Source organism: Bactrocera neohumeralis, chromosome 5, assembly GCF_024586455.1.
Source record: "Bactrocera neohumeralis isolate Rockhampton chromosome 5, APGP_CSIRO_Bneo_wtdbg2-racon-allhic-juicebox.fasta_v2, whole genome shotgun sequence".
In the NCBI taxonomy this organism is placed as follows: Eukaryota; Metazoa; Arthropoda; class Insecta; order Diptera; family Tephritidae; genus Bactrocera; species Bactrocera neohumeralis.
The window spans coordinates 1,246,037-1,534,394 of NC_065922.1; the positions used below are offsets into that span (position 1 = coordinate 1,246,037).

The 288,358-nt window shown below is 35.0% G+C and overlaps 25 protein-coding genes, 1 long non-coding RNA gene and 1 pseudogene across 72 annotated transcripts in view; 10 read left to right on the forward strand and 17 right to left on the reverse strand.

The window, feature by feature from the left end:
- Positions 1-21,843: 21,843 nt before the first annotated feature.
- LOC126758110 (uncharacterized) lies at positions 21,844-49,552 on the forward strand. Of its 9 annotated transcripts, XM_050472163.1 has the most exons (5): positions 22,875-23,029; positions 24,413-24,802; positions 40,647-40,739; positions 40,828-44,759; positions 49,452-49,552. In XM_050472163.1, the coding sequence occupies exons 4-5, from the start codon at positions 40,985-40,987 to the stop codon at positions 49,454-49,456; spliced, it is 3,780 nt and encodes a 1,259-aa protein (XP_050328120.1). In that variant the 5' UTR covers positions 22,875-23,029; positions 24,413-24,802; positions 40,647-40,739; positions 40,828-40,984; the 3' UTR covers positions 49,457-49,552. The 9 variants fall into 9 exon arrangements, with proteins under 9 accessions (XP_050328118.1, XP_050328120.1, XP_050328112.1 ...); XM_050472155.1 differs by lacking the exon at positions 49,452-49,552 and having other exon boundaries at positions 22,875-23,319; positions 40,828-45,937; XM_050472158.1 differs by lacking the exon at positions 49,452-49,552 and having other exon boundaries at positions 22,875-23,319; positions 24,563-24,802; positions 40,828-45,937.
- Positions 49,553-51,478: 1,926 nt separating this feature from the next.
- On the reverse strand, positions 51,479-53,444 carry LOC126758120 (zinc finger protein 836). Its single transcript, XM_050472187.1, has 2 exons — positions 52,417-53,444; positions 51,479-52,346 (listed from the first exon to the last, which is right to left on the reverse strand). Exons 1-2 carry the CDS (start codon positions 53,308-53,310, stop codon positions 51,720-51,722), a joined length of 1,521 nt encoding a protein of 506 aa, XP_050328144.1. The 5' UTR covers positions 53,311-53,444; the 3' UTR covers positions 51,479-51,719.
- Positions 53,445-53,562: 118 nt separating this feature from the next.
- On the forward strand, positions 53,563-55,696 carry LOC126758125 (mitochondrial import inner membrane translocase subunit TIM50-C-like). 2 transcript variants are annotated; one of them, XM_050472197.1, is made up of 5 exons: positions 53,563-53,892; positions 53,950-54,094; positions 54,191-54,719; positions 54,806-54,929; positions 54,990-55,696. In XM_050472197.1, the coding sequence occupies exons 1-5, from the start codon at positions 53,688-53,690 to the stop codon at positions 55,184-55,186; spliced, it is 1,200 nt and encodes a 399-aa protein (XP_050328154.1). In that variant the 5' UTR covers positions 53,563-53,687; the 3' UTR covers positions 55,187-55,696. The 2 variants fall into 2 exon arrangements, with proteins under 2 accessions (XP_050328154.1, XP_050328155.1); XM_050472198.1 differs by having other exon boundaries at positions 53,563-53,886.
- A 374-nt stretch (positions 55,697-56,070) lies between these two features.
- LOC126758116 (tyrosine-protein phosphatase non-receptor type 9) lies at positions 56,071-71,423 on the reverse strand. 4 transcript variants are annotated; one of them, XM_050472176.1, is made up of 8 exons: positions 71,151-71,404; positions 69,140-69,370; positions 68,842-69,072; positions 59,536-60,473; positions 59,309-59,460; positions 57,854-58,083; positions 57,502-57,709; positions 56,071-57,427 (listed from the first exon to the last, which is right to left on the reverse strand). In XM_050472176.1, exons 1-8 carry the CDS (start codon positions 71,196-71,198, stop codon positions 57,201-57,203), a joined length of 2,265 nt encoding a protein of 754 aa, XP_050328133.1. In that variant the 5' UTR covers positions 71,199-71,404; the 3' UTR covers positions 56,071-57,200. The 4 variants fall into 4 exon arrangements, with proteins under 4 accessions (XP_050328133.1, XP_050328136.1, XP_050328135.1 ...); XM_050472177.1 differs by lacking the exon at positions 56,071-57,427 and having other exon boundaries at positions 57,671-57,761; positions 71,151-71,423; XM_050472179.1 differs by lacking the exons at positions 68,842-69,072; positions 69,140-69,370; positions 71,151-71,404 and adding an exon at positions 65,706-65,738.
- Positions 66,705-80,995, forward strand: LOC126758121 (sorting nexin-27). Of its 2 annotated transcripts, XM_050472189.1 has the most exons (9): positions 71,945-72,136; positions 72,220-72,330; positions 72,456-72,612; positions 73,703-73,805; positions 73,870-73,952; positions 74,009-74,654; positions 74,709-74,898; positions 78,382-78,560; positions 78,624-80,995. In XM_050472189.1, exons 2-9 carry the CDS (start codon positions 72,252-72,254, stop codon positions 78,690-78,692), a joined length of 1,506 nt encoding a protein of 501 aa, XP_050328146.1. In that variant the 5' UTR covers positions 71,945-72,136; positions 72,220-72,251; the 3' UTR covers positions 78,693-80,995. The 2 variants fall into 2 exon arrangements, with proteins under 2 accessions (XP_050328145.1, XP_050328146.1); XM_050472188.1 differs by lacking the exons at positions 71,945-72,136; positions 72,220-72,330 and adding an exon at positions 66,705-66,819.
- A 1,423-nt stretch (positions 80,996-82,418) lies between these two features.
- LOC126758114 (myogenesis-regulating glycosidase) lies at positions 82,419-95,894 on the forward strand. 6 transcript variants are annotated; one of them, XR_007666821.1, is made up of 8 exons: positions 82,419-82,535; positions 85,244-85,766; positions 89,989-90,110; positions 93,013-93,181; positions 93,269-93,364; positions 93,483-95,337; positions 95,424-95,703; positions 95,753-95,894. XR_007666821.1 is itself a non-coding variant. In XM_050472170.1 (7 exons), the coding sequence occupies exons 2-7, from the start codon at positions 85,281-85,283 to the stop codon at positions 95,558-95,560; spliced, it is 2,865 nt and encodes a 954-aa protein (XP_050328127.1). In that variant the 5' UTR covers positions 82,419-82,535; positions 85,244-85,280; the 3' UTR covers positions 95,561-95,894. The 6 variants fall into 6 exon arrangements, 5 of the variants coding, with proteins under 5 accessions (XP_050328127.1, XP_050328128.1, XP_050328129.1 ...); XM_050472170.1 differs by having other exon boundaries at positions 95,424-95,894; XM_050472171.1 differs by having other exon boundaries at positions 82,423-82,535; positions 85,182-85,766; positions 95,424-95,894.
- Positions 95,745-107,373, reverse strand: LOC126758112 (A disintegrin and metalloproteinase with thrombospondin motifs 6). Of its 5 annotated transcripts, XM_050472164.1 has the most exons (18): positions 107,024-107,373; positions 103,992-104,314; positions 103,620-103,830; positions 103,344-103,503; positions 102,546-102,665; positions 102,306-102,413; positions 101,582-102,102; positions 100,650-100,748; positions 100,419-100,532; positions 98,781-98,927; positions 98,453-98,708; positions 98,192-98,376; positions 98,003-98,130; positions 97,802-97,929; positions 97,643-97,735; positions 97,295-97,573; positions 96,485-96,662; positions 95,745-96,421 (listed from the first exon to the last, which is right to left on the reverse strand). In XM_050472164.1, exons 2-18 carry the CDS (start codon positions 104,071-104,073, stop codon positions 96,093-96,095), a joined length of 3,138 nt encoding a protein of 1,045 aa, XP_050328121.1. In that variant the 5' UTR covers positions 104,074-104,314; positions 107,024-107,373; the 3' UTR covers positions 95,745-96,092. The 5 variants fall into 5 exon arrangements, with proteins under 5 accessions (XP_050328121.1, XP_050328122.1, XP_050328123.1 ...); XM_050472165.1 differs by lacking the exon at positions 100,650-100,748; XM_050472166.1 differs by lacking the exon at positions 100,419-100,532.
- Positions 107,374-111,424: 4,051 nt separating this feature from the next.
- On the reverse strand, positions 111,425-113,082 carry LOC126758127 (uncharacterized). 2 transcript variants are annotated; one of them, XR_007666823.1, is made up of 3 exons: positions 112,712-113,082; positions 112,017-112,658; positions 111,425-111,963 (listed from the first exon to the last, which is right to left on the reverse strand). It is a non-coding gene; the product is annotated as an uncharacterized LOC126758127 (long non-coding RNA). The 2 variants fall into 2 exon arrangements; XR_007666822.1 differs by having other exon boundaries at positions 111,438-111,963; positions 112,017-112,152; positions 112,213-113,082.
- A 5,108-nt stretch (positions 113,083-118,190) lies between these two features.
- Positions 118,191-135,579, reverse strand: LOC126758109 (E3 ubiquitin-protein ligase Ubr3). The gene is made up of 8 exons (XM_050472153.1): positions 135,363-135,579; positions 132,772-132,930; positions 121,189-124,224; positions 120,685-121,111; positions 119,811-120,592; positions 119,611-119,742; positions 119,392-119,531; positions 118,191-119,316 (listed from the first exon to the last, which is right to left on the reverse strand). Exons 1-8 carry the CDS (start codon positions 135,492-135,494, stop codon positions 119,199-119,201), a joined length of 4,926 nt encoding a protein of 1,641 aa, XP_050328110.1. The 5' UTR covers positions 135,495-135,579; the 3' UTR covers positions 118,191-119,198.
- On the forward strand, positions 124,940-131,069 carry LOC126758117 (uncharacterized). 2 transcript variants are annotated; one of them, XM_050472180.1, is made up of 8 exons: positions 124,940-125,467; positions 125,562-125,879; positions 128,633-128,774; positions 128,829-129,184; positions 129,247-129,339; positions 129,410-129,537; positions 129,615-130,001; positions 130,061-131,069. In XM_050472180.1, exons 1-8 carry the CDS (start codon positions 125,195-125,197, stop codon positions 130,353-130,355), a joined length of 1,992 nt encoding a protein of 663 aa, XP_050328137.1. In that variant the 5' UTR covers positions 124,940-125,194; the 3' UTR covers positions 130,356-131,069. The 2 variants fall into 2 exon arrangements, with proteins under 2 accessions (XP_050328137.1, XP_050328138.1); XM_050472181.1 differs by lacking the exons at positions 124,940-125,467; positions 125,562-125,879 and adding exons at positions 126,618-127,970; positions 128,079-128,243.
- A 3,968-nt stretch (positions 135,580-139,547) lies between the features above and the next one.
- LOC126758097 (E3 ubiquitin-protein ligase Ubr3-like) lies at positions 139,548-141,866 on the reverse strand (the record flags this gene model as incomplete). The annotated part of the gene is made up of 3 exons (XM_050472128.1): positions 140,540-141,866; positions 139,644-140,116; positions 139,548-139,583 (listed from the first exon to the last, which is right to left on the reverse strand). Coding segments are annotated over exons 1-3 (1,134 nt in total), but the record flags the coding sequence as incomplete, so codon positions are not given.
- Positions 141,867-142,299: 433 nt separating this feature from the next.
- Positions 142,300-145,546, reverse strand: LOC126758118 (F-box/LRR-repeat protein 4). Of its 2 annotated transcripts, XM_050472182.1 has the most exons (12): positions 144,869-145,539; positions 144,726-144,819; positions 144,460-144,670; positions 144,276-144,409; positions 143,982-144,175; positions 143,653-143,903; positions 143,474-143,583; positions 143,236-143,400; positions 143,005-143,170; positions 142,718-142,909; positions 142,596-142,665; positions 142,300-142,538 (listed from the first exon to the last, which is right to left on the reverse strand). In XM_050472182.1, exons 1-12 carry the CDS (start codon positions 145,157-145,159, stop codon positions 142,458-142,460), a joined length of 1,959 nt encoding a protein of 652 aa, XP_050328139.1. In that variant the 5' UTR covers positions 145,160-145,539; the 3' UTR covers positions 142,300-142,457. The 2 variants fall into 2 exon arrangements, with proteins under 2 accessions (XP_050328139.1, XP_050328140.1); XM_050472183.1 differs by lacking the exons at positions 142,300-142,538; positions 142,596-142,665 and having other exon boundaries at positions 142,769-142,955; positions 144,869-145,546.
- A 482-nt stretch (positions 145,547-146,028) lies between these two features.
- Positions 146,029-147,669, forward strand: LOC126758124 (zinc finger protein 39-like). 2 transcript variants are annotated; one of them, XM_050472195.1, is made up of 5 exons: positions 146,030-146,485; positions 146,558-146,611; positions 146,673-146,901; positions 146,951-147,482; positions 147,547-147,669. In XM_050472195.1, exons 1-5 carry the CDS (start codon positions 146,108-146,110, stop codon positions 147,644-147,646), a joined length of 1,293 nt encoding a protein of 430 aa, XP_050328152.1. In that variant the 5' UTR covers positions 146,030-146,107; the 3' UTR covers positions 147,647-147,669. The 2 variants fall into 2 exon arrangements, with proteins under 2 accessions (XP_050328153.1, XP_050328152.1); XM_050472196.1 differs by lacking the exon at positions 146,558-146,611 and having other exon boundaries at positions 146,029-146,485.
- A 3,908-nt stretch (positions 147,670-151,577) lies between these two features.
- Positions 151,578-153,573, reverse strand: LOC126758123 (zinc finger protein 91-like). 2 transcript variants are annotated; one of them, XM_050472193.1, is made up of 5 exons: positions 153,486-153,573; positions 152,884-153,293; positions 152,478-152,790; positions 151,885-152,416; positions 151,578-151,817 (listed from the first exon to the last, which is right to left on the reverse strand). In XM_050472193.1, the coding sequence occupies exons 2-5, from the start codon at positions 153,250-153,252 to the stop codon at positions 151,673-151,675; spliced, it is 1,359 nt and encodes a 452-aa protein (XP_050328150.1). In that variant the 5' UTR covers positions 153,253-153,293; positions 153,486-153,573; the 3' UTR covers positions 151,578-151,672. The 2 variants fall into 2 exon arrangements, with proteins under 2 accessions (XP_050328150.1, XP_050328149.1); XM_050472192.1 differs by having other exon boundaries at positions 152,884-153,310; positions 153,486-153,549.
- A 49-nt stretch (positions 153,574-153,622) lies between these two features.
- On the forward strand, positions 153,623-155,411 carry LOC126758122 (zinc finger protein OZF-like). 2 transcript variants are annotated; one of them, XM_050472191.1, is made up of 5 exons: positions 153,623-154,095; positions 154,155-154,271; positions 154,329-154,479; positions 154,548-155,079; positions 155,132-155,411. In XM_050472191.1, the coding sequence occupies exons 1-5, from the start codon at positions 153,730-153,732 to the stop codon at positions 155,271-155,273; spliced, it is 1,308 nt and encodes a 435-aa protein (XP_050328148.1). In that variant the 5' UTR covers positions 153,623-153,729; the 3' UTR covers positions 155,274-155,411. The 2 variants fall into 2 exon arrangements, with proteins under 2 accessions (XP_050328148.1, XP_050328147.1); XM_050472190.1 differs by having other exon boundaries at positions 154,155-154,479.
- A 245-nt stretch (positions 155,412-155,656) lies between these two features.
- On the reverse strand, positions 155,657-158,140 carry LOC126758119 (gastrula zinc finger protein xFG20-1-like). Of its 2 annotated transcripts, XM_050472184.1 has the most exons (8): positions 158,047-158,140; positions 157,594-157,995; positions 157,441-157,516; positions 157,083-157,391; positions 156,689-156,976; positions 156,364-156,627; positions 156,031-156,301; positions 155,657-155,964 (listed from the first exon to the last, which is right to left on the reverse strand). In XM_050472184.1, the coding sequence occupies exons 2-8, from the start codon at positions 157,993-157,995 to the stop codon at positions 155,763-155,765; spliced, it is 1,812 nt and encodes a 603-aa protein (XP_050328141.1). In that variant the 5' UTR covers positions 158,047-158,140; the 3' UTR covers positions 155,657-155,762. The 2 variants fall into 2 exon arrangements, with proteins under 2 accessions (XP_050328141.1, XP_050328143.1); XM_050472186.1 differs by having other exon boundaries at positions 157,083-157,274; positions 157,594-158,110.
- A 2,643-nt stretch (positions 158,141-160,783) lies between these two features.
- On the reverse strand, positions 160,784-162,195 carry LOC126758126 (jerky protein homolog-like; annotated as a pseudogene).
- Positions 162,196-163,462: 1,267 nt separating this feature from the next.
- Positions 163,463-179,444, reverse strand: LOC126758113 (uncharacterized). Its single transcript, XM_050472169.1, has 10 exons — positions 179,230-179,444; positions 170,168-171,126; positions 168,061-168,224; positions 167,666-167,811; positions 167,341-167,546; positions 167,025-167,217; positions 166,512-166,743; positions 165,581-166,450; positions 165,348-165,487; positions 163,463-165,275 (listed from the first exon to the last, which is right to left on the reverse strand). Exons 2-10 carry the CDS (start codon positions 171,046-171,048, stop codon positions 165,087-165,089), a joined length of 3,021 nt encoding a protein of 1,006 aa, XP_050328126.1. The 5' UTR covers positions 171,049-171,126; positions 179,230-179,444; the 3' UTR covers positions 163,463-165,086.
- A 2,864-nt stretch (positions 179,445-182,308) lies between these two features.
- LOC126758505 (nuclear exosome regulator NRDE2) lies at positions 182,309-185,641 on the reverse strand. The gene has a single exon (XM_050472790.1). It carries the CDS (start codon positions 185,440-185,442, stop codon positions 182,518-182,520), a length of 2,925 nt encoding a protein of 974 aa, XP_050328747.1. The 5' UTR covers positions 185,443-185,641; the 3' UTR covers positions 182,309-182,517.
- A 239-nt stretch (positions 185,642-185,880) lies between these two features.
- LOC126757970 (chloride intracellular channel exc-4) lies at positions 185,881-193,561 on the forward strand. Of its 4 annotated transcripts, XM_050471914.1 has the most exons (6): positions 185,968-186,304; positions 191,903-192,004; positions 192,065-192,229; positions 192,294-192,536; positions 192,611-192,721; positions 192,783-193,561. In XM_050471914.1, exons 1-6 carry the CDS (start codon positions 186,227-186,229, stop codon positions 192,858-192,860), a joined length of 777 nt encoding a protein of 258 aa, XP_050327871.1. In that variant the 5' UTR covers positions 185,968-186,226; the 3' UTR covers positions 192,861-193,561. The 4 variants fall into 4 exon arrangements, with proteins under 4 accessions (XP_050327868.1, XP_050327871.1, XP_050327870.1 ...); XM_050471911.1 differs by lacking the exons at positions 191,903-192,004; positions 192,065-192,229; positions 192,294-192,536; positions 192,611-192,721; positions 192,783-193,561 and adding an exon at positions 189,815-191,288 and having other exon boundaries at positions 185,881-186,304; XM_050471913.1 differs by lacking the exons at positions 185,968-186,304; positions 191,903-192,004; positions 192,065-192,229; ... (1 more) ...; positions 192,611-192,721; positions 192,783-193,561 and adding exons at positions 186,344-187,291; positions 189,815-191,288.
- A 155-nt stretch (positions 193,562-193,716) lies between these two features.
- LOC126757972 (mitochondrial coenzyme A diphosphatase NUDT8) lies at positions 193,717-196,253 on the reverse strand. Its single transcript, XM_050471915.1, has 3 exons — positions 195,846-196,253; positions 194,368-194,440; positions 193,717-194,302 (listed from the first exon to the last, which is right to left on the reverse strand). Exons 1-3 carry the CDS (start codon positions 196,116-196,118, stop codon positions 193,869-193,871), a joined length of 780 nt encoding a protein of 259 aa, XP_050327872.1. The 5' UTR covers positions 196,119-196,253; the 3' UTR covers positions 193,717-193,868.
- Positions 196,254-199,937: 3,684 nt separating this feature from the next.
- Positions 199,938-213,611, reverse strand: LOC126760765 (uncharacterized). 2 transcript variants are annotated; one of them, XM_050476646.1, is made up of 17 exons: positions 212,451-213,611; positions 209,201-209,295; positions 209,043-209,149; positions 208,862-208,966; positions 208,504-208,605; positions 208,259-208,436; positions 207,928-208,147; positions 207,180-207,379; positions 206,557-207,084; positions 206,298-206,439; positions 206,133-206,237; positions 205,987-206,055; positions 205,721-205,779; positions 204,972-204,995; positions 204,437-204,569; positions 200,623-203,478; positions 199,938-200,569 (listed from the first exon to the last, which is right to left on the reverse strand). In XM_050476646.1, exons 2-16 carry the CDS (start codon positions 209,293-209,295, stop codon positions 201,511-201,513), a joined length of 4,035 nt encoding a protein of 1,344 aa, XP_050332603.1. In that variant the 5' UTR covers positions 212,451-213,611; the 3' UTR covers positions 199,938-200,569; positions 200,623-201,510. The 2 variants fall into 2 exon arrangements, with proteins under 2 accessions (XP_050332603.1, XP_050332605.1); XM_050476648.1 differs by lacking the exon at positions 204,972-204,995.
- Positions 213,612-221,327: 7,716 nt separating this feature from the next.
- Positions 221,328-232,331, reverse strand: LOC126760740 (brefeldin A-inhibited guanine nucleotide-exchange protein 3). 3 transcript variants are annotated; one of them, XM_050476607.1, is made up of 11 exons: positions 231,994-232,331; positions 231,065-231,355; positions 230,846-230,979; positions 229,828-230,468; positions 228,779-229,099; positions 228,552-228,708; positions 227,391-228,482; positions 226,952-227,319; positions 225,768-226,203; positions 225,532-225,705; positions 221,328-224,512 (listed from the first exon to the last, which is right to left on the reverse strand). In XM_050476607.1, exons 2-11 carry the CDS (start codon positions 231,147-231,149, stop codon positions 221,885-221,887), a joined length of 6,036 nt encoding a protein of 2,011 aa, XP_050332564.1. In that variant the 5' UTR covers positions 231,150-231,355; positions 231,994-232,331; the 3' UTR covers positions 221,328-221,884. The 3 variants fall into 3 exon arrangements, with proteins under 3 accessions (XP_050332564.1, XP_050332565.1, XP_050332563.1); XM_050476608.1 differs by having other exon boundaries at positions 231,065-231,368; XM_050476606.1 differs by having other exon boundaries at positions 231,065-231,422.
- A 1,925-nt stretch (positions 232,332-234,256) lies between these two features.
- Positions 234,257-235,175, reverse strand: LOC126757980 (malignant T-cell-amplified sequence 1 homolog). Its single transcript, XM_050471924.1, has 4 exons — positions 235,046-235,175; positions 234,835-234,987; positions 234,477-234,779; positions 234,257-234,422 (listed from the first exon to the last, which is right to left on the reverse strand). Exons 1-4 carry the CDS (start codon positions 235,054-235,056, stop codon positions 234,341-234,343), a joined length of 549 nt encoding a protein of 182 aa, XP_050327881.1. The 5' UTR covers positions 235,057-235,175; the 3' UTR covers positions 234,257-234,340.
- Positions 235,176-238,059: 2,884 nt separating this feature from the next.
- The window catches only part of LOC126759616 (blood vessel epicardial substance), a 53,209-nt gene continuing 2,910 nt past the window's right edge, over positions 238,060-288,358 (reverse strand). Inside the window, exons 1-10 of one of the 11 annotated variants that reach the window (XR_007667032.1) lie at positions 275,184-275,411; positions 274,712-275,061; positions 263,659-264,497; positions 246,758-246,915; positions 246,487-246,589; positions 246,009-246,158; positions 245,820-245,955; positions 242,252-242,473; positions 240,196-240,228; positions 239,485-239,540 (exon numbers count right to left, since the gene is read on the reverse strand). Coding sequence is in view for 10 of the 11 variants with exons in the window: in XM_050474499.1 (XP_050330456.1) it covers positions 242,322-242,473; positions 245,820-245,955; positions 246,009-246,158; positions 246,487-246,589; positions 246,758-246,915; positions 263,659-264,285 (1,326 nt within the window). In the remaining variant the exon portion in view is untranslated. The other 10 variants (XM_050474506.1, XM_050474507.1, XM_050474499.1 and 7 more) reach the window with 10 other exon arrangements.
- LOC126759617 (uncharacterized) lies at positions 257,856-263,085 on the forward strand. Its single transcript, XM_050474508.1, has 3 exons — positions 257,856-258,639; positions 260,708-260,949; positions 261,781-263,085. Exons 1-3 carry the CDS (start codon positions 258,206-258,208, stop codon positions 262,227-262,229), a joined length of 1,125 nt encoding a protein of 374 aa, XP_050330465.1. The 5' UTR covers positions 257,856-258,205; the 3' UTR covers positions 262,230-263,085.
- LOC126759613 (uncharacterized) lies at positions 278,539-283,833 on the forward strand. 2 transcript variants are annotated; one of them, XM_050474493.1, is made up of 10 exons: positions 278,539-279,043; positions 279,775-279,924; positions 280,478-280,668; positions 280,794-281,000; positions 281,058-281,216; positions 281,288-281,384; positions 281,438-281,544; positions 281,609-281,740; positions 281,819-282,001; positions 282,068-283,833. In XM_050474493.1, exons 2-10 carry the CDS (start codon positions 279,838-279,840, stop codon positions 283,470-283,472), a joined length of 2,568 nt encoding a protein of 855 aa, XP_050330450.1. In that variant the 5' UTR covers positions 278,539-279,043; positions 279,775-279,837; the 3' UTR covers positions 283,473-283,833. The 2 variants fall into 2 exon arrangements, with proteins under 2 accessions (XP_050330450.1, XP_050330448.1); XM_050474491.1 differs by having other exon boundaries at positions 278,539-279,924.

Consider the following 288,358-nt stretch of genomic DNA (forward strand, 5'->3'; position numbering starts at 1 on the left):
ACAATATATATATATACGCGTATAAGCTCGTGAAGAATACGATGAACACAAATACAAAACATATTCATATAAAATAAAAACTTGAAAATCGAGTTATAAGAAATAGAGATCATGTTGTTCGTTGTTTTAGATGGAATCGGATGATCGTTCTATATGGCAACCGTCTACTAAAATATTTAGCACCTTTCAAGAAGGTCATACAGGTCACCTTATAAATTTAAGACCACGTAAGCGCTGAACACTTGGAAATAGCGTTTCTCTTAAAAAACACACTCATCTGTTTGACATTGCCTATTAAGGTTCTTTGCCGTTAAAATCGTTTATATAATATTAAAGTTGGCCCCTAATAGGGTTCATTACATCATATATGTACATACATATATGTTAATAGCTAAGCATTCAAGCCACTCGGCTGCGTAATATCAATTTTTCATTCGGTTTAAATTTTTTTTATTTTTTTGGCTGTTGCAATATTGAGTTCCTTTGTCTTCGCCGGAGTGAACAATTTGTACATTTGGCAAGAGATTTTATCAATTGTGGCAGTGCGATATGAAGGCAGCGCCTTGAGCAGTGCATTGATGGCAAATATGGGCGTGGCATGGTCCGAACATAAAGAAACAATGCACAAACACTTTCATACGAATTTGTTTTCATATAAAGCTCTGCAAAAGGGTGTGCTAAAGAGCTTTCACATTTAAAACATATTGAAAATTATATAAACTGGATTTAGAAATGAGAGCACATGAAATACAATAAATAATAATTATAGAAAATTACTCCACTCAGAAATACAAGAGAGGTCAGCTGTGAAGTGGACAGTAAGTTTTCATTCAAATATTTAAAAGAACTTTTTACACTTAGTCAGTTAAAATCAAACCTCTACTGTGACGATGCATGCCGAACACATTTCGTTGTAGTTTTTAAGTTGAGTTCATCGAATAACCTCTATTGCACCTGCATCCATTTCCTTTCTGTTTATTGTAATTTCATTATTATTATTTTTTTATTTACGGCGTTTACGGCAATTCACCATTTTACAAAAATACGATCCTCATCATCTGATATAATTTTGGATCGGACATTAGTAGAGTAGCATCAGAACTGAACATCTTCAATATTTCGATTACATGAAACCGTAATTTGATGAGCTACAGGAAGCAAGACAGACCTTTCGGATTAATCACTTGATTATACCTATAAATGATACTCGTAGTGTCTCTCCTTTGCTGATGAATGAGTATATCAACTCTGTTACTCCGTTCAGTAGATTTAGTGTCAAGCAATGGAAGGGAAATTCCCATTTTTGGAGTGAACTGCTTAAGGAATTATGATGACCTTGAACTTTGTATGGATCAATTTCCGTAAATAGTTTAAAAAGTGACTCGTTTTATGTCCTTCCTTTGCCGTCAGGAAAACAACGAAACAATTGTTTGTTGCATGCATTGTTCTCTTGCCACTATTTGCGGCAGATTATAAACCTTTATGTGACAAAGTTATATAACAATAGTTCCCAGAGTCACTTTAGGACAGAAGATGCTGAACTACCTGTAAGTAAGGGTTGAAAAACAGCGGTCATTAAAACAAGCATTCTTTAATCCAAAAAACCTTGACTCTCAAACATGAAGACAAAGGATTCTTTGTTTGCTGCCAAGGACAAAGGAGCTTTGCAGTTCCTCTATGTTCATTTAAATATTGCTTATTTTGTATTGTTCGGAACTCTTGTACGGTTTTGACAATTTATGTCCCAGAACTTCAAAATATTCTAACACGCATCATTTCTGTACCTGTTTACTAACCAATGCTAGAGAATTTGCGATTACATGAGAGAAATTCGCTCTTCAATCCTAAATTTTGCGTGGACCCACTTTTTATATGCTATTAATATGAGATTTTATTAGCTTAATCCACTGTTATCCTTGGATTTTAACCTTGAGGCAGAAGTCTGAAATGCATTATTTTACTCATTCAATAATAATTAGTGAAATAATTAATTTCAAATTTTATCTAAAGGTCACTGTATCAAACTCAAATAGTTTTGACACTTTTCAGTTAGAATTAGAACTATGTAACCTCTTTAATCGGTATAAATGCATACCTATAAAAACTTTGTAACGCTATACTGTATACCAAGGAACATTTATTAGACTAGATGACTAAATCGGCCACAATTTTTCAATAGTTATACGACAGAAGATTTTTTGTAAATTGAAACAAAATGTTGGCAAAGTTTGTAGGTGCGTAGTGGTGAATGTTCAAAGAATTAATCTCGCAGTCATGCTGAAGCATTTTCAAGCGAACGCTGTTGCCAAAGGCGCTGTGACTTGAGAAGACAATAGGCAATCGTCGCTGTTGTGGCATGCGGCAGGAACATTCGTCAATATGCTTGGAATAATCGAATGATGAGTACACAAAAAGACTTCATTTATGTAATTGATGGATGTGCGGCAAGCGCTAAACAAAACGGCCAAAAGCGCAAGTACGCACGCGTGCGCAGATCAAAATTCGAAAAGTTACACATTTTGAATACTTATCACAAGACAAATCAGTGCTGCTGGCTGGAAGTGTTTGTGTGCGCCTAATATCTGCTGAGATGCTTACACGGGTATGTGGATGTGACCAGCCATCGAATGCATACACCACGCTCAGCATTCAACCGAGCAACAGTCACCTGCTGCTTGATGGAATCAATGTTTATTGCCGTTTTACACACACTACTCGATGAAATCAGAGGAGCAGTCTATTGTTGTTGTTGTTGGCATAGGTTGATGTGCGCTTTCTTAGCAACAAGTTCGTCATCGTTTCGTGTCTCTCATAAAGTCTGGGACTTAACATGGCAATTAATAAACCGCGTACAAACTGTCAAAAGCATTGACATTTCTCAACATTACAGAACTCAACTCCTCTGGATGCGCGATTCACCCTTCGCTGGAGGCTGCACTCGCCCGCCATACGTCGGCCGGTGGAGGGCAGTGTCGTAAATTCCACAACAACGCAGCGCGTAAATTTATATTATGTGTGGTCCACAAATATTTCGACCGCTTGAAGAATTGTGAAGTTTCTAAAAAATGATCCTTCGCCTCCAAGAACCGCAGCCCCCTCGCGTTTGTAGTTCCACTTTACAACTCGTTGGCAAAAGGGTATATGGTTTGCCCAAATGCACTATAAAGTACATATGTATATACATATGTATATATTTTCTTAAATTTACCGAACACACCCAGCAGTTAAAGCATCTGTGCTCTCTCACTAATTGACTGATAGTAAGTGCGTCAAGACTTGCAAGGCTGCTAGAGAAATTATAACCCTGCAGGCAACTATCATACAAATCTGTTTCATGTTTGTACTTATACTGAATTCAATGAAATAATGATTTCAAAATTATAACATTTCTGATCTTTTGTGTGGAGTTAGCGCGGACTGGTGTCGAACGAAGGTATCTTCGTACCGATCTCACCAAGCAATGGCCACTATTAATGCAGATAGGATACCAGAGTACGGTGTGTGTTTGGTGATTCCGCATATGATTGACGACTGGTCGGTTGATCGCCGAGTGAACGACTGTTGTAAGATGACAACTGAAATATGAACGATTTTCGTCAGCTCATTCATGTGCCGATCATGGCAACAGCAACTCCGATCGAAGCTTAAGGTCCATGTAAAGGCACATGCGGTGTGTGGAACTAAATCTCCACTTCTTTTCCGCATTTCACAATTACTCAAATGGGCATTTTGACATTTTTTATGAATAATTTCTTTACGAATTTATTTGGCCTTCAGTCATTTGAGCTCTTCACATGGACCGTGTGTAGTATGACTGAAATATTAGCGTTTGCACAATTTGTTAGGCTTCTTATGTTAACCTATTCCCTACTCAGCTTCGATTCCGGGTGGCGAGTGTTAAGGATAAGCTAGTTAGACGAAGAAAACTATTATATTTGCTAAATTACTGTAGTTATACAGGTGTCTAAATCTATTGTTGCATATATGCCTCTGCATATAGTGCTACATTGTACTGTTATAAATAAGTATACAAAAGTACAAGTACATATATACTCAAACAAACTTTTATTTAATTTCATCACCCGAAAATCCTGATATTCAACTAAATATTTAATATGTACGCAAAAATTGCAGAAGACGAAGTCTCTATATCGAATCAATGCCATCGTGTATGCGGTGGAGAAGCTTAACTCCATTTTTAATTTTTAGCAGACGTCATATGTACGGGAACAAATTCTTAATCCATATTTACCATTATATGTACATATGTATATAAAATCCCTTAAGAATTTTTGATTTGGTTCTGATGAAGGTACTTGCATAGTTAAAAATCTTTGGGTTAGTAAGTAAGGAGCTTCATTTATCGTCGCCTGCTACCACAATCTGGCGCCAATCGCGTGTCATCAGTTCACGTTCGACTTCAGTGGTACACATTATGATATTTGTTTTCAACACCGTAACGTCAACGTGAAAACGATTACGCCCACACTCGAAATACTCGGCTTCCTCGATCTATCGCCCAGACAGACTTGGGCTCTCACTGGCAACGGCATATAAACGAACGAAACCAATAAGCGACAGCGGCAACAAGCTCATATGCACAAATCCCGCATGTTGGATAGAGCAGAGGCTGTTGCACGAAGCGGTTTCCACATCGGAAGCTATAATGGGTGTAGTCATCATACGATTTCTTCATCGTCAAGACGATGTGACGATGCCAGACGGGCATTCAGGTGGAAATTGCACACAACGCTGTGTTGGTGGTTGGTGGCAGCAGGCGGCACACTGGAAGCTGACGACTAGCAACTGGCAACTGGCAACTCGAAACTGAAACGAGCAATTGGCAGCTGGCAGCAAGTACATAATATCCATTAACCTTGCGCGAATTAAAGTCGGAGTTATAAATGTTTGCATTACTGTAATGCGCATGCTCGTGTGCAACATAATGCAATTTCGCCTCTTCGCAATTTTGGAGCTGGCACCGCTCATTCGAAGACTTTTAACTTTTCATGTGCAGCTCGAGTATGTGTGCGTATGTTGCGCTCAGTGCTGACTGTGGTGTCTCACTGCGAAATGTTCAATAATATGACCATTAACTGTAACAACCGACCTAACCCCAGTCATTGTTAACTGGAAACATACATTTTGGATACGTACATATTTAGGATCCGTGAGGGCCTACCTATACAGAGATACATATATATATATTATATGTTCATACATAATATATATTGTCGCTCGAACGACAATTTATGGCGATAGTTAAAAAAAAAATCCCTTGTAGCTAAAATCGCACTCATGTTTGGCAGAAGATCGGATCGGGGAAGTGAAAGTACTACTTGTCTTCGAGGTATTAAACGACGAGTTTAAATATTTCGGAAGTTGAGTTCATTTGGAAAGGAGGATAGGAAGAAGAAGAATGCTGGAATTAAAATACCGGTGCACACCTTGTACTACTACTTGGTACACATACACAGCGTCACCTAAAAGACAGCATCTCACGGCTACATGAGCTGCTGGATTCCCTTCGGCCGTCAGCGGGAGCAGCCGAGTCGAGGATTGCAATTGCAGCCGCGCACGTGATCATCGGCTAATCCCTTTGATACAAAAGTACATCCGAGCACTCAATAAGCCAGACCAAAACGAAAAAGAACAATGCGCGGCCACTTTATGAAATTATTAATTTCTTGTTTCCGTTGGGCAATTGGCCAGAGGCTCTGGCTTGTGGTCGAAGTGCAATCGTCCTTTGTTGCCGCCTTGTAGTTGTCATTGCAGCAGCGGGACAACGTCAACAAGCTACACCACAGTGAGCTTAAAGCCCTCGCATTTACGAATGCATTCGAGTATATCTTCTACATATATTTGTATATAATGATGTGTATATGAATATATGAGTGGATGTAGATGGAATCGGGAATGCCTGATATGGTAATGGTCTCGAAGTGCAAATGTAAATACAAGCGTGCATGCGTGAATCGCAGTGTAGGTAGGTTTGTGTTTTATGCATCATGTTTCCGTACACATGAATGCAAATGCGACATGCGCCCAACTGATGTTGCTACCATTGACGCAGCTGCCGCCGTCCAATCAAACAAATCGTCGGACTCCGCGAATTCTGGTGATTGGTGTTAATGTTTGCCTTTCGCATTATTGTTGCTGCTTGGGTTAGTGCATTTGTATTATTGCCGATGTCGCCGCAATGCAAAACACCACCGCCATTAGCTTGTTGCACGTTGCATGTTGCTTGTCTGAACATTTGCGCATTCGACTGCTCGACATATTCTCATGTAAATTATGGTCCATACACATATGCCCATAATATACTATAAATACATATTTATAAAATCGTGCCTCCTAACTTCTTGGTTTTGTTATTATTCCCTTGCCTCCTGAATTCGGTGGTGTCTTTATTAAACAATAAATGTGATCCATTTGAAAGGCTTTGTTCCAAATACTCTCCCGTAAGCATTTGGATTTTATTAACTATGTATGTTAGATATTTTAGTATGACTAGGTAGCTCTGCAGGGCCGAATTGCTTTATCGAAGCACGAAACAGGTTTCTTAAGTGATCTCCCATTCTCCGTTTTATCTAAGCTTTGAGTTTAAGGGTGTGAAGAAAGATTAAAACCTTTTAATTTAGGTGACTTTTGTCATGACTTTTAGTGACATCTGTGCTAAATGTCACATCAAAGTAATCATTAATGGTTAGTGTACGCTTGTCTCCCTGAAATGCATACATACTATAAAGTGCAGTCGTCGATTTTTACGATGAGTAAAATTATTCAGCAAAGAAGTTCTATTAAAACAACAACGACAACTCTTGATTTTTGCACCACGATTCGCCAAGTTTTCAACCAATTTCGTGCCACAACCACAGTATTCGCCTGATTTAGATCCGTGTAACTTCGGGCTATTCAACAAACTCGTACAATCGCTCCGGGAGAACATTTTAAGTCAATTGGAGACATTTATCGTCAATCGCTATGCGCATTGACACCTTTCCGGAAATTGACTTTAACAACCGCACAGTAGGGTAAATTGTGCTCAAAATGGAGATTAATTCCCACAAGTCTTCTAGTTATGGAAAAGTTATTTTTTTTAGTTAATTAATCATAAAGAAGTAAGAAAATAATGCAATTCGAGTTTTTTGATTGTTTTTTTTTTAATTTTATACGTTTTTTTTTAAATTTATATGCTCAGTGGTATGGTCTAAAGGGGCTTGCAAGCTTACTTGTGCTGAAATCTCGCAAAAATGCATGCTCTCACGTCTAGGATAACAATCCTTTTTTGCTGATTGGACATATGAATAGCAGGGAAACCTATCTGGAGCAGATTGCCTCATAATATTGTGCTGTTGTCGAGATAACTTTGCTTCCACCAAAACAAATAAAGCGTCTTCTTTGGACATTTGCTGTGATAGTGATGATTTGGCAATACTTTTATGAAATTTTTTCGCTCTCGATGGTGAACTTGCAACCTCTTTCACTATCTTTGACGCTTTCACTTGCCCTGAAGCTCTAAAACTCATTTGTGCAGCATAAGCTAATAAAGGCAAAGGCACACTATCTCTTAAAAATTTACTTTTTTTTGCTTCGTTTTCTCATTTGATTCTTCAAATGAAAGTTCTTGGCACCCACGTTTCATTGTGAATGGGTGAAACCTATCAAAGAATCCAGCCAACTTTGGTTTATTCTAAGGAAACGCTCTTCATGCCTATTGGCTCTGCTCCAACGAATTTTAAATTGACTAATAAAGGTTTTTATCCTATCATCAAACTCTTTTATAAATTCATCAGATGGCTCAATACGCTTTTTCAATTGCTCTTTTAAAAATTCCAATTTTTCATTAAATTTATCACAGCCAGAGTTTTTCATTATGTCATAAAGACTTTGACGAGGAACCCAAATTACATTAGAACTGGTTCCTATAAGGAAGATAATAATATTTTTATCCTCCTTAAATGTAGTCAATGTCGGTATCGCTTTTACCATGTTAGTTAAATATACATCACTATTGTTATTTCTCTCGATTGCACATGACATACAAACATTAGCAATAAAAATTGCGCGGGAAAAAACAATGTAGGTTATCATGATTTTACATATACCCTAAACCTTAGATAAGAACCTTATGCCATATTAATTAATTATTACAAAATGTAAGAAGTCAAAATTTTATTTCAAAAATGTATGTGATGATGTTTATTATTGTACATATGTAATTAAAACGCGAATTTTAGACTAATCCGGAATATGTTCTTATGCATTTAAACTGCCGCTTATCGTAACGTATCGTGTATATTTGACCAGGCAGTTCGCATAAAGAAATGCATATACTGAGAAAGTTCGCAGTATTGGCGCAACTTTTTTTTTACAAAAAGAAACTACAACAGTCATAGATTACAGGAATGAAACAAGATTTGCTTTACCCCGCTTAACTCACAACTATATGTCTGCATATAAGGTCGAAATCCCAATATTTTAAGGCTTTCGCCCAAAAAAAAAATTTAAAATACTTAGAGACACGTAAAAACACAAATGAAATCTTTTTGTATTTACTAAATTACCTGAACAAGAAGGCTCTATTACAATTTTCTCAAGATTTGTCCAGTTAAAGAAAATAAAAAACTTCGAAAAATGAAAAAAAATCACGTATATCACTGTGCGCATACAAAAAGAAATAAACTTGCAATTTTCAGAGAATATTACAAGAAAACTGTAAATTTTTTGCCAAATATTTGTTCAGTTAGTGATGTAGAATTTTATCTACTTTTGTTTGATACCAAAAATTTACTTGTACCTTGAATTTTGATTTTTGAATTAATCTCCAAAATCGACACATTTTACCCCAATGTGAACCGTTTCGAGAATTGGAAAAATTTTTTTGGCAAAAGTGTATTGCGGCCATCGGGAGTACTTTGAGTAGGACGACAAAGATTTTAAAGAATAAATTAAGAATTTTAAAATTTTGAACAAAGTCTTTCTATTTTCTGCTCATACTTTTTAGTAAAAAAAAAACTCGGACATTCCAACAGCAGATGAAAAAATTAAAATAAATTCAGAAAATATTAATTTGCAGCTGAATTGTCCAAACTGATAATAATCCGGCCTCTAAGCGATCGACTTTCGCTGCTGGTTGCGAGGTAGTTTTTGACCAGGTGATTATAGTGCAGAATATTCTTGTCGCCGTACGTAGTATATGCTAATGTACATATGTTTGTACGTATTTTACACAGTGAATCGGTAATCAGCTTAAATGCTCCCGTTGCTGCCGCCACCAACTACCGCAGTTACAGCGGCATTTGACGCAGGCGAAGAATAATCGTCACCAAATAATGCTCTCTAATTCGAAATTGATTTATGTGAGTGCTGACATACTCACATGCCTTCACGGGTGCGTATGTATGTATTTGCGTGGTAATCAATCAAAATTATTTGTCATTTATCTCTAAAGTACGAGTAGTTGTGTTGTGACAAAAGTCAAAGCCTTCAGCCATGACAACAATAAACGCTGCAACAACAAAGACAACTCCGGCAATGATAAAATCATCAGTGATCATCTCAGCCATGGCGACGATTGTCCACAAGGAATGACACACGCATTTAATGATGCAGATTTGGTACGCACGCTTTGGACAGTCTAGGAAAACAACAATAGCAACCAAAGCCGTAATCGCCCTGAACTATTCTGTACTTCACAATAACCAGGCATAACGAAAATGCTCGACGAATAAAATTAACAGGATTTTCGAAAAGATCAAAAACTGTTGAAGTGTCAGTGGACTATTGTCCAACAGAGTTCGAAGTGTTGTACGTGTGCATGTGTATTTATGTGCGCAGTTGCATTGTGTGAAACTGGTAACTGAATCGACATTGCTTGTAGTGGAGGTCGAGCTTTTCATTGGACAGTGGTCGAAGTCATCAAGCGGCTCATATCGTCAGTTACACACTTCGAATACAATGCATAGAAATAGAACAGATAGAAGCCCACCAAAATCGAAAATCATGAGGTGGTCTCATTCAAAGAATGTTTGTCATACACACATACATAACATATGTATACTGTAATTAACTCGCTGTTATTAATGTGTTTTGATCACATTTTCGATTTATTTGGTTTCGTTGTCAAATTGTTCCAATGACGTTATGCTTTTTTGACAATTCTTTGTTGCGCGAATTTCTTCCCCTTTGCTTTCGTGAAAAGCATATCATATTAATTTTATTACTTTAGAAATGGTCAGAAGGAGGGGGCTTATAAGAATCGTCAAGTGTATTACAAGTTCTTTTAAACCGAGAGTCAAACATTGTGACAAGATGCAAAAGTTTTCAGCTCTGGAAAACTCTAAAAACATATTATTTTCAAATATTTTGTATCAAGGTGTACAGAGTAATCGTCGAGGTCACTCGTTTACTTTGCTTTGAAATTTTCATAAACAAAACTTATTTGTTTTGACAGATAAAATAATGCCAGTGCTATTTAATAGGTACATTTGGATAACTTTACTCCAGTTCAGCATTCTTTGTGTATTTGCTTATAAGAGCGCACATAAAAGAAATATTTTTGTAGACCTAAGTAAAAGGTTTGGTTATATGAATGTGAGTACGTTCATAATTTGTCTTAGATTAGTTTTGGCAATAGAAAATATTTTCATCCATCATATTTGTTTATTTGATTTGCCACTGCCCAAGATCTTGTGAAATGAAGGTAGCTCTCTTGGTATCGTGGGTATTGGCGATATCGCTTTCATAAGTCTAAAAGCTATAAATACCACAAGCGCAGATGAATATATTGTTTCTAATATTAGTTGACTATTCAAAATATACTATATGGAAACCATATTTACGGCGTGAAGCAACAATTCATAAGTAAATGGGGTGGGAAGATGAGCTTTCCCCTTTCACCTACTTCTGATGTGACTTTTCATATTTTTGTATGTTTGTATGTACACATATTAGTTCACCTAGCCGTTTGGAAGCTCAGATTAGAATGTTTTAGTTTTTCGCAAATAACACACCTTGCATACATACATACACACATTCAGATTTAGCATAACGTCCATGTTACCAATACAACTGCTGTGTAATTATGGGTTTATCTGTGGTGGCGGTTTGCTCATCGGCCGTTGGATGCTGCCGCCAAGCGTCTGCCGTGATTAGATGTTAGACATTGAACATTCGACAGGCCATCATTAATTCGATATTTTCGAAACTAAACCAGTTCATTTGTTGGCTGTGGAAGTAGCTCGCGCTCACGATAATGTTTTGCTTTTAATTTCTGACTTCTTGCAATTTGTTCATGCTGGTTCCGCAAACTGCATGACTTCTCTTTACCCAAGTACTTATGTATCTGTATATGTATTATAAGTGTAAAAGCTTTGACGGCCCAAAGGTCATCAAGAAATACGCCAAATGGGAAACGAAACAATATCAAAATCGAAGGTTATGTGGTAAAACAAATATTGTGCCAATAACGGAAATATTAATTACGAAGATTTGTATCTGAAGATGGATTCAAGTGCTTGTACATATGTGCGTTACGAATTAAATTTGAATGGATCCCTATGTATTTCTATATTGTCTTCTGTTTTATTGGTTATATATGATATATGCTCAGTGTTCCGTTATTTTTAAGTTTAAAATAAAATATACTTATGATATTCACAAATAAGAACAATTTAGACTACATTTCTTGGCTTTAAAATTATTCGTAAACACTTAAAAGTAGGGTGCTACCAGTGTAAAGGGTGCCATAACGCCCACAAGATTTTATAAAGCTAAAATTTTGTTTGCCAACTAAGTTTGCAACAGCTAGCAAGCATTGATACCATCTAACATATTTAGTCGAACAAGACTATTTGAACTCAATTTATATTTCACTCTTTCCAAAATTGGCAAAATACAATTCACAAAAGAAATGGTGAGGTATTACCTGTTTAGCTTACGTAACGCACTTGTAAATGCGTTGCGTGTTCGGTAATGTTAGATTCTTTGCCGGTCATTCGAGCCAATCTATCTCTGCTGTCCACATGGCATAAATAAAGGATGGCAAGAAAACAAAGCCACAATCAACGAAACAAAAACTTAAAAACCCTTTGAGACCCAAATCAGTAAACCAAGCGGAAAACGCAACAATAATTCAAATCGCACTTTATTCCTGCCCGCCCCGACCACCGCCCTACCACGGACGGTAACTTGTCAATGCATCTAATCGACAAGCGACCTGTCGGTGCATACAAAAGCTGAAGCTCAGCTGTGTCAAAACTTTCAGATGCGCAAAGAGAAGAAGAAGAAACGCCATCAAGGAATTCAATAGAAAAGTGGAGAAAATATTCGGACCTGAGGGAGGGAGGAAGAAATGAAGCATTGAAATTTATAGTTGAAAGCGTGTGAGGTGCAAAACCACGCACCCCCCACACTGCTAGAAATATCCACCCAACCCTGTCCGCCTCAGTTAGGAGGCAACGAAAGGATTTCTTTTGCAAATCTTCTTATCAGTAAACTTTGAAGTTTGGCCAATCCTTTGCCGGTTGTCAAACAAGCAGAAAGGCTTTTTGCTGGATGCTCGCGCCACATCCCATCTTCTTTGCTGAGTAGTTGAATTTTTGATTACGGCACATATGTTTGTATGTATATGAGCCCGCGTGCATAGGAAAACATATATGTACATACATATTGCATAAAATGTGCACGGCCAATACATGTTCCAGTCGAGATTACCGTGTCAACTGCTTGAATGAACGATAATATTGAAAAGCCACGAAAAAGCTCATGAAGTACAGATTCATTGATGTCTACTAAATAGAATGTATAGAGAAAGAATGCATCAGTAGACAGAAAAATTTAATTACGCAATGTCCAACAGCGACTCCCGAAACACCTTCTGGAATATGGTACCAGTGTAAATATTAGAAACTGCTTTATCCAAATTTTAAAGGTTTAAGATGATTTTATGAAAGCGCAATATCCGTAAGGATAATCCCTCAGTAGCTCGTTCTCTTTCGATTCGATTTGAATTGAATTTTGTACCTGTTATCGCTTGATATTATTACGCACGTTGGAATTTCAGCAAATACGCTTTTCTCCCGCTCACAGAAACATAATCCGGCAGCATTGAGCACAATGAACAAAGCGATCACCTGCGGTGCAGTAGACATTGGCGCCTGCAGCAACAAACCGATCACCGACCAACAACTACCGGCCACCAAACCACGACCGCCGATCTGCCACGGTCCACTCTCGCACATGTCGTTTGGCACAGACCGCGACCCAGCAGGATTATATGCCCCATGTACGTGCGTATTTTGGGATTGGCCCCGCTCTGCTTGTTGCCATATTCATAACATAACTGACGGCCAGTTTGTTGTTGTTGTCCTCCAATTGGGACGCCGACAGTTACGTTCTTACAGTTTAAATGAACCTGACGACAGGATGCAAATGATCAATGCACCGCTACAAACGCCATTAAATGCGCATGCGCGAAGAACGCATCGGACAATATAGATTTTGCATGGTTGCGGGGCTAGCGAAGCGAGAAGCGCTTCCACATGCGCTTATTGCGAGTCAATTATAAATTAAGCTCACAACAAGGGACACAAATGTCTTTATGTACATACATACATATGTACCACATAATCGAGCGCACCTGCGACTATTCATTTTAATACCTCAAGCGCAGCGGTACCTCGCTCATGTTTTGATATGTAAACATGGGGACAAAGTTTAGACTCGGAGACACTGTTGCCCATAGTCAGGTGGTCATCAGAGTGCATAGACGCATCGTGCCCTCCTCATCCCATTTCTGTATTTATGAACTTGTCGACTAGTTGGCCAAGATCTTAAACTGACATATGTAGCTTCAATTTTAAGATTTTTTCTTTTAAGGTTTGTGGCTAACTGCTTTTTTGATATGGCTTAAGTTTTCTTGTGAATTTTCTTGAAAATGGGAGAATCAGAAATATAAAGGTTGAACCATTTAGTAGAAATCCACTCGATTGTTCTATCGACTGAGACGGCGATCAGATTTTCTGCAGAAAGCTTGTCCAGGCGTTTGTGTTGCAGACAGGCGCATAAAGTTGACGGAAATGCTATTAGCAGTAATAAATTTACAGTAATAATTTACGTCGTCGGTCTTCGCGTGTCATGAACCTTTGGAGGACAGGACACGCCAACCTTTCATACACAGGCATATCTACTATTGACGTTATGGAAATGCCACAGAGGAACAACATTCAGACGGCACATAAAATTTGCTGGAAATTACATGCATGACAGCTCTAAAGTGGGTGTCCTTTACATTCCCACCAAGCTCATATAAATGCTCAGGTTTATCATATATTGGCGTGCATTAATATTGGTGATTTGCATGACGGGGTGCAGTTGCGTGACATGACCACCGCCGCAGTCATTTCGCGTCATTGACGTCGTCTCCAAGTTTCCAGATACAACCTGGCAGTCTCGAAATTCGAGTTGTACTGCTCAAGTTAATATTGGCATGTTGACAATTTCGAGCTGGAACTGCCGTAGCTACGTTAGAGTTTAAGTCATGGTTTGTGAGTTGCGGTATTTTTCAGATGTTTAGCATATTTTATTTGATACAGTATGTTTAATGATGCTCACTCCTTTTCTTGTGTCTTTCGACGTTATCCTAGACCTTTTAACCATTTGAGCCAACAGGGCAGATATATGTTTCGTTCTTAATAATATCAACATAATATTGGGTAGTCGAAAAAGTCTTTTTGTACTTTGTCAATAGATGCCGTTGCAGCCGTATATCTCCAGTGCTACCAATCACATTGTGCCATACCATATACATAGATAGTATTAAATTCGGAGAAGTTCAAAACAAGTTACAGCTGTCCAAAAATGGGTGAAAATAAATAATAAATGAAGAAATTCGCTATATTTTGAAATTTTTGTATAAAAAGGGATGAATTCCACGCAAGCCACAAATGAGATTTGTGAAGTTTACGGAGACGATGCTGTATTAGTTCGTGTAGCACAACAATGGTTCTCTCCCTTCCATTCTGGAAATTTCCATGTGATATCGCTTAGGAACTTAACATTCATCATCAAACGTTTTGAACTAATTAAAAAAGGCTGGCTACAGAAAGAAGCTCGATGTTTGGGCATCATATAAAATTGTCTTTGAAAAATTTAATGGACCGAATTAACATCTGCGATTCTTTGCTGAAACCATTTCTGGAGCGAGTGGTAACAGGAGACAAAAAGTGGAACACATACGACAATAATGTGCGAAAAATCATGGACCAAGCGTGGTGAAGCTCAACAAATGGTCGCAAAGCCTGGATTGATGGCTCGAAAGGTTATGCTAAGTGTTTGGTGGGATTAGAAAGGAATCATCCACTATGAGCTGCAGCAGTCTGGTCGAACGATTGCTTCTACATTTTACTGTCAACGACTGATGAGATTGCAGGAAGCAATCGAAAAAAAGGCCAGAACTGATCAACAGAAAGGGTTTCGTCTTCCATCAGGACAACGATAGACCACACACATCTTTGATGACTCGGCTAAACCTGGGAGAGCTTGGCTGAAAAGTTTTGATGCATCCACCACATAGCCCTGACCTTGCACCATCGGACTACCATTTGTTTCGGTCAATGCAGAACTCCCTTAATGGAGTAAGATTAGCTTCAAGAGAAGCCTGTGAATATTACTTGTCGAAGCTTTTCGCCGAGAAACCAAAAAAGTTTTACGCTGATAGAATAATGTCTCTAGCGGAAAAATGGCAAAAAGTGGAAAACCAAAATGGTACATATTTGGTTCATTGAAGTTCAGAAATACGAAAAGACTTTTTCGACTACCCAATATTAACAGAGTGCTAATATGAACTCACTTATAGAGTTAGAAAACCAAAGTTTGGTTATGGATAGGTACACGTAACCTTTGTAGTAGTTTTTAACGGTATTGTTTACATTTTATACAAGAAAGTTGTTACAAAGAACCGTTATGTGGAAAACTAGAACCATCTATCAAATGAATATTTGTATGAATACAGTACGAAGCCTGTACTCCTTCGCAGTATACCGAACTTCGAACTTAACCTGAAAATCGATTATGTCAAAATTATGAACCGCTCTAAAGTACTAGATGCAAATTTTCTCTAGGATGCATCAACCTCCGATAAACAGTTCGTTCTCACCTTCATCCGTCACAAGCCGTGTGAGGGGATGTATATTGCAATACATATATACATCCATATATGTGTAATTGTATACTTGAAAAAACTAAATTATGAGATTTTCAGAAGATTTCCAATTCGAGATCCACCACATATGGCAGAATCATTTAATTAAATGCAAATGAGAGCCTCGATGGAAGACACAATTTGAAACCAAATTTTCCCACCAGAGCCTCAAGCAGCATCAGTTCACGTGCATGAAGAAAGCAATACATCATTCATATCCACACATACGTGCATACATACATATACACGATCGAGTATGCATGTTTACATTGCGGTACATGAAAATTGTTCCTTTCAATTTCGTTTATTCGTTCCATTCGTAATAAGCCTGCAAACACTAAGCCAGAACGAACACGCCCCAGCCAGCGTGCTGGTCCCGCCGCACATTACAGTAGCCACATCCACAACTGTAATTGACCACAAGTCCGACCAAACAGCCAATCAATCCATAAAACAACACAAAAAGCTCAAATGTGCACATGCACATAAAAACAAGTCTTTATCATTAACGGTCAAGTAGAACCTCAAAGGCCGAATTTGAACCCACTCCCACCGCATCCCCACATTCATATCCGAACAAATAGGTGCGTATGTAAATCAAGACGACTGCGGTGCGATAAACCCTATTCGGTTATTTGATTCCACATGAATTCCCGGAATTTACATTCCGGCCAAGGCACAACGTACGATCGGCGTTGTACGAGTAGTTGCTGTGAATCAGCAACGATTGAACATTTAGCCAGGCATCGCAAATTAGGTAGCGGCATCACATCTCAATTGACTGCCAAAACGCCAATGGATACAGGTGGACTCCTGCTTGCACGCCGACACACCCCGAAGCTGCCATGAGTGCAGAGTAAGTAAATATTATATAAGGTGTTTTTAGAAGAAGATAGTTTTTCAGAGGAATGCCTGTCAAAGTAAGCACTTGATTTAGTTCCGTTAGACTACTATTTGTATTATGTCAACTAATGATATCTGCAGATAAACCAGCCGGTACTGACTAGTTGAAAGCAAATATTCGGAGGGGTATTTTCTAGAAAAGGTCACCATTGCTGAAAAAAAAAGTACAAAATTGGTCCGACACAACGGTTTTCTAGGGCGCAGACGCGATTCGTTATCTGCAATAAGTATTATATACTATAAAAAGCACCCTATACGAACCAAACGTTTAAACGAGCTACACTTGCCCTGCGAAGGCTTCCACACAGAGTTCTCAAATCAGTGCCCAAATCCACCCGATCATCGAGAATTGCATAACGCATGCACTGACACAACGGTCGAGTTGATCGCCAAATGGCGCAGCTTGCTTTTTCATTGATTGTAATTATAAGCAGAACAGCTTCTGGTCTTTACACATTTGCGTACGAGTTGCGAGTTGCAGGTTCCTTTAGCAAGAAGCTCATACATACATACATATGTACAAATATGTTGTCCCAAGCATCAATGATCTTTGAAAGCTGCTTTATGTCTGAGAACTTCTACGGCGCAGCCCATAATGGCTCAAGCTCATTACGATCCAAAGGAACAGGGGTTGCAAAGGAGAACTCCTCAACACAACTTTCTCAGGCTTTGCTCATGGCTTTCGGTATGTACGATATGCAATTTTTGATTATGGCATACATATACATACATATGTACCATACCAATGTTCACAGCTTTATGTGCGTGTGCATTTATTGCAAGATGCTCGGTTGTCTTCATTGATTTGCTGGTTCTTACCACGCTGGCGTGTAATAACTGCGGTTGCGTTGATTATGATGGTGTTGTTATGATTGTCGAAGTGTTATTAGACGACTTAAGATTGACTTTCGCAGAAAGGTATTCTCCGCATTGCACTGTGTACGCCAACAACCGGGCTTGACTTGGAGAGGCTGGAGGTAGGCGCAAAGCTTTGGGTAAATATCAGAATATTGTTGAGTTTGTAGAGAGAGAGCATTATTGTTTTAGTCAAATAGATAACTTGATTTCTCGGTAGTAAGTGCTTTTTTAGACATTAGTCATTAGTCGGAACACACTTATACTCCAACCAGCAGAACGCCTTTCATGCGGAATATGTCCTCCCCTTCATCTCATCGACCAAAAAGATCCGAGCTGGAGAATTTTATTATATTAGTCTACACTTTAAATACTCTATAGATTGATGGAGCGCAACGTTAGCAAACTTTATGCTTTTATTTGCACTATTCCGGGGTTGACGTCGATATCTAGTCGCGTTTTAACCACGCACGAAACTCCTCATTCTTCATTATCTGAACAAAAGCTCTAGACTCAAGCAATACAGCCACATGTGGGACGGATCTTTCTTTATATACTCAGTTTGACATGGATAGTTTTATTCAGCTAGTATTTAAGCAGTCGGATGGAAGAAAGCGTAGACAGGCGCGACGATTATTTCACTAGCTCTGCTATGATGGGTAAGTAAGCTTCAGCTAGCTAATTGAAGCAGGAAACGAATCGCTTTGCTATGCGTTGCTTTTATAATAGATTCGCATTGATTTATAGGTACATACTTATAAAGGAACACACAATTAAATCCAGAAAATTAAGCCAAACCACAATATCATAATCAGAATTCCTGCAGAAAAACACCGATCGTGTTCGATTTGGCGCAAATTTCTCAAATATGTACATACATATACATATGTGGACAAATACCATATATGTATGTACATGTGTATGTAAAGTGTGTATGTATGTTAGTGCATAGAATCAAGACACGCAAATGTATCCGGACGCAGAAGAAGCAGGTCAGATACTGCACACATACTACAAGTGCACCCAAAAAGCGCTGGTCTAATGTACGCATGCATGCGTGTGTGTGTGTAGCGATGCATATGTAAATCTTCTGTGTCTAGACGCAAAAGAAACTAATTAGGGTTTAATGGCCAAAAATTAATACAAACACGAAATTAATATTGATTCGGGAATAAAAACTGATCCCGCAATGAATGGTATGAAAAAAGAAGGGACCCTCGCGATTATGGAAATATGTTCAGATGTTCAGGTTACAACGATGCGAATCTCGCATCGGTACTGATGTTTGCGATGCCGAAGAGTGTTTGGATTTGGCTCATTCGTGCCAGTTGGCATCGTCTATCGTAAAACATAAAATAACAAATAGGGGCTGATACAGGAAGGAGAACAAGGGAAGAAAAGATTAGTACCAACCCTTCAAACGATGTTATCCCGGCGATTCGACAAAGGATAGTCATAACCATAAACCAAAATTAACGGTATTTATCGAATATTGCTTACAAACTGGTAAAACCGGATATTCCAAATTGTTCAACAATATTGCATTGTATTATTATTATTTTTTTTTAAGTAGGGGGAAGCATCAAAAGCCGAACTTTAATCCGCTAAACCTAACCTACTCCCAACTCCAGACTCTCCCACGGGACCACCTGATTAGGTATTACTTCGTGGGAGTGATAAGACATTTAAGTCTCCTCCATAGCACGGACTGACGGACGCCTATTCTGCTCTATATACCTAAGTTTTGTCATGACTGAAGCTGCCGCTTCACTGACAGTTTTCCAGTTCTCAATGGACTGACACATAAGTGTCGTCAAATTTTCCACCGTAAAACTACCACCGAGTGTAGTTTTAAGTGTTTCCCTTTCACTTAAAAAGCGAGAGCAATAAAAGAATACATGCTGAGAGTCTTCAAAGCACTCTGGACACGTCGGACAATTCGGACTAATGTCGTGCTGGAATCTGTACAGGTAGCTTCTAAAGCACCCATGCCCACTTAGTATTTGGGTTAGGTGGAAATCCAGGTCCCCATGACGTCTATCGATCCAAGAATGGATGTCCGTTATCAATCTGTAGGTCCACCGTCCTTTGAGTGAGGTTTGCATTGTATTATGAAAATGTAAAATTTCGTAGCCAGAAGGACCCCATTTTTCTCATTTTATGATGGTCCTCAACGTGTTAACGTCTTTCGCGTACGCACGATATATCGTACGTTCATATCAATTGTGAAAGGGATGGAATCGTTTGCAACTCGGATATATTGCCTCAGCGACACCTGCAGTTGAATCGCACACAAATTTGAACAAAGAAACACAGATGTCGCCGCCCGCAGTCGTTTAACTTGGTCATATTCTTTTAGGCATATTCTCACTTTCGCTCGAAGCATTCTCAGATATCGTAAACATATTTCAGAGTACATACGTTCTCTGCATATTTGACCAGAGAACATAAAACATGTTTTATGTACGTTCTCTGAAATATGTTTTATGTTTTCTGGACAAACTTTCGAAAGAAACAAGAATTGTTAAGAAGGTTCTTTTATAATTATTACAGCTACGCATCACAAACAAAAAAAATTCATACATAAGTCGTAACGTTGTTAACTTGGTCACTTATTTGAGGACATACATACCTACATACGCTGAAAACTTTCAAAAAGTACTATTAGCTTCACGAATTACATAGATGACAATACTTAGAGGCCTACGTATTCGAAATATTGAATTTCATGCTTTTACTCACGCTTGCTTGTAAAGAAGCCGAAACAAGCGCTTTTTCTCTGCACATCAAAATATCCACACATACACACATGCCAACATGTAGCCGGATATGTTCTTACGAACCGGTAGGTAATCCAGAGAGTACTCAAAATATAACTGAAACTCCAATGCGGATTCGATCTCTGTCCTCAGGTGAGATACAGTTAGCAACTTCGCGCATTCCACTCCAGATGCTCGGCGTGGCACGTCGGCTCCTCGCGGGAACTTTGCCATTTCAGCGTTCATCTCTACATTTCCGTTGTTTGTCTTGTGCTTAGAGTGTGAAGCGAAGTGCCATGACTTGAACCCAGTTTAAGTATTGTTCCCGGTGCAAGCACACATACAAACCGGCATGTCTTCATATCTACACATATATACATATATATACATATACCCTATACATAGACATAAGTGCGCGCGTACACGCAAGGTAACGCGACGCCTGTGATTTTAATCGCAAATTACTTAAAGTGGATATTAAAACAAATGCGAAGCGTATCGTGTCTTGAGAGCGTGGTGGGTTTCTTAATTGTGGTTTCGTTTCGGTAAATAATGTACCTACTTAGCGTTGAAAAGTGAATTACGGAAGCACATCAGGCGTCTACATGTGTGTGTGCCCGCGATAGTGTTGAAGTATTTATATATTTATGTACATGTGTCTTTAATGTCAAGAAAAGTAAACGATGAGAAGAATAAAGAAAACGCGAGCACGGCGAGATCGATCAAACCGGTTCCCTATGGATTTCGGCTTAAGTCCCGAGTGTGTGAGTTTGACTGCAAGAAAAGCTTAACAACTACACAATGAACCACAAATAGACTACGAAAAACAGCAGAACCAAATAAGTACGCAATGCAAAACAAAGACCAAATGAACTGAATATTCGGTCAGGACAAAGTGCAAATATATAAAGAGTTATATACAAGTAATGTGTGCTTACACCTGGAATCATAGCCATACTTGAAGTACATATATGGTGCCTAAGTAGTGCTGACAAAGTGCTAACTCTTACCAAACTTAGCAGTTTGTGTGTGATCGTCCACATTGTCGCGTTTTCATTGCAAGTCATTTTGCCGCCAACACGTTAATTCGAGTTCCGCTTTCATCGTACTTACCGTTCAATTAGCGGTCTTATGCACGTTATGTACTATATGCTGTGGGAAAATGAGTACGCCAGCTCTTGCCGATAGTGTTTGCTTTAGTGAATGGAGGTAATTAAATGATGTCCATGACATTCATTCCCTGAGATAATTAAAAAAACTCGACATTTGTGTCCAACGGAAGATGATGTAAACATAGATGCGAAAAGAAAGTTTACGTCGAAAGGTAAGCAAAGCTTATTTTTCCCTAAAACGTACTACAACTACACTAAATATTCATCGTTAAGAAAACGTATCGCTAAACGCAACCTCACCGTCTTTTATGTGAAAGTGCCTATCTCATAAACCTCTTGACCGCTCATCTCTTCTCATTAAATTTTCTTTATGTCCATCAGTTTCAGAGACTCATTCATTCATATACATCAAATACCGTATTACACGATTTAGAATTCTCCTCCAAACCAAGCAGAGAAAATATTTTACCCATAATGTAAACAGTGCATTACCGTTTTGTGAAAGTTTTTAGCGCTATTCGTTTAGATTTCCAAAGGTTTAAACCGGTGTTGTCGAGAAATGTGAGTTAGCATAGTTGACCGCATCTTAAACTAAATGGTTTGTTGGGTTGTAAGTGCATAATTATGTTTGTTTACTTGAATGCGTACAGCATATGTTGCTTAGCAGTCAGTGCGCTAGCCAAACACTTCGTTTGCGCAAACGCTCCACTCTTGCACTTATCGAATACATACCCACTCCAGCCTTACCAAATTTATTGGTAGTTCGCTTGTTAGATTATAGTGACTCACTCCACAGTCAGCTTTTGTTAACACCGAGGCGCGCTCAGAGCGCACATATTGCGAGCGATAGTACCTTGCCAACAATTCAATGACTTCCCATTGGGAACAGCCGCCCCGCTTGGCAGTTAGTCGCTCCGAGCATAGGTGGTGAGTTCATTTCCAGAATGAACACCATTCAACAATCCAGCAGTGAGCACACACGCCCGACTCGAACGGCTCATTGGGCACTGCACTGCTTCAGCTGCTCACTTATTCAGTTGTTAATGAGACAGAACGCGAAACGGTCGTTATCCACGTACAACGGGCACATGCGAGCAATTCCAAGCTCAGTACATCGTCAAAAGTGACAGCGAATAGAGTACGCAGTGGAGGGCCTTTGGCTTCGAAATCCAATAAAAGCGGGTTGATTGCGAACGGTAACGGCGTAATTTCATATGCAACACAAACACTAACCAATATTTGTGCAATACAAATGACACATAGTGAATAGGACGTATGTGTGTGTGTGTGTGTGTGTGTTAGGCTACTGAGTATTCGGTTCGTTGTCGTACGTGGCCGCGTATGAAACCGGCAGATGTGCGTATGAATGAAAGGTAGTAAAAGCACCAATAATAACAATAACAAAAACAAACGAGAACGAGAACGAAAAGCGGCAGTCAAGCGACGGCTTACCCAGGAACGTGATGAGTAACAGCAGCAACAGCTCGTGAGTTCGTGAATTGCCGGTGAATGCAATTTTATTAAAAACAGAGGAAAAAATTCACAAACACACAGCAAACAAAAATAATATTAATCAAATCGACGGCGATCGCAGCGTCGGTTGTCATTGTTCAGTGCAGTTGCTTTGAGGCATTGAAGCAACCGGTCGGAATGGAGCGATTTTTAGCAAGCGTTTTAGCTTTTGCGCGCGCCACTGCCGCCCCACCGCTTCCCGATAAGGGAGCAAAGAAAGAAAAAGCAAACACTCCGGTGAATTATTGTTTCCATATGCATATAAAAGTATATTCATATTCGTATGTGTGTATGTATGTACGAAAAGTGCAAAATATGTAGAAAAAAGAAAATCGAGTTGTGTACTACATACATATGTGACTTTTATATAACATTTATAAATATAATAAAAAGAAATCGCACTGTGTTTGCGCACACGCCATCGGCCGATGCAAATGCTTAATTTCCAAACAGATGTACGTGTGAACTCATATATGTATATATATAAAGTCATACATATGCAATTACTCGAATGCATACAGTGGAGACTTGATAAAACGAACACGCCATTGCTAAGCATGCAGTTTATTAGATTGAATTATCTACAGTTATTTTGATTTGTGTATGCACATCTGCAAACTGCAAGTTATTAACTATTTGCACTCGCTCACATATTTTATCATATGTACATATGTACATACATACTTATGTATATCTCTATGACAAAGAATAATTTCTCATCGGGGTGCAATCGTTTATCGAGTCTGTAGTGTTTGTGTGTGCGTGTGGGTGACCGTGATCACGCGAAACGTGTCAGTTTAAATGTAATCAGTTGCATATGCAGTATCTTGTTGTGATCATTTAAGTGCAAAAAAAGTTGCATACATACAGATATACATACATATATATGTATGTACTTGCATACTTGTGCTTAAATAATTTGCATTATAGTGTTTAATTCATGCTACCGGTTTCACTTTGCGGTTAAAAACGATTTATGAAATCTATAGGACAACACACTTGCACACATACACACGTACGTATAACCTTACATACATATGTATGTACATATGTATATATATTTATAGTTAATGAGTGAGTGATAAAGAGCAAACCAAGAACAGCGTTTCAATTGAGCTAAGTGAAAAACATTGTATGCATTTTATCTAGTGCAGACACTTCTGTACCTACAAACATACACATATTTATCAACAATATTTGTTTTGTCGTCCTTGAAGTGAAGTGCTTGCCATTGTGACTACAGATCTCCTGAAGCAGCGAATTGTCCGTGGAACAGTTTGTGCTTACTCCAGCAAAAACACAAAAAGCGATCTTCGATATACTTACATATGTATGTACTATAAATGTACGCCTTCTGTCGCTTATCATACTAGCGAACGAACGCCCGTCCCGCCACACGCTGCACTTCAACACAACTTTACAAACATTCTGGTATCATTAACAGCGTTATCGTCAAGGTAAATAGATATGAGTGTTCACGTACTATAAATAACCTTCACTCTCATAATATTTGTACATATCTACATAGGTTCCATATGTACACATAAATTCAAGCAAACACATGTGCATATGAACATCTCCATTCCCGCATTCAAAGAAAAGTGTTGGTCAAAACATGTTGAACTGTAAGGCACCCTTACCTTGATTTTATATCTACACAGTTTGAAAAGAGGGCAAATCAGACCACAACCGCGCATAGAATGATATTTTGACTCCTATCAGATTTTGAATATACATATGTACATACAATAGGCAGTTCAAGCAATAAGGTATGGTGACCGAAAGCGACTTAATCCATTCCTAGCCCTAAACGATTTCCATATACATATATGTATATATGTACCTTCCCATAACACTAAGATCAGGATATGATATCCGACGTTTGGTAAAAGTTTCCGAAAATGTGTTGCCATCTTACCATGTACTCATATAATAAATCTTGAAAATAGAATGGCCATTTCGGTGATTTTTTCTGTTAAAAGACCCTTAACAAAATTGGTGTCGAGAAATCGGTACTTGTTCTCAAACAGAACCGTCCCAGATGCCGATTTGCAGAGTTACCAGATTCCGTTAAGGTTGGTGTTTTGGTTTGTTTTAACTGAACATTAACATTAACTTACCAAATAATAATATGCACTCACTCATATTTGACTCTATACGCTTGGCTGGTTTCTACGTTTTACCTTTCTTCTCCTCGAAGCCAAAATCACCATGTGGAAGCTGAAAACCTCAACAACCACTTTATTTAATTTTGCTGTTTGGCAGCCGCATTATAGCCAACTTTAATTGCTTAAAAAAGATTAACATTCACCTGCACATACACCACACATACATACAAACATACACACTATTTGATGGACATACTTACGGATACGCTTACAATTTCGGTAAGCAAACATACACACACTTGCACACCCTTAAGCATTTGGTGTGTGTGTGTTTGTGATTGTTCGCCAAATTGACTTGGTTTGTCGGACACACACATTCACAATCGTATTGTATACATATATACATACATATGTATGTATATACAATTAAGCAAATGTTATTTTTTGAAATTTCAACAACGAAATATACTTTAGCTTTTTTAATTACTACAACAATGAACATTTATGTATATGAGTTAAGTGCGTTACTACCAACTGAAGGGTCATGGGTTCCTATCGCAGGCGAAGCGAACTCTGAAATTATTCGCTTCAAAGTACTACATACAATTCTTTTTTACAGTTCTGGTCTAATTTCTTGAGATTTCCCAAATAAAAGTCCAACATAGGTAGAAGCAAAAATATCCCCTTAGTTGAGAATCACATACGCAAAGCATAGCCATAGGACGCAGATAAGTACATATGTATTTATGTACATAAGTATGTATTATATGCTTCGTAAAAGGCCTGCGATGTCCAACCTCAGCCCACAGCACAGCGGAAGAGCTTATTGAGAACGTTGGCAAACAATGTCACCGTACGGTTATCAAAGGAGCACATCGGCAAGTTAAGCACTGGCATATATGTATGTACATATGCACATACACACATACATTCGTTCATTTCTGAATTGAATGCATTTGAAATCTACAAGAAAATTTATGTGTACATATGTATGCACATATATATTTTGTAAATTTATAGTCAATAACAATTTAGTAAAACCGGAATTTAGGAATCTTCTTCGCTTTCAGCAGTATCTAAAATCTTATTTTCAAATATTAAGAGCGTCTGATAACATACCTTCATATACACATACTTTTATAATTTGACTTCCAAACGACTGCTTGAAACAGAGAAATTTGGAGATACTTAAACCAAATATACCCATATTGCATCAACGAGTTATCGCTTGACCAGGCGATTCCTTCAAGCCCTTTCTCATTCCAGATAATATGTTAGTTAGCACACTCATATATGTATGTACACCACTGCAGCCTCGAAAAATAATTGCGTAATTTCTAAAGAAAGTAGTCCCAAACGAAATAACCTCAACTGTACTTATTTCCTAGCACTGCTTCTTTTGTCAGATTTCTCTCAAAATTACGTTAGTCTCATACAAATTCAAAACTGTTACAGAACTACCTAATTCAATTTGTGCTCCATGGGGCAATATATGTATGTATGTACAAATGTAAATTTGAATTTTATTTATCGCCAAAATATTGACGGAATTTTTGCGCCCATTTTGAGCCGTCTTTTCCCAAGCTCTACCAAAATCTCAGGCTTCTCTGACTAGCTCCACTTTATGCCGGGGATTGGAATTTTCATGAGGAGTTTTTTGCTCCACTGCATAGTACACACCCTTATGTACATACTACATACATATGTACATACATATGTACTTACATATGTACCTACATACTGATGTACTTACATGTTTATGCGCTGGAAGATGTTGCATAACTGCATTAAACCGCTGCCACCACTGCAGCAGCGATGGGCTTTTACTGCTCAACAGCTAACGTTTGGCGCCGCCTTTGTGCTGAATATCTGCGCAGAAATTGATTTTCTGGCAACAACAGTGAATTATCAACTCACAGCGGACAGAAATGGGCAGTTTGCCCGCTAAAAATACATACATACTTACGTGCATATGTACATATATCTGCACGTGTGCACACATGTGAATGCATGTCGGGCCGCTGTGATTTCCAGCCGTCTGCATTTGGCAAACTCTCCGTTCAGTTCGGCTCAGGGGTCAGCGGCATATTGGCAGCGCGGTTGGCGCTTATCTGAGAGCGATTGCGAGTGTTTTTGGCGCAGTGACACAAATTTGCGACAGTTCGTTGTAAGCATAAATTCTGCACATTAGACAAATTAAGCGAGGCGCCGCCTTGGTTGAAGCTACTCAATAAAGTCGCTTATGCACACGTAAACATGTTTATGTACATTTGTATATTTATTAATTTTTACAAGTGTGCTTTCGTATGAAGATTTGTGATTATCGTTTCAAATTAACGGCACCATGCTATTTGTGACGATGTAGTCGCACTATCAGTTTACTCTTCGATAATTTATGTTGTAACTATGATAAGTTCTGAACGACCATATACATACAAGAACCCCACAATGCTTGAGGCAGTGCGAACTGGGCCGAGTTCGTTTAGTTTTAGTATTTGCACGAGGTCTTCATATGAATATGTCAGATATATTTGCAAGTGTATTGAATGAGCGCCCACACTTTTGTCTGGGTTTTAACGAAAACAATGATGTCATAATTGCTGAAAATTTAATTTGCGCTCCCCTGCAAAGTCGACGAGGCGAACGCAGTGGGGGCTCATAATGGACACACGTATGTACATACATCCATTTATACATTTACACTCTGCATTGCACATATAACATGTTTGTATATATGTATGTACATATGTGAAAACAAATAATTCGAGCATGCAAGTAAATAGGTTGATTGACAATTACTTCATTTTCTGCAAAGAATGCAAATCAAACGAACAAAAGCAACCCGTGGAAAAGTGCATAAGCAGAATTTCTACAAAAGACTCTAAACATTTGGCGATTCGCGTCGGCCAGCTCAGTTGCACTCTAATACATATACAGAACGAGTTGGGTGCATGCATTGTCTTACATACGTACATACGTACATACACAGCGATTTTGCAATCGGGCACGTTTCACAACAACAAAGATAAGTGGAATACGAACTGATCGACAGAAGTCACCCGTTTAGCATGCAACCCCGTTTCCATTGATACGTACATACATACATACATACACATGTTGTTTACGCTGAGCTTACCTTACTATAATTGCAATACACTTGAAACAAGCAGAAAATTAACAAACATCGAAAGTGAGTGCAACAAATGTGCCCATTTAAGTAAATGCATATGAGGGGTATGAATATGCGCTCACTCCGTCATTCCCACGATTCGGAATTGTCATCAATATGAATGACTTGGAGTTAAGTTAGGAGGAAGTACTCAAAATTTTTGGTAGAAGATAATGCTGAGAATGCAGCAAATATGTCGTCAAGATGCTTGTCCCAGGAATAGAGAATCCTACAAGTTTTAGGCTTTCGCGAGCGCTTTCAGAAAACACTTTTTGATTTTGGTTTAACCCGTGGATCGAACCAAGGTGCTCTTCAGTCATACAAACGTATTCCTACCGGACTCTAGTTATCTGCATAATTTACGTACATACATATGTATATGGTATATACTTACATACATATGTATGTAAATATTGGCAAGCCCCTTTGAATTTATGTACGATTATGGTGTACAGTTTTGCATTAGCAACTCACCTAAGACGGCATATAAGGTAAAAACCAATTTCATCATTACGTATTAGTGTGTGTGTGTGTACAGGTACAGCCAATGTGCCACGATTATGTTTTGTGAGATTGTTGTTTGTATTGAACTAAAAAATCACTGTGCATAAAAGTTTCATTTGAGCAAATGAAGATTCGAAAACCAGTTGAAATCTCCACTGATCGTTGCGGTCATACAGACAAGCCCCCAGATATTGAACAAGCTCTTCCTTTGCTTTATAACACACCAAACTTCACACAAATGCTCACCTACATATGTATGTATGTATAGGCGTACGACTTAAAATTCCATATGACCAAAGTATCTCATCAATGCAAAATCTTTAAAATCTTTTAAGGCATACATACACACATACATACATCTCACCAGGCTGGTTGCTCACTTTTAGCGGAGCCTACTGTATGCTTAAGGGCAGCACACAAGAGTGTGTTCCAAAAGCTTTTGAACGATTTGCGCATTTGTACGGTCTCCCAAAATGCCACATGAAACTGCGGCGATTTCAAAAGTTTTACTTTACGGCGCGTACATCGAGTACATGTGACTTTTCAGCGGGAACCATAACGCTTAGATTCTTGCAACACCTGACCGCATCAGTTACCACAAAGCTTTCACTGCTATTGGCCCCGTGAATTCTAAAATAACTGTTCGTTGCAAAGATTTTATGCATTGAGAAGTTGTTGGTCCAATAATTTGAAGGCGATGCAAGAAATAAATAAATTAAATACTCGTAGGATTTAGAAATAAATATATTTATGGAAAACTATGCGTCAGATATTTACCGGTTACTGGCAGATGGTTTACAGGTTAGATCCTTGTTAGATTTCTGATATTGTAACTCAATATAACACCTATGTATATGTACATACATATATACATAAGTGAGAGTATTTAGTCCACCTGAGTGCTAGCCGAGTCTATTTTCGTAATGTTTTGCCATTTCTTTTGCCACATACACTGTTAATTACGTTTATCCTGAGACTAGCATTAACACCAACAACAACGTGAGCCTCGAAATAAAACTCAAAAGAACTCTTGCCAACAGGTGCTACTTCAGACAGAGTATGCAATTGAGATAAAGTCCAATCTCGACGAACAAAGCCCAAATTCTACAAGTCACTCATCATCCCCGTCATGCTATAAGGTTCAGAGGCATGGACAATGACAACATTTGATGAGTCGGCATTACGAGTTTTCGATGGGAAAGGTTCTGCGGAAGATTTATGATCCTCTGTGCATTGGCAACGGCGAATACCGCAGTCGATGAGCTGTACGGTGAGGACCTGGCTTTATCTGGAATCTCCAATTGGTGGCAAACAGTAAAAAGGTAGAAAGACTAGCGCGCTGTAGTAAAATCGGCTATAACTGCGTAATCGGTGTCTACGCGAATAAAGATGAAGATATAAAATTTCAGGGCGACCTTCAAAATGGAAGAAAAGTTAGTCTCACACACCAACGAGAGCAGTAGTTTCGGTCTTATTAGACGTCTACAGATGTTAGAATGTATGGAGATGATTCGAAGGGGCGTAAAATGGCGCAGAAACAGCTAGCGAAAAACGGTGGGAAATTGGAAACAATAACAACACATTGAAAAGCCGCATAAGCCAAGTAGGATTCCATATTAAACAAATAAATACATACATACATACATACATATATAAGTATATAGTATATTATATGGTATATAAGAAACATTTCTCAAGTACTACGTAGAACTGGAGCGAAGTGAGATGAAATTTTGAAAATTTTTTTCTAACTCACCGAGTACCGTGTGTTCATATGACTGCAAATATTTCTTGAAGGTTTAGAGAGCACTTAGCACTTTGTTGCATACCTTTAAAAAAGTAATTGTTTCTATTTATTATTTCTTATTCTTCTTTTCCGTTTTCTGCGTTTCTTATCTGAACTTAGAAAGCTTGCTTGAATACGCTTTTATAAAGCAGTGAGCATGAGTGTGGTATGTACTACCTGAACGTACATTTGTATTATACCAAAACCGAAAACAAAGCAAAACAGTCTCACTCAATGAGATACCTAGCTGAAGTTACGTTTTGGTTTCCAGAGCATCAATTATTTATCTGAATACGTTTATGTGCATGCGTAGATACGTATGTAAGCATATATTTACTTATATACAACTTGTTCATCTTTTGGAACAAATGTAAAAAGCTTTAGATCTTATAATTGATCTCGCATTGCTCAATTTATTTGAAGAGGTCAATAACAACAACAATTCATACATCCAGAGAACGTATATATCTACATAAGTATGTACTGTATTTTATATTCGTGGATTCCATAAAAGCGATCTTGCGCTGTGTGCATGCATAGGTACATATGTATGTATGTTCTTCTTTGTATACATGCATAGAGGCCGTATGGTTCCTGAACAGTTAATAGTGTGGAATGTGAAACATTTTAATTTGCTCGTATGCCTTTGTAAGTGCGCAAAAGACACATTCCTCGCTCCAGACCTCGAAACCTAATTGCAATACAATTTACACACATGTGGGTGAAATAAATCCAGAATACATACATATGTACATATGTATATATGTATGCTCATTTGTATTGAAGGTAATGCAAACACCCTCCAGGAATGAGCAGGCATTAAATCTCACATATTCTTCTGCATGGTTTTACAATTTTGCTAAATAAAATACCCGAAAATTGTAAATAAAACGCAAAATCATGAATATTTATTTTGTCGCCTTCAAAGTAATTCCCACCAGATGTAATACACTTATGCCAACAATTTTTCCAGTCCTCGAAACACTTTTCATAAGCACTTTTTGTGATGTCCCTCAGCTCCTTCAGCGAACTTTGTTTTATCTCTTCGATCGGCTGATAACGGGTTCCATTTCGATGATTGTTGACGTTTTTGCATTCAAACTCAGAAGCCCATGTCTCATCTGCAGTTATAATGCTCACCATGAAAGTGGGATCGGTATTTCCTCTATCAAGCATGTGCAAAGAGACTTGTCTACGGTACTCTTTTTGAAAAAAAACTTCAGCTTTATTGGGACGAGGTGGGCAAGAACGCTTTGCATACCCAAAATATTCACCAAAATCATTCGAACGAACTTCGAACACTCTAGCCATATCTCTTACACTTGCCGGACGATTCCGACAACATTCCTTAACTTTTTTATATTTTCATGAGTTGAAGAGGTAGAAGGTCGTCCAGAACGAGGCATGTCGTCAACGATCTCTCGACCGTCTTTGAAGGCTTTGTATCACTCGTAAGCTTCCGCTTTTAATAAAACTGAATCACCAAAATACAAAATTTGTGACAAATTCTTTGTTTTTGAAATATCATTTATCCGGGGAGTTTAATTACAATTTCCGGGTCCTTTTTTGTCACAAATTGTATGGTATATTCATATGTATATGCCTGCAATGTATACAGTGGTGGTATTATAATAGAGACGACTTCATCACTTTTATATGCATATATGTATGCACAGTTGTGTTCACATAAAACTCTAATCTTATTTCTGACATGTTCTATTTTGCAAATTGAACATTTCTACAATACTTTCGTAGAACAGAATATTGTTAACAAAAAAACACCAAAATGCCGTTATTTTTATTTTACGTTGCTTTCTTTATGGTATATTTCAATATTTGCACCAAAAAGCTCTTGTTCATTAAAATAGTAGTGCTTGACGGGAATAGTTGAAAACAATTTAATTTTTTTTTTTTTTTAATTTTAACTGACATCAGTAAGTGTATTAAAATAATATAGTAATTGTGTGATATAAATTTATTGAAATCGCTCTTTATTTCTTGTTTAGTCGGTTGAAAAAAAGCATTGCTCAATCAAAAAGCGAGAGTTAATAGTTAAGTTAAGAGATGAAGGCAAGACATATAAAGAAATCGAAGAAATGATTGGTTGCACTGCTCCGATGATATTTAATGCTATTCATCATACTATTAAGTCGGAAACTCGTGGTGGTAAGCGCAAGACTTCATTTCTAGAGGACCGACGAGTTTTGCGATACAGCAAAGCGAAGCCTTCGGCGTTGTCAAAAATAATTAAAAATGAATTGGTCAGTGCTGTCACAGTTAGCCGAAGGCTAATAGAAGCTAATTTACTTGCAAGGAGTCCGAGAAAAGTACTCCTGTTGACGAAGAAGCTCATCAATTGCAAGAATAAAAAGTTTCGAAAGACCATATGTATCAGCCCGCCGAAAAGTGGCACAATATTGTATTTACAGATGAGATCAAAATTGTTTTGTTTGGTGGTATAGGCTCCAGGCAGTGTGTTCGTTGTCTCCCAAACACAGAATACCACCCAAGGTACACCACAAAGACAGTAAAGTATGTTGAGCTAAACACTATGGTGTGGGCTTGTTTCTCGTATGCTGGCGATGGTCCAATCTCTTTGATCACTGGCATTATTGACCAAACAGTGTGCATTAATACATTGAAAGATGTAATGTTACCGTATGCTTGTTGGAAAATGTCCTTAAAATGGACATTTCAGCAGGATAATGACCCTAAACATACGAGCAAACTAGCTAATCAGTGGTTTGCATCTGAAAACATCTACGTGATACCATGGCCAGCACAATCTCCAGACCTAAATCCTATCGAAAACTTATGGGGCGATGTCAAGAGATGCGTAGCAACAGCAAAACCATCAAGAAGCACAGAGCTTTGGCAAGTGTTTAAGGAGGTATGGGCTCAAGTCTCGGTGAAGCGTTGTAGGGAGCTTATTGATTCCATCCTACGTCGATGCCTAGCCGTTATAAACAATAACGGATTTACAACAAAATATTAGACCTTGGGAAACATATTAAATATGAAATATTTACTGTTTCTTTCATATTCTTAGATTTTTCACCTTTTTTAATAGCCACTACTATTTTCTTGAACAGCATAATTTTTCAATTTTATTTTAAAAATTAGGTTTTTTATAACTTTTTGATCGAATATTGTTCTTATCATGTGAGTTGACTGTTAAATAATTAGTAGTCACTGGCACTACTATTTTCGTGAACACGGCTGTATGTTCATATGTACGTATAAAAAATGAATTTATCGCATTAAAACGGATACTAAAATATATTATTTAGGTAAACAAATTATTATTGCATTAAAATATACGAAATACTATATACATATGTATGTATGTATGTATGTATATTTACATACATTATATTCACTCACGCAATCGTTTCTCGAACATGTGGTAACATTTTAGGCTATTATTTACGTACGGATGTATGTGAATGTACGCATGGGCACACATACATATCAAAACTTAACTCTTACCTTCAAACTTGGATGCATATGTACATATGTACATATGTATGTAAATATGTATCACAAATTCGAGCACTGTTTCTGTCATTCATCACCACAAAATTTTACGTTTTCTAAATTGCTCAAACGGCCAGAACAAAAATGCAACATTGCAACAGAACCGTTAAGCAACAACGGTGGACCAATGGCGTTGAATCTAAAGGTGTTTATTTTCGTTAACGTAAACAACAACGATTGAAAAAAGCAGAAACAAAATAAACAAATCGGCCATCTTCGAGGAAATGAAGTGAAGACAAGTCAGAAGAGAAGCAGCTTTCGGCGCTGAACACTTGCCTATGTAAGGTGCAACGCTTGTAAGTGCATATGTACATATGTATGTATGTATGTATGTATGTGTGGGAACCAGCGTAGGAGCATGATATAACAGGTATACTAAAAGTTAGTAGAGCGAGTTGTAGCAACAATTAAAATACATTTGTCCGTCATATTGACAATATCAGCTGATATGCTGACATCATATGCACATAGTATAACTATGGGATAAAGTATTCAGGCACCACATATTTCCGTTAGTGAGAAAAGTTTCAAAGTCAGCATGCAAGGCAAAAATTACTTTAGTGCAAAAAGTTTATTTAATTGAAGATATTCCTTTTTTCAACAAAAGTCCACTGTTGGCATGTCCCCCTTCTTTTAATGAACGACCACTTTGTTTCAGTATTTGTGTTACTTTATAAAATACTCAAATTTCAGACAAACTTCACAGACAGATTTTTATTAACTATTCATATAAAATAAGCAAGTCTCCAATTCAAACCTTTTGTTGGCTATTTTAGCCGACTTTAACATTCTGTTCACTCCGATCTGGATCATTTTACTATTTCAATGTTTTATGTGAAGTTGCTTTATCACTTCAGCATTCAGTTTCAAAAATCATATGTATAAGCACTCATGCACACATATCTGTACAGTTTACATACTTATGTACATATGTATGTAGATTAAAGTAAGCACCGATAAACTGAACAAACTTAAACTCATGAAGGTTTGATGGTTTTTAACATCAATTGTGCATTATCACCTACAAAGTGGAGAGGATGTCTTCGGTTTGGCCCAAAAAATTTATTAACAACTGTTCAGTTTTTCTGTGTAATTAGAATATTTTCGAACGATAATTTTTAATACATAACCGAGTATTAACTGTATTTATGAAAGCATACAAATGTATGTATGTATGAATGTAGGCTAATGGACAAATGTTTTTATCTCTACGCGGAGAGGTCAAGCTTGAAATAATAGCTGAAACAATTTGAGATGTAATCGTATATGTAAATATCTATATACATATGTACATGTATACATTTGGTAGTGTGAGTATGCATAGGCTGCCACATAAAGTCTCTTGGCTCCCTTGCCGAATCAGGTGTGTACATACATATGTACCACAGTATAGTAGTATATAAAACGAACTTTCGAAACATGCACATACATACATATGTATATGTACCTACATACATTAGTGTGGGTCAAAACTTGAAATATTTTTTGCCGCTTGGTACCCCGCCACCTATGTATAGGAGAGTCTTCCAAGTATGAGCCCTTAATTGCAACGGGAAGATCCTCCGCCTTACAGTTTTCTATTTTTTTCTTGTTATCAGATAGAAAAATTTAAATCTACTTGGGAAAATATATAATATAATGCCAAGCGAAAAGAATTATTTGATTTTTTGACTCACCCTAACCTACATACATACATACATACATACTTATGTATAACAAAACTAATTTTAATATCGCTCCGAAATTTGATTTAATAGGTCAAAAAATAATAATTTTTCATTAATTTATGTATATGTATGTATGTATGTGAAAAATTTACATCAGTTCATATGTATGCACGATTGTAAAAACATGATTTGTAAATATTTTACCGAAATATTGCGATCGTTAACTAAATTGCTTGTAATGATGCCAGTACTCGTTCGTGCCTACCCGGCTGTGAAATCGACTAGTTCTGTTCGACTAGTTCTATTCGACTAGCTACCAGAGATTTCTACTAAGATTCTTTGAGTGCCTTAACACCACTTGACAAAAAGTGCAAAGCTGTTAACACATACATACATGTGTACATACATATGTGGATCTAGCTTATGGGCTGAAAGCTATGTACATACATACATTGTATGTGTTAGTTTCCTTGCTAGTTGTTTTAACGGATTTGAGTTTCGAGTAGTCATGACTTGCTGAGGGAGTAACTGGGAGAGTAGAGCTATTAATACAAACTATGTTAAAGATCGAAAGTCATTTTAGGATATTTTATATATGGGTCAAACCACGTCAAGTGGTCCATGAAAATTTCGCAAAATCACCGATTTTGAAAATTAGCATTTCATTAGGAAGGGGATTAGACGCATTCCACCTTATATACATAAATACTTCGTCAAATTTCTATTTTTTGTTAAAGTTATTGAAGGTTGAAATTTAGAGCACGATAAAATTGTAAAATTATTTTCTCATAAACTACTGGAGATAAATCGATGAAATTTTGTGAAGTCAAAGAAAAATATTCGTGCCACATTATAGATATGTAGATATTTTTCCAGATTCATTTGTTTAAAAAATAATATTTTCATGGACCACTTGACGTGGTTTGACCCATATTTGAAAATCAGAGACCACGTGCAAACATTCAGAAACACTTTTTTCACTAATTTGAATCTAAGTATGAGCTTAGTATTTTTAGTGCCATATTTTTTTAGGCAATGCTGTGTTGTTTTGCTGGAAAAATTACAAAAAAAAATCAAAAAAAATCAATGGGAACAAAAGCGTCAAATCTACCCTTAAAATATTGTCGAAAAATGGTCGTAGATCGGATTTGCACAGCAACGTACCTTTCATAAATACATACTATCTCCCCCATTCTACTATAAGGCGTTTAATCCAAAACTTGCAATAGTACGTGGGTGAAGGCACAGATGTGCACACACATGCAACACTGCACCCTGTGGTTAGTCAAAAGGTTGCAACGTATCGCTTGGTTACAACAAGTTCATTCTACTGTTTAGATTTGGAACAGATATCCCCAGCTGCACTAGTTACTCACTCTTTTTTATTTTCTATTGGATTTACTGAAATTAGTTAAAAGATTCACTCACGTTTCTCATTTCCCAATGGCACTTCGTTTTCTTGTGAAAGAATAGCATTTTGAACAAAGAACACCCAACTGGTACGTTTTACAGTGATAAAAGAGTTAATAAGGCACCGGTTCTTTCATGAAGTTCCTAAAATATCTTCCGGTAAGAGCATTTACTCAACATTTTATAGAACGCAATTTCGTTTCATACAGCGCTTACATTAAGCGATAATGGGCGCTTACGCACCATGATAATATACATACATGGGCTTATGTACAGTGTATATATGTACATACATACATATGTTTCATTCTTAATACGAATTGTCTCTTGTGCATACTCTTTATTGCCGACAGGCACCCTCTCAACAATGAACACATTTCGGTTTAGACACGCGTCGTCCGAAAGAACTGATTATATTTGTACATACATATGTATGTATGTATGTGTGCATGTTCGTTGTAATTTATTAGACTAACCACACTTCTGCAAAGAAATCAGAAAAACTTGGTTGTTGTCTACACAAAACTACAAAGGACAAACCGAACAATACTTGTTGTGGGGGAGGAAATAAGAAGAATAGAAAATACACCTCAAACCGAAATTTACATTTTGAGCGCTGCTCATGATGCTTAGTATATGTATGTACATATGTACATATGTATATTAAAAGCGTGTCTTTCTTAGTTTCTTCTTTTGTGATCCAGTAATGCTACAGCACTCATATTTCAAAAATCAAAGTTTAAGGTGGTTAAAATAGTGTTTTCTTATTAAAAATGAAACCGTAGTTTCGCTTCCTGCAACATTTCTAAATTTAACCAGTACATTATGCCACCCACCGAGGATGCAGTAACTTCGAACAAATGTAGTAGTTTTTCCGAAAGATAAATTCATCGTAATTGAAAATTTTGCCGAACTTTGAACTGTCCTGACAGTATTTTAGTCCCTTTTTGTTTCATTGCAAAGCTAAATCTTGAAAACTAGTTACTTTGTGTTATAATCGCGCGAAAAAATTTATTCAAGACCCTCAATTAATATCTCCATTTTTAATTTTAACGCTTTTAATAAAATGAACCAATTGTGAAACTTTGCCGTAATAGAGAAAAAACTCAAAAGCTGCGAGCTGAAAGACAGTAATCTTGAGAATAAAAATGCTCATGACGAAGAAGAAAACTATAAAAGTCTTAGCATTCGTTTAGAATTAGACAGGCAGACACATGAAGTTTGGAACAGTCTGTACAGTGATAGTATATGATTTTTGCTCCTTCCCCTTCCCGGTCTAACCCTCCCTTATTTCATGCGTATTTCTATAGAATCACACAAAGTCTCCCCTATGAAGCACACTCATCAAGGCAATTTAGTTGCCACCTCAGCAAAATGACCAAAATATAGCGTCCACCCAATCAGGCATTTGCCCTTAAATGTTTACATTCCAATGGGGGCTCCAACCGAAAAGCAATTTCCTTTTGATTGTTTTTGAATTCACTGCTTACATCGAATACATATGTATGTAAATGTAATTTATGTCAGGACGCAGTGTCAATATAAATTCTATGGTACATTTTATGTACTTTTTGGCTATATTTATACGCAACATTTTGGGCTTAAAGCATGGCTGCGTCTACAAGAATATCTAAAACAAAAGAAACACAGAGCACTCCGTACAATGTTACGACGTCTCGAGTCAGACGTATTAATAATATACATACGTATATATTATTATACTCAAAAATAGTAAGGAAACCACTTAAGGGGAATTGTTTCCGTACAGAAGAAATTAAGACGGCAACTTATTGATTGTGTTGGATCGCAAATGAAGCTTTCCTGGTTTCGTGTAATTTCGGTTAATTTCTTGTATTTTTTAAAAGACATCGAAATTTAAAGAAGACGAGTCAGAAAGCAATAATATGACACCATTCTTTGCCAATTAATTCGGAGCTTTGTCGAAGCTCTCCACAACGAGATATGTACATATATCCATGGCATGACATTAGTCCAACAGCTAACATCATGTCTAGTTATCTGAAATACATTTAATGCCCGCAAACATATTCGTATTTACTGTAATATAATTCAAAGATAGAATCATGATACTATTGAAACCGCCTCGTGTGTAGTCCGTGTTTAGATAGGCCCTTGCTTTTATTTGGCTTACATATATATGTACATACATACATATTGAACTAAAACAAAATTAAAAGCTGGAGTCATCCAAGCATGTAAACATACATACATATATACATATGTACATATATAACAAAAAACATAAGACCTTTCACTCATGGATCGTGTCGAACTTCTTTGTGTTTTGTTACGGCTTTCCCACTTTCGGCGATCGTAAATACGAAATGAGTGTTTTTAATTCGGCCACCTTTACATAGTTAGCATGTGTACATATGTTTGACTGAAGAAAAGCAGACCACAAAAACCTCAAATTCATCCGAGCACACTAATGTATTTCTTTTATGGCTTGGGCATCCACAAGGCATTTACCCTCGATGCACACTTTATGAAACCGCAACTAAGGAGGTTTATCGTTTAAGGAGGGTAACAGATCGTGTATTCGCTGAATGCTACAGTACACCCTCCATTAAAGGAACCGGCCAATTGCTATAACCATATAAATAATCAGAAATAAATTTACAATTTCATAGTTTTCAAATTTTTTCTTTGAGAAATTATATATACATATGTATGTATGTATATGGTAATCGAAAAAGTCTTTTCGTGTTTCTATATCTACAACTTAATAACTTTGCCTGCTACCGCCAGACCGCTCAACACTCGAAACTACTTAATTTCACTACTCCTATTCCTTGATTCTTATTAATCCGATATTTTCTTCTGCCAGAATTAAGTTTACCTATAAATTAATAATTTGTTCTGAATGTGAAAAAGAAATTATAAATCACTAATGGTGAATATTTGATCATTGTTTAAATTTGGGGGTGTTGGAGACAAATGGTTACCATATAATACATATGTATGTATATCCGGTGGTGAGTAGCGGTAGTACCCGTCTCTAGCCACTCTACCGCGTTGAATATTATTTAACATCAATAAAACAACCGTCTTAAGTAATGCCATAATGGTTAACCAAACTCACATACGTTTTCTTTCTAGTCAATATTAACGATCAGTTCAGAATTGTAGTGTCGTGGTAGCGACGGAAACGGAATTTCGACAGCGGCAACAGGATCGGAGCCAGCTAAAAAGGTAAATCCTTTCTTCCCCGTTGAACTTGGCCTTGACTTACATATGTATATTAATAAAAAATAATTTTCGTGTGTTTTTTTATCTCCAGATTTATTGTTACAAAACTGGCTTCAAATATTGACTTAGCTAAGGAAATCCAATGCCGCGTAACAACTCAAAAGGCGAAAACCGTATTCCAATATCCTCTAAATTAAACTCCTTAAGCTTCGGAAATCTAATTGATTTTGGAGACTCCGTCTGGAAAAATGTCAGAAATTGCTAGAAATGATGCCAGTACCGAGTCACTTTGCACCGTAATAGAAAATTTTAAAGAAAATAGTAACACTAGTTCCAATCACAACTTGAGTAGTAATGACAAGAAAAGTTTAAATTGTGAAAACAACATAGCTGACGATGTTATTCACAGACATAATATCGACAATTCCGAACCAAGAAAGCCTTACAAAAACGACAATGACGAATGCGAGTCCTTATATGATAACTGTGATATCTCACAAGATGAGTCGAATTCATCAATATCAGCTTCTGTTAAGTCGAGCACTAAGCTAAAAAAATCGGTTTCTTTCGATCCCCAAGACGAGAAGGTACGCAAATTTATAGAAGGCGAACCAATTGTAGATCAAAAAAATCCTTTTAAACAACAATATTCAACTTGGGGAAACTCGGCTAGGAAGAAGAAAATACCGCCCCCTGTACCAGCTAAACGATCGACGTTGAGTGTCCGAAAAACTGTCACGCAACAGTTACGTGAAAGAGAGCGTGAAAAAGAAAAGGAAAAAGAACGAATTAAAAACGAAACAAATAACCGAAAGTCAAATTCTGGTAATATTGTGTCCTTACCATCACCTGACGATTTCGTTACTACTGAAGAAGTTCTAAAACAATCCAAATATGTTAAAACATATGTGAAAAATCCGGATCCATATTTTGTTTACGACCCTTCCATACTAGCACGACTTAAATGTGAAGAAACACGTGATATTGGTGAAAAAAACTCTTCAAAAAAACTTCGTTTAACAAATCAAACTAAAGATCGTATTAAGGATTTAAAAAGTAAACCTTCTATAGAAGCATCGCTTTCACACTCAAAGATTCCCTTTAAGAAATGTTCAAAACCAAATTATCCTGATCTTTCTGACATCAAGATCAAAGTTGGTACCGATTTGGTTGGAAATTTTTTTAATCCAGCCGAAGTGTCAAAGAATGCCAAAAAGTTCGACGATAGGGTAAAAACACTTCAAATAAGTTCAGAAGATGATTTAGATGAAATAGATGGTCCCTTAACAAAAAGTGAATCGAGTGATGAGGTGACCCCGAACTTAGTTAATATAAAGAAAATAAACTCAGAATCCGAACAACCCAAAACCGTTAACTTTGAAAATATGGATGTCAAAGAAATATTGGAAGAGGCGCCTGAAGGCACATTTACCAATACAATAAAATCTAAAGAGTTTCATGATTATCTTGAAAAAAAGGGCCTTACTTTGATACCAAAAAAAATTCCGAATGGCGCACAATCTGTGTATACAACTGGCAGACAGATAACTAAACCTGATACTCGTATCTCTTTTAAAAGCCCTGAGAGCGTGCAGATCTCATTAGATACAACGGACTCTGTGCGTAACACTAAAAAGCCCTCAGTATTTCAACGTCTGCTTTCAAATAGTATTTTTGCTACTAGACGTAAAACAACTCCCAAAGATATCGTTCCTACTCCGAAATCACTGAACAATTATAAAATGCATTTGAAAGAAAATTTAGATAACCCGCAAACTTCGCTTAAGCGAGTGGTTTTAGAAAGACAAAGTTTTCACGGACGTCCTCATGCAAATAATAATTTATTAAGTCCTGCCGAAACTGAGTTCTTAAAACACCAACAGCAACAGTCCCGCAAGAGCTTTGCAAGTGGGGAAAACTTATCTAATTCATTATCTAGTGTCTTACCAAATGACGAGCTGCTCCACAACTCAACAGCAGAAGAAGATGCGCACACTCCATTCATAAAACCCTCAAGACGGCCACATTCCAAAGAGAGATTGGTAAGCTCTCAACAAAATAGACCCCCTCCAAATAATACAATACTAAAACCAAGAGCACATCGACTTTACGCTGTAAATAACACAACGAATCTAACGACGGAAGGACTTGAAAATTCGTCAAATGGCACACTAAAGCGAACCGTTGAGCGCCAAAGCCTCATACCCAAACGATCTAATCAAACTTTAAACCGCAAACAAATTTTTAATCGTTCTAGTTCAATGGATCGTAATGAAATATTGAAAAAGAGACTTCTACGAGAGCTGCAAAACAAATCAAAAAGTGACAATGAGGCTTCTGAGGTTTCTACACCTTTCACCTCTAAAGAAAACATAGGAGAACAATTTTCTACCATGAATGGACCCAAAACAACTTCAACTCCAATCCGAAATGCAAATAATGATGCGGAAAGCCACAGTTTAACACATAGGGTAAGCGTGGCAAATAAAGTTTACGTCGACCAACAAGAGTGGGAACGATTAAAAGCAATTAAAGATCGTATGGACAATGAGCTATACCTGAAAATGTTACAAGAACAAAAAAGACAGCAGGATGCAGAAAATATATATGAACGTCTTCAGCCACAAAAAATATCGGTAACCCAACCTGATACTATGTCCAAACAGCCCATAACATTAGAACCTAACTTTATTAGGGGATCTCCACAAAGGAACACATTCGCAGGCTTGACTAAAAATAGACAAGCTAAAATTATTGATGGAAGAGCATTAATTCCATCATCATTTCCTGTAAATATGCGGTATATTAGTAATACTAAGGAAAGTGTTTTCGAATCTACTCCTCGTAGTCAAAGCGTCTTGGGCAATATGACTTATACTTCTGCGAACGGTAATATTAACAGAAAATGCTACGAAATTGACATGGGTACACCAGTTGTTCTACGACGAAAAGATAATAAAATATCCGAACCGGTGTGTAGTCCAGAACAGCGTCGCATCGGTGGTCTACTAACTAGAGATGAGATTTTGCAAAAAGTGAAAGATTTTTGCAGAAAATCTCTAAATAAAACACCAATTATTCAACAATCACAAACTAGAGTAATTCATAATAAGCAAACTGGTCCATCTGATTTGTCTCCAGTATCATATGCGTCCGTCGAAACGAACCAGAGGCCTGCTTCAAGAATGTATGCGGCTCCTCAAGTTCCTCAACGTATGCAGAGCTTGCCTCAACAATTCATCCCAATAAATACGGCGCAAATGATAAGTGAAATAAATCCAAATACAATATCACCAATTTATGCTCATGTGGTAAAAAGAAGTAGCTTACTATCAAACAATTCAGAAATTTACGATAGTCCTCAAAAAATTAACTTGATGCGACAGGATCTGGAAACTCCTGCAATATATGTAGAGCATGGAAATTTGCCGACTCCGCAATACGTACTTGTTGGGGGTGATAAAATCGTACCTGCGAAACAAGTATTCAGCTTTTATCCCGGACAGAATGAAATTTACGCCCAGCCACAATATGTCCGCCCATACAATTTGCAACCTGTTCCGGGCGCTTATGGTTACATAAGTGTTCAGGAACCACTTTCAAATCAGCATTTACAGCATAGGTTGTATAATGGACGAAGTACTCCATTGATACTTGATCAGTCAAGTCAACAGGCGAGTCAAATATATTGGACGCCGCGTAATCAGCGTTTACAACAGCATTCTGGACTACAGCCAGTGAACATTAGTAGTCCCTGTTTTATGCTCAAGCAACTACATTCACCGTCCACAACTAGAATTGAGCTCCCCAATAGAAGTAATATAAAAACAATTCCGAACACTGCTGAACTCCAAATTCAACATGCAGCAACAATTGAAAGTAGAACACCCAACAATCGACAGACCCAAGCCAAACCATCATCTAGACAATTAGAAGATTTAAACAACCAACATTCCTACGATTGGGAAAGTGGCTCCGAAGCTGGCGAAGTTCGACGTATTTTTGAGAATACGGGAAACAACGGTGAGTTCAGAGGAAGTCATTTAATAAGAAATCTCAAAAATAAGTTATCTCGACTATTATCATAAAATAACATACATAATATACAAACAAAAATAATATATGTAAAAACTTAAAATATTCATCAATGCATACTTTTACATTTAGTGATAGCTGACATAATGAAAACTTCGTCAAAAGAAGATTACCGCAAATGTACATATGTATATATAATATAATTACCGAAGAATTTAGTTAATTTCGTAATAGTATTTATTCACCTACGCCTATGAAGAAATGTGCCTGAAAATTACAAAAACTGACTGTGCTTCGCAAAAACTTTATCCACATTTCTCTTGTATTAAACTCATCTACAGGTATATAAATATATAAGGATGTATACATATGTATGTATGTTGCAGGCTGTTCTAGGAAATATTAGACAAAAATAACTTAAGCCTAACAGAGGAAGCATATAGCATAGGACGAGATGAGTTTATCGGATGTAAAATTTAAATGTTGGTGGATGGCAAATAAATTATTTTCTTAACGTCAGTAAAAAAACAATCCTTCACTCATATTCAAAATCACTGATTTGTGCAACTGTTGCATTTGTATTATTACGTCAAATTACACACTACGATAAATATAAATATACATACACTAGGGGATCCGGTCACGCGTTGCTGTGGTATACATTTTATACTATTATTCATATAATAAACTATTCAATACAGTGAAAATTTCATTTACAAATAAAGGCGAAAACGTTTTTGTCGGTATAAGAATCTAAGGGATGTACTTGAGATTTAATTTTGAATATGTTCATACAAATAAATTTCATTGGAAAAAATAACGAATTTGGGGCTGCTTTCTCAATGTCTAGTTACCAGCCTTTCTGTCCAGTTAATAGAGTTGTCTGCTTAATAGATTTTATTAAAAAACATCAATAATGTGCATGGTTAATGGAGATGACCGCTTAATAGGGCGTCCAGTTAATAGAGCTTTCACTTATTCTTTATTTATAGATTATTTTCACTATTTTATCTTCTAAATTTGTTTGAACTGGACACAGTGTGCTAAGTTTTACTAAAATCGGTTCAGTAGCTTAGGAGCCCATCGAGAACAAACAACGTGACACGTACTTTTTATACATAATTTTATATAAGTATGTATAATATATGTGACCTCGTCTACGAAAAGGGAAAAGGGAGCTAACGTGCGAAAACTTGTTTTCTGGGAAACAGCTGTTAAAAATCTCATCTTCCATCCGAATCAACTAAAAAGTGAAAATTGATTTTTTGACACCTAAGCCCCCTTTCCGTAGACCAGATCACATATAAAGATTTATTATTTATTTTATTTACATAAATAAAATCGATGTGATAATTCTAAATATAATTTTATAAAAAGTATACGTAACAAGAGCTGTAAAGATAACGATTTCGATAACACTTTATATTTTATTTAATCCACTTTGTTCAAAATACAATAATTTGCGACATACGAAACGTTTTAAATATATACTACATACATAGGTTGTCTTTAACATTTCGGGGCTTGACAGCTTTATCGTAAAGTGTGATAATATATGTACAGTATATGTACGCCCATTATTTGCATTGCTTACAGTAACTTGAAATATTCATCTTGGCCAAAAAATGGATTTAAATCGTGAACATTTTACAAACTTTCATCGCGAATTAACTTAGCGACAGTTCATGGCTGTGCGTAATTCAATTATTAGCGATGAAACTCCATCAAGGACCTGTGTTTATCGATGGTAAGGAGAATTCAATCCAAGTCATAGATCACCCCACGACGGATTTCTTGAAGGCTGTCCAAAAACAGTTGTTCTTCCGGAAACTATGTGGCAAACTATCATTGCCAGCTCGTCTTGTGACCTATCGTGAAATAGAGACAACTATAAGCATTAGGGGGAACAACATATGTATGTACATACATACATTTAATATTGCATGGACATTTGACATATTTGTCTACTTTGAAGCCCACACAATTTCCCTCGTGTCGATTGGAAATGAGATGAGCCGATTTCAACAAAAGTTGGTCGCAAAACTTTCAAAACAACTAGACAACGGAGAACAGTAAATTCTGAGTGGAACAGAATCATTTGTTTGCCAGTGTGCATCAGTTTGATGAGTCATCGTCCGTATAGTCTTGATATGACACCGAATGACTTTTTTTTATTACCGTTCGTAAAAGATTAACAAATAGGTCATCGTTTCAACGTTTTTCGACACATGAAGAGGCGGTTGATGCGTTTAAAAGGCATGGCTTTGAGATACCTCATTTAGAATGGCAAAAGTACTTCGACAATTGGTGAATATTTGGTATAACAGTAAAACGATTTTCCATTATTAAAATTTGCTTCTGTTCTCTAATCGCGAAATATAAAAGACAACCAACTTTAAAATAAATCCAATACAAACCCATTAGCTTATGAGTTGAAAACTAATTTAGTAATTCCCAAGAATTGTTATTTCGGCGATCTAACACTGTTTGAATCGGTGAGTTTTGGGTACATTTTTAGTGATTATTATTAATATATTGTCACAGACAAGTGAAAGGCATTCGTTCGTTAACAAGCAAACGGAGCAGTCGCAAGCAGGCGCTGGAAAAATAAATTTAATTTTCTTTTCAATATTTTTGTATTCGTACAATAATAAATTTAAAATACTTTTTGTATTCGTTTGATAACGATTTAAAATAAACAATTTTGGACATTCTTGATATCAAATAAACAACTTGGACATTCTTGACAATATGTTCAAATTAATATACTTACTGCAACTATAGGACACTTTAAATAAAGTCATTTTCTATCTTTTTCATTCTCCTCATAACTATTGTTCAAAAGTTTGTACATGCATTCTAGAATAATTTCCCCAAATGATTTATTGGGATAACATAAGCTCACACAGATTGCCAACGGCAAGAGCAATAAATGTGACTTTGGGTTGGCAATATTTATTTCCTCTCGAGGTGCTCCGTAACGTAATCTCTTTCTGCGACTTTCTATCAATTTTTTATTATTATGTGGCAACTTGAAGCGAAGCTGTTGACAAAATTGTTACAAATTATAATTTATTTAGGTGGCTCGATTCAAAGATTTCGCCGCAATTGACAACAATATCAAGGTGATATCAAGTAAATTCACGTAAAACACTGTGGCAACTTCTTAGTTAAATATTTTGACACTTTTATCTTTATTACTATTTGTTTGCCTATTATAAAAGTTTTATCCCTGGTAAAAGTAGTGCGCAAAATATGGTTATTATGCGGAAGAATTTCTTCTTGCCTTCGAAACTAGTATCCTAGGATTTCAATCTAAATGATTACATTGTAAATATGGACAGTTTTTAATTCTGTAAAAAGTGCTTAAAGTCAATATTTTGAAAATATTTCGAGGTAAAGTTATTAATGCCAATATTTAGTTCCGTCTAATGAATAAAGTGTGAATACTTTAGAAAGTACATACAATAATAATGGAAAATACTCATTCTGGAAGTACCTATTTTTGAATATGTCCTGTACGTAATTACAATAGTTTTGTATGCAAAAAAAGTCTGTTAGATTTTTGGATGGCGGTTGTGGTATGTACTAGGAACTGTGTTAAAATGCGTCCTTTTATTCCACTTATAAGCAGATGCACTGAGTACAAAAGTGATTGAGTAAACATAATGTCAAATTTGTATTATTATTTATTATTAAATTAAGGTTTATCGGCAAACAACATTTCTTGATTTCTAGTCATACTTATACTAGCTTTATATATATGCAGTCCTTATATGAATTTTATTAAATTATTAATCGTAAAACGATGTTTTATAATATTGGTAAAAGTTAAGAAACCAAACAAACCGTTTTAACCTATTATGAAAAAGAACTGAATTATACATATTTGTATATGTTTGAGGTATTCGGACGACTGATGCGTACGACTGATGCATATTTGATAACATATTATTTTATTACTCCGTGCCAAATAAAACATACATTGGAATCTGCAAGTATTAAAGTATTGATTGAATTAAATTATCTTTGCATAATTTTTTAAAAATTCTGTTTTCGTTGTTAACAGTTTCGTAGTTTTATATACCTAATTTCATTGGTTTTAGTTAAACAGTATAAAATATTCCCGGAGTCGTTAAAGGAAGTAATTAAAATCATATCGGTATGTATTCAGCACTTCACTTTTCTACAATACCTTAATAATTTTTGGTAATGAGTGTGCTTTTTTTTATCATAATAAGTCGCATTCAAGCAATTCATAAATAAAAAAATGCCCAGTATCTAGGCCCTTGAAAATTGCTTCAAAGAATATGGATGTATGTAGATAAGTACACGTTCCCTGCAAAAATGAATTCGAAAATAGCAAGTCCCACTTCTACACATTGTTATTTACTGCAATTTACTATTTGTATGAGTTTCATTTGTCTGCATACGCAACTGTGTTGAACATTCGTCGCAATTCTTCCTGCCAAAGAGACAAAGAAGAGTTTTGTCGCATTTTATTTCGTGTTGTAGTAAATTTTTCTATAAATAGTTTTATGTTTAGTTATTATAGGGATAAGATGTTGGTAGAAATCAGTATCTCTCTTGGGAGCTTACAAATAAATTTATATCCGTATATGTCGAATAAAATAAGCAAAATTTCTGGTTATAAATAACAAGTAATTTATATTTTTCTAGATTAAAAACATAAAAACTTAAAAAGGTACACCATGGACCAATCAAAAAAGGCCTCGTTAAATTCTTCCACTGATGATGAATCAATAACAACTAGTACTGAGTCCGATTCAGTAGAGACTTGGACATTAGTGAATGACAAAAATAAAAGGAAAGAAAGAAATTCTTCGTCTGAAATTCTTGCAGATACAAATAATAAAATTGATATACTAACAAACTTCAATGACTCTCCAACGCCTGAAAACAAGGAAATCCAAGGAAATAATGAGTTCGTATTTATAAATTTGCGAAAATGTTTGTATGTTTGTTTTAAATAACATTTAATTACAGCTATCGATCTGATGACGACTCCAATGTTGATGACATTTCCGAAGGTATCTCAGTCATCAGTGAAAGCGAGAGCGCTGGGAGAGCTTCACCACTTGCAATTGAAGCTAACTTAACCAGCGTAAATTTAAATGACTATCAGGAAAATATTTCCCCTAACTCAAGGCTTCGGTTGCCTATACATATTCCACAATCGTCTTATTTACTATCCTCCACTGGGAACAACGAAGATGAAAATTCGCTAAGACAGCGACGTAAACGTCATTCAAGCTCAAGTGAAATTCAAGAACGAAAAGAATTGAATCCAAATTTCATCAGTAGCCTTGTAGAAAGATCGGTTCATCCACTTGTGCGGCATGGTGTAAAGTTCGCATTCTTCATTTGTGTTTGCCTTGCAATATTGGCTTTTATAGGGAAATTATACAATCCTGATTGGCAACCATGGATTGTAAGTAAAAATTTGTCTGTATTGGAAGAAAGATTGACAAACTTGGAATTAAAAAATAATTTAATGCGAGCGGAAATTGACATTTTATCTAAGCAGGTTAATTATTTGAGTTCTTTGTGGGAAAAAGGCAAAAATATAAGAAATGATTTCGAAAATGTACAGAAATCTCAGCACCGCCATTACAAAAAAGCTGACGAATTGCCATTGAAACAAAAGAGTAAAACTTTTAACGCATGGTCGGGGAACGGAGATAATCTCGATCCCGTACAGATAACGAAGGACGATCTAAAAAAAACATATAAATGTACTGATGGAAATTTTAGAGAAATTGCTGGAATGTGTGTAGAAAGAACGGAGTCGAATATTAAAAATATGGACGATATTTTCAAAAAGGTCGACGATGTTGTGGTAGAGCAAATTCTTGAGAGCATAGAATTATTAAAAGAAAACTCAGGAACAGATGAAACTGTTAAACTCGATGAACCAAGTTCTAAGGTTAACCCAAATGAAAATTATATGTATAAACAAGGTCGCAACTCAAATAAAAGAGAGCAGTACACTACTGAAAATAAATACGATACAAAAAAACATTGGAAGCAGCGCCGACGTTTATATAGTGAAGAAGATGAAGATATCGATGCTTACGGGGAAGGGTCCGGACGGAAGAAACTTAATTCGAAAGAAAAATTTGGCAAGCGCTACAAAGAACATTCTGATGAACATACAATGTCCAAAGGCCGTTTTTATAAGGATCGCAATTTTGATAAGACCTCGGCTGAGCGAACACCTACAAGCGGCGAATGGCATGGAAAATTAATGAAACAGCGAGAAGCCGCAAGGAATGAAAATGAAATTCGTCAACGCAGAAAGAACTGGTACATCGAACGCGGTAACGAACGAGAGAAAATGCGCCACAGTTAATTCTTAATTTACGATTTTCTATTGATTCAAATCTATTGTCTATTTCCTATTTAGAGCATTGAAGGAATCTCTAAGGCTCTTACAATAATTTTGTGATAAATTGTATTACGTTAATTTTACCTTGTAGTAATGTACCGCTGCACCTATTTACGATATATTGTTTTTACCCTAAGCACGATTAATAAAATATATAATTATAGAGAATAAAGGGAACATTTCCGCGTTTCGTTCGTGTGTTTCGCATAAAAATGTTTATATATGTACATAGTATATCCAAAAATGTCTTGTAACATTAATGTAATTATTTAAAAAATCCTTGTATAAAAATAAAATATTTATTCGTAAAAACGTAGTTGAATTTATTTTCTCTTTTATGAAACTTAAATTAGAATATTCTATGAAGGTTGGATCCGTATGAGCAACATTGAAATTTTTGAATTTCGGAAGAGATGCCAATTAGAATTGTGATGAATATCAGTACACTGACCATCCATTTACATATTTTTATACTATAATGAAAAACATTTACATAAATATTAAATTTCTCATTGGTTTTAGTTTGTTCTAATAACTATTTAGTATAGTTCGACGACATTTGATTTACACACTTTATGATCAATAATCAGCTCAGGCTCGGAGTCATGTGTATGTCGGTGTGACATCAATGATGAACGTCGCTTGAAACGTTTATTGCAGATCTCACATTGAAAAGGTCTTTCTCCACTGTGTACTAGGGAATGCCTCTTCATCTGCTCGGCCGTTGGGAAACCTCGTTTGCAATGGGGGCATTCATACGGTCTCTCTCCAGAGTGGCAACGTTTATGAGCAATCAAGTTGCTCGAATACCGAAATTCACGACCACAGACATCACACGTATGCGGTTTTTCACCTGTATGTACAAGCATGTGTTTCTTATATCCAGACTTTTGAGTCATAGACTTCCCACAAATATCACACTGGAAAGGTCTCTCGCCGGTATGCGATAACATGTGGGTTCTTAAAGAGGATGACTGACGATATGCTTTACCACATAGCTCACATGTATTCGGGTTATTTGGATCATGGATAATTATATGTCCTTCATAAGCATTACGAGTTTTAAAACCTTCGCCACAAAGACTGCATAAATAAGGTGTAGCATCGGAATGCAGTTGCATATGGTACTTAAAAGAATTTTGATTACTCAGTTGTTTTCCACACACCTAAAATATATATGAAATAAACTATTGGATAGCGACTGCGTAGAAGTATTTAAAATTATTTCCTTCTTACCTTGCATTGCAAATCAGGGTTAGGCGGTTTAGGTTGGTTGCTTTTTTTGCGGATTTTGGTTGGCGGTTTAATTTTCTGTTCTAGGCTAATATCCCATTCTCCGTCCGGATCGGCAGATTTAATTTCTCTTTTAAAATGTTTTTGTATTTGGTGACCTTCCGCAATTTCCAACAAAGAACAGTCACTTTGAGACATTTCATCTAATTTCACTTCGTATATCTCTTCATATTCCTTGTGCCTACCGTCTTCTTCAGCATCCGTTTGGTATACTTCTTCTGACTCCGTTACTTCATGAACGACCACTTCATCTTCCTCACAATTTTGCTCATTGTGCTCTATATCACATTGCATTTGTTCCATGGATATTGTTCCATCACATCCATCTACAACGCTGTCTAATACCGTTAAAGACACATACTCCATACTTTCTACAGATCTTTTGAATTGAGCTGCTGTCGCCAAATCATGCAGTTGATCAGATTCATCCAAATCGGTTCCCTCTTCTACTTCGAGATGGTGCTCTTCTACAACTGACTCCGCTGATTCTGCATCAAGATCTTCAATAACACTGTCACCAGCTCCTGCATCTGTCATTCCTATCCCACAGTCCAGTTCTGCAAACTGTCTTCGCAATACTTCATCTGTTTCCATTACCATTTTCTTAAAAGCATATGTCTTAGCAACATTGTGGACACAACGTAAACAGATATTTGAAGGAAAACTTTCAATATCGTCGTTTGAAAAATCCAAATTTGTAATAAAACTCAGCATGGACGCCAAAGTTTGCACCTCACCCATACAAATACCTTGCTTGTGCAACGACTTGTATTCTACGCACTCGCTTATGCAGGCTCGACAAACCACCACTTCCTCATCATTGCTCTCAGAAACCATTCTTTATTTAACGTACTTGTAAACTGATTTATTTTTAATAAAGAGATTATAAATTAATGTAAACAAATCAAGGCAAATTCCCTCAAATAGTGTAAAATCGCTCCATCCACGCTTTGACATCTAAGGTGTGTTCAATCCCCTTACTGTGTCTCAATTCTTTTGGGTATGTTTAATTTTGTAAACATATAACATCAATGCTTATCAATTATTTCCGGCTATATGGTAGTCTGGCAACATTGTCAGAATTGACTTATGACAGATGTCGGAAAATTCCTTTTAGCTGCATGAGATTGAAGGTTAATACAGCCGGTGGAATGAATTAGAAGTATACTTAAAGTGGGATTTATTAATAAAACATTTGAGTGTAGGGGCAAAATATGGTAATGGCACGAAAAGGAGTCCTTAGCGTGATACAAAGATTAGGATCCGCCACCAAATTAGGGTGGCATCGATTTGGAGAACAAAAATGTCGCGCATTAAGTAACCATCATCGAGGATTACATGTTTCCACAGCTATCCAAATTTTTGGACGAAAGTCGGACTGCCAACAATTTGGAAGATTATATACAACAGAAAGTACAAGTTTGTTTACCTATATCATATTTTATTAATTTAATTGATTTATATGGTACGGTTTAGAGAAAGCATCGAGTCCAGAGATTTTGTCAAAGTTGTTCCCCCAAACTGCAGCCAATGTTGACGAAGAGACTGAACGCGAAAGAAAACGCAAAGAAGAGGAGGAGGCAAAGGAAAATGAAAAGGCTTGGAAACGAATGAAAATAGGGTATGTGCTATTTTGCCTTGCATAATATAGCGCATGACATTTACAAGTGGTAGTGACTGTAAAAATATCTGATTTACAAAACCATTCATTTTATAGGTTTGCAGTATTTGGAGGTAGTGGTCTTGCACTAGCCATATGGGCTGTATATGAGTTCGGAAAACCCGAGGTAGATGCCGAAGGACAAGTAATCGAAGATGAATTTAGTAAAAGCCCAGTAATTCAACAGTATATACAGCGTATGTGGAAATCTATGAATTACTACCAAAAAATGATTCAGGAGCCATCACGCGATAAGCTTTTACCAGATCCTTTAAAACACCCATACATACAGCCGCCTTACACATTAGTACTAGAAATGAAAGATGTTCTTGTACATCCAGATTGGACATACCAAACTGGATGGCGGTTTAAAAAACGACCCGGTGTTGACCATTTCTTGCAAGAATGTTCAAAGCATTTCGAAATTGTCGTATTTACTGCAGAACAAGGAATGACGGTATTTCCTATTTTAGATGCTCTGGACCCAAATGGCTATATCATGTATCGTTTGGTACGCGATGCAACTCATTTTGTGGATGGACACCACGTTAAAAATTTAGACAATTTAAACCGAGATCTAAGGAAGGTAACTTAAAAGATGAACATAAAATTACAAATAATCTTTGTATAGAAATCGATAGAATCATACTGATTGGTATATGTATTATTTAGGTCATAGTCGTGGATTGGGATCAAAACGCAACTAAGTTGCACCCTGATAATACTTTTAACATTGCCAGATGGCTAGGTAATGATGACGACTCGCAACTACTTGATTTGATATCATTTTTAAAAAGTATGTAAAATTTATGATATCACATCTTTATTAATTCTAACAATGGCATGTGATTTTTAGCTCTGGCATCTGCTGAAGTTGAGGACGTTCGCGATGTGCTACATTACTATCGGCAGTTCGATGATCCCATAGCTCAATTCAGAGAAAACCAACGCCTTTTACTAGAGCAAATGCAAGAGAAAGAACGAGAGGAGCAAACCAAATCGAAACCAATTGTGAAAAAATGGACTCCAAGCTTTCTTGGGCGGTCATCTTAAGCGGAAACGCCTGATAAATTCTTATTCGCTGTTTTGCATAGCTTTTATTCATTAAAATGAAAAGTTTCCTTCATTTAAAGATGGTCCTTTTACTTTAGGCTGTCACAAGGCATATACATACATACTGACACGGTAGAAAATTTATACTTCTAAGTTTTTATCTTTCCCTTTATTTAGTTCAACAAAATCTATTAGCTTTCAATACATGAAAATAATCGATATGACAGAAAATGTATACTTCTCTGATTTTTTTTCTTTTCTCTATTTGGTTAAAAAAAATTTATTATCTTTCGTTAATTTTCATATTTTGAATATATCGAAGGATAATGGATTTTGTTGAATTGAAAATCGGAGAAGTATATATTTTCTACCGAATCGGTATGTATAATCATAATAATCATTGTTATAATTAAGTAGATAAGACAATTATGTCTACACTCTTATTTTAATTATTAGTCGACACCACTTTTGTATACTTAAATTTGTCAATAAATAAATTATATTATTTAATTGTTTCCATATATTTTTTGTACAAATCAGCTTTCAAAACTGCTACCATTTTATTATACAATATTATTTTTGAAGGAACGGTACGCAATCCGTAAAAATGTACATCATGAAAGTAGAAGCTCGAGAAACAAGTTGCTACAGCTTAATCATTATTCTATTAAAAACTTTAAAATAAGTTTGACGATTAAATCGATCGAAGTAAGAAACTTGTTTTCACTTTCCGTTCTATTTGACAGTGAGACTGGAGATGAATGTCCTTTATCGCAATATGACGATTTGCACTTCGTACAATATATTACATATTGATGAGCAAATACACATACATGAAGATAGGACTTTACCATAATCCCTACAGCAATTGAACTAAACACAAATTTTATAATATACATACATACATATTTAATTAATCTTGGAATTTACTAATATTTATCAGTGACACATTTTAAAGCGTAATGGAAACACATTTTCAACTTCAACTTTAAGCGTACTTTATGTACATTTTTCAGACATGAAAGCAAAATTTAATGAATCAGTAACCAAAGATAATATATATGATGGATGAGTAAGTGAATATTTTAGTATAAACTTTATATTTTTCTAATTGTACGTTTTGTTTACTGACATTCAAATATGATTATAGGATATTATATCAATAAATTTTTTTTATTGTTTTATATTTATTAGGCTCTTTGAAGATATTTGGAGGACGGTTTACCGTTGGCGACCTCATTCACTTTTATCAATTGTCTCCATCCCATTAGTAGTTTTATACATAGTTTCCCCATTTCGTTGTACTTTGCAACATCACCAAATTGTTTACTTTAAGTCTCTTATTCAGACCGGTGATAAATATACAAATTTCTAAAGCAAACGCTTTGCCAGGTGTTCCAGAGCTCTATATTTATGTGAGTTTTGAAGAATCTATTGATGTATTATTGAGAATTGATCAATATTATTGTTACATCAGTTTTCCAATACTTTTCAGTATTGTTTAAAGATGTGTTTGCATATCGTAGAGTAATTATTATTCGATACATTCTTATTTATAGACCATTCACTACGCAAAAGCCCCGAAAAAACTATGTAAATGATTCGGTTTTAGGGATTTTTAAATTTATTGTTTAAAATTATTTATACATCTAGGCCAATTCTATTTATTTCCTTATGATCTTGACATATTTTACTATTATTTAATTTAAACGTTAATTATTCATTATGATTCTGCAAAACTAAAATGTATATTTACTTTTTATCGGGGTGTATTAAAGATTTCACTTCTCTAAGATGAAACGAAATGAAATAACAAAAATTTAATCAAGTAAATACGAGCTATGTTCTTAAGAAAATTTCGGCATCATTTTCTATTTCGATTCTCTTTTCAATTATTATGTCAGCTACATTATTATTTTCTACAAAACGCCTTAGCCATTTCGAGAACCTAAGAACCGAATACGAAGATTTCGGTTGAGAATTTATTTCCTATGAGCTTCGAGCAGAATACTTCTTAGTCTGAATCTTCGCCACGATCATCGAACCCCGTTAAATCTACAGATTTCAGCATGCCCCTTGAAACTGCATATTCAATCAGGGCCAGATGGCAAAATACATATTGATCGGGCATTTGTATGGAGTAGGCACGCTGTGAACGAATTTTTTCCACAGTCCCACGAATGTCAGCCGTTCCCACATCTTCCAAACGCGATATGCATATATCCAATGTTATAAAAGTGCCTGTGAAATTTAATAGTAAAGAAATTATTTAATAAACCAGTTTAATGTAATTAATTGTTGTGATTTGTTTTCACCTGTTCGACCAATGCCCGCACTACAGTGTACAACGATAGGCGGTCCCCGCGGATGCCCAGCCCAGGTATCGCCCAATGCTTTTACCATAGATGCTTGTTTTTCTCGCACTTTCTGAAGAAAATTTAACATGGCCATCGCAGAGCTCGGCACACCATAATCGGGCCAACTTGTGAATTGCCAATGTGAAACGTTTCTAATTTCGTCAGTCTAAAATAGAAGATACCTCTTAAGTCAAACCAATTATGCGATGCATTTTGACCTGATTTTTTGCCGGAAATATCAGTAAACGGAAGGTTTGAAAATGTTTTTAAGAAAAAATATTGTAATTAGCAACATGTAAAAAGAGTTTACCTTAAGATTTTTCAATTCTAATGATGCTACTGTATAATCTTCATTTACTTCTATACTAAGTGTTCGCACGTGGAAGTTTCCGAATTCTAAGGAACTATTCTCAGTCGGTTCCCAGTATTGGCCACATTTTACTCGACCACGCTCCATGACCCGTGTTGTCATTACAACAACCAAACAATGTTGTTCCCATATCATACGCCAAAAATCTTGTGATGTTTTCGGTAATGGACCTAAAATCAGATTTAAGAAAATGCCTATTATTATTATTGTATTATAATATTAAAATTTGCATTGACCTTAGCACCTATCATATATGAACAAGTAAGGAAGGGCTAAGTTCGGATGTAACCAAAGATTTTATGCTCTTGCAGCATGCAAGAATCAAAGTTCGAGAAAATCCTTCAGGAAAATATGGTAGTTGGGGGTAGTATTAATTCTTTTTGGAAGTAACGCATGCCACATACTAATAAATGTTCCTGGGTTTCATTAAGGTACCTCACTCATAATCACCAATCATATGGTGTAAAGTCAGACAGAAGTTCGAAAATTCTGATTTTAGTTATATACGGGTTAGGTCAAGTTTTCGACCAATTTTATCTATTTTAAGCCCAAAATACACTATTATGAGTTAAAAACGCTCTCTCAATTTCATTGAGATAACTCACATATTGGCCGATAAAGTCACCCAGAAATTCGAAAATTTGTATATTGGATGTATGGGGCTCAGGGAAATATTGAACCGATTCAATCCATTTTTAATACACAATTATATTATTATCAGCAGAGAATTCTCTAAATTTTAATTATATAGCCCATACATTGACCGATATTTTCAGTGTGATTTTACATAAAAGAGGGTGGTGCCACGCCCAATGTCCAATTTTTATCCCGGCTCCCATAAAGCCTTCTCATATCATCTTGGATGTAAAATTTTATATCTCTGTCGTATTCAGTTATTGATTTATCGCGCTTTTAATAGTATTTAACAGTACCGTTATATGTGGAGTAGACAGAGTTATCCTACGATTACGATTTGCTTTAGTGATCTGAGACTTTATATGTTTTCCGTTAATTGCGTTTTGTAGTCGTAGCAGTGGTCCGATTACGCCCATCAACAAATTCCACCTAACTTTTTTGCCAAGGAACATTTCATCAAGATACCTTCACTTCACTGAAGTTACTGCTTGCATGATCATTTATACATACATACATATATATAACCCTATATCTATCTCGCTTAGTTTTAGGTGATACATGCAACCGTTAGATGAACAAAACTATTATACTCTGTGGCAACATGTTACAAGAGTATAAAAATGATTTTATGTCTCGTAAGAACACAGGCTTTTAGTAATTTTATCTATTAAATCAATCGTCATTAAAATATTGTATTTATTATTGACAACAACAAACTCCGTAATCTAAACCAACGGAGTACCTTGCCCTGTCATTTACCTTGTGTGGAAATATAGGCATTCTTTTGTTTGTATCCGTCCACAAAATTGGCGTTTATATAGTCCTCACCATCCTCCCTAGACAACACCACCCTACTATGATCATAGCAAAGAACATCCGTGTAGCGATTTTTTGTCAAGTTATTCCGCATTCTGCAAAATAAAATATTGTGCATTTTTTTATTATTAATTCATTTTGTATAATATTTGTAGCACAGATCCACAAACCTTGCATAAACAAATGTGCCCTCAGGCGCCCGATTACGTATTTCGGCATATTCTTTCACCAGACCTTTTCGTCCTTGCTCTTTTACCATTTGAACAATTTGTTCAATTGTTTTTGGATCTCCCTCTTGCCCAGCCAGGCTGTCGTCATCACTAAACCCCGACGACGCACTACTTGGCGGATTTTCCGACCACAATTCACTTAAGGCGGATGAGCCGTTAGAACTGGCGTTGCTGGTAACTGCCGATGGAACAGCTACACCATTCACCAAAACCACGGAGCCTTGAACTCCACTGGCCTCTAATCCGTTCAGCACTGGTACACCTACTGATGTTTCCACTGAAGCCGTCGTCGTCGCCGCAACCACCCCCGACTCGGTGTCAATTTGGTTGCACACAGATAATAATGCCGTACTATTACTGTTACCTTGATTTAAAGCGGTTGCCGATGTAGCTATGACAGCGCGCAGACTGCTTATTGTGATATTTTCGTTGGGCTCCTCGCCGCCCAGTAAACGTCGACTGTAGTCTTCGTTCGTTAATGCGGCTGTCGTCGTATTTATGTTGCTGTTAACGTTGCTGTCTATATCCCCAACAATGGTAACTGAACTATTCACAACGTTGCTATTAGTTGTAGCGTTGATTGTGTTGCTTCGATTTAAAGCCACTTGCTCAATATTGGCGAGCAGTTCGTCTTCACGATTCGTCATCGATTTGCGGCACTGTAGCAACCATGTGGCGTGATCGATTTCCAATCCTCCGCCAAGATGCAGGGGCAATGCTTTCAGAGGCACGTGAAGGCCCAACGTTGGCACAGATACAGTAAAGACGCGTTCACGCAATTTCTCCCGTACAAATAATCGCAGAATTTTGAACGGTGCTTTAAACCACAGCGGTGCCGTCACAATTAAGACTTTTTTTAAACGAGCTGGATAGCCACCCTGCAAAAACAAAATAAATAAATAAATAAAGTAAATACTATATGTCGAAATGGATATAATCAGAGGCAATTTACAATGAATTAATCATTAAGCCCTGTTGTGATTACAGATATACATATATATGTACATATTGGGGATATTATATATGGTAAATTTGTAGTCCAGATTCAGTCTGTGCCACCTTTATAATGAATGGCAAAAAATCAAATCGAATTATATAAGAATTACATATGTATGTAAATGTATATAATGATTTACATACATATCAACGTATTTTAAGAAAATACCTGCACCTGATTGTTTTCGAAACAAGTGCGACAAAAATGTACACCATCAGATTAAGTAGTAAAATGGTGTACGTAACTGCATTTCGTACGTGTTTAGGTGCAAAAAATTAATTGTAAACGTGAATGTATGTATGCATGTGCGACCTTGTGGCAATACAATTAGAGATTTTCCAATTAACAAAAATGTTAATGTGGTCAAGTTAGTATTTATGTATGTATATATGAGAAACTCTGAATTTGCTTTTCATGAAAAAGGTTCGTGACATATCGGCAGATCTGTTGCAACAAGGTTTCCATATTGCAAATGCAATGTTGATTAGTAATTCTGCGAAAGTAAAAATTATCAATAAGAAATTCTGTTAATAACTTTCTTCTATCTTCTTAGAATTAAGGCCAGCCACATTGTATACTATAGTCTCGCACGGCGTATACTAAACGCAACAAGCTACATACATACATTTTGTTTGTTCTCTTCACGAATACATATCCATACATACATACATACATTCGTAGCTGGGTCGTAATAAAAACCACTTGTTCCGAAAACAACAATTGATTTAGTTTTCCTTCACCGCCCACATAAGTATGTTTGTATGTTAATACATACGCAGCCATTCTTCAGCAATATTTGAAATAATCAAAAGCGAATTATTTGACTTGAAGAGTAATAAAAACAAACGATTCGAAATAAGAATAACTAAATTATGACTTGAAAAGGTAAAGAGTTGAGACGGTCAAGCACATGTGCCTATAAATTATATATAATATACATACATATGTATGTATGTATGTACATACATATACTGCGGCACATTGATGGCTTTGTGATTCAAGCTTTCTTGTACTCTACAAATACCATCTAATTAGAATCTGGGTATTCGAACTCACGATAAACTTCGTCAATCAGTGACATAATTGCATATTCATAAAAAATTTTTACTAAATTATTAAAAAAAAGGTAATTAATATTTAACATCCTACAAAAATTGATTCCGCAAGAATATACCAATTACGAAAATATTGATCAGTATTTATATATGTATGTATGTACATATTCATACATACACTGGCAGACAATAGTCTACATACACCCACAGTTTTCGAGGTTCTAAGTGTACAAAAACATTTTAGAAAAATGTGCAGATACAGTTTAGTTTATTCTAATCATAATAAGCTAAAAAATCATTATTTAGCATAAAACAACAAACGATCATAACGAAAAACTCAAAAATTGCGTTAAAAGTGTTTCTTTCTTTCCTTTTATCGTGTTTATTATTTGGTTATTATTGGAAGTGTTATTGTAGTTGTAGTTGTAGTTTGCACACACAAATAGTTACAAAGACACTCTGAAGAAAAATATCCGTTGGCATAAAAAATTTGGTTATAAAATATAAAAAAAAAATTATACGGCGAAACTTCAAAAATTTTAAAGACAGTCAACCGACGGTATAGACCATTGAAAAAAAAACTTAAGAAAAACTGAAGAAAGCTCCTCAGTGAAATGCTCAGTGGTCATTCGAGGAAGCTATCTTGTAGAAACGTCAACTTGAAACTCCAAGAAATATTCGAAAGTTAATCATCCAAAATTAGCCAAACAAATATAAAATAGGTCACAAACAAAACAGTATCCATCTATTACTAATACAAATAATTTTAAACGTTACACAGTCATCATTTTTGTAGCAATGGAAGAAAAACAGTTCGAACAGGCTGAGCTGGCACCGAAGAATTCAGTACCGACCTTAAAGCGAAACGGCAGCAGCTTGATGCTTTGAAGAGCTGTTGAGGCCTCTGGAGTTGGGATTTTAGTCTTTATTGAGGGTAATATGGAATAAATTGATATCCTTAGTGGGTAATTTGAATCTCGTTTCGAGTTAAATATTCCAAAAATATAACGATTTAAAGTATAGGATGCAAATTATTAAGCATTGGCACCTTTATTATGATCCTCGACAATTAAACATACCACCTCAAAGCCTAATTTTGAAAATTTTGAGTATGCCCAGGAAATTTTGAAGGAAAGCATTAAAAAAAAACAGTTTTTTGCGCTGTTATACTCAAAAAACGCATATAGAGAGCTTGGAAGAGCATTATATGTGCAGATTTGTCAAATTTAGTAGAATCAAAGACAATGCGGCTTTAAGTGGTTATAGATGCCACTGGAGGCACAATTAAATCACAAAATGTAATAATATCTATAATTAGGTAAAGTTTTCACGCTAAATTATGTTTAGGGGTTTCATAGTCCCATAAAGTTATAAGTTATAACGATCCGAAAACATAGCGTTCAGATTATATTTGCGTAAACTTATTTTAACGCAATTTTTTAGTTTTTCGTCCATAACTTTGTTATTTCATTTCAATTACTGAATTTTTTAACTTATTGTGATTAGAATAAAAGTGTATCAACACATTTTTTTTTTAACTTGTATTTTCTGAACTACGAAAACAGGGGGTGTATATGTATAGACTCTTGTCCGCCACTGTACATACATATGTCGAGCATGGCCGTTTTGTTTGTTTTGTTAACTCTATTCCCGCTTATTGCACATCAGAAACCTTTTCAATGGTCGAATTAATACGTATGTATATATATAGCTTTCCCACAACAACTGTTTATATCGACTTTGACAAACTACCAACAATCACTGGACGCGTTACATTTTATCATTATTGAAATGTATATATTTCCACTCAGTTCTGTTTAAAATTTAATTGTAATTTTTTTCCATCTACGAGTTATATTTAAGAATTTTTCATGCGAATACACTTTTCTCGATGGCAAATACAGAGAAGGGGTTAAATTTGTAGTAGGCTATCACCAAAATTATTCCACTTTGCACAATTTAATTTTCACGATTCTATAAACACAAATACATACATATGTATGTAGGTATATACATATGAATTCTTCATAAGAATTGTTTTGTTGAATTGTTATAAACATTTAATTCGTAGAAATTCGCACCTAATTGCAATAGCTAAATAGAAAAAACTTGAGGAGAAACAGTTGCCCAAGAAAAAGTATGCTCGTCTGTTTCGAAATTTCGCTATATTCGCCTTTACTTTAGTTCAGTCTGATTTTTTCAGCCCATCCTCTTGTATTGGACAACGGCAACCCCAAAAATTGGCATATTCCTCTCAATATCGACAACACAATGCGCCAGCGCCTAAAAGAGACTCGTCCATTCGTACAATTTGCTTACGATATTTGAGGGTTAGAGCGTTGTTGCAGTTCGGGGGTTGATAGGTCATTTAGCTTTCCTCTTTTCGCATTCTCGAACTCTTCTCGCTACAGATACAGTTGCCTCCGTTGCAACGATTGAAATATTGCCTTGTCGCAAAGCCATACGACAAATTGGTCTACTCAGTTTTCGCTTTTTCATGCGAAATGAAAGTGAGCAAAAATATGCATTCGGTCAGTTGATTACCAGGATAACTCACTTCAACATTTACTTATGTCCGCTTTTGACATAGCGAAAACAAAATAATTGTGGGAACAGAGCGAAAGCATATTATGACGAAAAAAGCTATGTACCTTTCAATGTAACTACATGTACTATTATATTCAGTATACTTATATAAACTGATGTCTGTGTGTACAAGTATGTGTACGCATTGTCATTGTATTTTAATAGAGAATCTTAAGCAAATATGGAGTTCCTTACTTCCGGTTTCTTATTTAAGCTTTTAACTTGCTTATGAAAATACCTTTTTTCCGTGCTTGGCTAACTGTTGTTACCATTCTTGTGGGTATGCACATATGTGTCTGGAACTGACTGCTGTATGACCACATTTGTTTATATGTACCAACAACAAAAAGCGTCATATCCGCCTATTTACTACTTTGTTTATTACCGAATGCTGAAAGTCTTATTAGAAGACTTACCAACCAATACAGGGAATTGAATCGTATGAAATTGGGATGATTCTTACTACGTATGTAGCTAATGTTTTCACGTAACCCAATAACTTTTTAGCTCCTCAGTATTTATTTTTGCTAACTTGGGTGATTCAGAATTGTTTATATGTTTCAATGCGTTTACTGCCGAACTGGCTTTAGTTTTCGCCAAAAATATAACTTTTATACCACAAAAATTTCAATTTTGAACTCTAATTTAACTACACCAAGGAAAGCACAGGCAATTTTAAAACCGATAACTTGGGATTTAAGATGAAAGTTAAAAATCCAATTGCACAAACGACATTTTCTACGCCTTAACAAATGACAACACGAAAGAAATTTTCTACACGTAAATACATACATAAATACATACAGGTATGTAGGAACATGTGTATATTATTTCTTATTTTTTTCAATATTTTAAATAATTTTTTTTTACTTTTTCATTGACAGCTGCTTTCTCAGTGCAGCTCGACTGAGTTTCGTGAAATTATGTAAAATATAATTTTAAAACAAGTGTGTACTTTCACCAAAACACACCAGAAAATTTAGTTATTTATTTATTTCTATGTAAAGAGTTGCTTTGCACTCGTGTAATATGTTATTATTAAGCCAAGCTAAGCGAACGACTAGAACAAGTACACTAAATAGCGAATTACTTAATAAAATAAGAGATAGCCCGAAAGTATCAAGTATGCGTGTACGTACATATATACGTATAATATAACTATAACTTTGGCGGTAGAAGCAACAAATGAAAAGTGAGTTTAATATGACGCACGCGCACACGTAATCTCGCATTGACGTTGTTGTTATTATCATTGAAATCTCCCTCCACACACGAATGTTTTTATTTGTATTAGGTATTTAAATATATATACTTATATGTATACATACATGGGTATTTATGTATGCATATACTATATAATATATAAATTTATACACGCGAGGGCAGTCGCAGAAGTATTAGAATCGACTTATAATGACTACTTAATTTATTTACATTATAACTTTAATTCCAATTTTCCAAAGGCAGCTTACCTTACTTGACTTAACTAAGCAAAAGCGATGAGCGGTGCGGTGACACGATATTTTTCAGAAAAATTACAATTTCTTAGTTTTCCAGCCAACTTTATTTCTCAACGCGCTGCCAAAATCGCGCAGGGTTCCCCCGCCCTTATTTAAATATGCGCCATAGAAAACCTATAGGCATGATGAATTTTTGACCGTAACTTACAGCTGCCGCTTTTATTTAGGGACGGCAGCAGGCAAGTTTATGTTCAATTAAATTTTTATAATAGCAAATTTTTCACAACTTCGTTTCCGCTGACAAAATACATACATATATGTACATACATACATGAGAAAAATGAAAACAAAAAGAAAAAATACTGCATTATATACTTATTATACGTATGAAATCTACGTTCTTTTTGTTATATTTTGTAGTCAAAAGTAGACTGTATCATTCATGTATGTAAGTGCACTTGTATTATTTATTATTTTCTCTGTCAGGTCGGATACTTTTGATACTGCCCTCGTATACTTGTAAATATGTATGTAATTACTCTCCCACCACTTAGAACTTTACCATTTAAACAGTCAACCAGAAATGAATTTAGAAACAACATATAGTATATATATGTATTTTGCATATCATTATAATTGTGATGTTAATGGTTACCTGATCATAAATATCTACATACATACATACTTATGTAAATATTTGCGATCACCAAAAAAAGCTTGAGAGAGTTTACCTTTACACGTTTATGGCGACTATACTATATCGATATCTATACCTATGTATAATAAGAGTGTAACCGGCTGTTTGGTGAGCACATCTTCGCTCACCACTCGCCAATAGCTTCCGATCTCTTGACAATCGTCAGAAATGGCCCCTTCGGTATGTTATAACAAAGTGTGCGAACAACATTTAATGGAATTGTCATAACTAAATATTTATGTGCACATGCATTTACAATATCTATTGGCCATAAGCGCAATTTCATACTTTATTTGTGTCAAAGCCTTATAGCTATTAGAGGTGTAAATAATGAGACGGTAATGTCTCTTCTTAAAAACGGAAACAAAAATTCGCGCGTATTGGAATTTCTTAAATCGGTAAGACTGCGTACAAATGCGGCGTCTCGAAGTAAGTAGGAAATGAAGCAACTACGATAAAGAAACGCGCCGAGTTGTTTTTGCTAAAAGAACACGCTTCAATATCGTTCTGAGTATTCAAGTTAAAAAACAATACCTTAATACGAAATATGTTGCAGAGAATAAAACAGTTTAGTTTACTTAACTGTTCATGGTACAGTATCTGTCAGAAGAATGAAACTTGGAAAGTATTCGCTGATACTCTCAAGGATGTTGGTACAGTGGAAATAGATAAATGAAACTCGATAATAATCAATTGCATAGAAATAAAATTAAGTATCACCGAAAGATATATTGAAATATACTTAAATATCTGAAAGTTACCGTAATCAACAACAAAACTTGTCTGTCTTGAATGTAAGCAACAATGGTTTTTGTTTCTGTCCCAGCTATTAGAATGACTATGAGTGAAAAAGAGAACTGATCTCACAAAGAGGCAGTAACGAGCAGTACAAAAAGTATGAAAACTAGCACCAAAAAAAAAAAAAAAAAAAAAAAAAAAAAAAAAAAAAAAAAAATCAAGGCAGAGTTCGGAAACCAATCCAAATTATCAATTGGAAACTAATCAATGGAAATTTAAAAAAAAATTGTTTAACTAATGCATACAAACACATTAACCTATGAATTAATTATTACATTCAATTGATCAAGGTTTGCACGTATAGTGTGCATGCATCCGTGGAAAAAAAATTGGGAAAAAAACTTCCTTTAATAATAATAAACACACATAAACTCGTTTTTCTACGTCTGAACTTTTGATATTTTTCGAGTACTATAGAGTATTCTAATAACATTTAATATTTGTTCCATCACGAATATCCACCAAAACTCCCGATATGAATAAAATCAGAGAAGAGACCAGAAGCTCGTTATTCACACCCTTTAATTGCGTTATACAGTAAATTTAGTTTATTATTATTAAAAAATATAAAAGGGACAGCAAAAAATTACTTAAAAAAATATATAATAATTTTTTTACAAATACTTACTGGACGCAAAGAAAATAACAAAATGATGGATGGCCCTTCTTTTCAATTCTTTACTTATACTTTCAGGGAAAATTTTTCCTCACACTAATTGTTTCTCATGCTGATAGAAATCCATTATTTTCTCCAAAGCTTAAAACTTCTTACTCATTACGAAATTTTTATATTTCACAAATTATTCGCCAGAACTAAAGAAACTATGGTACAAATTAGGACCAACTGATATTACTATTTGATCATGCCTGCCTTCTAAATAACAATGTAAGTAATGTAAAAATTAGAATGTACATCGCCGAATCCGTCATCACAAATATTCCCAACGAATTCTAAGAAGTGGCAGGGCGCTATTGAAGTTATGTGATCCCTATCGACATAAATGGATCCAAGGGACTCGAGCCTGCATCGCAAAACCAGCAATTTGCACAAGAAGCCATACTCATATCGGGTAGGAGTTTCTTGAGCTTGCAGCGGTTGATCATATCTTTAAGCCTTGCTTGGTTGTAAACTCCCAAAAGCAGCCTAAGATGGTGCATACCTATTGCTTGCTGCCAGAATCGCCTTAGAAGCCGACTCGTTGCCGGTTATCCCTCTTTGTAACATCGTCTCTTAGAAGATAGGCCAGTGGTGTTTCCTCCCCTTATGCCTTCAGTTGTTGAGACGAAATTATCCGCCCTTTACCATACCCCTATACCATCATGAGCATCAGGGTACGCTTAGCAGTCTACCTGATCACTAGATGAAGCGGTGTGAGCTTCAGCATGCCCCAGACGCGCAGACGCAAGTAAGTTTTGTTGCATCGACAGTTGAAAATCTACCGAAGTCTGCGATGCCTTCGATGCACAAACCACCGCTCCATATTTGCCAATCTTACACATCGATAAAAATTTTACAGAAGAGTAACAACGTTTCATTTAAAAACGTTATATTAAGAACTACAAACATATGTACATATATCTAAGACAAATAGTAGATATCTTGAAAAATTTTCATATTTACAGGACAAACAAGAGTGTTTCCCAAAAACTTACCTTAAGCAATGTTAAAATTTTTTGTGACAAATCATAGTCGAAGTTTGAATACTTCGAGCCACTCATATCATATATGAAGATTAGACCCGCCCTCTGAGTTTCTGTGTCTTGCAGTGCGCAATCGAGTTGATATACGATACCCTGCAATGTTATTGTATGCGTAACACTAAGAGGACTGTGTTTGTTTGCTGTGAAAAGTGCAATCGCTGCTCCGTTAGCATCACGTGAAGGCTGAAGGAAGAAAATTTGCGTTTTTGTGAAATTAATTTATTTAAAAAAATTATGAGTAATCACTAACCAATATCGTGAATTTTCCAGTTTTTAACTCTGAATACAGCGGTTCTAAATCTGGATTTATGTTGTACAAGCCTTCTCGTAGCCGAATTTGTTCATGTTGTTCATAAAGTGATACAGCTCTATGTACATCAAATTTTCGTGCGTAGAGAAATTTTATCGCCGTTGTACATGATATATTTCGTCTAACACTTGATGAGGATCCATTACAATGTTCAATAAATTGTTTGACAGCCTAAAAAATTAAAAATAAATTGTTTTATAGTCAAATCAAAGAACCGGTCATACATGTCAAAAAAGTATATTTACAATTTAAAAATTTGAAAGAAATTAAAAAGAGTAATCAATGCTATACTATTCATTTGAGATCATGAATATATTATTAAATTATATTATGAATATAATTTTAGATTTCTATATTAAATCATTTAAACGAACAACTTCTCGATTGACAAATTTAAAAAAAACTCTGGGGACTGACCCAGTCACTCTAAAATGCCATACATCTTAAGAGGATGCTCTCTTCTAAACGGCCGCCATCTGAACAGCAGAGACTCAATGCTAAGTTCTAATACGCTATTGTGCTCAGTAGTTAATGTATTTTAATTTTTAATTTTTTCATAACTGTAATCTCTGTACTACTGTTACAACAAGATATGTATATACTGTTACAACAAGAAAAAAAGATAATGTAATACGATTTGGTAACACAAAAACATTACCACGTTACAAACAGCATATAGTATGTATATACATATATACATTTGAAGTGGTATTTAAATTTGTAGGCTCTCGGTGGGTAGCAGGAGAAGCAAAATCGGCGTGCCTACACACAGTGAATTCTGTCAAGATAAACAGCAACCAATTCCAATGAACTGATATGATATAAGCTGTTTGTTGCTGACCAGGCCTCGGTGACGTATCGAAATAAAAATACCGTCATTACTTTATTGCCGGCGCTAATCAGAATAGTTTCCTCTTGAGTCATTCTGTTGGCCTCTGCATATATATATGTATATGTACGTATATATCACTTTTATTGATGATAGCCTAACGCATATATATGTATATAATATGAATGTAAGTATGAGAAGCGTGGCTCGAGCAATTGCAATAATTTACTCTCCGTGGAAAGTGATGTTCTTGATTGTAGTTTAATTAATTCAAATTAAGCTACGGCACTCGAATTGGGTACGTAGATTTCCGAAGGGAAACCGAAAGGTGTCCAATGGTACATTGAGAAAATGTATTACTATCCGTCCTTAGACAAGTTGCAAAAGATGATATTCGCACTTCTATTTTCTTTTTAAGTAAATAAATGTTTTACTAACTTCCGTGTTATAAAATTAATAATCTTGGTTTCGAAAAACTTTTTTGTTTTTACTTTTTACAAAACACATCTATGAGCCACATTACAATGAAAGAATTAACTGCACCTTTGTTTTTTTCTAGATGAATTGAAATTAATATCAGCTGTTATCCTATTAGAAATCAGAAAAGGGATGGCGAAACATAATGAAAACAAAAAAGAAGATAGAAAATGAAAAGCAAAATTCAGCAATCTCACATTTGTGTATACAAATACGCGTAAGACCACTTGTAAACATACAACATACACACGTGCAAGTGCAATTAATTTATCCTTATTCCAATCACACTAATTCCAAAACAATTTGTAAGAACAATATCTACACCAAGTACATCAATTTCTACATTTAAATCCACATAGGTACATAAAATATTCAAATGCCCATATTCATTATAATATTAAATACCACCATATTTCCATTCAATTTTGACGATATGTGGTGGAATTTCAAACTGATAATCAGAGAACTTAAATCTACTGATACAGCAAATTTAAATTTCCATCTATACAAGTTTGGTGGAGATATAACGATTTGTCACAGTTTTTTATTTAAATTGCACTTTCACTAGCAGGATATTTGTTATTATATATTAGTTCATATATTTTGAAACGTAAAAAATGTAATTGGAAGAGGAATTTTACTTACAAAATTTACATCTTCCGACGCCATTTTGAGTGAGTGTAATTCTGACATGACTCCGGTTCTTCTAATCTCGCTTTGTAGCCCAAACAGGGTTGCTCCCACAAATGTTTAATTTTATTTTAAGTATTTTTCTAACAAATTCGTAAATTATGTGTTCACTTATCATATTTCGTATCTGCTTTACATATATTTATTGGTTGATGGTGTACTTTATGGCTATGGTTTATTTTTAACACAAAACCAATTGACTGTTGATAAACTTGTAACTTTCTCTGAAAACGCACAATAAGAACATCAATTGAAAGCAAACATCAACAAAAACAATCAATGCCTGAATCTATTACATTTTTTCAGTCTTCGAAGCATTTCCAGAGAACGTATAATATATTATACGTTCTCTGCATTACCTTTAATGAATCACCATTGTGGCTAATGTTGCCACTTAGTTCAAATTTTTGTGAATTCTGAGAAAATATTGAATAGGGAATATACGACATGTAGATTTTAGCATCAGCAGCGTCACAAGTCCAAATTTGTAGAAGAACACACAACAACAATATTTTCATTCATGAACGCAAGCACACTTTTTTTTCTTTAATTTTTCTTTAATAAGCTTTTATCACACACAATTACTATTAATGCCGTAACTTAGTTATCTCGAAAGTAGCGGTAACGTTAGTTTCTGTTTTGACTTAAATTTCCATAACCACTATAAAATATCCTTTCCGTTACGAAAATCCGGCAGGGCGTCTTTATCGTATCAGGTGGCAATCACTATATCTGTTCCCTCGTACTTTATTTTTTATTATAGTGTCGTTCGTATCTAAGTGAAAATTAAAAACACTTTTCAGTAATTAAAACTTATGAAAAGTATATATACATTTGAATTTTAGGAATAAAGTAGTTCATATAGTGAAAAATTGAGGAAATCCATTATTTGTTTTTGTTATCATAAGAAGCAGACCACCAATTGGGCTGTGGTCTAAGAAGTAGGAACTTACTTATACTAATATTTTATATTCAAGCCTTAGAAATCCTCTATCAAGATATCGAACGTTTTCTTTTATTAAAGCTACAAGAATAGCGCAGGTTTAAGTATTTAATATGAGCGGCGGTGGAGTTGGGAGTGACTCTGCTGCGCCAACTGGTCCGCGAGTGGTACATATTTACAAGACGGAAACTGGTAATTACGGCAAAAAATTAAATAACTTTGACTTTATTTTATTCTGAATCGAAGTTAGCAGTTGCCTTACGGTTTTAAGTGCAATACACACACACACACCTAATGTATTGATTTTTTAATATAAGGTTTTGGTTTCAATGTACGTGGACAAGTTTCTGAAGGTGGGCAACTTCGTTCGATAAATGGGGAATTGTATGCTCCCTTGCAGCATGTAAGTGCTGTTCTGGAAAATGGGGCGGCAGAGAAGGCTGGAATAAAAAAAGGAGATCGTATTCTCGAGGTGTAAGTATTCATGATGATTAATAGAAGCTTAATAACAATTTATACATGAACCTATGCATAAATTAATTTTTATTCGACTCTATGGCTATGTGTATACGATTTTATTTAACTGTAACAAATAAATTTTTTGGACTGGTAATAGCGTAATTAGGGGTAAATAATTTACAATACAATGATTTGCTTTATTACACCCACTTGATGTATTCGCATATGATAAACTAATTAACTACTCAAACTTTAACAGACTAGACAAATGCAATAATTTATATATATAACCTTTTTACATTGTGAAATAAATTAATGGACAGTGAGATAAAAATAACACTCAATGAAATTGGATAACTTATCATACATAGCGAACAATTAATTTTTACCGGTCTGATCAATCTCTAGCACAAAACAATTTAAATTGTATTGATTTCAATTTGAAATCAAGTCAACACCCACTAAAAAATTTACATGCATATATGCATAAATATATGTGTATGTATAGTATATTGAGATAGTAAGATTTATTGCCTCTTACCACGAAATTGTTCATAATTTGAGATGAATATAGGGAGAAGCTTATCAGTTATTCATAAACAAAAACATAATATGTTTATAATAGTCGCTACAGATAAGACGTGCAAATGTATTAAATTTTGTATTTATTTTTAATTGCAAGCACTTATTCTTAGGTATGCATCCCAATTATTTAAGTATTTGTGAGATAATACGAAAACGGAACAATATCAATTTTCAACCCAACAGTAGTTTATATTAAATCAGACATTGAATATTGGAAATTTAACTTACTATCAAAAAGATGTTTGAAAAGCGTGTCGCAACTGAAATGATATCTATGTAGCATAAAATAGGCCATAGAAATAACAATATACTTATAATAACTACACTATTTACATAAATCACCACCAACCGTTTATAATAGCCGATTAAATCCATCATTATATCCTTAAAAAGTCTTTTAGCCCTTGCTGTGTTAGCATTTTTCAGGAAAACACCTGAAAGGCAAATAAAAGCAAATATGTACGAAGGAATTCGAAATGATTCCTAGTACTATATAAAAGAAATCATTATTATTTTTCAGGAATGGTGTTAGCGTAGAAGGAGCTACTCACAAACAAGTCGTTGATTTGATTAAGTCGGGAGGAGATTGCTTAACTTTAACGGTAATTTCGGTGACACAGCAAGTGAGTAATACACAAAATTATACATATTATGCAGTTTTGATTTGATATATAATTTGTCTTAAAGGAAGCGGAGAGACTTGAACCTCAAGAAGATCAAAGTGGTTACTCTTATATTGACTATTCTGATAAACGTTCGTTACCCATTAGGTAATTTAAGAGTATATATTAATAATTCAACCTTTTAGAATTATTCCCGTTTTTAGTATTCCAGATTATAGTATTGTGAATCGCAATGGAGAGCGCTACATTGTATTCAATATTCACATGGCCGGGCGTCAGCTGTGCTCCCGTCGTTATCGAGAGTTTGCGAATCTTCACTCAATACTGCGGAAAGAATTCGCCGGATTTAATTTTCCTAAGCTTCCAGGAAAATGGCCATTCCAATTAAGTGAGCAGCAATTGGATACACGTCGGAGAGGTCTTGAGCAGTATTTGGAAAAGGTATGCGCAGTGCGTGTTATCGCTGAAAGTGATGCTGTTCAAGATTTTCTCACTGACTCTGAAGATGATATATCCGCTTCTCCAGTGGATATCAAAGTAATGCTGCCTGATCATGAAGTATCGACTGTCTCTGTCCGAAAATCTGCTAACGCGCAGGCTGTATGGGAGCTTCTGGTCCAACGTGCCAATCTTACATCATATACACAGCAATATTTTTACCTTTTTGAGATTGTTGAATATAATTTTGAAAGAAAACTGCAGCCACATGAAATTCCACATCAGCTGTACGTGCAAAATTACAGCACTGCATCAAGCACTTGTCTTTGCGTACGCCGGTGGTTGTTTTCAGTGAATCGGGAACTTGGCCTACCGGATGGTGAACAAGCAGCAAAATTTATTTTCTACCAGGTAAACAAGCTTTAAAATATTCCAAATTAGTGGTGGTAATTTGTTATATCGTAGGCAATCGATGAAGTTAATCGTGGGTATATACGTGCCGAAGGTCGCCTTTACGAGTTAAAAGCCTTGCAAGATGCTAAGAAAGCATCAGAGTATTTGGCATTGGCACGCACACTACCTGGCTATGGTGATGTTGTATTTCCGCATTGTGCCTGTGATAGCCGCAAGGAAGGGCATGTTATACCAGCTGTTGGTAAGTAAATATAGCTTTTAATTCGTAAATAAATTAATAATGCTACGTTTAGAACAGTATATTTTTTATATCTCAATGAGCATGAATATATGCTTTCATTTAAATAACAAATTCTAGAAAACAAGTAAGGAGGGGCTAAGCAGTTTAACCGAACATTTCATACTCTTGCAACTTGCAAGGGCTAAAGCCGGGGTTATGTTTCAGCTACATAAGGCTTGTTAATTAAATGGGGTTTAGGACGAGTTTTCACCCGATTTTATTCATTCTAAGCACAAATATGCACCGCTCTCTCAATTTTATTAAGATAAGTCACCTGGGGATTCGAAAATCTCTAGATTAGTTATATGAGGGTTCACAAAAATATTATCTCGATTGAACGCATTTTTGATACACAGAGATATTATTATCAGATAAATATTCTCTCAGAATTTCAATTGTATACCCCATACATTGACCGATATTTTCGATCAAAATTGAACTATAGATATTGAGGTCCACATATTCGGTACCCAGGGGCTTGAACAGTTTTTGTTGGATTTGAACAATTTTTGGTCATAAAATGCCATACTTCGTGTAAAGTTTTATCCCGTTATATAAATTGCTTCTTGGTTTATACATGAAAAAATGAAATAATCAAGTGGAATTTAAAATTATGTTGTATGGAAAGTAGGTGTGATTTCACTCATAGTCACCCTGTTAGATAGGAATGTCAGTAAAATGTCATATATCGAATTTAGTTGAAATCAGTCGAGCGGATCTCGAGATACATATGTGTTTCACCAAAAAGTAGGCGGTGGCAAGGCTATCGTCCAATTTTAACCCTGGCTCCAATAAAGCCCTGTCATACCATTATGATGGTAAAATTTAATGTCTTTGCTATATTTAGCAGTTTAGTAGTTTTTAACAGTACCGTTATATGGGCGCGAGCCTGATTATCATCCGGTTTTATTAATTCTCATACTGTCGGTAGGAATTCTTATAATATTTGCGCTAGGTAAATTTGTTTTTTTTTTAGCTTAAGTTATGCGGATTTCAACTTGTCTCTTCATCCTGATAATTTATATAGTATGTACGCTAAGGTGATACACACAACCGTTAGGTGAACAAAACCATTATACTCAGTAGCAACATATTGGAAGAGTATAAAAACAAATAAAACTAAAACAACTCTTGTGTGCTTAATTTTGTACATACCTTTCAGAAAAGAGCTAATTTCTAGTATTAATCCCTAACCATTTACTCCCTAAAATACTTTTCACCAGATTTGGCATACTTTCCACCAAATTTTGTATACATAAACTTGGAAAGCTATGCCATTCCCGCTGTACCCGTTGCCAAAACTCGTGCAGATTCTTTGAGGTTGCTCGGTATTATCCCAACCTTCTTTTGACTTTTGACTATAAATCCTCAATCGGATTGGAGGTAAACTTTGGACTGGCACTACATCAGTAAGAAATTTTGGTCGTCATCCTGTTGAAATATGACTTCATCTTTAAGACAAGCGCTCCTCTCCACAAAATCGGGTATATGGTTCTGCAAAATATGCAGATTGTCTTCTTTCATTATTCCATAGATTTTTTGTAGAGATACAAGATGCCAGCATGAAGCAACCTCATACCATGACGGCCACTGATTGGCTTTTTTAGATATCATTCGTGCAGAAGACCTGCTCTTGTCATGATTATAATGCTCCCCTAATTGTGTGGTAATAGCTTCTACATTATTTTTAGAGGCAATGAATAGTTTTAACAAAGCAGCGGATTGCCGGCCGAACTATTCAAACACGGCGGCGAAGAACTGATAAAGAGCATGCATCAGCTTCTTTGTAAAATATGGTCAGATGAAAACATGCCCAACGATTGGTATTTAAGTGTGCTCTGCCCAATTCACAAAAAAGGAGACCACACAATCTGCGCCAACTACCGTGGGATAAGCCTCCTCAACATCGCGTATAAGGTTCTAAATTAAAGCCCACCGTCAACAAACTGATTGGATCTTATCGGTGTGGCTTTAGACCTGGCAAATCAACAACCGACCAGATATTCACCATACGCCAAATTTTGGAAAAGACCCTTGAAAGGAGAATCGACACACACCAGCACGAAAAGGTGGCTGCCTTTATGCCGCGATGTCTAAATTTGGTATCCCCGCAAAACTAATACGGCTGTGTAAACTGACGTTGAGCAACACCAAAAGCTCCGTCAGGATCGAGAAGGAGCTCTCCGAGCCGTTCGATACCAAAAGAGGTTTCACACAAGGCGACTCCCTATCGTGCGACTTCTTCTACCTGCTGCTGGAGAAAATAATTCGAGCTGCAAAACTGAATCGAGCAGGTACAATTTTTTATAAGAGTGTAAAGCTACTGGCGTATGCCGATAATATTGATATCATCGGCCTCAAAACCCGTGCCGTTAGTTCTGCTTTCTAAAGACTGGACAAGCAAATGGGTCTGGCAGTGAACGAGGGCAAGACAAAATATCTCCTGTCATCAAACAAACAGTCGTCGCATTCGCGACTTGGCTCTCACGTCACTGTTGACAGTCATAACTTCGAAGTTGTAGATAATTTCGTCTATCTTGGAACCAGTGTAAGCACCACCAACAATGTCAGCCTGGTAATCCAACGCAGGATAACTCTTGCCAACAGGTGCTACTTCGGACTGAGTAGGCAATTGAGAAGTAAAGTCCTCTCTCGACGAACAAAAACCAAACTCTATAAGTCACTCATTATTCCCGTCCTGCTATATGCATAGGCTTGGACGATGATAACAACTGAGGAGTCGACGTTGCGAGTTTTCGAGAGAAAAGTTCTGCGAAAGATTTATGGTGCTTTGCGCGTTGGCCACGGCGAATATCGAATTCGATGGAACGATGAGATATATGACGACATTGACATTGTTTAGCGAATTAAAAGACAGCGACTCCAGCTCTGAAAGTTTTCGACGCAGTAACCGCCGGGGGTAGCAGAGGAAGAGGAAGACTCCCACTCCGCTTCGCTTGGAATATCCCATTGGCGCCACGTAGCGAAACGAAAGAAGAAACGACTGGCACGCTGTTGTTAACTCGGCTATAATCGCGTAAGCGGTGTCTACGCCAATAAAGAAGAAGAAGAAGATTATTAACCATTTTGTTTAGAATTGATGGAGAACTAAAGGGATGATTATAGAGATAGAAATACACAAAGCACAAACTTGTACTTATTTGCGTTTATTTCTGCATGAAAAACACCCATATTTTTTCAACTCCCGAAACATCCTGAATATATAAACAAATCTTGTATTTTAAAGTATTAACTAAATTGGCAAAAATTCTAAAATATATGCTCGATCGTTATGATTACAAATATAGAGGTAATAACAACATAAAAATCCTTATGCACGTCGAATAATGTTAATATGTAATATAATTTAGAGAAGTTTTTCAAGTAGTTTCTTCGTAAATTTATTTTCTAATTTATCACGTTGTCAATATTTTTTTTTATCAGGTATAAAAAGTTTCCGTTTGCATGCTTGTCGGGAGGATGGTTCAATGGAGGCGCAAATGGTCGAGCTAACTTGGGAAAGTATAACACGGTGGGAGAGCGACGAAGAGTCCATGTCTTTCTGCTTTCAATACAATCGTCCGGATAAACCGGCGCGTTGGGTTAAAGTATATACGCCATATGTAAGTACTCTTTGTTATTTCAATCAAAGAATGAAATTTTTTATTGTTTTTCCAAAACTGCAGCATTCATTTTTAGCTGATTGTTTCGATCGAATAGTGGAGGAACGAAAGTGGGAAGACACTGGTGATTAACAGAAACGAGTTCACAACGCTTGAGCGTGGGCTTCAATTTATTCTAGTTTTACAACTATTTAAGCATTTCGCAGAATCAATTCATTATCTCTTAGCATTTCGCTATTTATCCAGTTGATAATCAACATCTCAAAGCTACGACATTTTCTACTTTTGTCTTTTCGACACACACTACTCGTCTACTCCGTCAAGTGAATATTTTCGTGTACTTAGTAGCAAGTGGGTCTGATAAATTGTTATAATTAAATTTATTTTTATTTAATCAATGGCCATAATATCCCGAATATAGAGAAATGCAAATGTAATTGAAGTATTAATTATACTGATCAAATCAACCAAAATTATTAAATATATAACAACAATAAGTTAACAAGCTTTGAATGAATTATGTCATACAAACTTAACTACACATAACTCAGAAATGACAGTTTTTAAAGTTAAGTCAACTGTAAATACATATGCATACATGTATTTAAATGCACCATAACACTTTCAAATGTGAACAAATTGGTATTTTCGCACTAAGATCAAATTGCTTTTAACGTAAATACATTTAAATTAATCTAAGATGTTTAAAAAATTAATATTAAAATTGTTGTCAATTTCTAAGGATGAAGGCTTACGTACCCCATAGTGGAACAGAAATATATAGAAAATTTAATGGACAAGTAAATAAAAAAAGTCTAAATAATTAATTAATTATGAGTGAAAATCAAATAAAAACAAATTGTTTATGAATTAAAACTCTCAAAAGCGTTAAAAAGTAGATAGTAAGTAAAAAATCATGCGCATTGGCCCAAAGTAAATGATAGTTACAATATGAAATATATTTGGAGGAACTAGGAACATTCTTCCACAATATCTGATGTAAATTTAACAAAAACCGTAAAACGAACAAACGTAAATACGAAAAGTTGTATTTTTTGCAAGTATATGAAAATAGAAAAATCTATTTGTATGTATATAATAATTCTATATTATCAGTACAAACAAAGCGTATTCAGCAACATCAGAAAACATCTAAAATGAGAATAATTTGTTAACATATATATTTTTTTAACAACGCCGATGTCCTCGGTATTTTGTTTTAACTCTTTATTGTTCCTCGAAAAGGTTTCAAAAATTGATTGCGAGCAATGGATAAAAAATATTGAATATATTCGTCTGACCTTTTTCCATTAGTTCAGTAGAAGCTTTCTGAAGCAACATATTTTTCTATGTATTTCCAACTTAAAACATATTGTGAGCCTAAGAGATCGGGAATATAGAAAAAAATTGATAAACATATAATTAGATTCACACTATCTCATTTTAAATAAACCTAATTCTACGCTTTTTGAAATTTTCAAATATGAACTCGCATTGTACACTTTTGAAGCACATACATACATATATACAACTTGTTGGCTCATATAACCATATGTTTGCATAAATATACGAAAAAACTAGCATATTATTTTAAAATACACATACAAATTATTTATATTTCAAAATATAGTGATATTCTTTAGTTTCATGATATTTACAAATCGTTCTTTAAAAAGCATAAATGTGGCCATTACATTACAATAATTACGATATAATAGCAAACTAGTTCTGGCTCTGACATTCCTTATGTAGGTAAAATGAGTATGCAAGCATCAGACAAGTGTATATGAGTCTAACGGCAACGGTCAGGTGTCTGAATGCATTTACTAAATAGAAGTAGAAATGTACAGAAAAAGTTAATCCTGTCCAGCATATTCCTATCTTATCTAAGCTCAGCTGATGAATCAAGACTCTAATGAAATATACGAGCAAATATAATTATTTAACTTAAGTATAAAATAGATTGTTACAACTCTCATTTTAATATGAATTTAATTATATTGTTTTTATTATAAACATTTATGGCTTTTGACAACATTTCATTAATATATTCATGTATAGCAACTAGTATGGAACTATCAACCATAGAGCGATAGAATGATTTTGTTTCAATATTCAGACCTTTCAAAATTATTTATCCATTAATTGAAAGTATCTAAATATCCGTAGCTTATTATAATCAACTTGATAAAGAGTTGGCTATGAAAATATGTTACACAACTTCAAAAACTTACAATTCGAAATTAAAATGTTTAGATCTCTTGCATGAATGAATATGCAGACATTTATTTTATTTTACTGACAGTTGCTGTCCTAAATTTAAAATTTCACAGTAACATTATTTTAGATTTACGTTATGAACATATATTGTGATTATTTAAATTATTATTATATTTTATTATTATTGCCAATAAAATAAACTGCGTCTAAATGAATTACGTTTAAAATGCATATAGTTCTGGGTTGGATGTGTCTTGACTAATAGTATGTTCAATAAAATTCAAAAGCCATTATACGAACCTTTGGTTTAATGTCTATACTACTGTTACATTACCTTAAATGGGCTACTTATATGGGGCATTGGATAGAACCGAATACGCTCCGTATAGAACACATACCCCAAACATCACATAATATGTATTATGTATATTTAAAAAAAAAATTTTAAGATCTTTTAAATTTTAGACGGGTTGCTCTCCCAGCGACGTGCAAACATCGGGTGGCAATCGTTTGCGTATATACTTGTGAATTCAAGCACTGTGTACATTGTATGCAATATACTTATTTGTGTTTGTAAAATACTACGAATTGAGCGTTTTTCAATTTTTTAATTAACGTTATCAGTTTATAGCTAAACCTATACAAATATTGGCTAGAGATATGGACAATTAAAGTGTTAAGAAGCTATGAGATGCTTCGCTAATTGTTAACGAAGTAAATACAAAATGTTTTTGTCAATTAAGCTGCTCTTAATGCGGTTAATTAGTAGAATCAATAATAACTCAAAGTGACGCCGCTTTGTTGCATTGCTACAACCATTTGTACATATGTACATGCGTAAACATGTATACTACATGAATATAAAGAGCAAAGCTGAAAGTTAATAAAGTTAAAATAGTATAAAAAATGCTCCATGCTCACACATGTAGATGGGATTAAATAATTGAGTTATCTACTTTTGGACCCAATGCTGACAAGGCTTACCGATCTTATTAATAATATTTCCAAATTCTCAAACTTCATAAGGCTTCGTTGCGTATATGACATAGAACTACCATACACAAGCTCTTGGTGTCATAAATCGTTCTTAAAATATCGCTGAGTACATATGAATTATGTATTGAGTACGAATCGTAAATCACGACTATGAATGTAGCCATGTGTCTCTATAAAAGTGTTATCGAGCGGCTTCATCCCACAGATAAGAGGGGCACGTAAAGGAACAACAAATATTATCTCAACCGAATCTTTACAGTGCCAATTATCAGCGACTCGTGAAAAGTGTGTGCGTGTTAGTTAACATACATATATACACTTATAATTAGCGAAATGCGAAGCTATTGCCAAACTTTTGGGACATACATACACATGTACATAAGGCACATATACGCAAGTAAGCTGTGAGACCGAGTGGCGGATAACTTCTTCACTTACCCATGTTTACCCACTTATAATTGGAATGTCCGTCACAGTAGATTGAATACTTTTGCTGTGCAGCTACAAATGCGCGGGTGTTGGGCGATTTTATCACCCGTATCAATTGCTGCGAATGTGTTGGTGAGCCGGTGCCATTGAGAATGCGCTCAGAATCGCTACGCTTGTCGGCTTTGTAATCTTTGTATAGATGCAAAACAACGTTAACGGCTCACAGTGGTTTCGAATTCTACACCGTGCGCACACGCAAATAGAATTGCTCGGAAACGATCACAAAGCTCGTGGGAACAGTTTCGGTTCTAAAAAGTTTGCTTTACAGCGGTTAGAAGAGTTGTTAAATACATACATATATTTATGTACTATGTGAAACATTTGTAGTTCTCTACGAATTTTATTTAATAATTGAGATAAAGAAAATAACTCGAATTATGTCAAGAATAAAAGGACTGATTTCGTATTGAGTGCAATTAAATAGTGCTGTTTCTATTAGAACAACGTATAATTTGATTCTTACCCTTTAATCATCGTATCATATACTCGTATGGTTGTTACAACTATTGACCTATAGAGAGTAAATGATTTGTGTAAATACACATTTGCTACCCCTTTTTTCCCTTATTTTGGTTAAAAGTTCAAATAAATTCGATGGATTTATGGATTTAGTAAGTTTTGTCGCATGTTGAGAATGATTTTTGGCAAAACAAGTCCTAATTCACACGATTTCGATCGATTTGAATCTAATATTTTTAAATACCTTATGACAATGTTTTAAGTAGTCAAATTTTTTCGTTTGTAGATTTCAAACTTAGGCACTAAAGACCGATTAAAATAAAGCAGGGTTTATGTTGAGCTATCTAGATTTTACAATATTAAAAAAGTGAATACACGGTATCGATTTGACAAGTCTTTCTCTTCTCTTTTATTTTAAGATGGCCAAAAACCATTTAATGGTTGTTTCATTGTGTCATACAAACAAACATGTCTATATTGTATGGATGTAAACACATTTTGCTATTATACCCTTAGGACCCTTATCTTGTAGGAAAAAGCGTAAAATTATTCCGCAGATTGGTATTTGGCAGTCATATTTATCTGCATTCATTTGGAATATCAATTATTCATGACGCAAAAAGAGGCTCACATACTACTCAAAGAAGCATTTAAAAATCTTTATACATATGTATATAGTATGTACACATTCATATATACAAATGTATGTATTATAGATCCATAAATATATGAACAACGCAATTTTTCAATAACACGCCTTAAAAGCCTAAAATCGGAGTACTGGGCTAGCGTTTATACGACAATAAATAAGCACTTTGGCAATATTGAGACGAAAGGGACTCTTGGAATTAAAGCAAACGAATGGTGTCATCGATGATATTACAATTGACTTCATTGCTTCACTGCTGACTCAGCTGTCCTAACGTTTGATCGGTTTTAAAACTGCACTTTGGAGCGAATTCCGTAAATGTGCAGTCAACACTTTTCTCGAACTATAAACAGATCATTCACAATGTCAATGAAATATCAACCGGCCTATTGGGAGATAAATTATACTTGTTTCGTTTAAATTCGATTCACGATGCGTGTCTATAATTGGCATTTAATGCTTTCCATAATTTACCAGTCTTATCAAGTGATGATATAAGCCATTGATCTGGCTCGGAATCGGGATGATTTGACGAATAAATGGCCAAAGGGACAAACAGAAACTTGAGTAGAAATTATGCGGTTTTCATTAAATTTGGTGAATATTATCCTTAACACTCTGAGGGATGTTAGATAAGGCTTATGGGTGGAAATGTTAAAAGTTATAAGTTACAAAAAGAATTTGGTCAAGGGATAATAATTGGCATCAGAACCTTTATATTTAGGAGAAATTCATTATATAATATCTTAATGAAATTAGGTGATAGAATTCTAGCATAACTTAATTAATTTCTAAAAGTAGATGAAGTCGGTCCAGATCCTACAGAATTTCATTTAATAATGAATTTTGTAGTTATTCTTTGAGAATTTTTTGAGCTGATCAGATTGTCTTAATCCTACCAAAGTATTCTTACATACCTGAGGAGCACCACCTATGAGCCTTAGTTGCAGTTTAAAGCTATTCTATTGATGGTGCGACATAGATTTGAGTTTCCATTTCGAGACATAAAATTTAGAAACTACAAATTATATACATGCGAATATCTTTTTAAATTTGCTTTTACTAAATTATTATGTTGATTGACATTTAATAATATGTATATATCATACTGTGTATATACTGACATGCGCCTGATAAGATGTACATATGTAGGTAACCGTAGCCGTACAAAAATAACAAATTATGAAATATCATTAACTACTCTTTAAGTGTTTAACAAATAAAGCCATAAGTAATCAAGATACTATGTATATGTACACTGTGAAAGGTGTTTAGCGTGTTAGGAACAAAAACGTGTTTTTAAAAGGAGTGTCTAAAAAACTCCTTTTACTTCGAAATGTTCCATATCTGAGAGCACATGCATACAGTACATTTGGAAATGGGAATACATACTAGACGTGTTTATTTGTATAAATTCGTATAGTTCGAAATGACATCCAGATTATGCTAATCCCATTATAGAATTTCGAAATTCGTTTTAAAAGTATGATGCTTAGTTTTAGAGATTTAAGACTTGTAAAAATTTTGTAGCAGTGTGCTAAGTTGCTCAACTATTATTAATGGAGACAATTATATACTTGTGTTTTATTTTGGACTATAACTTTGGACCGAAGACATAAAATTACTCATGCATACATCATGCACTCAGGTTCTTTCAAGATATCAAATTAGCCACCATTTTTCAGTTACGCCTTTACCCTTAAAAGCAAATGATTTTTTTTTGAATTTTGATTAAACGGGTTTGAATTAAGTTGGCAATATATCTATCATCGATATACACGCAACCATACTAACAAATCCAAATAAAGTTGAATATACATACATACATAAGTGTGCGAATTTGTGTAAAACATGTATTCGAAATAATTAGCATAGCAATTTACTAAGCACAACGTAAAGCTCTCAAAATGAGCGATAGAGAATACAATAAAGAACAATATGAAAACAGAAAACAACGCAAACCCCTGCTGCCAAATGGACAAAACCCACGGCCACCGAGCACGGAAAGTGAAAGCAGCATTCCCTATATGGATAGACTCAACGATTCCAGCACAAGCGACATTTGCAGTGCAACTTCCAGCAATAGCGGTAATGTTGATGAAAGTCGGTCAAGCGAAGGTAACATGAAGCGTGGAATCGCTGCAAGGCGAAATGTCAATATGCCGATCGTCATACAGGTGGATGAACAAGACAGTACATTGAGGGCCGAAGGCGATGAACTTACACCACCCCCAAATAACCAAATTCCCAATGTCGAGCCGGTAGGTAGGAATTTGCGTCGAAATTCCATATCCTTACCAATGGGGATCGATGCCATTGATCTCGAAGGCCTGCGGCTGAAGTATCAAATGCAAGAACAGGATGCCCTCAGCGAAGAGGAAAAGAGTGATAGTGTAAGTATTCATTTATATGTAAATGCATATGTACATAAATATATGTATATATAACATCAAAATTTTAGATCTATAGATATATACGACACTATAAGGGCGTAAATAGAGGCATAATTTTTTAGTTTACTTTCTTAGATCAGACAACCCAGAGGGAAGAATGAGATGCAGTACATTTTTCTCACAGTCACAGAAATTTGTGAAAGTACGTTTGATTGACTTTTACTCTGCACCTTTTTTTGCATTTTCATTCACTCTTATTTGGAACTTTTTTAGTCTTTTGGTAAATGTACATACTATATGTACATATATCCAATGATATTGGATCGTCTAATATTGTAAAAAGCAAGCAAATCAATAAAATTTATGCGGATAAAGATGATATTCAGGGACAAGTGAATCTTTTACTAACGTAATAATATGAATCACCCAGAACAAAGCCAAAGCAGTGGCGTCGTAAAGCGATCTTATTAAACATTAATATTAAACTATTTGATTTATATTTAAAACTGTTAATTCGAACGTAGTACAGAGATTAATTCACTATATAATGGGTTAAAATTCTAGGCTATCGCTAGGTATATTGAGGCCAAGGCGACGCATAAAATAGAATGCAAATAAAGCCTTTTGAAGAAACACAGAAACACTTTATTTTCGTATGTCATCGCTGTAGAGAAAGGAGCTAGCCATTACTATTTGCATTTCCAAACGATAATTTTTCCATTGGGTCTGTTGCACCATCTAAATAAATATGTATGTACGCATGCATATTTATAGATGATATTTAAGTATGTGCATTTATACACGACAGGTTGTGATGTTTCTCATTATTTCCGTCCATAAATATTGCCATTGTTGTCTGAAATGGGTTGAAGTACTCATGGGAGATAAAATGGTGAAGTAAATAAGAATTAATTTATACAAACTGCGGCCATTAAGGTTAATTGATATATGTTTATATATGATATCCGATATCCATTAAGAAATACATTTAATAACAAATAAAATCAAAGTTTTGATCACAATGTCAATCCAATTGTTTAAATTGAAAATAAACAATTAAGCACACGAATTTAGAAAGGCCAAATATAATATAAACGAAATTGGAGATACAACTTGCCGACGTATAGAACAATACTCACTGGAGAAACTCGGTTCCAAACTTTCCCTGAATGTCTAGAATTTTTGCAGCGCATGGGTGCTATACAGATATAAAGCATGACCATTAAAACAGTGTTGTGCCTAGCCGAATCGATTGTGTTTATTGGTATTAACTGGCAAGTAAAATGGGTTTGACATCAGCATTTTATATAATCACCTAACTTTAACATTTCGAAGTGCATTGGAATTTCAAATGCTAATTATGTGTTTACGACCCCAGCGACAGGTAATTCATCGTTTGTTTACATATTCATATGAGAATTATAGCGTTATAATCATTTGATTACAAAGCTTGCATACAAATAATTATCATTTCGCATTGAGTGTGCACGCGGTTTCTCACAAAGCACACCAAGATCGTCGATTCGCTATTTAGAAACCATGTCTAGCTGTCCAAAACCAATACAAGGTATATGTAGTAGTTAAATAGCATTGGGAACAAACGTAAATACATATGTATATATTATACATGTGTGAATTACAAATGTACTTATTTACACAACGCAGCTGAATTGTCTGAGTTACTGTCAATAACCGTTAATTTCTTCAATTTTTAAAATCTCTCCCCGACCATGTTTTGGGTTGCTTTCTTAATTTTAGTAATCTTAATTTTTAGTTTTCGATGTTGCAGGTTTCTCGTATTATATGTATGTATATGCGGTATTTGTAAAATAATCCTGTGACCTGCAACCCAATGAATATGAGTTCGCCTTTCTAAAACCCGCAAAAATTTAAAAATACAAAAACCGTTATTTATAACTATTAATATTGTATATTAGCTTTATTGAAAAATACAAAAAGTAAGATTTCAAGAAACGCATACAACTGATGTTAAACCAGACAATATAAAACAGAGAACATAAAACATGTCCTTCACATTCTCTGCCTTCTCTATGTTTTACATTCTCTGGTTAAACTGCATAAGAGGCATAATTTATTACTTCTTTGTGGGCTTACTGTGCAGACTTTCTGAGTCATGCCTAAAACTATGCCATAACTATTAAGCAATACCAATTTCCAATGGAATGTAAGGTAGATATATCAATTCGCTTTGCTTTGAGGAAAACCCAGCTCCGCCACTCTTCGTTAAAACGACGACGCGCGATTTTAAATTCGTTTGAAAAGATGTTTTTCTTATATGTTTTGTTCTGATTTTAAAAATACATACAGTTGAACTCCATAACTCGAACTCGCATTGGCAATAGAAGTCAAATTTCAAGTCTCTCTAAGTCGAAGTTTTTTGTGGAATATGGTGATTCGAGTTAGTCAAGTTCAACTGGGTTTATGAAATTCGTTACTTCTTGTTTCAAATTTATACAAAAGACAATAATAAAATCCTTTTTTCCTCCTGAAATTTGCACTATCGTATAGTATACACTGTAATAAACATTCTCGCAAATTTTAAAATCGAAATTCAAATTATTACGGCCTCAACAGCGTTTCTGGTAGAAAGGGAACAGAGTGCAGAACATAGTGACTCCAATATAGAAGAAAAATAAAAAAACGGACGATTAGTTAATTTCAACATCGAAAAAAAATCGCGAAAATCGGTGATTTTTCGGACGGTCAAACAGAAACGATCCCTTAATTCCTTCTTGATTAGTGTACTGGAAACTGAACGAATCAAATGGAATTTAAAATGGTGCTATGTGCGAAGTAGGCGTGGTTATGGTCCGATTCCGATCATTTTCATAACGTGACATAGGCATATAAAAATAATGGCACATACCAAATTTTGTCGAAATCCCACGCCCATCGTCCAATTTTCAAACCAGCTGCCATAAAGCTCTCTTGTACCATCTCGGTGGTAAAATTTAATGTCTTTGGCGTATTTAGTTATTGATTTTTATTTTAGTTTTTAACAGTACTGTTAAATGTGGTCCGATTACCCCCATCAACGAACTTGAATTTTTTTTGTACTAAGGGCCAAGTTTCATCAAGATATCTAAATTTTTACTCAAGTTACAGCTTGCACGGACGAACGGACAGACAGACAGTCAACCGGATTTCAACTTTTCTCGTCACCCTGATCTTTTATATATATGTATATAACCCTCTATCTATCTCGATTAGTTTTAGGTGATACGTACAACCGTTAGGTGAACAAAACTATAACTATACTCTGTAGCAACTGGTTGCAAGAGTATACAAATAAGGATGACATTCCAGGCTTAAGAAATAATCGACAACTTTTTAAAGATGAATGTAATTGTTATCAAAAACTCATGTAATGCATGCACTTGTATATTTTGTTCTTCAACTTTCTTGCTTACATACATACATACATATATCGAAATGAAATTGACCAATTTTTGAACAATAAATTCTAAACAAATTGGCAGTACCAACTCGTATAACAATGATCCGATCTAATGCATGCTTCTCATCGCCTACAGGTTGTTATAGGTAAATATGTAAGTTGTAATAATCATGTCAATCTAAATTCAATAGCTCATCAATAGCTTATCTTCAATACGCGCTTACTATTAGTAGATTTATGTACATACATATATAGCACTCACTTGTAAATTTTCATATTAATTAATTTTGCTCTCACACTCTGCGCTCACATTCGCGCTCCAATTGATTTGGACTATTTACTTGGCCAATGTATATTAATTGGTGAACACGGCCTGCGGTGTAATGAAATTCATTTTGAATTTCGACATTAGTTTATTAACAGTAATTGATAGAGAATATTGTGCTTTTAACTAGAACTTTATTTAATTAACTTATATTCTTTATTATTTTCAAATTGATGAGTTCAAAACCAAACTCTATATATACTTATATTAGAATATTAGAACTTTTACATATAGCCTCTTATTGACAACGGTTAATTCCTTCTAATGAATTTCAAAAATGGCGAATTATTCTGCAAACACGATTATTAAAACAGCCGATTACGACTCCTACTATCCGAGTCAACCTGTGACTAATTTAACAACTTTGTACATTCATTTTGATAAGGCAGGTGTACGAGTACGCGAAACCTTACAATGATTTCTAAGTGAACCTAATAAAGATTTTAATTTTCTATGCATTAATCAAATCTCTTTGACAGATAAACGATGACAGCTGCGGTTCGGTCAGCCCGAATGTACCGGAAACAAGTATATCATCAATAAACCAGAATGACGAAGAGAGCGATGATGAGGAATATGGTGGCGGACGTCGGAAGTATCGGTTCGTATTACAAATAGTATATTACATATATACACAGAGATATATGTATGTATTTAAGATTGCAAAAAAGGCTCAGTATATATAAGGGAGAGAACTGAAATAGGAAACATCAAAACATGTGATTATAGTCAAGTTACCTAGTGGTTTACATGATTACTTACTTATTCACACATCACCAGCTTACGATCTCAACTTCACCCGTGATAATGGAAGCACAAAAAATAATGTTTGTATACATAGATGCGAACGCTTAAATCCATCATAAGGCGATTGGTAAAATCATTAATCCACATAAAAAGCTACAGATTCAGTGACCCAAGTAAGGAAACTCGCTGAAAGAGCAATTAGTGGAAAATGATAGACACACTAAAATACTAGATGGTTGTAACCCTCGATGTTGAAATGGGTTTCTTCGGGTAAAAATCAGCCTTTTTTCAACAACTTTTTTCTGCTTGGGACTACTTACAACCCGTCATAAAGCATCGTAAAATCATAAAATTATACATTTTTACACTGGCTTAAAAAAATTGTTGTTGGATTACATACAAAAATGAGTTTACACATTTACAATTCGTAATGCTATGTTTTCGGGTCATTATAACTTATAACTTTTTCAGACTATGTGAAACCCCTAGATGTAAAAAATGTAATATTTAATTAGAATTTTTTATTGATACAAACATGCACTATTAACAAAGAAATTCCGAAATTTTTGGAAAAAAATATTTTAAACTCGGTCTTTGCGACGCCATTTCCAGTGACCGCTCGGAAGAAAGATGCGCCCGCGTTAGTATGATAACTCCTTACAAGATCATCTAAAGTGAAAAAATGTGTTTTAGTTAGAACCTTAACTTTGAACTGGGACGAAGGAAAAAAACTGAAAATTGGATTTTTGCAGATATTTTTACAAAAAAATTAAAATTCAGTGAAAATTGCGCAACATTTTTTTTTAATAGTTGTAATCGAAAAAAATCCTGCATCCAAGTGATTCATTTCATGAAGATCATTTGAGTAATTCTCAAAATCTTGCCAACCGACTTCAAAAACACAGTTTCAAGAAAAACGCGTTTAAAGACAGCGCACTTGGCCTAGCTGGCCTCGAACGCGAAACTATTACTTGGATCAACTGGGGAAAGGTGTAGTAGAATGTAATCAGACAATAAACAAATCGATTTTTTGAAACCCGTAAACCAATGTAACCCCTTAGACTCAGCAACCTGGCATAGCATATTGACTTGACCACATTAAAATCATCACCGTGCCTCTTTTCCTGTACAAACTAATGTTGGCGACATGTCAACATGTTGTTATGCTCATTTATACATACATACATACATACTGTAAGAATCACGACACTTAGGGTCGTCTTCTCAATGTCTGGTTAGCTGCCATCTGTCACTTAAGTTCTGGTTAAAAAAAATAAGTTCTTTCTTGAAAGAAGGAGTCTTGTTTAAGTTAACCAGAGCTTTACTGACAGATTGCAGCTAATCAGTCATAGAGAAAACAGCCGTAAACTATGTATTATCTGAACATAAAAGTATAATCGGATCAATGTTAGAGGATTCGTATGCTATTATGAATCTATTACTAATAAATCAAAATCAAAATTGATTCGCATTTATTTGCACTTGGATGAATTTACATATTATGTCTTGAGAAGGAAAATCTTCTAAGTTAAAAACCAAATATTTGTTGGTTTGAAGAATGTGAGAACTGAATAGAGCAAATAATTCTTGAAAAATTAAATTTAAATTCAATTATTGTAACAGGAAATATTTCGAACTGGAACTCCCAATGAACTTGTTCACGGAATCGTTTTTTTTTTTTTCAAACAAATTTGCCAGATAAAGTTTGTATAGTATCTTAAGTTATTGGCTTTCTATTGTTACTCAACGTTATGCCTGTGTACATATATTTTTATACATACTTGTAAATCTTGCGAATTTCAGGCTAATTTTGACTTTGGGAGTGTTTTCTTCCACAAGTGGATAATGAATATACTTACATATGAACATATACATATGTGTGTAGGTACATATGTGTATGTCCAAAGTGTACGCTTTAAGAAATGATTCGTCTCGGCACAAACTGTGCGTTTATCTTAGTTAAAAGAGATATAACAACTCAGTACTCGATTGAATTTACTAGCGATAAGAACGCAAATCTTCGCCACATTGTCTGATAAAAGGCTAGACCAACGTAAAGTATATGTAAGTTCATCCCAACCTTTCTAGTTAGAAATTGATTTTTCTTATAAACATACTTAAAATAGACTAAGTCGATAGTTTAGGCAATACAGATTGTGCATTATATGTATATATTTAGAAATTTGAATACATACATATTTACATGCTATGCAAAAAAGCACAAAGTACCATAGCACATAGAAGTAAATATTTGCAACGCACTACTTAATCTGGAGATAGTGTGGGAGAGATGAGAAAATAAAATAATAAACACATTAATATGTGTGTAAATGTTTGAGTACGTGATATATGTAGATATGCATGTATGTATGTATATACGTTAACATATGTAGTATGTATAAGCGGAATTTCAATTAAGAATACATTTTCACTTACAAACATATGTACATATGCACATAGGGATATGTATGTATGTGTATGTAAGTATATATGGGTGTAGAGATTATGGAATTAATTTAATTAACATTCGAAATTGATTATTTAATAACCGGTTTGTTGCAGTACTAATGCATACATATGTACATAAGTACATACATATGTATGTATGTATGTACATATATAAATATGCACTTTTGTGTAATATTTCTTATTAATAAATTAAACCCAATGTTTCTACGACCATTACATACATATGTACATACATTTGTTACATATGTAAGTGCGACACGTATGAAATTAGCATATTTTCATTGCAGTGATCCGTTTCGGAGTCGCCGCCGAGCATCGATAGCCCCTCTACCCGCCTTGCGCTTGAATAGTAAGGAGATGCTTGCCAGTGACTTCGACACCCACAGTGTGGCTAGCAACCAAGCGTCCATCACTAGCGTTAATTCATTGGCCAGTTTACTCCGAGAAAAAATGAATGTAAGTTGTAATACATACATACATACACATATACATACTACATCCGTACTTATTTATTTACGTACATATGTATGTATATCATTTAAGGCATTCCCCCAAATGATTCGCAAAAAGAAACGTGAAACCAAGGATTATAAAATTAAGATTTTCGTCACAATATTATTCTTCATCATTGTCTTCTTGGTAAGAGTTTATGATTCACTGTATGGAAGGATTTGTTTATCCTTTTAAAGAAATGCAGTTTTAAATAATGAATTCGTAAATTAATTTTTACTATTATGTTTATTTCTTATCTAACCAGATTGGATACTCTTATATAACCTACCATAAGGAGATTTTAACTCGTTCCTACTTCGAAAAGATCAAATTCAGCTCGTTGGATCGTACTTTCAGTATTTTAAGTCACGAAGACAAGGAAGTGATAACAGGAAAGTTAGGTCTCTCTATAAGTTCCGATAGTATACCGTTTTATTGTCTGGAAGACCAACGTAAAAATGATGGCAGCGTTTGTCTGGAATGGAATGGTATAGCTCGGCTGTATATGAGTTTCCAAAATATGAATGTATTCCGTTGCTATAACATACAGTGGCAAGCACTGGGTTCGGGAATTTATCCAACCGATTGTTATGAGTTGAAAAGGGATAACGGGCTATGGTTTGGTGGGAGCTTTACAAAGGGCATGGAATGGTCCTTAAGCTCGGCAAATTTTGACTATGCACCTTTCGGTAGTGGTGACGGTAAGGTTCATCAGTTCGGTAACGGAATAAAACGTTATTTCATAAATTCGATTGGTGTGGCAATGCAGGTCGACGATCGCACACCTCTGCACATATCTGTCAATCAAACAGAAAATAGATTATGCTTTCGTGCCCGAAATGATAATTTCACCTTCGTCAATCATCTAACGGAATATCCAGAGCTTACATATAAAATTTGCACTACCGAAGACATGCGTAGTCTACATATGCTGATGACACAACAGAGTCTGTGGGATGGTCTAAAGGAATCTGATATCTATTCTCTGCATTCACTGATTGAAGAACCCGTATGGAAGATACCGTTTCAAAGTGAAGTGACATCGATTAATGAAACAACTATATACAATTATTCGGAAGATGTTATCGCGATGGGCTTTATGCGTTTGGGTCATATTTTAGTAAATGAATTCTGGCAAAGAAACATTGGCGATTTCGTTGTAGATCAAGAGCGTTTTCCCACACTCAAGGACACTATTGAGGTACTCCATCGACGAGGTTTTAAAGTTGTTTTCACGATTCAACCCTTTATCAGTACAGATAGTCCCAATTTCAAAGACGCCGTTAAAAACAAATTGCTTATCTATGAACGGCACTCGGATAGAAGTATTCCTGCGCTCACACGGTACAAGAGTTCATCCAGTGCCGGAGTATTGGATATTACGAATAACGCTTCAATACCATGGTTACGGAATAAATTGGAAAAGCTAAAGGAAGACTACCAAGTGGACAGTTTTTACTTGGATCTCGGTACGAGCTATAATCTACCGCATTATTATCAGTGTCGAACGACTCTGGACAACCCCGATATGTATGCCAAAATCTTTACAAGTAGTATGGAAAGTGTTGGCTTTATTGGTGTATCCAGTGCAAGTGCTATCCCAAAGCCACCAACCTTCCTCAGCACGCCACCAATAAATTCTTCGTGGGAGGGTTTGCGTGAATTGTTAACCGTTGTTTTAAACAATGGTATAAATGGGTATCCCTTTGTTTTACCGGGTGCTATTGGTGGCGACTATTATGTTAATCGCACTTTAAAAAAAATGGCGTCGTTTTACTCTCTGGGTCAACCAGAACTCGCCGAACAAGATCTTTTCATTCGTTGGATGCAATTAATGACTTTTATGCCGTCGATGCAATTTAGCCATTTACCATCCGAATATAAAAGTGATTACATTACTGATCAAGCCAAGGAATTGATGTCCATACGACAGAAAATTGTTATACCGTTATTGAAGAAATATCTAAGCGAGTCAATGAACGAAGGATTACCATTAGTGCGACCACTTTGGATGCTAGATCCCCATGACCCGGCTTGCTTACTTGTAAATGATGAATTTTCAGTAGGGGAGGAATTGATCGTGGCTCCAATTTTGGAAAAAAATTCGGACGAACGAGAAGGTAAAATTCATGTTATTTACGCTCTCTTATACATATGTACATATGTGTAAGTTTATATTTGTTGATTTCTTTATTCCTGTTTGTAGTTTACTTGCCACAAGGAGTTTGGAAGGACGGAATTGACGGCTCATTACGGAAAGGCAGTCGCTGGATGCATAATTACAAAGTGCCTAAAGATAAGATAGCTCATTTCGTTAAAATGCCAGACAACACTAGATTTTAATGCAGAAATGCATTAATACGAAAACATTCCTAAGGCTTAGCTGAAATAACTGTAAACACTTCCGTATGTCAAACATGCCTTATAAAACCTGTCGACCACATTGCACTCTAAGAATGTTCTTTAAAATAAGGAAATACCTAAAGGTATATACCATCTTCCACTGTCACAAGAATTAATAGACAAGTCAAGTAGATTCCTTATTTATTCCATTAGAAACTTGAGCTTCCGTACATAATTCCATATTTGGTCCATCAACATTGGATGTAAACATATAGTATTTAATTTAAATTTTAAGTAAAATTGATAGAGTTAAATAAAATACTATACAATTTTATTGTTGTGGAAAATATTATGTAAGTACATTAAACTTATCACGAATTGTTAAAACGATTTTTTAAAGTCTACGTACACAACTTTGCTAAAAATAAACATCAATAATTCTATAAACAATATAAATCTATTTACTATATTTATATAATTGCATGTATTTAACTTGTTCGGCGGAAATTGTGAATACTAATTTACTAATACTTTATATGTTTTGCATTTGCAAAACAACATTTTCCATATTATTGTTTACTTTACACTTGGGTAAATTATGACTGCAGGGTTCTGTACTCGGAGGTTTTAATGCAATATTGCAGCGATCATCCTCGACAACAACTTCGTTTTGATCCAAACACATGACAGTGCGACGCCGTACAGGCGACAAGTCCTCTGACCATTTGCAGGTAACTGGGCAGTATTGCCACGGACCCGTCCACCAATGGGCCGGGCACTGATGCCTATTGCAAACACGTATACGCCGCGTTGGTCTCTTGTTTTCTGCAAAAGTCCAACAATATTCGGAGCTAGGTGTCCCTAAATGAAATAAGGCGCGATACTGAGTTCAAATACGTATTTATAATACAACACTTTCCTTACATTCTCCATCCGCATAGCATTGTGCTATTCTATATTGCACACCGCCTCCACAGCTGCTGGTACAATCGGTCCATTCGCCCAACTTCCATGAATACCGTACTCCTTGTGAGTTATTTAGTGCGGGCAAGGCAAATTCATAACGAATACTGGTATTTAATCCGTCCCCACGAATTATAGCCTGACAATTTATAATCTTGTAATTAGTAATTGTTTAGAAAAATAAAGAGCCTTAAAAATTTTTAAAAAGTCAGATAAACTTGTCGATCCGAATAATTCGATAATTAGAAGCTCTATACTACATCACACTTTATTAAGGTAAGCATCCTCACCGTTTAAAAAATCAAGCAAAATTAATTAATTGGAAAAATTGCGTAGCACTGTCTACATACAGAAAATTCTATACCTCCCAAATAATTCTACAAATTTGGTACAAAACATTATCCTAATGCCTTTTAGGAATATCTCAAATTTGAGATATTGAACCACAGCTTACTTCCCCACTTCCAATATAACGCCGATATAAACCATATCATTTCATTTGAATCTACTTTAAATAATTTAAGCAAAAAAGTTAACGCTGATTTCTTGTATTCTAGAGGAGCTTCTATATAATTTTTAGTTTTAATTTAATTGTCGATTGAGTTATGTATAGCGCTAAAGTACTGTATTTTTGAATAACAAATAATAATCATCAGATTATAAACTTTTACTCACGCTATATCTTGAAAAAATTCGTCTCTTTAACTTTAACATTTTTAAAATCGTAAACTTAATATATGTTTTTCGCATTAATTTAGAATAGAAACTTACATGTACTGTTATAGCATTTTCAATCGGTTGAGGTATTTTTATGATCTCTTGCTCATCCACACGATCATATAAACTCTCCGTTCCTGCTATTCTGAATTCTCCAGGCATAGATATAAGTCCATCACCATTTAGGTAAAAATTACTACTATTCGCCATTGAAAGTCCGAGAAATATTTTCGAATTGCTTATTTCTCTTATTATAATTTGACGGGCTTTCGAGGGAATGGTTACAATCTCTACGTACCCATCAGTTACATTGACGTTCTCTTCAAATACCTCCTGAAATATTTTAATTTTTACAAATATATTTTTTTAGATTTTATACTTTCCATTTCATTACTTACTCACTTTTATTAATTTACATCGATCGCTCTTTCCACCACACACTCCACATTGATCTTCTCGCATGTTGGAATCCAAAACCCAATCACATCCGACTTTCTAAATCAATTCATACGTTTGCGTTCATTGACCTTTGAAAATATATGTTCCATTGTGTCGCCTCACCTTACATATTCCATCGATGCACATATCGTTAGTGCCAACACCACAAGGCGTGCCATCCTTCACTGTGTCTCCCCAATTTGCAATGATGGTATCGTCAACATCAGTGCACAGCAGCTTACAAGGATTTTCTGCAAACACCAAAATACTTGTAGGCATCTCATCAAACAAAAGAAGGAAATTTTCTAAATTCCGGCTACTTACTATTATCGAAGAATGGTAACCATTTGTAAATTGAGCCTTGATAGTACACATTGTCATACTTGGAACATTGGTGTGCCCGAAAACTGATTTCACCCACCGGACATGGCTGATGATTACATATCTTATATCTGAAAATACTGTATATGTAGAACACCTAATGTGTGCGAAAAAGTCCAAAGAGCGACAAACCTTTTTCTTTCACCAATGCAAAAGAGACCGCCATTCGCCGGCACCGGATTGTTGCATTCTCGTTTTTGAGTCGACACACCTCCGCCACAAGTTCTCGAACAATCGCTCCACTTGGACCAAGCCCCCCAACTCCCATTAATTGGATGAGCTTGTTCATTTGGTATACATTTTCCATTATGACATCCCTATCAAATCAAAATAGCACAGACTCAAAAAATAGCAATGCTTACAAAAAACCGAATTCATAAAATATTGATTAACCTTTCCATCACCACAACTTGTTCCCGGCGCTGTAGGACGCAAGTTTGTTACGCATTCGCCATTGACTCTACACCACAATGTAGAGCAAATTTCATCCATAGATGTGCATGATGATGCGTTGACGTCGGCTTCCGTTAGATTGAACTGCAGACGACATTGCGTTTCGACATCGAATAGTACTCCTGGGGGTAAAGCTGGATAAACATATTTTCTTTTGGGAGTGGGCGCATCATCTAGACAATCGCCGAAACCTTGACTGTAAATTCAAATATAGTGGTATTAATACATATAAATGAAATGTGGAAAAACTCGTGAGCCACACACGTACTCGAGAAATTGTGTAATATACTTCCGGCTACAATTCGACCAGGAAACTTGTAAAGTATCTGCTCCAAAAGTCGGTGTCATTATGTGAACAATTGAGCCTACTCGAGGATGGCATCCAGTTTTCGCTGTATCATGAAACATGCCGAAACTACGATTGAAGGTAAACAGTTAAGCATAAAGACATATTAAACAAGAAAAAACGTTAACTTCGGCTGCACCGAAGCTAATATACCCTTCACAGGTGTATTTCTTTTAGTAACTATGTGTTCAGTTTGTATGGAAGCTATATGCTATAGTTAACCGATCTGACCGATTTCTTCGGAGATTACATTGTTGCCTTAGAAAATAATCTGTACCAAATTTGGTAAAGATACATTGTCAAATGTGAAAGTTTCCCATACAAGAACTTGATTCCGATTGTTCAGTTTATATGGCAGCTATATGTTATAGTGGTCCGATATCGGCCGTTCCGACAAATGAGAAGCTTCTTGAAGAGAAAATGACGTTTGCAAAATTTCAAAAGGATATCTTAAAAACTGAGGGACTAGTTCGTATATATACAGACGGACGGACAGACAGGCAGACGGACATGGTTAAATCGACTCAGCTCAACATACTGATCATTTATATACATATATACTTTATAGGGTCTTCGACGCTTCTTTCTGGGTGTTACAAACATCGTGACAAACTTAATATACCCTGTTCAGGGTATAAATATGTACATATGTACACATAATATTTTTATAATATTGCAACATGTCGCTATAGAGTAAAATAGTTTTGTTCTCCTCACGGTTGTTTTTTATCACCGAAAACTAGAAAATATGTGATATTGGACTACGAATTACCTAAACCCCCATACACTACTTCCAATGATTTTCTTTATTCTAACAATCCCTATGCTGAATATGGCAGTCAGTGATGAGTTATATATTTATAAAATCATGTCAAAAGCTAGTGAAGATCTTTACTACCCCTAATATACCCTATATAATGATTTCCTGCTTCCCACCTGTCTTTAAACCGTTTAGCTTGGTCAAAATGTATGCTTTGTAATAAATTTAAGTATACTAGCTTTCTTAAAGAATATGTGGTTTAGCGCTGAATATGAATGGAATTGGCTTAGACCTTAGACTCAATATATTAAATTTAGCATGATCTGCTTTTTTTTGTCAGATACATATGCATGTACATACTTATATATCCTTTTTGAAGATGATTTTAATGTAGTTTTCGTTTAGTTTAGTTATAAAACAAGTTGAATGTTTTACCATGAAACAAATTTGATTGTACATCAGTCAGTTACGTCAAACAAATTGAAATTATTTGGCTACATTTTTTTAATAAAATGTCCCAATAATGTCACGATATCCCAATTTTTACTCAACTTATAGCTTACACGGACGGCATGGCTGACAGACAGTCGCCCGAAATTCAATTCGTCTCATCATCCTGATCATTTATGTACATACCATATATACATACATACATACATCTTACTCCATATCTATCTCGATTAGTTTCAGGTGAAACAATGCAAATTAATTGATTAAAATTATAATTGTCTATAGCAACATGTTGCGAAAATATAAACTAAATATTAATACTGGCTGTATCGAAATTAATCTTATCGTACTTGTGTCCCAATTCATGTGCAATCGTATGCGAAAGCATTATACCATTGTCTTCGTTAACGCTACACGATTGCTTCGGCTTACACATGCCACCCACATTGGCTAAACCGAGGGTCCTAGAAATTTAGAAAAAATATAAACAAAATCTGCTACCACATACACATCCATACATATGTATGTATGCAGCAAGTCAAAAGCGAAATTTACTCAATCAACTTGAATATTTCACTCACATGCAGTTGTTGCCGCAAATATTGGTCCGCGTTATAAGTATCGCAACATCATGATGATATGGATCATTTTCGTTGGCCGTATTCAGTTTGTGCTGCCATCTGGTGTGGTGTCATAGAATTACCAAAGAGGAGTATAAATGCACAGTTTTTATTGCGTACAGTAAATTATTATAAAACTACTACAAATACCAATACACAGTGGCGTAGCTACAACTTCGGGCGCCCGGGGCCAAAGATGTTCTGCCGCCCCCCTTTATCTACCTACCTACAAGTTTCATGAGGTGGTTCGAACAAAAGTGAATTTTTACAAAATATCTTCGATATTAAGTATATAAAATTTAGGAACTAGAAGCCACGCAAATTCTGAAGTTTCAAAATTCTCACAAATATGGTTTTTGAGGAAATTGATAGTAAATTTACAAGATATCTTATTAAAAGCCATAGAAAAAACCCATTTTCGCCCTATATCTTGTACACTTTTGTCACAATTTGCAGGAATTTTTGCCCGAATTGGAGTTTTAAAAAACAGCGAAGGTCGTTTTGCCGCCCCCAAGACATTGCGCCCGGGGCGACGGCCCCCTTCGCCCCCCTAGCTACGCCACTGCCAATATATGTACTTAAAATTGGAATATATGAATTTAATCTTTACTCTCAAATGACTTAACTCAAAAGAAATCAAGCAAATATGATAGATTGTTCGAAAGAAGACGTGTGCCTGCATACATACATATGTATACATATATGGACTCCTTTAAAAAAACATCAGGTAAAGAAACTTCTAGTTCCATATAAAAATACTTATCTTGTTAGTAAACAACAATTAAAAACCAATTGCAATTTGAACTATATATATGAATATAATGACATTAACGATTTTAAAGTGTAAATGAAATAACGATTGCGACTCAAACATTCGTTTTCCAATAACTCACCTACAAAATTTATCCAAATTCTTTTGCGCATTTTGCGTAAGATTTAAATCGGGATGAGCTTCATGCTCCTCCAACAAAATAATTTTGACGACAACAATTTCAATTGAATTGCCTATGCTGGGGTCTTTATAAAGCGCCGATACCATATTCATTATGGTGAGTATATATGTCTCCAGTTTGCTATGAAATGCGACCATGGTTGCATCTGCCACTATCAGCGCTTCCACATGGCGTGGACTGCTAATTGAACGTTTTGAGCGCTTCATTTCCTTCGTATTTATAATGTTTTTGTCATTATTGATTTTCTCGTAGTCTGTAGTTTGACTTTGGATCGTGGAGTCCGATTGATTGATTGTATTAATGTGATCTGAAGCTGTCTCATATTTCAATTTAATTTGTGGCGCCTGATTGAATTTCCTAGGATATCTTCCTTGTATGCATTGTATTGAATGTTGTTGATGGCGACGGTATGAGCGGAATGAATATTTGTGCCTTAACTTTCTACCGCCTTGAATTTTAACCTAGGAAAATGTACACACATTCGTTCATAAAATGCTTCACATTAATGTTTTTTGTTAGGTAGAAATTTAAAAACAATTTAATATTGGAGTAATATTGTTTTAAACATATACATATATTCAGTCTTAATAATTATTAAAATGTTTTTTTTAATTTAAATATAAACATATGCATAATTGTTTCCAATTGGATTTTTCATAGTTACTTTCCCATGCGCTTGCCATTCTAGACGTGTTCCACTATATCTTTTCGGTTCCTTGGTACCACAGTTGCTAATCAATTCTTCTCGCTGTTTATATTTTACATAGTGCTTCTGCAAAGTGAAATTAGTTACTCAACAATCTTTTTTGCATTAAACAGATTTTTAAGAAGATGCGGTTTACTTCATAATGAAGTAGTGCTTATGAGTATAATTATATTTTATACACATATTTTTTCGGTTTACCTTTGGTTTCAAAGACGATCTCTGAAATAAAACATGAGGATGCCCGCTTGAATTGTCAGCTGGGTCGTTCTTCGAAGGCTCAATATAGTATTCATGACGTTTCGTCTTTATATGACCAACCTAGAATTTGAAATAATATATATTTAAATAGTTTAAATTATTTTATTTAAAGTATAAGACCATAAATAAAATTTAATTTTTGCGATTAAGAGGTTGACCAAAAATTACTAATACTCCAACTAACGGAATATTACTTATTGCATTTTCATCTCTTAACTATTGAGCGAAATATTATATACATAAACATTATAGTTTCTTCTTAGAAACTAAAATTCCGTCAAACAAGCTGTGCAGTAATCAGAAAATTTTAATAATAACTTGCAAATTAAAGTCACTTCTGTTCTCCAAATTTAAAATTACGGATTGAAAATTCCCATATTAATGTATGAGAAGAAACTTCATCAAGCTCTGGGAAGATGATTGGAATAAAAACTTTGACCAAATTAAGGTTTTAATTTCAATATTTTAAAATAGTAATTTTTTCATATACATACATATTCGCCATACAGTAGTAAATTAATTTTAAATTTAGTCTCAAATAAAACTAACAACAAGTTCTTTAACCAAAAGCAGCTAATTTTAAAGGCAACATTAAGCATGAACTTTACCTCTGTACGAGTTTAAGAAAATCTTTATGAGAAGCATTTACTATTTATGAGGTACGAGTATGTTGTTTACCCCAACGAAAAGAAGATCAATCATATATTTGAAATTATGTACAAATACTTGTATGCTCACCAAACCTTCACACGTTGATATCGCCACATTAGAGTCCTGGTGTCCACGCACTTTTCCATGAAAATGACAGTCTGTGTTTGGAACAGCCGCTTTACGCGAACGAATATCGCGCCGATGCCTCTCGATTATCAAGCTCGGTGCGAGGAAATAAGTATGAGGTCTGCATTTATGATGATAATCACCAATATGCAATGATATATAGGTATATTATATCGGTAAATGCATTATATGTAAAACCAGTTAAATATTGAAAAAATTAATTATTTGAATTCTCACTCTAAATCAAGATGCATGGTTCCATTGTCCATATCGACCAGGTAATGAATTTTACTGAGAGTCTTAGCAATATTTCGGCGGCGTCGGCTATGTTCATGTCGATAGTTCTGATCATGTCGATACGCCAAATCGAAAGTTAGAAAATCGCCGTTTGCATTCACTCGTTTTGGAATAACAATTGCGCCCGATTTTAGTTTGTCCGAATGCAGTCCTAATCGCAATAAAAAATACGTAAATGTTTAGAAGATATTATGTAGTGACATTCGCTAATATGAAACTAAGAAGGGCATTAAATCAATATAATTAGAATGTAAACAAACAAAACAAACACGTGTCAAAGTATGAAGATACTTTCAGATGTATGGTACCTACCGTATAAAAGATCGGTTGCTGCGGCTCCGTAAATACACAACAATTGTAGAATTGAAGGTACAATATAGATGAACAGCTCCATTCTAATTGTGGAAAAATTTTATCTATCGGTTCATCGATTTCATATTGACAATTGGACAAAAGTGTTTTTTAGTTAGGGTCCTTATTATTAACACAAATGGATATTTATTTTAACCACTTTAACCGTTATCAATAAAATCTTGAACTTTGCTAATTAACTTAAACATGGCAATGTGTGCATCACTTAAAACTTCGTCAACCGCAACATGTTCTAAGAATTCTGAATGGCACTGAGGATACAACTGAAATAAATCAAAATAAAATCAATATGTTTTCGCTAAATAACACTTTGTGGGCCTGACAAAGGACCGATTCCGTTCGTTTGCAATTGGGTGCCAAGGAACATGTTTACGAAGTTTCATTAAGATATCTTAGTTTTACTCAAGACTAGACTGTTATACTTTCTGTCGCAACATGTTGCGAGAGTGTAATTAATACATTAATGTAAAAATTTCTAAAAAAAACTGTTCCATTATCGTTTAAGTGTATCAGCATGATTGAGAATTATTTCAATAATCGTATGTATGTATGTAGTATGTATTCCTGGACCAAAAAAATAATACTTCAGTTTTATTCTCCTAGTCTAAACGATACATACGAACCTAACTGGCAAAATATTTTTAAGGGTTTCAACTACGGCACAGTGTGTTTAAATTTATTATCCCTATAATACCAATTGTTATTGTGTTTAAACTAGCAACTCGTTATGTGACAGATGGATATCAGTAAAGACTAATTTCAGATTCAATACAATTTTTATAGTTAGCTATATATCAAGCGCGCCATGGGCTTATTGTTGCCCGGAGCACACTTAACAAACGAGTGAAAACGGGCTCAACTTGCTCATTCTCATATTTGTTTTACGAGATTGCATTTGAATCAATAGCTTTCGATCTTGCTTTAGCAGACGTCAAGTTTGAGAATAATATCAATGTTTGTTGGCAATATCATAAATCATACAGTAAAATAATAAAAAATAAATTGCCAATACATTAAATAAGCACATCACCTTTAACGAATAATCCCCATATTATGACATGCAATGCTTCACAGTAAATACTCGCACATTTGCATTTGGCAGCAGTCGCTTACATATGGACAAAAACTTAGTGTGACGCCAACGCTAAGTTCTTTTGGTCCCGCAAATTCGAACAAGCGTTGCAATCATCTTTGCCCATTTTGATTTTTAATGCCGAAGCCGGCCAGAAATTCGATTGGAAGCGACGCCACTTTCGACCAATGCCGAAGGTGTTTTCCAAGCATAAACTCTTCTCTGTTTAGTTCTATTTTTGTAAGTAGTATCGAAGGGGAACTTTAGAAAAAATATTTTTTTTTGCATATTTTCAAAGTAGATACCTATAAAATAACACACCAAATTTTTTGAATTACCGCCTTCTATCATAAAATGGTATATTGAAATCAATTGCTTTATTTTTGAACTCGTTTTTATCATAACTACTTTTTTCAAATTGACAGTTGTGACTTGGAAATAAATCATCCGATCGCTGAGTTTTTTGCTTATTTTGTGTATGTACACTGATCCTTCAATCTTTTGATGGCATACAAATGTAATTTATGAGCAAAATTCGACATTTTTTTTGTTTAACATCATATATTTTTTATCATTTGTAAAGGCAATTTTTTGATTGTGACAATGGTGAAGGCTGCACTCTCTGCAGGAGGCACCATTTCATTATTTTTTAAAAATACCCTAAAATCATCTCTTTTACATAATCACAGTACAATTATCTTTAATAGCCCTTTAACTTTGTTCAAAAATGGTTAGTTGACGCTAAATTAATAAATTGTTTTGAATTCATAGAAATTAAGTTTTTTTATTAATTTTAAATTCATTGACAAACTTTGCTACTCGTATCATTGTTTATATACATACGGACGAAAAACAACTTTTTAATTTTTATTCACTCTTTCGTTACGTTTTCGTTATGCTTCAGGCAGCTTTTGTGCATACTATGTACATACATATGTACATGCATATATGTATGTATGTATAAGTAAATGTTATATACTGATATGTTCATTCATACGCTCAATAGATTTTGTGAATGAAGCACACAAAATGTACAATAGTAATGTAGCAATATGGATCGACCTTATGCATCTGTACGTTTCAGATATACCCATGTGGAAATGCGCCAGTACAAAATGATTTAATCTTACTGCTAATTTGTTCGGGTACATGCTCTTTCTCTTACAATCAACTGGCGGACTTAACATTATAATGTCCTTGCAATGAAAGTTTGCATATGTATATGTATGTACATATTTTCTAAATCAGAACTACTACGAAGCAGGCAATTACTTATGGAATTGCAATCATTATAAATGATAATAAAATCATTATAAATAAGCTCTTTCGACTGTTTTTCTGCTTCGTCATTCTGTAGTAAAATTGAGAAACGAGATCTGAGAAATAAAACATGTCGAAGTAGAAACCACCATTCATTTTCCGAGTATTTTTCATATCACAACTATCCCTTTCTGGACTTATCCAATAAGCAGTGCTCTTTTGAGTTGTGACACTAATAATTAAACAAATTTCGGTGTAACAGGCCTAATTCAAAATATCTTTCATTTCTTCAGTGAAAGGAACTCCTTTAGACGTAATTCTACTCCTTTAACTTGTCCCATTTTTGTATTTAATGTGGGGTAATTGGAAATATTTTTTAAGCTTCAGGAATTTCCCGGACTTTTGTACGGAAATTGGTTCATCTCATTTTTCTTGCTTTCTAGAATTTGTGTGAATACTCATATACATACATATGTATACTATATGTATATTATGATTATTTGTAATTTGCCTAGGAATATTTGTGTAAATATATAGTACTTTTTAATTAGAAGGGATTGACCCCAGTCATACACTGACACAAAAAATACGTTCAGAAAGTCTCGTACGCACATGCATACTTACATACATGCGCACGTACCTATAATAATATATAAAATGTGTTCATATACATATGTATGTATGTATGTAGGTGGCTTTCTCAACATTTTTAAAATGACGCGTTTATACTGATTCATTTTGGATTTTCGCTAGCAACGCTCTTGCCTTCTACTTCCCGTAATAGTTTACTTTCAACATTGCCTCAGGAAATTTCAGTTTCGATTTACTGCACAAATGATAGGAAAAATAAATAATTCGGTGTAAAGTTTGTAATTTATGATTGACTTCTGTATTGCTTTAACAATTGACGGTCACAGTCACTGTCACTGTCACTCTCATTAATATCGTCGCGACAACGCGTGCGTCCAGACTCGATAATTTCCATCGGAATCCAATATCGTACTGAGTTAAAATAGGCAGAAGTGCCTAATTTAAAGCGTTCAAAAAGTTATGTACATACTTATGTGTGTATGGTTACTCAAAACAAACATCAAGACGCATACAAAGGGGAGAACAAGCGATCGAGTCAGAGCGTTCGATCGGGTTCCGCTCCCAACAATCGAGTAAATACAATTTGCCGGTTTCTTTACTATTTTATCCACAGTGTTCCAAAGAGCGCAAATAATATACAAGTGTTCATGGCGCCTCCGCGCTGGCCAACCTTTACAAATGTGCTTACTTGTATATGTATGAATAAACAACATTGAATATATTTTATAAATACTTCCACACATTCACACATTCAATACTATACGCGTACGTACAATGCAGACATACATGTTTATTATTCCCATCAAAACATGGCTTCAATTCTTATAGTGGGGTCGTATACCCCAAAATTAAAACATCAGAAAAAATACAACGAAATTCCTTAAGATAAGTAAGGAAGGGTATAACTGCACATTGTATGTTCTCGCAAGAAAGGGTTTTAACTAAAACCTTATACTAAATAAGTTCGAATGTAACTGAAGTAGACCAATAGATATAATTTATTTTCAGCGGTAAACCACAATATGGTTAGGAAAACATGTTCACTTAAATTCATTAAACAGCTACGGTCACTTTCCAAAAAAATTTAAAACCGCAGATGGCTATATCCTCTATATAAAATTTCACTATTCTAGCTTAATTTGTGGCTTAGTTATATCAAATTATAGCTTTATATTTAACAACATTTTTCGGTTGTGTCAATGGTTCGATTTCGCTCCTGCGAACGGACTGACGGAAATTCGGCTTCAACTCGTCTCAAAATCCTGATCATACTTACATCGAAATTAATTAGTTTAAAGTACAGTCTTCTTAGAGCTATTGAAGTCCCTGGCAAACCAGCTGCCGCAGTAAACACATTTCTAATATTAATGATCAGTTTATCTTAAGTCAGTTCAATATTTTAAATGCAGTAGGCATTTTTATAAAAAACTATCAGTGCACTTAAAATTTGTGCTTGGATCAAATATCATCAATTCAATAAACTTTTAATTATTATTTGCAGGATTCACGGATGTGTTTAAAACATATTACATTTTACTTAATATACATACATATGTATATACAGTGAAACCTCCCACAAGCGGACACTGACGGTTCCACAATTTTTATAAATTAGATTTCTTGGTAATTTGATTTATATATTTAATTTTTATTGCGAGATGTTTCATAGTTATAATAAATTGAACATATTTATTTATGTTTGGACTTTTAAAAATTCCTTTACCGTAGTTTGTCGCAACTTTCCTTGTTTCTGTTTTATAAAACAGTTTTCAAGATGACTTTCCAAATTTTTGGCATACTGAAATCCAGTAACGTCGTCACTAACGAACTTTTTAATGCGACGAAGTTGTTTTAGTGCTTCAGTGTATGATTTAATTTGACTCGCTTCCTGAGCGCATACTTCATTTAGATCTTCAGTTTCTCTGTCAGATAATTCGTCAGTAACCGTTTCGTCAATAACAATGTTAATATTATCATCTTCTGTAGTAACAATTTCGTCGATTAACAAAAAGTCATCGGAATGCTGCCCTTGCCCATTTTCATTTAAAAGCTTTATCAAAGCCAATAACGTCGATATGGGAATATCGTCCTCTGCATCGAAGTCAGAAATTTCGTTCAAACTTTTTTGGAAACCAGCTTTTGAAAAACAGTTTTTCCATTGTTTCCATCGTTACGTTGTCCCAAGCAGTCTTAATAAAATAAATAGCCTCCAAAATGTCAAATGTTTTCGAAAGTTTGTTCATTGAAATTTCATCTATTCTTGTTAAAATATGTTTGATAATATTGCATCTGTAGTGACATTTGAAATTCTGTATAATTCCCTGATCGAGGGGCTGGCAAATGGATGGTGTATTAGCAGGTAAAAAGATCAACTTTATGTTATTAAGTTTAATATCTCGAGGGTGAGTTGTGGCATTGTCCAAAAATAGTAAAACTTTTCTCATCTGAGAACCCATTTTTTTATCAAACGTTAGTAGCAACTCACACATAATTTCACGAGACATCCAAGCTTTGGGATTTGACTTCCATTCAACTGGCAGACTTTTTATATCGCATTTTTTAAACGCTCGTGGGCATGCTGCTTTTCCGATCACTAACGGTTTTTCTTTATCTCCAGCCATATTGGCACACAATAGCACTGTTAATCATTCCTTCGATAACTTACCGCCAACGCATTTTTCGTTCTTCATGGCAAGAGTCTTATTTGGCAAAGCCCAGAAAAAAAGTCCAGTTTCATCTGCGTTAAATATATCTTCTGGTCTGTAGCCCAGTAATAAGTCTGGTAGCTTTTGTTTGAATTGATGTACATCCTCAGTATTAACCTCAGCAGATTCTCCACATATGCATTTGAAAGTCACATTATGTCGTTTCCGCCATTTTCCCAACCATCCATTTGATGCCGAAAAAGTTTGAATTCCTAATTGACCCGCAATTTGTTTTGCTTTTTCCTTTATAATAAGGCCCGACACTGGTATATTTTGATTTCTGGCTTTGACAAACCACTCAAAACACAAATTGTCTATTTTTGAACCATCACTATTTAAGAAGTTTTTCTTTTTATTTATGTTATCACCACTCAACCATATCCTTTTAATGTCTTCCTTTTTTTCACATTAGTGGCAGCGTGGGATTTTCCAATATCGAATCTTTAAAAGCAAACAAATAAAAGTAAAAAAAATTGTACTATTATAAAGCACTAACCTTATTCCGAGTGCACGGACAGATAAATTTTCTTTCTCCAACACATTTAAAATTTCCGTTTTTTCTTTAATAGAAAGTATTTTCTTTTTTTGTGGCATATTTTCCCGGTTAACACGACTTAAACGGTTTGCAAACACAAATCAAATGAATCATAATTTTTATTTTTTCCATGTTAATAGCTACAAATTGTTACATATGTATATGTAGATCCCGTTACATCTTAACATGTTCATGCTTGTCCTCACAGTTTAACATATGGTATGTGTACGAGTATGTACTTATATTACTCGTATATAGATTTCGGCTGTTCGGTTAGTTACTCTACATTTACTTCAGTTATTGGTTTTCGTTGTCTTCAAATAAGAGTTTCGCGTCCGCTCATCAGAGGTTCTTACTGTTTTCTTTACACTTTCGTTCAGTAATCAAAGTTTCTTGTCCCTTGTCGAGAGGTCCGCGTCCGCTTTCGAGAGGTAATGAAAATACCTCCGGTTGTTAGAGTGGAATTTGTTCTGAAAACGCAAAGTAAAACTTGGTTCCTGAATTTTTAAGAGAGGGGTCCGCTTATTGGAGGTGTCCGCAAGTAGAGGTTTCACTGTACATACATATATTTACATAATATATTGGGTAGTCGAAAAAGTCTTTTCGTATTTAGTCAATAGATGTCGTTGGAGTCGTATAATTTCAGTGCCACCAATTACATTGTGTCATCCCAAATAGTATTGGAAAGGTTAGAACTTCATTTATGCCCCTATTGCGGTTTTCAACCCAACTGCATTTCAGTCGAAGTTTAAAAATTCGGTATTGCCAACTTCAACTCAATCCGTAAAAAAAAAATTGCGGTTGAAGTATGATCGAACTTCAACTTTTTTTGGTATTGCGGTTTTCAACTCTGTACAAGTGGGGTTGACTAGTATATAATTCAACATTCGTGCAGTGAAATACAAAAAAATATTAAAGAAAAATGGAGGACGGGTAAAATAACTATTTTAATTAATGTTAAATTAATTTTAATTAATATTTTTTATAAATTTTTAGAAAAAATAAAGTTGCAAAAAAAGAAATTCGAAAAATTGGTGGAGTTAATGGAGAAGTTTCCAGAAGTTGGAAGAGGAAAGCCACAATTTGGAAACAATAAATTCAAATTGAGATGCAACGCCTCAAAATTGCTAAATTAAAATCTTCGCAAAGATTTTAATTTTTTTTTGTTATTTAAGACACAAAGTAATATTTTTTTTATTTTATTTTTAATTATTCTGGAATGAAGTGATATTTTATATTTTTGTACCATAGTTTAAGTTTACATTAAAAAATGAAGTGATATTGTTATTTAATGAATTTATTTTAATAAAATTTAAATGTATGCCTGAATAAATAGCACATTAGAAATAATAAATGAAATTTAATATTTTAATTATTTAGAGGGAAGTCATAATATTATTGCGAATTATTCGAGCCGTATCCTCTTCTTCTCTTTCTATGTCCAAAACATCATTGGTCATTGTAGTATGTGAAGTAGATGGTATTTCTTCCGGAGATTCCACTTGAAAGTGTTGGCAAATATTGTGTAATGCGCACAAAGCATTCACAATTTGCGTAGCTTTTCGGGAGTGTAATGTAAACCTCGTACAGATAAAAGACATCGAAATCTACTCTTGAGTACACCAATTGTCCGCTCTACAATATTCCGGGCCTTTGAGTGTACTGTATTGTAGCGTGCTTGGGGTGAAGAAGCTTCCGCCAAGCGATAAGGCGTCATTAAAAATTTGTGCAGAGGATAGCCAGCGTCGCCTAAGAAATTACATTACTCTAATTATTTAGCAATAAATACGATAAAGTCTTACCCAAGATCCAAGTGTTATTCTGTATGTTGTTCTGTAAATGCACTTTCAAATCGCTAACATTGAAAACAAAAGAGTCATGATTTGCGCCTGCATGCCTAGCATCCACATACCGAATAGACATTTTATAATCACAAAGCTAAAAATTTTAAGAAATTATACCATTTTGTTTCTAATATAATTCAGATTTTATACATACAATCATCACGTTTAAACTGTAGTAGCCCTTTCTGTTAAGATAAAGATGTTGCACTTCTTTTCTTGGTGATTATGCGAACATGAGTCCCGTCGATACAACCAACTACTCCCGGGAAAGCACTCTTTGAATAAAATGAAACTTTTGAAGCGTTTTGCTCCTCCTCAGTCATTTGAATTTTAATCCATTGGGCACTAATACGTTGTTCAATTATATTTAGAACCTCTTTAATTACTAAAGATATCGTAGGTTGCGCCAACCCAATGTTAAAATCATTTCCACTGCATTTTTGATAACCACCGTCAGCAAGGAAACGCAGAGTTGTGCATTATTTTAATATTGGAGGTATGGCCGATCCTTGCACACGTTTGTGGAAATGTTCCTTCATCTCATTCAGTAATGTAGTAAAACAAAATGCTTCTTTATTTAATCGAAAATAACTTATGAATCTGCAACAAACATTATTAAAAAGCAATTCAATTGTGAAAAAACTATGGCTTACTTTGCATTTGGAAGCTCCAATGGATTTGAGTGATCACGAAGGCTTTTTCGTATACGTAGCACATCAATTTTGCCCCCAGTATTTTCGTCATTGTAATATAAATCAAAACTTATATCCATTTTTTATTTATTGTTTATTATATATGTTTATTCACTTTTTCGCGAGCGACAACTGAATTCAATTGTTTAAATATGTCGTTTACAAAATTTTAGCTGTTTCACTATCTGTCAAATTTCCCTTTCTTAGGTTGGCAACGCCAATCATACTTCGACTGAACTTAGTTGAAGTTCGCAATACCGAAAAAGAGTTTGGTTGATCTGAAGTTGAGTTGCCTTAACTTCAATTCGACCAAGTCGGGTTGAAAACCGCAATAGGGGCATTAACTAAAAAAATAAAATCGGGGAAGTTGAAAAAAGTTACAGCTGTTCAAATATTAGTGAAAATAATAAAGAATTTCGCTTGAAATTTTTCTATAAAAATAGGGAGAAATGCTCGCAAGCCACCAATTAAATTTGTTAAGTTTACGGAGATGATGCTGTATCAATTGGTGTAGCACAACAATGGTTCGCTCGCTTCCTATTCTTATGGAATAATGTCTCTAACGTACAGCTGTTGGCGTATGCCGATGATATTGATATCATCGGCCTCAACACCCGCGCCGTTAGTTCTGCTTTCTCCAGGCTGGACAAGGAAGCACAGAAAATGGGTCTGGTAGTGAACGAGGGCAAGACGAAGTATCTCCTGTCATCAAACAAACAGTCGTCGCATTCGCGACTTGGCACTCACGTCACTGTTGACAGTCATAACTTTGAAGTCGTAGATAATTTCGTCTATCTTGGAACCAGCGTAAACACCACCAACAGTGTCAGCCTAGAAATCCAACGCAGGATAAATCTTGCCAACAGGTGCTACTTCGGACTGAGTAGGCAAATGAGAAGCAACGTCCTCTCTCGACAAACAAAAACCAAACTCTATAAGTCACTCATAATTCCCGTCCTGCTGTATGGTGCAGAGTCTTGGACGATGTCAACAACGGATGAGTCGACGTTGCGAGTTTTCGAGAGAAAAGTTCTGCGAAAGTTATCGATGAGCTGTACGAGATATACGACGACATCGACATAGTTCAGCGAATTAAAAGACAGCGGCTACGCTGGCTAGGTCATGTTGTCCGGATGGACGAAAACACTCCAGCTCTGAAAATATTCGACGCAGTACCCGCCGGGGGAAGCAGAGGAAGAGGAAGACCTCCACTCCGTTGGAAGGACCAAGTGGAGAAGGACCTGGCTTCGCTTGGAATATCCAATTGGCGCCACGTAGCGAGAAGAAGAAGCGACTGGCGCGCTGTTGTTAACTCGGCTATAATCGCTTAAGCGGTTTCTACGCCAATTAAGAAGAAGAATGTCTCTAACGAAAAAACGGCAAAAAGTGATCGACCAAAATGGTACATATTTGTTTATTTATTTATTATTATATATATATAAAACTACCCAATATATACGGTGAATTCGCCAATACGGACTGTCCTGATAACCCGATAGCTCCTGAAACCACACACAAATTTCATAAACACTACGTTTTCATTAATATTTTCATACAAAACCAATTCATATAACCGGATGCTCCAAAACCGGTCAAGGACACTATTTTACTAATATTTCGTTCAATTCTCTCCGATAAATAGACAAGAGCTCATAAAATGTGGAAAAAAATTAAATACAAACTGTAGTTTACGTTTTTTTTAAATTCTTATTAATTTGTGAAGTTTTGCAGATTTTTAAGAACAATAAGCAAAGTTGACTTGCGCTGAGACCGTCTGTCTCTCGGTGGTTCAAGGGATATAAATATAAATGATATAATTGTCATTTATTCACTGCTGGCTAATATTGACTTGCAGTTATTAGTTCAGTTGAAATACGGATATAGATCTGAGTTGCAGCTTCGGACCCAAAATTTTAAACACACGTTTTTAGCACTCCATGGGTGTCCGGTTATAAGAAATTTTACTGTGCATATGTATATTTTCCAATGTACATTGTTTCACTGTACCTCAATTAATTAAATACGTTAAATTAAACTAAACGTGTTGCGAAGATCGAACTATTCTATAAAACCACATAAGCCAAAAGCACAAGAGATTAAAAGTGGAATCATGACTTTATATTTCTTTAAAACATTTTTTCACAACGGTTTATGACTGTGGTTATAAAAAGCTGCTAACAAAGGGAATTCACACAACGCCCTGTATCGATCTGCCATGACTGCTAGTTTCCGGTGGAATAGCTTTATTTGGCAGAAAACCACAATAATTAATATAGCCAAGACAGATAGAAAAAAACTCCACCTAGATTTTTGGCAAAGAAAAAGCAGACAAGTTCGCTACCAGGAGCTTCTTTAGATGAATTTGAGGCGGAGTTAATGCCATGCTCGCTGGGAACGAACAATAGAGAGTTTTATACTCATTTTAAACAAATAACTCAGTTCAGATGGAAATCAATAACCAATTACAAGATAACGAAACAGTTATGCAAGTATGATAAGACTTAAATTAAAAATTTATTACATTGGTCCAGGAATAGTATTTTCAGACTTAAAGTCTTTTAGAGAACATGCGCTAAAAATGGGTCTGCCCTGTAACACAATTTGCCTCAGCCGTAAGCTAGAAGGACTTGAGGTACCCTTTTTCCACTTTCTCTGTAAATGCCTTGCTCTAACACAAAACAGACACAAAATATTTACAACACATTAGGCACCAAACCTTGAATGGCTGTCCACAAAACGCATAACGGATATAAGTAGTGACGCATCCAGCGATAAATGTCAGCACTCCTACAAATATATTAATAAGCTTTGGACTTAGTCTTCTTTACTTATTTTAAATATTTTAACAATATTTGAACAAATTGGAATAATCTTCATTTTCAAATTGTAATCTCTGAACTTTTGCTAGCTGCAGAAAAGTTTAGGCTCACCTCTAAATATCGCCACTATGTAAAAAATAAGTTGACAATCTGTTTTGGTCGTTTGTGGAACTGGGAATATTCCCGGATGTTGGAAAAGTGGATAATATGGAAAATGGGTCCAATATTATATAAAAACGAGGTTTCACGAGATTCAACGAGGTCTTAAACCTGCTTTTGATGAACGGCACCATCGACGAAACATGAATTCACTGACTCAGCTTGATAGGTGATCGACTATTTGGTGAAGAACAAAACGATAACATAGACTAACTATCCCAACTATAGGACTATCTAACGTCGGCGGGGGATTGAGTCATGTGTAGAAAAGCTCACGACATCCGGTCTCAGACCAAGTATCCTCTGGGTAGCCAAAGAACTTCAGTTAGAAGGCGAGCTAAAGTGACAAGGCGAACCACCCCTCTTTAGATTTAAGAGCATGCACCTGGAATGTTCGGTCTCTTGATTGGGAAGGTGCCATTGCTCAGCTGGTTGATGTCCTCGTAAAAATAAAGGTTGCCATCACCGCCGTCGAAGAAGTGCGATGGACAGGACAAGAACTGAAACGAGCAGGTACTTTTGACATTTACTACAGTGGCTATATAAAGGAGCGCAAATTCGATGAACGGTTTGTGGTAGGAGAAGACTAAGGATTCACCTCGGTGAAGAAGGAAGAGAAGGACGACGTGAATAAAAATGCCTTCTATGAGCGCTTGAAGCGCACCTATAAGAGCTGCCTCCGCCACGATGTCAAAATCGTGCATGGCGACTTTAACGCCAGGGTGGGCAAAGAAGGTATCTTTGGCACAACGGTCGGTAAATTCATCCTCCATGATGAAAATCCCCAAATGGATTGGGGCTGATCGACTTTTTTTTTTTTTTAGGCCGTAAGGACGGTTTAAAATGCCTTCGCACCATATAGGGATCCTATCTATCCTATCCTACGTGAGTGGTGTACCCACTAAAACACTCCCCCCTTCTATCATGGAATTTTTTCCCCTACCCCGGAACCGCTTTCGCATTACTTCAGGGCAAGGTTTCCAAGATGGGCCCATTACAGTTCTATTTCTACTCTCCCTGCGTCCAGGGATGCCTACGATTTTGTAGCCAGCATCAAGCTATTTGGCTCGTCTTCTATTGGGAGTCCGCGTCCATGTTTCTTTTTTTACTGCGTAGAACATGTTCCACGTACGAGGCAATTATTTTCCAGTTTTCGCTGCTAGATATCATTTTTTCTAAGAGATTTTCCGCACTTAGTTCTCCGAGTTTGTTTTGTACACCGGTGGCACTTGAAAATGGTATGGTTTGCATCGTCTAGGGGATCGTTTCCATAAATACATGCTGGACTCTCTGCTTTTCCCATGTTGTATAGGTATTTTCGGAAATACCCGTGACCGGACAGCATCTGTGTTATATAGTAATTTACCTCGCCGTGTTTTCTACTGTGCCACTTCTCTATTTCTTTAATCAGTTTTGCGGTCCATCTTCCTTTGCTCTCCCTTGTCCACCGATCTTGCCAGAGTTCAAGAGTTTGCTTCCTCGCCTGTTGTCTTGTGGCCATGTGTATTTCTATTCCGTCTTTCTTCCATAGCCAGAGTTGTCTTCTCTCCTTTGCGAGAAGGTCTATTGGGATGACGCCGCTTATCACTAGCACTGCGGATTCGGATACAGTGCGGTACGCCGAGGCGACTCTCAGGGCTGCTGTTCTCTGCACTTTAGCAAGCACTTTTCGTCTATGTTCTACATTTAATGTATCGGCCCATATTTCGCTACCGTATAGTAGCACTGACTGTGTTGTGTCCATAAGCAATAGTTATTTGTAGTACTAGATTCCAGCTTGGAAAATTCAACAAGCTATCTGGCTGTCTCCGGATCGGAAAGCCACCAACAACATTAAAACATCCGAACGATTTTCTGCTCGACTTGCAGGAAAAGGAAGCGAAAGGCACTTGTATACAAAAAAATAGAGGGACTGAAATGCGTGAGTATGAAGATCTTGACAAGCTGGCCAACAGAGGTAATGGTCGAAAATTCTAAGATAAGATGCGGCGGTTAACAGATGGTTCCAAGACCGGAGTATACTCTTGTGGAACCCCCAGAGGTGATCTAGTGACTGGTGCCCTGAGCATACTAAAATTATTGAGGGAACACTTCTCCAGCCTGCTGAATGGCAGTGAAAGCATAGCATCAGGAGATGGTGAACCCGATTCCCCAATCAATGACGATGGAACTGACGTTCCATTACCAGACCAACAAAGCGACGGGGGCCGATGAACTATTCAAATACAGCGGCGAAGAACTGATAAGGTGGCTTTGCATGGAATCCCCAATTGGCGCCGCATTGCAAAAAGAAGAAACGAATGTTGTTAACTCGGCTATAACCGCGTAAACGATGTCTACGCCAGTAAAGAAGAAGAGTGGCTGCATAGATACTTTGTGAAGAAAGTGGAAATAATTTCGATAGAAATGATGCGATTTTAGTTCAAATGCACTCAGTAAAACTATGTGACAAAGATAAATAATTATTATTTTTTCATATTTTTATTAATTATACATTTGCATGTCTCCAAAGAAATTTATATCTTCATCTAGCTAATGATATTATTAAATATAATTGTTATTGTTATGTAAATGTTACCCTTTTATTCAATTCGATACTTTAGTTTCTTACCGAACACAAATTGAAAAATATAATGAAATGGAAATAAAGTTTCATTCCGGATATTCAAATACGTTTTGTTCTTTCACATTATCATGATCTAATAGCTATTAATTTATATCACATAAATGAATATTGAATACGTTATTTTTAAGCTTTTAATTATATTTTCAATGTCAATTTTCATTTAATTTTTAATGTTATTTTTCATAACATTTGTGTATGTGTAATAAATACATACGCTGAACACATCATAAAAAAGACGGTATTGCTAATGTCATGTTTCCATTGCGAGAGATGAATGTCAGCAACAATATGCAATATCCGTGAATACGTAAAGTGTAACGTAATTTTAGGATGTTTTGCGGTCGTTTTATGTAATCTATAATAGTTTTTGAATTTTCGGACTTGTTGAAAGCTTTAATAATATCGATAAAAAGAACATTTCAGCAATATTTGAATATCATTTTCCAAATGGGATCTAAGCTAACTCTGTCAAATTTCACTCAATCAATTTACACACGTTATGATATATCGTCATTAAGCCTTTTTACATTTTCTATTTATTATATTATTTTAGCTACGTTATTTAAACATAAGCAAGCTGCGAGTTATAACTGAAATATCTATAGCTTATTAATAATGTAATAGCAAAGATCTTTTGCCTTTATTAACTGTATGTAACGCATTTTAGAAACGCGTAGGTTATTCTTCTTTGCTTCGCAAATTCTTCGAGATATTTTATATATTTTAAATTAGACTTGAACATTGTTCATAATATACGTATTTTGTTACATTTTTATACCGACCAAACAATTAATTATATTTGCCCTACCAATTCTTGTATACTTCTTAATAACTCTTCCATATTTCACAATAAATCTCGATGGAATACCCATGTATGTTTTGTATGCGCAAATTTATGTGACAGCCATTGCGATTCCAATAAATTGAAGCGGTCCTGACTTAGATAAAGGGGCTTTCCACGCCTATATCAATTAAATTTATTAGTAACGTCCGTAACATATAATATATTTATAATCCGTATAAACAAAATTACTCACTTGAGATCTCGATCTTCTTCATCGAAATCGTCCAAATACAACGAACCCCAAAGGCAAGCACGTCTGCCACGAATCACTATTATGTATGTCGACGTAACGACAAGAAATATTCCGATTCCTCCCCCACAAGTAATTGTGTGCTAAAATTTTAACCACAATAAATAATATAGGCATACATACATTTTTTTATACAATATCAAAGCAATCTCTTTTACTTACACGAACCGCTTCACAACAGTCATTTTCAGCACAGCATGTTTGTTTAAGACACACAATTGTGCCACATAATAAGCAAATTGAGCTCTCTTTCGGCACTTTATAACAGTTCAGACATGGACGTTCATGGTAATACTAAAAACGCGAAATTAACAAATATGTATATATGAGTGTTACGTAAGTGTATTCATTTCAAATCATACCGTGAATAATCGCTCATACTCCCGAGGTAATTCGAGAAGTTTTGGTTGTTGCCAAGATCCATGCTGATTTAAGATAACAAGCTCACGCACTGTATCTGTTGGTGGCCGAATATCCATTAATTGCTCACACCAAAATTTAGGCAACGTTTGCTCAGTGCCAGATATGAAGCATAAACCTTTCGAAGCATTAAAGCAGTCCCAGTCCATTGAATCTGTAACTAGTTCTAAGTAATAAACAAGACGCACGAACTCCAATCCTGGTGCGGTTATTTCGGGCATATCATGTCTATATAAATGTTGCCGTAACAATGCTGCTATGCGTAAAAATGGCAAGCATAGTGTTTGTAATTGAGCTTCCATGGACTTGAGATTTACTTCGACATCAGATTTCGAAATGTTCGCATCATCGTTACCACCTCTATTATTCGATGAATATCCAAGACCAGAAAATGCATAGAATCCCGCGCAATTCGCCTTTGCCGCAGCAGCAGCAGCCGTTGACGTACTTGGTATGCTTTCTCGACGCAAATGTGACATACGATTTGTGTTATTCAATACCAACGCCATAGCACGTCCCAAATACGGTATATTCGATGAGGTAGTACCACTTGTACGGGAAGAATTTCGTCGGCTGATGGTATCATCATCATCCATGGAAGGAGATTTGTTAAATTTCGATATTATATATTCGCATTCTAAATCTGTGAGTGTAACACATAGTTGAACTACTATTTGGTAGTACAATAAATTGTACATAACCTTAACCATGCAAGTGAAGAAATCTGTAAATAATCAAACAAATTTATTAAACTTTAATTAAAAATTATCCTTACAATTATTAAATGTGATCTTTGCGATTTATTATATATTTTACCTTGGTCTAAATGTAGAGGAGCTAACAAAATAAATTTCAACAGCAACGCTATGGGGTCGGCCAAAAGGCTAGGTATCAGTTCGAGGCAATGCGAAGGTACTGGAGCCGAATCGCTTACCGGTAAACCAGCAAGTGATGCCCAAGATCGCCAAAGTGGCCATTCCACCAACACACGAACGTGTACAGATAACACATGCAGTAAAGGAACTATGCAGTCGCGCTTCGGTTTGTAGCGTGTTGAATTTGTTGTGCATAGAGAACCCCCGCGCTGTATAATTTCCGACTCTAAATTCGTACGAGCAATTGATGTCACGAAGACGAATAGACTGCGTAATGTTGGCGGTACACGCTTCATTTTACGATGAGTAATATTTGTCATATCCTCCATTGCGCGACCCATGGCCTCCGATAGTTTTGTTGACGTCTGCTAAAGCATGACACGACAAAAGAAGAATATATAAACATATAAGAATAAAGAATATTATACTCTTCGAATATATTTACCGTTGGTCGCACATTTTCTTTGATCAAATTGGTCAATTCAGCTACAAGCTGCTCAAAAGGTTGGGTACCTGATCGTACCATCGGCGTTGGTCTATCCAGTTGGGGACTCAGTGGTAGTACCGAATTAGACAGCTGCCTGCAGACTGGACAATAAAACTCCCCTCGTTCATGCTGATGCTGCCGTTGTGTGGCATACAATGTTTTCAGATAAGCATCAAGGCAACTAAGGTGAACATGATGGCCACACGATTGCACATGTACACCATTTTCGTAGGCCATATTATTGGAGAGATACCAGGATTCTTCCCCAAATTTTAAACTCAATAGATCAGTCCGTCGGTTAAACTCAATTGCTAATCTGGTGGTCTGTTTTAACCGTTCCTCGTCTTCGAGACAAAGTGGTAACGGCAATCGTTCAGCGGTTCGACGTCGATGTCCAACAATGCCGCTAGATTCAACCAATACAACAAGTCCAATGGGATTGGATTCAGTACTGGGTGTTGTGCAATTGCAAATAATACAATCATACTCCTTTTCACGGGGCTGCTCTTCGAAAATGTCATCGTCTTCGTCGTCCATGTTGCCCTCCATGGTATGAGCAGCCGTTTGCATGAATTCTTTTTGCTTATTTGCGAAATCTTGCATCATTTTCATTTGCCGCTCCCGTGCGCGCTTACGACGTTCTTCTTTCTCCCTCGTCTCCCGAGCTTTTTGCTCGGCTTGTTTTTCACGTTGATTCGGCCAAAGTGTTGAACGTATCTCGTCAATGCTTTGGGCGCACAACTCATCACGTTGTGCTATTTTACGTATAAGATTGCCAATAAAATAGGGGCCATCACCAATCCGAGAATCGGATACTCGAATTTTCCTATAATTACGAATACGCTTTCTACTCGTGCTACTGTGATTGTGTTTCCGTTGACTAGAATCTAGGTTAAGATTAGAAGCGGCAGCAGAAGTGCTGGCTTCCAAGCAGTCTATATCCATGGCTGAAGGTGAATCTGGTGCGCTATGCGATGGATTACTTGATTCGTCTATCTTTAACAGTCTTTCCTTTTCTAAATGATTGACAGATGTTGCTTTTGCTGTTATGTCATTTTCAATATCCACATGCTTAATTCGGTCTTTTGCTATACTTGAGCTTGAGAACTGCATCCTTTCGCCAGTATCTTCTTCCGCTTCTTCATCTTCACCATCGCTTAATGAGAAACTATCCAATGTACCACTAAGCTGTGAATGTAGCTTTAAGAGTAACGAAAGTATGCTTTCCTCGATGGGGACTTCGTCTTTGTTTTGCCCTCCAATCGCATTGTCTACCAACTGGGTAGTTCGTTTGCGTGAAGCCGAATCATAAGTTCGACGTCCACTCAACGTAGGAACTCCCACCACACCACGTATCGTTGCTGTGGGAACTATGCTTCGACTACCGACCGGTACAGCAACCGGTTGTACTCGTTGAAATGGCAATAACATGCTATTAGCATTGTTAGTACTAGGTGAAAACATTTCATTTTGTTGTTGTGGATTATGTTGGACTTCCGTAGTTCTTCTTAATCCGCTCGCGGATGTTCCACCAGCGCTAACAGCACTACCTCCACCAGCAGTTACACTGCCACCAGCTAGTAATTGCAATTCCCTTCTTATAGCCACTTCCATTCCACTTTCGGGTAATGTAATAGGTTGTAATGAGAAGCGAAAACCTACAGATGGTGAGGCACCTTCAATAGCATCATCGGCATCTCGCAACGTATCATCATCCTGGCTATCTTGTCTGATTACTAAGCCTTGTTCTGGTACTACTGAAAGATCTGGTGGCAAGGCCACTTCCATATTTTGCATTCGCACCATTGCAGTCGACGTGCCACTAGCCACACTTACACTCATTGAATCATCATCTAAGTCATCATCACTGCCACCAATCATGGGCAAAGCAGTCGCAGTATCGCTTTCTACATCATAATCTAAATCTCCGTAAAATTGATTAGAACGGTAACTTGCTGGCGATACCTGTGGCTCGTGAGACTTTAAAGATAACTTTGAGACGACATAACGTAAATTACATCGTAGATTATCAGTCGGATAGCAGTGGAAAAGTTTTGGTGGATCACGTCTCAAAGAAAATGGGTAGCCATGTTTGTTTTTTGGTTCACATTCCACAACGGCAGCCTTGTCATTGTCAGTACCATTAGTGTCGTTACTCTTCTCAACAGCAATTTCTAACAGAAATATTGCTAACGCTAGCAAGTGCTCAGATACGTCCCGCGAATGCACTGCCCGAAATAAAATTGATAGTATAGTGGAGTGAAACACACGAGAATTAAGAATACAACATGGATCACTAAAAGCTACGCCCACTTTCCTTGGTAGTCGAAACGGTGGCCACAAATTACCACTAGCCGGCATCTTATTCTTACTTTTAACATAGTTTGTAAAACGATCGAGAGACGATTGAAAATCCCGCCGATGTACTGCTCGCAAAAGTACATGTAAGGGGTCATAGTGCTGTTCCCACACATCATCAATCGGGGTAAAAAGACCCTGTTCCAAATTTTCCGAACCGGAAGAAGGAGCCTTGTAAACAGACAGCTTTTTCAGAAAGTTTTCAAAGTTTTTCGTATGTACATTGCCAGATCGCTCCGGCATCAATTCTAACAATTGCGAATGTGTCTTATTCTCAGTAGCGAGTAATGCACTTATCTCAATGATACACTGTGTAGCCTCGTCATTACCGAGATTCGTACGACTAGTTACAAGCGTTGCTAAAAAAGTTAAGAATCCCTCAAGCATTGAGCACTGCTCCAACTTTTGCGGCTGTTTTAATGGTGCAAACTCTAACCACTGACCTACACCGAAAAGTTCAATTGTGTTCTGCAAAAAGAAGTATTGTGGCAAATTCGTTGTACATATTTGCAGAAAGAATAGGTCCATGTCCGCCATAGAATTGCAAAAATTCGCCTGTATATAGGTCATGGCTTGACCTTTGATTTGTAGTCCATTACGCACCCATTTCCCAGCCAGTATCTCATAAAAGAAACTCTGTAAGAATATATCGAACAAGCTTTTTACTACATACAATTAAAACGTATATACATTTGTTTAAAACTATAACATGTTTTCTTATAATAGTGCCACCAGTGGAAAACACACAGTATATGCAAATGAAATATCATTAAATAAACTTTTGCTTTTCTTCGCTTCGCTTCAGACATTTGCTTTGACAAGTAAATTCGATGTATACTTTGTATAAGTTCGTTCACATCAAGGCGAAGCAAAGCAAAGCGAAGCAAAATGTTCGGCTACTCATCATTTTACACTTTGCCAACCTACAGTCGCTATTTTTATTAGAGAAAAGCACGGAAGGCAAAGCGTTCCTGAATTTGTTTTTTTTTTTTTTACTTTGATAACTAAAAATTTAAACATATTCGATGTTATAACAATAATTTACGACGGCACGGCAATACTTGCTAATATCATTCAGAAACATCCTTTTATTTCCAATCATTCTTATAATTTGTACGAAATACTTATCCATTAACTGTTATGTTATTAAAACGTTTGAAACAATTAATAATTATGAGTTTTTTAGTATGAATAAAATGGTTTTTCCCCTGATTCATTTGAAAGTTAACAGTGCGGAGTAGGAGTGATGTTAACAGCGAGAGTGTACCATTAAAGAGCTAGCAACACTCACAATTACTCTTGCCCATGAGCGAGTTTTCCACACTCTGGTTTAGTCAACGAATTTATTTATTCGTATAATGGCCTCTGACTAGTGCTGAAGTGTTGACGCGGCGACTGGTGTGTGTGAAGTATCTCTTTGAATATACGCGTTTAAGTAGAGTACCTATGTTGTTAGTTTAGTATTGTGACACTTTTATTAAACGCGGTTACCTCCACTATTTTAATAAGATGTTTTGAAGATTTTAATTTATTGCAATAAAAAATATATAACAAAAAATAAATTACATTCAAATAACTACAATTACCGCAATTATAAAAAAATTCAATGTGGCTGTTCGGCAGAAACTTGTCTGGGCTTGTGGTAATTTTTTTCATCTTCTTCGCCACACCGCCACCAGCCGCTGCCGTTATAGAGGATGTGCTTGACGTTATTCACGTGGTGAAGGAAGTTACTGTAGGAATCTTAAAGGCTTGGGACATTGTACAACAATCCCCAATCGCCCAAAACATTGAGTTTCCTTTAATGCGTGAGAAACAACGTAAAGTTTTGCAGCGTTTAAAAGAAATGAGTCGTCAAATAGATCAAACAGAACAAAAGGTTTGTACATACATACATACATACGTAAATACATACATATGTAGGTGCAGATAAGTATCTCTCAGTAGACAACTATAAACATTATCTTCTGTAGTATGCTCAAAACGTTGCACTGGCAGTTGAATCCTTGACAGAATTCATCAATCAAAATTTGCCACTTATGTCTAAAATGAACGACATTCAGGATACGATAAATCGAATTTCTTCTCGTTTCCAACAAATGCAAAAGTATGAAGCCCATCAAGATAAACTGGAGGCAAGCACTCTAGTAGCTTTCGCTGAATGGACTGTATCGCCCAATGCACACTCGGTGCATCATTTAATGGACCGTTTACATTTAATACTATTCGGTCCGGAGGAAAAGGAGAACACAACCATGAATGTTTTGTCCTTACTAGCAAAAACTTATGAGGTAAGAATTTAAGATTGCAGCCGGTATGTTCTAATAAAAATATATTCATATCAGTAGTATTTTCTTTTACCGGAACTTAATTACAAAATGTCGCAAATAACTCTCAGTAAATTGCTTGTTACTTTTTTATTTTGAAGCTATACTGATATGCTATAAATCTAGCAAAATGTTTCTTATAAATCGGTAATGACAAAGTCAACTGGCAACACGCATATGTGAATATGCATGTATCAAAAACGAAATCGCCAATGGGCACTGCAAAAGAAGTGTCAGTGAAATCTGAGAAGCTCGCCAACAAAGCATAAACAAATAACAAGCAGTTCTATGACTCACTCAGCAATTTATTCACTGTTAAATAATAAAAAGAATGATAAATGGATAGACTGTGAGCAAACCGAGCATTCAAAACCAAGTGAATAAATTTAAATTAATTCAAAAGCGAATAAGCGATTAAATAATGTACATTTTTTCCTCCATTAGTAACATGTATTTAAGTCAAAATACTGATTAAGTAATGCTTATTTTGGTAATCCAAAAACATGAAACTTTCAAAAAACAAAAGCCCGTAGGAAGAGTTCCGTTTATATACACAAATTAAAGAAAACCAATGTTTAAATCTCTAAAGCTGGGTTTGACATCACTAAGCAAGTAAAAGGTAGAAATACTTAAACACAAAGGTACATATTATACGTATGTAAATGTCATATACCTACTATACGTACATTAAAACCTAATGCTCATGTGCTTGCAGTCACAAAAGCAATCCTCTCCCCACCCAAAACTAAAACAATGAAATAATAAACACACACATTACTGCTGAGAGTAAATAAACAAGACGCATAGGTAGAGACTCTCTTTGTTATAGTGTCATATTGTTTATTGATGCGAAGGTTGCGCTGCCATTTGCCGACTTTTATAAAAATCTGAGTACGAACAGAAGAGTGTTTTCATGCTCCGTCTATGAACTCTCAGTTGGTTTTTTTACCTCTCATCACAATGAATTTTAGACTGCAGTCATTCTGTTTTACTTTAGCTTTGTAAATTGAATAAAACAGACTGGATCTTGGTACGGCGCAATAACACAAAAATTTTAAATCTTCAATTTAAAACAAAATAAGCAAAATATTTCTTTTACAATACAAATAAAAAAATATTACTAAGTGTTATTCGAGTTCAGTTTCGACATGTCAATTGGATACGGTTCGCTATTGTCGTGAAATAAGTAAAATATAAGATTTTAACCGTAGAACAAAAGCTCTGAACAATGTTTAAAGTTTATAATATGTGATGATGGTGAACAAAAATGTGATAAACCAGCGATAAACGTCTAAATATCGGAGTGAATTCACATACAGACAAAGAATAAATAAACGTCAAACGAGACTATTTGTCGTCATAAAGAAAGAACAACAAGTACATAGTTGTGAAAAATCAGGATGGAAACAAAACCAAGAGGCAAATAAGCAAACGTTATATTTAATAAAAGAAGAAAAATCAATATTTAACAACACAAACACTATTTAATTTCAAGTCTACAAAAGGTTTTACTATATTTTTATAGGAACAATTTAAGAGTTTTAAAAAACATTGTCAATATTACACACAAACATAGGCTCCCAATATTAAACTGATAATGTTTTATAATTTTTCTGGGGTCAACAAAGATAACAAACCAAAAACGAAAGTACTATAATAATAATAAACTTGAGCAAACATTGAATAATAAATATAAAGAGGGAACGAAACGCAATGTCGACCCTTTGCAACTTTTATCTCACCCTTACGGTGATTGGATTAATCTTAACAAAGGCCGTATTCTCGGAGGCAAGGGTAGAGGTACCGGAGTTGCAAGTCGACGCAATACGCTACGAATATATCGCCCTTCAGAAATCACTTTGGCTTTATTTGGATAAAGAGGGTACCAGCAAAAGTTCTGAATTTCGAAAAGTTTATGATTCGCATCGAAAATTTGTTAACGATAATTTCCAAAGCAATTTCGAAGTGGGAAGATATGATATACTAAATCACTATGAATGGAGTCTATTGGAACGCGACCTTCTACAAATCGACAGGATGTTTGATTACTATCAGGTGCGAAACACATACATACATACATCCGAATGGAATAGATCAATTTGGAAAAAAATATGGTCACAATTTTAAACTCGATCATAAATCATTTGTTTCGTGCATTTGCAGAACTTCATGAACGAGCACAACAATACTGCCGAAGTGAACGAGCGTGCCATTTTGGACATTTGCGAGACGGTGCTTCGCAATGATAATGTTTTCTCTATGTCGCGTATTTTTCAGGAGTTGGAGTTAGTGATGGTCAAGCAAACTCTTTATTATAGAGCAATGTTGGTTAGTTTATTAAATACATGTTTTTGTTACGCCAACGCAGGAATCCATTTAGAAATCATATAGATACATGTAATATACATATATGTGTATGTGCACACCTAAATTATTTATGTACATATATAATCAACAGTCACGAACAAACTAATTTGTATATTAACCAAATAGATTTCGTTTATATAAGAATGTTAGAGGAGATCGTTAAAATTATGATAACTAATCCCCTGATTCACTAGTGTTTTATGAAATAATTTTTGTTTTAAACTCAAATAGTAATAATTAAAAATAATTGTTTAGAAAAATAAGTGGTAATATTTGGTATCATGCGCAAAAAAATTATATATATTTATTATCAGACGATAACGATCAGATTCACTGTTTGTTAATTATAGGAATCCACGGATCAAATATGCCATACACAACAATCGGCACAACAATTCATTTATTCACTATATTCCGATATAGCTCTTACAGAGTTAAAAGGCTACACTATGATGCAGTTTTCGTGGATGATGTTACGAATTTACGGCAAAGGTTGAATAATGGAATATTTAGCGTTTAATATTTTAATAACGATGTTATTTGTAGGAAATTTTTCTCAAGAAGTTGAACTAATGCGTATGGACTACGTAAAACGAACAGAACGTGCCCTGAAATTGTTGAGGGAGGTTATGCGTCGCGCCGATCGAATTTTGTGGAGATGTGACCCTGGAAAATTTGAGCAAGGCAAAAATTATGACGAGGTGACTCGTCTTCTACAGGGTTATATTGAGAATGAAGTTGACTTAAACAAAGAAGAAACATGTCGTGAGGATTGTGCATTTTATCAATCCACCAGATCCGAAGGCTGTTTCAAAGATCTATATTGTGCACGCCAACCCAGATGTTCAGGAAAATTGTATCACTGTACATATGTTGACGCGGACATGTGGGTTTGTCCCGCTGTAGGTTAAGCTGGTACATTTAGCTAAATAACTGGTTATTGTATAAAAACTGTTTCTTTCAGAGCCGAAACAGTACCCGTCGCTATGAATATCTAGAATATGAAAATGGTCGAGTACTTGGACAAAGAACTCCTTGTGTGCGGGGTACGACAAAGGTAAGCCTTTCAAATGATTCCAACTACATGCAGAAGTATATATACATACATATTATACGAATACTGACAGGTGGAATCCTGGTGGCGCTATCTTTTTTGGCACTGTAGCTATTGCTTTTGCCTGTGCGATGAAATTAGTATAAAATCAGACCGCTACTTCAATTTGCGTGAAACGGTTGCGGATGTGGATAACAATAGGTAAATATCACTAGATTCTATATGTATTTACATAAAATAGGACAGAATATTCACAACATTTTTTTTATCACTTTTAGAGTAGTCACCGGCTTACGCATTACGAAACAAAATCGAATATTTCATTTACAAATCCAAGAAGGAGAACTTTTACCGAGGGGCAATATAAATCGATCGAGTCTTACTTGGAAACCAGTTGAAAACTATCAAATATTCGACAGAGACGTGCGCAATGGTCGTGATTATCATACACTCAGTTACGAAAGTAGATCAATGGATTTAGACGACATCTACACAGACGACAACTCATTTATCGTTGTTGGTGTGCGTTGGAGAGTCGTTGGTGCGCATTTAAATCTTGAAGCCAAGTTAGCAGAATTCGATTTCAAAATGGGTAAACTAATATCCCCAGAAACGAATAGTTTTTGGAAATCTAATGATAATACCGATGTGAGCGGGGAACGGAGGTAAATAAGATATTTATTATTCTCTAAAAAATATTCTAAATTAATCCTCCCCTTCTTAGACAAAAAATTAATCTAAACAACCCCGACAAATCAACACGAACAATAGTCAAATCAATACCCGACTCACGTCATAACCAATATATAGATTTTATAAATACAAGCATGGATAAAGATGCCGCGCAGAGTACGGTACCGTTTATCGATACACAGGAAGTGACATCTAACCCGCCAGTGCCTCTATCCGGTGTCGGCATATATCACAAGGGACGGCAAGGTTACGGTGGTTTTCTTGCACCGAAGATTATGACCTATGATTTTACACCCCACGTTCGAGTGCCACAAGATATTAACTAATTACAAACTTAGAAAGTAAATATTATTATTCTAAGTGTACTAGTATATGGATGTATGAAAAAGGAAGTATATTTATATAATTATAATATTGATATACTATAGCATACACACCTACATATAAATATTTTAGTAAATATTGGAGTGTACGAATTTTCAATGCAAACAGATTGTAATATTTTGTATGCCAATGAACACAATCACTACTTAGAAAAAAGAAATTGATTGTATTTACTTTGCAACCGTTTCATCAAAATTGAAATTTCTAGGAAATTTATTTACATGAATTAAAATTCAAAGGAAAACAAGTTGAAAAATATTCTTGCTCGAATTAGTACATAATACACACATTAATTGAACTTTGATGATTTCTAAAACCTATATGTTTAGATCAAACAGTGTGCAGCAAATTTACATAAACTTGAATTAGAAACTGAATATAGTTTTATTTATACTATTTGTTTCTTGTTAGTTATAGACCTCTTTAATTACATATTTACATGGCACATATTAGAGAATAGATTAGCGTCAATATCAATAATATCCGTTTTGTTAAAGAGACCATACCCATATTTCATAATGAATTAGGAGCCATTTCCTCAAACTACTTTTACAAAATAAAAACTAGTAGATATTTTACTATAAAACCAGATGTGTAATAGAAACTGGATGGAATCTTGTTCGAATACAATAAAATCAAATTGATAAATTCTAAAATTATCCGTTTTTATTGTGAAAATACTAATATGAAGAGAAAACAAGCAGTAAAGGGATAAGTACGATACAAATATTTAATACTGTCACAATTTGCAACGATTGAAGCCGAAAGAATTCAACATTCATTATTCGGCGAAACCGTGAATGGATTACAATCATATGTGATATCTTATTAACTTCTATTACAGGTTATACATTTCGCATCGTGACCGATATATGGATATTAAAATCAACCTAATTAACTTACATAAATCAGATATACGTAATATAAACCCATCTAAATAAGTTAATTTGATATGTTGGGTATATGAGAAAAAGTCAACCAGAGAAACGGAAAATACTACATTAGGCTTGTGAAGTTTATACTAAGGTCAGGACAAATTTCATTCACCTCTAGCGTTTTAGCTTAAGAATGCATGCCCACTTAATTACATGAAAATATCACACATACCTATATAAATATTTTAAAGTCAGGTGAAAAATAAGAAATCACTGAATAAAGAATTTTACCAGACTAAATATATTGGAGATGGGGTAATTCACACATTTTTGGCTTTAAATTATAGTATGTCCAATATTATACGTTAAATTTTTTTAAGATTAAACCGATAAGTAGCTTACAGGCCGGATTACGAATTTTTTAATTAAAAGTTCCAAAATCGGAATTAAAAATTGAAAAAGTTGGATTTAAAACTTAAAATTGATAAAATGATAAAATTGAACATTTAATTTTTAATCCAAAATTCAAACGGAATAATAGGTGATTGTAAATCGTTTCAATGTGTAAATTTACCAACCACTACTCCAGAGAATTGAATTGATGGTTCTGTGCGAGCACTAGTTCAAAATGGTAGAACACACAGTACGCAAATTCCAAAAAAAATAATAATAATTTTAATCATGGTAATAACATTTTTTTTTTCATCTGATATTTGGGATTAACATTTCTTTTTTAATTTGTCAATCCAGTATTCGGGAAAATAAGTTTTACCGCTAAAACTATATCAACCAAACTTGATAAGGACAAGGGCTTCTAGTACTCCTTTTACGGTTTGTAAATTGATGAAATCGGATAACCATGCCCTGTTGTAATGGTTATACGTTTTTCAGACTTCCGACAGGATTCAGAGGTATCTTAATAAAATTCAGACAGATCTTTATCAAGGAAAAATGCGTTGTCGAAACTCGATTAAATCGGGTCAATACTAAGAAGTCCCTCTAGCCACGCTCATTTTTTTCTAAATACCAATACCAAACAGACAGTTATTGCTTCCACGGACAGTCAATCACTAAGAATTCAACTCATCACTCGGATTATTTGTATTATTTTATGTTATGTATACAAACAACAATTAGGCGAACAAGACTTGCATACACGTACACTGCGCAACATGTTGCGAGAGTGAAGAAATTACACAATTGGGGTAATATCAGGTATCTGTACACAAACATGAGCTGAAAACTTTTTAAAAGGAGTTTGAATCCAAATTCCCTTTACGTTAACTTCGCTGAAGTTATGTTTTATACATAAATTTATAACAACGTAAGTAAATTGCCGATATCGAGCAACAAAAGTTTTCACGTCTGACCTCAGACCTAAACCTAACATAATCCATCCGCTAAACCTAACATAATCCCTCCTCCCATATATAAGTAGCAAATAATGATATAAACAAATGACTAATATTCGAAAGCAACTCACCTGAACTCGTAGAGGATGTATCATTAAAAGAGGCAATATATATGACCTGGTAGGCAGCACCTCTGAAAGCGACATCCCCATTTTGGTTACAGCCTGGCATAGAAACGCTGCCAAGTATCGATGTAATGGAAAGTGAAAGGACGCTTGCATCATTTCATCCTGTTAAAAAAGACATACGTTAATAAGGATAACAATTGGTTTATATAATAACTTCGTGAAGATAAATTTGATATTTACAATAATAATAATCTTCAATTTTAATCAAAATAAGAAATAAATAGATGTCCTAGACCAAGGTTGCCCACGCTGATTTTCATTTGGATGACTTTGGCGCAACAACACAATATTACTTACAACAAATACAGACCTTTTAAAGAACAATACGCAAACAAACAAGATAATCGCCATTCATTTACTGCTAGCTGACATTGGCCTGCACACTTTTAGCTGTAACAAAATTTTCTGGTTTGTTCAGTAAAAAATAGAGCTTCGGGCCGAAATACTTTTTGTCATTCAGAGAACTACGTTGTTGTGATTTTTATTGATATTGTTGACATGTAGCTGCGTTGTTAACCTTCCTTCTGTTGTACTAGCGCGAATATACACTTTGTTTCATTGCTATAAAGACATTATATTTTTGTGAAATACTGAAAATAATGTGTTCCCATTCCAAAACGACTGATGTTATTTTAAAGCTCTATGATAACTCAGAAATTCTATAAGAACATTTTTTTTTTTCTAAAGGTACTTTTTTAAGACAGCTCTTCCACCACGAAAAAAGAAAAGAAACAAATTTCTCTTTTTACCTAATAATTAATTATGTTTTCATTAATTAATAAGTGCGAATATTTTAATTGGCATTGAGTTGGTGTAATGAAAAAGCATTTCTGAGGTTAATAGACCATGTATCCAAAATAGCTGTTTTCAATTCAGAAATCGTATTTATTTGACGATAATCCTTGTATCCTTTCTTTCCAGCCATCCCCATATGTTCTCAATAGGACTTACATCAGTCAATGGCAATACCAAAAGGTCGATATTTTTACGTTTTCGTTGATTTTTTCGTATGGATTCTTGTGTTGACTTGTTGAAAAGACAAAGATTTTTGCGGATAACTGTGTGTATAGGGTAGGAGATTTGCTTCTAATACTTCATGGTACTCGGAACTATTCATCCGTCAAGAAGGGAATACTGTTCCAAAATTTGAAAATGCGCCATAGTATACCGTGAGTGAGCCTCCGCCGAAAATGCGCTTTGAAAAATATCGTGCCTCTTTTCGTGAATCTCTCTGTATCCCATCAAAGATGAACTTTTTCACATCGGAAAAAATCACCTAGGTCCAATAGTAAAGTTTTTTGGTAAGAATTGTCTACTTTAACGCAACCGTATTATTCAAAAACTTTATTTTTCCTAATCTTACCTGATATCAGCCTATATTCATTTGATTTCAGGCAAAACTAAGACAAGAGACTTTACGGTGTGGTTTCAAGAGGGGCGCTTTCTGCATTTGCTCACATTCAATGTTAGGTTTTTGTTTCACCGTACGCCAAATTGTTGAAGATGCAAAAATTTGCTTCTCTCTTTTCACTTTCCGTAGTGACGTCGTTGTATTTAACAACTGTCGACAAATTTCTCTTTCCTGTCGCGTGTTAATATTTTTTTCTAAGTTCTCTGGCCATAATTTTTTTTGTTATTCGGGTAATTACACACCACTGTTAACGACCTTCCTAAATTTCGAGACATGGCGCGATTAGTCAAACCCTCAACCTTCAAAGCGTCTATAGCTTTCATCGTTAAGTATGCGGTTGCGAGGCATTTTCCGATTAGCTAACACAATTTAATAAAGTGTATGAGTGTTCCGTTCCGTTCCCACGACAGTCGGGTCTACGCAACCGGAACGGGCCCGGATTTTTATCCGCTCAAGGACTGTAAACTCGGTAGGATTCAGCCGCTACAACAACAGCTACAGTGTCAGAATTTCCATGGAGGTTTAAAATAACATCATTCATTTTTGGAATGGCAACGCATTCTTTTCAGTATTTCACAAAAATATAATGTCTTTATAGCAATGAAACAAAGTGTAGTAGCCGGCCGGCAACCGTATAGTCTCCAAGTATAATACATATGTATATATCGACTACTTACCTATCAACACTTTCATATACATAATATGATTAAACTAATATTTATAATTGGAATAATTTTACGAAATGTTGTATTATTATAAGTTGATAGTTCAAAGTATTTGACAGTCCAAAATTTGCAAAATGCCCCTGCACTTTCTTGATTTTAACATTTCTGCTTTTTATAAGTGTTGATGGTATTCGATAATTGGAACATTGTATATTCGATAATATACAGAAAATGGTCTGTGGCAGGTAGCCGATATTCACCTAGTTAAGTAAATTTCATATTCAGTTGACGAATTGTGATGAACGTAAAAATTGATTTAAATCTTCCAACATACTTGTAGATCGATTTTAAATTTCTAAGATATTGCGTTTAATGTTCAACAATTTCTTTTATCTTTGCCAAACAAAATGTTAGGTCTAATAAAAATCTTGTGGCATATTATATATTTAAGTACGTACCGGAGACAATTTAGGTTCCAAAAAGTAAATGGCATCCAGCCATTCATGTAGAGTATTAACACAGTATGTTATTATCTTTTTGGCTAAATGAGCATGTGTACCATCCTGCAAATGTGAAATTATAGACCACATGGGGTAAGCACTTGCTTCCAACTCGCACGAGAATGCTGCGTAATATGAATTCGGTTCAAACTCCACATGTGATGTCGTTTCTCGAACATTCGAGACATTTCCAAAACAGATGGTATTCCCATAACAAAAGTTCGAGTGAGAGCATTGACAGAAACTGGAATTCCCACGACAGCCGGTTCTACGCACCGGAATTGACTCGGATTTCATCCGACCAAGGACCCCGTTTGGATCGGTGAGTATTAATTTGTGTTTGTCGTCATTAGAGCAATGCCTTGCAGCAGGGTTGCTCCGTATCCTCCTGACTCGCGCTGGCATTGAGTCCAACCCGGGCCCGGAGGAATTTTTCTGCTGCGTATGCGCAAAACGGCTCCATCCAAACTCCACCTCGGTCAGGTGTAACACATGCAATGGATGGAGCCATCTTAAGACCTGCTCAGGCCTTAAGACCCATAGGGAGTGGACCACGCGTTACGTGGCCCCATGTTGCCTGCGCAATATTGCGACACAAGCCTCTACGGCTGTGCAATCCGCACACAGTTCGCGCGCCGCGCCGCCACCCAATCCAAGTGGCCAACAAAGGACCTCCACGGTCCCTAGGAGCTCAATCAGGCAACATAACTCCCCTTCTGACTTGTCCCCCCCCCCAACCTTCATCCCGCTCCAATCCTCGTGCGAGAACCAACCAGCAGCTCTTGGTCCCTCGCACAGTCTGTTCCGTGTGTCAGGCCGTCATACGCCGGAATGTGACATCCGTCAAGTGCAATTCTTGTACTGGCTGGTGTCATTTTTCGACGTGTTCCGGCCTGCGCACCACACGTGAGTGGAGTGACTCATACGTTGCCCCATGCTGCAGGAGTCTGCCCCCGCAACTCACAACAGTGGCGTCGCCAACCAACACCCCAGCGCGACAACCGCCCCTGCGGGTACTACAGCTGCAACAAATTCCACCCACACGTCACTCCCTCACCCCCAGGATCACCCACGGACACCCGCGACAAACCCGGCTACTTCAATTCAACTGCAACGGACTCCAGAGCAAGATCGAGGAGATAGTTGCACTAATGAATCGGGAACGTCTATCGATAGCTGCGGTCCAAGAAACCAAGTTAAACAGCCGCTCAGATCTTCTGAGTTGTGCAGGTTTCAACGTTATACGTAAAGATCGCGAGCGAGATAATGGTGGTGGCCTAGCTTTCATATTGCACAACACCGTGCAGTATCGTCTAATCGATGTAGACATCGACCCCAGGGATACTACCCTAGAATGTCAGGGTATAGCTATCCGGTCAGGCGATGTCGAGCTCGAAATATTTAATATATACATCCCTCCAGTTACATGTTGCCCAACAGGATATCACCCGAATATAAGTGCGCTACTTCGTGGTGAAAACCGTTTGGTACTAGGCGACTTTAACGCGCACCACGATCTTTGGCATTCCTGCCTGTCAAATGATCGTAGGGGGATGGAGCTGGCGGAACAGATTGACGATTCGACATTCTGCACAATGAATGACGAAGCCCCCACCAGAGTTATGGGCACTTGTAATAGCTCGCCGGACATTACCATTGCTAGCGGTGGTCTGATAAACAGCATAACCTGGCGACCTATGCTAACTCTCGCATCAGACCATCTGCCCATAATTATTTCGATCGAGAAGCCTCCTGATTTTGTTTCTGTGGACAACCGCACCTACTTTAACTTTAACAAAGCTAATTGGGTCGGCTTCACAGAATTTACTGAGAGCACCTTCAACGCTCTACCCATTCCTACGGACGTATGCGTTGGCGAACGTCAATTCCGCAAGGTGATCGCAGCAGCTACCGCTCGCTTCATACCGGCTGGAAGAATAGCGGAAATCCGCCCAAATTTCCCAGCCGAAGCAGCCGTTTTAGCTAATGAGCGCGACACCTTACGCCATGCCGATCCCGGGGATCCCCGAATACGGGATCTCAATTTGGAGATTCGGCGTATGGTAAATCAACATAAGCGGACGAAATGGTTAGAACACCTGAAGTCCTGCAACCTCTCCACCGGAGTGAGTAAGCTTTGGGCTACTGTCAAAGCTCTGTCTAACCCGAAGAGACATGACGACCGAGTTGAAGTTCAATTCAATGGTCATGCCTCTTCGGACCCGAAGAAGTGCGCGAGCTATTTTAGCCGGCAGTTCACACTGCACCCTTCGGTAGACAAAGCTAAACGATGTGTTAACCGACGGCTGCGCAAAATGCCAAACGACGGCGCGCCACTTACTTTCACCGGTGAGGAGGTTCAGGGTGTCATCAAAAAAGCAAAATCCTCCAAATCCATTGGCCCTGATGGAATCAACATGCTAATGCTAAAGCATCTAGGCTCGACGGGAGTAGAATATCTCACCAAGGTACTTAATCTGTCGCTGACCACTCTTCAAATACCCGATGTGTGGAAAGTCGGAAGAGTGGTCCCACTACTGAAACCTGGGAAACCCGCCAACAAAGGGGAATCTTATCGCCCGATAACTCTCCTCTCCCCAGTAGTGAAGACACTTGAGGCCTTGCTACTCCCGACCTTCACTCACCACCTGAGCCTAGCCAGCCACCAGCATGGATTCCGAAAAGTGCATAGTACCACCACAGCACTTAGCGTCATAAACGCCCAGATAGTTCGTGGCCTCAACCAGAAACCACCCTGCGAAAGAACGATCCTCGTAGCGTTGGACCTGTCAAAAGCCTTTGACACGGTCAACCACACAACGCTACTGCAGGACATTGAAACAACTACGCTCCCTCCAGGGTTAAAGAGGTGGACCATGAACTACCTGAGCGGTCGCCAGTCATCCGTACTATTTCGAGGTAAAACATCTAAACTGAGAAGAATTAAACAGGGGGTTCCGCAGGGTGGTGTCCTCTCCCCACTACTGTTTAATTTCTACATCTCGAAACTCCCACAACCACCAGAGGGAGTTTCCATAACCTCGTACGCTGATGACTGCACGATATTGGCGTCGGGCAATGGAATCGATGGCATGTGTTCGAAGGTAAACAGCTACCTCTCCGATCTTTCTCGTTTCCTCACTGCACGAAATCTGACACTCTCCCCCACCAAATCCACAGCGACCATTTTTACCAACTGGACGAAGGAGTATAGACTTGAGCTTAACATTGCAGTCGACGGCGTCAAAATTCCGACTGTCAATAATCCTAAGATTTTAGGTGTAACTTTCGACAGTCTATGCTCCTTCTCTCCGCATTCGACCGCGATTATCGCCAAAGTACAGAGCCGCAACAAAATCCTCAAGTCGCTAGCCGGCAGCACATGGGGAAAAGACAAAGAAACGTTGTTGGCAACATACAAGGCAATCGGCCGGCCGGTCCTCAATTACGCAGCGCCCATATGGTCGCCTGGATGCAGTGGCACGCAGATGAGGAAACTTCAGACCTGCCAAAATACTGCACTCCGGACCACTACAGGATGTCTCTTGATGTCTCCGATTGAACACCTCCATAGTGAGACGCGCATGCTCCCGGTTAAGGAGCATAACGAACTCCTCTCCAGGCAGTTCCTGCTGGGATGCTTTCGCAGAAATCACCCCTGCAGCCATCTGCTTGGAGCGGAACCGCCTCCTAGGAGCATCAAGAGGTCATTCCTGGATTACGTCGACGACGTCGTACAGTACGCCGACCGGACTTCGGACGCAACCAACTTTCGACAGGTACTGACCGCCATTCACAGTGGAGCCATCAACACCTTCACCGACTCCCTTCCCGTGAATGGCGTTCTTGGAGTTAAACCACCACCCATCGCAGACGAAGAGCTCCAGCTGCCGCGAGAAACGCGTGTGACCCTTGCGCAACTTCGTTCTGGATACTGTAGCAGGTTAAACTCCTACTTATCCAGAATAGACCCTGACATACTCGATGTATGTCCTGCATGCAACGAGTCTCCGCATGACACTGACCACCTCTTTGCATGCCCCACAAACCCTACCCATCTAACACCCTCCTCCCTTTGGTCCGACCCCGTCGAAACAGCACGTTTATTGGGCCTACCGTTAGATGACCTCGACGACAACTCGTATCCAAGCAAGGAGATTCGGTAAAAAATTTATACACCTATAAAGTAATTTTTAAGAAATGATTTTAATTACTTTTAATTTATAATAAATTACTTACATCAGGATTAATAAGCGCTCTAGTCATCACTTTACGCATTATTTCACCCATATTGTTCAAATCGATCAACATATTGGTAAATTCTTCACATGAGTAGGCCGCCAGATTGTAAGTTTGAGAAGTTGCATCACTATTCTCTCTAAAGTGCTGTAGTAATCGGAAAAGCAATTTTGGCATTATTGCTACTGCTACGGCGAGTAAGTTAGGCGGCACAGGCTCTTTATTGGTTCGATTGTTGATTCCATGATCGCTGCAAAAGCCCTCAGCTTTCATTACAGAAGTATCACCACAATCGCATGCGCCGCCTGCTTGTGATAGGAACATGTTGAAGTCATGATTGGTGTGATCTCCTTTCTTGAAGCAGTCTCGGCAAATTGACATACAAGGTGAAATTCCGCATGTTCGACATCGGTACGCCACTACATGTGGTACCCACACAAGACCGCATTTTGCGTGATTATCATAGCTTCGTACTGTTACGAAAATATATAGATACATTTAAAGATTATTTTAAAATTTTATTATTATGTATAATGTGCCCTCTGTAGAATCTCTTTTTTTTTGGACAAATATAAGCGATTCACAAAACAAAAACTTGATATATTAGCAGTTCTTTTTAGTGAATTTTTGTATTTAGAACTGAGTTTCTGAGACCAAAAAATATATTATATGCCTTTTTAAATATCTATGTAACCGGAATAATCCCCATCTTGTAAAGAACTGGAATCCAAGCAATAATACTAATTGGAAATGTTTTTTGTTACGACAATATCAAGAACAAACCTTTAGATAGTAATTTCTAATTATGCGACAAACAATAACAAAAACCAAGTAAAAGACTTCTTTAGAAATGTTGTTTAACTTAAGACGTTTATGAAAACTTTACTCCAACTTACCAATTCTTACGAATTCTTGAGGTGTGCGACCTCCTGCAATTAACCAACGAATCCACTCAATATTATCAGCATTGTCTATAGGAGTTCCCGGGTTAAAAAGTTTGTCCACAATTGCGTCCAATTCCGGTGTTTTCTCACTTCGACAACACTCGGCATTAATTAGTGCTGCTACCTCTTTGCGACTTCTTAAGCTAAATGATGTTGATGTCCCAAAGAAAAAACTCGGTTTAGCTCCACCTGTACTGCCGGGCACTATTCCTGCGGCCATCGCCGAGCTCGAAGCAATAGATGAAGCATCTGTTAGCAGGTCTTCATCCGTTTCGGTTGTGCCTACCGATTCCCAATCCGGAAAATCGAGCCCAGCTCGCACCGAAATAGGAGCAGTGGCAACGGCTACATATGTAGACTGTGACCTAGGTTCTGAGTTTCCTGATGTGCTAACGGAGACACCAGATGGTAAATTAACTACCATCGAAATATCAACATCATCAAATTCGTCATCTTCTGTTATTTCATTATCAACGTTTGAAATATCATTGCTTCCTGCATTACCACCACCAACTCGACCAATTGAAATTTCATTGTTTATGTCGCCACCACTAGATATGTTGTCGTCTTCGTCCATAATGAACAAATTTTATTTAACTATAATTCACTATAACTTTTCGAAGTCAATTGCTTAATTTGATAGCTATTTGGCTAATATATATTCCTCAAAACAGTTGTATTCTCATGAATCAATAAGCGACAGAATATCTTTTTTGTTTTCTTATTTTAAGTTGTCAATCCTCAAATTGACAAATTAAGAAACGGCCGTGATTTTGGGGCCGTGCCCCTTTGTGGATTTTTGCACTTTTTCTAGGCACGCGATGCTGTGACCAAAACTGCAGTATTTGCCCAAAGTTCCTCTTTTTTCGAACGAAAACTTAAAAAAAACACACGCGCAACTTTCCCTGACTACAAAAATCGGAATTATTACTATTTTTTCTTTAATACACCAATTTCCTTTTTTGTGTAAAACTTTTTCTTCTCCTTTATGTTCTATGTTTTCACACTGACTCTCCGCCTTTTTTAACCTTATTTTATTCTCTTGGAAATTCGCTTTTCGCTTCCTATTCGCACATTTTATTCAATTTCGGGTATTTTTCACCCATTTATCTTTTTTATTTATTGATCCTCTGACAACTTCTTTACACAATTTAGACTTATTTATATTCGTGATTTTTTAGCAGTTTTAATTTAAAAACAATTTGTCCATTTCTACAAAAATCTCCAACGATGACTTTACGCGAGTACGACAGTAAAGACATATTACTCAGGGTTGTTAACTCTTGAATCTTACATTAAAAAGTACGAAATCCACTTGTCACATTTGTATATAGGAATGTTACTCACTATTAGTTAGCTTATAAAGCGTCTCCACTAGCAAGTCATTAAAGTCTGTTTCGGGTTTAATATGTTATCATCAATCAGCTAATGTGCAGACTTCGGTTTTTATTTGAGAAATGAATATTTAGTTCAGAAATTCTAATGGTTGACTCATTCTGTAAATTAAAAAAATAATAGGAATTTTTATGCAGAAAAAAAAATTTAGGGAAAGTTTCGCACGTAAATATAAAATTGGATTTATAAAAAAAATTATTTTCAGATCGTTTTAATGAACAATGTTAAAAAATAATCAACAATCAATTAATTATCAGATACACATTGTTTTATTCACACCAAAAATCGAAATTGCATATTAAAGACTTAACCAGAACAACGTTTTGTAATATTTCTTTATTTGAAAGTAATTAACCTACGATACAATTTTATTAACATTCACTTGAAATATTATCAATACTGTATATGTATGTAAATATATTCAACATTTATTAAATCCAGTTCTTTTAAAAACATGCACTGAATAAATTTTAAATTAATATCTTATATCGTTAGGCACGTCTGGAAAGTGACTACATTTTATATTAACTTGAAAAGTTCGAGACCAAAATGCAATCTGGAAAAAATTTAATGATAATTTGCTGACGATAAGGAGACAAAGTTATTAACAAACCTCTTCACTGTTGATATTATCACAGAAGCTTAAATCGAGGAGTTGTAGTTTTCTACATTTTACTAAAATTCTGAAAATTCAAACAAATTATTTATAAAAATCACATTAATTTGTAAACTTACTCATAATAACGGTCTTTTGTTATCCCTGAAACCCCCATCAGATCCAATTGTTCTAAATTGCTACAAAAGTTTGCTATATTCTCCACATCTCGATCCGTAATTCCACGGACAGTAGCCAAAAAGAGTTTTTTTAGTTTAGTACAATTTAATAGTAATTTTTTTAAACTGTCGCCTAGTGATACTTCTCGTAAACTGGATCGATTTAAAATACATAGTTACATCATAATCAGAGTAGAAACTTAAAATTAATTACGTTAGCCAATGCATACACATATGTTGATACTTACCACCAACCAAAATCAACTTCCTCTAACTCAGTGCATTTCGATAAGGCCTCCAAACCAGCAGCCGATAGAAAACGTGATTTCCACAAATCCAAAGAGATCAAACCTTGATTGTATTGTCCTATATGATGAGCTACAGTATCCATGTTAACAGCTATACCGCAATATGCTAGTAAATTCATAAATAAACATAATTATGTACCAAATTTAATGAGAAATATTGATGGTATCAACCTAAATTTAGATGTTTCAATTTTCGATTGTTTTCCAACATGGTTAACATCAGCTCTGGTTCAATTACCGTTTGAAAGAGATCTAATCTTTCAAGATTCTTCAGATTCGCCAAGCATGAAAAATTAAGCAAGGGTGGATCTGTGGAGCAATTTCGCAGTGAAAGCTCTAACGAGAAGAAACATTTGAAATATATTTTCAAAATAATCAACGAAATAAACCTTGACGCTCAATTAAGTACCTTTTAAGTTATCGCACACAATTCCTAATGTTTCAATACAGCTTGCGTTTAAAATTTTACAAGAATCTAATCGTAAGCACATTAGATTGTCTCCCCGCTGTTGTATAAATCTAAATTACGAATACCACATATGTATGTAAGTTTTATTTAAAACACATATTCTTATACGCAGTACGTACTTCTTAAACTCTGTAGGAGAAATTGTATTGAATAACCCGCACCATGACAAATCCAATTTCTTTAACACTGTTGCTCTCTTTGCCAAAGTACATAACATATCGCTTGATGCAAGATGCCAATAAGGTTTTAAATTTACTTCACTATACAGCAAAGGGTGTGTAGATACATCATAAAATGACTTGGAAACTTGTCCTACTAGAAATAACGATTTCAAATCCAAATAGCTGAATATTTTCAAAATAATTTCAAACTGAAAAAAAACGTGTTAATTATTATTCGAGTTTAAAAATAAAAATAATTCATTATATAATTGTATATGATATATTACCGGCATATCCTTGAAACCAATATTTTTACAACTATATTCGGCCGTTACATCGCTTTTCACAACTTCCGTATTTCGGTTTAAAACGGTAATGAATTCATTTAAATCGTTCGTAAAAAACTCCCTCAAATGATTATGATAGTTTCCTTTGATATTTGGTCGAAAATGAATTTGTTGTAACTTTCGTAATATGGAACCTATAAATAGCAATTATAGTATGTTAGCAATGGGATTGGATCTTGTATGCTTTTAATATAATGTATGTATTATTGCAATCAAAATCTAGAAGGTATTTACATTTTTGATGACTTTTGTAGCAATCCAAAATTCGTTGAATGCTCTCAATATTCACCTTCCTACCTCTAAGTAAAACTGCATCAATTTCCGTAAAATAGTGTAGTAGTGAATGATTAAATTCAAGGCGAATAGTTCTAAAATGAAAAATATTCATATCACCCTCAATAATTACTAAAATTATTACCTCGTAGGTAAGTTCCCTTTTTTTAACTGTGGGGAAAAGCGGCGGGCTTTGTTGATGGCCTGAAGTGGTGGTATGCATAATTTCTCAGTTTCCCATAAACAAATCCAGCTTTTTGTTATGGTATATGCCCAGATTCGAATCAAAGCTCCAGGATTGAAAGTTTCAAATATAGCAATCTCTTCCGGAACGACATATTCCTCAAAATAAATAACTTGAAAATAATATTCTAATTAATACTAGCGTATAACTTTTGTAGTAATGTTTACCTATATAATCTTGAGCAGGTATTTTTGGAATATTTTGTGGCTGAATCTCGTGAACAGAACTCGGAGCTTTTTCCCACCAATCTCCATATGTTCGCTGCAAATTAAAATGTCAATATAATAACTTTCGCATCACTTCTACGAACCATAGCGTATGTTTCCGGAAAGTCACCGTATTCTGGATACTTTCGTGGTTTTCCCGTAATATTGGTAGCAGTATAGGAAATACTATAATCACTGCCATACTGAGAGCTAAAGTCAGCTACATCCACAGCATATTGATCCAAACGGTAATCAGCACAATGAAATCCATCTGAAGTATTCATTAGAACGGACGCATCATAGGAATGGCCATTATCTTCAGCACCTAGTTTAATGAAGTCGACAATCGAACCAGCTCCTCTTTTGTCTATGTCGTCATCTGATACCGACGACATTTAATATTCTTTTACATGTGTAATCTAAACAGTTTCTTAACTTGTTCTGGCTTGGCACACTTTGATTAACAATGAAATACTTTACGTCAGAACAACAAATGCATTATAAAACTTCTCCCTTTGCTAGAGGATTTAATTTTATCTTTGTCAACAGAAATCAATAATTAACTATGGGAATTGTTGTAGCACGATTTGTTTTGTTAGGGATTATTGACTTTTTCATAACAGCTGACGAAATATTGGTTGTGGTCCATGCTAAAAGTCAATAATTATTCTACACAATGGCATTTTTCTCAGGCTAAAAGCTAATCCTTTTACCCTTTTCTATAACCAATTACACATTTTTTATTATATTATGTTTAATTTAGTATAATTAAATAAGGAAAATAGTTTAGCCAAATTTATTATATAATATTTTTTCTTAATCTAGTCAAAAACAGACAACTCTAGAAAACTACATAATGAGGCATCTACACAGGGAATAACTATTGCCTGTTGATAGCAGGTTTATATCTTATTGCAATAAAATTATTACCATTATTGGACATCTGTTATCTGGATAAAATAGTTAGTTCTTGGATTACATCACATTATGCTAACTTCCAATGCACACAGCAGACCAAAAATCATCAGAAACACTTTGAATATGTTGTCGATTTATCATTTTTTATAGAAATTAAAAATGAATGTTAAACTACCATCTTTAAAATTACAATTTATTTCTGACAATATTATCTGGTTAATTATTCTGATAACTATTATTAGCCATATCGGATAAGATTATTGACACAGTATCTATTGTAAAGGATAAGATTATAATGATAGTACCTATTGCCAGTGGAGTCATTTCATTCCGAATGGAAATGATCGATTGAAAGATATTTATCACAATAGAAAACTATCGCCTACTAATTTCTTGTACATCGAAGAACTACAGTTTTTCATACAATGGAAGGAAATAAATGTCGAGCATGTTTATTAGAAAAAGATCTGGCAGATCTTTGTGATTGGTATTTAACAATGGAAATATGTGATGCTTTGACATATCTGGAATGTTTTGAAATGTGTACTCAATTGGATATAAAAAGTACAAATGCTAAATCACCTTATGTTAGGGATATGCATTACTTGTGCCAGGACTGTATTCAAGAATTGATTATTTCTTACCGATTTATAAGAAAGGCACAAAAATCTGCTCATGAATTATGTTTTCTATCAAAAAATAAAGATAATTTATCGAATATGAGAAGAAATACATTTGAATATGTATATATACAGGAGGCCCTTCTAAGCGACGAATACATAAGTATATCTCAAAAAGATCAAGTACGTTAATTATTATTATTTTTTAATTCGAAATAAATATTTGTAATTGTATATGTATATGTATAATGTAAGCAAAACAAAATCGGCAACTTTCCCGGGGAAAATCCTTTACTAAAAGTTGATATGGTATGTTTTCTTAAACTCTTCTTGATATTACTTTTATGACATATTTGGTACGCATTTAAAGGCTTCCGATCTTCCCAATGAAACTTGTACACAAACATATAAGAAACAGGATGCTAAAATACATCTAGCAAAAGGCAAAAACGTATTTCGAAAAGAAAAAAAAGGCAAACTTGAAGCAGAAAACAAGCAATTTCCATGTGATTATTGTAAAAAATTATTCCCGGCAAATAAATTACAACAACACAAGTCCCGGTATCATAGGCCTAAGATCTTTCTTTGTGATATTTGCCGTAAGTAGTAGTAAATATATAATGTTGAATTATATGATTTTCTTGGCAGCAAGTTCTTTTAGCATTGCAAATAACTTACGCCGACATCAACGCACGCATGACTCGAATCGTCAACGAAACTTTTCTTGTAGTGACTGTGGTCGCACATTTTTTACAGAGGATGTTTATAGGACTCACTTAAAAATACATCAGACATCACGTCGAGCGAAATTCGCGTGCAATCAATGTGACAAAACATTCATGCATAAGGGCAGTCTTACTTTACATATTCAAAAGCACATAGGCCCAAAAAATGAGTGTAATATTTGTCAGAAACGTTATGTTCGAAAAATCGACTTAGATATTCATATGCGTAATCATTCCGGCGATTTGCCATATAAATGCAGCAAATGCGATAAGGCATTTATGACAACCAGCGCATTGAGAAAACACGAAATACTTCATTCTGGTGTACGTTATAAGTGTGATATCTGCAATAAGGAGTATTCTCATCCCTCAAAACTAACTCGTCACATCTTGTATCATACAGGCCTTCCTTTAAAATGTGCAATATGTAACAAAGGATTCGCTGAGCCAAATAAGTAATAAATGTGATCCCACGATTTTGCTTTGGAATATTGATGCATCATTTTATGTATTTTATAGGATTCGAAGGCATATCCGCACTGTGCACAAATTAGAAGACATTTCACGTGTAAATGAACTTACCATTAAAGTTTCGAAAAATGATGAATATCCAAAATAAAATGAACACTGTTTTGAATTTAATTTCTGGTTTGTATTTATATTCGATATTTTTATTATAAAAAAATGGTTTTTTGAAAATTTTAGAGAACTTTAACGTTTCGTCCCCTATGCTTCTTCGCTATAAACTATTCCACTTCATTCTTGTCCACTTATGTATACCTCTATTTTTCCTTAAGTTAGTGACTGAAAACGCAGTTTAGATTAAATTAATGAGAAATATTAAATATTGGGATGGAATTCTGGTAGCATATACATACTTTCATATATACATATGCTAGAAGAACCGGTCACGCATTGCTGAGGCTAAGGTATATAGTAAATATTATAATAAACTATATAATACAGCGAAAAAATTACTTACGACTAAAGATGAATACGTTAAAAAAATTCAATTTTTAATGATATACAGCTGCGGTCAAAATAATAGTAGTGCCCACACATTGAAAAAGAAATGAAGAAGAATTAAAATGTTTTCATTTAAATACTTTCGTTGTTTTTATTTTAAGGAACAACCACTCTTAACAATAAAATCATAAAACAAAACTTAGGAAAAAATTCATTACAAGGTTGTAAAAAATTTATTTCATACGACCTTATGCATATGGACGGTCAAAAAAATAGTAGTGTGATTTTATTTAACAAAAATATATTTCAATTAGTTCTTCTTTTCATCTGATTTAAATTGAAAATAATAAGAAAATTAATTATAAAATAATTAGTATTTAGTTGCGTATCCTTTGTTCGATATTACAACTACAAATCGGCGATGCATTGAATTAACGAGATGTTCACATCGTTCCTTTGGTATCGATTTCCATGCCCGCTCTACTGTTTCCCAAAGCTGATTATTATTTGTTGGATTAGCAACAGAAACTGCCTTTTTCACATCGCACCACAAATTCTCTATTGGATTGAGGTCTGAAGACTGTGCAGGCCATTCCATGACCTCAACCCTGTTCCTCTGAAACCACTGCTGCGCCAACTTGCTTGTGTGCTTTGGGTCATTGTCCTGCTGGAAGACCCAAAGTAGTGGCATTTCTTCGCTAGCAAAAGGGAGCATGATATCCTCCATAATTCGAACATACACAGTACGATCCATGATTTCTTTTATCCAGTATATCGGTCCAACACCATAAAATGAAAAACATGCCCAAATCATAATACTTGACCCTCCATGTTTAATAGTTTTAGTTGTGTATTTCGGGTTGTATTCGGAACTAGCGGGTCGTCTGACATATTGGCGAGATCCTCTTGCACCATGCCACACGATTTTGGATTCATCTGTCCACAAAATATTTCTCCATTTCTTAAGGGGCCATTCCAAGTGATCGTTCGCAAACTTAAGCCTTTGCGCTACATGCTTCTTAGTCAGTAATGGCACTTTTCTTGGGCTATGAGCTGCTAAGTCCTGTTCCCGCAAACGTCTACGGATAGTTTCCACGCTTGCTTCCAGCTGCAAGTCACTCTTGATATCAGTTGCAGGTGCGAAAGGATTACTTTTCGAGTATCTAACCACACGATTGACTAATTTAGCGGTCATTACGGGTGGCCGTCCACGTGTTTCAGGTTGGGATTTATATTTTAACGCGTTTAAAATCATTGTCGGTGAACAGCCGATAATTTCTCCAACTTCTTTGTAAGTTTTCCCGTTTGAAATTAGTTTTTTGATAAGGTTGCGCTGTTCAGCGGTGCAGTGCTTTCCTCGTCCCATAGCTGAACGATCTTTATTAGATTATCACAAAAACTTATGAAAATACATCAAAAAATGCATTACTTACCTTTTTGTAAATCTTGGACACAAATAAATATTTTTTATGAATTTTTCGGAAGCTCACTCCTTGCACTACTATTATTTTGACCGACTCAATAGCCAACACATTTGAAAGTAAATGAAATAACGACTCCACGTGCTAACGTATACAGTTATAACGGCACTTTTTTTTATTGAACTCTGTCTATAAAACATTATATTAAGGAGAATAAAGGGCTAAGAAGAAAACTCGAAAAAATAGAAACATCTGTGCAGTAGTAGCACTACTATTATTTTGACTGCAACTGTATGTATAATAAATTAATATGTTATAATCAAAAATAATAATTAAGAGTTTTACATCATTTGTTTGAAATTAATCAGGATAACTTACATTTTTTTAGGGAAAATAGTTTTCATTTCAATTTTCTTTGGTAGATATTAAAAACTTAAAACGCCATAATATGGTAAGTAATTTTTTTAATCCTAAAAGACATAAGCAATAAAAAGTGCGGCACATTTGTACATATACATACATGTTTATATATGGGGCATACATATAAAATACATTTATCTCAAATCTTTGATCTACTTTTATTACAAATATTACATTTATTATAACTCCTTTATAAAGAATTTGATAAATTGCTGAAGAAATTATTTCTCACAATGAGAACCAGGGATACGCTTAAAATACCGAAGCTCAAAATTCCGACATATCAAAATACCGACAAAATTTAACAAACGGGGTTAGATCGCCGTACTATTTCGAGTTGAAACATCTAAACTGAGAAGAATTAAACAGGGGGTTCCACAGGGTGGTGTTCTCTCCCCGTTACTGTTTAACTTCTACATCTCGAAACTCCCACAGCCACGAGAGGGGATTTCCATAACCTGGAACGCAGATGATTGTACGATATTATCGTCGGGCAATGGAATCGATTCGAAAGTAAACAACTACCTCTCCGACCTTTCTCGTTTAATCACACTTTCCCCCACCAAATCCACAGCGACTATTTTTACGAACTGGACGAAGGAGTATAAACTTGAACTTAATATTGCAGACGATGGCGTCAAAATTCCGACTGTCAATAACCCAAGATTTTAGGTGTAACCTTTGATAGTCTATGCTCCTTCACTCCCCATACGACCGCGATTATAGCCAAGGTACAGAGCCGCAACAAAATCCTCAAGTAGCTAGTCAGCAGCACATGAGGGAAAAGACAAAGAAACGTTGTTGGCAACATACAAGGCAATCGGCCGGCCGGTCCTCAACTACGCAACACCAATATGGTCGCCTGGATGCAGTGGTACGCAGATGAGGAAACTCCAGACCTGCCAAAATACTGCACTCCGGACCACGACGGGATGCCTTTTGATGTCTCCTATCGAACACCTTCACAGTGAGTCGCTTATGCTCCCAGTTAAGGAGCAAGTTGCCGCGAGAAGCGCGAATGACCCTAGCGTAACTTCGCTCTGGATATTGTAGTAGGTTAAACTCCTACTTATCCAGAATAGACCCTGACATACCCAATGTATGTCCTGCATGCATCGAGTCTCGGCATGACACTGACCACCTCTTTGCATGCCCTACCAAGCCCACTCATCTAACACCCTTTTCCCTTTGGTTCGACCCCGTCGAAACAGCACGTTTCCTGGGCCTTCCATCCTAACGGGATTGATATAACCGTTAAAACAATAACAACCGACAAAACTTTAATATACAGCTAAATCAAAATACCGATAAATCAAAACACCGACAAACCAAAATGCCGACATGTGAAAAATATTTTACCTTGTCCGCTCTTCTGTCTATCGAAGCACAGAAAGAGAATTCTATTGAGTCATAACCCTTAGTCAGTTCGTGGCCGGAGGCCGCAAGGCCTCGAACGAACAACGCCAACTTTTCTTGATTTTTCGGTATTTTGACTGTCGGAATTCTAAATTTTCGATTTTGATTGTCGGCATTACGTTATACACCCTGCGAAGCATTATATATCGGTTTTCGGTTATTTCTATAGCATTATTAAGTGATTTTTATATGAATATGGTGTCGAGATTGTTTCATTTATCGCACGGAAACATTTCTCGATTTTCTTTGAGGATAAGTTCATAATTTTTTGGGAAAGTTTTGACTTCGCTATTTTCAACCAAGTGTAATTATATAAAAAAATTTCAATTCTCGTTGATCTCATTTGTAAATAGTTTTTGTCTCAATAATGAAGAATGAAAAACATCTGCTGTTAACTTTACTGTTATTTGAATAACTTTAAATTAAGTTGGATTTTCCTCCTCCGGATTCTTTAAAACTTCCACAATTCGGCCTCTATGTTCTTTAGTTATATTTATTCTCACTACAAGATTTTCTAAGTCATCGTGTTTCTCAACTTTGTGCACTCCTTTAATATGGCGTTTAATTCTAAAGGAAATATCTATGTTAGTCTAGTTTCAAGTTATAAAGGAAAGAACAAACTCAAAGGACTTACTTATATGCGTCAGGGAATTGTTTCCCACATGCACCACATTTATAAGGTAAGCCAGTGTGCCGCATGCGATGTGAGTAGTATTTGTCGTACTTTGAGAATTTTTCGCCACAGGTCAAGCAAGTGTAACTAAAATATAATTCATGATACTGCAAGTGCCGGTTTAGAATACGTTTATGAATAAATGATTTTCCACATATATGGCACACAAATGGAGATTCTCCAGAATGGGTTCGCAAGTGAGTATCCAGATCTATTTGTCGGACGTATCGTTTTTTACATATATTGCATTCGATTGAGGCCCCCTTGTGATGAAGTTCGTGGATTGTTAGACCGTTTTTATGTAGGAAGGATTTTTCGCATTGTGTGCATTTATAAATCGGTTTTCTATTGTTTTCATGAGTTTGTACGTGTTTTTTGTAGGAATATGGTGATAAAAATGTTTGATTACACTTGTCGCATGGATACCGTTCACGATTTTCTTGATGAATAAGTTCGTGGTTTTTTAAACCATTGGATTCGCGAAACGTTTTTGCTAAATACGTTTAATTAAATATATAAATTTTAGAGTAAAAATATATCTCAAAACTACTTACGGCAGGCTTGGCAAAGGAAAACTTTAGGTTTGTGGCGTGGTTTATGTTTTATCAATGCCTTCCTTGTCATAATTTTTTTACATTCTTCGCAATTAACCAATTCATCCATTTTTTTTAATTTCATTTTAGTTTTTGCATGAGTTTTAATTTTACTTTTAAATGTGTTATTAGAGAAGCTGTCGAATTCATTTTGGTTCAATAATTCCGTTTCATGTTCATCATAGCACTGAAGTTTAAATGTATTTTCTGCCTTTAAATCACCGTCTCTTTGTTCATTTTCCTGGCATACAGTATTGATCTGTATATCGTCAATCTAATACTCGGAACAGAAAAGATTTTGCATATTTTTCATAAGTATACATATTTATGTATGCATATACATATGTATATAAAGTAATTAAAATACCTTGGTTTCTGTAGTATTTTCTGCAGATTTCTCAGCATCAATTTGTTTTGCTTTTACTGATACCCATTCAAATCTGTTTGGCATATCTTCAATTGGAATAAGCTGAGTCTTCATGCAACGTAATTCATCATCAGCTTGCTTCGCCTTTTCAATAAAATTATAAGCTTCTTTAAGCTTTTTTGCACAACAGTAGCACAAAAATTGGGATTGCCTTTCATTGTTTTCGGTCATTGATATTTGAGTACATTTGCAGAAGCACTCTTTGTATGATAAAACATATTCCAACGACTCAACAGGCTGATACCAATCTAATAGACGAGCTCGTCCTTCGGGCGATAGACATGCACGACACATCTTTATCGAATCCATTTCAATTGCTCTTGCAAAAGGTAGTAGGACTGAGGTTCAGTCTGAAATATTTAAAAATCTGTATATTTTTGTTAAAATATTAGTGAAATTAACTGTATGCATCAAAATCAAAATATCCTGTTGTTTACCAAAATCAGTGTTGTATATTTTTGTTTAAAATATTAGTTTTTGTCTTCATTATTAAATTTAACTACAAGCACTGAAGTAAAAACTGTAAGTTTAATAATACTTACTGAAGCACAAAATTGTTGGAGACGATCTAGTAAGTAACACGCTTTTACGATACTAACATAGCCGAAAAACTGTGTACCGAAATTTTTTATTTTGCCATCGCTAGTTAGTTTACTTGGGTAAATGTATGTATATTTCAACAGCTGTTAAATCTGGACAGAATATTGTTTACCATATACACATGTATTTGAATAATTATAATGCATTAAATGCACGTTTTTAGTACTATAATAATTTTAAATCAAAATGGAATTCTTTCGTAACATGTGCCGAGTTTGTTTAAGGGTGGAAGGTTCAGTACCACTCATTAATTGGAATCAATCTGTCCACGTCGAGGATTTGAACGAAAGTTTATCGTATTCTGAATGTTTTCAGCAGTGCACTCAATTGAATTTAAATTATGAAAATAGTGGAAATGAACATTCAATGAGTATATACGAACATTTTTGCAGTAGCTGTGCTGATAAACTCAAAGACGCGTACTTATTTATTACAAAAGCTCGAGAAACAGACAAAACTTTGCGTATGAATTATTGGAAATCAGATTCCGATAATAATAAGTTTTTTGAATGGGTTGGGGTTGGTAAAGAATATACAAAAGTTGATCTCAAGGTATTTACAGTCTTCAAATTAAATCAAAATATTTTACTTATATATACATATACATATAGAAAAGGGAGGAGGAGGAGGACCAAATCAGCTTGGGAAGCAATACATTTTTTGATGAAAACACAAATTCGCAAGGCTGTGTTCAAAATGTGCATGAGGAAAACTTTCACGAATCTGAAGTATTAAATTCATCAAAGTCAATTTTATCCAGCATATCTAAACATATCCATTCAAAGGAAAATCGTAGGAAAAAAAATATGACAAAATCAGGAATCGAACAAATTAATGATGTGGTTTGTGGAATCAGCAGAAAGTCAATGATTAAAACGCAGCTTTTACGCCATTCCTGCAACCGAAATGTAGATTCCTTTCTCTGCAAATCGTGTCGTTAGTAACATTATTATAATATTATTTTATAAAACACAAATGCCTGTACATATGTATACACTATTTAGCTCGCACCTTCAGACATCGCAGTACCTTAACACAACATGAACTTATACATGAAAGTAACAGGGAGCGAAAGTTTGATTGCGGAGTGTGCGGAAGAAAATTTTATACACAAATGGCACGCAGAAATCATTTAAAAACACATGATCCCAGTCGGAAACCAAGATTCCACTGTAGTGATTGTGGTCAGTCTTTTTTGTTCAAGGGCAATCTTTTAGTGCATCAACAAAAACATGCTGGTCAAACTATTCAGTGTACATATTGCCAGAAACGCTATGTACGTGCAGTAGATCTAGAAGTCCACCTACGAAGTCACACAGGCGACACACCGTTCAAGTGTGATAAGTGCGAAAAGGCTTTTACAAAAAGGTCTACATTACAGAAGCATTTACAATTACACGAGGGCATCCAATGGAAATGTGAAGATTGTGGAAAACAATACTTATATGAATGGACGCTTCAAAGGCATCGTTTAGAACACACTGGTTTGCCGTTAAAATGTGCAATTTGTGGAAAGGAATTTCCTGAAATGTACAAGTGAGTTTATCTGTGCGTTTTAAAATGTTGTAATTGATGTCTTTTACTCTAGAATTCGGCGCCATATCAAGTGTGTTCACAAAATAAACTTGTCCGAATTAGAAAGTTTCGTTGTGAGATTAAAGGATAAAAAGAAGCGTGGCAATTTATCACTAAACTCTTTGGACGCAAAAAGAGAGGCTAAAGTTATTTAATAATTATTTTTTTAATATTTGCAATTATAATATTAATTTTATTATTATTTTAAAAATTACACTTCATATGATTAATAAAGTTTCTTAAGCAAGCAGAAAACGCGTATGCCGATATTCGGTGAATACTTTAGATCAATATCCTTCTGTGATCATTTCAAACATAGTTGTCATGATTTTCATGAGTGTGCCACCGTGCCGTCTGATCTTACGAAGGTTTCATGTACAATGTGCTTATTGCTCATATTTGTGAAACCTTCTTTCGATTGCTATGTATTCAAGAAACAGGTGCTACTTGATGGGATTTGATCGTGTTATTTGTTTATTTTTTTTATTAGTATAAATAAAAAAATTAAATTGAAGTTTGATAAGAAATACGAAAAGACTTTTTCGGCTACCCAACATTATGGATATAAGAATTTACTTCAAATATATTTTTTGAAATTTGTTATAAATAAACTATTTAGTTTACAAAACATCAGAATATATGCGTCAGCAAAGCTCTACCTTTATATCCTCCCCCTCGTTTGTGATTTCACTATCCTTTACTTCAACCTCTTTCATAACGCTATCTGCTTGAACTAATGTTAGTTTTTTTCGCTGTAAAGGCTTTGGAGTTTGAGATTTTGTAACTTTTTGAATCTCCGCTTCTGTAAACTCTATAAGATGCGTAGTTTTCAGATGCACTTTAAACCTACATACATTCATATTTAATTAGAAGCAAAACATATACATATATAACAAACACATTCTATCTTACTTTTGTTTTGATGGATATCCTCGACCACAATAGCTGCAAGGAAATGGCATTTCACTATGAACAAACGAATGTTCTTGCAAAGCTTTGGTTGAAGTGAATAACTTTCCACATTCTTCGCATTGCAATTTTAATCCTTGGTGCCTCCACATATGTGTACGCAAATGACCCTTTATTGCAAATTTTTTGTCACATATTTCACATTTAAATGGATAGTCACGGGTATGGAATCGCATATGCACATTCAACTCGTACTGGCGTACAAATTGTTTTCCTGTAAAATCAGGGAAATCTGGTTTTAATATTGAATTACTTTCCTACAGTGAGTTTACGAACCACATTCATCGCACTTTATTGTTTCGCCTTTATGAAGGCGAATGTGATTATCAAGAGCAATTTTACTAACATACATTTTATCGCAATAATTACATTGATGAAGTTGACGTACGTTTCGATGCACCTCCATATGCAAGCGCAAATAATGTTTAGTGGAAAATCGCTTGCTACATATTTCACACGCATCTGATTTTATGTTTGCTTCTTTCCGTTGGTGGTACTTAAGATGTGAATTCAAGATGCTTAAGGAAGTAAATATCTTACCTAGTAAAGACGTAAGCTTAAAGTATTGGTACATTAAATTTATAAAAATTAATCAACTAACCGCAAATATTACAAACAAAATTCTTTGGTCCGGAATGCGTACAATGCATATGGTCTGGCATATTAAGCTCTGGACATCTAAAATTACAATACATGCACTTAATAATATTTGAATGTGTAATTTTAATATGTTCTGGCATATCCTCCTTAAACACATTGCTCCCACATATTTTGCAAATGCTGGTTTCATCGTCAACAACTGAATGCGTTTGTGAATGTAGTGAAAGTTGACTATATTTTTCAAATGATTGAAGGCAAATGGAACAGTAGATGGCAGAACTGTTCGAATCTTTGGCAAAAAAAAAATAAATAAATTTACTTTATCATGAATCTATTGGAATAATAAGTAAAAATGGTTTCTATGTAGTTATGGAAAGTTAATTTATATATTTTACCTTCTTTTAAGCTTTTCCCGACATCATTGTCACATTCTGTGGAATTCACATTTATTTTGCCTTCATCATTCTCGGATATATCCATTAACTCAAGAAAATAATATTGTTCAGATTCCATTGAATTTGTGGAAGGACTTTTTTTAATGGTTCTGTTATTTCTTTCTTCTTCTTTTGCAATGTTTTCGACCAAATCTGAGATTTTATTAATATATAAAATATTGCCGTCAACAATATTTACGCAATTACAATGTTCAGAACGACGCTGACCAATTTGAAGGTTCAAATCGGTACTGCATTTCGAACTGATATCTATATAAAAAGGGAATATTAATTTCAATTGCTTGGTATTACTTATTACCTGTGTTTGGAAACTGCTGAATTGCTACATAATCCTTCAAATCGTCCTCAGTTTGGGAAATGTTTTCTTTATTACTCTATTAAAAGAAATATATATACACATACATATATTTAGAAATGATCAAACTAAAAATATATTGAACATCTGTCTGACCTCTGTTTTAGTGAGCCCTTCTAATCGAACACTTCTATCATCTACTGTTTCAATTTCAATATATTTGTTATCATAACCATTTGAATCATCAATTCTTTGCAACTCTTTACAATTCACTATTGCATTGTTTAAAACTTTGTCCGATTGTATGGCTTTCTGAATAAAATTCCATGCAACTCCTAATTCAAAACTACAGTTCTCGCAAAGATTTTGGGGCATTTTTCCTTCGTTATCGGTAGCTGTTAATTGTGTACAACTTCGAAAGCAATCCATGTATGTTATAAGCACATTAGAATGTTCTTCCAATGGTGTATCGAGTTCTATTTGCTCGAAAGGAGTCTCTAGATCCACATAAGACAATGAAGTTTTTAAGCATGCTCTACAAGTGGGAATGGTGTCCATCTACGAATAACCAATATAAGTATTCGTTTTCTGTTTTTGACAAAATAATACAATTTTATTGAAATCTAAAAATTACACAAACATATGAATCAAACACAAAAACTATATTTGATATGACATTATAATTACGATATTCGTTATCGATATATTTGAATGATATTTAATGACATTCGATAGCTTGTTAAAACGATGAATATATTCACAATTGAAGTAAAAAAATATTGAACCAAAAAAGTTCAGCCATTAACTATATACCAGAGAACGTAAATTATACCATAATATAATATACATATGTACATACTCTGGTTATATTTTGGTCGAACTGTTTTGCGACCAGTATACCTAGCTTTAGTCGGTATCGCTAAATAACGGCACGAAAATTATGTGCAAACCAAAGATATACTATGTAGTTATAGCTCTTATACATCCAATTTTATATACATACATATGTACGTATCTTAAAATTTACCTTTTATTTCTGCTGATAAAACTGTATGCAAACAATGACTTCATGACAATGACTTCATGACAATGACACTTTTATACTTTAATTTAGTTTATATTATGTTAATATTGGATACAGAAATACTAATTTTGTAAAATAAAGTCTTAATACCATGTAATTTCAGTTTCTAGATCAGAGATTTAAAAGTAGCAAAGTTTAACGCTAGAACACCAATAAAAGCATTGTTGGTAATAAGTTTAAAAATTATAATGGACTAAGAACTTATGGATTTGCTGCTAAGTGCAAAAAAACAACGCACATTGAAAATCGAAAGTTTCTACAACAATTGAATTTCTGAAATCGCAATTTGCTCAAATCCCTGAAATTTAACAGTCAAGACTGGCACACATTGTCTGATGACGTTTGTTAGAAGTGGTTTTTAGAACAATAATTGCCAAGGATGCACCATGCATATGAAAAACAAATAACCTTAAAAACTATCCTTCGACAATTCAGCAGCAGATTCTAGGTTCAGGAATTGACCTAGATTTTATACCGGTAAAGGCTATTATTTCTAGAACTTAACCATGTTTGGATCGGTAAATAAGAAATGAATCCACTCATTACCGAAGCATCTCCTAGATGTCCGGCTGTTCTTTATCCTCCTTATTTGTGCTGGCATTGAATCCAGTCTGTACCCGGAAAAAAGGTTATTGTAATGCTTTTATAATTTAGCCTTCTCTTTCATTATTAAATGTTTTGTTTTTAAATTGTGAGTGCAATAAAAATATTTATCAACGTAGTTTTAAGACATACTTCAACTTTCATTAAACGAATGATATGATATGCTTTAATGCTTAAAATTATATTTCTTCATTCTTTGATGTGAAAATAATCAAGGATCTAACATGATACCTTAGTTTTTAAATAATTAAGTCGAAATTTTATAGATAGAAAATATTTTCTATTGTTGTAATTGTGAACTAAGGTATCGAACTTCAGAAACTGGTAGCGGAGGCAAAAATTGTAAAGTCTACAAGCGGAAATCTTTAAGTCCGCCACTGCTTCCGGTTGAATTTATACTGTATGTACCATTCAATATCTAATATCTCTAATAACATTGTTTCCTTGTGCCTAAAATAGTTAAAATCAGACTAATAATAACCCTAGTTTCATATGCCTAACACACAAATCACATCAAATTTACCTAAACCGATGTCGAAATTGACACCGTGGCACCGCCCTCTTTTAGGTGAAATCACATCAAAATACAAAAAGTGTTTGTTGTTAGGTGAAATAACATATCTCAGGATCAACTCAACCGACTTCAACGAAACTCGTTGCATAAGATTATTCTAATAATTTCTGGTGGAAAGCGGACTACAACCAAAGCTACTTCGCAGATAACACTAATTTAATTTCCATTTAAACCTTCACATTTCAATATATCGATGTACAAATAAAGCATCAATTAATTTAGCAGGTTAAAACTTTGCCCGCACTATTCGGATTTAAAATAGGCCACTTTATGGCTAAAAAGTGTCCAAATCGAACCAAAACAATTAATGTTCCCAGATACAGAATTTGTGGATTAAAGTTGCAATTGCGAACTTGTTATCGATCAATAATTACTTTAGCCCCCAAATACTTAATAGAAAGATTTTCGGATTTTTATATGCGATACCGGCAAATGTGATAGTTATTTTAATAAAATTAAGGGTGTTTTTCAAATAACGGTGCATCTTTGTCACCGAAATAGATAAAATCGAGTGAAAACTTGCCCTAGACCCCATTTGACTTATAAACCTCATGCACCTGAAGGTATTCCCCTGGCAAGTTGGAAGAGTATGAAATGTTCGGTTACACCCGAACTTAGTCGGAACACTTAGTTGTAGTGACTTTAAATCGATTTAGTATTAAAAAATCATACTGTATGTACATACCATACATTTTCCAAAATTGACTTTCGTTGATATTGCCACAATTTGACTTTGCGAACTCAAAATTAGTGAACAAATGAAATTTAGCATTTTGTCGGCGTGGCAGTGCTCCATTTACGCCCCTCTACGAACTCGTCATTCCGATTCATACAAAGTTTTATGACAGACAGACAGACAGACATCCGGATATCAACTCGTCTCGTCAGCTCGAACATTTATATATATAACTGCATACAAGTAGAGTGGTACTCCAATATAACGAATGATGTAATGTTGGGACCGTTCGTTAAACTGAAATATTCTTTATATCGGAAACGAAAACTAAATTAATATTGGTACATATGTATATGTTTAAAAATAACTATTTATTCATGAATTCATAAGCATTGGTTGAAATAAATTCATATACAATGGAAAATGCATACAATAAAATTAATAAAAGTTGAATTTTATAACAAAAATATGAGCATTATTCAACTGAAAAGAAATTTGTTATGCTCATTTGCTTTTGTGGGCGAGAAATTTTGAGATCCTGTGCCTTTTGATGTAGGCTTTTCAATAAAAATATTTTTTCCTGTTCCACGATGTTTTCTTCAGACCATTTGATACACTTCTCAAAGCAGTCGCTGGCGTCAGTATGCTTTACTGGCGGCACAGCTACAACAACAGCGGTATCACCTTCCTCCTCTTCCGAAATTTCTATAGCTAGTTCATTTTCAGCACTCGGGTTTTCTTCTACAAGTACATTGTCTACACTGTTCCATGCTTCCAAATCATCTGTGTTGAAGTTTTTCTAAAATTTTATTTGAATAATAATTTAAATTATTTCTACAAATGCATAAGTTAAACCGTATCTGGGGAAACATTGTATGGATAAGAGAAAGTGTGCTCTCCATAACAGAAAGGTCTTCTCTGAATCGCAAATCTGCTAGAGGTATATTGTCCTCATCATCTTCATCGTCAGGTGTGGTTTTATTAATTAAAATGTTTTTCCAATACTTCTGAAGAACAACCCCTGAAACTTTTTCCCAAGCTGCAGCAATAAGCATTGAAAAGGGTGAGGTCCTTTAACGCTGTGTTTATATTTTCTTTTTGCACTACACTGCTCAGTAAAGAATTTCGGTAAAATAATTTGGTGAGGCAAAACGGGTTCTGCTCCATCGGTTGAATTAGAGCCGTTACATTCGGTGGCATAAACACTGTCCATATTTTTCCATCTGGAGTCACCAAATCTTCTTCTGGTGGATGACTAGAAGCGTTATCCAGAAGTAATATTGCTCGCTTTGGTAGATTTCGACTTTCAAGAAAATCTTCAACCTATAATTAAAAGTATTATTAAGGAGTATTGAAGTGAAAATTGTTGTAATATACAAACCTGAAGACGAATTTACTAAAAAACCACTTTTTAAAAATTTCGATATTCATCCACGCGGATTTTGAGTGCGCATAGTCCACGGCAAGTGTTTTGTTTTTAAAGGAACGAGGGTTTTTTGATTTTCCTATTACAAAAGGCTTTAATTTCATTGTTCCCGTTGCATTTGAGCAGGCAAGAATTGTAACTCGATCCTTGGATATCTTTCGGCCAGGTGCTCTGTCTTCATTAGCGTGAACTAGAGTTTGGTTCGGCAACATCTTCCAGTAAAGTCCAGTTTCATCAGCGTTGAAAACTGCATCAAGACTTATGTAATTCTTTACGATAATTTCATTTAATTTTTCTTTGAACGGTGCCACTAAATCAGCTTGGGAGGACAAACCACTTAATTTATGCGATATCTTCACTTTACAACTTTGAACTCTCAACTGATATTTCGCGCAATGAAGCGTGCATAAAAAAATAAATAGAATTCTTCAAAAAAAAATAGCTCAATAATAACAAGAACTAACGGGGATTTAACTCCCTGCATTGTTTTTGTTGTAATACAACCAAAACCAAATACAAACGCCATACATTCGTAATATCGAGTTCATCCAATTTCCAGCTTTCGTTATACATATAGAGTCATCAATGTATTGAAAAACCGCGTTCGTTATATTAAACGTTCGGCGTTCGTTATACTGGAGCACCACTGTATATGTATATTTCGATTAGTTTTAGGTAACACAAACAATCGTCTGGTGAACAAAAATATTATATCATACTTTGTATATTATTACACGTATATTAAGACAACGATACATTTTCGGTGGTGCTAGTGGAAAAACGTCTGCTCATTTAAAATATTACTGGAAATATTCTAGAGGCACCTATTTTTACTGGGAAGTTTAATGGAGGAATGGTCCTGTTGCAGTAGACAGTTTGCCATTGGTTCAACTTTCACGGTGTGTATAAATAGGTCTCATAGCCAAAAATAGCAATTATTAGTTTAAATTTTGAAAATTCGTTCTTCGTTCGGTGAGTTCTTCGTTTAGTGCCATGTGAGGGATTTTTGTATGCAGGCCATAAGTTTAGTTTATCCGAGAATAAGTAAAAGTTTAATCTAATACAATATGCAGAACGAATTTGCGCTAGAGTCACACTCGCGGTCTGCGATGGGTGGTGTTTCGACTCCAAGGATGCAATTCACTGGTAGGAAATTATTTAAAATATTAATAGCTTTACTGTAAATATCGTTCAGTACACCTTTAAAGTTTGTGGTGTGTTTGTGGTGGCGATATAGCTACGTGACACTCAAATGTATGCACTACTGGGGAAAGGAGAGTTATCAGACGATAAGATTCCCTTGGGTTCAAGTATCCGAAGAGCAGACTGAGACAAATTGAAAACCTTGGAGAGATTTTTTAGTCTTGTCGAGGCTAGGTACTTTATCATCAACATGTTTACGCCACCTGGGCTAATGAATTTAGTATTGATGTAATTTCTTCGTCGGTAAAAGCACTGATATACCAGTTATCGAATCTCCAAATTACAATCACTTAGTACAGATGTATCTTGGGTGAATTTGTGTGAAGTTCTCACCACACAGTAGCGTACCTTTTTTCGGGTGATATGGGGGATGTATGTGTCCCTTGGCCGGGAAAATACGAGTCAATTCAGTGTCTGTATGGTTTATTAGCGTAGTACGAAAAAATACCAGTTTCGCAATTCTTTGCATGAAATCTTTATTTAAAACAATATTTTCTGATGCTCATGTTAATCTATAGTAAATAGTACATAGTATGCCCATATGCACATGAGTGTAAATAGTAACAAAGAGTTTACAGTTGCAATTTCTAATTTTAAAACAAATGCAAAACATTTAACATCTATATATATATAGTATATATATATATATATGTAACATTAAGTTTCATTAGAAAACTTCTTAAAAGTTATGCTCATTCATATACATACATTGCACTTACATATACATATATGAATTAAAGTATATAAACATGCCTTCATCCGCTTGCAAACTTATCTAGTCATCTGTATGAGTAAAATGAACAATGACAAATTCACTAATTTGGTATACATATGTGCATATAACTAGATGTATAAATTTGAAATTAAATATACAAAGGCATATTTATTCGATACATACATAAATAATCATTCATACATTCCATTTATCCTCATTCACTCAATCAATTCATACGATAAATTTTTATATTATATAATATTAATTAACTAAGTTATTTGTATTTGAACAGTCTTTTCCACGTTTTCCTAAATATTTATACTATAAATACCTACAACATTTTTCGTTGTCATTATTAATGAATTTTGTTTGATTAAATAATTGGTACTTAGTGTTAAGAATTTTACATTTAAAAGCGAATGAGTGCACTTTTATGTGATAAGTATATGTACAATTATAAAATCTAGAAGGTACGGTTATAAAATCTAGAGCTATTTTGTGTTCCGATACATTTTGTTTAACCACTCAAATTCCTGTACATTATCTTTAAAATTCATATTGTGCACAATATGTAAACTAATATTTCTGCTTATTCATATATATTGTGTTGTACACTATACACTAAATATAACCTATGCTCTGGCCTATATATACATATGTATATGCATATAAAGTACATTGTTGATAAACACCTTTGACTTATCTAAATATATTTGCTCAATACACATACTTAACATATGTATATGTATATATGTACATAAGTACTTAAGAAACTTCCTTGCATAAGTGGCTCTATGTTTTTATTATAAATGCATTCAAATAAATACATACCATGTAGCTATATATATATATGTATACAAATACATTATTGCTAATAGCAAAAATAAAAATCACTCATTTGCCATTATCAGACACGAAAGAAGGGTAGTTCATATGACACATACATTTAATATGAACATACATTTGCTATTTAACACTAACACATGGTATATATACATAAATGTATATATGTATATATATATGTATATATGGCATATGGTACATACATAAATTATTTTAGTTATAAGTATTGTATAACAAATAAATGAGGTAGTTGGCAATTTGATGCCGACCTTCATTCAAGCCTAAATAAAATAATTATACTTTCGTTAAATTGAGAGTCCTCATTCATTCAGTTTGTCTTGCTTGAAATGAAAGTCTTTTCTGAGCACTTTGATCTGTCAGTATCACTTGCACGAAACCTTAAGTGATTGGTAAGATAAATAGGTATAAGCGAACGTAAACATGTATGTATGTATATGTGTTCGGCCAACATAACTAACTAATTCGTTGCCACTTTGCTTCCTGTAGTTTCGGACTTAATCGAGATTATTCATCATTATCATCATCACTTAGCAACTGTCGCTGCTGTTGAATGCAGATCGATTCTAGTGGAGTAATTGTTGTTGATAACACCGTGTGTTTCGTTGCGCTGGCATCGATGCATTTATTCTGTTTTTGGACTTCATACTCGCTTTTGATGTTGACATAGATTTTACTCTGCAATTGGTGCTCCTCCTTAAATGAAATACATATCATTGATAATAAGTAATGTAAAATGTGCAAAAGTAAATTATCAATGAAGCATACCATTAATTCGTCAATCCTATGATTAGAATTAGGCATTTCGTATTTATTACTCTTGTCACGTAACTCAATTGCTGCGTTAAGCTGTTCATCTAGCGTTCTACCTAATTGGTCCAGTGAATTCGAAAGCACATGCTCGATTTCTGGGAAATCGATTAAATTTTCAAATCAGGATCATTGATATTATGAATATGCATAAGTATATATTTATTATTATATAATTTTACAATAGGTACCTGTGCTCTTCAAACGTCTTTTAGGCAACTTTAATTCTTGTGTGTGGATAGGTTCGGCACTGCGCTTATTACCTGGCATATCTGTCGCAGTACTCTTTCCGAGAGGTGTGAGCGAGGAGTTTGCTATTTGATTTTCCATTGATTGGCAATAATTGCAGTACTTTGTGCTCATACCTTGGCATAAACATATTCCTCTTCCTCCTTCAGCCTTTGACTCGAAACTCACTCTTGCTTCACAGTGATTTGCATCTACCGCTTTTTCTTGTTTATTGCTTGGTAAGTGTTTGGCTGCAGTGACATTAACCACATTTACACTTTTTGATATTGAAGTTTTGACCGAAGAAGTTTCGGGTGGGACTAATGCAAGTGGAGGAGTTTTAGCTGATTTGCCGAAGCGATAGGCTGCAGATCGAATGGAGGAGTATGGAGTAGAGAGAGAAGCAGCCGTATATCGATGCATTGCTGCCGCAGATGTTGTTGGACCGAAGTCTGGAGCTCTATATTCCTTGCTAAAACTTTCTGTCGACGACTCACCATCATCATCTTCTTCTTCAATTGGCGATTGCTGCAAATTTTGTATAAGACAAAGTACTGCTTTTTCAAGTTGTCGAGGGTTTTTAGAAGCGGGCTCATCCACCGAAGTTTGTGGAATTTTAGCATTTACAGTTGGGGAATACATCAATTTCATTTCCTCAACTTGCCGTTTTCCCTCTTCTTCATCCAGAAGAGTGTTTACGCAAAAAAATGAATGTACTTTTTTTGTTTCTTCGTGAACCTCTAGATAACCTTTTGATCGCAAATAAATAAATTGTCCATTGCGGGTCATAAGTCTATAGGTGGATTCTCCAGTAGGATTACGACAATCATACACTGTTGTATATTAAATGTTTAAAGAAAAAATATATATTTTTATAAACAATTGTGAGCTTACTTTGACGTAGAGCTATAATAACCCATCTCATGTCATCTTGATGCATAAATGTAAAAGGACTCAAACCTTGTACTTCATCAGTCATATAACCAGCTACAAGTCCAATCCTTTGATCACAATCAAGAATGCTACCATCAATCAGATGCCGCGTTTTATATTCCATTGCATTAGCTACTGTCACACTATTAATAACTTTTGGGAGTCGAATTATTCGGGCTGTAGCAATTAACACCTACATGCAAAAAAATATTCATCGTTACATATGGTAAATTCATATTTTTGTATTACTATATAATACAATGAATACACGTGAACTCGTCTAATAGATCGATTGAATTGGAAAAATTTATGTCACCTTAAAATGAGTTTGTGGCTATTTATTTCGAGATTCTTCCTATTTTTCTTTTTATTTCTTTACAGTTACAGGGCGTTTTGGGACTTGGTGTTTTATGTAATTTTCGATAGCTCTCTCCTTTTATACATACATGTGTATGTACATATATGCATACTTACAATGTCATTTCCACTTATTGCGTGTAACGGAATCGTATCATCCCGACCGCGCGACCGTCTTATCATGTGTATATTAGAGGGAAATGTGTTTATTCTTGTGCCCCGCGGTGCTGCATTGCTGCGTTTAAAATTCCCTTCGATTTTGATTATTTCATATGCAGTAGGCTCTGAGCGTGGACCAGCCCGGGCTAATCTGTAAAAGCGTTCATTACATTATTCGAGTTAGCATGACTCTTTTGAATTAATAATTGTTTTTAAATAAACGAAATATGTAAGTATGTACACAAATAAATGCATATTTCTATTGAACATTTACCGAACGGTGAACTTTCGTTTATCCGAGCGCAAACGTCTATCTATGTACTCCTCTTGTTCTAAACTACGTGATTTGGGTTCATTTGAATCATCGTCGGCCTGCCAATCAAAAAGCTCGTCCAAATCGGAAGGTATCAATTGTTGTTTCATCATATTGTGATCTTCGGGATGTGTAATATTTAAGATATTTTGCCCGTATAAATCAGTCTGAGAATAAAAGTGGGTATCCACAAATAATTTTAAATAAACACTTGATACTCAAAGGCGTATTTGATAGATTGTAGTCATTATTATCACATTTTTAATTTCATCTTTTTTCTCTTTACCTGACAATGGCCCAAATGTTGTTCAACACTTGACGATATTAAGACAATTTGCCCGTGGCATGTAAGAGCTATAAAAAACCTGTCCAGAAGCTTCATTAATGAATCGGTATATTGAGGGCGGGGGTTATTAAGGCTTTCTCCAAATACTGCAATAACAAAAATAAATATTAACTTTTTAATGAAATATGTACATAACTGAGCAACATTCTTTAAATAAATTTACGCATATTCAAATTCTACGTCTAATTTCAAGCGGAATTTCTTTTAATTTTGTAAGAGTAGCCAGTTTTTGTTAAACGAAGTACAACGAACTTCACCACCGATAAATTCAGCGTTAAATTGGAATATGCCACGCAATATTTATGTAATTCTTGTCAAGATAATATAAATCTTACTGTATTGTAGTCGTAAGCCGTGTGCAGCAAAACGTAAGACTGCAGTTTTATCAACACGTCTGGGGGATTCTGCAACATGTGGAACCATAGTGGAAAGCTCTTGAATCGATCCGTTTAGTTTGTCTCGTCTATTTTTCTCCGCCCGATTCCTTGCTTCGCGACCACTATACAATTAAAGTAGTTTTATTTAGAAATCTATATAGTCAGAAATTAACATACTAAGATACACTAGATCAAGGCTGGATTAGTAAGTTATTTAGTTTTACTTAAACGGCATCAAACAATTAAGTATAATAAAGTAGTTTTTATATGCTTATTGTTTATTTTCTAATGCTTTTAATATAAATTTCCAATTTCACTTTTGATTTTTAACATTTACATATATTCAACTTAGTCCGGAATTTTTAATTAATTTAAAATTAGTACGATTCTGACCACAATCTCACAATTATTTATAAAATTTTCTTTACTCAAACTTTTATTATTGTTCAAAATAGCGTTAATTAAGTTGTATTGCTAAAATAGTTGAATAAACGGAATAAGAAGTCGCGCAATGCATTGATATTAATTATAAATATACTCGCCTATATTTATACGTGAATGTAATACACGCCCAGGTGTAAATTAAAAATCTTGCAAGTTGCTTTCCTTAAATGTGCTATTAACTCCTAGATTTATTTTTTTTTTTAACACAAAAATCAAAATTTTACTATGGAAAAGAAGCAAACATTATTTAATAGTTCTATTTTACGAGTGCAATTTAATGAGACTTGCAACAACTTGCTCATTACTATTGTGTTGCTCAGTTTTTGCATAATAATGACTTATATTAAGTGAATTTTTCTGTAAACAAACGCATTCGTACTGATAATATTAACCTGAATAGATTCTATAAAAAGAAATGTTCGCAATTATTATTTTCAATGGTAAGTAATTGATTCTGTACTATCAGGGCTCTCTTAGTCGCCATATGGGGTCTTAGTCGCCATGTTTTTGCATTGAAAATTATGACGCGGTTCATCAGCATCCTGCTGAGTTAAGATGTTAGATATGTGGGATGACTGTCTTCGAATTCGTACAAGTGCGGTTACGGAGTTCTTCCGCTCCCCAGACTTATGTACCTACAATAACAACGTCTAGTCCCAGCACGTGATGCAAATACGAGCAATAGAATAAGCGCTCACAGCTTAGTATATTATTATTGTGCTTACCATTGGTGTTTGTTTACATATTCAAACAGCAACTATGATCATAGTCTTCTTCTATTTTTACATGCTGCCATAGGCATGCACAAACATATGCATGTACATATAGTTTTATAGCTTGGCATACTCATATAATTGTTTTGGGGATGCCAATTTACCTTTAGTTTGTACAAAAACTTAATATTTGTTGTTATTAGTTTACTAAAATATATGCTAGATATATGTGTGAAAGTATTTTTTTTTTTTGCCATCGGAAAAAATCAAAATTACGAGAATATTTGATAGAAGGCTCCATCTGCCATTGGAAGGTGATACTTTAAATATACGAAAATTGTATATTTATGCAATTCGATAAATATTTATCCCTACCGCCGATGGCGCCACTATTGAAAAATAAATTTACATTGTGTCGTATATTCTCGTGTGAAATCGGCTGTACGTATAGTAGACATCTTAAAATATCACAGGTGCGATCTACATCGATTATTTGGAGAATGTCAAAGTAGTAAAAGGGCTCCACTTTACCGAAATTCAGAAACTTTCTTCTTGTTGTTTCGAAACGTGAAAAAGTCACTCGCCACAAAGAAATTTGATTCGGGTGAGGAAGTTAGAGATTAGGTTAGGTAATCAACTTGTAAAGACTACCAAGAACGTCGGTGTATTCTTATGTCAAAAGCTCCTATGTATAGATTTAAAATACCATCTCATATCAACAAAACGTTTTGAGTTAAAATCAATCCTTCCTCTATAAAAAATATTTGTAGGTAAAATATCTATCGGACCATCCTTTATACTGTCAATAAGAGGATTTTTTTAGAAATTGATCTTTCAACTGTTTATGTAGCAAACATCTTCTGAATAATAATAAAAGTGTGTATTACCTGAAATTATTGAATACTTACCTATTAGAAAGTTGCAACATATCCAGCATGGGGTCGTGAGGATAACTACCGTAATTAGGATATCGATTACCACTGCAAGACCTATAGTAGCTATTTGATGATCCGTATGGTGCATTCGGATACCACATATTTGGATGATAGCCAGGTGGTGTTGAATATTGTCCATAGGACTGCTGACTGTGCGTTTGTTGTGGCTGCAGGAGTGGACGTACGAATGTATGAGGGTCCAACTCGTGATGCGTAGACGGTAACGGATGACCATAAGATGAAGGCGAATGCAATTGACCAACATGTGAGGATGAAGGAAGCGATAAATTGTAATTGTACTGTTCAGTGGACGGTGTCTGCAGAATTATTTCTCTGGGCGAAAATTTAATGTCTTCTTCAACATTGTCATTATACATATTGGAATTTTCGATTCCGCTGGTGAATTGCGGTGTACTACTGGCTATTTTACAGGGATCAATCGTATTAGTTACTTGAAACATATTTGAATTATTCAAATCTGGTTGAAATGAGCTTGGTAATGGATCAATTCTATCCACACATATTTTTTTATCTCCCACTTCAAGGAGAGTGCCCAAGTCCGATGTTTTTAAAGTTGATTCAGTCAATGTAGTAACGTCATGTTCAGTAGCATTTAAGGTGGATAAATTATCATCCATAAAATCATCAACATTCTCCCATATCCGGCAACTGTAGTTAGAGCTAGGGTCATTTTCAGAATCCATTTTTTCGAAATCGGTATGGCTAAGCAGTTCCTTATCGTTTTGTTGCGCCGTTGATGTATTTGGTACATCTTCAAAGCTGTGCGGAATGACCGATTTAAAATCTTCTTCATCGGAAGTAACAGTTTCACTGCGTGCTTCAGGTGTGCTCATGGCGGACAACACGGTCTAATAAACGTTTTCAATCCGCATCAAAACTGTGCAACATAATGTTTTTCTCAAACCAGCAAGCTGTAAAAGAATACACATCTATTTACTACGTACATATATACAGTAAAGAAGAGTTTAGCTCGGGCGCACCCAAACACTTTCTACCCTCGCCCGGTTTATTAATATAATTAGTAATTGTTATTTAATGTATGTACATAATTTTAATTATATTTCAAAGGAGTTGCATAGTTAAGGTCCCCAAAGAAGGAGGCCGCGAAAATGATAATTTTTATAATCTTGCAACCTGTTGCTACAGAGTTTTGTTCTCTATAGGTTTATATGTACATATATATATATATAAATGATCAAAATGAGGATAAAAGTTGAAACTCGGGTGACTGTCTATCTGTTAGTCCGTGCAAGCTGTAACTGTAAAGTTTGAGATATCTTGAGGAAACTTGGTATGCAGATACCTTGGTACAAAAAAATTACGATTTCGTAGATGGGCGTAATCGGACCACTGCCACACCCACAAAACGCCATTAAACGAAAACCTATAAACTGTCATAACTAAGCACGAAATTAAGAAATAAAACTGCAATCTGGCTCATGGGATCGAAGTAACAAGAGATACCTGTGGGCGTGCCCCCGCCCTCTAATATATTTTATATATATATCTTAAATTTTAACTCCGAGATGGTACGAGAGGACTATATGAGAGCCGGGCATGGCACCGCCCTCTTTTAGGTGTAATCACATATCTTGGGACCCGACCGACCGATTTCGACTAAATTTAGTACGTAGCATTCTTACAATCATTTGTTACAGTGTGAAAATGGGTGAAAACGAACTACAACCACGCCTACTTCCCATTTAGCACAATTTAAAATTACACTTGATTATTTCACTTTCTACTACACAAATCACGAAGTAATTAATATAACGGGGCAAAATTTTGCAGCAATAAACAAGAGGCTCTAGCGCAAGTCAATTTGTTTGCTGCAATCATTTTGCATACTGTTCTTAAAAAAATCGTCGCAAAACTTCACAAATCAATATGAATTAAAAAAAAATTTTAGGAAATCTTGTCCGTTTATTAAAGATAATTTGAACAAAATATTGTCCCTGTCCGTGTCCCGTCATTGGATTGTTTTCTTGTCCGGTTATAGGAATTGGTTTTGTATGAAAATATTATATTCATGAACCGATTATGGGAGGTATCCCTATTGAAGTATTTCACGCTGCGCTTCCACAAAGTAACCTCGAACTCCATTCTGCATTAGAGGCCTTCGGCCACGCTTTAAGCAAATAACCCTGGTCGGCGCATACCAAAAAAATAATAACTAAAAGCGGTGACAACGATGAGGGTGGTAAAATTCGATTTTGATAGCGCGTTTAAAAATCATTTTTTTAACTTTTCTTAAAAATTTATTGATAATTATGATAATTTTTAAAACTAAGATATCAATTAAATATTAAACAAACAGTCGTCGCACTCGGGACTAGGCTCCCACGTCACTGTTGACAGTCATAACTTCGAATATATAGATACTTTCATCTATCTTGGAACCAGCATTAACAGCAACAGCAATTTCAGCCTCGAAATCCAACGCAGAATATCTCTTGCCAACAGGTGCTACTTGGACTGAGTAGGCAATTAAGAAGTAAAGTCCTCTCAAATTGGCGCCAACTTGCGAAAAGAAGCAACGACTGTCGCAATTGTTTTTGTTTGGTATAAATTATTTAAAGGGGATCGAGAACGCATTGACGACGAACCACGCCCAAGATGGCCATCAAGATCAACAGATGATTAACACGTCAGTAGAATAAAGGAATTGGTGCTTTGAATATCGGAATGATCAGTGAAAATCATTTTGAAAAATAATTTGGACCTAAAAAAATGAAAGCACGATTGATTCCAAAATCACTAAACTTTTTCGAAAACCAGCCTGTAAAACAATCATTTTCGACTACCAGGATGTCATGAAACGTTTTATTACTGACGATGAGCCTTGGATTTATGCTTACGACTATGAAATCGGCCGAATATCGTGGCTAAGGTGAGCCGAAGCCGAACACCCCATGTCAAAGCAGGTCAAAAATGAATGAATGAATGTTGGGAGGTATCGGGCGTGACCCCGCCCTCTAATAGGTTTAATGTACATATCTCTTAAACCGTTTAAGTCTAAATAATCAAATTCGCTCAAGATAAATCCTATAAGAACCCCTACCAACAGTGTGAAAATGAAGAAAATAACGGTATTGTTAAAAATTCACTAAAAGTGCGATAAATCAATAACCAAATGCGCAATGGGAGCCGGGGTAAAAACTGGACGATGGCCGTGGCATCGCCCACTTTTAGGTGAAAGCAAAATTTGGTACGTGACATTATTCTCACATTCCTATGTACTAGTGAGAAATGGGCAAAATCGAGCTGCAACCACACGTATGTACATCCCATATAACACAATTTTAAATTCAATTTGATTCTTTCCTTTCCTTTCCAGTAAACAATTCAGGAAGCAATTAATATAACGAGATAAACCTTTGCAGGAATAATACCTTTAGAGTATGCCACCCTATGACCAATAATTTAAGGATAAACCTTTCCTTACAATGATTTATCTATGTGTCAAAAATGGGTTGAATCGGGGCAATACTTCGCATATACCTAATGCAACGATTTTCGAACTTCTGGGTGACTTTATACACATACATATATTGGCCAACATGTGAGTTATCTCTATTCAAATGAGAGAGCGTGGTTTACTAATAACAGTGAACCTTTGTGCTTAAAATGGATAAAATTGGGCGCAAATTTGACCTATCCACATGCAACTAACAAATGACATCCATATGATGTGAGGTACCTTAATGAATCTCAGGAAACATTTTATTAGTATGTGGCATGTTAATAGTATGCCTTCTTCTTCTTTATTAGCGTTGACAACGCTTACGCGGTTATAGCGCATCAGTCGTCTTTGGCGCAAATTGGAGATTCCAGAGCAGTAAGGTCCTTTTCCACCTGGTCTTTCCAAAGAAGTCGATATATTCCTCTTCCTCCTTTAGGGAAATTTCACTAATGGCTAAATTTCGAAGCGATTTTTACCATTACAGCATTAATCCTTATCAAATCAAATGCCTTCAATACTTTGATTTAATATACTATATATCTATATGGCCTTTTACAGCATATGATTTATATGAATATTTTCAAATATATTACAGATTTAAATATCGCGGAACGTAGCGTTTGCGGCGGTACCGGCCGTCCGGAACGTGCCTACAAATAGCGCGTTGGAGGCCGCGGTTCTCCCTATAGCACTGTGAATTTAGTAGCGATCGGACCCGTTTGTTATTGGAGCTCTCTAGCGAGGAATATTTAAAATGAAACGATGAAGTATATGCGTACAATTTCAAACTGAAGGATGAGTCAAATATAAATCAAAAATAATACAATTGCCAAATATGTAAATAAATGGATTATCACTGGCTCAGTAATCAGTCGATGAATGTTATACCTCATGCATTCCAAAAGACTGATATCATAACCTTGCTAGCCGACATTTTTGTCTTTCCACGCTTGAGAATCGGTTCATCATATGCAGTCCACTAGAATGACTGTCGATTGGGCTCCAGTGTGAAATGATTAAGCCATGTTTCTATTGTCACACACCGACGCAAAAATTCGGTTTTATTACCATTAAAGAGCACTCAAACACTCCTCAGAATCAGCAATTCGTTATTTTTGTTAATATAAACTTGCGAGGCCCCCACTTTTCACAGCAAATCTCTTTTCAACGGTGGATTTTCCTGGTGCAGAGCCCAAATTCAACAGTATTTTCCCGTATAAAGCAATGCTTTATTAACACACGAAATGCATTCCATTTTTTTTGTAAACTAACACAAGTTGCTTTACAAAAATGCTTTATCTCATTAAGTAATAGTTATAATCTATCTAATAGAAATCATATAAATGGTAGTACTAGCATTATCTATGTGACAGCCACAGTAAAGCGTGGACGGGTCCTCTATTATATATACATATAGTATATATTCTTGCAGCTTGCATGAATCGTCTGGTTGACGTTTTGCACCTTAAGGTATTTCAATGGGTTTGATTCATGCAAGTTGTTAGGCAAGAGTATAAAATATTGGGTTGAACTCGAACTTAGCCCTTCCTTACTACTTCTTTAGGTTTTTTTTTTTTAAATCTGAAACAACAATATCGAGAGCCAAAGGATTAATTGCGTAGTAAGTTAGTAAAGAACAATTCATTATGATTGCAAACTTGTATTAAATTATTAATTCTTTCAAACAAAATAGGTTCAGAAATGGAAATTTTTTGGAACGTTTAATATATTGCATACTTATTTCTGGAAATTATAATAATTGAAGCTTATAATTTGGGAGCGTCGACTCTATATGGAAATGGGAGAAAATTCGATCCCGTTTAATAAAAAATAATTAAGAAACTAACAAAGAATTGGTACATTTCCTGAAGTTCACACCACGTTAAGAACTACGATTTTAGGGCAAGGACTAAGACGAATAGGTCTGGGCATTCATCTCTGTGGATGAACGTCTAGCCACAATGCGCATAAAAGTGGAATTCTTCAACATATCGCTGATTTGATCTTGACATCCTAGCCGACAGGGGTAATGCTCGAAAATTCTACGAAAAGATGCGGCGACTAACAGAATGTTTCAAGACCCGGATCGTACTCTTGCAGAACCCCCCAGAGTTGATGTAGTGACTGATGCCCAGAGCACACTGAAATTATCGATGGAACACATTTCCAGCCTGCTGAATGGCAGTGAAAACATAACTGGCTAGGTCATGTCGGCCGAATGTCCAGCTCTGAAGGTATTCGACGCAGTACCCGCCGGTGAAAGCAGAAGAAGAGGAAGGCCTCCACTCCGTTGGAAAGACCAGGTGGAGCAGGACCTGGTTTCGCTTGGAATCTCAAATTGGCGCCACCTTGCGAAAAGAAGAAACGACTGGCGCGTTGTTGTAAACTCGGCTTAGCTATATTCACAAAGCAGTTCTTTGTAACATTTAAGACGAATCGAAACAGATATAGGGTTTTATGTAAAGACGAATTGCAAAATTGCTATGTTTTCAACATTATGACACATTTCCAACAGTTATGAAGAATTTAATCATGTAGAAGTCTAATAAAATGGACTATAATGTTATTGATGTTTAGAACTCTCGAGTTATGAAAAATTACGGTGTGGTCAGTGAGTACGGATATAACCCGTCATAACATATTCTACAAAAGGTGTGAATTGTCTACAATCGCAAGGCATATCATAATCGATGTTTAATTTAATTTAATTGTTGAATAAAAAGTAAGGACTTCGTCTTTAGTTCTGCCCTATGAGATTTGAGAAGGCTGCGGTGAGTTTTTAGCTTAGCATTCATAATAAATGTTGGAGCGCATAACACCTTATTAAAAAAAGTGTGTGCACATGTCATTTCTTCAATATAATTCTTTGTTCGAATTTACTATAATTCCCATTCCATTCAGTTAAAAAAACCGAGTTACATATTCGTATTTAAAATGTAACTTTAGCTCACACACATTTACCCATAAATTCGTTTTAATATAAATAAACAAATATGTATATCGGATAATCGCGTTGTAGAAGAATAATTTTTTGTTTGAAAGCTGTTTTTATGGTTGAAGCTCTTTATACTCATACTCGTATAAACATGTGTATGTGTGTACATATGTTTGTACGCATTATTTCGTACCAGTTTTAAAAACAACAAACCGGTTAATATCATACGTACTTACACCTTTATACTTGATTAAATACATACGTACTAAAGTATATAAATATAAAGATATGAATGTATGTATGTATGTATGAACTTGTACATACTATATTCAATTCATACCTACATTGAACATAAGTACGTAAGATTTTGACAGTTTTGTAAATATTTACGCCCTTTATTGTGTTTTTCGCTGACTTCAGTTTGATCATTTCATATTATTTCAATCAATATTTTATTCTACTTTTCTTATTTCTATTGTCGAAATGTCTTCTGCGATTAAATATTCCTATACAAGGCTTAAAAAGGGGCAGCCCATGAAGCAGCATGTCCATGGCGTATGCGCAATAATTTAGTCTTATCTTATAATAAACCACTGCGACTGATTTATTTTCAGATAATTTTGTTATTGACTATAAAGTTTTTCGAGAACTTAATTTTTTTCTTTCAAATATAAAATCGTAATGTACTGTTAAGTATGAATGTATGGTATATATGGTTGTCTTTCGTTTTTGCTTTTAAATAGGCACTTTTTAACAGTCTATCCCATTTCTTTTTATTTTTTGTTAAAATAGTTTCAATTAAGTGATAATCGCCTATTCATAAATTAAAGCTAACCATTTATGTTTATGAAAGCTACATATGTATATGTACATACATACATATGTATGAATGCATAAATACATACATATGTATGTAGTTAATTGTATGCCATGCAAATGAGTGTAGTAATTTTATTTGTGATGTGTTTTTGTTAAAATTCTCTTTGAAGTGTGAGATACATACTTAGGAATATGATATAGCCTCGTACTTCGTAGCTACAAATATCTGTTCGTTCATACATAGTATATTTTATACATACATGAATTGTTAAATGACGTCTAAATTTGATGAATATAGTTATCATTTAACTTGTGCCCTTTTTTATTTTTATTGTACTTTATTATTACCTGGCTCAAACTAAAATAAATTTCCTCTGCCTTAGCCAATGTTTTGTGAAAATGTACATAAATTTACAATTTATTTATATTCGTATGTTGGTACTTGTACACATGGATATCAGCGATTTTATATAAACATTGTATATACATGCACACATATGTATATTGTATTGTGTACATACATATATACTGTAAACAGACAAACTGGCGGTAGTTATAATCAAAACACAAACCCAATACTCTTTACAGTCGAACCATAAAGTTGTGAGAGAGAACTTAACGAGAATGAGAAATAAAGAGGAAGGTGGAAACACAACAATTTGTAGAAAGTGTAGATATAAAGAGCAGCGCATGGAGCTTTCAAAAGCCCTCACATGGATGCATGTTCACTTCCATACATTTACTAATGAATTTGTATTTTGCCCAATAAATATCGACATATACAAATTGTATATTTATGTATTCTTGAGTATACAGATTTAATCATGTTTTGACATCAATACATAATAATATGAATGTGCACACATAGTATATGTATTTACATATGTATATGTATGCATCGTTATACAGGAAAGCATGGCGTATAAGCAACAAAGGGCTTTCATATCTACATATGTAGAGTATACTCAATACAGCTCAAACTTAAATTAGAAATGGCACTCCTACATACATCTGTATATATGTATATATCTATAATTTTTGTTAAAATTCTGTTTGATATATATATATATAAGTACGTATGTATGTTCATTGGTAACATTTTCCTCTGTCTTCTTATTCTTATTTTACAGACCATTTGTACACGTTCATATACATAACTACATACATGTCAATACGCTCATACACAGTAAATAAACGAACACATTTGAACTGAGTCAAATAAACATACTAATACATTCATACCATCAGTGTAGATTTATGTATATTCGGTTCCGCTTTATCACACTGTTGGCTCTTTTCGATTTTATTTTTAATATTTTACCTTTCTCGTATTTGTTCTGTCGTTTTCATTGGACTTTGGGGAGGTGGTTAATAGCGAAATGATTAATGGAGGACGAGCGTAAAGGCCTTGAAGTTTTCTGTATCTCAGATATCGCACTACGATCAAGAATACGAAAAAAGAGAAAAGGGTAGTTAGACCTGTAGAAATGAACTGCAATTGTGGCGACTTTTCCGTAAAGGCGAAAATTTCCTGAACTTCTCAACCAGTCGAGTAAACACTGTAAAACACTCGACTCGATTCGTATTTTACACTGTAAAACACTCGACTCGATTCGTATTATATTAATTATCAAACCGAACAAAAACCAATTACATGCACAAAGATAATATAGATTTTTTTTTCATTTCACATCGACATCGTAACTCGGTTTTAATGCTTTCGTCACCAATAGCACTCTAGGGCTAAAGCTTATTGGGAGTAAAATATATTGACAAGCACTATAACGCGAAACCAACCTTCCGAAACTCTATTGGCTTATTTTTATTTCTTCGATATTAAAGATGATGCCTTCTATTTATTCTTCTATATTTGTTACTTGTTTTTATTTTCTAGTTTTTAAATTGCGTGCTACATATTAAGTCGTAAACAGCACAACCACAAATTTATTTCAACCGAACACAATACACGACAAAATTAAACTGAGGCATAAGCAGCTCATAGAGCAAGACAAGTTATCAGTCAGTCGGCCAAGTGGCCGCTAAACCAGAGAACGTAAAGTATAGAGAAGGTGCAGATTCGACTGCGAACATTCGTTAGATTTTGTGTAAGGGAATTCGCCGCATTTGTTAACATTGTAGGTCGGAATTCGCCTCGCAATTTTAACATTTTTTACAATTCCCTCACATATTCAAACCGAGAAAATGAAGAGACAGAAATAGCTGTATTTACGGCATATGATGACAAGGCATATATGCCGAAGCATAGAATATGAAGAGACAAAAATACATCGTTTATATTTTTTCCATTTTGACAGCGAAAAATGTGTACAAAACACTTTACGTTCTCTGGCTAAACATCATAAAAATGAGACAACAAATTGTACTAGTCTCCACTTATTTAACGAAACAAAATTTAATGTTGATTGGAAAATGTTTTGTCGAATATAAAGTTTTGCGCTCTTCAGTATTCATGTGAGAGAATGCCATTTATTATCTCTGACATTTAGTTGTGAATTCTAAATAAATAGGGAACCAAAGAAGTTAGTACAATATACTTTTCGAATTCAGATGATATTTGGCGTAGGGCAGCATATTAAGATATCCGACAGCCAACCATTTTTGCAAATCATAATCTTATTAACAAATGTTTAGTATTATTATTTAACATTTTATGATTGTTTTTTTCTACATCAAATAAAAGATTTAGTAATGCTGCAAACGAACTAAAAAAACATGACCCATAAAAATATAAACGTACAAGTATACATAAATATGTTGCACAGTCACGGACAGAGAAATAGCACACTTTGAGCATGTAATAAAACGACGTGTATTATATAAACAGAAAACAAATTGAAGTTTGTCATTAGCATAGTATAAGTTGGGGAATAAGTAAGTTATGTAGAAAATATTACACCGATTTTTTTAATCGTTTTATTTTTTAATTTTATTGAGATTTCATTTGCTTTTTATGGTCTGGACATAGAAATAGCAAAGTAGCCCGCTTCTACGGAAAATTACTAGTAATTTTTTAAGTATTATTGCTTTTAAGCACTTACAACGTTAATATTTGAAAGAGTGTCCACATTTTTTCAAAATTGCTTGACATCGTCGGTGCAAACTGTCTACTAACTTCTGGCACCTACTTTGTGGAATTGCGTACTATGCCTTCCCGATTTCAGTCATAGATTTGAACGCGAATGGTTCCATTCTACCATCTATGCTTACCAATGGTTCAACGCCGTACCACTAAAACGCTCCCCAGACCATCGCGGTGCCATCACCGCGCTTAACGGCTTTTGTAGTGTATCTGGAGTTATATGCCTGATAATTTGTTTCATCGCTCCAAAGTAATACTTTCCAAAATTGGTCGTCCTTTTCTAAATGTTCTTCAGAAAAGTTCAGCCTTTTGTACATACAGTGATGGTTTTTTTCGACTCAATCGTCCAAACAACTGAGCATCATTGAAGCGCCTTTGTACAAGTCTACTGGAAACGCTGAACCAAAATTTTTCTTTTATCTCATCCACTATTTCTCGGGAAAATTTAAAAGGATCAGCCTTGCTTTTTCAAAAGCCCCTATCAGCATGCTCGTTGCTTTACGTTCAGGAGCTTTGTGGTTTTTTTTTTTATTTTTCAGCAAATTAGGATCACTTTTAAAAAAGTTTTAGGTGTTATATACTATTTTCATACACTCATTTCATAAACTCATACAATAAACCAAATACGTGATATTTCTTTATCCAATCAAATTTCGCTAGAGTGCGATTGTAAGAAGTAACAACAAAAAAGTAAGGATATAAGTTGTGGAAATCAAGACATATAATAAGGTATGAAATTATTGCAATGCATTTACATGTGTACATACATATGTACATATACAATATGATAAAACTAAAATCCGATTTGAATAATTTATTTTAAACGTGTGATATTTCTCTGTCCATGACTGTATCTAGTTATGTATGTACTTTGCTTCTCGTGTTTAGTTTAAACGTCCCAAGATTAATTCAATAATGATTTCAGGGTTAGTCCAGGCCGGTTCATGACCTCGTGAATAGATTTTCTTGATAACGAATGTACTTTTACTATTACTGTTGCAATTAAAATCTAGTGCAAATAAGAAAATACATACATAAGTGAACAGCTTTGCTTAACAATTTATAACCGTTTTCCAAACCGAAATATCTTCTATGTAATATTTATTAGAGTCACTAAACTCAAAACATTACGATACGCATTAACGTCTGTTTATAAGAGTCACCATACCAGCATACTTTAAGTGGTATTAAACATATGTATGTATATATTTTAAATTTCATCAGTATGTACTGCGTATGTATCAATTTCTACTCATGTAGAATGCACCATAATTCTACTGTGTCCTCCACTCAACTACCAAATTACCTAATACCATTCCATTAACTACTTGGGGAGATCTGCTCTATTTGCTTAGATATCATTCCGAGGGGATTTACTTCTTCCCTTTTGACATCGCAAACATTAAAAGTTAATAAGCTAAGGTTTCTCTTCCGCGAGAGACCTGTCGACCTTCCAGAACTCTTCCTTGATAGTGTTAGATCGGTTTGATGGACGCCCCTTTTCTAGTTAGCAGTTCAGCTTCTGATATTGGCTGATTTTAATTTCATCCAGCTATTTCATTACCTACACAAGGACTTGGAATATTGAAGATTATTACAACGTAAATGTTTATTTATTTATTTTTTTTCATTAATATTTTTCACAACCCAAAGGTAATTAATATTGTTATCAGGTTGTAAGAATGATAAAAGGGAGTTTCGAGTATGATTTACCATATATGAGACAAAAATACGATATTTTTTCTATGAAGCATCATTAATTCATATATTTAAGACAATTTATTTAATAAAGGTGACTGTGTGAGGTGGAATCTGAATAGAAATAACATAAAATGTAAAACGATGGAAGCTGTACATCTATTTTATTAATTTCCAACCTGCAATCGACTGTTTACGTTTACAGAGTTGCGTGTCAATAGTAAGAGATCAAAACTAAATAAAATGGTTCCTTCGGATATTTAATTTGCATTTAAATGCATTTATGTTCATTGATCGCGTAAAATTGCAAGCTCTTCAGGAAGCGCGTAAATCCGTAATTGCTTTTCTATAATTAAGTCTTGCAGATGTGATAACTCTTGCGGCACATATGTTGCTCCATCCAAATATAGAGCCTTATTCCACGGGCATTCATCCAAAGCAGTTAAAAGACATTTTTTGCTTATTTCAAAATCAGTAGACTGGTCTGATAAGAAACGAAGATATAACCTCCAAAATAATGCATTCTTTAACAATGCATTTCTCTTTGACATTGGGCTGAGTTGATCATTAGATAAAGTTTTGAATATATGAAGAATACGGTTACGGATGATTAAGTCATTATATTGTTTATCACACTCGTTTTCATAATACATTTGAAAATATCTATTACGAGCTAAGATAATTAAAAACAAAACTGACATAATGGTTGGTTTGATACGAAATAGGTCTGTGCGTATTCTAAACCAAGGAACTGAGTTTAATATACCACAGTGTTGAAGAAGGAATAAGTTCCGAGGATATTCAGTCAGGCCATTAATAATTCTGTCTCGAACTAAGGTACTTGGCACTTTACATTTCGGGCATTTCATTTGTAGTACACTCAAATATATTTCCGTGATACATTCTCGAAGAAAGCGGTGTCGGTCATTGCTATTTCGAAATATATTCATTAGTTTATCCAGATAAGAAATTGCATTGATTTTTTGCCCAATAAGGCACTGGATTAGCACTCGTACTTTAATTAATGACACAGTATAATCGGGTAATAAATATTGCTCAAGTACCATAATTTCTACACTCTTTTCAATGGAAACCTGATGGTCCAACATCTCAGTGACATGTTGTAATGCAGCAAGGATTCTACCAGTACCTGGTTTTGCGTTATTTTGAGTTTGATTGTTAAAAGAAAACGATAATAGCACATGTAAAGCTTCCTCTTTCTTTCCACACCCAATAAGAATTTCTGCAAATGTTACGTAAGTATAGCACAAATCAGATGTTTGAGTTTCGTCAGAAGAATGAGAAGCAATAAGGTTTTCAAAAATATTTTCCACTGATTGAACATCTTTTAGATCGTTTAACGATTCAAATTCATATATAGCGAATTCAGTATAATAAATAAGCACATTTCGGTTGGGCGTTTGTTTAAGTAGATTTTTAAACCGTTTTCGCCCTGCTTTAATATATTCTTTGTATGATTTTGAACTGTACCGTTCAAAAATCAGCATCAAGCGCTCAAAACGACACCACAACACTATGAATAGCTCGTGTTTTCTTTTATCAATGTTTATATATGATGCAGCACAGTCAAGTAAGAGGCCTGTTACACAACGAATGTATACCTCATGACCAATGGTATTACTTAAGAAAGAAGGACTTACTGTCATTTCCTTTGTCAAACTACAAATGGCCCTTTGGAATTCCCTTTGCATTTCTTGAGAAATTGTAAAATTGCGTTGTAAACACACTGCTAAAATGTCCTCAATTGCATCCGAATCACCCATAAACTCCAAATGAGCGCTGAACTTGTCTGCCAATCCTTCACATTGAATAAATGGCACTTTAAGCAATTTTAATATCAGTAATATTAAGTAAAATGAATTTTCTCGTGATTCCATAGGATATATGTAGTGGCATATATCTTCATTAAAAACAATACGCTGTGGATCATTGCATTTAATTTTTTCTGGACATGGCAAAAAATTAAATCCTTGTCGAAGCTTTTCTATACGGAGCCATATTTCATTCATTGGAAGACCTGATTGTAGAACCAGTTCTTCGAATTCAATTAGTGTGTTTTGATCAGATTCAAGAGGAGTAAATCCCTTAAAAATTTCAGTTGTTATATTTAATTCAAGCGCAAGTTTTATTAATGCAATGAACTGCTCATTAAGTCCCGCTTGTCGAAGAAAAAGGGCGCAATTGTTAAATAGTCGTAGCATTACATCATCTGTATTAGATATACCTGACCCGACAGTTTTGCTTATTTGTTGAGCACGATGCATTTTTCGCATGCAACGTTCATAAATAAGTAATACATCTGGTACAATACATCGGGCCATTGAACCCTGGGTTGTCATTATTTGCGCTGTCCATAATGTATAACTATAAGGATCTTTCACTAGTAAACGATCCAACATTTTTGTCACTTCAAAAGAGGGATATGTGGCGTTTATAATATCGATATAAAGTCTATACAACTGTTCATTTCGTGGAAAACTGATTAATGCGCGGTTGATAATATCAAGCTTTTTCTCAGCTAATAAAAGGCGGGTCCATTTGTAGGGGTTTCGTTCTTGTAAAGATAATAATTCCAACCATACTTGTATATCAGAACTTGTCTGCAATATTCTTCGATTCAGTTGTCCAAGTCTTGCTGTATACTCATTTTCATCCAGAGCGATTTGTGTATTGTTACATACTGTACCATTTTGTATATAACATTTGTTACGAAAATAGCGCTTTCCACATTTTAGAATTGTATCTTTAACATTTGATTTGTATGAGAAACCTTTTCCCAAAACATAGTTTGAACGGTAGCGATAACGTGGGCAGGCAGGTTTATGTAAAGTGCGTACGGTAAGATACTTTTGAATCTTAGATTTATCTATATAATACCCTTCAGCTCCGTTGAACTCCAATATGGGTATAATCTGAGTATTACAATCAGATTCATATTTTTTTTTTTTACTCTTCCTTTTATGTGCTTTTCTTTTATTCTTTTTTGTTTTTTGTGTATATTCAGCATCACTCTCGGACAATGAACAACTTGATCCCATAAATTCAATACTTTCCAAACTTTTAATATGATCATTTTCCAAAGCAAAGCTGCTGTTACTTAACCAACTGGACGAAGGGATTTGATTATGCTCTGCATCAGAACCATTGTTTATTCTCTCCTCTTCGTCCGTATATGCGGGGAAAATTGACATTGGATGTGATGTTATTAAGCATATGTATGTACTAGAATTATTTATTTTTTTATTTCGAATGAAATCACAAACAGTTCATTATAAAATGTCAATGATTAACGCATTTCACTAAATGCAATTAATTACGTGTTTACTTTTAACTGTAATTAAGAAAGTTTAGCTACTACAATAAATGTTGAAAAACCTTAAATGTTATTTGTGGACTTTATGTCTTCGACAAAACAGCTGACTTAGGTTACTTTTACCTTTTAATGTGAACATACTCATAAGGGTTGCATTTATTTAAATATGTTAATTTTCTTTACATACTTGCTTGCCTTAATAAACAGAAATATATACCACATAAATTCAAATTAAAAATTAGTAGCCCAATTCATCTGAATTTTGAATATACATATAATAGCTAAAGGGTTAAATAAATATAACGTATCGTGTAAGTGATCAGTGATCGAATATGATGTCCAAAGTTCCGAATGCCGTGTAAATGCAACCGTGTTATCGAAATTGCTTTAAGCCCGCTTCGACATTATTTTGTGAATAGACAAGAGCATTGCATTACGTTTATGAGAAGGTGTGATAAATTCTTCGAATTCAATTACAAAAGATTTTTTTAAGTGAATTTCATTTGATGTCTGGCTATTAGATTCTTAAAAAGAAAGCAGATTGTGTTTGGTCAGAAAATAAAAGAAAGAGAGACTAGAATTAGAGTAATATTCAAATTCATTTGGTGTGGGTTGCGTTTCGATACAGCAAGTGTGAAATTCATACGTCACGCATTTCCAAGATGTCGGAAGTTGAGAATAACCAAGAAACCAACGGAACTAATAATGGAGATGTGCCTGAAATTGAATTGATTATCAAGGTGAGTATTGTAAACAGTACTAACTTGTTAAAGTTATTGTGATAATATGAACACCTATGTATCTTGGCGAAAATCGCATCTGTTTCTAAACCAGTTGGGGAGTATGTGTGAGATGTGTTTAAATTCTGCCTATTTAAAAGCTAAAAGATTGTGTGATCGTAGCACTTAAGTGTGCAAACTATTTGCAATAGTTAAAGTAGATTTTATTTAAAATTAAGATATTTTTGACTTTACATTAAGTTGATTTGTTTGTGAATACATACATGGTTACGCTATTGTAGCATTTTATTTTTGGAAATAGCGCAACATATTTATTTTGATTCCTTCTTAAAGGGAGTTGTATTTTACTTGTGTAGAAGTTTTTATATATACATCCTACATGCCACTAGCAAAGAAATTTCTGTCTATGATGCTTGAAAAACAGGTTTGAGTCTAAAATTTCATGTCACTCTTACTATGTTGTAAACCAACTGGTTGATCTTGTGACTGAATGATTCGCTCTCCAAAGTTAATGTTTAGTTAAAAATGTATATGTTAAACGTTTTTAGATATCGTTGGTAATCATTATGTGTGCGTATTAATTCATAAATTGACAGTTCTCCATCAGAAATGACTCACTAAGCACTAGATATAGTATAATCTTATGTAACGCTATTTAATATTTTATAAGTTATAAAACAATCTAATTCCAATAGTTGCCAAACATAAAAACTATAATAGATGGATAAAAAATGTCGTAGTGATAGATAGGATTATTGAGTGATATATAAGAAATATTTATTACATTCATACTTACTGTGTATTTTGAATATGCATATATGTATGTGTCATCCACATTTAAAAATATATGTGCATTCGTGTATAAATATATTTGGTACAAATTGCAAAAGTGAAGTCATCGGTTCCAAATCATATCGTTAGCAGTGTAAGGCTGTTTCAATTTATTTCTTATTTTTCTTCCTATGTGACACGTTTATCTTATCGGTGGTATGTAGCATAGCAATAATTATCAACAGTCACCTTCTTGAAAATGTTTAATTTTTTACATGCTGGTATTTTTTTTTAATTTTGAAAATACAATAGGAGTCAGTCTTTAAATAATCCGATAAAATATTTGAAACGATTGTTTCAATTTAATAATCCATCATCAATACTATAACTCTTCATATGCATAATAATATTAATACTTATTTATAGTCTAGAATGTTTTATGAATCAATTTATAAAATAGATACATACATATACATTTATAATCAAACAAAAAAAACGTGAAGAAACTACTACAGACAATTTAGGCAATCGGCGTGATGTAGTGAGCAGAGGTACATATGTAGCTGACTAAAAATAAATTAATGTTAGAATATTAATGTAGTAAAACGATATATGTAGTTATCATAAACATTGATTTAACCGAAACAAAGCGACATTTTTAAATACATACATATGTATGTATTGAAGCGACTTAGTAAAAGTGACTGTCTGTATAATTTTAAGTTAATATTGCATCGCGTAATAAAAAATGAACAAAACATAGTTTAAACGTGAATGTGAAATGTTGTTTACTTTGCTATATTCATTTCGAAATAAGAGGGGCAGTTAATGTTTGCAAAATGTTGTCCGGAATATTTAAACTTTGTTAGAAATTTAATTTTATAAAATAATATGAAAGACGTAACAAAATTAATTCAGTTCTGTCCGTTCCAAAACGCATATAAATAAACTTAACTTTATATATATGTACATATGTATATCAATTTACGTACATAAATCCAGTTGGAAAATGTCTGTTTACACATAATAAAAAAGTGCGAAATAGGATTATAAATACTTTAAACAATGTAATTTCTCATTAAACTCAAAAAGAGAGGTAGGTGAAGGTTTTACTATATTTCCTTGGGATTTAGGATTCTCCTATACAGTGAACTTCCATAACTCGAGCTTCTATAACACGAGGTTCTCCGTAACTCGAAATCTTGAATTGACAATAGAAGTCAAGTTCCATAGAAATTTCCTTCCATAAATCGAACTTTTCAATTAGCACGTGATTATCTTAGTCGTAGAAGTCGCCGCGCCTATTTATCCCTTCAAATGTTACCATTACAGATTATAATGAAGTGGACAATGAGATATGCTTAACTGTTTTATGAACATAAGCCAAAAACTGCATACGGAGAATATAAACTGTACATCGACTCTTATTTTATAATTTTTTCAAAAATTTTATGCTTTAATGAAAACTTCTATAACTCGAAGTCTCTAATCCATAGTTTGTTTGTGGATTATGGTGGCTCCGGTTAGGGAAGTTCAACTGTATATACACATACATATATGTATGTACATACATATGTATACCTTTATCCACATATATGTACATATATGCATACACATCTATGTATATATACATATATAAATATACGCAATCGCCAAGTACTCTTATATGTTTTAGAGAACTACTTCAAAGGCGAATAATAATAATAACTATAATTATTTCAAAGATTTTACTTGCAGGGCATTTGTTTACCAATGAGCATATTTTGCTCATACATACTTATGTGTGTATAGTATATGTATGTATGTAAATATCTGCAGCTACGTTAAAAATTTCTTTAGATTTATAGAACTGTATTTTTGGCTTGTACAAATCAGTGAAGCACATTTGCATGACATCATCATACTGAACCGATACTATGTACTCAATAAGAATTTGATGAGTTTTGCATATATGAAATATCTAACAAAAATGAATTGTTGCAGCTACTGAAATTAAAAAATTGTAAGACTGTTCGATGGTTTTATAATGAATATATGTATATCATATTATACATATTTATGTATGTATGTATATACAATAGTATACAATTATCAAAATATTAGGCTTTAAATTTACGTACAATAACTCGTAAATTGAATGCCAACATGATATCCAGAACAATTTTTGAGCCAAATATTAACAGTTTGTAATAAAAATTATGTATGTAAATTGTTATTGGCACATACACAAAATTTTACGAATGTGATGAAAGTGGATGTGATTTTAATGTGTATTGGGTTATCTAAGCAAATATTTTAAATGCCTCTAAAATTATTTTGGAATTAACAATAACAATTTCTAATCGCAATCGCATACCATTAAACAAATGCGCTAATAAGGTCGCTACTAAAATGCTGTGCCCAATAAAAGTTATAACAAAACAGCCAAAAGCATAAAATTAAAAGAAAGTATGTAAAATAATCTGTGCAAATTTAAGTAAGAGTTAAGAGTAAATGATGTGATTCAATATTTTAGAGCTAAAAAGTATTTTATACTTCCTTTACATATGTATGTCTGCATTTATACAAAGAAATGTACATAACTTTTGGGGGCGCTTGCCATTTTTTTCCGCATGATACAGCCAAATCGCTTGTAACAGGGGCTCAGTGTAGAAAATATAGTCGTATACTCACAGATATCATATTCATAAGATGTGATCCCCTAATAGTATGCTTTCATTATCCTCTGCCCATTTTTAGGAAGAATTTATGCTTGAAAATGAAATTGTGGGGAGTGCGAACGAGCTCAACATCAACAGAATAGCAGTTGGCGATGGTTTAAATGATGCGGACGAAAAAGAAAATATAGTAAAATCGAATTTACAATTAAAACAACTACAACTCCAACAACATATAAAGGAGTGTAGAACAACAAATACAGAAAAATCATTCGCTCTACGTAAAGATGCTTTTGCGAAGCGGGGCAACGAGTTTTCAGACGGAGGACATGTTCTTATGCTTACTCATCACGACAACCAACATTTTCACTTCGAATATGTGACCCCCAAGCAAGATGAGAACGTGCTGGATACAATTTCCGTTGTGGAACAGAACACAATATGTTTTCAAACAGATGAAAAACTGAACAGTGAAAAATTAGCCATAAATCATACGAATCGAGTTCCATTCGCGCAAAGGCATATGAAAGATGGAGTTGTGGTTAAAGGGGAATTTTCAGTTGACAACAACCCAGTAAGCAATTTAGATTTCGCCGCAATGGTAGCCGAGGCTTGCGAAGGAATTTTTGATGAAATCGAAAACGACTTGAGAGCATACAATAACAATAGCAATAATAATAGCTGTCATGATAATGAAATATTTTCTGATTCTGTATGTGATGGTGAGGAGCGTATTGTAAAGAGAAAAAAACGAGCACATAACTCGGAAGCGGTACAACTTGCTGCAAATGCTGTATTGGACGGTCGTATGAGTTTAGGGGAGGCTGCTAAGTGTTATAATGTTGTGCGTTCAACCGTATCTTCTCGTGTCGCCAAACATCCGAAACGTAAAAGACGAAAATCGAATAAGGAATTAGAGGAGCTAATTTACAGTAAACTGAAGGCCGGTGTGCAAATTTCGGAAATTTCGCGCTCTTTACATGTTCCTAAGTCAACTGTTCATTTATATAAAACAAGACTGAAGAATAACGGATTGCTGCCCGCTGTTTGGATTAGGAATGGCAGTAAAGATATGGTTGATCATGGTGTTCAAGAGAGGTTAATGCAAGCATATCGTGGTCATATTGTAAACGGAATGTCGGTACGTTTCGCTGCTGAGTTTTTCTCGTTACCGCTCACAACCTTATGGCGATACATAAAACGCAGAAAAGGTCCCACAGTGAATAACATTGACGATGACATTAACAAATTTGAAAATGAAGAATCCACTGAGAAAAAAAGTTGTGTTAACAACGCTTCAAATGACTTTGACGATTTAGAATTTGAAGAGAATCTGCATGTTAATGAAATGAACTCTCCTCGATCATATCCTACAGGACTGGGAACAGTTTTTGAAAAAGAAGAACAAACGATAGAACAATCTTTATTAAATCAACTGTTAGAGTAACATAATGTTATAAATTGTATTAGATCTCAATAGTTGAAATTGTATTGTTAAAAAGAAAATTAAATAAATAAAAAAAAATCGAGAATATTTTGTGTCGATTTTTAATAAACCGGTATTTTAATGTAGACGCATTTAGGCGCGTCTCGTCATTCCTTATGAATTCGGTATCGCCTAAATACATCATCATGCACATGCACACATACACATGTAGTTAAATTTATTGAGTAATTGGCGTGATTCCATTTCTTTTTCGTAAATTGTTATCATAATTAACTATTTAACAATTAGTATCAGTTATCGTATTGAAATTGTGAACCGAAATCTGATTGAAATTAAGCAAATGCTAATTAAAATGTGAGTATAAAAATTGTATGTAATGTGTTTTATATTTATTTTTCATATTTAGTTCAGGATCAACAGTTCAAGGTGACATGTTTTTATTTTTATGTTTTCTTCAATAGTTATTTACTTAATGAATCTAATAATAGCAGTTTTTTATTGTAATCCACTCTCTTTTCATTGTCAAAATTAGTAATTTCTTGTGTAATAGGTTGATAAGACAGGTTTAGATGTGTAATACTTTGTTTTAATTAAAATTTAAATATTATTAAAATTCAAACATTTAAAGGTATTTGAATACTTTTAGTGTAATCTGGAATTTGTATATATATAGATCTTCTGGTGAGATAATATCATCTGTAAACTGATTAATTTATCTTACAGGCCTCTACAATCGATGGCAGGAGAAAGGGCGCTTGCCTGTTTTGCCAGGAATACTTTATGGATCTGTATCTTTTGGCAGAGCTTAAAACTATCAGTTTGAAGGTAATTGATTTAACAACATTATATCAATTCAATATAAACGCACTAGATGAAAATAATTAGGTTACGACGGTGGATATGCAAAAGCCACCACCCGATTTTCGGACCAATTTCGAAGCCACACATCCACCTATTTTAATTGATAATGGTTTAGCTATCCTAGAAAACGATAAAATTGAACGGCATATCATGAAGAATATTCCTGGCGGTTACAACTTGTTTGTACAGGTATAATACATATAATTTATTTCTTATTTATTTTTACATATTTTTACGTTTCGTTTGCCCTCAGGATAAAGAAGTGGCAACGCTGATCGAAAATTTATACGTTAAGCTTAAACTTATGTTGGTGAAGAAAGATGAGGCCAAAAACAATGCTTTATTGAGTCACTTAAGGAAGATCAATGACCATTTGGCTAATCGAAACACACGTTTCCTGACCGGCGATACTATGTGTTGTTTTGATTGTGAACTTATGCCGCGGCTGCAACATATTCGTGTAGCCGGAAAATATTTTGTGGATTTCGAAATCCCGGTATGATTACATCAATATCAATATAAAAACAAAAAACGTATTTAATTTACAACATTTTAAATTTGTTATTGTAGACACATTTCACCGCTCTGTGGCGTTACATGTATCACATGTACCAGTTGGATGCCTTCACACAATCGTGTCCTGCAGATCAAGATATCATCAATCATTATAAGTTACAACAGGTCTGTCAAATGTTTTATTAAGTTGTCTTAATCAATAAATTAAATAATACTATAATTTCAGATGCTAAAAATGAAGAAACATGAGGAACTTGAAACCCCAACATTTACTACTTCCATTCCTATCGATATTACAGAGTAAACTCACTGTAATGGTGAAAATAGAAAAGATCAAGATAAGGATTTAGCTTGCGGTCACCTTAATCCACATAGCATTATTGGGTTCCAAGCCTTGCTTTCAGTTATATTCCAATTTAATATACATACCTACATATAACACTTAACAAAGGAGTATTTTTTGTTGTTGAAAATATAATTGAAGCGAAAATAGAATTATATGCATGTTTATAGACATGAGTATGCTACATATACATATATTCTGCTTCGCAATTATATTTTTGAATTAAGTATGTTTTGCTCAAAATTTTTATAAACAAGAATGTTTTTGTGTTAGTTTGAAACTGACACTTACAATAAGTATTGATCCTATTTTAATTAGAAAAAAGTAAATAAAAAGAGCCCCGCTATTGCAAAAGTTAATTTAAAATAATGGAGTTCTGTTATAAAGGGTACACAAACAATTAAATACACTGAAATGAATTGCACCATGTAATTCTAAAAAAATGTATTTAATAAGATTTAAATCACCAGGAAATACTTGCATACATACATATGTACTATTCATTGTCAATATTTTTTTTAATATCAAATGTTTATTTGCAATTTTTTAATAAATTGAATAGGCGAATAGATTATATTTTTGTATATACATTATAAGTATGTATTCGTCATAAAATATAATAAATAAAATAAAATTTCGTGCATATACTATTTGATATGAAAGTAACAATGAGTTAATTATGTTTAATTTGACCCATTGACGAATTTTGTGAGAAGTTTTTTTCGTTATAGAAATACCACGCGGTTGAAAATAGCATTTAATATCAATTATAAATATATATTAAATATTTTATCAATTTTAAATGTGCATTCACATATTTTTATGATTTGCCCTTTATCAGATATTTTTATTCATATACATACATAGTTTATATACACATTGAAACATGAAATTTTCACAATATAACAGAAATATGTTTTTGATTATAAAACTGTACGTATAAATGTATATATATACAAGAAATGAAAATTAATGGTGGTGTTTAAATGGACGAACATATTTCGCATGATGTTTAAGTCTCTTTAACTCAAAGGGAATAAGGCATCTTAGAAACATATTTGTTAAGAAGCCTGTAATGCCCCACACTTTATTATGTCCAACAACGAAATTAGGAGTACTCCACCCTCCCTTAAATTGTGTATGCTTTAACGTTTTGGGATGCACCAGCTCCCTGACGGATATTAGAAATGCCTCTTCAACTTCATCCGCATTGAGTTTTAATTCTTTTAGATTAAAGTCCTTAACCGCAGCCACAACAGGCATTATTGCAGCAGTATGTGGAGGGGTTATGAGAGTGCCTGATCCCCAAATATTTAATCGATTTCGAGCCAAACCAACTTCCTCCTCCGCTTCACGCAAGGCACAGTCTATAAAATCACTGTCTTCAGAATCCTTAAGTCCCCCTATATTTATATACAAAAAGGAATATATAAGATATTAAATTAATCGTTGTGGTTGTATAACAAACCGGGAAAGGATATTTGTCGAACATGCCGAGACAGTCGACTAGAGCGCCGAGTGTAGAGTATAGAGATTTCACCCTAAGAAAATTTATAAAAATTAACTTATTAAAAAAATGGTATTTACGTAATAACGCCAGCGCAGCATATATTTAATCGTTATCAAAAGGGAGTTGTACGCGAAACTACTAAGAACATTCAGGAGTTGGAGCGACCGATTACTCTTGCGGAGGCGTTAATCAGCCCTATCACGCAATCCATCGTATACTGTTTTTTCGGGAAAGAAATTGGTATCATTCAATTCGAACAATTCCGCACGTAAGCTCGAAATTCGTAAAGTGGCAGTTATCGGATCCATATTTTATTTGTAAATTCAATTTGAATATAAACGATTTCAGTTTTATTTATCAAAATGTAAATTTTTTCTTCTACTCAGCTTATTTTGTGATGGCAAAATTCTAAATTATGTCTGGTAACAAAGTTTCGAAATTGTGCGTATTCGAAGCTTTGCTAAGATGGATTGCGTGATAGTGCTGAATACGTATGTAAGTACTAAATAAATTTTTAAAATAAATTAAACTAATAATTATTACATTCAACCAGGATCGAATTTAAAAAAATGTAGTTAATTTAAATATAAATGTAGTTAGAATGGAAGCCAAAAAAACTTGTACAGAGAGATGCTTTGACTTCGAAGGGATTTTTCTCTTAAACTATTTCAGCTTTTAAACTGAAGCCAAGACTAAAGAGAATCTTATGTATTTTCATTATTCGATTTCCAAAAATTAAAATATCTCACTTTCACAAAGTGAAAAACGAATTTATTTTGTACGGCACAGGTAGTCAAATAGTAGGTACAGAACTCGGTTAAACATTATTTTTCAGTACAATATTGCTAAATTCAAAAGGATTGGTGCAGTTGGAAAAATTGATGATAGTGGAACGCCCAAAACACTCCCCAGGCAGTCGAGGAACTCCCCAAAATATACGCTGTCGCTAACGCTAATAGTTGGAGGAACCTGAACCCAGTAAATAACACAAAAAAGCCACAATTATCGCAGAAATATTGCGAAACCTTTACTATGTTTCAAAGAGTATCCACCGTCATAACGAATTTTGGGATTCTGTATCAAAAGAGCATAGGGATGAGTGTTAAAGATAAAAAATATATAAGACTGTCAGCACGGGCATTATATGCAAACTGTAAAAGTTTTATTTGTTTTCGAAAACAGAGTTATTTTGAATTTTCAAATATATGTACATATATGTACATATGTATGTATTTCGATTATATTATGAAAATTAATAAAGCGGCTTTGTTCTCAATTTTGGATGCTACTCAAAAGTTTTCATAGTATAGTCACTTCAAAGTCAAACCATCTTTCTATCAAGTTCTGTATTGGCTGAGTGTACGTCATTATGGAATTTGAAATTTTACAAAATGTTTATTTAATTTACTTATCTCTAGCTAATGTCCTTTCCTCACCCTTTCATCTTTGCAGAGACATATGAGGACAGCGGCGAATGACCTCTCTTTTGTAGTTTGTCCCATCTTCAATCCAATTTGGGGTGTTTTCTTCATACATTGCATTGCGCGCTGTTTATTTTCTTCTGAAAGTAAGATTTCTGACCGTAAGAATTTGTCAACACAGATATTGTCGTTTTGATTTGGTATCCTTGTTCGTTCCGTTGCAAATATGATAAATGGACGTCGTATGATTCGAAACATAAAACATCTTGAAAAATTTCTAACTAGCATTATAAATAAATAAATATTTTAATCAATGTTTATATATACAAGTGGTGTCGTCAAATCAGCTGATTGCTTATTATTAATTTGTTCGTACATTTACAGAGAACGTATATCATAGAAAGAGAACGTTTATCACATCATCATCTACGTGCTCTGGTTACGCTTCACGCCGAAACTACTTACGATCATCATGCAATTTTTACATATGTTTACACATACATACATATGTACATATGTATGGCTAATGGTATTAGGAAGGAATCTAAATTTTAAATATCCTAAAAAAATATAAAATTTTTACGAATTGTGAAAAAAATTAATTTGGCAGGTCATATCCACAGTACACGGAAAAGCCGTGGGCGGTATGTTTATTTGACAATGTACACATGAACGGGTTTGTAAATACATATATGTAAGTATGTAGTTTTTAACAAATAAACGCAGCTTTTTTGAAAAAATCACAGAAACTTTTTTATATGCTTCTAATGTAAACATGACTATTAGAATGATTTGAAGTTTTAAAATAAAACTCACCAATTTATGTTTTGATCTTATATAACAAGCACTATTAAAACAGAAAAAAGTCGCTTGAAAAGCTAGTAATATATAAACTTGACTGTTATTATTTCAACCGAAGTTAATTTTATTTAATTTCAACATAGAATATCTGATTGAAAAAGTGCTTAAGTGGTTACAGTTATGCTATAATTCCAATAAATATCGGCATTTTCTTTCAAAAAAATAGTTATATCATTCATTTGTAGACGCACTTGATTGTAAAGAATCCATATATAAAATCTATTATTAAACTGTTACACACACTTCGATTACTTTTTATAATTCAAATACAGAAGTGATATAGTATACTGAATATTTTTGATAACAACTTTTTCGATCTCGGTTGTTCTCTAACTACCGACCCGGTTTGAATTCTATCTTTTATGAGAGCAATAAATCTTCAAATTTGATTACGCAATTCATGCCATGATTCAATTATATAATGTTATTTATAATTCAATTATATAAGGTTGTGTCGACAGCCCAAAAACAATAATTTGTCAAAAGTAATTGGACCCATAATGTTAAAATCAGCTGTTTTGTTTTTATGTTTCCAAAATAAATCTTTCAAATATTTCAATCTAAGAAAATGCGTTTTTGAGTGATCACTGATTACGAAGAGATTGTAAATAACACAAATCATCAAAGTGTTAACAAACAATTCATGTGAAAAAACAACAGATTTTGACATTATGGATTCAAAAACTTCTTTCGTAAGAGGAAGCAAGCTTCGCATCTACACAAACTTCTATAACGAAAGACAACTTTTTACTCATAAAGAAATTTTTTTTTTATTATTTCATGACTTTTTTGTTTAGATTTTAATTATATTGTGCGATTTACAATCTATTTGCTTTCAGTTATCACACAAAGAGCACCATTTTTCATTGAATGAAATTTTTGATTTTATTTTCAAATCACAAAACCGAAATGGCTGATTTTGACATTAAGAATTAAAAAACTATTTTATTAATTTCCTCATTCCACACAGTTTCAATTATATTGTTCATTTCCTATAGATTTTTTTGGATGCTTTTCTCCTTTCCTTCTTTCTTCCTTCCTTCTCCTCCTTTTAACCAAATAATTCCAGCAGTTTTTATTGAGATCTGAACTATTTCCTGGCCACGTGGCAGACTCAATTCCTTAAAAAAAATTTGTTTCGTAACCTGTGAGTGTTTGTAATAAATTATTGAAAAATCCATTTCAATATTTCTATGCCTCAGGCTGAACCATACCGAAAAGAAAGGAACAGCGGATTTAAAATTCCACTGTATTTTTGATATTCACAGATCCCCAAACCATTAAATAGGGCAAATACTTCACGGTGGGCAAAATACAACTTCCCAAAAAAACGCTCTTCTTTGCCACGACGCACAGTGGCATTTCCGTCGGGTCCAAACAAATTTGGATTTGTTGGAAAAAATTACATTTCGCCAGTCGGATATAAACCAAAATGTGTGATTTTGTTTACTCCATTCGTTGTTTCTTCATTCGGTTAATGATAATATGGGTTTTTGGCTGGACGTCGCGCCCTTAATCCTAGATTATTTAGGACATTTTGCATTGAACGTGGATTTATTTTTACGTCAGTAGTTTAGTAAATTGTTGAATGGTTTGTTGAAGCTGTTGAAAGCGATCAGTAATGCACGTCTTTTTAATTTGTCGTTCCTGACGAGTCTCCTCTTTTTTCGGCCGCCCACTATGCGTATAATCTTTAATTACATTGCGCATTCTCCAATTACTTATTTTTATCTAACCTACGATTTCAGCTTTCTTTTCCATTGACAAAATCACGTTCAACTTTACTTCTTTAAACAAGTTATTCAAAAGAGAACACCGCAAGTACTGAAGAAAACAGTTTAAAAAGCCCAAATATGACAAATAGTGTCTTTTGAGTGAATAGTGACAGTTTAAAAATGGATTATTAGGACATTTTTGAGTGCGTGGGTTTTTTTCAAGCAATGTTTTAGATATTTGCAATATGTGTGTAAACTCGGGACTTTAATATTACATCTTTATCCAAATTTGTGACTCTAAACAGTAGTTTCTACTAAATGTGCAAATATGTAATAAAACTTTTGGAAGGGATGCTCTTTACTATTTCGTTCAATGACTACATATGTATGTATATGTACATATATACTATTTATACATATACCATATGTGCGAATGTATGGCAGATTGTTCATTTAATAGTTTTTCATTTCGAAATCTCCTGACCAAGTAAAATTCAAATTTTGCGTCAAATGGAATTACGATAAAATTAAAATATTTATAAATTTGGGTCTGATGTTTGGGCCTATAACTTACATATACTTGTAGTATGTATGTGCATGCAACAATTTTAAATTTCTAATATACTTATGTATGCCGTAGGAGTTGTTATCGTCCTTAGAAAGGGACGTGTTATTGTTTACCAAATTCCGGTTTTTTATTATAATTTGGAGCTTAGCTATAACACTTTCTAGGATCTCTACTAACGGAGTATTCTGGGCGTGACAATGAGACGTCCAAAATCCATTTTCACATTTTAGGGATTTGAAAAAAGTTTTTTTACGCCGATCGCTTTTCGGCAGGTTCAGTTTAAGTTCTTTTATTCCCAATTAAATGCATCTGATTAAAAAATTAAAGTTACGATTTTTTTGTTTCAAAATTATATTACCACTAAATGCCCCTATTGCGGTTTTCAACCCAACTGCATTTCAGTCGAAGTTTAAAAATTCGGTATTGTCAACTTCAACTCAATCCGTCAAAAATAAATTGCGGTTGAAGTATGATCGAACTTCAACTTTTCTTGGTATTGCGGTTTTCAACTCTGTACAAGTGGGGTGGACTAGTATATAAATAAACTTCAACTGCTATTAAGCAGTTGAAGTTCAACATTCGTGCAGTGAAATACAAAAAAATATTAAAGAAAAATGGAGGACGGGTAAAATAACTATTTTAATTAATGTTAAATTAATTTTAATTAATATAAATTTTATTTTTTATAAATTTTTAGAAAAAATAAAGTTGCAAAAAAAAAGCAATTCGAAAAATTGGTGGAGTTAATGGAGAAGTTTCCAGAAGTAGGAAGAGGAAAGCCACAATTTGGAAACAATAAATTCAAATTGCTAAATTAAAATCTTCGCAAAGATTATAATTTTTTTTTTGTTATTTAAGACACAAAGTAAAATTTTTTTATTTTATTTTTAATTATTCTGGAATGAAGTGATATTTTATATTTGTGTACCATAGTTTAAGTTTTCTTTAAAAAATAAAGTGATATTGTTATTTAATGAATTTATTTACATAAATATATGCCTGAATAAATAGCACATTACAAATAATAAATAAAATTTAATATTTTAATTATTTAGAGGGAAGTCATAATATTATTGCGAATTATTCGAGCCGTATCCTCTTCTTCCCTTTCTTTGTCCAAAACATCATTGGTCATTGTAGTATTTGAAGTAGATGGTATTTCTTCCGGAGATTCCACTTGAAAGTGTTGGCAAATATTGTGCAATGCGCAACAAGCATTGAGTATACCAATTGTCCGCTCTACAATATTCCGGGCCTTTGAGTGTACCTTTTGTACCATTTTGTTTCTAATATAACTCAGATTTTATACATACAATCATCACGTTTAAACTGTAGTAGCCCTTTCTGTTAAGACAAAGATGTTTCACTACTTTTCTTGGTGAAATTATGCGAACATGAGTCCCGTCAATGCAACCAACTACTCTCGGGAAAGCACTTTTTGAATAAAATGAAACTTTTGAATCGTTTTGCTACTCCTCAGTCATTTGAATTTTAATCCATTGGGCGTTCCTCGCACACGTTTGTGGAAATGTTCCTTCATCTCATTCAGTAAAAAACAAAATGCTTCTTTATTTAATCGAAAATAACTTATGAATCTGCAACAAACATTATTAAAAAGCAATTTAATTGTGAAAAAACTATGGCTTACTTTGCATTTGGAAGCTCCAATGGATTTGAGTGATCACGAAGGCTTTTTCGTATACGAGCACATCAATTATGCCCCCAGTAATTTCGTCATTGTAATATAAATCAAAACTTATATCCATTTTTTATTTATTGTTTATTATATATGTTTATTCACTTTTTCGCGAGCGACAACTGAATTCAATTTTTAAATATGTCGTTTACAAAATTTTAGCTGTTTCACTATCTTTCAAATTTCCCTTTCTTAGGTTGGCAACGCCAATCATACTTCGACTGAACTTAGTTGAAGTTCGCAATACCGAAAAAGAGTTTGGTTGATCTGAAGTTGAGTTGCCTTAATTTCAATTCGACCAAGTCGGGTTGAAAACCGCAATAGGGGCAAAAATTTTAGCTTTTACTGTGTGATTCCGCTTAGACGAACAAGAAAACATTAACCAAACCCATTTATAAATTTTCGTGTAATTTGCGTAACATACCAGTTACATACCATTAGAAGATACAAAGACTAAAACATATTTTTTTATCAATATCAAAATGTCTTTAACCCACTTCTTGAGGATATTTTATTCATCAATAGAAGGTTCTAACTTCAAATACTACAACACATCGAATTTTACAATAAAACAATTTATATTAATTGTGATCACAGTTGTATAGATGGTTTATATTGCACTTCGTTCTTTACAATGCACAAATGTTGATGATTCTTGAATTCACCGAGATTAGACAAATTCTTCGCTGCAAATGGAAAATACGTAATTTCCTTTGGAAGTCTTTTGTACAAGATGCTGGCATGTAAACAGTATAACACGTGCAAGTGAACTCAATAAATACTCTACATACATATGCAAACTTAATACTATACTAATAACTTTGGTACTTGTTACAGACTTCAGACATTACTTTCTTCACTATATTTTATTGGAAGCATTATATTAGGACTTTCATTAGGGGGATTCGAAGAGTATTGAGAATTCAGATAGTTGGTTTTCCTTTGTAACTGCGAATTTGATGAAGATTTGGTTACAGTGGATGTTTCTGTTGTCGCATTTATAATCTGAATATTGGAACAAGTTGGTGGCTTCGTTTTCGAAACACTGCAATTCGAACCCACAGGGTAGACTGCTGCTTTACGTTTGTTCGACTTCTCTCCCAATTGTGAAACCAGCGGAAAATCCTCAGTGCGTGTAAATATAAAATCCTCAGAAGACAGTCGTTTTCGAATGCGACCACCAACCGTTTCATGCTTTTTTTGTTTTGTAGGAACATTAATACTTGTGGAACACCTAGGAATATTAGAGTCATCAATAGTTTCGGCAGAGTTGAGGTCAGCCAGGTATGAAACAGATTCGAGTACTGGAAAATGTGACTCTAGAACACCCGGCCTTATGATGATTATTTCTTCAGGGACACTTTGGCACTCTGAGATACCATTACCGCTAGAATTACTACAGTACATCAATTTACCAGGTGTTGAAAATTGTTCGATAGAAGAACTAGCACTATAAAAAGTCGTATCAGCCGATCCACAGTTTGTATGCTTATCTATATCACCCATTAAGGATCGTTTGTGTTCAAAGAGCAGGGAGTGATTATCTTTAACTTCAGTCACCTCAGCTTCATTCAAAATTTCACTGTCACTAAATGTTAACTTTTTTGTATTTCGCTCAGTTGGTTTTTGTTCTATTGCAACACTATCTAATGGATCTAGTGATTTTGAGCTCTGTTTTGGTTGGAGCACATTACATCCAATTGAGTTATGCTCTATGCTGGAGTCATGTTTGGAAGGAAATCGGCTGAGACTTTGCACTGATTCATAACTATCATCGCTTGAGTCAAAACTTGACTTTTGATTGTTATTGTTGCTATGAACGCCATCAAATATTGGCGGTAATGTTACAAACACTCGGCCCATACGTTTGTATTGATCGACATTGCGACTGTCCTCGGCACAATTAGAAAGATTCTCACTGAATTTCGGAGCTCGTCTCATTATCTTTGGTGTATGCAATTGCGACTCAAATATGCCCTCAAGCACGGCTCGTCCATTCGTATTATCAGCGGCCAGATTCAAATTATGAAAATAAAGTTCTATACTATTAGCTAAGCTAATAGGAGCACTCGTGCGGGATGATATACTGGAAATTTCAGATAACGTTTCAGGACTAGCTAAAGGTGCCAAGCCCAGCGAATCATCGTGCAATGAATCTATTGGTCGTGACACATCCGAAGCTCTTCGTAATGCTGTTATGGGTAAATTACGCTTCCGTTTCTCGGCACGAACCGAGTATTGACGATATAAAGCATCTTTGGAGACGTGTGATATTGGCATGTATTTCCCTATGGCCACAGAATCCGCATCAATATCGAAAGCTACAGTCTTTAAGCGTTGAATGGGCAATGGATCACGATCATTTATAATCACCGTAGCAGTTTCGCTCGGTACGGAGGGACTTCGGCGCGTTACTGTTGTTATGCTCTCATCAACTGATATATCGTATAAGGCCGAGCTTAACTGACTTCGTCCTAAAATGCTACCAGCAATCGATGAAGTTTTACTTGAATTTAATCCACTAAACGTGGTGATGTCAAATGGAATTTGCAAATTGGCAAAAGATGTTTCGTGGCAGATTTTACGGTGTGTTGCTGGTGTTACATTAATAGAACTTATATTAGGATATGAGTTATGCGAAAGGCGGTTTAGGCTACCCTCAGGTTTTAAAACGCTGATTGGATCTATGGAACCAAGAGGAGTTATGCGTTCAACATCAAAGTCATAATGGTTAAAGTCGTTGGATAATGTAGAGAATGCATTTGACGTCTGACGTTGCGGCTTCCTTGGTCCACTTGCAGACACAACCTACAACAATAAACGCATGATATCTTAAGGAATTTCTTTTGATTAAAAACAAAATTAACAGTAGGAAAACTTAATCCCTTAAATCGTGAAAAATTATAAAACAAAAAAATAAGAATTATTATCAAGAAAGCCCAAACAAACCGCGTCGTACCGGCAGATGAAAATAAAATGTGAAAGCAAACTTTTTAGCAAATATAATATATATTAAAAAGTTATTTTATTTGAGCAGTGCGTATTCGCGATTTTTCTCAACGAAGTCTCATAATTGATGACTCAAAGCCAACAGTGAAAAGGTCACTCTACAGTTATTAGCTATTGTGGAGAGGTCGAAGGTAGGCACTGTTCTTGTAAAGAAAACGTTCGAGTAATTGTGGATTTTAATCTCGTAAATGCGACGACGAGCATGAACTATAATACATCGAAAGTAACTATGGTACCTGTAAATATGTACATAGGCATGGTTTTATAACTTGTATGGCCAAACAGTTTAATGCGAAAGAAAAAGGCAATACAGGCACAAATAAACAATACACATTTGTGTGCAACTTTATTATCAAACTAAATAGGCGAATAATAAAATTTAATAAAATTCATAATTTAATAAATAATTCGATTAAAATTATCGCACATACATTAGTCTTTAATTTCGATTAAAGCGTCAAAATGAAATGAAAAATATATAATAATAAAAAATAATATATGGAATATATAAAATAATATATGGACAAAACACATATATGTACATACTTATAAATATAATATTCTGCTCTTAATTTAATTCAATGAAAGACTCAAATAAATAACAAGAGGTCAAAGAAACAGTCTGGCTACATGAACTATAAACAAATATAGGCAAGCTTTGAGTTGCTTTAGAATAAAAACTTAAAAATAGTTGTGATGTCTAAGACTCAGTACTAATTAATGATGAATTGCTACCATCGGCAGTGACGGCAATTACCTTTTTTAGCGCCGAAAGTACTTTATCGGGCATGTGATCCTGCAGCATAACGGGTGAAATGAGCACTTCGTCGAAATCGTACGTATCGGCCCAAATCGCCTGATAGACCGGTTCATGGCTCTTTAGAACACTTCTGCAATCATTAGAGACAATAAACTCAAATGAAAATAGGATGTATTGATCTCTTTTATATCACTTATTTATATATTATATGCATGCAAAAACAGATACATATGTGGAACCGAATTATACCTAACGATTTAATCTCACAACTGGATCCCTAACGTACTGAAAACGCATGCAAATTGTAAAGTACCAAGAAAAAAAAATAGGGCGAAATTAATTTCATAAAAATTAAACATTAGTTAGAAACAAATCGAAACTTATGTAATTTTGGTAAAGGTTTATACCGTGCATATTTTGGCTATATGTACATACATATGTGAAGATCATGCCAAAAACTTTTTCCATGCACTTATACCGTAAAAGTTTAATGTCTGTATATAGAGCTAGATTTCGATATAGAAATGCCTACCTCCAACCGCTGTCGTACTTTTGCCTGAAATATTAATAAATTTTATTGAAACCCCGTTATTGAAAAAAGTGTTATAAAAATATGCAAACAGTAACACAACTCTAATCTTATACATTATAATAATGAAACGCTTTTTCTTTATGTACTAGCAGAACGTCCGATTCACAGCACGGAAAGAAGTGAAAATTTGCACAATTATTTGGTTATTCATGCAGAAGGTCCTGACGGAGACCTCTTTTGCAAAATCACCGTCAATTGAAGAAATTGAAATTAAATTTTCGTTTGTAAAATAAATTTCAAATAAAAAAAATTTTTAAATTCTAAAATGAAAATGCATCAAAAATGTTAATCAGACAAAATTTAGGTTAACACCACCACCACGACGATGATCATAGCGTCACAATATTCGTGTACATACTGTGTTTAGTTATTTGGTGTTGTTAATAATCTTTGATATGTATTCAACGGTTACAATGCAAGCGAAGCCGCGGGATAAGCTATTTCTTAATATTTGACTATATTTGAAATATTTTGTCCAGCATTCTGACATACATAAAGTCTTGTAAAACAAATCCATTGCTTTTGCCTTAAAATTTTTATGATTAGTGGTTTTCAATGTATGAAATAACTGTGATATTCAAATACAAATTTTATAGAATGGTAAATTTAATTGTAATTCAAATATTTTTAAACTCTAAATATTCTTTTTATCGCAGTGTGTCGTAAATAAACAAATAGTAGAAACTTACTCTTCTGGCTTGGGATGATGACGTACTATGTGAATTATTCGCCCAGGAGGGTATAGTGGCTACAAACGATAGAAGTTTATACTAAAAATTATATTATATGAAATATTATTATTTCATGTGAGTGTATATTATTAGTCAATCGTGCTAAGTTGAAAAATATTTCATAATTTTATACGTTATTTATTTTACCTTAGGGAATACTAATTCAATATGAACCCCTACCGGAGGTTATATTTTGTTAATAATAAAAATAAACATATATTTACCTGATGTAATGTCAAGGCAATGGAACTATCGGTAGGATGTGCACTTGTGGAACGTGCTGAGTCTCTTTGCTGGAAGGTCATAAAATGCGATATGTCAAAATATTTATATAATTTTCAATGGCTTTTATGAAAAACGTTAAACATACTTCTTGATATTGATTAATATGAGTGTCTTTGCCGGACATCTCAACAACTGATGTTGGCTCAGGTCCACATCCACAGCAAATGACTGAACATGATATTGTTTTCCACTGGTATAAAAATTATTTACAAATGAAAATTGGTTAAAAAATTGACCTTGTTTAACTCACTTTGGGATCAACACTTCTCTGGATTGCATTAATTAAGTCCGCACGCAAAGCTTCCATTTGGTGTAATCCAATGCGAGGTACGACATCTTTCCCCAACACAATGGATGTGATGAACGACTTGGTATATTCTACCGCTGGCATGCTATAGAATATGTAATAATAATTTTAAGAATATATTTTATTTTTGACAATGGAATAAGAATTTTACTACAGATGATACTTATTAAAGTCTCATGTATGATTTGACTTAGTCCATTACCTTAGTAGACCGCCTGGTGGTGAGTAGCTGAAACACTGTAATGACGGATAGTCAGCCTTCATTAGTATGGCTAAAATAGCAGCAGTTCCGGCACCCAAAGAATGGCCTACTAAGACTAAGCCAAATGAACTTGTTTCCCTATCACGATTATGACTTAGCGCCCGCTCGATCAATCCTTCTTCCTCTAATTTATTTTTAATGTAGATAGCTGCCTGCACCATGCCTTTGTGACCAAGCCAATCATCGCGCGGTGGGGAGAGCGGCAATACCTCCCCATCAGCGTTTAAATCGGTGAGTATATCTTTCATACTTAAAGTGCCACGTATGCTGACAACAATTTTCTTCTGAGTGTAATCTACAGCCACAAAGAACGGGGTCTCACCGACATCAACGTGATACGTGGCGTAAATGATTTCTACATCACCAACTTGAAGAGTTTTCTTTAGGGCGGCATAATTACAAAAACAACAGTTATCTTCTATAACAAATGGTGTTTCAGTTTGGGGACGGCAACAACATGTAAAGCATCTAAATTCAAAATGAGCAGTATTAAAATATAAGTACGACACTGGTATAGAATAAACATATGTATGTGCGTATTTAAGAAACTTTATTTCACTCACTTTAATTCAGGCAACAAATTGTACATTTTCGATCGGTTTATTATAAAATACATTGGCCAGCCGTAAGCACCCTGAGCAAAATACATATAGTGTATAACTGTTTGGAAGAAATCGTAGTTTTTTGCATCATTCAAAGCTAGAAACTGAGTGCGGTCAGTGATAGGAACGCCACTCAAAAACTCGTATGTGCCATTTTTTCTCTGTGTAAATAAAATTACAAAAGACACACAAGCATATTAATTAATATATTATACGAAATTAGAGCAGTTTCATTCACAGGATTTTAAAAAAACGGAAAAATCGCAAATTTGCGAAATATTCTACGGATCATTTTCAACAATTTTGACTGCGAGAATATAGGTCTAAAACCTGTTTAGAGCGATTTTCAAAGCGAAGTTTATAACTTAAAGATTTATGGGAGGTATATGTTATAGTTGTCCGGTTTTCTATATTTTTACAGTCATTGTTAAGTTGTATATGATAGAAAACAGTTCTAATATTTTTAAATACACGCAGGATTCTTATAAATGATCAATAGAATATCAAAATGTAACTATGCATTAAATTTCATTTGGATATCTCATTTTTATAATCCCTAAAAAATAATCTTCGCCTTAAAATTCGCTGGCTTGAAACTGGGTTTAGACCCATAGTCTCAAAGTTGTTCAGGATGACCCGTAAAACATTTCCAGTGTATACGATTTTTAGTGGTTGATAGTAATTATTTAAAAACTTGATATGCATTAACCTGCCGCACAACAGCTTCTCGTTCTATCTTTTGAAATTTTCGTAATAGCACTAAACCTGCAACAACATCTGAGGGCACCACATCAAGTTCTCGAAAAAAATCACTCAGTAATCGCGCTATATCCGTAAAGGAGTTTCGATTACGATCTGTTCCACCCATACAGCAAAATAACAATCGGCATCGATGGTCCCAACTGTCTTGATAAGCGCGCATCACTTTTCTGTAAAATATGTACATAAGTATATGCATATTTAACCAAGGTTTATATTTTCAAAACTGCATTTATGTAAGTTATATACATATACATGTGTATATATGCAAATAAACTAACCTTTGACGCCAATTGCGATTCATACTGCCACTACGCTTGTAATTGAAGCGAGATTCAGTCTCTCTCATTGACCTTTGATACTTTTTCATTTTGACCCAAGAACGTCCTGCAGCATCGAATGTACACCAAATGGTAATGAGAGTTATGAACACCAATGCCCAGTTGCAAATTACTATGGCTGAAAATGTAATAATATACGATATTAGAAATAGTGAAAATTTAAATAACTAAAATGCAGTAATTACCCATGAAAAATTGCTTGGCCTCATCGATGGGTGCGTCAAAGTAACAGTTTGTTAACCACATTGTACTTAACACTAACCATGTAATATCAAAAAATATCACCACTGGCGAAAGAAAAAAGGGAAATGATTTCAGGGATATGTTCCACCTATTAAATGTCTTAAGCTATTTCTGCAGGCAATGCCGAGGGCATCTAAAGTATTTTAAGAAATTATACGCATGCGTAAGTATGCTCGTACCCTTGACTTATTATTCACGAGTAGTTTGTAAGTGGTATATATTATAATTAAATCTGATGTCCGTCTCACGAGACTCTCAGCCATTAGGCAAGGTTAATGGGCATGAAAAGTGTGCACTTACTGCTTTTTAAATATATCCAAAAATTTATCGTTGTTCGTGCGGCAGAGTCCAATATACTACCTCGCATAGATATAATGCAGATGCCTGCCTCAACGCAAACTGAACCTGAAAATATAATAAAATCAATTATTAGAAGAGTATCTCCTGCTGTCGATTTTAAAGATTTATATTCAAAATTTACCAAGTAATATTGCCAAATAGCATATCTGAAGATAGAATAGTAGCTTCACGTTTAAAATTGAAAGGTCATACTCCAGTATCAATAGTGATATAAGCACAATTACAAAGCTGAAAAATACATTTGTTTAATGCATAGACATATTGACTGGATTAACTTACCATATAAGATGTGTAGTTAACAAAAAAGCTCCAGGTACTACGAGATCGTCTGAGCCCACCGACCAACGGCGTCGGAAAACAACAAGTCCAGGCATCTAGACAGGGTTACGGAAAATAATAAAATAAAAAAGAGAATCACAAAATTTGTAAATATCAAACGTTTAATTCTTTCATCTATTAATGCAAGATACTTCGCCTAGTATCCATTATATTAAATAATGATTTCTTCTTAATCATAACATTTCCTTGCACCGATGATGCAGCCCAATGAATATTTAGCCTCCTCGTCCGATAGTACCATTGCAAGAGAAATACATACATATGTATATTATATTACTGCGCAGTTCTATTTTGACCGAGGGTTGGAACGTGTCCGTAAGATTTGGAAAGGACATGTTGTTGTAACGGGTACCTAATCTCCGTGGTAGGATTAAATAAATTGTTATCGAAGTGTATGTAGTGTTAGCAGGGCATGCAAAGAGGTGGTTAGTGTTATGCGGGGACTCGTTACACGCTGGGCATTTGTTTGATATGTCAAGTGACTTGAGGATTTATTGCGGCTCTGTACTTTGGCAATAATGGGATTCGTGGGGATTGAAGGCAGTCGGAATTTTAACGCCATCGTCTATACTCATTCGTCCAGTAAGTGAATATGGTCACTGTGGATTTAGTGGGTGAGACGTTTACGTTTGAGCACATGCCATTGATTGCATTGCCCGACGTAATCGAAACCCTCGAAACGGTACGGATGATTGTCGACCGCTCAGGTAGCTCATAGTCCACCTCTTCAGTGGTTTTTGGTTAAGGCCATGAACTATCTTAGCGTTTATGACGTTAAGTGCTTTGGTGGTGCTGTGCACTTTTCGGAAGCCTTCTATACTGGGAAGAGGAGATTTAACGGACGATAAGACTGCCCTATGTTTGCGATCCGATTTTCCACGCATCGGGTATTTGAAGGGTGGCCAGCAACAGGTTGAGAACTTTGATTAGGATGCTTCCTCCCGTCGAGCATTAGCATGTTAATTTCATCAGGGCCAATGAATTTGGACCATTTTGCCTTGTTGATGATTCTCTGAACCTCTGCATCGGTGAAAGTAAGTGGTGGTATTTTGCGCAGTCGTCGGGTAACATCGTTTGCCTTTGCTTTGTCTACCGAGGGCTGCAGGGCAAATTACCGGCTAAAATAGCTCGCGCACTTCGTCGGGTCCGAAGAGGCATGGCCATTGAATTGGATTTTAACTCGGTCATCATGTCTCTTCGGATTAGACAAAGCCTTGACAGTAGTCCAAAGCTTTCTCATACCGGTGGAGAGGTTGCAGGACTTCAGGTGCTCTATCCATTTTATCCACTTATGTTGATTTGCCATTTACCGTATCTAAAAATTGAGATCCCATATTCGATTATCACAGGGATCGGCATGGTGTAAGGTGTCGCGTTCATTAGTTAAAACAGCAGTTTCGGGTAGGAAATTGGGGCGGAGTTCCGAGATTCTTCCCGCCGGGATGAAGCGAGCGGTAGCGGCTGCGATAGCTATATCCTGCCATTCTAGGGTAACATTCTTGCGTTCGATAACACGGTGTTCGATTGCACGGTGTTGTGCAGTATGAAGGCTAGGCCTCCACCATTATCACGGTTGCAATCTTTACAAATTGCGTTGAATCCTGTACAAATCAGAAGATCTGAGCGGCTGTTTAACTCGGTTTCTTGGACTCCAGCTAACGATACGCGTCCCCGGCTTATAATTGAACCTATCTCCTCCATCTTGTTCTGGAGCCCGTTGCAGTTGTTGCGGGGCAGTGCGCAAATTTGTTACAGATGTTTACAGCCGTAGATGTTAAGGTCGATGTAGTGCGTTGGCAGCATGGGGCCACGTAAGTCGTGGTCCACTCTCTGTGTGTCTTAAGGCCTCAGTAGGTTCTAAGATGGCTCCATCCAATGCATGTATTATACCCAACCGAGATGGAGTTTGGATGGAGCCTTTTGGTGCAGACGTAGCGGAAAAATTCCTCCGGACCCTGATACGGAACAACCCTGCTGCAATGCATTTCCCTAGATATGACAACTCACTTTTGTTTTCGATAATCCACACCCATGTGGCCCAAAAACGATGTAGACCGCGGATTTAAGGTATATCTGAGATAGGAGGCATCTCAAAAAGTCACATTGGAGCTGCATGAAATATTTGGCTAGATAAAGCTATTGACGCAATGGGTGTCGCGTTTGCTTCCTCTGATCTACAAATGTCATCGTTAGACTATTTCATACCACTGTTTTATTTTGTTTACGCGCAATCCGAAGTAATTTCGACTTCGTTCTGTGGGTCCAAAGAACAGTCTAAGTAGTGTACTTAATTCTGCGGCCGAAAAGTCTATGGCCTGAGTCACAGCGTTTGATCTACGTCGAGTACTTAGAGAAGAGCTAAACTGATATATTTTACTGAGTCGATATATTGGGCCTGTTCGACGCCGAATTGCATTTGGAGCGACTTCTTTTTGTTTCCACACTTGAAAGAGTGACTCTGCCGACAGAAATTTAAGTCGAATGAGGAGGTTATCACTCCCACGGAGGCCTACTTTATAAACCGCTAGAAAACGTATATTTGAGACGGGTGAAAGAAGTTGGAGCATCGCTGTATCAAGTGCATCTAGCTATAAACAGATTTTGTTGAGATATAGTATAAAACTTAAATGTTTATCTTTTGAAACTACAATATTTTTGGGCCGGAGAACAATTCCTCGTATGTGCAGTACATTTAATGTATGTATGTATTAGTGAAGACAACATTTCCGAAGAAAGGCTATTAAGAAATGCTCGAAAAAGTTGATGGATAATCGAATCTTTGAAATTATCTTCAAAAAAAACAATTAATTCAAATAAAGAACAGATTTTGCATTTAAAATGTATAAAAATCTTTTGAAAGTAAATAAAAAAAATTATTGTTGGAATATAATGTCTTTGTAAAACACTTGTACATAAAATAACTGAAAGTAAGAGAAATAATTTTTCTTACAGGATGTTGTAATTAACTGTATCTGAGTGCTTCATAGATAGATTTAAAAATAGCTTTTATTTTACTACGTTTATATATATATGTATATATGTATGTACATGTACATATATGATAAAATTAGAACATAACATATATACATACATATGTATGTATATGTACATACATATGTACATATATACATATACAAATTTAAACATATCCCATAACATTAAATATGTATATCATAAAATTAGAAATTACCTTTGAATGTTTTTAATAGTAATCAACTGTTATTGGCGGTAATGGAAGAAGTCAGTATGATGCAGATAAATTGAACAGAAAACCTGAGAACGCTGCCATTTGTCCTCCATGCGCATTAGCCTCGAAACCGACAATCACTTTCTTTAATGTATTTCCCTCTTTGGCATTATTTGAACTCACTGAGAATTCTTTATTTATCTACGAATTGTTCATCGAGACCATGCGTTTTGAGCGAATAAACAACATTTTGCATTGAAAAGATCATTGGACGCTAATTATTTTACATTTTATATTCCAATGTACATAGTATGTATAGAGCTGCATATGTACCTGGGTATTATTAGAAATATAGGATGCACCGGCGACATTTGGAATAATCAAAAGCAGTATTAGGTCAATGATAGATTTCGATCGATAAATGCACGGATTTGACTTTGAAGAGCACGTTTTGGAGTATTCTGAAGACGCTAAAACTCACAATTCACATTTTGTATATAACTTTGTTAACAACCACTTATTTTAACCAATGAAATAGTATCGATTTGGTTAAGTTAACAATACACATAATATACATATGTACATACTTGTATGTATGTAATTTTTGTTTCACTTTTTTATTGTTATATATTTGTACTAAAACGATGTACGCGTACACATATGAGTATGCATAATAAAATATATAAACATACACACAGGCGTGTTCATAGCTTTTATCATTTCCAAATTTTGCTACATCCACTTTTGCAACGCTCCCGCTGCAACAAACGTACACATTTGTATATTACTCGACGACGTCGACGGCGGTGCCATCTTCAACGTCAACGCTAACGCCAAGTGCTGTAGCATTGGCGAAAGCGACCAAACATTAATGTGTCGATGGCCAGTGTGCATTAAATTGTCACATACATACTACTTCTTTAAAAGTTTATATTTAATTCCCATACCAATAATCTTCAGATATTTTGGTGATGAAAACTTCAAACGTGTGTCTTTTGTATTTTATTAGCAGAATAAATGATTCATTATTTCATTATTAAGGAAAATTTGTTAACAGTAGATCCCGCACGAAAATTAAAAGTAAACCCAAAGCACAAGCCATAGAAATACAACAATCCACAATTTGCACATCCACTCTCTTCGTTAACACAATCGAAAATGATATGGAATTTAAAGTGAAATTATACTCTACTCACGGTATCCGTGTACAAATGTACTCCATTTTCTCTTGCTGCTCAGTATAACAATTTACCAGAGCATAAGAATCATTTTACTTGCGCATTCTCATTTCATTAATGTTCTCTTGGAGAAATGTTACAACTAAAATATTATCGAGGTAATATTGTCTAAATAAATTTGGGAAATATACATTTTATATTGCTTAAGACTAAGTTGACGTTCATGATATTCAATCAGATGAACTTTGTATTGTCTGAATACGTTAACTGTAATGTAATATTTTTACAATTCCATATTTTTTAACAACATATAGGAGCGATTGCTATTATGTAAATAAAAACATTTCGGGATCCGGTATTGAATTCTCTACAGCATTTATAAGTTTTAATGGCTAAAAATTATGTTGCCATATTTTTGCTACTTTTCAAAATTTTTACGGAATCAAAAGGCATCAATGTGGGGAATTGTTTGTATGTGTAGGTGGAGAAGATGTTTTTATTTATTACTTTGGACTTAGGGCTTTCAGATAAAACAATAAATAAAGATTCGATTTGTTTTGAATCATTTTGTGTAATCCAATAACTGAGGTGTTCTTTTGTCATGTCAGGAATAATTTCGTAGCAAGTCACGGCTAGCAAAACTCAAATTGAATGCAATAGAAACTAACACATAACACCGTGCAACCCATAAGTCGTTTGCAGGGCCTTAGGCAGTGTTTACTTTCGGGAAAGGTCCGAACTGTACTCATATGAAATCATTAATTGTACATATGTACATAGTATGTATATAGTTGATAACTTATAATTACGCAAAACTAGTAATTACATGTGGAGACCTAGTACTAAAGACATAAACTCTAAAATTATACATATTTTGAGATAACTTGTTCTACATGAATATAATACAAAATAGAAGAAATTTGTTTCTTGGTCCGTCTTATTAAAGATTTTTTGTCGATAAAGTTTTAATAACTTCACCAGAATAGAGCGCCAATCACTTGGGAGTGGTCATAAACGATTATTTTACATATGGTTCAAGCAGCTCACGACTTTCGGTCTTAAACCAAGTATCCTCTGGGTAGCAAAAAAACAAAGGTTGTGCGCTGTTAAAAGAAAAAGTCAGAATCGGATGAGAGACTATATTTTTTGATGACGAGCACTGCCAACGTACCAAGGATTACGATTTGCGGGTATGCATCTGGAATGCTCGGTCCCTTAATTGGGAAGGTGCCGCCGCCCAGCTGGTTGATGTTCTCGTAAGAGTAAAGGCCATGGAGCCACGGGTGGTCTTTCGCACAACGGTCGGTAAATTCAGCTTCCATTAGCATTGATTCGGAATCTTGTTGCAGGAAGATACGCACCCGCCTCTGTGCAGAAAAAAAACGCACGTCAAGAAACACAAAGAAGGTTCGACACCGAAAAGCTGTAATCACAACAGACAGCCGAACGAATTTCTACTCGATTTGCACTCCAGCTTCCTGAGAGCACTCATCAGCAACTCCGTATAATGGAACTGTGGGAAGGCATTTCAAGCTCCTTAAGTACAGCTGCAAAGGAAACTATTGGTTTTCGGAAAAGACAAAAGAACAGCTGGTGTAAAGAGGAGTTTCGTGTCGCGTTTGAGAGAAAACATATGGCCTAACTCGTAACGTAGCAATTGACCAGAGCACGCACGGGAAGAGATAGATAGCGAGAGTTGATGAGGGAAGACGCTTCTGCAGACAAAAAAAAGAGAGAGATCGAAATGCGTGAGTACGAAGAGCTTGACAAGCTGGCCGATAGCAATGAAAGCGTAACACCAGTAGATGGTGAACCCCATTCCCCAATCAATGACGATGGAGCGGGGACTGCCTTTATGCCGCTATGTCTGAATTTGGTATCCCCACAAAACTAATATGACTGTGCAAACTGACGTTGAGCAATACGAAGACTTCCGTCAAGATCGGGAAGCAGCTCTCCGAGCCGTTCAATATCAGATGAGGTTTAAGACAAGGCGACTCCCTATCATGCGACTTTTTCAATCTATTCCTGGAAAAAATAATTCGAGCGGACGATCCTCAACAACCGCGCCGTTAGTTATGTTTTCTCCAGACTGGGTAAAGAAGCGAATCAATTGAGTCTGGTAGTGAATAAGGACACGGCGATCTCCTGTCATCAAACAAACAGTCGTCGCACTGTTGACAGTTATAACTTCGAAGTCGAAGATAATTTTGTCTATCTTGGAATAAGCATTAACACCAACAACTACGTCAGCTTCGAAATCTAACAGGTTCTACTTCGGCACCAGTAGGCAATTGAGAACTAAAGTTCTTTCTCCACGAACAAAGACCAAATTCTACAAGTCTTCACTATCATCCCCGTTCTGCTATATGGTGCAGAGCATTGACGATGACAATATCGTATATATGAGTGGACGTTGCGAATTTTCGAGAGAAAGGTCCTTCGAAAGATTTATGGTTCTTTGCGCATTGGCAATGGTGAACACCGTACGTGATGGACCGATGGAGCTGTACAAAATATACGACGACATTGACATAGTTCAGCGAATTAAGATACAGCGCCCACGCTGATTAGGTCATGTTGTCCGAATGGATGAAAACACTCCAGCTCTGAGAGTTTCGACACAGTACCTACGGGGGGAGGCGAAAGAAATACCAGGTTGGAGAAGACGCTGGCTACACTTAGAACCTCCAATCGGCGCCAAAAAGCGAAAAGAAAAATGACTGGCTCGCTGTTGTAAATTCGGCTACCATTTTAATTGCTTTGGCTGATATCAACTTTCAGAATATAAATATTATTTTATATGGTTGCGGTTTTGTCTTGTTTAGTACGGATTAGTTATAGAAAGAATTTACCTTTCCAATTAAAAATACATTTTTTACATCAAATTGGATGGTTCCAAATATGAAAGCATTTTTATTTCTTGTCTATTTACGTAGTATGTGTTGCATTTAAATTGGGTAGATTACAATAGAGATCTTATAAATAACATTTTTATGTTTAGTCTTTAAAGCGGAAACTACATTGTATAAGTGTAGATAGTATACTGCCTTAAAGAAAAAAAAGACGGAAGTTAAATGTATATGTAAAAGTATAATAAATAAAATGTATACATTATTAAGTGAATATTTAAGTTAAAATATTTAAGTATGTATGAAAGGGTGTGTCAGAAAAAAGCAAATGTTCTTTTTTTCGCTTCGTACTTTCAAAAATTGGTTGAGATGTCTACTCTACGAAAGAATCACCAAGTATGAGCTCTTAATTGCAACGGTAAGGTCCTAGCCTAGCGGTTTTTTATTTTTATTTTTCTTATCTTCCAACTACTTGAAAAAATATTTTGTTTTGCTTAAAATATATTAACGGCTGACTAAGTATTTTAGGGTAAATTAGTTTTTTTCTTTTGAATTTTGTAACTCAATGAAAAAACATCATTTTAAATTGAAAAGCTCATACTCTAGTAGGAAATTTAATATAATAATGCAAAATGTCGAAAACCGTTAGGCGGAGAACATTCCCTTTACAATTAAGAGGTCATATCCATTGATATCCTTTCGTAGAGGGGTCTACTAACCAATTTTCCAGAGTACGAAGCGAAAAAAGAACTTTCGGTTTTATCGACCCACCCTAATGCATATATTGTCCAAATTTATAAATTTGCTCGCATTTCTCTACTACTTTCCATAATCCGTGTATACAATATTCTTAACGATGTTATTACAAATTATTTTACTATTGGTATTTTTCTAAAAGGAAAAGGTATGCATGTTTAGCCTCTCATACGAATGAAAATTATATCTTAATATAATTTCAAAATCTATTTTGGGATTGACACGAACTGGGACATCCAGAATACCCGAATATTTAAATACATATGTACATGTTAGGAATAAATAAGGACTATTAAGTATCCGCCAATGAGCAAGTATATTATACATACACTTGTGTATGTGTGTCTACTAAAATTATCATTTTCTTTATTTCAAAATGTAATCCTACACGTCTTTGGAAAAAATAAAAAAAGATTAATAATAAAAACATACTTCGAAAAACTAAGCTAAATATCCATAAAATTACACATTTGACTGAAACTCATGAATCTCATGATATTAATTATGTAATGACTCAGTTATGACTGAAGCTCATGAGAGGTTGTGAAAGAATTGAATTTATTGAAGTCGTATTCCACTTTTTTTCCTGCGATGGTTCTTGTGTATATATTTTGGGCAGAAAAAACACTGTTTGCCCAAAAACAAAAAACATTATGAGCGAACCGTCAGATATATACTACTGTGATCAAATTGAAAGGTGAATTTTGTAATCCCCTCCCGCTACAATACACTTATGCCAACGAACTTTCCAGTCATCATAGCACTTTGAAAAATCCTCTGTCGTGATGGCCATCAGAGCCGTCTTCGATTCAGCTATTATATTCTCAATTGAGTCAAAACGATGTCCCCGGAGTGGTCATGTGAATTTGCTGAATAGCCAGAAGTTACACGAAGGTAAATCAGGCGAATGCGATGGTTGCGGCACGATATTAGTTGAAAATGTGGCGAAATGATCACCAATAAATTCAGAAATAGTAAAAATCGAAGAATTTACTTTTGGAGCCTCACAAAACGATGCGTATTTTAAATACTAATGAGTATTTTGACGTGAAATTTAGCATAGATGTCACTAACAGTACTACCAACTTACAAATTCAAAGGTATAAATTCAAAATTCACCTTTCAGTTTGATCACAGTAGTACATATGATGTAGTAATAGTATAATTTTTATGTTTGTGTTATTGTATTTCCTAAGTTATTTCATAACTTTCATTTCTCAGTCACAGAATAATAGTTATGCAGTGAGCTTTGCCTCTGCGATTTGAAAGTAATAAGGTGAGAGTATTATTCGTCAAGGCAAAAGAAAAAGCTTACTATTCAACTCCTATTACGTAAGAGTTCTTTAAAACTTATAGTTTATCAAATTTGTTTACAAACAATCATCGATGGTGATTTTGTAGAAAAGGCTTCCGTTAGGATCTTCTGCTGGAGTAAACGAGTAACTGTGCAATTTTTCACGTCTTTGCGTGCTGTGGTTCGGGCGCTCTGGGAGTATAGTGTTTCATGTTTATACTCTTGCACCATGTTGCTACAGAGTATAACAATTTTATTCATCTAACAGTTGTTTGTATAACCTAAAACTAATCGAGATAAATTTAGGATTTAATATATATGATATATAATGATCAGGATGACGAGACGAGTTGAAATTCGCATGCCTATCGGAATGAAAATCGGTACACGTGTTCCTTGGCAGAAAACGGAAGACTAGTAGATGTTCGCTATCGGACTACTGCCATTAAGTGAAAACTTAATACCCGTCCGACCGATTTCAACTAACTTTAGTAAGTGACCTTCTCCTTACATTTTAAATCACATTGCGAAAATGGGCGAATCAGACTAAAACCACGCCTACTTTCCACATAACACAATTTTAAATTCCATTTGATTTTACACTTTTCAGTGTACAAATCAAGAAGCAATTGATATAACGGAAGAAAACTTTGGACGAATAATGTCTTTAAAGTAGGCCAGCTTATGACTGTCAAACTCCAACCAAAACTGTTATATCAAAACCGAATATAGTTAAATTTTCACTCCAAAACATTATTGAAATTCAGGGATAATCCTTTCCTGACATTGAAATGTCTGTGTGTCAAACATTGGTTGAACCGGGTCAATATCGAACTTCCGGATGTCCTTATACCGCATATATCGGCCAAGATGTGGGTTATCTCAAGGAAAATGAGAGAAATTGTTTTACTCATAACAGTGTACCAGTGTTAGTGGTTGAAATTGGGTGAACACATTAGCTAGATTCCATATAACTAATATTAGGATTTTCGAACATCCGGGTGACTTTACTCGATATGAATGATGATGGTATGTGAGATATCTTTTAATTCTTAATATAAAATTTGCAAGCTGCTATAAGTTGGGCAGTTACACCCGAACTTTGCTCTGTATGGTATGAGTAATACTTGTATAATTTTTACATAAAACTACATATTACAAACAATATCATCTATTATGGGCTGGATAATAACCACGTAACAACGCGCAGCAATCAATTGTGCGTTATTAGCATATTATAATAATAAATATAATAATTAAAAGTAGCGTAATATACCATAAAAGATTTATCACATACATACATACATATGTATTGTATGTATATGCACAGATCATACATTCTTTAGGATAAAGAATTGATTTTATTAAAGATTACCAAATGGATTTACAAATAGCCAAAGATATTTGACACAGAGATTTGGCGAAAATAGAAAAATTAGCTTTGACCATCGATTTTCTGATGGCTGGAATGATATACCCTAATAACATAATTTCTCTTATACGTATAGTACCGAATAAAAAAATGTAGCGATATAAATGAGAGTGCATTGAAACAGCAATCATGGTATAAAAACAAAAAGTCTTACTTGTGTATTTTAGTATGTATGTACATATGTATGTAAGTATGCGTTAATATGATTCATTTTTCACGTTTGACTTTTTACATAAGCAATTTTATTTATTGAATAGTAATATATGTATGTAATTAGTAGATTTCAAATATATAATTAAATAGTATATGTATATATTTGTTCGTATATGTACATTCCAAAAATTTGCAAATACGTTTATATATAATAGTTTTATACTTAGCACTAAGCGGGTTGATAGTTATCATACATACATATACATACACATGATAAATGCTTATCCGTACATATTTTACTATAGACTTAAACATATGGATCTCACCAAAACTATTTTATATTCATTTGATTTAATTTTTAAACATTCTGTGTTACAGAGTTGGAGGGAAATTCTGTTATGAAGTTAGACCCCAAACATCTACTCATTTATTGGTGTTTCCAATTATTTAATAAATAGTTCAAATGTATAAAAAAGAAGAAAAAATTATAATTTGCGTCCAACCGTCTTGTGCCTTGTTCTTCTTTGCAGGTATGTAACTATTATGTTAATGCTTCTCTATTTACTAAAATCGCGAGACACACTCGTATTCTCGATTGAATATATAGAATATTATAAAATAAGAATATCCCGATTGGGTCCATTTCAATATAGTATAATTACAATCTACGATTACTGACAAATAATAAGTTCATTATCGCAATATGTCTGTGTCTCAAGGAAAAGTTAAAAATTTAAAACGTTGGAATTTTCAAAATCTACACTCTTTATCCCTACCGAGTGCTGAGATTTTTTTTGACCGCCCCAGGTTTTCCTCTTGGAAATGAGTGCATTATTTTCGCTTTTGGTATCATATAGTATATTGCACCATCTCAAATCCAATATTGCGGTGTAAATGTGTACTGTATTTGTGGTTGAGTTATTACTTTGAAATGTGTTGCCGTTTACCGCCATCACAATGAAAGTGGTTTTCTTCAGTTAGGTTGGCATAACTATTTAAATTCGTATTTAAGCGTCCGGTACTGAATTACATTTATATAAATTAAGGAATGAGACTTGGTGGATTTTAAATGAGAAAACTTTAATTCATATCCATAGTAATTTGGCAAAACGCATGAAAGGTGCTATGTATGTATGGATGTACGAGTATGTATATGGAGTATGTAGTATAATTTGTACGTATGTACGTATGTTTTGTAGCGCATAAAAGCAAATATTCCATTATAAAAATAAAGCATTTATTTATAGTATATTGTAGGTAATGTATAGTACATATATAGGTATGTATATAGTAAATACCGTCACCCATGACTGTTTGGCATTCGATCGTGGGTTTTAAATATGTGAGATTTCGATATGATAATGATGTTTGTAATAATTTGGCTTCGACTAACGTCCATGGTTACCAACCGATCAGCCAACCAGAAGAAATTGAAAAAGTAACGTAAAATCACGCGTAAATTATTATACGTCCAGTGGCCATTTCACAAATTACATATTAATTATTATCTTACGAGATAACATTATGAGCTGCCAAACAGAAAGGGCGATATACAAGTATGCATATATTGTATACTCATAAGTTATGTATATATGTATGAATATATATGTATGTGTATATGGACAGCATCTATGCCATTTAGTCGCCTTAAATGACTCCGATATTTATACGAGTATATCAATTCCATAGCCAGTTCTATGGCTGACATAAATGAAATTCGATGGCGATCTCTCTTCTGCTTACAAATCAAAATAAAACTCAACGAGCATAGCCTAAAATTGATTAACCTTCAATTCATTGCCCTGCAACTGAACCAGTCTAAAGGCTTCTCGTATTGTGGGCGTCATTAAAAGTTTAAGATTCTCCTCAGCTTCGCCGGGCAATGACCGCAATAACTCCATGGAAGCTACGACCAGTTGAGCTAAAGCAGCTTTCTTGTAATTAGAGTCCTTGAGGATACTCGAAGCACGTTGTTGCTCGATTTCCGGTGATATTGCCTCTGATTCGCACTTCTGCGGCCGGTTTGTGTCGAAAGGATTATTGCGGCTTTTCGGTTGGAATTCACTGATCAGTGTTGTCATTGTCACATTTTCTTCTTCGAGTTGAGTACACTTATTGGGTGAAGAAGCCATTGTGTCTGAGTGGCTTGATGTACTTGCACTTTCTCCATTTGTACTAACTGATATACGCATTGGTTTCGGGGTCATAACTTTGTGTTGTAAAACACGCTTATCACTTCCGTCACCGGAACGGAGTTTTCCATTTTCAATATCATGAATCGCTGAATTATTTAAATATAGCTCACATACAAGGTTCCATGCGTCCTGTAAACAGAACAAATATCGCACAAAGTTTTCCTTCTTTTTTACCGTAGTTGTGTTTAGCCGTGAACAAGATTCGAGTATGAATTTCAAGTCCTCCGGGCCCAGATTATATACAACAATGTCATTTAAATAAGAATCGACTAAAGCGATATAGTAGATCATCCAAGATGACGTCATCTGTTTGTATAAGTTGGCTGCGTACTCAGTATTGGAGACCTTTTGCATAAGAAATTTAAGTCCGGGTCGAGAATCGAATTCTAAAGAACTCGTCAAATACTGTTTAACACAACGCAATAATATCTCTTTGGAACGAAAGTCCAAGTCGTAATCGTGACCAGTCGTCGATGTGCCATAATTGTCAAAAATGCATGTAGAAACTGCTTGAGGTACACACTTTAACCGTGAAAGTAAAAGCTTCGCAACTAATTGTAATAGCATTTGATTTGCTAGTAATCCAACCACTAAGTTCTTGAAAGGAATACGAATAACGAAATTGTCTAGATTCGAATTGAAACCATTGTTTAAAGGATATAGAAGAAATGAGTAGCTTCGCTCATCGGTTAAATGTTTTTCTAAGTGATTGGACACCTTCACAGTCGGTTCTCTTTGATTATCAGAGAGGAAAACTTGTTGCGCCAATGAGTAAACCCGAGTCAATTCCTCCACGGTGCTATCGCGACGAGCTGCCACTTTTACATTAGCACAATCTCCATAGAAACTATTTGACTTCTCATGGAAAGCAAACGACAATTGCCTTAAAGGCGCTATTGTTACGGTACAAGCGCGATGCAATGCAGAGCTGGCAATCATCCATTGTGACTCATTGAAAAGCATGCCTGTGGATAAGATTATATGCTTTAAGCATGACACTCCAACGCGAGCTACAGATTCCTGCGCCTGTGCAGAACACTCAATTAGCACCAACAGTAGTTGTTTAAGGGCCAGCGTAGCAGAGCCAGATATTTTAGTTGGTGAGTCAATGACGTTAGCTCCGCTTTCTTCACTTGAAGACGAACTATCATACTGATTGCTTTGGTTAATGTTATCATTATCATCAATTCGTTCCGTGATGAATTTTAACTTAGAATATAAAGAATTATCGATGTTATTAATACTCGAGTTATTAGTTAAATTTATATTCGAAGGCGTGTGTACGATCTGGGTAATTCGTGTCTTCGTTATACCCTGCCTACGACTACTCTCAGTAACGGACTTCTCGATGAATTCCACGACTAAGTCGGTTGTCATGCAACAACAGTGTTTAAAGTTTTTTTCAATCATTGACCAAGGAGCACCGGTTTTGTTTATGTAACGTAGCCAGTCCTGAATCATTGGTATTAATAGATGGTTAATGCAGTAAAATCCGAAATCGATACCTGGGCAGCATAATAAGTTTTTAAATAGTTTAAATATTGTTTGAAGTATTGGTGCTTGATGTGAATAAGGGCAAACAATTAGTGAATTGGTAAGACCATCTAGTAGAAGAAACCAAACTTTCAATACACCTGATGGCTTATCCATTTCGTCGATTTTTGTAATAGCATCTTTGTCGATGTGTAATGACCGATACGATATCATGTGTTGTTCATTTTTCGTTTGTAAGTAATCATTGCCGAAATATGTAAAATTCTCCATTGAATTAGGGATATTTGCGTCGATGATGTGAGTATATGAAATGCCTTTAATTTTATAGGTTGAATGGAAGTTGGGACACTTCGGCATGTTGAACATAAAACCTAAAATGGATGAACAACGCTCGAGGAAACGAAGAGTTTCATGTAGGAACTCAGTAGGCCGAAAGCTATTTTCATCCTCACCGCAAGTATTATTATTTGCTCCTCCATTACCTGATATCTCCAGATAGGATAATAAGCATAGAATACAATCCAATCCAGCATTGGCGAATACTAAAGTGTTGTCGGAGTCAAGAAAGACTCTGAATATATCGATGATGTTGCTCATATTTAGCATGCGGCTACGAGCATTGCGTAACGTTCCGAATAGTGGACGCCACCCCGACCGGATTTCCGTTCTGTGCGCTTCGACGATTTCATACAAACATGCGACAATTTGATCCTGAAAATAATGAAAGCAGATTAATAATAATAAATAATACTAATACATTAAATTTAGCTTCTTTGAATTGAGTTTATCTCATTTATTTCTCATTTCACTAAATTAGTGTGACTATTATCAGAAATATGTATATGTACGTGGTGCGTTCAGAAAACAAAATCTTTAAAATTTAAAATATCGCTGGTTTAGAGATTTTTAAACTATTGCAACATGTTATATACATATATATATATATAAGAGTGCGACATATCAATAACTAAATACGACAGAGACAGTTTTACACTAGAAATAGTATATGTAAGCCGTTTATAGGAGCCGGGGTAAAATATCGGTCAATTTATGATATACAATTAAAATTCAGACAGAATCCGTCCCTGACAATAGTATTTCTGTGTATCAAAAATGGGTTGAATCGGGTCAATACTTTCCCGAGCCCCCATAAACCTAATGTAAAGATCTTCGAACTTCCAGGTGACTTTATACTGGATATATCGGCCAATATTCGACCCCTAAAGAAATAACAGAGCGTGTTTTACTCATAACAGTATATCTTTGTGTCTAAAATAGATACAATTGGGCGCAAACTTGACGGCTACTCCATACACCTATTACTAGGGTTTTCGAACATCTGGCTGGTTTTGCTCCATATGATTGGTGATTGTATGTGATAATAGTTAATGGATAAAAAGGGTTCGCTACTATCCCAACTCCCAACGCATAATGATTTTCGTTTTTCTAACAAATCTTATGCCGAATTTGTCGGTCAGTGTATGAATTATATAGAGTATATGAATATATAAAATTTTTTAGATTCCGATCCTTTCCAAGAGTATAAAATGTTCGGTTCCACCCGAACTTAGCCCTTTGTTACTTGTTGTAGAACGATTCGTGCACCACTCTGTATTAATTAATTTAACCTCTTTCGTCGAGTTCATATCACATGATGTTCGATTACACCCGAACATCAATTATATTTCTGTAGCGTAAATTTTATTTTTAAGTTGAATAGATGAACATACCTGCACATCAACATCGCATGTGTCCATGCTTAAAAGATTTTCAAATGGTTTCAGCAGTGCTTCATTGAAGTGAAAATGAGGCAACTCAGATTGCTCCACAAGAAGTGCTGTAATGATATCATGGATGTATTCAATGGCTCTTTTTGATATCACACGATCTCGATGACAAGAAGCCTTAAATATAATAGACAAAAAGTGTTACAGATGAAATTATATGTATTTATTGAGGTACCCACATCCATTAGATGAGGCCCAGTGATGGCCCATACTTTTAGTATATGTAAAAGCGGCCTAGAGCTTTTAAAGACTCTCAGTGTAACATCTCCGATTCGATGTAATAATAACGAAATTGGTAGTGTTTCCATTTTCTTCCAACCTTTGCTCGGCCACCAAATTCTGCTGCCTTTGCGAGTAGTAGTATTCTTATAAAGCTGCTCCCTCGATGCTTTGCATAGGTGTTTTAAAAACTGACATAGTGAAGGAAGGCTTAAGCGCTCAGCAGCGTCTGAGAACAAATTTTCAGCCTGGTGTGACAGAGCGCAAAGAACTTTTGAGGTGTCGCTCTGACTCAATAGCACCGTTTCATTTGTGCCTGAATATACTTTTAATATAGATGTAATATTTGTATTGGGACTTTGTAGAGGTGCCTGAAGAAAGCTGTAAACATCCACGCTATAAGAGAAATAAATTGGTTTTCAAATTTGTCGGACCATGTTTTTAGGCTGAATATTCCAACAAAGCTAATAACTTCAATCAAAATATTTTTAATTTTACTGATGTAAAAAACATTAAGTATTTTTAAAAAAAGTAAAGTTAAAAAATTCATAAATTCATCCACATTTGTCTGACTAAATTACTACCTTTTACAACTAGCAACTTTGACAACAAAAGTTTATATCTTTAGAGTGGAGTAGTAACTTTATCTAGAATATTATCAAAGTTCAATGATATTTCATTCAATCGATACCCGTCGCTAACCGTGGGATTTTGGTTTACAGCATATTAAAATGATTAGGCGTTTTGGTTAAATTATGTTTCATAATGGGGATAAAAGCATTAGTATAAAGCAACGGATAAGTATCGCGGCAAATCTGCCCAGCATATTCAACTTTTAAGTACTGTTTTGATGTAAATGATGCGCCTAGATTCAGTAGTATAGAAAGTAAAATCATAAAATATACATCTCAAAGGAACGTATGTATATTAGAAGAGCGAGTCAATTTACAGGGAGCCAAAAAAAAGGAAAAATCGCGGGAAATTTTTCTACAGATCATTCTAAACAACTTTGCCTAAGGGACATCGAACATGGTAAAACTTAGCCTCTTCAGCCCATATGGCCGACACTTAACATAAATACAGATATGAACGAATATGGTTGTAAGTTAAATATTATATAATAAACTAAGAGTACACTAATTACCACGTTTCATCATCATCTATGGGTAGTGAAGATAAATTAAGTTTGTCATTTTGAGCTGTATTGTTAAGCTTTTCACCGGTTTCCAAGTCACGTCGCCCTGTGCCTGGTGAAGTGCCAATCGATGAATTTTGCAAACTGAAAATTTCGTGTTCCAACTGGCTGACATGACGACACACAGCGAATACGGATTGCCAACAATCAGGGCTATAGGAGCCTAAATTCAAGCCTCCATTTAAAACCACATCCATAGACATTGCTTGGCTAGCAGAAATTCTTGGCCCATTTGTCTGGCAAACATTTGACGCCAGAAGACTTAAAATTTTTCCAGCCAAATGTTGCAAATTCAAACTGTTGCTTAAAGTTGCGGCCTAAAATTCAAAGAAAATTAAATTAGTTATTTTATGGATGAAATAATTTCCAAAACTGTTGAATATCTTACCGAATGTAAACCATCCAAGCACATAGCGTATAAAGCTTCACCATTTGTTTTATTTGTTTTTGCTTTGACTCGAAGTGTGCGTTTTGACAAGGCGACCAATTTATTCGAATTAGTGCAAGATAAATCACCTAAACCCGAGCTTAGCACTATAACCATTGAATCCCAACAACATGTCAATAAGCGTCTGCAAAGCTTCTTTGCGGCCTCTCGACGCTTGCTATCCAGCTCTTCTGTATGTTTCACATTCGCTATTTGCAATCGCTGCCATTCGGAGAGCATCTGAGTTGGGCCCAATCCTCCAGCATCCCCCAACATATCCACAAGGGCGCTTCGCGAATAGGTGCCTTCTAATTCCTCCCTGCTCATCGCTTCCAATGCATTTGAAACTAATACGGTTTGATACAATTCACAAAGCCAAGGAGATGAGAGGTACACCAGGACTCCAGTATTCTGGACTGATGTGACGAATTGTTGTTCGGACATGGGAATTAGTATCTCCTTCTGTGGGTCATCATAGTATCCAGCCTTTGTTAATTGCAAGCTGAGTAGTAATGACGAATAAATAGCTAGGTAAATGCCATCAGCATTTATGGCCGTAAGGTGACAATCAAAATCAGAAAAATTCATAGTATTCTCTTGGCAGACAACTGAAGCGAATTCCTGCATAGCTTCGTCCACCTCAATGCAAGAACGTAGACGTAACAATTTCGGCACTAAATCTGTACGCAAAGCTTTTGCAAATTCTTTGGCGTGTTGTCGATCATTGTCTATATCGGCCCGCACAGGTATTACCGGGGCTTCCAGATGAGTGTAGGGCCATCGGTTTTCCACACGTGAAGTTTCGTCACTTGAAGTCGATTGTTCCTCCTCTTCTGGTCCTTCTGTATCGCCAGAACCATTTGAAGCAGCATCTTGTTCTGGATGATCGCCATCACTATCAGAGCCAGAGGATGTTTCAAACACGTTTTGCCGAAATTCAACGATTGCATCACGATAAGGAGCTGGTAGACGCGCCATTGATTGATAAGTCAAAGGACCAGTGTAATCGGCATCTTTCAATGTTTCATGACGACTATTGACTGCACCCACGATCTACCGATTTGCACAAAGTTATGTATATGCGTATCATATCAGATGGTTAAACGCGTTATCATATCTTACCTGATCACTAATCATTGATTCAGTTACTTCACCGCTGCAAAGTATTTGCAAACTATCTAGCAGTGCGACCATACATTCCACGCTTGCATGGAGTCCGGTCTCCATTCCCGAATTTGTACTTACACCAAAGGCGCATTCTTCCATAGCATCGACCATACTACGAAAATCAGAAATTGTGAACGACGTACTACTAAAATGTGTTGCATAAATAGATAAAGGGTACTCACAGGCGAAATAAGGCCATTTCATCACTGCATCCTTGACCTGTACTTTTGTCGACATACAGTATAACCGCTAGATCTATCAATCGCTCCGGAGTTTTCAATATTTCGCGAACACACTTCAGTGGCTCAGTGCGATTTTGAGGTGCTGGCAATAGAAGCATACGATGAAAGAGGGCCTCCAGCATAGGTCGAAGCGACCCATAAGCTCCGGCAATACGCAATAACTGTATCGCTGTCAAGTACACGCACCGAGCCTGCGGACCGTCTAAACCAGGACCAGTAAAAAAGCCACGGGCTTCATTCTCCATCATATTCAATGCATCCCTGATGAGTTTACATATAATTTATAGCATCAAAGTGATTAAAGAAAATATATATATATGTATGAACATATATACATACATATATGATATATAGTACTTAAATTGAAATACCAAAAATTAAAATAGTCAAGAAATTTGTTACTTTATCTATCTGAAATGCAAATAGAAAGAAAACATCAAATTTACTTATATGAATAATAAAACGATTTTTAGCAAGTTACTTTTTTAGACCAAGGGTTTTCACTTTAGTCCTTTTCATTTTTACTTATTTTGAACGAAATCTAAAAATAGTTATTTCGTAGAATACACAACTCAACAAATATGAAAGGAAAATTTGCGACTAAGGTGCTAAGAGGTCTATGGGGAATTTGAAGTGTCCTCATTACGAATTTGATTTCAAACTTTTTTTACTATATAAGTACGTGGTGGTGGTTTGACCCTTTGACTGCAACACAAAAGATGTATGTGTTAGAAAAAGTTTAATATCATTTTCGGTTTTAGCAACCCAAAATTAACAAGAAGAAACTGACTCTAACATCATAGGCGCAAAATGACTTTAAACTAGTGATATCAATATGTGAACGAGACTAACTAGATGGGCTTGCGGCTTACAGTTCTTACTAGTTGGAAAGTAGTTTATAAACAGTTGATTTGACTACATGGTATTTTCAAATTTAAATATGTATCATCTCGTATATACATATATACGTATGTAAATATTTAACTCACTTATACGTAAACTTTTTATCCAAATTAATGCGACCTGGCGAACCCAACGCTGCCGCCAATGTTGGGCAAAATTTTTGCCATAAGAATGATGTAAAGTGCGGATTCGCGTGAACGTTTCGCGGCAATGCTGATGTCAATGTAAGAATGCATTCCGTTAAATATAACGAGCAGTTGTTATCTGCCTTTTTGTTCGGCGAGCCATTCGCAGTTGGCTCTACCAAGCGACTGCATAACCACTGCATTACAGGTATCACTTCATTATACACAGCAGATGCCTGCGTCTGAGTCATCAGACCAGGTGGAGCAGTCTTCTTCACCTCTTCGGCCTCTTCCATGAGAAAAGCGCAAAAAGTTCGCAGGCATTGTGACGCTGCTGCCAGAGAGGCGGCTTTTGTGGCACGAGAGCCTAACTCCCAACATTCGCCGCAACGTGAAAGTGTTTCAATTAAAAGACGACCATTTAATGTGCACGCGGGAGAGCAAGCCATGGCCAAAAATAGTCGTAAAACATTGATCACGGTATCTTCATTGCTGGTCGTAGGCAAAATACCACTTGTGGCGCGTAGCAACTGAGCGGGCAACCACACCGAGTCATCTTCTGGTTCCAAGCCAATGTAAAAGCGTTCGTCTTTAATAATACGCTAAAAGTAAGACATTAAAGAGCTTCATAAATAAAAAAATGTCAATAAACATCAGCAGAAATTTTTTATATCTGATTTTTACAACAAAGAACACACTCCCACGTAGTTTTAGTTAAAACTCATTATCAAAGACATAAATATATAGTACACGTCTATTCATACATACATATGTACTTAGTAGAGATCTAAATGAGGTGCAGATTTTTATTTTTTTCGGCAGACTTTTGGCGGTGCTCTTTGACAAATGTGTAAATTTTCAGTTTAAAGTACGTTGGTTGTAAAACTATTGATTTTATATACATACATCCATATGTATGTTTTATATGTTTATATGAATGTATTTATGTTAAAATGCATGTGTAGGTATGATTACTTACATGCAATCCATTGAGTCCCATTGTAACAAACTTTGGACGCTTTGTATCTAGGGCCATTTGTAGCGCAGTGAAGCATACAGACCGGAGTTCATGAGCTGGATCCCGATGGATTCCGTGCTGGCGATATAATTTATCTAATAGAAAAAATTTAAAGTTTATTGCATTTTGAACCAAAATAGAACAAATGGAATTATTTTATGCAGGCGTCTTGGCACCTACCGTATGCAATTTGCGCAGTTTGCCGCAACGCATTATGCTTTGTCCCTGTGGACTCCTTTATTATAAGTAAAAATAAATCCTCCATTTGTAAATCGCTTCTCCTGCTTTAATAATGCTCTTGAAACGAAATAAACTTCCTGTTGCTTAAATTGTTCACTTGTTACTGCCCGTTGCTCTCCTTATGGCTGTATTAACTATATTCCCATATGCTTATTCGTTCTACGTCAGTGTTTACGACTTTGCTGAGAGAAACGTTGCCTTTGAAGACGATGTTAGTACTATTCGTATTGCCTGTGTATTGAGACTATTAGTTTTGCTTTGATGTTTGCCATTCAACATAAGCTTGCTCCTATATATCCTGTACATATGGATATATAAATACATACATACATATATACATAAATAATTATGTACGAAAAAAGTCATATATGTACATACATACATATGTATAGTCATTACTATAACCGAAGATTTGGATGCACTTTCAAGGATAACTTACAGCACAATCATAGCAGATTTTTTTTTGCTATTATCGCTTTATGTTCACCAATTTATCTGGCATTGCGTCTTGTTATTAGCGAAATTTACATACATACATATGAATAAGGAACTCGTACATTCAAATAAGTATGTATGTACTTAAAAGCGTGTAAATACGATTTAATAAACAATAATGCAAAATGCAATTCGTTAATTTATATATACACATTTGCTCTTATTCATATGTGTACGTATGTATGTACATACATATGTACATAATAATAAAAATATTGATTTTTTTTGAAATTAATTTACCACTTATTTTTCTGTTTTATTATATATTTTCAAATAACATATATGTACATATGTACATATATGTATGTATATGGAATGTACATATGTACATACGTATGTTCGTATTCATATTCGATACCAACCACGTCACTCACTTGTTTATTATCCTTTCATTTTATAAAGATTGCAAAGTATTCACTTTATTTTACTTTTACTTAAATTTTTGTTTTATTTTGTCAAATATTCGATGTTTATTTGTGCATGAAAATAAACGATATTCCAACAGGCATCGGAAGTTTTCAAGAATTTACCCTCATTTTTTAATACCCTGACCTTTACTGTGTACTAAACTAACTAATCAACTTTAAACGTTGTCTCTAATGGCAATCTCAAGCAAAACTGACGGTCACTACAAGCCAATGATGTTAGTCACTCAATATTTTACTTAAGAGCCATTTAAAAACAAAATGTTGGCCAATGCGCAAGTCCGGGCACCAGCTCCATTTTTGATATTTATTTTCTAGTTCATTTACTTTCCCATATTTGGCCGGTAAAAATCGATAAGGTCTGTTGCAGCTACACCAAAAATGTCATTTGCACATAAAATTCCATTTGCCAATTATTTTTAAGTTCACAGGTTCATATGTAAATATCTATGATATACTATTTATATGTATATAAAGGCGGCCTGGTGTATAAAGTATTAAAATAATTACGATTAGTTTTTAAATAATCTAAAACATTCTTTCAAATTTACTGGAAAAAAGCACAGTCGGCGCCAGTGCATCCTAAAGGTGAAGGTACATATACATATGTATGCATAGACAAATACAACCATATCGTTTACAAGGCTCTTCAGAATCATAACAGGTGGTTTCATTTACTATTTGTATGCATTCTGTTTAATTTTTTGTTTTGTTTTGATTTATTTTTCATCAGATACTTTATGTCTCAGACCTCTCCAAATAGATATTAAAGTAAACAATTTATTATTTTTTTAATTCATATGGTTTGACAAGTTAAACCTTGACCAATTAATCTAACGTGTTTATAGAGAGATATCTCGTTTATTTTAGAGTTATCAGTATCAAAGCAAATAAAGTCCAATTATGTTGAAATATTTCGCAAACTTAAATCCTATAATTAAAGTCAATAAAAAACCTTTAAGCGTACCTCACATGATATACGTTGTGTTTGTGTATTCCCCAAATAACGAACCAATCCGCTTAAATACTTACAGTCCCATTGCATCTTATTTGAGAGCTAGAATCATCAGAGTTTATAGAATATAAAGTATCATAACACAATTCAATTAAACTCAAAGCGTGAGGTTTAAAACTCTGATTCAAAAATCGAATATGTGGATCTCCAATTTTACACTTGATGAAGCATATATCGGTTAAATGAACTTAAATGGTCATAAGTTTTATTCAAAACAAGTTTGTCGAAAAATTATCGGTACTTAAATTTACCAACCCCTACTTTCTAAAATCCGTTAATTTGGTTGACTTCGTTCTATATACAATGAATATCCTAGTTCAAGTCTTTTCGAAAGCGAAAGTACATATTGAAAGTTCTAAAATGCCTACTGTTATTGTTGTTGGAATTCTGCCGAGTTGACAGTCCTTGGCCGGATAAAAATCCGGTCCGTTCCGGTTACGTAGACCCGACTGTCGTGGGAACGGATGTAATGCCTACTCATCTTGATTGGTTAGAAAGGGAACTTTTAGGAACTTAAACCATTTTCTACAAATTGCCTACATATACTTATGCTGGCAGCTAAAAATCCCAATATATAATTTATTGTTTCGAATATCCAACTTTGAATTTCTGTAGAATCTCTCATGTACATATGTATAAACTTAACCGTATAATGTTATTTACATTTTGAAATCATTGGAAAAATTTTACATTTTAAGAATTTACACATCATAAATAGTGTGTTTGAAATAAGCTCAATTTCGAACTTCAATAGCAAATAATCCGATTGAAAGGCTGACTTCGAGAAACGTATACATTATTTTACCAATGAACCGAACATTTTCAAAATATATGATAGGAGAAGATTAGAATCATATCTCAAAAAGATTTACATTTAGAAAATTTAGTTGGAAGGATTACTCTCAATTTCAAACCCCAAATTTTCTTTTCTTCTATCATTTTCGGCACCAAATTAATGTTTTTCGTAATTTTCGGCACCAAATTAATGTTTTTCGTTATAGCGGCAGAAAGTATTCCAGAACTTATTTCGAGGCTTGGTGCCGTGTTGATAGTCCTTGGCCGGATAAGAATCCGGTTACTTAAACCCCGACTATCGTGGAAACGTTTTTTTTGTCTTAAATTGCTGTTAAGTAATCTTATTTAATAAACTATAGATTAAAGGAATGTGTGTTGCGATAACAAATTCATGTGAACATATCCAATAAAATAAAACAATTTATTTAATTAAGAAATCAACATTTAATATTACTAGCCATAGTTAGTCATTTCAGTCTGGAATTTTTACTTAACAACTTTCATCTTCCACAGGCCGTCATTAAGGTAATGGCAGTTTTCTACTCCCACGCCTTTGTTGACTTTCGAACTGAAACAATATAATATTGAATTTAAAAAGTACCCAATATAATATGCGTCTTACATGTCTTCAGTAGATAATGTGGTAACACCAATAGCTAATGCATGTTCCTTGCCCTCAGCCATTATAGCAACTACAGTTCCTTTATCAACAGGCGTCATTAGTGCTCCAGGTGATGTAAGACCGGGACACATTACATTAGCTCCACTTAGAACGAAACGTATGGCGCCTTTGTCTACTTGCTGCATGGTTACAAAATATGGGAATTTATGAAGTAATCTCAAAGTTGGCATCCATTGACTCTCACGGTGCCGGAAGAAAGCTATTTCACCGCTCCCCGTAACTAAAAGTTCAATGTGATCGTGACTAAAATTAGATTTATTTTAAACCTTAATAATTTCTAACAGAAAATTTATATAACCATTTCGCGATGCGATATGAATCCTTTTTTGGCAATATCAAATCAATATGCGTTTCCAATAAAGGATATGTCTCTAACAACTTTGCCCGGATTCCTTTCTGCACTGAAGACTTCAGTTGCTGCAGTGATGAAACACTTTCCTTTTCTTCAAACCTATAATATCAGTAATTAAAACACTTTCAAAAAAAATATTCAGGAGAATATGACTCACTTTTTAAACATTTTATTTCAAATTATGGTGGTATATCAGATATATTAGAACAATTTTGATTTTAGGACGTTTACGTTTCACTTAAAAGACATGCCAGATGTGCTACCAACAACAAAATAAGAAGAAAGTCAAGTGAAAAGTGCTGCCAATATTTCATTATAAATCGATTAATATATGTTATGTTAATGCTCCAGTAGATCTACGTCGTGATATATTTTTATATTTAATTTTAACCTTTCAAATTCAATTCATTTAAAATTTCAGTGAACACGGACATAAACTAAAAATGAAACTTAACTATACAAAATTCTGACAGAAAATGTCATCTTATGGTATAATGATCCAAGGCGACTACAAAAAAATGCTAAATGGAAACCATCCCTAACATAAGCTGTATTGCTAGCAATTGCAAATTTGCTAATGACGGCTGCACATTACTAATATTTAGCAATTTATTTCTATATATATTTCATGCCATCTATTGCAACTATCATTTTAGTGGTTGTGACAGATCTCTTTTTAGGTCCACACAAATTTTGAAGGGGCGACATGCACATACATACATATGTAGTTTTGGTCTCATAATGCCCGTGAAGATGAAATGCCAATGTATCGAATTTTAAGTTCTGTTGCGCATAAATATAAATTCTAACAAAATACCTACATCTTACATCTACTTGTATGCATTACGCAACAATTGTTTTAGTCTTGAAATTGAAATATTTTTTTTTTTCCAAAAAAATACATTTGTGAAAAAAGTAGATTTTTACAATATATCGAAACTTCTTATCGGATAAATCGAAACTTCCTATCGACCGTCTCTAAGTGTTTTGTTGGTTGTCAACAATAATATATGTAAGTGAAAGGCGCTTTTATTATTGCATTGAATATAAAAATGCAATTAAATATTAGGATTTTTTGAATATTTGTGTTTCATCTTCATTTTGCAATTTTGTATAAAAATATGAAAAATATTCGCGGAAAAAATGGACTACTTGTTTGTTGATTTATTAACACGAGAGGAGTTGTTGACCATTTTAGTAGAGGTGCGGTCTGAAAATGTTTGGCATTATAAATTCCTTATATTTTTTTATTCTTCCGTAGCGCCAACTCAACGTACCAAATATTCAGCAAATGTCCCACGATGAACTAATGCGTTTATACAAAATGTTTGCGCTACCTCTAGCCCGCAGGGAAAGACATCGTGTCAGGGGTAAATTGGAATATATTACTTCAAACAGGCAGCATTTGAAAAATAATAGTATCACTTCAATGGAAACTGATGAATCGGAAAATACTCAACTATCGCCGACATCTATCGTTTCGACTTCCGAAAAGCCCAGGCTATGTGGGTACAAACATCTTAACCCGTTCACTGATGAATATTTGAGTATAGCAACCAAGCGCATTAAAATAGCGTGGTCTTGAAAAATTTTTAATTACGAAATGCCAAATACAATTTTTTCATTTTATGCTACTAATTTTCAAAATGCGACATCAAGAAAGATATAAATTGAACATTAAGGTCGTATATAAGAATATATATGTACATATGCCAAATTATTATGTTAAAAAATTGTCCAAACATATGGATAAATACGAATTTGTATGAGTATATAGTGAAATTCCCTATTACGGATTGTTCTTATAACGGACACGGTTAAGGACTCGGCACCATACAACAAGAACACAATACAATGTTCGGACAAGGGAACAATTATGGTAGTATTTCGTTCAGATTATCGCTGTAAACGGACAAGATTTCATAAAATGTGTAAGGAAAGTTGCGTACAATTTGTAAGTCTTATTAATTTCAGGAGGGTTTTAAAAAACTAACAATACGCAAAAAAAAAAAATCACAGCAAGAAAATTGACTTGCCCTATCGCCTCTTTTTCGCTGGGACTCAACGGAAACAAACTAAAGTGATCATTGTCATTCATTAATCCTGTCCTGGCTGACATTGGCTCGAATTCATTAGTTCAGTATAAATATATAGGAAGTTGCAGTATTGTTTTCATTCTGAGCATTATGTTAATCTAAGTTGATTTTGATGTTATGTGGCTACAGGTCTAAAAATTTTGGTCAACTCTATTGAAAAAAGTTGAGTTATTTTTCATTCATATATGTTTATATATATATTTGTCCTTCCTAAATACAAACAATTTTGTAAAATATACAACATTTAATAAAATACAACTTCTGTTCTTTTTGTGACTAGGAATACATTATAAACACAAAACTTAAACAAACAAGTTTTTGCAACGACCCATGTGGGCATCCTTGTTTTAGATAAAACGCGTTCAAATAATATAACATGAAATAATTTTTTATTTGCATATCATCTGTATTCATAAACATAATTATGAACATTCGTGTAAATATGTATATTCTTTTGGGCTTGTATCAAAACAATTTATGCGAACGTAACATTTTTCACCTCTACATAATATTAACAAAATCCTAATTATACTATATATTACACTGAACCATATGCTAAAGCAGTTATATTTATGTATATGAATACATACATATGCATGTATATAATCAGTGGTCTCAATAAGTAAAGGTAAAAAGCACCCGAACTTATGCACCCAAAGTTTGTCACGAAGTTTGCTACACTCATAAGAAAAACCTTAAGCGTATTATTAATCTGATCAACGTGACAAGTTCAGACGATTTAGCCAAGTTCGGCTGTCTGTACGTGAGCTAGTCCTTCAATTTTTGAGATGACGATATAATATAACTGCCAAACTGAATTTTTTTTAAGATATCTCCACGAAATATATAAATTATTGTCTAAGACAAGGTTACTTTTTCGGAACAAATTCTTTATTTTGGATCACTGTAGCATACAGCTGCCATTCAAACTGACTAAGCAAAATCCAGATAAAGATTTTTGATACCCTTTTATGTTATAAAAAATGCGCCTGTGATGTATATTATAACTACGATGGATGAACTTACCGTTTTTTTTGTTTTCAAGAAACTTTTTGTATAACACAGATCTACAAAATTTGAATTCAAAGATTCATATATTTATTAATCGATTTTCGGGTTGAGCATCACAAGATATTATAAAAAATTATATATGCAAGTAATGAATTAAGTTCAAAAAAGGACATATGTAAATATAATTTATTTGTTCATATTTAAAAAAAGTATATTTGTCGTTTTTTTATTTTATTTATAAAATAAATAAATGCTCACAATTCTAATATTTTGTAATACTTTTTTACGTTATAACTTCATTTTTGCATGCATATTTTATAAGATTCCTGTGAACTTATTTTGATGTCTAAACGTGAAAGACGCTAAAAAAATATTTTCCGGACTTTTTGGGTTGTCCTTCGAGGTATTAAAAATATTAAAAAAAAATAATAAGTTAAAATACTAATAAATGGTGTTTACAACTTATTCCAAAGTTTGCCAAAGTTTTGTTCTCAATTTGAAAGTTTTTAAACCATCTTACCAATTACTAAAGGTTTCTTATGCGTTATTTCTATTGTCATAAACATAAATATATACGTATATATACTTGGTGAGAGTAAAACTAATATGCATATTACACTGTATCTATTATTAAATAAATAATCGATGAAACCTATGTTTGCTACTCCATATATATAATAGATATCTACACAGATGCGTATGCAAAACCAAATTGTGTAACTTATGTCATAAAAAAGGGTACAAAGGGGGATGGGCATTGGACGAGTCCTATATTTTTGGAGAGGTTGAGTTATAAGACAAAAAAATATGGGTTTTCAAAGTTACCCTATAAAAACGAAATAAAAATTCAACATTTCAAAACAGGCTTATAACGCTTTTGGAAATTAAACTCAAAAAACACAAAACGGGCTTTTATACTTAATCTCTCGAAAAATATTGGTTTCGTTCAATGCTCAGAAAAAACTCGTTTTTATCGTATAATGTAATCAATAGTTAAAACTGAAAATGTGAACAGAATAAATTAAATTGAGTAAAAAATAAGAATTCCAACTGCCCTGATATATTTTAAAATTATGCTAAAGAATATTAAACTTTGAATTTACAGAAGAATGTTGGTATGATTTTTTAGTATACATCTTGCATACATACATATGTATATATATAAATATATATATATACATATATATATATATTTAAAATTTCGTTACTTTGTCTATAATCGAATTTATGTATTTAGATTTTTGTCGTTACTGTACAAACAATACAAGAATTATATAATTTTCTTATTTGCTAGTAATACTTAGAAAAATTCCATTCGCACTTTGTCTCCATTGCCACCCTTGATTTACATCAATTCACAATATACATATAATTACTCTGCCTTTATATACATATCTATTTAAGCCAGGGCTGGGATATACTTTGCTCGTATGAACGCTGTTGCATCTCTGGGATACATATACTTATATATATGTAACACTCACACAGCCGTCTCATGGTCAGTCTCATCAATTCTACCTAATCGCCAGGAGTTAGGATCACCCGCTGCAAAAGAGTTTTAAGTGTAATTAGTGAAAAAAAAAACAAATAATGGCAAGATTAAAGATAATGATATGTAAATGTGTAAGAGATGTTTTCGGAAATTTGCATTAGACGTATATTATCATAGACTCTTAAATTACTTATGTTCCACTATCATATATGAAAAATGTTACAATGATCAGAAAATATATTTCAAACAAAAAGATGCAAATCGAAAAAAAATCGTTGATATAAATTCATAAATATTATTGTATATTATATATGAAGTGCAACAGAGCGAATTAATAACGAAATAATGTGCACTAAGAAGGTTTCACTTCTTAGTTCGTTCAATGACTAATACTTTATCTTTTGTAGATGATCCATTCATTTTCTATATATTCCGAATTTGTAATCTGTGGTTTATAATAGTCAACATAATTTTTAATATTAATACACACTAATCCAATAAAAATCTATATTGTTCCTCCTTAATTTACAAGTATAGTAATTAAGTTTCAATTACTAATTAATCAAACTTCTACGAGGTGCGTTCTAAAAATCAAACAAGAAAAGGAAACACATATTTGTTCATGTATAAAGTTGAAAATATGCTTATGTACATACATACATGTATTCATACAAACACACATGCACAAGCATGCATTAATCAACTTACCGCAATCATAGTACTTTGATATCCTCGGTATGGCTGGTGGTATATTAACGCAACATTTTTGTGAGAAAAGAAACGGTAACAAGAGAAATTTTAAATTAAACAAAAGAATAAATATAATTTGTAATATTCAAATAATAAATATGTCTGTATATTTTTTGAATTTAAATATTTCTAAACCGCAATAAAGACTACCACAAATGCTTCCATCGAAAGTAGCTACATACATATAAAGTAGTGAAGCTGATTGTATGTGTTTATTAAATCATAAGCACTGTCCGCGATGTGGTAACAATTCGAAAATATCTATTTGGAAAACAAACATGCCTATATTCATCCAAAAGTCTTTTTCCATGACAAAGCAATTTTTGAGTAAAATTAAATTTTTAAAGCGTTTTGCTCCTCTTAAGACATTTGTGTTTTAACCACAGCGCACATAATATTTAAAACCATCTTAACAACCATATAACATACAGATGTAGCATATCGTAATCTGCGGCAACCCAATGTTAAAATCATGTCCGCCCTTTTGTTTTTTTGGACTCAGTTTTGACCTCAAAATTTTTTGCATCGTAACTAATAGAACTAATGTCGACTTTAATATTTTTCACTTTTTCGAGAATTGCAAAAACTTTGATTTTTTATATTATAAAATATTCAGCTGCTTAACTAAAATGTCAAATCTTCACTTTCTCGATTGGCAACACAGCAAATAGTGAAGTTCGTAAAATCAAAAAAGAGCTTAGTTGATCTGAAGTTAAATTGCTTTAACATCAATTCATACGAGGGGTATAAGAAAAAATGTACGTATGTTTTCTAAACTTATGGATGTTGGTAAGATAAGTTGTTAAAAATTAAAATAAACGTATTTTCGGTTATTAGAAAAGTATTTAATGCTCGTTATTAGCTTTTTAATAAAAAAAGGATAACACTCCTTTAATATTACCAGTAATAAAATGATAAGCACTGAATTATATTGTAATAATGAATTATTAAGTTGAAAGCCCTTTTCATTTAATGCAAACTTGAACTTAAAAGTGACATACGTACAAAGAAACGTAAATAGTTGAGCAGCATCGCAAACTGAGTTAAGTTATGTATTTCCTAACTGAGAGTGAAGCATATTCAAGAAACGTATTAACCTTCTCATTCCATTAATTTGTCATTAAGTAGTTACATTTATTTCTACGTAGTTACATATACTATATATTAAACACAAACTCGCAAAATTGAGCTTCTAGACGCTTTAATAAGTTTTGTATAGTATACAACTTTAATATTTACATACATACATATATGTACCTATTTACATACATATCTTTATACTAAAAAGTAGGCATATATCGTCACCTAAAATGCAAAATAACGAAACAACATTTACAGAAATTTATAGGGGAATAAATGAAACACGATACAAAATGAAACATGATATGTAACAAATTTTAAATATTGGTTAAAACTGGATTATATTTGATGGCAGAACTTTCAAATGTTGGGCATAAGTACCTGTACGTATGTAATTTGAAGTAGTGAATCGTAATCACTAAAATACTCAATTTCGAATTTTTTGATCATACGTTATTTTGCATTTTAGGTGACGATATGTAGTTTACACAAGAGTTATCATATATTTGTGTTTCAACTTTTTGGTATATTTCAAATTATTTACTCGATTCATTAGATGCCGCTTCTGGGATAGATCTAATAATAACAGTTATTATGAGCTTTAGAGCTGATTTTCCATCGCTCTACAGCAAACTACATTTTTTTATATTAAAAATAATCAAACTAAAAAACATAACATGGCGACATAAAAGTTTACAATATTTGTGTTTTTTTGAAAAACTAATTTTTTGAATAACTCATATCCAGTACATATGAGGTGCATATGACGTGTTGTGCACGAACTTAAGAAAACTGTAGTGTGATCAGATGAATATTAGCAATGAATGGTGGGTATATGAATGATGGCCGTTGATAGTTGGGGCGATGGTGGAAGCATTGGTGTTGGCGGCAATATAGCGTCTACGCAGCAAATGCATTTCGTCTTTAAATTTACGTTTGCGTGTGAGTTTGCGTTTCTGCTGCGCTCGATCGCATCGCTTTTAACCTGAGTGATCAATTGTCCATTAGCATGGAGACGTTAACTCTTTGCGTACGACACTTTTATGCCGAGTAGATGATAAAGCAGATTTTTGATTTGGCGCTTGCACTGGCTGATTTGACACCATATGCAGTGTATTAGATTTATAGGTACGGCCAAGTAAAGGTACATGCTCTTCTAAAATAGAACAATAACAAAGTATAAATAAATAAATGTAAGACATGAGGAAATCAAATGGGGTAAATAAAAATATATTCGGATGTGCTTTCATATGAATATGCTTTGAAATTAATATAAACATACATACATAAATAGTATATACTACTGTGATCAAATTGAAAGGTGAATTTTGTTCATTTCATTTCCTTCAAAGTAATCCCCTTCCGCTGCAATACACTTATGCCAACGAATTTTCCAGTCATCATAGCACTTTGAAAAATCCTCCGTCGTGATGGCCATCAGAGCCGTCTTCGATTCAGCTGTTATATTCTCAATTGAGCTAAAACGCCGTCCTCGGAGTGGTCATGTGAATTTGCTGAATAGCCAGAAGTTACATGAAGGTAAATCACGCGAATGCGATGGTTGCGGCGCGATATTACATAGTTGAAAATGTGGCGAAATGATCACGAATAACCAATGCAGTATGGGAGTGCATTATTGCACTTCTTTGTTGAATAAATTCAGAAATAGTAAACATCGAAGAATTCACTTTTAGAGCTTCACAAAACGACGCGTATCTCAAATACTAAGAAATATTTTGACGTGAAATATAGCATAGATGTCACTAACGGTACTACCAATTTAAAGAAAAAAAATTGACCGATTCGAAAAACACGCGAAGTATAAATTCACATTTCAATTTAATCACAGTAGCATGTATGTATGTATCATTTCATCTCAATTTATTATATATACATAAAACAAACGATAATTATAAGAACCCATCGATAATTTGAAGTTTACTTTTGAGAGTATTAAATTGTACATAATATATGTACATATTCCTAAATTTCTGGAGGCAAAGGTATCCAAAGTCGGATGTTTCAGTTAGCACTTTTACAATCTGCATAACACAAAAACATACATACAAAGTTTTAAAGGACAATCACAAAAACAAAATACGTAAAACCGAAAACATTTGGATGTGATTATTTTATCTAAATTCTTATGTTAAATTGGGTGTAGTTACAGGAAATACCTTAAGATGTAAAGCGTCAACTAGAGGATCGGAATCTAAGCAATTTCATACATACATATACTCTTTTTAACTAATACGCTGACGGACACATAAGGTTTGTTAGAAAAACAAAAATCATTATATGTATTAGAGGGAAGTTAGGATAGTATTGACCCGATTTTACTATTATAATGCCACATATCAAGAAAAATGTTCCCTAGATTTCATTAAAGGCACCTCACATACAATCACCAGTCATATTGAGTAAAGTCAGCCGGATGTTCGAAACTCCTGATATTAATTATATGGGAGGGCAGGTCAAGTTTTTGCCCAATTTTATTTATTTTAAGCACAAAGATACACTGCTATGAGTAAAACATGCTTTGTAATTTTCATTGAGATCTTAATTTACTGCTTAGTTATGGCACTTTATAGGCTTTCAGTTAATGACGTTTTATGGGCGTGGCAGTGATCCGATTACGCCCATCTATGAATTCGTAATTTTGTTTTTATACTAAGGCACCCGCATACCAGTTTCATCAAGATATCTCAATTTTTACTCAAGTTACAGCTTGCACGGACGGACAGACAGACAGTCACCCGGATTTCAACTTTTCTCGTCATGCTGATCATTTATATATATATAACCCTATATCTATCTCGATTATATTTAGGTGACACGTACAATCGTTATGTGAACAAAACTATTATACTCTGAAGCCACAGGTTGCAAGAGTATGAAAATAGTTGCGAAAGAATTCAATATTCATTATTCGGCGAAGTCGTGAATGGAGTACAATACATACATACATACATATTTGGTATCAAAGTACTACTTATATTATGGGCCATAGACTTACTTAGTTCCGTTAATAGATTTTACTTTGTGTCTGAAATTTTTGTGATAAAAGCAGTTTAACTAACTAAATACATATGTATGTAAACTTGAGATAGCATACTTTAAAGGCATTATTTTTTTATGTTTTATCGTGATATATTCATTAATTCTTGATCACGCCGTAATATAAGAAGTTCCGGGTTGAGTTAAAAATGGTCGAGCCGTTCTTGGGATATAGGTTTCTAAAAGGTGGGTGGTGCCTAACCCATTGCCGAGCTTTGATATGAAAAATTTAAAACTTCTATCTTATTTAGTTAGTAAGTTATCCCATGTTTAGTAGTTTGCAATAAGGAGATCATTTTGCTCATTTTCACAACGTCGATGGAGATTTGTTCTGACAAAATTGATTATAATAGCTGTAGAGGACTTTGAAATACTTATATCAAACGTAGTAGGGATCAAAAGCGGGGCCCATTTCTTAAAAACTTCGCTGTACACAATTACAAATTTGTATCATCATTTGCATTTTAGATATGGCATTTTTTGGTTTTCGGTTAACGGCATTTGGTGCCAAAAAACATGTTTACAAAGTTTCATCAAGATACCCGTTTGTTCTAGTTATAGCTTCCACGGACGAACAGACAGTCACTCGGATTTCAAATTGTCCCGTCGTCTTAATCATTAATATATATGTATATGGTGTTATAAACAACCGTTATATTCTGTAGCAACAAGTTGCGAGATTATAAAAATATACATATATACATACATACACATACATATGTATATGGTACACATTGTATTACCCAAATCACATTAAAAGATCTTTCAGATTGGTCGGTTTGTTTCTGAATGAACTTAGATATTTTTCTGTTCTGTTATTTTATAAATACGCTTAGCGGAAATCTAATTATTGGAAAATGTGGGTGGTCCCGTTGAGTAGACCGATTTCAACCTTACCATCATCCTTTTTCTGTTTAGAAGTGGTTGAAATCTTTATCGAATTGTTAATAAATGTTTACTATTCATCTACGTACAATGTACCGAATAAAAACACATAAAATAGTTATGTAAAATATTTAACAACAAAAAAATTAAACATAACAAAAAACTAGATGATTTATTCAAAAGTAACATATTTACATACATACATACGTACATATATTACAAATATAAATCGAATGAATCAAGCGATGCAAATAATTATCTACAAATACATATGTACATACATACTATTACTACTACTCAGTATGCCTTACGAAGATAACTAATTAACTAATTAAGAGTAGAATAAGAATATCCAATTTATACATTTCATTAATGCGTACATATGTATGTAGATACCTATAATATAATAAAATTATGTGTATATCTAATGTTTGTAAGTATTTGCTAACAAGTGTCCGTTGTGTCTTTACTTACGAAAATGTTTTTCAATCAAACTTTACTAAGCTCGTGTACGAGTACAATCACGAAAAGCACAAATTCTAATAATCTCATGAACTTACCCTGAAGCTGGCGATTTATTAATGCCGTTAGGCCATGTCCTTCCACACTCTTCTTCATGATCAGCATGGGCTTGTCTTCGGCATCATCATAACTGCCCGATGGTAAAAATCCATTACTAGCTATGGATTCGCTTACCTAAGAATGTTCGAAAAGTAGATAAAAAAGTTATAAGAATGGTAAACACCAACCTGTGTGACTTGCATCAACTTCTTCACAACGTCGCGGCCCAAAATGTGATCAAAAACTGATTGTAAAAATGGTTCTGCCATTATCGATAATTTTAATTTGTCACGATGCCAAATAAGAACACGTGACTCCTCCATAGCCATAATAGATACCTGATGTATGTACGCATTTGTTTTGTAAACATTTTGGAGATTAACAAAGCGAAATAAGCTATAACTCTGTGTATATATTTTCAATAAAACATATGAATATGCACACACAAGCAACTCACTTAGATAGGAAGCATTTATGTAGCAAGCGTTATAAACGCTCCTGGCTTAATTGGATTGGCAATTTTACACTTAATGTAAATAAGTATTTCTATTCCATATTCTATAGTATTTTTACGTAGGGACCAGGTGCATCCTAACCTAAGTGAATGACTTCGATTGCAATATTCTCGTAGGTGCATAGAGTTTTTAGTGCGACATTAAAATGTACCTGAAAGTAATCATCGGTTGATACTCCAAACCATTCCGGCGAATCTAGGAACTGATGAGGAAACACTATATGTAAGGCCCTCTGATTCTGCGATACAACCAACCTATGTAAGGAGTATAAGAAAATAATATTGTTCAGTTTTAATGGAAATGCTTTTAATTTTCCATGTCTTTTGCCAAATATTATTGGCATTCTATACATATATCATATATGTAGATTGTCATAAGAAGATAACTCAAAGAAAACTTTTGGGCGTGTTATTTCAACTTACTTTCCAGACAGAACGAGCGATAGACTGTCAACTTTGGTTATTTTCTCTTGCGCATACACTTCCTGGTATTTCAACGATCGGATTAGTTTCATACAACTCAAAATTTTTTTGAACTGATGTCTCGTCACACGAAGGGGTTTAAATAAACTGGCATATACCTGAAAGCATTCGAAGCCATCTATGAAATCCGCAATTCTTTTTGTATATACTTCATTAATTAAGAAAATAAAACAATATTTACAAAAATATTTTCATACATACCTATATCATATATACGTATCTTAATATTGAAAAATATTATCTATTTATAAAAATATTTTAATAGATACATATATCATACATGAGAATATCAAAATTTTTGTATGTATGTATATAGTCAAAATACATTCACGTAATTATAAAAAATACGTACATACATATTTAGTAGCCAAGATCATTTTCGCATTTCGAAAAATTATAATATTGTACAATAATAGACAAAATCAATAATTTCTTATCAACTAATTTGAAAGTATGCAGCTTCGACAAATAATCGAAACTATACATACATACATACATATGCACATATGTGTCGTACCATCATATTAATTTATATAAATTTTCAATAAAAGTCAATAATTAAGAAAGATATCGCAATATAAACTTAAATTCACTACATGGGTTCATGTATGTATATACTATATTCATTGGATAGTTAATATTTATCGGTTATGCGTTATGACATGATCATTTTCATTGCGCTTCATTGTTATTCAAGAAAAATGAAACGTTAAACTTGTTCGTCAGTGCTTGCATATAAGAATGTCAATGACAGTGCGTAATCTTAGTTGCGCAGCACTTTTAAATTCAAATACGTTACGACATATCCGCCTCTTACGTCCCTGACAGATTTGTTATCCAACAAATGGAGGGCTCTTATAGAAATTTGAACCCCCACCTCCAAGTAACTGTTGGATTGTATTTACCAGAGGTTAACGGATGCCAACTTATTCCAGATTGAGAGCGCATCAAAACTAGTGTTTTTAATAAGATTTAGCATTGTAGCCAAATAATAATTTTTGGGCATTTAAATTAAAACCCCGTAACATTTACTAACTATAAAAATTATTATATATGTATGTATATATCCGTTTAACATATGGAGAAACTATTTAAAACTTGTTTTGTGATTTTATGATATATTAAAACAACTGATTTGAATTTTTTTACCATTTTCAATTGTAAATTGATCACAGCAAACATCACAAAAGATTTCATCACATACATTTCAATTTCGCGTCATCTTTAATTTTCATTGCTTTTTGTCAGTGATCTTGAACAGTGGCAATAAATCTCTCCGTTCACATATTTTTTCGTGGAATTTCAAACTGACCGTCCCTCTTTTTCGAATTGCAAAACGTGAAAATCTCCTCAACTCCACTGTCAAAGTTCAACAGCTGATTTAGGCTCTCACTTCCAATGATCAGAGACCAGCTCTCATAATAAATATAAGCTTTTTCATATTAGACACACATCCCATACTCATACAACGGTCATTTATGTGCCTAAGTGTCCCCGTAAAAGTGGTAATTCGGCTATTTCTCTCCACTGTTGCAGTATCTAAGGATTACGAATCTGTAAGAATTGAATCGAATACTTTATACTCTTGCACCTTACAGCAATTAAAGCTAGCAAAACTTTATATTTAACAAGTAAGGAAGAGCTAAGTTCGGATATAACCGAGCATTTCATACTCTCGCAACTTTCTAGGAAAATACTTTCATTTGCATAAGGTTAATAGAAAAGCACGCCTCTCCAATTTTATTAAAATAACAATAATAATATTTGCCGATATATGTACATCAATATGTGGCATAAAGTCAACTTGAAGTTCGAAAATATTGATCCGATTCAAACAATTTTTGACATATAGGCACACTATTATTCGGAAAGAATTAACTCCGAATTTCTATAATATATCTCACAGAAAGGATCATCTCCGAATTTCTTTACCATATCTCACGATATATTCGATAAAAAGTTCGCAAATAGAACTTTGATCCACATATTTGGTATTTTGAAAGACTCAGATGAAATTTATAGTTGGATTTTATGGGAAGTAGGCGTGATTGCAGTCCGATTGGATTATCTCCTTGTTTTGGTCGAAATCGGTCAAGTAGGTTCTGAAATGTGGCTTTTCACCGAAAAAAGTGGGCGGTGCCACGCCCATCGTCCGCTTTTGACCCCTACTCCTAAAAAATCCTCTTGTGTCATTTGATTGATTTATCGCGCTTATATTAGTTTTTAAAAGGACCATTATATTATTAATGGCCGAGGTTATCACCCGATTTCAACCAATTTTACAGTGGCTTATTTATGGCACTTTAAAGATTTTCGTTTAATTGCGTTTTGTGAGCGTGGCAGTGGTTCTCACTTGGGAGCGCAATTAATCGAAGGCATATACAGGACCATAACTACTAACTCCCAAACCACTAAAGGTTAATCAAATAAATTTTCTCAGGGCTAATATTTTCCGTATCCCCTCCGAATCGAAAGAAAATGCTTAAATGCGTCTTAGACATTAAGTTATATATCCGGGATGGTATTAACGATAATTGGCCTGCTTATTATATTCAATAATTGCTTAATAATGGATATTTTCCGTTTGTTTGGTCAGTTTGGTTTCCAAAAAGCACATTCTACGCAACATGCACTTTTTAAGTTCTCCAATGATGTATTGGTAAATTTAAGGAATAAACTTTGTACTGTAGCAGTATCATTAGATATCGAAAAGGCATTCGATCGTGTTTATCATAGAGGGCTTATTTTTAAGCTTGTTCAGATTGGTTTTGATCATGGTATTATTAAGATTATTTCAAGTTTTTTGTCAGATAGGAAATTTTTTGTGCTTATTAATGATTGTTCCTCGGATCTTGGAGTTTGCAATTGTGGAGTTCCACAAGGCTCTATTCTAGCTCCCTTGCTTTACAATATTTTTATGTTTGATTTTCCACATAGTCACAATAATTCATTAAGTATTCTGTATGCTGATGATTCTTTTGTCTATGCTCATAACAAATTCCCTACCTTGGCATTGCGAATGGTGGAGAATCATCGAGAAAAAATTAATAATTTCTACAAATATTGGGGGTTTAAGATAAATGAGGCCAAGACTGTACCTATCTGCATCAGAAATGCTTCAGGTAAAGGACCTAGAGGGGTTGTAAAGGAGAGTAGAGACCTGATTCTAAATCTTAATGGTCATAATATTCGTTTTCAGAATCAAATGAAATATCTTGGAGTAACCTTCACCAACTTATTTGAATTCAATTTTCATGCTAACGACATGGTGAAAAAATGTAATAACCGTTTTCATGCCTTATCAATGATAATGAAAAATACAAGTTTAAGCACAAGAACCAAAATTTTGATTTATAAAGTGGCTCTCCGTCCAGTCTTAATGTACGCTTTGCCGATTTGGTTTCATTTTTCGCCTTCTTTGATGAAAAAAATTGAAATATTTGAACGTAAAATTATAAGATTTTGTTTAAACAAAAACTTCATTCATTTTAAAAAGAGATACTCAAATAAATATATCTATTCAAATTCTAAAGTACTCCCTTTTAATAAATATGCAATAAGAGCAATATTAAGGTTTTTCGACCATGATCGTAATTGTGACAATCCATTGATTTCTGATGGCATCTTGTCGCAGTCGAGTCATACTTGGGTCAACAGCAAGTATTTGTCTCCACTTGGTATTAGTAAAGAAAATATAATAAATGATGTTAATCATCCAAAAGCCTTCTGCTCAAACTTTTATGTAAAATCAACACCTGGTTCGCACAGGGGCTAGTTTAAGCATAAGCTTTATTTGCTATTATAGCTTGTAAGATTTCTTTTTTAATTAGATTTAAGTTTTAAGTTAGTTTTAAGACTGAGTCGTAGCCCTCAGAATACATTTAAAAATGTCGGGAGCAAGCATTTATTGTAATTTTTTTCTTTTTTTTTCCTTTAGATTAAGATCTGTTTTCGGAAACGTTTGTTTAAGATAAAATATGTATAGTCTTAAGTTATAACTTTCTACTTTTGTAAATAATTTGTATTTTTGTTTCTTTTTGGTCGCAATAAATGAAATTGGAAATTTGAATTTGATAATTGCCTTGGTTTAACTTAGGATCTGGTAAAACAATCTCAACCAAATTTGGTACCTAGTATTATTCTGACTTTTCCAATATTACGGTGGTTTTGAAATCCATTTGATATCTTCACTTTACTGTATGCAACTGAAGGACTAATTATGATATCGGATTAAAACTGCGCACATATAGTGACTTTAAAGTATGACATCTCGAGTTTAAAAATTGCCAAAATCCAATCATAACTGCGCAAGCTAGAAGCTGTGGACCCCAGTATCTAACATATGGCTGACTTTTTACCAAATAAATATCGGTCAATGTAGGAGATATATTATTGAAATTCGGAGAGAATATATTTCTGATTTGGATATAATTGGGTCAAAACTTCCCCTAGCCCCATACACCTAGTAAAAAGATTTAGGAACTTCGGGTAGAAATTATACTGAATATATGCAATATGCGAGATTTCTTAATGAAACTCATAGAACATATTTTTCTTTTAATAACATATCGTATGGTCATTAACGGGCCTTACTACCCATAAGGATTTACTGTACTTTGCAGTCAATCGTCAAGGTTCATGTACATATAATGTTACTTGTAATTTGGTTTAAGTTATCACTGAATATGAATGAAGTCCAGACCGTGAGCTAAGCCCCTTATACCTATTATAAACATTGTCGTTTCACGGATTTTTCTCATACACCCTATATACTAAATTTAGACCCTTTGGCTGAGTTAATACCATATCACATGTATCTCATTTGAATTACCGGATATAAAAGCAAATATAGTTATGAGATTAAGTGAGTATATGATCTATAATATATTATACAAAGTGCGTTTAAAAATTAACGTTTTTCCTTTGCGCGATCGATTCACGGAAAACTATTTTGTTTGACTTGCAAATCATTCAGGTTGACGAGACGAGTTGAAACCCACCTGACTGTCTATCCGTCTGTGTTAGCTCTAACTGCAGTAAAAATTGAGTGTTCCTTGGCCAAAAAAGGAAGAACGAGTTCGTAGATGGTTCGCCGTTAAGCGAAAACCTGTAAAAGTGGATGAAATCGGGAGATAACCCCGTCCAATACCCATATAACGGAACTGTTAAAAACTACTGAAAGTACGATGTTTCAATAACTAAATAGAGACCAAAAATTTTACTCTCGAGTTGGTAAGAGGAGACTTTATAGGAGTCGGAGCAAAAATTTGACGATGGGCGGACCGCTCACTTTAAGGTGGCCTGTCCCTTTCACTTTCCAGTATACAAATCAAGACGCAATTAATATAACAAAAAAAAATATAGCAAAGTTTTGCACGAAAAATTCTCTTATCGAACGAAATACTATGTTCAAACCCCCAAAAACCGAATATGTGGACCCCAGTGCCTTTAGTTAATCCTTTACCGAAAATATCGCTCAATCTGTGAGATATGAAAATAAGTTGAATAAGTTCAAGTTCACCCCCATATACCGAATATAAAGATTTTCGAACTTCCACACCATTTTATACCGCATATATCGGTCAATATGTGGGCTATTTAAATAAAATTGATAGAACGTGATTTTCTTATAACGGTGCATCCTTGTGCTTTCATATTTTATATTTCTCATTTGACTAAGAATATTAGAAACAATGAATATGGTAAACGAAATAAGTACATACATATGTAGGCAAGCAAAGATCGTATTATGTATACTAACATTATAGTTTGAATACACACTCATTGACTACACTGAAGATAACACAATAAAATTCGAGACACATATTGAATGCTCCAAACAATCGTCTAGGAAATTTATCTAACAATATCCTGCTAACTAAAGAAAGTGAATATCGCATTTAATGTGCACACATTCCTACCACAGTTATTGATGATTATTAACTGTGTTTGCGCTCATTTATAGCCATCCAAATAGCACAGTAATGATTTTGCCTCTTAAGTACCAAAGTCAAACAATGAACTGACAATAAAAAACCCGACTGCAGAAAACATAAAGCGAACGATATCGAGGCGAAAAAGCATTACAGAATTGCTCTTCAAGATCCGCAACTGTGCTTATATCGCCAGCGCAGACATCACTGATAACACCAGAGTCACGTACGCCACTCGCAACCGGCCAATGATCCAACGATTCCACTGTCCGACAACTGTAATTACCAACACCAAGCAATTTAAGGTATATCCAGCATTTCTCACCCTGAGTAATCTTATAAGCCTGAGCGCGACGAGGTAGTATGCTGACAATATTCAGATTTGCCACAATTTCAGCCGATCGAGATGGAGCGCAAAACAATTTGCGGAGAATCTCATACAATAATCTGCAACAATAAAAACGCACTCAAACCCTCCTGCACCGACAAACGCGTTACATCCTTTATCACCGTCCAAACCACCCACTTGCATATCTGAGCATAGCTTTTGCATTGAATAGTTTACGATACTTTGAATGGTGGGAATGAGAACGCTTATATGTATGTATGTCAACATAAACACATATGTACATATGCATGTAGGCGTGTTTTAATACCCCTCAACAAAAATCAGAAAAGGAGTAAAATGTATTTGAAAACGAATTTTCAAAACTAAAGAATCTCGATAAATGCATTAAGCATGAATGAAGCGTTTACTAATTAGCCACTAATCCTTAATATTAATTATTTCATTAACGGTCATACCGCATTTTGTTTATTTAATGGAAAAAACCAATAATTTAGGGTAAGAAAGAATATTCAGACAAATCATATTTATAAAGGTAAGTAAGAAGAATTCTTCATAACTGCCCAAAGTTATAGAGTCATATCGACTAGTGTTTCATTAAAAATTTTCTGTAAAAAGTCTAAAAGTCTAAAGACTAAAAAGTCATATCTCACTCAAGCAAGCATATACAACTATGAGCAAAAAATAGTATGACTTTGGTCATAATTTTAAAATTCTTAATTTATCTTCAAAATCTATTCGTTCCTCTCAAAGTAATCTCCCTTGGCACCAACGTTTTTTCCAATCCTCGAAACAGATGTTAAAGTCAATTTCCGGATTAGCCTTCAATGTGCCCACGATTCACTTTTAATGTCGTCAACTGACTCAAAACGATTTCCCCGGTCGATTGAGTTTGCTGAATAGCCAGAAATCACACGGAGCTAAATCTAGTGAATGCGGCAAGATATTGGCTAAAAATTTGACAAAGTCACAAGGAATCAACGCAGTATGCGATGCGAAGACGATCAATATAACCTTGATGTTTAACCTGCATTGACGTGGTTGTTTCGGCTTTGGTTCAGATTTTTCACGATATTCGGCCGATTGATCGTCTGTTTCCTCGACGTAAGCATAGATCAAAGACTAATCGCCTATTTGAATAATTTGTATCAATCAGAAACACTTGTTCGCGACAAACAATTATCACCGAAGGCCTTTTCCAACATTATTTTGATGTGACATCTGGCACAGATCTCAATGACAATTATACCAACCTAGAAAAAAATATTTCGACAAATTGGTTTTTTGCGCGAAATTTAGAGTAAAAAGTGTTACTATCCTTTGCCCACAGTAATACGTACATATGTATATATTATGAGCACTCGGTAGGTAAAGCAATACACATATGAGAAATTTTTAGTTCACAACACGAAATATTTTGATACTCAATTAGAATTAATTTATAACACTTTGGGCGGTTACCAAAAAGATGCAACTTTGAGAAATGTAATGATATTTTTAATAATCGCAAAATATCCAACAGTATTGTCACATATTGATATATTGTATGAAGTGTATTCAACAATTGATAGAACACTCATTAGCCTTACCAATAGGCACGTGTGCGGTTAGAGGATTGTGACAAAAATTCGAATCTCTAGTTTGCTGGTTCAACCTTCAACAACTTTCGTTGTTAAACTTTCAACAACGATTAGAGAAACTCATTATAAGTAAATGTGTGATACCACATTAAAGTGTTATAATCTCGTTCCGTTTTCTAAATTTTTTTATTGTTGGATTCACGACTATCTAAATTATCGAAAAGAAGGCTGCTTAAGTATATGTTATACAAGATATTTGTTGCAAAATTTTAAACTTTTATATACTTTTGTTCATGTTTCAAGCCATACAAATTAGATTTTAATACATTTTTTAAGTAAAAGATGTGAAAACAAATTTACTAGTTTAATCTAAAAACGAATAATCGCTAATACTTTTTCTGCAGTAATTATCGTTTCTTAATGAGTTAAAAATATATTGAAAATAACTAGATATATTAATATTAGTAAAAGGAAAAAAGTTTTGATAATATTAAATTTAAATAAAAATTTTTAATAATTTTCTTATCAAACAGGATTTTGATAAGAAATTCATAAATATGTATGTATGTATGAATGTATGTATATACGAGTTCCACATACATATGTACATAGGTACATTTATGAAGTCAATGCTCTACTTATCATCATTGAATTGTGGGAAAAAAATGCAAAATACTACAACACATACATATGTACATAATGTTCAAATTTTCATTCTGTATTTACATACGTAATTGAATGATTAAAGCTGTGAAATTTGATACCTGGGTCACAGAGCGCTTGAATAACTCCACATACGTACATACATATAACTCCAGAACTGATTCAATACCCATAAATTACAAATCATATTATTCGCGGCAAAAATGGACCTTGGTTTTATGACAATGACAACATCACACTTATTCCTACAAAGTAATATATTACAACAACAACGAGAAAAGCAGTTGAAATAATATTTACTTTTCACCACTAATTCCCTCCATGGTATTGCACAAAAAAGTTACGAATTGAAATCGCGCAAGGTCTCACGTGAACCATAGAAGCAACATACATACATATGTTTTTGCTAATAACTTATCGCCAAACTACGCGATTAACGACTGTGCGATTGTTTATCTAGAGCACTACTAACACAGCGAAATTATTTCAATAATTTCACAAAAATTTCGTAAAGATTTTAAACTACGTATGACTGCGCTCGCTTGCTTTCGTCACAGACCTATTCATTCATTCTTATGTGTACATACGTAATGCTCATATGATCGTTAATGATGCGTCCCGTGGCCGCATTGGCCCCCTAAAATCGAATAAATATAATATATACATATGTACTATGTATGTAGGTATATGTCCGCTGATAATTATATACACAATGTTTTACCCATCCTATCCGTTGCTATGGGGATTTTTTCATACTTATAGATGACGCTGCTATTGACACCAAATACAGTTATGATGAGCAACTGTATTTACCTTTGTACGTCATTTTGACCACACTCATACTTTTAAACATCAGAAGTAAATTTAGTCTACAAATCAGGTAATTAATTATTATTCACATACATTTCACATATTACATTATACATTCATGCATGTACATATACTAAAAAATGTCTGGTAATATTTACATTTAGTAAGTAATGATATTACGTGCAACAAAATGTATTGTTTTTATTTTTTTTTTTTTAATTACTCCTAAAAAAATTATTATGATATGAACATATAGTGAAATTTGTCTTATATTTATGGATTAAGGGTATGAATGTATGTATTGTGGGAAACTTCGCAACCGCAGAGTGTATGACATTCTTGAGCAACCAAAACATCGGGGATCCCATTAAAACGTATGAATGTCCATATATGAAATTAAATGAAACTAACTAACTAAGTATGTACTTGATTTACTCATGATTCATAAAGTACAAATTTATACTATATAGATTAAATTATTTAAACCAAAATGTCAAGAACTTCTATGAATCGAATATCTAAATGGTACACCTTTTCATAGAATTACAAGAACAACCCAAGCGGAGTAATCCTTAAAATTCGTTCATAAGTGCATACATTTACGGTTAACGTTGCGTAAGTTGTCAAATACATTACCAGAGGCTGCATTTTGAGTACCTATGTACATATAGTACGTTTGTATGTATATATAAACTCTTCTATAAAATTAAATAATATTCATTATTGGGTATACATCCCTGGCTTTGTAACTTTTTTCTGTAAAATAATCTTCTTCATTCAATCCTCTATGATTTCAATTTTGTCAAATTAAATGATGTACTTAAGAAAATTTAGAAAGGAAACCGTTGAGTTCAGCTGTGAATTTCAATTGTTTTATTATTTTGAAACCTGAGTCTGAATATACATATATGATATACATAGGAACATACATACATATATGTATAGTGATATAATAATCTGAACAATAAATAAATTTGCGCACCATTCGAAAAGCTTCACTTGCTCGCTTGCCACTAAAAAATTTGGAAGTAAAATGACATTAATACGCCGTCCCATGAAGGAATGATGACAATCACAACGTCGGTAATGGTGGTAATAAAGACAAGTACCATCACTTCCATATTGGAAAGCTGTAAATCTCACGTAATTTCATGGCGGTATTCTAACATCGTATATTTAACGTGTAAGTTAAAGCACACATTTGTACATATTAATACCTATAAAGTTTAACTTTCGCGTATGTATGTGTATTAAACTCATAGACAAGTGATCAAATCGGTTATATTTTATAAAACTAGGAATATTAAAAGGTGGCATTCAATCTGGGACAAAGCGATGAGCTCAAAAACATGGTCTGAAGGGTATACAGATGTGAATATAAGTATGTACTATATATGACTTCACAACAGCAAACTACCAAGAGAAGCTTTTATTTACGTTTTATACTTGAAACTCTTATATTTCGGCAATTCAGCGGTCGATCTGAGTCAACTGAGCGAATGAGTACTAGAGCCGACCAAAGAGTAGTTGATTTACATTTTATGTTCTCTGGTTGAGGTTCTCGGAGCGTCATGCGCACCACACCGAACAATGACAGCCCAGAATTGTTGTTGTTTGATGTTCTCTGGACAGGCAATGTGATCTTCGACAATATTGGTGACGGTGGTGTGAACGAAGAATGTATTGCACGAATATAAAACCTCACTGCAGTGATAATTGAATCAAAAGCGTTCAATACTTCGACTAGTCCAAGTATCGTGCGAAAGCTACGGTGCGGTCAGTTCGAGACAGTTAAAGTGGAAACTCACTAAAGGAATAACAAGTGTGAAAAGGCTTTTATCGAAATTAATAGTGAATCGATCGAAACCTACTAATAACCACTTTAATCTTAAATAAAAACTCCAACCACTGTGCCTACAAATTTCGAAATTAAACAATTGTAAGAAGCAAAAAGAGTAAAGTGGCATTAAAATAAATAAACAAAAAATACACTTATGTATATGCTGACGCTCATACCATATTCCCGTGAAATAACCATTTAAAAAAAAGCAAAAATATGTGCCAAACTTCCGGTACCGGTATGCAAAGTGATCAAATTCGGAAATTCATAGAGCATGGAATGCCGGAGAAAATTGTAAAGACTGTGCAGTATACAATTCGGAAACGGGAGGCTGCACAAAACTCGCCTAACACCAACATGGATACACATAATATAAGCGATGTGAATGCCTTAAATCCACTTCCCACGGAACAGATGAAACCTTTAAGTATTCCCCGCCTGTGCGGGCGTTTTCGCAACCAAGCACCAGAATCCGGAGCTTCATTGCAGGATAAAATCACTAACATCGGTACTACAGGCAGTGAAGATATTCAAGGCAGTAAACCTCAAGGCGATATGGACGCACTCGCCATAACAACTGAAATGACGAAACACTTCGTGCAACGCATGTGTGGCATTGTGGAAAAAATGCAAAACAGCAAATTATATACGTAAGTCTTCAAATCGCACGGTATATCAATTTGTACATTGCTTGTAATTAAGTTGGCAACAGCGCATTGCTGGTGCAATGGCTTCAGATTTTTGATATTATTTTATTCTGCTTGTGTTCGTACAGACTTTGTGCATGTTAAATACATACATACACATATAGTACATACAAGAATAATTCTTTCGTGTTGTCATAACGTTTCAACGATTAAAAATTTCATTTACTTATTAAACCTAAGGACGTATGAATACTGTATTTCATATTTACATGCACATGCAATATTCTTTTCAACGTGAATGTTATGTGTGCAGTGTCCTAATGGCAATGTCATTACGAACTTGTGAACGATAACAACGTCACGACAGCCACCGATTGACATTCAGAATTAGATCAGTTTTGCAGCAGGTGCTCTTTCAGGTACTTACACACATACATATGTACGTACATCTGCACGTATGAAGATAGATATAGGTGTGCGTGTACAAAAGCTTTGTAAATTTTATCTACAGACGTTCACGCGCCCGCAATTGGAAAGTTTCCGGCTGAAAAAACAATGCAATTGATAGTCGATGTGAAATCATACACACAAACACATATACATACATCGCTTGCATGTAGGTGTTATTTCTATGTCAACACGTGGCTTCTCTGTGACGACATGATTTAAGTAATATGGAATAGTAAATAGCTTGAAATACTTTGTGACATCGTAATCGTCCTCTACCGATCATAAAAAGATTGCGAAGCTTCAAAACCATTCGTACTTTTTTATATCACATTCATGCGCGCATACTGTGTACATATGTATGTAGGTTACAGTTTGGCGCATTCTTAAGTTTCGACTGAAAGCAAATGCCAGATTGGCTTGTGTTTAAGCCCAACTACAGTTATATTCGTTGTAAAGAAAACTTCTAAAACGATTGAATGAAGAAACTTATTTTGTTGCCACTCAAGACAATACACCACGCACTGTATGTATACATATGTATGTATATGTAAGTGAACTTGTAAGGCCTAACATCGCCTCCACAACCAATTAATAGTGGCGAAATCTTTTCAATATGTCATTGATGCTTTAAATGTACTTTCACACATTTAGAACACATATAAACTACCGAATGCACTAACTGATATATTATATAAAGCCCGACCTGCACGTACATTCATAAACACTTTATTAATTTCTACAAAGGTAGTTTCATCCCAATAGTGTCATGAGACCTATACACACACACAGTTTCAATTATATTTATATATGTATGTGTGTACTTTATACTACAAATGTTTCGTACAAAAAATCTGATTAGAAAACGTCACAATAAAGATCGCAAGTGCATAGTTCACGTTGAAATGTGCCATAACACCGCACAATTAAGTTTATAGCTTTTTTTTTATTAAGATTTGACAAAAATTAATTTAGCATCCTTTCGAGCTAAGTACGAAAATACATTTGTACCTTGAACCAGCTAGTCAATTATGTGTTGATATACCAGCAAATCAGGGTTTCAATTTGCTGCAATTTTATATAGGCAGATATTTAGATATGTACATTCATGGAAATGCAGTGTCAATGAATGGCTCTGCCGCTTGAGGGTTCATAATAAAGCGTAAATTTGGAAAGTATATCTGTATATTGAGAAGGTGACAGCAATTTCGCGCGAGAACAACCGTTCTAGTCCCAAGTCAGTACTCATATGAAAATTTAACCTCATTTAAATTGCATGCGTTTTCGCACGTACGCCACACCGCTGCGACTTCTAAGCGCATAAATATGCAAGGCAGAGAAAAAATTCAAGCTTTTTTCATAAGATTGGTATTTTTGCAAGCTATACATATCGTGTTTTCAAAAATAAAATTACCTGAAAAAATCAAGCAAGTCTCCGGCTCATATCATGATGGTGTCAATTCCTTCAACAAATAAATACATTGAATGTATATGTAACAGTTTTATAATTGTGTTCGCGAAATAGGAAAGAATAACTGTTAGCCGTCCCTGAATTCCTTTGATAATTTTGAATCGTATAAATGCGTTTAAAGTTACGAACTATCGATATTTTATCAATTTACAGATTGTTGACGAGAACAACGCAACCAGCCCACATTGTTGCCGTCTGCGTGCTGACTTTTATTACTTTCACGGTATGGCCAGATATAGTCGACACCCGTAACGTAGCCAATAACAGAGCCTCGGACCAAGTTTCACCAATGGGCGATCGCCGAAACGAACGACATAATACTTTGGCGACAATCGCATACTTGGGCGCTTTCGCAACGCATTTTGGTGCCCAGATATGGATGACATTTATCTCAGGTAAAGTACAAATACTTTTCAGCGAAATACTACACGTACGCTCTGCAGAAAATTTATAGAAGGAAATTTTACATTTTACATTACAATTTAAAGCCAAACTGGTACCGATCCCAAAATCACCGGTTATCAGAAGTGTGCAGACGAACCAATTTTCCGCAGAAAATTTAGTATATTATTCGAGCAAATACATATGTACTATATATGTACATATATTTGTAATATGTATTTATATATGTATATGTTAATAGGCGCACAGAAATATAAAATTTGAACCAGCACAATATAATGATCAGCTTATGTCCGTAAATTAAATAATTCAGTATTTCTACATGCATAAGCAAGTACTATGTTTTTCTTTTTGCGAATAGTATACGCATTTATCTGTCGTATCTGTTGGAGGAAAGTAATTACAAAGACATCAATATTAATTATAGATATGATCAGGTATCTAAGGTGTGTTTCCTAAAGGTGGTTAACCTGATATTCTGACGGTGTGCTATGTATGGTTGTATGTATGCAAATGTGGTAATGGTTTAGCGCATGCAAGCACGAACTCATCGCTCAAGAGATAGTGGATTATCGATGTCTTCCATGTTTGCTACCATATTACTCCCTATTTTAGACTACCAAGGAACAGACACACACTGGAAATTAATTTGGATATTTGTATATGTATACCTACCAGTTTTAGTTGTATTGCTTTATCAAAGTACTTAATGCGCAATAAGCAAAGCATTCTGAAAGGATCAAATTATCTTGATTATACAGTTCTTAAGTTATTGAAATATTTGATTAATTATTATTATTATTAAAAATTTGATTCTATTTCAGGTTTATCATTATATTTCTCGTTGCCACGACATATTTTTGGGCAATGTCAACAGATTCTATTCCCACGTTATTTTGCTATGAGCTCAGTATTGAGCATAAGTATGCTGATACTCTTTGTGAAGTACTTCCTCACCTCATGGAATGCAACCGCAATAACGCAGCTGATAGCACTGAGTGCCACTGTTTTTATTGAGATTATTATACGACTCTACCTCGCTCCGCCAATGCTACGACTGATGCATGAGAAATATCGGATTGAAGGTGCTATCGGTAGTGGACGAGAAGTGGGCTCACTTGAGCAAGGCATTCTCATTCAGTGTCCGCACTATCAAAGAATTCACAAAACTTTTCGCCGCATCCATATGACGATCGCCATGGGCAATATGTCCGTATTGTTAGCTACATGCCTTCACTTGTATTTTCTCGCATCGAAAATACAAATTAGTTAAGGTACTAGGGTGGATATATTTGATATTATCCAAACCAAAAGCAGCAGCCCAACAAAAAACATTTATAACCACATTTTGATTGAGTTGAAACAGCTTGTGGCAGCTACCAGACCACCGATGTACTGGGTTATGTATGCGGATGTGACAATATCCAACTATATACCAAAAAATTTATTGCATTTGTATAATATAAGAAGTTATTAAAATAACATAGTACGTATTTTTGTTGGTATTGTATCGTACATTCTTATTAGTAAAACTCATATTCCCATTATTACAAAATGTATTCTATAAGTTGCATTAAATTTAAGTATGCAAGAATAATTCATAATTATAAACTGTGATACCCCATAACCCTACTCATGTAAATCAGTATATGCCCGATAGACAATACCCTTCCAAGCATACATACACGCATATATATGTAGATCAGGTCCAGTCCATTTAACCATGAAACCAAATTAGAAATACTTTTGTTATGTTAACGATTGTATCAATAGTTACTAATATTATCTAGGATGAGTACGTATAGTAATGTAAGTCATATACATTCATACACATGTCAGTTATTCACATTAGCACAATTTATGTACATACGTAAATACTTGCAGGCACGTTCGATGAGTTTAGAAAATTTTGAATAGTATATGAAATGAAATAACGTTTTGTTATTGTTGAACCAATATGAATTCTAATGGTATAACAAGTGCAATTATACTCTTATAAGAAATCTCTGCATGTTTTTACATTTTATTATAATCTTATGAAAATGTGTATAGTGATTTTAAACCGATTAACATTCGAGATAAACATCTCATGGAATTAAAATAAAGATGAGATTATATAATATGCAATTAAAAAATATAATTTTTACTAGTACATCCTTAGGTAAGTGAAAATTTAATTGTATACTCGTACTATTTATCAAGTATAAATATTAAAGAAAACATACAACTTTTTTAATTTTTTTGTAGATTCTTAAAGTATTTGCGTTTAAATACGAAATCACTCTGTTTTGACTAAATGTAATGATAGTATGATGATTTTCCAAAACCTTGTAGATCTTTTCGAAGTATTTTATATTCTTGTATTCATCTGAAATATTGGTTATCATAGAGTTTAGCAGACACCTGAAAATATTTTACCTGCCTTTAATTTTTACAAATGGTGAAAGTACATATATAAAGTATTGCTATACTCGCATTTTATACTTCATTACTTGTTATAATTTAAAGTTATAATTGCAGTTTTAACTGTCTAAATTTCCGTATAAAATATTATTACAATATTACTATACATACAACTATTGTATGTCATAAAATTAAAAAATAACCTAGAAAGTTAGCGAAATGCTCATAATAGTAACCAATTTGTAATGGATACATATCCCACTAATAAATGCAAATGGTTAGCGATCCATCTTACTTACCCCTTCAATTTCTTTATCGAATCGAACAGGTCGCAATCGACACAACACAATAATTAGGTAAATGAAATTGACGATGAAAAATAGTCCAGACCATATCACTATATCTGGTTTACACTCTACCAAGTAGCCATACATCGCCATCAGCGTGCATCCGATGAGAATCAGTGCTCTCAGCCACAATGCGCCAAAAGGTCCATGCGGTGCCAAAAATGCTAGTAGAAAGAAGGCATTCCCAAGTTGATAATAAAGATGATGAGGCCTTTCCCAAATAACGCACTGTTCGATCGACCAATCGCCTGGATTAAGTGATCGAAGAGTACCATTGTTATCCCAAGTAATGGTACCACTGCCCGCACTACTGCCAACTGATGTCGTTGTATGCGCTATTGAAGTGCCACTAACAGCATCAGTTGTCAAAGCTTTAACATGAGTGTCTTCTGTGGATATTACCGGCATTGTGCCACTTATCACAGCGTCCACGTTATCTTCTGCAACAGCTGTGTTTATCGCCGCCGTTGTGGCTGCAGCCACCGCTGTTGTCGCAAGATTAAATATGCCCAAGTGAATGCCTGCATTGAAATTTGTTGAGTCCACAAAACCCAGCGCGAGCGCACTTATAAGTAACATATTTTGTTTCGCTCTTACGGTAAGTAAATGATTGGGAGTAATAGCACAGAGTCATTAGGGCTGAAAGCTGGAATAACTCTTCTTTCTACATATGTATGTAATACAGGATAATTATATCGTACGCTTATTACTATTTAATACAGTGGTGTAGATAAGTTTTACTTTGCATCTCATATCACACGTGGTGTATCCAACATTTTTTATCGAGTTTTCTGCAAGACAAATAATTTTTAAACACAATATTATATTCAAATGTATGTAAGGATGAATATATTTGTTGTTTCTACAGTTAGTTATTGCCTTTTGTGACAATTAATCTTTGAAAACTTCCATCACCATTAAGTCCAGCTCTCTCTATATATACATAAATACGATGTCGCAAACTAAGCGAGAGGAATAGGGTTATATATAATAGATGTACTAGGGGATCCGGCCACGGGTATACTATACATTTTATGCTATTATTTACATATTAAACTATTCAATACAGTGAAAATTTTATTCACGAATAAAGGCGAAAACCTTTTTTGTCGGTATACGAATCCAAGGGATTCAACTTGAGGTTTAATTTCGAACATGTTCATTCATTTATTAGAAATAATAACGAATTTAAGGCTGCTTTCTCAATGTCTGGTTACCAGCCTTTCTGTTAAGTAATAAACATCTACAATGTGCATGGTTAATAGGGATGTCCGCTTAATAGAGCATACATTTAAGCTTTCACTGTATTTTTTATTTTACCCTGAACAGAGTATATTAAGTTTGCCACGAAGTTAGTAGAAGAAGGAAGCGTCGGAGACCCTATAAAGTATATATATGTATAAATGATCAGTAGTTGAGCTGAGTCGATTTAGCCATGTCCGTCTGTCTGTCTGTCCGTCTGTATATACACAAACTAGTCCCTCAATATTTAAGATATCGTTTTGAAATTTTGCAAACGTCATTTTCTCTTCAAGAAGCTGCTGAAACAAATAGATGCCATACAAACTGAACGATCGGAATCAAGTTCTTGTATGGAAAACTTTCACATTTGACAATGTATCTTCACAAAAGTTGGCATAGGTTATTTTCTAAGGCAACAATGTAATCTCCGAAGAAATTATTCAGATCGGTTAACTATAACATATAGCTGCCATACAAACTGAATGATCGGAATCAAATTCTTGCATGGGAAACTTCCTCATTTGACGATATATCTTCACGAAATTTGGTATGAGTTATTGTTCATAGAAATAATGTAATCTCCGAAAAAATTGTTCAGATCGTATTACTATAGCATATAGCTGACATACAAACTGAACACATAGTTACTAAAAGAAATGCCCTGTGAAGGGTATATTAGCTTCGGTGCAGCCGAAGTTAACGTTTTTTCTTGTTTTTACTATCCTTTCTTCTAAGTTGGTTCGACAGTGTACTAAATTTCACTAAAAGTAGTTTAGGAGTCCATCGCGAACAAACAACGTGACACGTACTTTTTATATATGAAGATATAAATGTGGGCCCGCCGTGTATTTGTTTTCATAAACATATCTCCTAAAGCACCTAAGCTAAAGTAACCAAATTTAATCACGACAAATCACTTCAGCACCCCTATCGGCACTGTAAAAATAGATGATATCGGAAGATACACTGCCCATATTACGGTACTGTTAAAAAAGTGCGAAAAATCAATTGCTAAATATGCAAGATAAAAACTGGACGATGGGCGTGGCAACGCCCACTTTTAGATGGAAGCAAATATCTCGATAACTGTGTCCCAACTGTTATATGGAGAGTGGTGGGATTTATCTTCCGATTTCATCCATTTTTACAGTGTCGATAGGGGTGCTAAAGGGATTTGCCATGAGCGAATTTTTACATTAAACCAATTAGAGGCCGTGCCCACTCCCACTTTTTTAAAAATCTTAGCCTACAGGTGCATCTTAATATTACGATCCCTTATGCTAAATTACAGTTCTTTATCTTATTTTGTACTTAGTTATGACATTTTAGAGGTTTTCGGTTAATGGCGTTTTGTGGGCGTGGTCCGATTATATATATTTTCTTAATTTTTACTCAAGTTACAGCTTGCACGGACAGACAGACAGTCACCCGGATTTCAACTCGCCCCGTCATCCTGATCATTCATATTCTTATATAGAACCCTATATCTATATCGATTAGTTTTTGCTGATGCATGCAGCCGTTAGGTGAACAAAATTATTATCTCTGTAGCAACATGGTGCAAGAGTATAAAAATATTTCGAAAAAGCCACATTAATCGCGTATGGATTTTATTTAAATCTGGTATATTATTAATTTATACTATAGGTAATCTGCTCACATTGTTTAATAACTATATTTTACTCCCGTCAGCAAAAATTTTATTAAATTCATCCGCAAACAAGTATTGAAGCGCTAAGTTCGGGTGTCACCGAACATTTTATACTCTCGCATGATAAAGTGATAATCGAGATTTCATTATCCGTCATTTACATATTTTTCAAATACCGTATTTGTGTAAAGTTTTATTCCGCTGTCATTGGTTCCTAATGTATATATTATACAGAGAAGGCATCAGGTGGAATTCAAAATAGCGTTATATTGGAAGAAGGCGTGGTTGTAAACCGATTTCACCCATATTTCGTACATGTCATCAGGGTGTTAAGAAAATATTATATACCGAATTTTATTGAAATCGGTCTGGTAGTTCCTGAGATATGGTTTTTGGTCCATAGGTGGGCGAGGCCACGCCCATTTTCAATTTAAAAAAAAAGCCTGGGTGCAGCTTCCTTCTGCCATTTCTTCCGTAAAATTTAGTGTTCCTGACGTTTTTTGTTAGTCGGTTAACGCACTTTTAGTGATTTTCAACATAACCTTTGTATGGGAGGTGGGCGTGGTTATTATCCGATTTCTTCCATTTTTGAACTGTATATGGAAATAACTGAAGGAAACGACTCTGTAGAGTTTGGTTGACATAGATATAGTAGTTTCTGAGATATGTACAAAAAACTTAGTAGGGGGCGGGTCCACGCCCACTTTTCCAAAAAAGTACTTCCAAATATGCCCCTCTCTAATGCGATCCTTTGTGCCAAATTTCACTTTAATATCTTTATTTATGGCTTAGTTATGACACTTTATAGGTTTTCGGTTTCCGCCATTTTGTGGGCGTGGCAGTGGGCCCATCTTCGAACTTAACCTTCTTATGGGGACAAGAAATACATGTACCAAGTTTCATCATGATATCTCAATTTTTACTCAAGTTACAGCTTGCACGGACGGACGGACGGACAGACAGACATCCGGATTTCAATTCTACTCGTCACCCTGATCACTTTGGTATATATAACCCTATATCTGACTCTTTTAGTTTAAGGACTTACAAACAACCGTTATGTGAACAAAACTATAATACTCTCCTTAGCAACTTTGTTGCGAGAGTATAAAAATATATGACATAAATATACCCCACCGAAGACGTTAAATCAATATATTGCATTTGTTTGGATTTTCATAATACAGGGTTTGTCCGGAAAGTAATAGGACTGATTTTCTTCCACCGCAACTGTACTTCGGAGCGTGCGCGCATCGACTGGATTCGGCAGAGGGCGTTCCTAGCTAACGATCGAGCGGCTTGTCAGTTGTCTCCAAGCACCAGGAGAGTCAGGACAAAGATTTTCGCGCGACGTGTTTCTGTGAGTGGTGCAAGCAAAAAATATAGCGTTCGTTAGAGCAGAGGTACGCGATTAAATTCTGTGTGAAACTCGGTAAACTGCGACAGAGACATTTCATATGATCAAGCAGGCTTACCCAGATGTTGCTTTAACAAGAAGCGGTGTGTTTCGGTAGCACCAGGCCTTTTTGGAGGGCCGGGAAGAGGTCGCTGATGAAGACCGTGCTGGGAGACCTGCGGCTTCGACAAACTCCGACAATGTAACTCGTGTTCGCAGAGTTTTGAACGCAGGCCGTCGACTAAGTATTCGTTTAGTTGCTCAGATGTTAAATTTATCAAAATCTGTAGTTCATGACATTGTGTGGTAGCATATGCGCAAGGAGTGCGCGAAGATGGCCTCAAAAATGCTCACTGACCACCAGAAATTGCGGCAAGTGGAAGTGTGCCAAGAAAATTTGAACATGTGCCAAAGTGACCCCCAATTTTTGAATAACGTAATCACAGGTGACGAGTCATGGATCTTTGAGTATGATCCCGAGACAAAAAGACAATCTTCCGAGTGGCATACGCCGGGTCTTCTCGCCCAAAAAAGAGAAGAATGAGCAAATCCAAAGTGAAACGATGCTCCTTGTTTTTTTTCATCAAAGGCATCGTCAACGCCAAGTTTTACGTGGAAGACCTCAGGAGACTCAAACGAAGGGTCAATCGGGTCCTAAAAGACATCGCAGTCGATGAAAGGCAAGCATTTTGAGACGACAGAAGGGATCCAAACAGTATGCAGCTCGACTCTCAAGACTATTCCGGAGAATGCCTTCCGTGACGTCTTCAATGTTTGGAAATCCCGCTGGCAGTGCCACGGTTTTGCCCGGTTTCGCCCATTTTCACAGAGTATCAAGGGGATCCAGCGATTTTTTCCTATGTGCGGGCGGTGCCATATTGTCCAATTTTGACATCGGCTTCTATAAAGCTCTCTTGTACCATTCCGGCTGTGAAATATATTGTCTCTGACGCATTTAATTATTGATTTATTGAGCATTTAGTAGTTTTTAACAAAACCGTTATATGGGGGGAGTCCATTTCACTCATTTACAAATTTTCGGTACGGGCGTCGAATTGATTTATCTTTAGCAAATTTGGTTATTATTTTATATTTAGTGGTTTCAGAGATACATATGTACATTAAGTACACATGCCCCTCTCTAGTGCAATTCATTGTGCTAAATGACGGTCTTGTATCTTATTATGGCGCTTTGTTTTGGTACTTTATAAGTTTTCGAGTGCCAAGGAACATGTATAACAAGTTGCATTAGGGTTTAGCATACATACTATATGTATGTATGTACGTTATTAGACAGAATTGTGACCGAATTGCAATCATATTTGGCTCCTTATTAACATTATATGTAGACCATAGACTAATTTACATTTCATTACGAAATCTTGTGTGGTGTCCGAGATATTTATATTAAAGCCAAATTAATTAACTCAAATTAAATGTAAGTGATGTAAGCTCAACCAAGGAGGAAAACTTTACATCTGGTATTTGTATAAACACATACAATATACAAACATAATTATATCACTTATGTACTTATATTGGGGCTAGAGGAAGGCCTGGACTGACTGACTTACTGCCGGCATCAGCGATATATTATTGTTAAAAATTCCTTATGCCTATAGATTTTGTATGGCGCATACCTAAATAAACTTGGCGGTAGAGTTGAGAGTTGAAAAATTCGATTTTGACAGCGCGATAAGAAGTAATTTCCGTATTTTTCTTAAAAATATTTTGACGAGTGATGTTTAATGCTTGTGCAAATGAATTAAAGTGTTATTAATAAATTAATTCGTTTTGCATTTATGTATATCGTTGTATTAATTTTAGGATTTAAGTGAATACTTAACGTAAAGTTGCCGCTAACGTTGTCGACATTAACGCGTTAAGTGCTGCTCAGCGTTTTTATTGAGGTATGCCAATTACACAATTTTGTGCATATAACTCACACTGATTCACATATACGAAAAACGGTCAGATTCTGCAAATCTGCAATACCCACATTCTCATGACGACATACGAGTATAACATGTGTCTCATTACGATGTCTCAATTTTTACTCTAGTGAACTCTTAGGAGGATGGAGTCATGTGTAGAAGCTCACGCAAGTGAGGAAAGTTCTCTGATCGCCATTCACTTGGGAATGGCCAGAAACGATTCTTTTACACATGGCTCAAGCAGCTCACTACTTCCGGTCTTTGACCAAGTATTCTCTGGGTAGCCTAAGGACATCCGTTCTATCCGTTCGAAGGCGAGCTAAAGTGAAAAGGCGAAACATTCCCTACAAGGGTTGTGCGCTGGGTTTGGGACCCGCCACGTAAAAAAACACCCCCAGTGAAGAGCTATAACCAGCCTCGGATGAGAGACCCCCCTTTTGATGACGACCATGGCAAACGAAATAAGGACTACGAATTGAGGGCATGCACCTGGAATGTCCGGTCCCTTAATTGGGAAGGTGCCGCTGCCCAGCTGGTTGATGTCCTCGTAAAAACAAAGGCTGACATCACCGCAGTCCAAGAAATGCGATGGACGGGACAAGGACAGAGACGAGTAGGTCCTTATGACATTTACTACAGTGGCCATATAAAGGAGCGCAAGTTTGGTGTAGGATTCGTGGTGGGAGAGAGACTCCGTCGCCGAGTACTATCATTCACTGCGGTGAATGAACGTTCAATCCGCATCAAAGCGAGGTTCTTGCGCTGATCCGCCCACGCCCCGACGGAAGAGAAGGACGATGTGACCAAAGATGCCTTTTATGAGTGCTTGGAGCGCACTTATGAAGGCTGCCCCCGCCACGATGTCAAAATCGTGCTTGGCGACTTTAACGCCAGGGTGGGCAAAGAAGGTGTCTTTGGCACTACGGTCGGTAAATTCGGCCTCCACGACGAAACATCCCCTAATGGGTTGAGGCTGATTGACTTTGCCGGGGCCCGAAATATGGTTATCTGTAGTACTAGATTCCAGCATAAGAAGATTCATCAAGCTACCTGGCTGTCTCCGGATCGAAAAACTACCAACCAGATCGATCATGTTGTGATAGACGGAAGGCACGTCTCCAGTGTTTTAGATGTGCGTGCGCTCCGAGGTCCTAACATCGACTCGGACCACTATCTTGTTGCAGCTAAGATTCGCACCCGCCTCTGTGCAGCAAAAAACGCGCGCCACCAAACACAAGGAAGGTTCGACGTCGAGAAGCTGCAATCACAACAGACAGCCGAACGATTTTCTACTCGGCTTGCACTCCTGCTCTCTGAGAGCACTCGTCAACAACTCGGTATAAGGGAACTGTGGGACGGCATTTCAAACTCCTTACGTACAGCTGCAACCGAAAACATTGGTTTTCGGAAAGTGCAAAAGAACAGCTGGTACGACGAGGAGTGCCGTTTCGCAGCGGAGAGAAAACAGGCTGCCTACCTCGCAACGTTACGATCGACCACTACACGTGCGGGATGGGATAGATACCGAGAGTTGAAGAGGGAAGCGAGACGCATTTGTAGACAGAAGAAGAAAGAGGCTGAAATGCGTGAGTATGAAGAGCTTGATAAGCTGGCCTACAGGGGTAATGCTCGAAAATTCTACGAAAAAATGCGGCGGCTTACGGAAGGTTTCAAGACCGGAGCGTACTCTTGTAGAACCCCCAAAGGTGATCTAGTCACTGATGCCCAGAGCATACTTAAATTATGGAGGGAACACTTCTCCAGCCTGCTGAATGGCAGTGAACGCACAACACCAGGAGAAGGAGAACCCGATTCCCCAATCGATGACGATGGAGCAGACGTTCCATTACCCGACCACGAAGAAGTTCGAATAGCAATTGCCCGCCTGAAGAACAACAAAGCGGCAGGGGCCGACGGATTGCCGGCCGAGCTATTCAAACACGGCGGCGAAGAACTGATAAGGTGCATGCATCAGCTTCTTTGTAAAATATGGTCGGACGAAAGCATGCCCAACGATTGGAATTTAAGTGTGCTATGCCCAATCCATAAAAAAGGAGACCCCACAATCTGCGCCAACTACCGTGGGATTAGCCTCCTCAACATCGCATATAAGGTTCTATCGAGCGTATTGTGTGAAAGATTAAAGCCCACCGTCAACAAACTGATTGGACCTTATCAGTGTGGCTTTAGACCTGGCAAATCAACAACCGACCAGATATTCACCATGCGCTAAATCTTGGAAAAGACCTGTGAAAGGAGAATCGACACACACCACCTCTTCGTCGATTTCAAAGCTGCTTTCGACAGCACGAAAAGGAGCTGCCTTTATGCCGCGATGTCTGAATTTGGTATCCCCGCAAAACTAATACGGCTGTGTAAACTGACGTTGAGTAACACCAAAAGCTCCGTCAGGATCGGGAAGGACCTCTCCGAGCCGTTCGATACCAAACTAGGTTTCAGACAAGGCGATTCCCTATCGTGCGACTTTTTCAACCTGCTTTTGGAGAAAATAGTTCGAGCCGCAGAACTGAATAGAGAAGGTACCATCTTCTATAAGAGTGTACAGCTGCTGGCGTATGCCGATGATATTGATATCATCGGCCTCAACACCCGCGCCGTTAGTTCTGCTTTCTCCAGGCTGGACAAGGAAGCACAGAAAATGGGTCTGGCAGTGAACGAGGGCAAGACGAAATATCTCCTGTCATCAAACAAACAGTCGTCGCACTCGCGACTTGGCACTCACGTCATTGTTGACAGTCATAACTTTGAAGTCGTAGATAATTTCGTCTATCTTGGAACCGGCGTAAACACCACCAACAATGTCAGCCTAGAAATCCAACGCAGGATAACTCTTGCCAACAGGTGCTACTTCGGACTGAGTAGGCAATTGAGAAGCAAAGTCCTCTCTCGACAAACAAAAACCAAACTCTATAAGTCACTCATAATTCCCGTCCTGCTGTATGGTGCAGAGTCTTGGACGATGTCAACAACGGATGATTCGACGTTGCGAGTTTTCGAGAGAAAAGTTCTGCGAAAGATTTATGGTCCTTTGCGCGTTAGCCACGGCAAATACCGCATTCGATGGAACGATGAGCTGTACGAGATATACGACGACATCGACATAGTTCAGCGAATTAAAAGACAGCGGCTACGCTGGCTAGGTCATGTTGTCCGGATGGACGAAAACACTCCAGCTCTGAAAGTATTCGACGCAGTACCCGCCGGGGGAAGCAGAGGAAGAGGAAGACCTTCACTCCGTTGGAAGGACCAAGTGGAGAAGGACCTGGCTTCGCTTGGAATATCCAATTGCCGCCACGTAGCGAAAAGAAGAAACGACTGGCGCGCTGTTGTTAACTCGGCTATAATCGCTTAAGCGGTTTCTACGCCAATTAAGAAGAAGAACTCTTGCACAAACAACCGTTAGATAAAAACTATTATGCTTTATAACAACATGATGCGAGGTTATAAAAGAGTGATCTCCACGTTGCGTTACTCAATTCTTTTTACTTTTTTTCTAATATTCACATTATTTCCATTAATTGTACACCACTTTGAAATAAGGGGACAGATACGGTAGTGATCGAATCAAAATAATATTAATGAAAAACGAGTGAATTTCATGCTATGAACACCAATTTTTCGAAAGAAAAAATTAATCTTTGAAAGTGTCTTTACACCTAAAGTGTGTCATCTTCTGCAATTACTCCTCGAAGTTACTTAATTTGGCAATCTACTTGTCGTATCTAACTGGGGACAGGGGCATTATTATGAATATCCACCGTGAGTTTCGAACTACGGCAAATCGAGTGGTGGACATAAACCAACTCACTTATTCAGGGTGACGTTAACAAATACTGTGGTGATGACAAAGTAAGCACTTTTGAGCAATCTGCGGAGGTGGTTGCCATGAGATGGAAGTGGGTGTTACAGATACTACATCTATGATGTTTTTTATTTAGATATTAGTTTTTTCTGATTGTATATATACATACATATGTACATACATACACATTCATAAACGCATTAATGATGTCATCGGGTTGATTTTAAGACAATAAAAACTTTCAAAATTAAATCACATTTGCATCGTTTTGAACAGGGTATAAACAACAATAGCGAGTACACAAGTTAATACGAAAGTTAAAAAATATTAATATCCAATTTCAAAAATGCGGAGTAATTCAAAAGATTTGATTGCCTATGAGAACCGAACTGTTAGATCTGAGTATCTCAGTTTACCCTACAACAGCGCATCCATTGTAAATAAAAATATTGTATATGAATACAGGAAAACACACATTCACACACAATGAACGAATCGCTTCTATTTCAGTCAGCTGATTTCATATTACCGTATAGTATACGACAATTCCTTCATATTGCACCGACCGTGAACGCACTTTAACCGCTGTGATTGGACTTTCTGACTGTCGGTGTCAATGTTACCTAATTCGATTTTTCGCAAATTCACTTCGAACAAATAATTCTAGTTCCGCTGCAATGGGACCAATTGTTTATGAGTTCTTTAAAGGAATTTTGTCGTATACATATATTTCACTGCATACCGTTTATGCCCTATTATATGACTCTTAACTGTTCTATATGGGAATAAGCCAATGAATTTTCTATTTGCTTTTGAATCAATATTTGATCAACAACGCTCGTTTTCTTCACAAAAAACCAAAAAACCTCACTCGTTAGTATATTGTATAAACGGGGCACACACATACATACATGTCGCTTTTGTATACGAAATGAAACAATTAAGAGGTTAATACTCACGTTTTAATCAGGCGACTGTTTTGATTGTTGGGCTCATTTAAACACTTTTCTAACTATTACAAGATGTTAAAATTTAGTTATATATTTCAATGTTTTTACCCATATTAACTTCAATATATATTTTATCTTTAATTTATATACATACATACGTATGTACTTCTGAACTTTACTCTCGAACGATGCGGGGGGTGGATGTTTCTTTATGAGAAATTTCCTCTTCTGTGTATTAATGTTAATATGTTGCTTTTATTTAATCACAATCTATTCTTGTTAATTTTGTTATCATTAATATATGTATATAGACAGGCATCGCCTAAAATATGTGTCTTCACTTTTCCCTTTGACGTAAACTAATGTACCACAATTTTAATAAACTTTTATAGATGCATGAATGCGTATACACACATGCATAAATACATCGAGTAAAAAGAACTACAAATAATCAAAGCAATTGTTTCCAAACTTCTATTACCATATATTCACACGTTAAACTCTCAAATCCATACTGATTCTTAGGTATGCATTTGACACTATTTATAAAATTATATATATTTATTATTTAGAATAGATTTTCCCAATTTAGTAAACTTTACACTATCAATAAAGAAGAGAGAACAAATTAGACGAAAACTTTTTAATCCCCTCCGTACAAAAATTTCCCGACATCGACTACTCACAGTTAGTGAGAAGAAATTTAACTAGTCGCTTGTTTATCGAGAGTCTGTCTGTCTGCCTATCTACCACGCAGCTGACTACCTAGCACACAAAGTACTCACATATTATTGTATGTACATGAACCGTGGTGAAAACCGCTCTCATACATGCATATATCCAAACGTACATAAGGTAATGCGAATACCGCCTCTATTTTCTTATAAAAATTTTTCACTTTTGTTGCTCTTCTTTGAAGGATAAGGAGGCAGCTTTGGTAATCTTTCAATAAGTGTGCGATATTTAAAATAAATAATTTCTCAATTCCATACTTTTAAAAGAGTTGGTAAAGTCACTAATCAAGAATATATTAAATTATATGATTTCAGTATCTAAGCACCTTTACAGCTGTTTCTGCCGCTAATCGGTTTACCCTAATGTTTTTCAAAACTCAACATTGTATTGCAAACAAACTGACAGTAAAGAGACCACACTCATTTCCCCAAGTAGTCAAACAACCAGCTGAGAAGTTGGCAAAGTCATTTTTATAATATAAGAATGTGTAATAAATGTATGTTAATTATATGACAATATATAGTTGTATATACTTACAGAAGTAACATTTTACTTGGTTTAATTTCCATTCTTTATTATTACAACTGAACGACTTCGTAACTCAAAATTATCAATTGCTATATTTCATTACGGATTCCCTATTCGTCAGCATACATAACATTCATACCTATGTACATATGTCTCTGCATGTTTACATTTGGTACAAAAATACATATGTATATACATATGTTTAGACGCATTCAGTCATCATAAACTCGATGGTATTACCACCAATGACGTCATATAACTTTTAATTTGCATACACATACGAGGTGTGTTCAAAAAGTATCGCGACAGTTTGCTGGCAGTTTTCTTCGATTGCAGGGGCGTGGTGCATCATAACCTGCAAGTTATGCGCAATTTGCGCGAAGCAATCCGCCAGAAACGCCCGGATTTGCGGAAGAACAAAAATTGGCTTTTGCACCACGATAACGCCCCTGCTCACACATCGTTGCTTGTGCGCGACTTTTTGGCCAAAAACAACACACTAATGATGTCGCAGTCACCGTATTCCCCAGATCTGGCACCCTGTGACTTTTTCTTGTTCCCTAAACTGAAGAAGCCCATGAAAGGACGACGTTACGCTTCTCTTGACGAGATAAAGACGGCATCGAAGGAGGAGCTGAAGAAGATAAAAAAAGGATTTTTTGCTTCGAAGATTGGAAAAACCGTTGGCACAAGTGTATAATATCTCATGGGGATTACTTTGAAGGGGACAAAATATATATTCATGAATAAATAAATAATTTTTGAAAAAACACAAAATTCGTGATACTTTTTGAACACACCTCGTATGTACATGCAAAATAACGTATCATCAAAAAATTCGAAATTGAGTATCTTATTGATTACGCTTCACTACTTCAAATTACATACATAATATTACATATGTATGTTCAACATTTTCAGGTTCTGCGGTCAAATATAAACCCGTTTTAACCAGTATTAAAATTTTGTTTCACTCATGTTCCATTTTATTTCGTGTTTCATTCATGCCACTGTAAATTTCCGAAAATGTTGTTACGTTATTTTGCATTTCAGGTGACGATTTGTACATAAGTACGTTTGTACATATGTATATATATAATATTTCATAACTTTCAAAGAGTTTGAGCAAGATTTAGAATTTGCAATTGTTACGTCATTGTAGAAATCCTACAGATGACGAAATATGAATACATACATATTTACATACAAAAAAATTACGCTTCAGCAAAGTCAAACTTAGTTCCTAGTTTGATGTGCCAGACCAAATAAAATCAGTAATAAAGGCTGTAACATTTTTAACCATCCAAGAGTATGGTTTTCATGGTATAAATATTTTCCTATATTTTCAATTGCATACCTATTGGCGCACGATACGAAACGCATACAATTCTTTTAACTCGTTTCTTCCGTTAAAATGATCATTATTATGAGTATGTGTAGAAACACAAACACATATATGTACATATATATAATATATACATATAATATATATGTATGTATGTACATGTGAGCATGCTTCAGTTGTAAAATAATTTCGAATAAATAGTTTTTATCCCCTAACGGTATATTAAGTTTGTCACGAAATTTGTAAAAATCATAAGGAAACATCGGAATCCAATAAAGTATATAGTATATAACTGATCAGCGTGATCAGTCTATGTTGCCGTGTGCGACTACCTTACCGTCTGTCTGGCTGTATATGGACATATATGCGAGCTAATCCGTTTGGGACATCGATCTGAAATTTTCTATACGCCCTTTTCTTCCCAAGGAGCAACTCACTTGTCGGAACCATGTAGCTGCCTTAGAAACTGATCGAACAACATCAAGTCCTTGTATGGAATACTGTTTTATTTGCCAAGATACATACATATCTTAATGAAATTTGGCAAGGGTTATTGACCGAGGCAACGCTGAATTGTTCAGATCAGATCAGTTTAGCATATGCTCTTTGCACCTCCTGTTATGTGTGTTAAATTATATTAATTTGTTTACTTGAAACATAAGACTAAAATTGGAAAATTTTTAGCTTAATTAATAGAAGTATTAATTATTTCTTAAGTTGAATTAAAGAAAACTAACTGAGAACTAGCTACTCCTACATACATATGTATGTACATACTCACACAATGTTGCAACAGATAAAATAATGTATGGTAATATTGATAATAATTATAGCGATAATAATTAAATCTCGCAAGACATTGCCAATTGCTTGTTTAGAAAAGGACGGCGGACAAATATTCAAAATGTGCTAGAGATTGTAAAGTAAAGTATGAGTTGACATGGTAGCAGGTCTTATAGGCATAGCCTCTACATCAGAGCGCGTACGTATGTACTATATAGTACAAGTATCTATATTTACTGGTCACCAGGAAACGAACATACATTGTTGCTATGGTCAACAACTAGCACATAGCGACCAAACGTAAACAAATTTGTGCACAAAAACTAAATCGTTAAGTTCCAAACAAACGTATGTATGTACATATACCATTGTATGTACGAAATGCATACGCATACGGATGTACATATGTATGTAAATAAATATTCCAAAATAAAAGTGGCGGCAATGCACTACGTATCCTCGTGGAAGCTTTCAATTGAACAATACTATTTCAGTGATAACTTTTTTCATTTGTGACTTCACCGTGCAGCTCCTAACAAAGTTGACTGTGGAAAATATCGAATATAGCTCGTTGAAATATCTGAAATATGTATATTTTGAAAACTTTTTGTACACTTTTATCAAAAATAAACATAAATAAAAGGAATAGATTAGCATTTATCCACATATTCTCAAGTCCAGTGCGCAAAATTCGGCCAACTCCGAAAACTAAACGCCAATGTCCACAGCTGATATCAGTTAGAAGTGTCTAAATAATTTGTGCAAAGATTCAAGTGAAGACTACGTAGTTTTTACTACATAGATACATGCATACATTCTATATTTTTTAAACTAATTAAGTGCAATTAGCCTTAAAAAGAAAAATTTAACAACGATTATAGGGGAGTGCCCTCAGCCACGTAAATGTTTTTAAATTGGCGTATCAGGAGAAACATACGATCAAAAATGTGGTAATACTTGGTCCAAGCTCACAATTATCATTTTATCACCTGTGCTGCCTCTAAACATCTCTGAACTCCATATCTAACAATTGCAGCTGCTGCAAAATCATAATATTGTACGGAAATCGCAGAGAATAGCAACAGAGATACTGTGAGTGATAATTTTTCTTAGGTTGACACCAATAGTGACGTTTACCAAAAAAAATGGAAACGGTTTTCATTTAGGGTGTCAAGAAATTTGATTCCAAGGATTTTATACCTACATACATATATACAGATTTATTTATTAGGTTTCAGCTAATGTATACGTATGTTTTGTGTATGTATATATTTCAGTTGATTTAGTTTGATTGGCCTGATAGAGCCGAATATAACTGCAATTGTATGCACGAAATTGCACTCAACATTGTATCACTTCATTGATAACCTTTTATAGGATTGACGTTATTGTTTCCTTTTTCAATAATAGTGCAACGGTTGTATTTTATCATCGATCTAACAAATCCGTTTGAATTCAACATTTTATTGTATCTCATATAGTACGTGCATATGTACATACTTATATGTATCTAGGTATATAGTTTCGGGTTACTTGAGTAACAACACCACAAAATACAAAAAAGGCTATCCAACGCCAACATAGTAAATACCAATCCGCTAACATCGCGGTGGCACAGTTTTAAAATGTAATCTGTTATGATAACCTTTATTTAGATAAAATAGTAATGTCTTCTGTCTAGTTGCGTATTGTAAGATATCGACAGTTCCAATTTTCCCAAACAAGCGTGTGGTAGAGCTTCACAATGACAACCAAATCTAAGACTCAACAGGAGAAGCACAAAATGTCCGAGATCGACGAAAATATTTCGAAAATGTTTGATATAAAAAAGGTAAATCACTTTTGATCGAAATGCTAAGGCTTAAACTAAAGATTAACAATAACGTATAAAATATGGCTCATGTATGTATGCACATTAAACTATCGAATTACACTTTCTTCACAAGATGTATGTAGAATGAGTCAAAAACATATTAGCTTAACATACTTTTTTCACAAATATAACCGACAGAAAACCCTCTCTTTAACATGCTTATTTTTTCAATATTGCAATATTTCAGTTCTTTTATCGATATCATCAAATGTAAACATTAAGCAGGATGTTATCCCTCTTTAAACCTGCTTAATTCCTTTATTGATACAAGTATAGTTCGGATATCTTACCAATTTCAATGTGTTTAACAGTTTGAACCAATGACCTGGCAATAGAATTAGAAACTTATTATGTTTATTTTATTTTATTATTTTACTCAATAAGGACAAATTCTGCCATAATGCGAAATCTGCAAAGGTGCATTTATACCGCATTATCACTCGTAGATTAACATATCATAAGTTCATACATAGTTATTTAAATAGAATAATAAGTCTCTAAAAATTTCTAGCGGTTGGGTAAAGGAGCATATGGCATTGTGTGGAAAGCATTGGATAAGCGTACAAACGAAACGGTAGCAGTAAAGAAAATTTTCGACGCATTTCGTGACGAAACTGATGCGCAACGAACTTTTCGAGAAATTGTTTTTCTGAAGGCATTTCGTAATCATCCCAATGTCATACGATTATTAACTGTATATCGGTTAGTATGCGAATCCACTACACAATTTTCTAGGGCTTTATATCCAAAAATATAATATTTTGCCGTTCTTAAATAAATATGCTTAATAAAGCTTTTGATTTACCGAAGTTAATTGGATCTTTCAGAGCATCGAATAATTTAGACATATACCTCATTTTTGAATATATGGAAAGTGACTTGCATAACATCATTAAGAAGGGCACTATTTTGAAGGATATTCATAAAAGATATGTGATGTACCAATTAATTAATGCCATTAAGTATATACATTCCGGAAATGTGATACATAGGGACCTGAAACCAAGTAACGTACTCATAGATAGTAAATGCAGGTGACTGAGACAATTTCACAACTTTAACTGAACCTATATTCATGCTTGTCGTTATAGATGTAAATTGGCCGATTTCGGACTAGCACGATCTGTTTCGAATCGGCCAATGCGAGAGAGTAACGATATGACTAGTGATCACGTCATCGAGCCCATACTTACAGATTATGTCGCTACGCGTTGGTACAGAGCTCCAGAAATTCTTGTCGCTAGTAAAAGGTATTTTCAGTTATTTATTTTTTTTTAATTATTTATCGTTTTGTAATTGCGGTATATTATTATTGTAAAAGATATACCAAAGGGATCGATATGTGGAGCTTGGGTTGCATACTTGGTGAAATGATTCGGGGAAAACCATTGTTTCAAGGCAGTAGTACTGTTAATCAAGTAAGTAGCAGAGATTTGCATAATAATGTAATTTATATATATACGTTTAATAGATAGAAAGGATAGTAACAGCTCTACCAGAAATAACAGATCACGACGTTAAAGCAGTGGGAGCTGGTTTCGGATCCGTACTTCTTAGCAAACAGATTTCACGTGAAAGGTGCATTTAAGATATAGTAAAAATGTTTATGTACATTTTTTTCATTTCACTGTGTGAATTACAGGAAAACATCATTAAATGAAATTATGTCTGATGCTCCAGAAGATGCTTTAAATATGGTCAAATCATTATTAGTCTTAGATCCTTTGGCTCGGCTTACAGCGAAACAAGCCCTTGGCCATCCATATGTAGAAAAGTAAGGTGGTCTAAAAGACCAATTTAGCCTTTAAACAGATTTTTTATAAAACAGGTATATCTTTTAAAAACAAAAAAGATTTCGCAACTCTATACCAGAAATTGAATTGAGCGTGGACATTTTGCCACCATTCCGCGATGATGTGCGTCTGACGGTACCTGAATATCGGTCAAAGTTATACGAAATTGTCCAACATAACAACGAAAAATCAGACAAACGCCATTCGACTGCAACTGCTAAGGGTTCCAACATAAATCAAAAGTAAGTAGCACCAAACTTACTTTAATGCATAAGTTTACTTAACTAGGTATCGCCTTATGAGTACAGAGATCACAAGCTTTCAACATCCTACGACAAGACTGATCTATTAAAGAAACCCCACAGGACTAAGCAAGGCAAAATCTCAGAGGACAAATATATTTCAAGAGATAAGTATCTAACTCGACCGGAGAAACACGAAAGCGAAACACAACCATCTATCAGCGTGCCCAGCATAAACGGTAAATCCACTAAAAAGTTAACTACGATATCTCCTAATGCAAAACGCAAGTCCGGCAAAACACTTTCTAAATACTTTGTCCAGCAAAGAGTAGAAGTTTCAAAAGATAAGAAGCACTTAAAAGTACATGAAAGCTGTGATGATCATTTTCCCGTAAATGTTATTGACAAGCGTCATTCCATAGATGCGGGCTACGCTAGTCTTCCAGATGGTAGAGTAGGTTTAGGAGGACAATTGGGAGAACTAGTTGGTAGACAGACTACATCACCGAGCGGCGCACTAAAAAAACTTGATAGCACACGGCGACAACACCGTAGCTCGTCGTCGATAAGTAAAGGTGAACAAAAACACAAAACCGAGCAAGCAACCACTCACCTTCTTCAGCATCAACAAAATAAAGATAGCAGTTTTGCTTATCCAGATATCGACATAGAAGTTCAAGATCCATACAACAATGACAGCGCTCCATTTTTAAAGAAACCTTCATATGTTCGGAACTCTAAATCAGACGTAACGAATACCATTGGCAGTGGTCTGACAAAGTCTACTGAAAACATAGTCAGAGGAAATGATCGATTATGTTATGAAAAACGATTGAAAAAACTAGAGGAAGAAATAGAAAAATACAAAAAGGAAGTAAAGTCATTTTGTAAAGAAACATTTAGTTATACGCATCAAAACTCGCCACAAAAGCATAGTAAGGGCAATAGTCAGATTCGAAGTCAAATCCAAAATAACTTCCGAAACGCAACTAATAACCAAATACAACATACTCGTCCCCATTCTCCGCAACAGGCATATCTGGAACGAACGAAATCCGATGTTAAAAACAATAGACATCAACAACAAAACAAACAAAATTTGTCCAATACAAAACAAAATCCCTATTATGATTTACTTGCTAAGGTAACTCGTGATTCTGGAAGTAAAAATGGCATTAATTCAGCGATTTTCAATGGTACTCTCAACGTTGGAGCTGTACCTATAGCTGCTGAAAACGAAGGAGGGGAATATATTATAGACCGATCGACAAAAATGTCGAATAAAAACGTATTGATAGAAGAAAAACATCAGTCCTTCCCCGCGCACTCTAACATATCAAAAATGAATCAGCCGCATCATCAGTCTACACACAACATTCATCGCAACGGCAGACCCATGTCGAAATTCATAGCACGACCAGCCCAACATAGTAGCCACTTAACGAAGCATACATTAACAAATTGTCAATGATATTGATTTTACTATTCTATGCTAGAATAACTGCCATTTTATCTAAGTTATTAAATGCGCGTTTTTATGTACGTGTAATGGTAATTCTGTATACATACATATGTATATGTACTTACCAGTATATATCCAATTAAAATATATTTCTATGAGTGTCTATATTCACTGAATATTTTAAAGAACTACATATGTACATATATTGATAATTTTTATCTTATCCAAATTAAGGGCTAATAATCTGATGATACAGGTCATGAGTAAAATAAACACTTAAGTATAGAATCTTAAAAAATCAAAGGCAGGCGAAAAATGAACTTGGACAAAGAATTCAATAATTTTTTGGAAACACAGTATGTCCAAGATAATAATTTTCTTAAGAAAGCGTTTACCCTGACAAATATATATGTATGTATCTTACAAAATAGCGAAAATAATTTATTAGATTTGGAGATGCTAGACCGATTTTATGTGTTTTTAACTCGAAGTCACATTGATATCATCAAAATGTGTCCCTTAACTCCATTAAATTGCCTCAGATATTTACCTACATATATTATTGAAATAATCGGCCTAATGTACGGAAATTTTCCTATTTGGTACATTACTTCTGCAGCATCCTATTGCCAACTAAATTTGAATAAAAGCATATTTTTCCTTTTCACTTCAATTCATAAAATTAACCAATAAAGGTCATTTTCACACCAATTTTAGGGTAGTTTTTTAAATTAGTACATTAAGGCCCTACGGTGAGCATCTATATCAAATTTGACTACCGTTAGTTTTACTTAACTATTATATTCTGTGCAACATGTTGCGAGAGCACAAAAACGATTTCTAATTAAATTAATTTTTGTGATGCGTCAGAATTGTGAGTTAATTACGTCCAATCTAAAGAACATACATACATACTTTAAAGAATGTCACAATTATATGATGATTGAGAGAACAATGCATATATTTAAAATATTCCCACTCTTTGCTCTCAAATTGGACTCTTGATTAGAAATAAACGATTAATCTTCGAGAAGTGGCGTTATAAGCCACTTCCAATGCATTCTATAACATTTGGTTGTGTCCATAGGGGTGCTCACTTATGAATGAAACAAAACAATTGTTATTCATAGATAATTGCTAATAAATTTCGATGAAGTACTATTTTTTTACTTGCATATAGAAATTATTGCGTACATATTGTATTTTATGTTCTTTTCGATAAATTTAAATTATTTCCAATGTTCATAAAAATAAGCAAAACCTATGTTCGGGTATAACGGAACACTTTATACCTTTGTGATTCCCGAAGGCAATGAATTTATTTCAGATGTTGCTAAAACTTTACATTAAACAAGAAAAAACGTAAACTTCGACTGCAACGAAGGGTATAAATATTCTTTATTTGGATTTTGATCGGTTCGATCTTAACATTTTCTTCGGAGTAATCTCCGAATTCTTCTTCTTTTTTGCTGGCGTAGAAACCGCTTACGCGGTTATAGCCGAGTTAACAACAGCGCGCCAGTCGTTTCTTCTTTTCGCAAGGAGGCGCCAATTGGAGATTCCAAGCGAAACCAGGTCCTTCTCTACCTGGTCTTTTCTTTTTATGACAGCTATGTATATGATATTGGGGTCCGATATCGGCGATTCCGAAAAATGAGCAGCTTTTGGGAAAAACACGTGATGTCAGGTCGACATCTTAAAAATTGAGATACTTGTTCGCGTATGTACATACAGACGCAAGTGGTTAAATCGACTCAGCTCATCATGCTGATCAATTCGTGGCAAACTTAATATACCTTTTTTTATACCTTTATAAAAAATTGCAAATGAGTTCAAATTCATTATCCGATGGAACGACGAATTATATTTACATTCCTATTAACCCTTTTAGTGCCAGAAGCCGATATATCGGCTCCAGCTGTACTTGCGAAAAGTACCTGAGCCGATACATCGGCTCGCGCCTTGTAGCGGTTTACTCCCATTGCGGGAGAACTCTATCTCAAAATAAATTTGTAATGCGTTATAAATGATCTAATCAATTTCATTAAAAAATAATTAAAAAAATATATTTTTTTGTTTGAACTCTTTGTGGACGATGTTTTTCCTAACCCTTGTAAAACTGCGAAATTCGGCCGGTTTTTTCCGCATAGACACCTCTATTTCGCCCGGCACTAAAAGTTAAGTATATTGGATTTAGTAATGTAGGCCCATATGTATATTGCCTCTCACAATATTACTGAGATGTGTTATTGACCCGTACTGGTCTATTTAAACTTTTATTGGAGATCCGTTACAGATTAGGGTTATAAAAAAAAAGAGGATGGCTATTATATTGGCTAAGAAGCCTATTTTGAAGGCGATACTAAATTGATATACACACTTGAAAATAAAGCTTTTTCAGTCAGTTCGAGTCATTTTTAATCAGAAGGTATATACTATTTTAGAGACTGAGAAATCTAGATACTCTAACAATACCAATTCTTTCTATTCTTCTTCTTAATTGGCGTAGACACTGCTTACGCGATTATAGCCGAGTTAACAACAGCGCGCCAGTCGTTTCTTCTTTTCGCTACGTGGCGCCAATTGTATATTCCAAGCATAGCCAGGTCCTTCTCCACCTGGTCCTTCCAACGGAGTGGAGGTCTTCCTCTTCCTCTGCTTCCCCCGGCGGGTACAGCGTCGAATACTTTCAGAGCTGGAGTGTTTCCGTCCATTCGGACAACATGACCTAGCCAGCGTTGCCGCTGTCTTTTAATTCGCTGAACTATGCCAATGTCGTCATATATCTCGTACAGCTCATCGTTCCATCGAATGCGATATTCGCCGTGGCCAACGCGCAAAGGACCATAAATCTGTCGACTCATCAGTTGTTGACATCGTCCAAGCCTCTGCACCATATAGCAGGACGGGAATTATGAGTGACTTATAGAGTTTGATTTTTGTTTGTCGAGAGAGGACTTTGCTTCTCAATTGCCTACTCAGTCCGAAGTAGCACCTGTTGGCAAGAGTTATCCTGCGTTGGATTTCTAGGCTGACGTTGTTGGTGGTGTTTACGCTGGTTCCAAGATAGACGAAATTATCTACGACTTCAAAGTTATGACTGTCAACAGTGACGTGAGTTCCAAGTCGCGAGTGCTACGACTGTTTGTTTGATGACAGGAGATATTTCGTTTTGCCCTCGTTCACTGCCAGACCCATTTGTTTTGCTTCCTTGTCCAGTCTGGAGAAAGTAGAACTAACGGCGCGGGTGTTGAGGCCGATGATATCAATATCATCGACATACGCCAGCAGCTGTACACTCTTATAAAAGATGGTACCTTCTCTATTAAGTTCTGCAGCTCGAACTATTTTCTCCAGAAGCAGGTTGAAAAAGTCACACGATAGGGAATCGCCTTGTCTGAAACCTCGTTTGGTATCGAACGGCTCGGAGAGGTCCTTCCCGATTCTGACGGAGCTTTTGGTGTTGCTCAACGTCAGCTTACACAGCCGTATCAGTTTTGCGGGGATACCAAATTCAGACATCGCGGCATAAAGGCAGCTCCTTTTCGTGCTGTCGAAAGCAGCTTTGAAATCGACGAAGAGGTGGTGTGTGTCGATTCTTCTTTCACGGGTCTTTTCCAAGATTTGGCGCATGGTGAATATCTCCAGGTGGTTTTCCAGGTCTGAAGCCACACTGATAAGGTCCAATCAGTTTGTTGACGGTGGGCTTTAATCTTTCACACAATACGCTCGATAGAACCTTATATGCGATGTTGAGGAGACTAATCCCACGGTAGTTGGCGCAGATTGTGGGGTCACCTTTCTTATGGATTGGGCATAGCACACTTAAATTCCAATCGTTGGGCATGCTTTCGTCCGACCATATTTTACAAAGAAGCTGATGCATGCTCCTTATCAGTTCTTCGCCGCCGTGTTTGAATAGCTCGGCCGGCAATCCGTCGGCCCCTGCCGCTTTGTTGTTCTTCAGGCGGGCAATTGCTATTCGAACTTCTTCATGGTCGGGTAATGGAACGTCTGCTCCATCGTCATCGATTGGGGAATCGGGTTCTCCTTCTCCTGGTGTTGTGCGTTCACTGCCATTCAGCAGGCTGGAGAAGTGTTCCCTCCATAATTTAAGTATGCTCTGGGCATCAGTGACTAGATCACCTTTGAGGGTTCTACAAGAGTATGCTCTGGTCTTGAAACCTTCTGTAAGCCGCCGCATTTTTTCGTAGAATTTTCGAGCATTACCCCTGTCGGCCAGCTTATCAAGCTCTTCGTACTCACGCATTTCGGCCTCTTTCTTCTTCTGTCTACAAATGCGTCTCGCTTTGCTCTTCAACTCTCGGTATCTATCCCATCCCCCACGTGTAGTGGTCGATCGTAACGTTGCGAGGTAGGCAGCCCGTTTTCTCTCCGCTGCGACACAGCACTCCTCGTCGTACCAGCTGTTCTTTTGCACTTTCCGAAAACCAATGTTTTCGGTTGCAGCTCTACGTAAGCAGTTTGAAATACCGTCCCACAGTTCCCTTATACCGCGTTGTTGACGAGTGCTCTCAGAGAGCAGGAGTGCAAACCGAGTAGAAAATCGTTCGGCTGTCTGTTGTGATTGCAGCTTCTCGACGTCGAACCTTCCTTGTGTTTGGTGGCGTGCGTTTTTTGCTGCACAGAGGCGGGTGCGAATCTTAGCTGCAACAAGATAGTGGTCCGAGTCGATGATAGGACCTCGGAGCGCACGCACATCTAAAACACTGGAGACGTGTCTTCCATCTATCACAACATGATCGATCTGGTTGGTAGTTTTTCGATCCGGAAACAGCCAGCTAGCTTGATGAATCTTCTTATGCTGGAATCTAGTACTACAGATAACCATATTTCGGGCCCCGGCGAAGTCAATCAGCCTCAACCCATTTGGG

Bases quoted from the DNA above. Each gene is read 5' to 3' on its own strand.
- LOC126758110 (XM_050472161.1), top strand. From the start codon at position 40,985: ATGTCAGAAATTGCTAGAAATGATGCCAGTACCGAGTCACTTTGCACC.
- LOC126758120 (XM_050472187.1), bottom strand. From the start codon at position 53,310: ATGGTTTCTGAGAGCAATGATGAGGAAGTGGTGGTTTGTCGAGCCTGC. The intron at 52,347-52,416 runs GTAAGAAGGAAA...TATATATTTTAG, and splicing joins ACCCTGATTTGCAATGCAAG to GTGTGTGGAAAACAACTGAG.
- LOC126758125 (XM_050472197.1), top strand. From the start codon at position 53,688: ATGGTAATGGCACGAAAAGGAGTCCTTAGCGTGATACAAAGATTAGGA. The intron at 53,893-53,949 runs GTTTGTTTACCT...GGTACGGTTTAG, and splicing joins ATATACAACAGAAAGTACAA to AGAAAGCATCGAGTCCAGAG. The intron at 54,930-54,989 runs GTATGTAAAATT...TGTGATTTTTAG, and splicing joins TTTGATATCATTTTTAAAAA to CTCTGGCATCTGCTGAAGTT.
- LOC126758121 (XM_050472188.1), top strand. From the start codon at position 66,732: ATGTCTCTTCTTAAAAACGGAAACAAAAATTCGCGCGTATTGGAATTT. The intron at 66,820-72,455 runs GTAAGTAGGAAA...TTTTAATATAAG, and splicing joins TACAAATGCGGCGTCTCGAA to GTTTTGGTTTCAATGTACGT. The intron at 74,655-74,708 runs GTAAACAAGCTT...GTTATATCGTAG, and splicing joins CAAAATTTATTTTCTACCAG to GCAATCGATGAAGTTAATCG.
- LOC126758116 (XM_050472176.1), bottom strand. From the start codon at position 71,198: ATGTCAGAATTACACTCACTCAAAATGGCGTCGGAAGATGTAAATTTT. The intron at 69,073-69,139 runs GTTAGTGATTAC...TTCTTCCTTCAG, and splicing joins CTGGAAAATTCACGATATTG to CCTTCACGTGATGCTAACGG. The intron at 59,461-59,535 runs GTTTGTGGATCT...TTTATTTTGCAG, and splicing joins GGCACATTTGTTTATGCAAG to AATGCGGAATAACTTGACAA.
- LOC126758114 (XM_050472170.1), top strand. From the start codon at position 85,281: ATGAGCGATAGAGAATACAATAAAGAACAATATGAAAACAGAAAACAA. The intron at 93,182-93,268 runs GTAAGTTGTAAT...ATATCATTTAAG, and splicing joins TACTCCGAGAAAAAATGAAT to GCATTCCCCCAAATGATTCG. The intron at 95,338-95,423 runs GTAAAATTCATG...TCCTGTTTGTAG, and splicing joins AAATTCGGACGAACGAGAAG to TTTACTTGCCACAAGGAGTT.
- LOC126758112 (XM_050472164.1), bottom strand. From the start codon at position 104,073: ATGGAGCTGTTCATCTATATTGTACCTTCAATTCTACAATTGTTGTGT. The intron at 98,131-98,191 runs GTTTGTCGCTCT...CAGTATTTTCAG, and splicing joins TGCATTGGTGAAAGAAAAAG to ATATAAGATATGTAATCATC. The intron at 97,930-98,002 runs GTAAGTAGCCGG...TGGTGTTTGCAG, and splicing joins GTTACCATTCTTCGATAATA to AAAATCCTTGTAAGCTGCTG.
- LOC126758117 (XM_050472180.1), top strand. From the start codon at position 125,195: ATGTGGCTGTTCGGCAGAAACTTGTCTGGGCTTGTGGTAATTTTTTTC. The intron at 125,880-128,632 runs GTAAGAATTTAA...TGTTAATTATAG, and splicing joins TACTAGCAAAAACTTATGAG to GAATCCACGGATCAAATATG. The intron at 129,340-129,409 runs GTAAGCCTTTCA...GAATACTGACAG, and splicing joins GTGTGCGGGGTACGACAAAG to GTGGAATCCTGGTGGCGCTA.
- LOC126758109 (XM_050472153.1), bottom strand. From the start codon at position 135,494: ATGTGGTCTATAATTTCACATTTGCAGGATGGTACACATGCTCATTTA. The intron at 132,931-135,362 runs GTACGTACTTAA...CTTTTTTAACAG, and splicing joins TGGAACCTAAATTGTCTCCG to GATGAAATGATGCAAGCGTC. The intron at 124,225-132,771 runs GTGAGTTGCTTT...ATATTCTTACAG, and splicing joins TACATCCTCTACGAGTTCAG to AGTTTCTTTTATGAGATACT.
- LOC126758118 (XM_050472182.1), bottom strand. From the start codon at position 145,159: ATGTCGTCGGTATCAGATGACGACATAGACAAAAGAGGAGCTGGTTCG. The intron at 144,410-144,459 runs GTAATAATTTTA...TTTTCATTTTAG, and splicing joins AAAGGGAACTTACCTACGAG to AACTATTCGCCTTGAATTTA. The intron at 142,539-142,595 runs GTTTGTTAATAA...AATTTTTTCCAG, and splicing joins ATAATATCAACAGTGAAGAG to ATTGCATTTTGGTCTCGAAC.
- LOC126758124 (XM_050472195.1), top strand. From the start codon at position 146,108: ATGGAAGGAAATAAATGTCGAGCATGTTTATTAGAAAAAGATCTGGCA. The intron at 146,486-146,557 runs GTACGTTAATTA...GTATAATGTAAG, and splicing joins GTATATCTCAAAAAGATCAA to CAAAACAAAATCGGCAACTT. The intron at 146,612-146,672 runs GTATGTTTTCTT...ACGCATTTAAAG, and splicing joins CTTTACTAAAAGTTGATATG to GCTTCCGATCTTCCCAATGA.
- LOC126758123 (XM_050472193.1), bottom strand. From the start codon at position 153,252: ATGGATTCGATAAAGATGTGTCGTGCATGTCTATCGCCCGAAGGACGA. The intron at 152,791-152,883 runs GTATTTTAATTA...TCCGAGTATTAG, and splicing joins AAAATACTACAGAAACCAAG to ATTGACGATATACAGATCAA. The intron at 152,417-152,477 runs GTAAGTAGTTTT...AAACGTATTTAG, and splicing joins TTTCCTTTGCCAAGCCTGCC to CAAAAACGTTTCGCGAATCC.
- LOC126758122 (XM_050472190.1), top strand. From the start codon at position 153,730: ATGGAATTCTTTCGTAACATGTGCCGAGTTTGTTTAAGGGTGGAAGGT. The intron at 154,096-154,154 runs GTATTTACAGTC...ATATACATATAG, and splicing joins ATACAAAAGTTGATCTCAAG to AAAAGGGAGGAGGAGGAGGA. The intron at 155,080-155,131 runs GTGAGTTTATCT...CTTTTACTCTAG, and splicing joins GAATTTCCTGAAATGTACAA to AATTCGGCGCCATATCAAGT.
- LOC126758119 (XM_050472184.1), bottom strand. From the start codon at position 157,995: ATGGACACCATTCCCACTTGTAGAGCATGCTTAAAAACTTCATTGTCT. The intron at 157,392-157,440 runs GTAATAAGTAAT...CTTTTTATATAG, and splicing joins TCAGCAGTTTCCAAACACAG to ATATCAGTTCGAAATGCAGT. The intron at 156,302-156,363 runs GTTCGTAAACTC...CTGATTTTACAG, and splicing joins AATAAAGTGCGATGAATGTG to GAAAACAATTTGTACGCCAG.
- LOC126758113 (XM_050472169.1), bottom strand. From the start codon at position 171,048: ATGAGCACACCTGAAGCACGCAGTGAAACTGTTACTTCCGATGAAGAA. The intron at 167,812-168,060 runs GTAAGATTTATA...TTGTTATTGCAG, and splicing joins CGGCTTACGACTACAATACA to TATTTGGAGAAAGCCTTAAT. The intron at 167,547-167,665 runs GTAAAGAGAAAA...TTTTATTCTCAG, and splicing joins AACATTTGGGCCATTGTCAG to ACTGATTTATACGGGCAAAA.
- LOC126758505 (XM_050472790.1), bottom strand. From the start codon at position 185,442: ATGTCAATTTTCCCCGCATATACGGACGAAGAGGAGAGAATAAACAAT.
- LOC126757970 (XM_050471911.1), top strand. From the start codon at position 186,227: ATGTCGGAAGTTGAGAATAACCAAGAAACCAACGGAACTAATAATGGA. The intron at 186,305-189,814 runs GTGAGTATTGTA...GCCCATTTTTAG, and splicing joins AAATTGAATTGATTATCAAG to GAAGAATTTATGCTTGAAAA.
- LOC126757972 (XM_050471915.1), bottom strand. From the start codon at position 196,118: ATGCTAGTTAGAAATTTTTCAAGATGTTTTATGTTTCGAATCATACGA. The intron at 194,441-195,845 runs GTGAGGAAAGGA...AAATTTTCTTAG, and splicing joins GTCTCTGCAAAGATGAAAGG to GGTGAAATCTCTATACTCTA. The intron at 194,303-194,367 runs GTTTGTTATACA...ATATAAATATAG, and splicing joins TCGACAAATATCCTTTCCCG to GGGGACTTAAGGATTCTGAA.
- LOC126760765 (XM_050476646.1), bottom strand. From the start codon at position 209,295: ATGCCTGGACTTGTTGTTTTCCGACGCCGTTGGTCGGTGGGCTCAGAC. The intron at 207,380-207,927 runs GTTAATGCATAT...TTATTTACACAG, and splicing joins GAGAAGCTGTTGTGCGGCAG to AGAAAAAATGGCACATACGA. The intron at 204,570-204,971 runs GTAGGCATTTCT...TAATGATTGCAG, and splicing joins AAGTACGACAGCGGTTGGAG to AAGTGTTCTAAAGAGCCATG.
- LOC126760740 (XM_050476607.1), bottom strand. From the start codon at position 231,149: ATGGAGGATTTATTTTTACTTATAATAAAGGAGTCCACAGGGACAAAG. The intron at 228,709-228,778 runs GTGAGTACCCTT...TGATTTTCGTAG, and splicing joins GAAATGGCCTTATTTCGCCT to TATGGTCGATGCTATGGAAG. The intron at 224,513-225,531 runs GTATGTTCATCT...CATTATTTTCAG, and splicing joins CATGCGATGTTGATGTGCAG to GATCAAATTGTCGCATGTTT.
- LOC126757980 (XM_050471924.1), bottom strand. The intron at 234,780-234,834 runs GTTATATAAATT...ATCTAATTTTAG, and splicing joins TCATATCGCATCGCGAAATG to TCACGATCACATTGAACTTT. The intron at 234,423-234,476 runs GTAAGACGCATA...ATATTGTTTCAG, and splicing joins ACATTATCTACTGAAGACAT to TTCGAAAGTCAACAAAGGCG.
- LOC126759617 (XM_050474508.1), top strand. From the start codon at position 258,206: ATGTGCCAAACTTCCGGTACCGGTATGCAAAGTGATCAAATTCGGAAA. The intron at 258,640-260,707 runs GTAAGTCTTCAA...ATCAATTTACAG, and splicing joins CAAAACAGCAAATTATATAC to ATTGTTGACGAGAACAACGC. The intron at 260,950-261,780 runs GTAAAGTACAAA...ATTCTATTTCAG, and splicing joins ATGGATGACATTTATCTCAG to GTTTATCATTATATTTCTCG.
- LOC126759613 (XM_050474491.1), top strand. From the start codon at position 279,838: ATGACAACCAAATCTAAGACTCAACAGGAGAAGCACAAAATGTCCGAG. The intron at 279,925-280,477 runs GTAAATCACTTT...AAAAATTTCTAG, and splicing joins AAATGTTTGATATAAAAAAG to CGGTTGGGTAAAGGAGCATA. The intron at 281,741-281,818 runs GTAAGGTGGTCT...AAAACAAAAAAG, and splicing joins GGCCATCCATATGTAGAAAA to ATTTCGCAACTCTATACCAG.